The sequence below is a fragment of the Amblyomma mixtum genome, unplaced genomic scaffold (assembly GCF_055824585.1).
Source record: "Amblyomma mixtum isolate Tamu unplaced genomic scaffold, ASM5582458v1 scaffold_27, whole genome shotgun sequence".
In the NCBI taxonomy this organism is placed as follows: Eukaryota; Metazoa; Arthropoda; class Arachnida; order Ixodida; family Ixodidae; genus Amblyomma; species Amblyomma mixtum.
The window spans coordinates 280,199-526,679 of record NW_028317724.1 but is presented as its reverse complement, the minus strand read 5'-3'; the positions used below and the strand labels follow the sequence as shown (position 1 = coordinate 526,679).

At 47.6% G+C, this 246,481-nt stretch overlaps 3 protein-coding genes, 1 long non-coding RNA gene, 1 other non-coding gene and 2 pseudogenes across 10 annotated transcripts; 3 read left to right on the top strand and 4 right to left on the bottom strand.

Annotated features, from left to right (window-relative positions):
* Nucleotides 1-14,653: 14,653 nt before the first annotated feature.
* LOC149324519 (uncharacterized) lies at nucleotides 14,654-15,622 on the top strand. Its single transcript, XM_089565469.1, has one exon. The coding sequence runs from the start codon at nucleotides 14,654-14,656 to the stop codon at nucleotides 15,620-15,622; it is 969 nt and encodes a 322-aa protein (XP_089421595.1).
* Nucleotides 15,623-25,142: 9,520 nt separating this feature from the next.
* LOC149324518 (uncharacterized) lies at nucleotides 25,143-28,534 on the top strand. The gene is made up of 4 exons (XR_016286833.1): nucleotides 25,143-25,291; nucleotides 25,404-25,553; nucleotides 25,672-25,837; nucleotides 26,208-28,534. It is a non-coding gene; the product is annotated as an uncharacterized LOC149324518 (long non-coding RNA).
* A 33,361-nt stretch (nucleotides 28,535-61,895) lies between these two features.
* On the top strand, nucleotides 61,896-230,402 carry LOC149324514 (uncharacterized). Of its 6 annotated transcripts, XM_089565452.1 has the most exons (8): nucleotides 61,896-62,042; nucleotides 117,167-117,257; nucleotides 132,855-132,940; nucleotides 157,576-157,660; nucleotides 190,914-191,018; nucleotides 191,620-191,724; nucleotides 202,881-202,934; nucleotides 229,785-230,402. In XM_089565452.1, exons 1-8 carry the CDS (start codon nucleotides 61,968-61,970, stop codon nucleotides 229,883-229,885), a joined length of 702 nt encoding a protein of 233 aa, XP_089421578.1. In that variant the 5' UTR covers nucleotides 61,896-61,967; the 3' UTR covers nucleotides 229,886-230,402. The 6 variants fall into 6 exon arrangements, with proteins under 6 accessions (XP_089421578.1, XP_089421581.1, XP_089421582.1 ...); XM_089565455.1 differs by lacking the exon at nucleotides 157,576-157,660; XM_089565456.1 differs by lacking the exon at nucleotides 191,620-191,724.
* LOC149324517 (uncharacterized) lies at nucleotides 78,912-86,426 on the bottom strand (annotated as a pseudogene).
* Nucleotides 103,421-103,495, bottom strand: TRNAS-GGA (transfer RNA serine (anticodon GGA)). Its single transcript has one exon. It is a non-coding gene; the product is annotated as a tRNA-Ser (tRNA).
* LOC149324515 (uncharacterized) lies at nucleotides 103,986-107,214 on the bottom strand (annotated as a pseudogene).
* A 9,820-nt stretch (nucleotides 230,403-240,222) lies between the features above and the next one.
* Nucleotides 240,223-241,557, bottom strand: LOC149324513 (uncharacterized). The gene has a single exon (XM_089565468.1). The coding sequence runs from the start codon at nucleotides 241,555-241,557 to the stop codon at nucleotides 240,253-240,255; it is 1,305 nt and encodes a 434-aa protein (XP_089421594.1). The 3' UTR covers nucleotides 240,223-240,252.
* Nucleotides 241,558-246,481: the final 4,924 nt, after the last annotated feature.

The following is a 246,481-nucleotide window of genomic DNA, read 5'->3' as shown; positions in this document are numbered from 1 at the left end:
TTAAAGCCGATGAGGGTGCGACCAGCGTCGACCGAGGCAGGAGCCGAACTGGCCGCCCGAAGAAAGGAGGGAGCGGAGAAGCGTCCACGGGAGGGAGTGGCTTCCCAAAACAGGAGGAGGATGCGGGGGCGCACCATGGGGGGGCATCTGGCGACAGCGTGCGACGAGGGGCAAGTGGTCGTTAGGAGGAGGATGCGAGTGGTCGTTAGGAGGAGGATGCGAGTGGTCGTTAGGAGGAGGATGGTGGGGCGCACACACAAAAGCAATAAGGGGACACAACACTTCCTTCCCCCTTAGAAAGTTGCCTGGTATCGTGCAGGGGGTCGGCGCTCACGCGTGGAGGCGCGCTGGCTTTGTGCGCTCGGGGGAGAAACACTTGTAGGCTGGCTGTTGTTCGCTGTGTCTCCTAGGTCTGTCCTGGGCGAAGTCTCTTCTTCCGGGAAGAGGTGCCAGGCTATGTGGGAAGATGGTGCACGTGTTCTCTCCGCTGGCGGACAGCTCTCAGACGGCGTCGTAAATCTACGCAGCTGGTTGAGATGTCGGCGTGCTACTGTGCCATGTATGTTGACGAGCCAAGAGCGCAGGCCTATGCGTCTGACAATTGTAGCTTCCTCCCAGCGTGGCTTTTTCAGAAACTGTCGGGCGAGGACGCGCTGCCCCTCATTAAGCGTGCCGCAGCGCGGAATTGCTTTTTCTTCCCGGAACGTCTCTGCCTTTGGCTCGGGGAGGATGGCTGTGAGCTGGGTTCGCATTTCACGCTCGAACATCATTTTCGAGGGGGTCTCGCCTGTTGTGCTCTGAACCGTCGTGTGCTGCTTGAAGAGAAAGCGCGCAAGGCGGCGCTGCAGCGAGCCTGTCTGATCTCTTTCAAGGGCGCGTTTTAGCTCGGCTACGTAGCGCTCGGCTTGTCCGTTTGTCGCTGGGTGGTAGGGGGCCGATGTAACTGATGAGATCCCGTTGTCGCGATAAAACTTGAGGATCTCCGCAGACACAAACGGTGTTCCGTTGTCCGACACTACCTTGCGCGGCAGGCCGAACGTTGCAAATAGTGATCGGAGGTTGTCAATGACTGCTGCCGAAGTCGTCTGTCCCATTTGCCTTATCTCAAGCCACTTTGTGTAGGCATCTACGACCACAAGGAAAGTGCAGCCCTCAATTGGTCCTGCAAAATCAATGTGCAGTGTGTGCCATGGTGTGTCTGGCTTTTCCCATTCTGGGACAGGAGCTTTCGGCGGGGCGCTCCGGCTGCTCTGGCAAGGCTTGCATTCTCGCACCACTGTTTCGATGTCGTTGTCAATGCCAGGCCACCACATGTAGCTTCTGGCACACTTTTTCATTGCAACGATGCCCCGATGTCCGGCGTGGATGAGAGACATAGCTTGTGCGCGTAGTTCTCTCGGCATCACAACTCGGGACCCAAATATGATGCAGCCGCGATGGGTGCTCAACTCTGTAGCTCGCCTGCGGTAAGCGTCGAAGTTGTCCCCTTTGAGTTTATGCACGTTGCCTTGTTGAACAGCTGTGTAAACTAGCCGGAGAGCTGCGCACTTCTGCGTAGATGCTGCAACTGTGCCTGCTGTAAGCGGAGGTTCTGGCAGTGCTTCGAACATCAGAACGTCTCCTGGTGGAAATGGTTCGTCAACAGTTGCGTCTAGTGGCAGACGGCTTAGCGCATCGGCGTTTTGATGTTTACTCCCATTGCGGTAGACCAGAGCGTAGTCGTACGCTGAGAGTTTGATGCACCAACGTGTCATTCGCGGAGACAAAGTTGGTGGCATAGGCCTTTGTGGTCCCAGAATGCCCAATAGCGGTCGGTGATCGGTTATAAAGGTCACCTTCCGGCCGGCAATGTACTGGTGAAAATGTGTCGCCGCGTAGACGATGGCTAGCCCTTCTTTGTCAAGTTGCGCGTAGTTGCGTTCTGCTTGCGACAACGTACGTGAGGTGAAGGCGATGGGAGCTTCCCTTCCTTGCTCGTCAGTTTGCGATAGAACCGCGCCGACTCCGTACGGTGATGCGTCGCAAGCCAAAAGCAGAGGCTTCCTTTCGTCGTAGTGGCGGAGGACTGTACATCTTCGAATCAGGTCTTTCAGGGCATCGAATGACTGCTGATGGCGTGGCGACCATGTCCATGTCACATCTTTCCGAAGGAGTTGGTATAAGTCGTTGGCCACGGTAGCTCTTTGTTCCAAGAACCGGTCGTAGAACGTCAAGAGTCCGAGAAAAGCCTGTAGCTCCTGCTTGTTTGTTGGAGCTCGTGCTTCTGTGATCGCTCTCACTTTGTCCTCGGTAGGGTGAATGCCTTCCGCATCAATTCGGTGTCCCAGAAATTGCACCTCTGGCACCGCAAAACAGCACTTCGATTTGCTTATGCACAAATTAGCGTTTGCTAGCCTTTCGAGAACGAGCTCTAGGCGCACTGCATGCTCTTCAGTGGAAGTGCCACTGATGATGACATCGTCAAGGTAGACACAAACTCCTGGGATGCCCTGAAGCACTGTCTCCATGAATTTTTGAAATATGGCCGGGGCTGCAGCTACGCCAAAAGGCAGTCGCTTGACTTTGTACAAGCCTTTCAGTGTGTTAATTGCCAATAATTCAGCAGTTGACTCGCTCACCTTCAGCTGCTGATACGCCTGGGTGAGGTCCAATGTGCTGAAGACTCTTGCGCCACGTAGTACACTGAATACTTCTTCAGGTGTCGGTAGCGGGTAAGAGGACGCTTTAGTCGCAAGATTGACGGTGCTCCGGTAGTCTCCGCAGAGGCGTATGGTTCCGTTCTTCTTGCGAACTACGACAAGTGGTGTGGCCCATTCTGAATGCTGCGTCGGCTCGATGACACCTTGCTGCTCCAGTTTGTCCAACTCTTTTTCAACTGAATCTCGGAGAGCAAACGGCACCGGCCTGGCCTTCAGAAATTTGGGTTGCGCGTTGTCCAACAACTCCAGTGTGACCGGGGGCCCTTCGTTTCCTGGAATCTCTTCCGAGAATACTCTTTCGTATTTCTCTTGCAGTTGCTCAACCATGTTCTGGCTCGGCGTCTGGTGTATGCCGCATATCATCACGCCTAGTGGAGAAAACCAATTTCTCCCTAGAAGGCTTGATCCTGTGCCCTTCACAACAAGCAGAGGTAGCGTATGGGTCTGGCCGTTGTAGTTAACCTGCACGTTGGCAGAGCCCAAAAGTGGCAGATTCTGTCCTGACCACGTTCGCAGGTGCGTGTCGTCTTGTTGCAGGGCGGGTGCGTCAGATGGCCATGAAGTTCGGAACGTGTCCTCACTGATCAGAGTACAGGCTGCGCCGGAGTCCACCTCGAACTTAATCAGCTGGTGATGTACGCTTACTTCTGTAAAAATCTTCGGTCGCGTGCCGAGATTCATGGTGTTCAGGTCGTACAACACAGATGGTGTTGCTGATGTTGTTCCATGGAGATCAGATAGCGGCGTATTCTCTGAGGCGTTGACGCTGTGATTAGGCTGGGAAGGTGACTTTATCTTGGCAAGTCTCCGTTTCGTAATGCATGCTCTTTCGATATGCCCTCGCTTGTGGCAAAAATTACACGTGGCTGACTGGAATCGACATCCCTGGGGGTTGTGTTGGTCGTCACACCGCCAGCAGCGTTGTGCCTTTTTGACCGATTTTACAACAACAGAAGGCTTGCGCACCTGGTTGCTTGTCTGGTGTACCGGCTCGGTGTTCCGGCGAATCCCTCTCTGCTGGTGACCGGCGCTCTCCGCTCGAACGGCGATGTCGTAAGCTTTGCTGAATGTGAGGTCCTTCTCAGCGAACAGGCGCTGCTGCAGTGACTCGTCACTCAGTCCGCACACAAATCTGTCGCGTAACATCACGTCCAAGGGAAGCATGGTGGTGTTAGCAGAAGAAGCTGCGTCTCCCTCCTGCCCGGTAGCTGTTGTCGACAGCGTTCCAAAATTGCAGTCGGCAGCGAGCTTCTTGAGCGCGGCTACGTAGGCGCTCACAGTTTCTGCTCCCAGTTGATCTCGTCGTTGGAAGCGAGCCCGGCTGTAGACCTCGGATGGCCTTGGGTCGTAGTGCTTTTGCAGCGCTTTTACGATGTCGTCGTAAGACACTGCCGCTGGTGTGCTTGGCTGAATAAGGGCGCAGACAGTATCGTAGGTCTGCTCCCCGCACAGCGTCAGCAGGTTGGCCCTCTTCAAGGCTGGGTCTGTGATGATGTTAGCTTCAAAGTAGAACTGAAGGCGTCCAACCCACGATGAGCCGTTGAACTCTGGTATCTGATTGGGAAACCCTCGCGTAGCCATGGCTTGTCAATAGCGTTGCGTAGCGCGGGTCGAATCCACTTTCTCGTCGCCACTGTCGTGTCCGGTCGCTGTGTTGAATGCAGCGAAAGACGCACATGGTACTTTAAGACTTCGTTTATTTAAAGCCGATGAGGGTGCGACCAGCGTCGACCGAGGCAGGAGCCGAACTGGCCGCCCGAAGAAAGGAGGGAGCGGAGAAGCGTCCACGGGAGGGAGTGGCTTCCCAAAACAGGAGGAGGATGCGGGGGCGCACCATGGGGGGGCATCTGGCGACAGCGTGCGACGAGGGGCAAGTGGTCGTTAGGAGGAGGATGCGAGTGGTCGTTAGGAGGAGGATGCGAGTGGTCGTTAGGAGGAGGATGGTGGGGCGCACACACAAAAGCAATAAGGGGACACAACAGGACATTACTGCGCAGCCTTACAATAACTCAGTCCAAGATTTACCGTTCACTGCTGCGGAGATCGAAGCTGTCATCAATTCATTAGATTTGTCGTCTTCTCCAGGGCCTGATCTCATCTCTCCCTGTTTTGTTGTCGCCTTGCTTAACGCTCATCCCTTGTTTTTCGTCTCCCTCTTTAATTCTGCCTTGCACTTGGGTTACTTTCCGCAGACATGGAGAATTGGCAGAATTACTTTTATTCCCAAACCGAACAGACCAAAGCACCTTCCAAATTCTTACCGACCGATCTGTATTAATTCGTCTTTCGGTAAGGTGCTCGAGCGTTTACTATATGGTCGGCTGTATTTCTTCCTGCGCCAAAATAAATTACTTCATAGCAGTCAGTATGGTTTCACGCATGGTCGCAGTTCTGTTCAGGCTCTATATAATTTGCAGGAGTTCCTACATAGTTATAAACAACAAAAAATTCCTGTGGTTCTAATTTCTCTGGATTTCAGAGGAGCATTTGATAGTGTTTGGCACCCTCTGGTTTTACATTTTTTACGAAAACATCGTTGCCCTCGAAATCTTTATTCCCTTCTGGAGTCTTTCCTTCATAACCGCCATTTGACCTATCAATCTCCTTCGTGTACTCTTTCTGTGCCTTCTTCCCTCGGCAGTCCGCAGGGTTCACCACTTTCGCCACTGCTTTGGAACATTTTGCTATATGATCTCCTAAACCTTCCTGTGCCCTCACCTATCCACATTCAGGCATATGCAGATGACACCATTGTACTCATCCCTGGCAAAACTAGCCGCGAGTTGTCAACGCTGGGCTCAAATGTTTTAACTCTAATCCAAAACTGGTGTACCACGTCCCGCGTTCAGTTAAACCCAGAAAAGTGTTCTTATGTTTTGTTTTTTAATGGAGCTCCGGCGTTACACAAGCGTAAGCCGACTATTCGACTAGACACTTACAGTCTCAAGTGTGAACCGAGTATTAAATTATTAGGTGTTGTATTTGACTCTTACTTACGTAAGCTTTATTCCCCATGTTAATTATTTGCAAACGAAAATTCTTGCATCTACCACCAAGCTCCTTAATTGGTTCCATTTCCATTTTCATGTTTCTCCTTCTCATATGCGCCAAATTTATCGTCAGGTTATTCTCCCTACAATTACCTACGCAGCCCCAGCTTGGTGGTTTCATTGCCCTCTTTCTTGGCTAAGAGATCGCGTTTTACCGCTTCAACGAATTCCCCTTCTGGCACTTACTGGCGCCTATAATACTACGCAAACCGCTGCTCTTCATGTTCTTGCAAACGTTCTTCCTTTGCCTATTTATCGAGACCAGTTATGCGCACAGTTTATGCTTTTCACGTTACGTCAATCCGTAGTGTACGGCATTACCTTTTATGACCCCTCTCAAATTCAACCTTTATTTGATCCCTGGTCAGACCATCCCTCATTGAAATTCAAATTTTCTTTTGTTCAACTTAGTTCTCAAGAAGCTGTATTCTTTTCTTGTCAACGTGCCCTGCATATTTACACTGATGGGTCTTTCACTCCTCGCTTAGCTGGTGCTGCATTTGTTATTCTTAGTTCAACACAAAATATTGCTTAGGTTCATCGTCTCTCTTTAGAGCCATCCTCTAGCGCCTATGCCGCTGAGTTTTTTTTTTTTAGCCTTTAATTCTGCTGTTGTTTATGCTACTCACAACCCGCCCTCTACGCCTGTTCATTTTTACACTGATTCTCTATCTCTGCTTTCTGCGCTGTCTTCAGTTACTTCTTACAATCCGACTATTATTGCAATTAAGAAAGATCTCTATCGTTTGTCTTCTTTAGCCCCATTTCTTTTATTTCATATCCGGGGTCATTCTGCAATGTTCGGTAACGAGTTAGCCGACCAAGCTGCTGGTAGTGCCGGCCAGTTTGGAAGTTTACATATTTCTACCCTCTAACGTCGTTGCGTGCGTTCCCGTTTGCATCATTCTTCGCTTCTTTTATGGAGCATTTTTTGGCGCGAGAATAATGGTGGCACTGAACTATTCAACTGGATCCCTGATACACTTAATATTCCCCCTATTCATCTACCCAGGAATCCTCTAATTACTTTACTTACTGGGCATGGTAGATTTCCGTTCTATTTTAAAAGATTTGGCCTGTCTCTGTCTTCAACTTGTTCCTGTGGATTGTTATGTGAAAATCTCCGTCATTACTTCCGGGACTGTTCCGTTACTGCTTCTTTAGTTTCTCGTTTAAAATCTCTTTGCTCATCGGACTTCACACCATCTGTTTACCCGTCCCTTCTCCGAAACCCTGTTGCTTGTGCTCTTCTCCTTCAAATGGTTCACCTCATAAGTAGTACAATTCCAAATTATTCACGCTGATTTCTCTCTTTCCTCTAATCTCTCTTCCCCAAGCTTTGCACGAGGAGAGCCCCGTGCTCCTTTATTGAGCATAGGTGGCTTTGTCGTGGCGTGACTGTGACTGCGTCTTGACTGTGTGACTGCGACTCTGTTTTGACTGCGTGACTGTGACTGTCCTTGACTGAGTGACTGTGACTTCGGTTTTGTTTCTTTTGTCTTGATTATGTTTTTATTTTTCTGATTTTTATTTTGTGGCCGGCACTCAGTGCTTTCTTTGACTGTTACGGTGACAGTGACTTTGCAGTGACTTGGCTTTTCTCTTTTTTTTTTATTACTATTATTTATTTCGCGGACTGCACGCTGTGCTTTGGCTATCTGCCTGCGTCTAACTTTTATTGTGACGAGACTTTTGTTTTCTTTTCTTATGAGTTTTTTTTTTTAATGCTCTGTTTTTCGCTTAATTTTTCTTTTCTTTGGAACATTTAGTTATTTTTCATTTATTTTGAATTGGTGTTGAGCCTGGCAGAGCATTGCTGGTCCAGGCATCCTCTCTCTTTCTTTTATGTTCTTTTTACCTCTTTTTTGAGAGGACCAATAAAAGGGTAAAAGGGCTTAGCATGGAGCACCTGAATGCTTGGCTGTAACATCGAGACACCCTGTGGAGATAGGCCACTGGTAAACCTTGCTGGCGGCTGTTTTCTGGCAAACAATTAACGCCCTTACGTTCTCTCGTTGCTTTGTATAAGACAGCGATTTTTGTACATGGGTCCAGCCTGCACGTTCATTTTCGCCGCAACCTGCCTGCAGTGCCACTCTGGGTGATGTCAGTAACATATCCAGATGTGTCTGGGTTGTCGAGGCCGAGTCCTCGCTTTCATCTAGGTGCATAGTAGTGCTTACGGCTGGTGTTTGCCTTGTGGGAAATACTACAAGCTCACTAATGCTGAAGACAAGACGTTATGGTGGCATTTTAAGAACGGGAGTGCGCGCTACAGAAGCAATCACATGAGGAATGCGCCAGCAGTTTGATGGTGCTATCTCAAACGTTTTGCTGGCACTTTGGGAGGTGGCAAAGCCAGCTGCTGACGACTCTTGCTGCATAAGCTACTAAGGCGCTGTGACAGCGGAGGCGCTGGCGAGTGCAGGGAAATTTTGACATTATTTGTTTAATGTTCATGTGCTGGTTTTGCTCAGCCAAAATAAGAGACAAGCTGTGAGCGCTATGCAATACACCAAAAATGAGCAGTCATAGGAAGTATGGAGCAACATGTACAAAATAGAAAGCGGTAGGGGTTTAACATGGCTACACAGAGTAGATATGCAAACTCATGTATTTATTTATTTATTTATTTATTTATTTATTTATTCAAATACCTCACGGGCTCCGACTGGAGTATTATGTGAGGGGGGTTACATAACTGGGGTGGGAAAAAGAAGCAAGTAGAACATGGTTATTTTAACATCGTTATACAAAGAACAAGCAACCAACCAGAAAATAGAACTAAATTGAAAAACTAAATTGAAAAACGCACTACAGAACACACTTCACAAGAAAATGCTACTTATTTTTTCTTTGAAAATAACATGATCTGAGATGTGAACAATGTTGTCAGGAAGACTATTCCAATAAATGATTGCACGGGGCAGGGCTGATGAGTTGAATGCAGTGGTCCTTCCCGAAAGGCGCTTAAAACTGAGGTGATTATGCAATCGGTGAGATGTGCGGGCCGGTTTTGTAAGGGGTAGTGTGAAGGAATGATGGCTGTAAACAATTTTATGGAAGAGACAGATAAGTGCTATTGTTCTGCGAGATTCTAAGGATGGAAGGGATAACGAAGCCTTAATGTTAGTTATACTGGAATGTCGGCAATAGTTGCGAGAAATGAAGCGAGCGGCACGATTTTGTACGCGCTCTAGGGAATTAGGGAGCCTGGTTGGCTCATGGTTACGCTTTAAAGTCGTCGGCACACCTGGTGACAATATTAGTGCAATTGTGAGACACTCCAGTGGTGAAAAAAGACACGGACGAAGGTAGAGGAGACAGGACAAATGCCAGTTACTTCAACTGAGGTTTATTCCACAAACAGGTATTACCGTATATTGCCGCGTATAAGTCGACATTTTTTTTTTTTTAAATGTCCTTCCAAAGTTGGGGGGTCGACTTATAATCGGAGTCGATATATATGCGGAGTCTTAAAGTCAGCCTATATTTGTGGGGTCAAAAGTATATTTGCAGGGTCAAAAGTACTTTCGATCAAGTCATGGATAATATCACGCCCCGTGCGCTTGTAATTCCATAATAGTTGTCAATCACAGTGCGAAAGTGGATCTGCTTTAAAAATCTTGAATTTAATTGAGATATGCACCAAAGGTTTGTTTTAATACGATAGCAACTTGTTATCGACAGACCAGTGGCAGCAGTGGCTCATAAGATGATGATCACGACTGTGTCCTCACAAGCGACGACGAGTCAGAGATGTCTCATGAACGAACAAATGTTTCTTTATGATTCGGCCTTCTGAAAAGCTTTTTGGGCGAGCTAGGACCACAGGGTGCAGCAGCATCGACCCTAAATTCGGAGTAACTTTTTTCGCCCAAAGGGGGTCGCGAGTTGGGGGGTCGACTTATAATCGGAGGCAACTTATAATCGGCAATATACGGTAAAGGCGTCGCAAAGAGAAGGAATCCGTGACAAGATAAAAAACCCATTATTGAACAGATGCAGAAGGCACGAGTGCCATGCCACTCCTGTTTACCACATCAGTTATCGCCTACCTGGCTGAATCAACACGTTTGCCTTCAGGTAATCTATTTCTTTTTTGTGTAGCGCCACAGAAAAGCTGCTGACGCAGTTTTCTTTGCCATTGATTATGCTGAAGGCTTCAAAAATTTCTTGGCTTTTTTGAGTCTTAAACTTGCGCCCTACACTTGTCCTTTCTAAAAACGCCTTGCATGCTGGTTTGTGTGAGCAATGGCGAATGTGGTCAGCTAGGTGACCGCCGCCAGATAACAAATGAGCTGTCCGGCCATGCTCTAGTAAACGTTCGTTGAGGCAGCGTTCCGACTGCCACAGGCGAGGGGAACTTCACATTCAACAAGAGGTTTGGTGTGCTTAATTTTGCACATAGGCCTCCTTTTTGGCATCATTCACCAGGCGGCACATGCGCCCCAACTTTTCCAGGGCCGAAAAAACAACACGCACGCCACACTTGTCGCCGACCTTCTTGAGGCGGTGTGCGACCTGATGCCAGTAGGGCACAACGACAGGTCACTGCTTGTTGCGTGCGTTTTCGCTTGGCTTGCACCGCCCACCAGATTTCACCTCGCGAATCTGGTTTCACCACCGATGCCACAATTTCTCTTGGATACCCAGCCTTATCCAGTTGCCTTATACAACAGCGCAGAAGACAAGGCACAAAACGAACAAAAGATGACATGAGTGCTGTCTTTCAACTGAATTTTATTACATGCTTGTATACATATAAACCCCTCCTGCCGAGACCTTGGTACCTCTATCCTGAGCATTAGTCACATTCACTAGCACATGATGTAAACAACATTCTGGAAATTTTTGCTAGTAATGCGTTTGGAATGAAGTTCACTCGCGAATTGCCGCAGGAAGGTCGCATCCAGTTCCTTGATGTGCGCCTTATATTTGAAGATGCGCGTGTGTTCTGGGAGTGTAGGCCATGGTCGAGGAAAACGAATTCTTAACTACAATTCGGCCCATTTCAAGCTCATGAAAAGAGCTATAGCAAAAGATTGCGACCGCTCTGCCTTGCCAAGTCATGCGAGCATCAAGTGCGTGACAGCATCCATGCTCAACTAGGCGACAGGATAAGGCTGGTTACCCAAGAGAAATTGTGGCCTCTGTGGTACTAGCTACCAAATAGCGTTGTACTAGCAACCAACTAGCCCAGCTTTCTACGCTAAACGAAAATATTGGACTCGGGCTAAGCCGATCTGATCTGTTCTTTCCGCAGGTGGATGTCATGAAGTGTGAGCACGCCACCAATGGGCTCCACACTCTCTGTTACCAATTCTAGGGGAGGAGAGACAAACACCTCCACCCACGTGCCAGATCATAAGCAGGACCGAGTGGCTAAGCGGCGATAGGTCCACGCCTGACCAGCCGCTGACCGGTGGCACGACACAGGAGTCGGGAATGAGAGTGAATAGAATTTAATTAACAATTGTTAAATATGAACGATTCAGACCAACTAGCCCGCCAGAAGATACTTTTGAAAGAGAACAACACTTTCACCAATTCATCAAGAATAGCACAGCGTAAACACATGACAGACGGAACAAATTTTAGCTTTGACACACAGTATCAAATGTGACAGGCGAGAGGAAATACAAATACAAGGCACTTTTAAGGAAAGAATTTAGGGTATAGTTCGTAAATGTGGGAGTAGCGGGGGCTTGGCTGTTCGGGTGGTTGAGGTCCGGTCCGAGATAGGCGTCGGGCTGTCGATGTCGGGTCCCCGGAGTCGCTACTTGTTGCCCAGACACTTCGCGACGAGCCGACCACCTCTCGGCTGACACTTCACTCACACGCGCGGTTAGCCAGCACACCGCCACATTCCACAGTCCCCCCGGTGTCCCCCTCTCTCCCTCACCATCCCCAGACAGCCCGGGGCCCGGGACCGACGAATCAGAGGCGGCGACGGAACGTCCCGCGCCGAGCCCCGGCTGGCCCCGCTGACGCCCGAGCCGGAATTCCGCGTACAGGAGGTCACTGGCCAGACAACTGCTTTCTCACCGTCGGAGACCAGACAGCGAGAAGTGTGTGCTTGAGGGGGGGGGGGGGGGGGGAGGGAGTTGGGATGCTTAGGACGGAGTCCCCGCCGCCGGGCTCAACCGCCGCTGGGGAAAATCGCAGCTGGCGCGAATTCTGTTTCACCACCCCCGCGTCAAGAATGTTATTGCGGATAACATTCCACACTCCAAAAAACAGAAGTCGCGCATGCTTCGCCGTATGCGACACGAGAACATTCCACTGTAATCATAGCACAGACACGCTGAGATAATACTGAGAAATACAAGCATAAACACACTGAGATAATACTGCGGAATATAGGCGCGCACAAGTATTATGTAGACACGCATGGAAGAACCGACTCCATACACAAATGAAAGAGAAAGCTTTCTGATCGTTAGAGATCAACATCGACTTGTTGACGAGTACTGGGCTCTGAAACCCGGCTGAGGTAATCAGCACCGACATTATCTTTTCCACGTGTGTTCTCGACCGTGACTTTGCTGAAGGGGGTGTCAACGAGAGGCACCCGCTCCAAGGGAACCTTCCCTCACTGTGCCGCGCGCCATGGTTTTCTGGCATATGTCGCACGATGCGACAAACCTGCCCACGTCCCCATGTAATCCGGGCCAAAAGAAGTCTGCGAGGATGCGATCCGTTGTTTTCCTTCTACTGAGTGCCCTGCCATCAGCCCCCCATGTGCCAACTGGAGAACCTTCTCGCGGTGCTTCTGGGGCACTACTAGCTGGGTCGTCTTCGCTCCGGTGTCCGGAACGTACTCTCGATATAGCAGGCCATCATGAAGACAGAATTTGAACGAACCGCCTCCCGTGCACTCTGTCCTCTTTCGCCGCTCGTCCTCCTCGAAGCAAACCAGGAGGCTGCTGTCGTCTCGTTAGTTTTGCCTCATTTGGTCGGGGCTGACGTCAGGGAGAGTAGTTGGCACCCGTAGATTACGGAATCCCTCTTTGGATTGTCGGGCCGCCTGCTGGCGGGTCGTGACCGCCGCCGTGGCCATAGTAACTTGGGCGGGGCCCTTGTCGCATGTGCTGACTTGGAGGAGCCACTGCCCTTTCCGAGTCCTCGGGTTTCCACTCAGTATCTGGTGCTTCTGGGCATCGTACTCCTTCAATGTTTCCGAGAACAAGGTCGAAAAGGGGCTCCTCCATGCAGCCCGCCATAACTTCCCCCTTGTAGTATGGGGTGTCGATCTGAATGCGGGCCTCGGTCAGTAGCTTAGCGGAGCGGTCTACCAAGTAGGAGACCCGGTGGTCGCCGGTCATTTCTTCGTCCTTCACGAAGCTGGGGTTGACGATCACCATGTTGCAACCTGTATAACTCAGCACTCGACCCTTTCTTCCACTGATCTGACCTTCTACGACCGGCCAGTCGGGCGTCGGCCAGTCGGGCGCCAACGCAGTCATATTCACGACTGGGACGCGCTGTCCATCCTTTAATTCTAAATAGCCATCCTGGATACATGCAGACGTGTTCCTGGAGGTGGGTGGCGTCTGATTCTTTTGCACTGGAGGACCACGGTTCGCCCTGCACTGTGCCGCAATGTGCCCTGGTCGCGAACAGATGTAGCACCGTGCAAGCGCCCCCGGGCCACGCTGCTGTTCGGCAATCTTGCCTGCGACCAGACTGTCCTTCTTGGAGTCTCTTCGGCCGAAGTTGACGGTCCCTCGTGCCATCACGTATTCATCTGCTCGCTGAACTAATTCTTTGATGTCCGTGGTCCGCTTTTCTCTAATAAACGTGACCATTGCAGGCGCACAGTTTTCTAACAACTGCTCGGCTAAAATTAGCCCCTTCACTCCCTCGTATGACTTCTCTGTTTTCGACAGTTCTATCCATCTTCCCCAGCAGTTCCCCAGTCGAGATACAAACTGCGAGGGAGTCTCGTGGTCATTGGGCGTTTAGTTCCTAAACTTCTGACGGAATCCCTCTTCTGTCAACCGAAATCTGAGCAGGAGCGCATGCTTGACAAATTTAACATAGTCATTCGAGTCAGAAGCTGGCATTCGGCCAAACACATTCAGGGCTTCTCCCATGAGGCAAGTGCTCAGCGCCGTGGCCCACTCCTCCCGTGGCCACTGCTGGGCTTCCGCCACCCGCTCAAACCGCGTCAGATACGCGTCCAGGTCATCACCTTTTTCGTTAAATGGGGCCATCAACTTGTGTGGACGAACTCTGAGTACTCGGGTTGTCATCGTCGACGAGCTCGGTTCGCTGACCGAACTGCCGCGAATATTGGCACTCGCCCTTAATTGAAAGAGTGCCATCTCTTTCTCGATTTCGAGGGTTGGACGGAAACCCGTCTGGTCGGGGGTGTACATGAAGAAGAAGGCAGAACACCGACCAAAATAAAAATGAACACTTTAAACGACGTTTCGGCTCCCACACGGGAGCCTTGTTCACAAAAAGGTACATACGTGAAAGGCTGGCTATTTATGCTTTAAAATGTGCCCTAGGCAGCGGGCGTATGCACTAGGAAGTGCCCCGTCAGTGCGATTAAGAGTGTGGTCGGTTGTCTAAATGATTAATGATTCCAGATATAGGCGGCTTTTGAGATTCTTTTCGGTTTTTAAAATGCGCGCATTGCTCCAATCTATGTCATGCTGCCTGCTTCCGGAATGTTCGGCGAGTGCATTTGACGAAGCTTTCTTGTTTTCATACTGGTGTTGTTTCAATCTTTTAACAAAGTTTCCACTTTCACCCACATACACATGGTGACAGTCTCTACACGGTATACTGTACACTACGCCCGGAAACTTTTCCTTTGGCAGGCAGTCTTTCACCTTCACGAGAGTTTGCCGCAACTTCTTCGCCGGCACATGTGACCATTCATGTGACACAATGGAATGGCTGGAAAGCCGCGCACTAGATTCATTCAGCCCACAACCAAAGATTTTTGTGCGGTACGTCGATGACTGTTTTTCTGTTATCAAGAAGGATGCTTTACTTGATTTCACAGCGCATCTTAACAGCATCGAAGGAGCCATCCAGTTCACAGTCGAACAAGAAGAGAATGGACAGCTTCCATTTATGGACGTCTTAGTGAAACGAAGCCAAACCGCACTCTCATTCAAAGTGTACAGAAAGAGCACTCATACTGGCCGCTATCTTCACTTTAACTCCCTCCACCCAGCCTCTCACAAGAGATCAGTGGTTGCCTCGCTTTTTCGTCGAGCAGACCGTATCTGCACAGAGCCAGAGGACGCCAAAGCCGACCGTCAAAGAGTTCGCAAGGACCTCTCCGAATGTGGCTACCCGTTGCCTTTCGTCAACGCTGTGGAACGCAAACTGTTGCGACCCCCGCGATCTGACAGTGGCCCAGCCGCCAAAAAACGTGCACCTGTGCCATATGTGCCCGGGATCAGCGAAACATTGGCGCGCATCCTGCGTTCTTACGACGTCGAAGTGTCACATGTGCCGGCGAAGAAGTTGCGGCAAACTCTCGTGAAGGTGAAAGACTGCCTGCCAAAGGAAAAGTTTCCGGGCGTAGTGTACAGTATACCGTGTAGAGACTGTCACCATGTGTATGTGGGTGAAAGTGGAAACTTTGTTAAAAGATTGAAACAACACCAGTATGATGTTGAAAACAAGAAAGCTTCGTCAAATGCACTCGCCGAACATTCCGAAAGCAGGCAGCATGACATAGATTGGAGCAATGCGCGCATTTTAAAAACCGAAAAGAATCTCAAAAGCCGCCTATATCTGGAATCATTAATCATTCAGACAACCGACCACACTCTTAATCGCACTGACGGGGCACTTCCTAGTGCATACGCCCGCTGCCTAGGGCACATCTTAAAGCATAAATAGCCAGCCTTTCACGTCTGTACCTTTTTGTGAACAAGGCTCCCGTGTGGGAGCCGAAACGTCGTTTAAAGTGTTCATTTTTATTTTGGTCGGTGTTCTGCCTTCTTCTTCTTTCTCGATTTCCTGGAGCTTTCGCTCAGAGCGCTCCTTCTCCCGAGCATCTCGCACTTTCTCCCGCTGGTCTTCCAGCTTACGCCTCTCGCGTTCCGCTGCTCTCTCTTCCCTCAGGAACTCGTGAAGCTCTGCTCCCTCCAAACCCAACTCCTTACCGAGTGCTACTAAGCGTTCGGCTTCTGCCATCGTGTCTCACACCGGCAATCAAACTCAAAATGTGCGTATACGGCTGTGTCGTTGTCTCGGGGCTGTGTCGGGGTTAGCACAGGGTCCTGTCGCGGACGCCAGTTTGTCACGAAGTGTGAGCACGCCACCAATGGGCTCCACACTCTCTGTTACCAATTCTAGGGGAGGAGAGACAAACACCTCTGTGCCAGATCTTAAAGGGGCCCAGAAACACAATTTAGTTAACTGTTTTGCCTGTTGATTGCATACAGTGAGTTATAATGGTGCTATTAGCGTCGGTAATGCAGCGTATATTCCGTTGTTTAATATTTTAATGTCCTCCCAAAAACAACTTCATGGCTCTGATGGTGTCGCCACACAGTGGCGGGTTTTTAGCAGTGGATATGACATCATCTGGCGCGAGCTTGATGATCGGACAAACAGCTTGATACTGCAAATTGTGTGAATAAATAGACACATTTTGCACCTGTCTGCGTTTTATATTAGATCAACAAAAACAACTTGTTTGTCTTAGATAAAAGCTCTGCAAAGCAAGTAAAATAAAAATACACCACCAGGGGCGCTCTGGCATGGAAACGACGCTGCCAGTCTCAGCAAAAACGAGTTACAGGGAGCAGGCAACCATGGAGTACAAACTTCCGTGACGTGCTCTGGCTGGCTGTTTTGATTGGTTGCGCCAGGTGCCGTCATCGGGAGAGCGAAATAGGAGTGGGAAGCCCCGCCAAAATCGAGTTGAGAGCAGCGTTTTGTTTGCTTGTATTTTGAAATTTCTCCACTGAATAACTCTCGTTCCTGTGCATCGATTCCTGTAATTCTTTTTAAGTCAGCATCTGTGTGACATAAAGAACCCACCTGAAGTATAGCCGGTATCCCCCCCAAGCAGTGTTTCGAAGCCCCTTTAAGCAGGACCGAGTGGCTAACCGGCGATAGGTCCACGCCTGACCAGCCGCTGACCGGAGGCACGACACAGGAGTCGGGAATGAGAGTGAATAGAATTTAATTAACAAAGAGAACAACACTTTCACCAATTCATCAAGAATAGCACAACGTAAATACAGGACAGACGGAACAATTTTAGCTTTGACACACAGTATCAAATATGACAGGCGAGAGGAAATACAAATACAAGGCACTTTTAAAGGAAAGAATTTAGGGTATAGTTCGTAAATGTGGGAGTGGCGGGGCTTGGCTGTTCAGGTGGTTGAGGTCCGGTCCGAGATAGGCGTCGGACTGTCGATGTCGGGTCCCCGGAGTCGCTACTTGCTGCCCAGACACTTCGCGACGAGCTGACCACCTCTCGGCTGACACTTCACTCACACGCGCGGTTAGCCAGCACACCGCCACATCAACGATCTCCACCTCGACTGCTCTCCGCCACATTCCAGTCCCTTCGTAGTGTCCCCCTCCCTCCCTCACCATCCCCGGACAGCCCGGGGCATGGGACCGACGAATCAGAGGCGGCGACGAAACGTAAACTATCGCGCCGAAACGTCCCGCTCCGAGCCCCGGCTGGCCCCGCCCACGAAACACAAAACGTCTTGCAAACGTATGGGAACAGCTCCAAATGACTACAAACGTCTTGCGCTGCGTTGAAACGTCTCATAGATGTCGACAAGAAGAAGTTTCCTCTGCGACGTCTCTTAAACATCTGCAGTCAGATGTTTGCTATGAAACTTCTGTGAAACATCTGTAGTCAGATGTTTTCTAGACTTGTTTCTAACACGTGGAACTTGATACCACGTCAAGGAGACGCGCCTAGCAATCAGCAGAGAGTTGCCGCCGGGGATTAAACATGCTGTAAATCACGGCACATAAATTAGATGGCTCTCCTGCTTGACGTTTCGAAGAACAGGCGCGCCGGTGCAAAGACCGCTCTTTGTATTCGAACACTGAAAGCGCGTTTTCTCCTACGGGGCCCGAATCACGTTCCACATCGAGTGCAGCTAACCCGCCACTCGTAAGGCCGGATTTAGGTAACATATAATGGCCCTGAAAGCCGGCGGTAGTTACACGAGCGAAAAAATTTGCTTCATGTTGCGAACGCCTCTGTTACGCCTCGGCTAGCTGGCGGCAGCACGCGGATTGACAGGCGCAGCGTACGCTGCCTTCGCCGCCTTCCCGCCGCCTTCGCCGAGCGCGCTATCGTGTTGGCAGATCTTGGAGGCAATAATCTTTCTTGAGTCACGCCGCAGCTTGCTGCTTGGTGTCGCTCCGCACGGTGGCGATGCAGGCTAGTTTGCCAAAGTGGTTTTAACCGTTTCAAGCAGAAATAAATCTTAGTGCAAGCTGCAAGTGCTTAGTTTTACATGAAAGTATTAGATTCAATTTGTGTTTTGGTTCTTTGATGATTTGTTTATTTTTAAGTTTAGAAATTTAGTACTTCATTTGGCCATTTAGCGTTGCAGAGGCTAGCGATAGCTAGGTGCGCGAAGTGGATGCTGCGTACGTTGTACGTTTCGCTGCGCACTTTTTTCCGCGCTGGTTGGCACTTCACGCCGCTGCAGTTTCCCCTTTTTTCTGCGGTATCGTTTACTACCAGTGTTGCACTGAGATGTGAGCCTCGTTTTCCGCAAAAGTCAGTAACCTTCCATTTCTTTTCTGTGGTGAAAGTCTAGGCCTTGCTTTAGCTAAGCCTCTAACGCGCCTGATTGAACGGTCGGCTAGTGTGTTACTCCTTTGGTTTACAAATCACAAAACAGTATCAGCCAGTGTTTTACATACCGAAGTGCTATTTGAGCTTTTGTTAAGTGGATACAGCTAGGCTGCTCTCGCATGCGAGTTCCTTTCTTTACCAAGGCGGTGACAAGGTGAACGTGACAAAGCTTTAAACCAACCAGCTTTGTTTAAGCGTACGTTGTTAAGGCGTGAATTTTTTCCTAGACAATGATTAATCTGCTCTATTGCATTCTGGCAGCGTTTTATTCTTGCCAAGGACTGTCATCTGGCCACCTGTGTGCTCCAAATCTCCTTGCTGTGATTGCCGTCAGTGAAACTCGCGTTAAAAAGGCTTTGGTTATCTTCACTAAGGTTGGTTTAGGTTTATTGGGGTTTAGAGGGTCAGTCTACTGAATTTTATCGACCATATTTTCTTTGCGGCAACCGATAGCTCTTTATTCAAATTACCGTTAGCCAGCTGTGGTGCCAAGGAGTGCGGTAGAACATTTTAAAATAGAATTTATTAATGTGGGAACACATCTGTATGAGATGGTAGTCTCATCTGGCAACCATCTGTATTTCCGCCTCGGGGCGACAAACATGGCGGCGCCCGTCGAAGCATGCAGGACCTCTCGCTTCGGACTGAATTCTCGTTGTTGCTGCCTTTTTCAGTGCGTTCACTGGCCATAAATGGGGCGCCAGTCTTTTGCTTCGTCTCATCTCGCCCATAAGAAAACGTATAAGGGATAAATTTGCTTTATTTTAATAATAATTTAATAATTTAATAATAACTACTTAAAGCACTCGGATTTCACCGCCCCCTTGGGCCACGGCACTGCTCACGAAATGCCTCGCCACTCACCGTTCCTGCTGTTCCAGGTGCTGGTGCTCACCGGCTATCACCTGCCTGTTTCACCGACTTGCCGACCGGTTCCGCAATCTTGCGGCGCTAGCTGGTTTCTGGACGGCTGCGGCTGCTCATCCGATCATCTGTGCGCACCCCTGCCGATTTTGGACACTTTCGACGGTCGGGCCTGGCAACATGCTACATTATCAGCTGACAAGGACACCTACTTAAAGCACTCGGATTTCACCGCCCCCTTGGGCCACGGCACTGCTCACGAAATGCCTCGCCACTCACCGTTCCTGCTGTTCCAGGTGCTGGTGCTCACCGGCTATCACCTGCCTGTTTCACCGACTTGCCGACCGGTTCCGCAATCTTGCGGCGCTAGCTGGTTTCTGGACGGCTGCGGCTGCTCATCCGATCATCTGTGCGCACCCCTGCCGATTTTGGACACTTTCGACGGTCGGGCCTGGCAACATGCTACATTATCAGCTGACAAGGACACCTACTTAAAGCACTCGGATTTCACCGCCCCCTTGGGCCACGGCACTGCTCACGAAATGCCTCGCCACTCACCGTTCCTGCTGTTCCAGGTTGGTTATTACGAGTGTTCTTGTTACCGTGATGATGATGTCTGTCTTGTAGCAGTGTCGTGGCCACCCCATATTCTGAAACGTTTCCGCTCGGCGGCAGTGTACATTTGGCGCATTTTGGTCCTGGGTGGGGACGTTGAAACAAACCCAGGCCCTATGACGAAGGGCCAAGAGGAAAAGCTCGAACTGGTATATGAAACTGTTCAAAGGCTTGAGATGAACCACACGAATATTCTCGAAAGTGTTAACAAGATTCTTACAATTCATATTGGCTTGCAAAATGAAATGAAGACTTTAAACGATCGTGTGCATGAAATTGAACTTAAAATCGAGTCTATTCCAGTTCTTCAAAGTGACTTACAGTCTTTAGCTACCCGTGTGCAGGAACTGGAACTTAAAAAACAGTCAGTGCCTACCACAGTATCTGCCACGAGTTGTACACACGATGTATCCAATATTCAAGTAAAACTTGACGACCTGGAAAATCGTTCCCGTCGGTCTAACATTCTTTTTTATGGTGTTCAGGACGCTGATGAGTCTGAAACTTGGGAAGACTCTGAGCGTCTTGTGAACGAATTCTGTTCTAGCAAACTTGGTATCACGTTGTCTTCCTTAGCCCGTGCTCACCGCATAGGCCGTTTTTCTCAGGAAAAAAAGAGACCCATCATTGCAAAGCTGTTCAACGAAAAAGAAGTCGAAACGCTTATGAGTAAGGGCTATAAACTCAAAAATACCGATTTCAGCATTTCGCGAGATTACTCGAAAACGGTTCGTGAGAAACGCAGCCAACTGTGGAAGTATGCCAAATCAGTAAAAAAAGAAGGTGACAAGGTCCGTTTGTCTTTTGATAAACTGCTTATCAATGGTGTCTCGTATTTCTGGGATGATCAAACCAGTAGCGCAGTGCGCGTGTCCCTTGCCTGACGCATCCCTTCCAGTTCTCGTAAAGTGGCTGGCAAACCACCCGGGCGGCCAAACGCGCAGCGTTGCTCCAATTGCGATGTCAGTTTTCTGTACACTAACATAAGGAGTGTTCTTTCTAAAAACGTAGCTCTTTCTTCTTTAATTGATTCATGCTGCTCCTCGGTCATCGCGCTTACCGAGACTTGGTTAAATGACATGGTTCCTGATGATGTCATTTTCGCCTGTGACTCCGAATTCAACATATTTCGTTGTGACCGCACGGGCCGTAGAGGTGGCGGTGTTCTTCTGGCTGTCAATAAAGTGCTCTCTGCTGTGCCTATCGAGGTCACGTCGTACATAGAATCGATATGGGTTCGGTTGAGTTGTGGTCCCACGGTCGCCATAATTGGCGTCATTTACCGCCCTCCGGACATGAATTCTTCATTCGCAATTCAGTTTTCTAATTTACTAAGCGATCTTACTTGTCGTTTCCCGAATTCAAGCTTACTTTTACTTGGTGACTTTAACTTTCCGGCTATTAACTGGTCGTCTTTAACAGCTCCTGCCAATGATCCCGAAGCTCAGGCTTTCCTCCAGTCCTGTCTCGATTTCTCTTTGCAACAACTTATTTCTGAACCTACGCGTCGTTCCGCCACTACAGCCAATATTCTCGATCTTATCTTGACAAGCGATCCTTACCTTTGCTCTAACATTGCGCTCTTAGAAGGCCTTTCCGACCATTCCATAATCACGGGTAACCTGAATTTTGTGCCCCATAAAAAGGTAACTCGTACTAAGCAAATAAGGTGCTACAACCGAGCAAACTTCGGCGAAATAAACGCTCAGTTGTCAGTCTTTGCTGATCATTTTCTTCACGATTTTTCGTCACGCTCCGTGGAAACGAACTGGAACCTGTTCAGCGTGAAACTGGCTACTCTCATTGACAGATTCATACCCGTCATCAGTATCCCTTGCACTAACACAGCGCCTTGGTTTAATAGGCATCTACGTCGCCTTAATAACAAGAAAAAGCGCCTTTACAGACAAGCCGACAAGAACAGACACTCCGAATCTTGGAAACGGTACAAACTATGTGATAAGGAATATCAGTCTGAGTTGATATCTGCACGTAGGCACTTCTTCACACACGATCTACCGGCAATGCTAACAAACAATCCACGGAAGTTCTGGCAGATAATAAACCCCGCTAATCATCCTGACATTACTCTTACTAACGCGGAAGGCAGCAGTGTTCCAGTGGCCGAATGCGCCGAACTTTTCAATAACGCATTCACATCCGTTTTTACCCGTGAAGATCTCCCTCTACCTCCTATTTCTGTCAGCACTTCTAATACATCAATGTCCGAAATATTTATCAGTGAGACCGGTATCTTATCCTTACTAGGGAAGCTTAAAACAACATCAGCATCAGATCACCTTGGCTTTAATAACAAAATACTCAAAAATTCATCTGATGGTATTCATCGCATCTTGTCCGCTATTTTTTCACAATCTCTATCATCAGGCGTGATTCCGCTGGACTGGCGTCTAGCTAAAGTTGTGCCAATTTTCAAGTCTGGCGATCGTTCCTCACCACTAAATTACCGACCCATTTCATTAACTAGCACTGTTTGCAAACTTCTTGAACACGTAATTCACTCGCAGGTAATTAACTATCTTGAAGAACATAACATTATCTTTAAATATCAACATGGGTTCCGCAAAGGCTACTCTTGCGAAACGCAACTTGCCGGATTCATTCAAGACATACATTCATCGATTGATGCTGGCATTCAAGTAGACTCCATATTTCTTGATTTTTCTAAAGCTTTCGACAGAGTACCACACAACCGGTTATTAATGAAACTAGCACTGCTTAATATTAACCCTCTTGTCATTGCATGGGTTAAAGATTTTCTCTTTTCCAGGTCTCAATTTACAACTGTCAATAACCACAATTCGTCTTTCAGCCAAGTACACTCTGGCGTCCCACAAGGAAGTGTGCTTGGCCCCTTACTTTTCCTAATATTTATCAACGATTTACCGGATTCCATTTCTTCCCATATCAGACTTTTTGCTGATGATTGTGTAATTTATCGCAAAATTTATTCTAACACCGATTGCCAATCCCTTCAATCTGACCTGGATTCAGTAACAGCATGGTGCTCAACCTGGCTTATGCAACTTAATCATTCAAAAACTAAATTGATGTCTTTTACTAACCGAATGTCTCGAATTCAAACAGCATACTCCTTAAATAATACCTCACTCGAGCTAGTCACCACGTATAAGTACTTAGGACTTCACCTTCATTCAGACTTATCATGGAACCACCATATTAACCTTATGCTTGCATCTGCTAATCGGTCATTAGGTCTCCTAAAACATAACCTAAAGCATGCTCCTCCTCACCTCCGTGCTCATGCCTATACCACTCTAATTCGACCTAAAATTGAATATGCCTCGGCTATTTGGGACCCTTACCAATCTTACCTAATAAATAACATTGAATCATTGCAGAACCGCGCCGTTCGTTTTATTTACTCCGATTATTCACGTAACACCAGCGTCACAGCCTTAAAGAAACGCGCAGGTCTCCAGGATTTATGTCTCCGCCGTAAAATTGCACGACTGTCACTTTTTCATAAACTTTATCATCATCCATCACTTCATAACGACTTTTTTTCTTTGCCTACTTCGATTTTTGACCGCCGCGATCATCCCTTTAAAGTTAGACGTTTCACGTGCAGAACATTTATCTATGCGCATTCATTCTTACCACGCACAATATCTGACTGGAACACTCTGCCTTCACATATCGCAACCACCACTGATCCTGATAAATATTTTAAACTTATATCTTCAATAACTACTGCTTAACTCTTCGCATACATTGTTATTTTATTTGTTCATGGCTTCCTTTTTTGCAGGGTTTGTGACTAAAAAGATTCATTGTATTAGTGTTCTGTTTGTATAAATTTTAATAATGCAGTAATCTTCGTTCTTTGCCGCGCTCCCATTCTTTTGATTCTTTTGCTTACTTATATCTCATGCAAAGTGTCTTATTTGTGCTTTTGATTGATTCTTTTGCTTACTTATTTCATCCAGTGTGTCTTATTTGTGCTTTTGTTGTTTGTTTTATATTTGTGGTTTTTCTTTTATTCTGTTCAATTGCCTGTGCCCCCCCCTATGTAATACCCTCTCGAGGGCCTTTAGGGGTATTCTGTATAAATAAATAAAATAAATAAATTAGAGTGACGATTCTGCCGGTTTTAGGCTTAAGTGGAGAGTCGGTTTGTTTACAGCAATGGTTCCCATCCTGACAACCAGATGGCGCCACTATAGGCTGAGTTTATTTTTGCGTCTCTGCTAGCATACGCTGAACTAAAAGTGGGAATGTGCCTGCGTTTAGCGTACGTGTAACTATAAATATTCATGTGATTTACAGAAAAAGCGAGCTGTACGCCTTCTACAGTTTACTAGAACAAAATGTGCATTTCTCTGACATTGGGGCATATAAATGGTACGTAGTATATTCACTTATGCTTCTACAAAAAAAGAATACCACTTTCTTGAACAAAATGAACGTTTGGGGTCGCCACCATGCTTTCTTTACGCGAATTTTAACGCCGAAATAAAATATAAATTCCTGCCTAAACCGGGCGCAGACCCCTCGTTATTGATGTTATAGGGTGCCAACTACCAGAATATGCCATTATTTATACACTCATCTCGGTGAGTAGACTGACCCTTTAACGTCCCAAAGCGACTGAGGCTATGAGGGACGCCGTAGTGAAGGGCTCCGGAAATTTCGACCACCTGGGGTTCTTTCACGTGCACTGACATCGCACAGCACACGGGCCTCTAGAATTTCGCCTTCATCGAAATTCAGCCGCCGCGGCCGGGATCGAACCCGCGTCTTTCGGGACAGCAGCCGAGCGCCGTAGCCACTGAGCCACCGCGGCGGGGCTCTTCACTAAGGTATTTGTTTGGGCAAGTCGGTACATTGTTAAAACTGAAGGCACAACGCACGAAGAACCTGTCCTGTCCTTCGTGCGCTGTGCCTTCAGTTTTTGGCTATCTTAACTGCGTCAAGCTTTTATTTCATTACGATTGAGAGCCCCGGTACAAAGGTAGTTTACTCAGTAGTGCTGCTCTGTATATGTGTGCAGGCTGTTTGAGAGTGCAGTGAAGTACTACGGTTACTGTTACTGTACGGCTCTTTGCAGGCATGGCTGCTTTTATTTTTTGGAAAACCATTGCACCGTGCACAGCTGGCGTTGTCTCTGCTTCACTGTGTACATTTCGTTTTGGGTACAGGCTGTTCAACAGTGGTGTTCAGAGGACATCCTTGCCTGCTCAACTTCTCAAGTTTTGGTAAGCACGCTTTGCAGCTGACACCTTTTCTTTCACTTCATGATTTCTTGTATAGGTCTAGGCTGTTTGATAATGTTCATTCCACAAGCCCCATTATTTGTCTGTCCTTTAGAACCCCAAATGTTGGCCGGAGGAGCAAGGACCTGGTCTAGTTTCACGCAAATTAATCTCAGCACCTTGTACTTGGTTGTTCAGAAGAATGGCCTGGAGATTGTTTCAGTTCTGAGGTGGGAATCTGGACAAATGCTTCTTGTGCAGTGGTGTAAGTAATCTCTTGCCCGCTGTTTGAGCTTCATCGTACAGATTAGAAAGGGCTTGTTTGGCAATGCAGTGTTAGGAGCCTTATACACACACGCACTTTTATTTGTCTTATCTTTCAGATGTGCCCCTGTGTAGCTGTCAAGGAAAGGCCCAAGATTTAACCCATCTCTGGTGTATACTGAAGTGATGCAGGTATTACCAGGACAGCAGCATCTCTGCTATGTTTTCGTGCGACGGTGCAAGATGTCAACCATCAACCACTTTTGATTCAGCCGCATCTTGGAGGTAAGAGAAAGCCTGTTTGCAAGATGCAGCTTAGGAGGTTCTGTGAGTACAGTGTGCATCAAAGTAAGGCAGTGCACTTGCTATTGACTGCTTGGCTTTCAGTGTCCATGCACGCTGTTTGAATTTTACTTCTGTTAAAGGCCTCCACAGTGATTGACTTCTTGAGTTTATGGTGAGCCGTAGCACTCTGCTGAAATGCCGCTTGCAATGACATCATATGCATATATGTTTTTGGTTAGCTTATTTTATTGCCTGTGCTGTCACTCCTTGCCATTTCCTGGTCTTATTTGCTTCCGACTCCTCATTGGCCATTCTACATGCACCTGACTGACTGTGCTTTTGGTTACTCTAATATTTTTCACTTCTGCAGGCTGCTGAACAGAGCTGGATTTGACTTCCCCTTGTTACCGTCTAGTTGGCATCCTCCTTGCAAGAAAAGCGATGTTTGGAACCCCTAGCGAGCTCTTCACTGCCGTCCACATCACAGCAACTTGATCATCAACGCATCCGTTGTGAACAAGGCCTGGGGCCGAATGAATTTTTGATTTAACAATTGGTTGCTGCTCGACACTTTCCCGCCATCCAAGTGCTTACCGTTGTAATGTCAGCCAAACGAGTGAAGCTACCTCCTCCGTGGCTTCTAACATTAATTTCCTGGTCCCTTTCTTTTTTTGTGTGGGTGTATTTATGTGCTTGGGGATCGGGACCAGGGTCTTCACCGCGTTAGGGCGAAGCAGCCAGACTACGGAGGGAAGCCTTCGGGAGGAATAGCAAGCTTGAAGGTTTATTTTACATTGTGTACAGTCGCAAGGAGACCAAAGTCAGAAAATGGGGGAGGATTATCTGGCACACCGCAGATTGCTGCTTAAATGCAGTTCACATTCCCCAGGCACCCAGCTAGGGAATCTGATCTCTGGTTGAGCGTCCAATGGGCCGCTAGCGTCTTCTTAGGCTCCGCCCTCCCCACGTGGCCGCGCACACCGCACAGACGCACACACACACGGACAAGGAGGAACTTGGCGTCTCTCAGTCGCGAACTGTTTGACCAGGCCCAAAGGTCGTTGCTGCTGTGTGATGATCCTGATCGATGGGGACGCGAGCGCTGACCGCTCACACCGGTGACCTCTTCAGGGACAAATCAGCCGTGTCGCCTTTCCGCTTTGTCGGCTCCTCAGGGCGCACGCGGGCACTGAGTTGGCGGCGCCGTCGCCCCCGCCGTCGTCGCCGCTAGGTCTCGTCCGTCGGTCCATGGCAGTCAGGGAGAAGCGCCGCACTCAGCCTCCCCGGCGAAGGGGATTAGACGCCTTTGTGTAAGCCGACGCCGTCGCCAGTAGCTGCCCCACGCAGTGTCTCTTTTGTCTTCCCCGAGCAGCAGCGCTTCGGCCAAAGTGGCCTGATGGCGCCCGACTGGCTCGCCTGTTTCCGCTGCCAGTCCCCAGGAGCGCAGTCCGGCACCAGAGCCGCATTCAGCATCGCCGGCGAAGGGGATTAGAGCCTTTGTCCACGCCAACGCCGTCGCCAGAAGCCGCCCCCAGGCCAGCTTTTCCTTGCGTCTTCTCCGAGAAACAGCAGCGCTTTTGGCCGCATACCTGATGGCGCCTGACTGGCTCGCCGTTCTCCGCTGGCTGGGCCTCCGATCATTACAGTATGCACTGGATTCAATAAAGAGTAACGCAGTGACTGAAAAGTCTGCTAGCACGTGCATTTATGGCTCATTACTACAGCCATGCATCCCTTGTAATGTGGGCTCATTGTTCGGGTCATTGCAAATCAGCTTTGAGTTCATTTTTGAGTGGTGCATACCAGAAAAATGAACTATAACATTTGCAAAGCTTTGGAGGGTTTAAAGGCAGCACTAAAAATCAGTCTTGAAACGCGTAAGATATTACAGGCACCCATTTCGGAAAAAAAAGGAACGTCTAAAAAAATTCTAGAAAAGTTCTACCTCAGAAGTTTTCTAGCCGTATACAAGCGTAGCGTTAGCAGAGCTAATAGAGGGCTAGTAAACGTCTAAGTCTAAAAAACTGCTTAGATGAAACTTCTTTTAGATGTCAAGCTTTTTCTTCCAAGACTTTTTTTAGAGGTCTATTAGCGCTTTTTGTGTTTCGTGGGTAGGCACTCTGTCTCAACTGTGAATCTCGCTTTTAAATCTGTCAGCTCATTGTCCAGTAATTGAGCGAACACAGCCATTTGTAGCAGCTCTCTGCTTCAAGCGTAGGTGTGTTGCTTCAGTACGTCTGTCTTTTAGTTAGGTTGAAGTTCTGGTTCCAGATCATCTGCCAAAGCGACGGCGTCTTTGTAGAGCTGCAAAAATGTTTCAGCGCAGTCGACTTTTAGCTTGCCAAGTAAAGCAGTGGTGTCTGCCGACACGTTAGTTCGGACGTCAACATACTCTTTTTGGAATAGGTGACTAAGCGAAAGCATATGTGTTGGCATATGTGCTAAGCAAATGGTTGCCACTAGCAATTCGCTAGCATTGATAGCTACGCGGAGTGTCCTGGATTTCGCAGAGCTCTGAATTTCTGTCCAGTTGGCGATTTTACCGAGAGCTTTCACCACACTTCCAAGCGGATCTTGAAAACGAATCACGCTGTCGTGTCTCTCAACCCACCTTGTTTTGTAGAAGACTAAGTTGGCCACCGAGGATGGTCTTCAGTTCAATATGCTTCATTTTGGTGACGCTGTAAAGAAGCAAATGACTTTCTTCATAATGCCGGCAGTGTTCATAATGGATGACTTTGACAATGACAAGTTAAGCGCATGGCTGAAGCAAGGGCAGCGCACCGCATTTGATGCATCGCGCTTCATTTCAGATACAGCACCGCAAACCTGAGCAACCATAACACTGCAGCCATTGGTACCAGTTACAACGCACTTTTGTAAATCAGGTCTTAGTGCCTCATAGTCTTTCCAATATTTACACCATGCAAACCAAATGTGATTTTCCTTGGGGGGTGCGTTGCTTTTTAGGTCACATCCGAGATGCGAGCGAAAGTCACTGTTCAAGTAACTCAACAGCAACCAATTTTACTCGTCTTGTTTTTGTTTCAACAAGCAATTACTGCACCCTGCAAATAATTTACTATTTCCCTTCGTGGTGTTATCTTGTATACAGGCTGCACTATGAGGGGCTTTGGAGCAAAAATCACCGTTTAAAAACCTTTCTGACCAGGAAGGAGATGAGACCAGGAATTGATGCGCTGTATCGCTGACAGAATGGAAATGTGTGGTGCCAAGACCCGAGCCACCAAGATGGATGTCAGTGAACTGTACAAAGTCTTCTCGAACAGGGTTGTGGACATCTCGCACAACAATACACAGTCGTTCCGTTGAACATCGCACTGTATCCATGCCTGATTTTTGGACTTGTTGTAGAACCCTAGCAAGGACTTCTTCACCGCACAGCACTTGATGAGTTCATTCTGGGTCGTCTTGCTGATATAGGTTGCCCGAGGTGACGCATTGGCAAAGTACTTTTCAAGTTCCCTGTCACCGCTGGAGAGCCCAAAGCGCAGAAGTTCGCAAAAGTTGCCAAAGTTAGCGACTGAAGATACCTCCTGCAAGTTGTTCGGAAGCGGTATGCCTTGACGCCCTATAAGTATGATGAATACTATGATAGGTTGCAGATGATTTCTGTTTTCATTCACGGAAAGAAGGCACTGGTTGGATACTTGGGCGGCGACATTTTTTCCTGCTGCATCAGCTCATGCAAGAAAGCTTTCCAAGCCTTCACGTTGTGTTTGGTCACTATCACTGGATAGAAAAAGATCACTATCCTTGCCTAGCAGCCTCGCAAATATTTTGAGAGGCCTCGTCACAAGTTTTTGAGGTCAAACCTTTTTTGGGGGGCCTCCCACATTGCCCGTTGTGAACAATGGTCGGTATTTGCAATAGCGACCTCTTTGCCTCTCCGACAGAACAAGCCACCTAAATTTAAGCAAGTATGAGTGGCTCAGGCATCTCTTCTCACCTTTGCAGTCTTTTTTGTGGACGGAGTGTGGGAAGCTATAATTTCCGGGTGGGCGGCTACGAATGTGACTCCAACAAACGCCTCTTAATGAAGTCATCAACTTGCTTTTCTGCAAAAGCTCTGCAGTGAAGTGTCACATTGTCTGTCAACAGTGTGGCATCCGATCTTTCGCTTTCATATTTTTGCATTCTGCGTGCCCCATCCAGGGGTGAGAAATGAAGTCTCTGTACTACTGCTTTAAACAGAAACTTAGAGAGTCTTTTTAGGAGCCTGACTGAATAAACTACTGGTCGTTTGAGAACTCGTCCGTTTCATGCTTCGCAGAAAATTGTAAGGAATGTGTGCTGTTACAAATAAAAATATTGGCAGACGATTACAATACTCAGTAATGCGAAATTAGAGTGCCACTCTTGAGGTTTCACGATATGCTGAGCTAAAGAATTTAAAAGAGACCTGTTTCTATATATGTGCAATTAGAGCCTACTCTTTATTTTTTCACAGTATTGATGCTTGAACTGAGAATACTTGTTGATTGTTATATGGGAGGCCTTGTGATCTTGGCATTTTTCGTCTTCCACAGCTTCCCTATCCAGCCACATCCCGCTCCACGACTTTCTGAGTCATTCTTTGGCCCTTGCCTCCTCCTTTACGCTGCCATCTTTGGCAGGTGGCGTCCAGGAACGAGTGGCTAAGAGCTGCGCTCTAAAAAGCACAGAGAACTCCAGCATTTCCAAGTAGTACCAGCAATTCATATGTGACACATAAGATGGAACAGAGTGGAGTTGATAGAGATCAATTCCGACACTGTCAAAGGTTTGGCCAGGGCAAGGCAGCGGCTGCAGTGGGGTGGTTGTGTGCCGAGGAGGGTTCTTACGGCGTTGGCAGGTGAGACACAGGCGGATAAAGTGACGAACAAGGCGGTACATACCACGCCAGTAGCACCGTAAGTTCAGGCGAGTGTACGTCTTGCACATGCAGTGTGGGCGCAGTGGGGCTCAGACAGAAATGAGGCACAGATGTCAGCGCGGAGGTGTCGACACTGTCGAGGAATGACCAGCAGCCATTTTTGCCCGTCGCTCGTCGATGAGGTAGTTGCGGCGGTTAGAAGTCCATCGCGGAGAGCACAGTGCGGAGCTGATGGCAAAACGCCCGAGATGGAGACGCCGTGAAGGAGTACACAGGAAGGTGAGGTGTCCTCGGTCCGCTTCTGTTTTTAATTTATATTAACGATTTATCAACGAATGTATGTAGTAATATTCGGATGTTCGCCGATGATTCTGTAATTTATCGCTAAGTTAACAACGCCTCTGACCAAAAATCTCTTCAAGACGACCTTAACCGCATTCAGGAATGGTGTACCAATTGGTTAATGGAACTTATCCCTCATAGATGTAAAATCTTGTCCTTCACGCGTCGCCGCAACCCGCTTCATTTCCCATACGTAATAGCTAACGTCCCTGTACACCCGGTTTTATCGTACAAGTATTTAGGCATTACCTTGTGTAGCGACTTGTCCTGGAGCACACACGTTACGAACATAATTTGATCTGCTAATAAAACACTTGGATTTTTAAGACGTCATCTCCGCCAAGCCCCTAAACATGTAAAGTTATTAGCATACAAATCTCTTGTCGGACCAAAATTAGAATATGCTTCACCCATTTTGGACCCGCACCAAGCTTATACACTCGAATCAGTCCAAAACAGAGCAGCCAGATTCATCCATTCATCGTATTCTTACGACATCAGTGTATTAGCGTTTAAAACGGAATCCGACTTATTGCCCTTATCAGTTCGTCGCCGCATTGCCAGCCTTTGCTTGTTCCATAAATTTTTCCATAGTTCACTAGGCCGCGCACCCTACATCGTCCCTCCAGCTCGCATATCTCATCGCACTCGTCATCCTTTTCAAGTTTCCAGACCTCGTGCCCGTACTACCACCTTTGCCGCATCATTTTTTCCCGTACTGCAGCAGACTGGAACGACCTACCCAACGACATCGCAGCCACCGTGTGCTCATCCAACTTTGCCAATAATGTTACCGGTCATGTTTCGTTGTGTTAACACTTGCTCACCAAAATATATGTACCCACCCCTTATGTAATACCCCTCGTGGGTCTTTAAGGTAATAAAATGAAATGATCTTGCCTTAATGATCTCTGATAAAGAGGGTAGTTTTGCTGTTCTGCCTAATTCGATATATTGTCAAAAAGCGAGAGAAGCTGATACAAAAAACTTTTCCCCCTCGAAGTTCAGCGCCGCTAAGTTGAAGAAACTAGCGATTGGTTTGTGTGAAAGATGTAATCTGGAGAGGCTCTGCTCGACCGTGAAAGGTGCGTCCAGCGGAGCACTTAGCATTTTATTTTTGGCAAAGACCCACAAGCAAGATGTTCCTTTTCGAGCCATTTTATCCGATCGTGATACGCGGCAGGGGGCAGTCTCGAAGTTTCTTCAGAAACACCTACGCATGCTCAGCTTTGAGGACCTGTTCTTGATTAAGAATTCTGAAGAGCTCACCATATTTCTTAGTGACCTAGTAAGCACAGGTGAAACGTTGTTTGCTTTCTCAATTGACGTTGTTGATCTTTTTTATTATATGCCACAAGACAAACTGCATTTGTGCTCTTAAGGATACCATACATGATTGCGGCTCAGTGGCCTTTCAGAACGCATGTGGCATGAGTGTGGCTGACTTTGTAGAAATGCTCCGTTTTTATCTTCCTGCGACTATAGTTAATTTTGAGGGAAAGAATTTCATTCAGAAGCAAGGTGTGTGCATCGGTTCATGTATTGCCCCATTGTTAAGTAACATCTTTTTATGATGTTGTGACAAGCGAATCGCTGCAAGCCTCGACACAGCCCACTCGACTAAGAATTTTAGATGTGTATACGATTATGCCATTTTCTTGAAAGGGGTATCTCCAGAAGGGACCATTACAGTAGTAAACCGAATCCTTAAAATCTTCAGTGAGTGTGCCTTTGGATTGAAATTCACCTATGAGTTGACATCGCAGGGATGCTTGCAGTTCTTGGACATATGTATTGTCACGAGTGCTAGTGGAACCCAGGTGTGTTGGAGGTACCAGCCTCGCTCAAAAAAAAAGGTATTTTAAACCACCAGTCAGCTCATTCAAAGCTTATTAAAAGGGGAATAGCAAAAAACTGCCTGCGCGCTGCTCTCGATAAGTCTTGCCCACATGAAATGCAGGATAGCGTGCGATTTCAGTTACAACGACTGAGTAGTGCTGGTTTTCCTCGCGAGATGGTCACCTCGGTGATAGAAGACCTTGCCAAGGAAGCTCGATGCCCACCGAAGCACTGCCCAAGTGAAGAACCGCAACGCCGGAGACCCGTGGCAATGCCATACTTCCACCAGATCTCCCATCGCCTCAAAAAAGGGGCCATGAAATGTGATGTCCCGGTGGCCTTCACGGCGCCCAGAAATACTTTCGGGCATGTGCAATATGGTGCAGGGAAAGGGAATAAACAATGAGTGCCGCAATAAGCACGTAGACAGGTTCGTTCCCTGCAAAACTGGGGTGGTGTACAAAATACCCCCCCCCCCCCTCCCCTCACACAGGGCAAACTGGACGTTGCCTGAATGTTAGACTTCAGGAGCATCGCGCAGCCGTTGAATCATTGGTGGGGGGCGGGGAACTGGCAAAACATTGTCGCCATTGTCGTAACTGCACGCCCAGGTACCGCGACACAATTTTCATGAAAAAAATTGACGACCCAGCTTAGCAGGGAAATTTTTGAAGCCTACTGCATAAAAAAAGAAAATGACCGTTCCATCAGCTCCACTTCAGTATCGTTATCCAAGAAAGAATTCAACTATCCAGATGCTAACTTGTGCCACACGCGCTCACGTGCCTGTATAATGTGATGGTGTCTGCTGTTTATCAGGCGTGATGACGAATCTTGTATAAATGTGGTTTTCCTTGTAGTAAACCTTAGTTGAAGTTCCGCGTCTTGTCCTGTGCTTTCCTCTCTTCGTACCTCGTCGTTTTTCGCGGTTGCAATATGCACTCCATTGTCAACCACCAACTAGCCCGCCTTCACTTGTTTCTTGACCGGTTTGCTGAGTGAACATTTCCACGTGATGTGCAACCACTTGAGAATGCAGAACAGCGATATTTAAGAGTTTTTTTTTTTTTCGAATAAAAGTCAGTTGATAGTTGGCGCCTTGCTATGCGTCTTTCCTTGTCCGTTGCCTCTGAGCGCTGCCTCGTAGCAGCGAAATGCTGGCAAATGGCCTGACCATGTGGAAGACCTTCTTAAAAAATTATGCCAGTGCCAGAATGTTTTTTCTGTTTTCTTTATTTATGGATATACCTGCAGTGGTGCAGTGGTGCGCACTATATATTTTGCAGTGGTGCGCACTGCAAAAAGTGCAAGTGCGCACCGGAGTACAAGAAAACCGAAGTTCTGTTCCGCCATAAAGATAAACTCACGCGCGAAATAATGGAAGCGCATCACATCCACAGGCAAGGTGTCGAATGCATCAGCAGTCCTTCCGTGGCACTTAGCAACAAGGAATATTGGCTTACATCACTTCACATGTGACATAAGTTTTGATTTTCACGGCCCTTTTCACACTATCTCTTACTTCTTTGTGTTATGTTTTTGTATATATACCCTTCCGTCCTTCAATAAACCCAGTTGATAGTCAGCGCTTGTCTTATTGTTGTCCCGCCTTTTTTGCGCTGTTCACCAGTATGGATATACCTACATTGCACAGGGGGCATTATTGCAGTGGGATTACAAACGTTGTATATTGTCACGTTGTAGTGACGGCAGTCCAGCGGTCAAGAAGACACCAGCAAGACTTGCAAACGAAGCTCTTTATTTGGGCTGACTTGCGCCCGCAAAAGAACTGAATCACTCGGCGGCGGCATAAGCAACAAACGTGCTCGTCAGTCGTCGAACTACGAATGCCCGCTGCTCGTGGCATCGTTCAATTTAAAGCCGGCAAGGAAACTTCGAGATAACAGGTCGAGATCGTCTACAGTGATCTGGAAACACGTAGATGCAGCTCTTTATGGCTGTGATCAATCGAGATTACTCCGGTCGCTTCTCGCGTCACGAGCAAAAATGATAACACCCCTTTCCTGCGGCCTTGCGCGAACGAACGGACACTACAATGATACGTGGCAATATCATCAGGAAAACGAAAGGTCAAGGACAGAGGGAACACAAAATACAATCCGAAAAACTTATGTATCTAACATGCAAATGTACTCATAAAGAACAGACCTCAAGCAAGGCTGAGAAGAACATGGAGGGTTTCGTCCAAATGATTCCATTCATTAATAGAAAAAGGAAAGCACGAATAAGCAAAATCATTCACGCGGCACGCAATCTCTCGTACTTTTTTTTTTGAGGGATCACTTCTAGGGGAAATGTTTAGTGCGGGGCCTTCATGCAGATACTTTTGTCCATACCAGTGTTGCCATGATATACACTATGAAAGAATTTCAACCTCAAGAATTTTCTCTCTTGACTCAGGGGTTGCCACCCAAGCTCGGTTTGAATGTTTGTTATGCTGGAGGCGAGGTTGTAATTGTTAGCGACGAAACGTGCAGTGCGGTTTATTTATTTTTTATTTTATTTATTGAATAATACTGCGGACACTTATAACAAGTTGCTTGCGAATGTGGACAGGTTGAAGCTGAACGTTCACGAAATTGTGAGAGACTCACCACACGTCCATCCCACATTAGAATACACGAGTGTCGTGTAGGACCCTTTGAAAAAGAACCAGGTAGAGAGAATTGAAAAGGTGCAAAGAAAAGCAGCGGGGCACATCTTATCCCACAATCGTCCAACCGACTCAGTAACTAAAATGCTCGAGAAACTTAACCTATCTCCACTTTCACAACGCAGAAGACTAACAAGAGTAAAATTTCTCCCTCTGACTCGCCATAACTCATTTAATTTGAGCACTCAGCAGTGCATAAAGCACCGCATGTCTCGAAGCATCCTCCAAGACCACATCCAAACCATGTCTGTACTCGCGTTTTTTCCCCAGAACTATAGAAGAGTGGAACTCGCTGCTCCATGGAACACTGACAGCAAACACTGACTGACTGTTCTTTTTTTTTCTGTGGCTTGAAATACGTAGCTAACAATTTCATCATGGTATGTTTATTTCGGAAATGTACCTTTGTTAATGGCTTTAATGAACTTGTTTTGCGGTTGTGGAAAGATTGTGCCACCCTGGTCAATTTCTCTTATTTATTGCTTTGTAAGTGTGTCATTTATTGCACTCTTGAATTGCATGACCTGTTTTGAGCTGCTATTCTGCATTTATTGTCTTGGAACAACCTGTAACAGCCTCAGGCCAACAGTATTAATAAATAATAATAATTGCCTTCTAATGACAATCATGTACCCAGTGGAGAACAGAGGCAGGTGAACCAAGAACGGACTTGTGCAATAAGAGAACATGCGGAACGATGTCAAATGCCTTCTCAAAGTCCAAAAATTCAGAATCAACTTGAAGGCTTTTATCATAAGAGACGAGGATGCAGTTTGAAAATTCACGTCACTAGGTGACGCACGACAGACCTGATCTAAAATTTACTGCTTTCTCAGTGCATGATTATCGCGCTATACATTATGTGTTGCAGGGACCTGCAAAATGCACTTGTCAAGGAAGTGGGGCGATAGATGGGGCGATAGCTCAGTTTTTTGAACATTGCAATGACTTAAATTTTGCCTCCTCTGTTGATGTGGAAGACCTGTTTCATTCAGTGCCGCATCCTGGACTCTTTGCTTCTTTTAAAGCATGCATTGATGAAATCGGTGCTGTCTCTTTCCAAAATGCTGCTGGTATCACAGTAGATAATTTTTTAGCACTTCTACAATTTTATCTTAGTAGCACTTTTATCTCTTTTGACGAGCAACCTTACTTGCAAAAGAAAGGCATCTGCATCGGCTCTTGCACAGTCCCTATACTTTGCAACATCTTTTTATCATTTATCGATCGCTCTTTACACGATCGTTTTAACCATACTAACAGTGACAAGGTCCTTAAGGTGTTCCGTTATGTGGACGACTTTTTAATTGTTTCAAACAAGCAGCGGACTCTGTCGACTGTGACAACGGTGAATAGTATTTTAGATGATTTTAGACAACTCGGTAAAGGGCTAACTTTTACTTTTTAACTATCTAGTAATGGCATGCTTGATTTTTTAGATTTACAGTTAAATATTTTATACGGACACGTTTGCTGGGCTTATTCCCGTCGTGCTCAAAAGGGTCTCCTGACGTATAATTCTGCCCACTCAACGGTTGTGAAGAGGGGCATCGCAACCCTCTGCTTGGAGTTCTCGCTCCAGAAATCGTGCGTGCATGAGATGCAAGCTAGCTTTAATAATCAATTGGACAGGCTTGTTGAAGCCAGCTTCCCTGAGTTGGTCTTGCTCCCCGTGGCGGAAACGCTCCTGAAGAAGATGAAGGCTGACGCTTGCAGAAATGAACTGGCAGGAAATGAGGCCTGTAGTGGTACCTTACATCAACAAAGTCACTCACGGCCTGAAGAAAGTGGCAAACCGGTTTAAAGTAGCGATTTCATTCTCTGCCCCCGCAAGCTTGCGCAGCTCAGCCGTCGCATAACTTGCGAAAGCCAAAAGATCGGCTGCCAGAATAGGCATGGCCAGCGTTTCCTGAAGTGCACCACCAACGTTGTCTACGAAGTTCCGTTGACCTGCGGAAATCCGATATTGGACAGACCGGACGATGCGTGAATGACCGACTTAGGGAACACGCAAGAGATATTGAAAATAATGAAGGCCAGCGACTTTTTGAGCACTGTAGGGCTTGCACCAATTGTAAACCACGGTTCTGCGAGATGAGGATTTTGGGAAGAGGTAGACATCAGACGGCTCGTGAAATTCTGGAAGCCTTTCATATAAAAAATGCGGATCTGAGCTGTGTTAGTGACACTTCTGTTTGTCTATATGAAGCCGAGCAAAAATTTTTGTCTCGCCTGCTGAGATAAGATTGATGCATGGTGTTGTGTCTGGGTGCCTTGTACGCGTGCGCATGCGCTGGGAGGGCTGTATATTTCGTATGCTGCCTCTTGATTAAACAGTTGGAGTAAGCGCCCGTGTTGTCGTCTTTCTTGTGTTGTGTCCCCGTTGCGCTAAAAGTCATCTATTATGTCTGAACACCAACTAGCTCAGCAGTTAACCCTCTTAAAGTTTATAACTAATTGTTTCCTGGATGACACATGAATGAGAACTATATTTGCAGGTTTACGGTACTTCATTTTCCTTGTGAAAGACATGAGAGCGCAAGACGGCAACACAAACGAGTAAGGGAACAGGACGAGCATCGCTCGTCCTGTTCCCTTACTCGTGCGCGTTTGCCGTTTTGCGCTCTCATGTCTTTCACGAATATGCACCAACAAGCCCAGCTTCAAGTACTTCATTGTCCTGTAGTGATTTGTTAAACAGGATGAAAAAGAAGGGCGTTAGTGCGCGGGCACAGTTTTTCATAACATGTTTAGTTATTGTGCCCTCAGATAGTCTAAATTTCCTCTTGAATTTGTTGATCGCTGCTGGTTGTAAGTATTAAATTTATGAATTTGGAGTGCCTCTCTGTATTTTCAACCTCTTGCAGATTTGAAGCTTGATAAAGGTGACACGGCAGATGATCCCGTCACGTCCAGCGTCCCTCAGGGAGGAGTGCTGAGTCCAACATTATTTAACCTTGTACTAATCGACCTATTCAAAGAGCTACCAAACATAGCTTCGTTATCCGCGTGCGCAGTCGACATCTCCATATGGGCAGCAAGCGTCATGCGTCCACAAGTGTGAGCGAGATTGCAGTGTTCACTGTACATTTTGTCTGCGTACTTGCGTGGCCAGGGGCCTGAGGTATCGCCAGCTAAAAGCGTCATGTTACCCTTTACACGAAAGTGGATGGCGTGGTGGCCTGTCACAACGTGCGGCCCAGCCATTCCATACGTAACGCGCAATAAATTTTAGGTGTCGTTATAGACCTCGACCTCCTCTAGACGAAGTACGACGCTTTGCTCAGACAAAAACTGAGGACAGACCTGCACAGACAAGCATTGTAGGGTTTATAGCTGGCAAATCCTTGGATTCGTCTGGGCGATCTTTACTTCATCTCTACCAGGCGCTGGTGGTCGGTTATCTGTGATACAGTGCGCCGCTTCTTTAGGCGATAAGACAGACTGCCCTGCTAACCCTGAAAAGTGCTCCGGCTCGTGCTTTAAGGGCGTGCTTGGGATTACACTGCAAGGCTTCAACATGGCGCGCATTTTATTATGCCCACGCCTGCCTAGTCCGTATTTGTTTTAAACAGCAGCCACTACGGGTGCATTTGCGACAATTGACTAGGCGTCGACACCATCCTCTTGCCAATACCAGTCATGCGCGTCCAGACGCAGTCTATTCGAAAGCCATCGGGACGCAGCGCGATTTGATGCCTACAAACTACATGCCACACCAGATTGCCGAGGTCCCATTATAAATCATGTCAAATCCCAGCGTGCGTGTCACTATGCCAGGAATACCAAAAATGTCGCACATCGCGACTGTGGGACTTAAGCAATTGGCGTTACCATATACCTTCTCCACGTATTGCGACTCAGAACATCTTTTTTCCTTTAAACACAGAAAGAAAAGACACACACAGCGCTTCATCATACCCTCAGACAGCGATGTTTATCAGTGACGAGCACCTCTTCAGCAGCTGAGGTGATTGTGCCTGGCAGCGGCTTCAGCCACCGTTCCAGGCTCATGCATAAAACATCATCCACGGCAACCAAATTGGCAGACATACGAGAGGCATCCGCTACATTGGTTAGCGGACCGCAAAACACTGGACTGTTTGTGCGACTCAAGACCCGCATTGAAGATCATAAAAACATACATGAAACCAGGCACGTGCGAGGAACTAATCGGACAAACTGTACCTTTGCCAGCTCCAGCCCGGCCATACAGTCGTGCTTCAGAGGATACCCAGCCGTTGAACGGGAAATGAGAGCGCTGATGCGGAAGCTCAGCTGGCTCATGCTGATCGGGCTTCCCTCCGAGTCTTCTTCTCAAGAGTTGTGTGACGTAGCAGCCTTACTGACTTATTCAATGCAGGCTTGCATGCAACTGCACTGGAACGATGCGAACCACCAGCAGGACCGCACCTCTCGGCTTGATACTTCCAAGAAATGTGCGACGTCTGAGGAACTCTGCTCCATCAGCTGCGGCTTGGTGCAGCGTGCACTAAAAGCACAAGACTGGAGTGGAAGCAAGCCCGAACTAGAACTGCAGCCATCCGGAGACCATCCATCATATTATTTCCGCCCGCCCTCACCGCACTGATGCGAGGAGGAGGAGGAGGGCCTCGGAAAATACCCTCAGACACTGGAAGGAACTGCCTGAAGGCTGGTCTCAGGTTTTTCTGTGAAAGAGGCCTAGGTAACCGTCCGTGACTGTTGCGTGTGTTGCGCTGTGCGCGCCTACATGGTGTACAGTACGGATGTGCTGTGCATACGTTTGTGTGATGCGGGGGCAAGCGCGTTTCTTCCGGGATATGAGAGTCTGCAGAGCTGTCCTCTGCAACTTGTGTGCAATGGGAGCTGCTTTGTGTGCAAGGCTATATGCGGAAGTCATGTACTCCATGTGGTACAAGTCGTCTAGGCGAGATGAGAGCCACTCAGTGTGTGCATGATCTCCTTTATAACCCAGACCACCCCACGCAGTTGAATGAATGTTTATTTGACAGAAATACAAAGAAACTCGGTCGAGGAGGCTGACAAAAAGGCAACGACAAAGTGTCAGTCCCCTTTCCGAATACTTAAAATTCTCAAGCAACGCACGGTAAGCAAACTACATTAAGTAAATACGTACACTTAAAATGTAAGGTACATGCACTAAATACTAGAAACAATGAAAACATGTTGCACTTTCAAGGTGAATAGTCATATCTGAATCAATAACGAGTACAAGTTCACTTTTGTTTCATGTTCTTAGAGATTACGATTCGTTTACAATAGTCAGAATGGTAGGATGGTGATTGAGAAAATGTGGATTTATGAAATATTGCTTTTTGTACATATCTTGCCCGTGTCGTACGTAATGTGCCTTACATTATATTTGTGTTCTTCTGGAAGGTATGTTCTGGCGCTTTCATTCTGCTTGATTTCTCGAAATATTACAATGGCTGTTTTTTTGTTAATAAGATTTTCTATTGTTAATGTACTATTCTTCTTGAAAACAGGTGCAGAAGGACTTCTATAGGGCGCATTTTCGATGACACGTATCATGCGTTTCTGTAAGGTTAGCAAGCTATCGATATTAGTTTTCGTCGTGGTACCCCCGTCAGATAAACAGTATTGGAGGCGTGAATGCACTACGCTATAGTACAACGGTTTTTTCAGTCGAGAAGGTAAGAGGTGCTTTAATTTATAAATAATGCCGATGGATCTTGCAATGTTGGTTTCCATGCTGTCGACGTTAGTGGCCCAGTTGAATTTTTCTTCAAACGTAACACCAAGGAACCTATGGCAAGTGGAGCCGTGGATGACTTCATCACGGAATTTTATTGCTGTGTTGTCATCAATACACTTGTTACGAGGGCGAAAAGCAACGTATTTTGTCTTTTTAATGTTTAAATCTAACTTATTTACTCTAAGCCAGTTTGAAAGAGTACCGAGCCAAATATTTGTTTCTTGTTGGAGAGCGCACAAGTTTTCGCCAGGAAAAAAACAAACAGTATACGATTATGTCATTATATTATGACTTCATCGCTCTGCATTCGGATGCTAAATCTCCTTTTACACTTCGTTTTCCTCTACCCCAGTGTGGCGTCGCATGCCTGGGTCACATTACCGCCTGCCGACCTCTCCACCATTCCTTTCTCTCTGTTTTCTCTGAATCGCCTCATGTTATCTCTTTTTCCTTACTTATTTTTCGTTTATTATTTTTATGCCTTGCTCTTTAATTACTTTATCCTAGCTATTCAGCTCACAGCCGCCAGTCATAATGCAAACCACCTGTCGCAGCTGGACACAGCCTTTCAAGCCACCCTCGCTATCTCTCCGCACCACTAGATTCCTTTCTGCCGAGATGGCCTTTTTCACGCATAACTTCACCAGCGAAAGTACGAGAACAGTAGGAGAAGATAAACACAGGAAAACGCTGGACCAACAACTGAGGTTTAATCTACAGACGGCCAACCTAGGTCACCAGAAGACGCATGCGTATCAGACACACTAAACAAACCAACACAGACGTGGCGAGCCACCGAAGAATGGATACATATTCAAGTTCTGGCAAACAAGAACGCAACTATTTTGCCTATCACCTGATATGTCTGATACACACCAACTAGCCCACGTGATTGCGTGTTGGCCTTTTTCTTCCCACAGTTTTGCAGGTCAGCTGATTAATTATCTTTAGCAGCCATTATACCTAGACAAGACTGACCTGTCCCATTTCACAATCCCTCTTCCCCTCACCGTGCATTCCTCCTCATAGTGAAGGCTCCGGTTAAAGCCCGCCAGTGACGAGTCCCATGCCGAGACGAAGACAAGTCCTCTAGTCGAAACGTTGGCAAGGCACCCTCAGGTTTTCCCCGCCTGGGTTCACTTTGTGATTATCAAGAACCCGGCCTTTCTCTGTACCATGTGCCAAGGGGTGTGGCTTCTGATCATAGGGCTCCATAATATCGTGCATGCACCGTTGAGTACAAAGCAAGCCTGTCTGTTCTCTATCCGAGGATGGGGACATCGGAGCAGTGGCGCTTGCACTTGCGGCAGCCAGGCGGCCCCACGCGGCTGTGGCTTCAATGCATGATTTAAGAGCGTACGATGTTGGACTAGTCGGTCAGTCATGATAAATACAAGGGGGGGGGGGGGTACTGTGCACAAAAAGACATGGACAAGAAGATAACACAAAAAGCGCAGTTTTTTTTTGACCCGTTTAACAGTATTGGAATGTGCTGACCTGAACGGCAACAGGTCTTTCTGTGCACGTGGTAAGTACATCCAGCAAACGTGATCTGTTGTTAAAGTCAGGTTAATATCTAAAAACTGTACCTTGTCATGTTCCGGTAACTCGTGAGTAAAGGTTAGACCCTTCCCATGTCGTCTGAAAATCGATAAAAATTCTTCCATAGTCACAGTGTGCGTCACGCCAGGTCGATCTTTAAGAAATACCAAATAGTCATCAACGTGCCTAAATATTTTCAGAGTTGTCTCATCGTCAAAATAGCGCACCAGATCACAGTCAATGCTGGACAAGAAGATGTCAGCCAGTACAGGTGCCACACAGGAACCAATGCAAATTCCTTTGCGCTGAACAAGGACCTGATCGTTAAAATATGCTTGTTGGTGCGCTTGTTCGGTTATCCTCTTGTCCATGTCTTTTTGTGCGCAGTACCCCCCTTGTATTTTCAATGCACGACCTTTTTAATTACACACCTGCTTCGTAGATTCTTCCACACGTTACAAGAAAGCCGTTTATGACTCCCTCCTCGCAGATGTATTTTTTCATTATTTAAGAATACCCTTAGCGTACCTTGATTGGAGAGTTGGTTAAGGACCAGTATGAAAAGAGCACAGACAATGGACGAGGAGGACACCACCTCTACGTTGGAAAGAAAGGATGGAGGACGACAAAGCACAAACAAGGGTGCGCAGCATTTCTTGCCAAAGAGAAGCTAGGTACTACAGCACATCTGAACAGACAAAAAAGTATACTCAAATTGATCATAACTCGTCGAAATAATTGCCCAGAATTCATAATCAAACGACACCCGGAAGGCAGACCTGGCTAAGAAGAGGAGAAATCATGTCGGCCGGTTCGTTTTGCCGCTTCATGGCTCACCTGGCGGCAGATTTTTTTTTTCGTGCTCAGCAGACAGACTTCACACTCAACCTTGTGGAGATCTTTTGAAGATTATGGGTGAAACCGTAGACAGTTGGCCCGACACCGGGGTTCTAGCCGGTCCAAGGTTGTTTCCTAGTTGTCGCTGATTCTTTGCGTGTAAAGCTCCTATCCAGCGCCTTGCGTGTCAATAGAGAGCTTTAGTATAGAACCGTATAGGGTCACCCTGTCGCTTTGCGGCATAAGGGAATAGCGGGACGCTACTGTGCATGCGCAGAACGCTAACGCCCTTTGGGTGTTTGGGTGAGCGGGCGACGCTAACGCTAAATCGGCAAAATAGCGTGCTTTACAACAACGATGCTTTACAACATGGCGGCGCCCGTCGAAGCGGGACCTCTCGCTTCATCACCGATTCGTCGTTGTAGCTACTCTGTGGCTCACGCTCACATCAAACTAAAGGTCCATGAAGCTTTCGCTTTGGCTGCAATAGCCTTAGCGTGCACCCCAGCGCCGCTTTACAACATGGCGGCGCCCGTCGAAGCGGGACCCTCTCGCTTCATCACCGATTCGTCGTTGTCGCTACTCTGTGGCTCACGCTCACATCAAACTAAAGGCGCATGAAGCTTTCGCTTTGGCTGAAATAGCCTTAGCGTGCGCCCCAGCGCCGCTTTACAACATGGCGGCGCCCGTCGAAGCGGGACCCTCTCGCTTCATCACCGATTCGTCGTTGTCGCTACTCTGCGGCTCACGCTCACATCAAACTAAAGGTGCATGAAGCTTTCGCTTTGGCTGAAATAGCCTTAGCGTGCGCCCCAGCGCCGCTTTACAACATGGCGGCGCCCGTCAAAGCGGGACCCTCTCGCTTCATCACCGATTCGTCGTTGTCGCTACTCTGTGGCTCACGCTCACATCAAACTAAAGGCGCATGAAGCTTTCGCTTTGGCTGCAATAGCCTTAGCGTGCGCCCCAGCGCCGCTTTACAACATGGCGGCGCCCGTCGAAGCGGGACCCTCTCGCTTCATCACCGATTCGTCGTTTTCGCTACTCTGTGGCTCACGCTCACATCAAACTAAAGGCGCATGAAGCTTTCGCTTTGGCTGCAATAGCCGTAGCGTGCGCCCCAGCGCCGCTTTACAACATGGCGGCGCCCGTCGAAGCGGGACCCTCTCGCTTCATCACCGATTCGTCGTTGTCGCTACTCTGTGGCTCACGCTCACATCAAACTAAAGGTGCATGAAGCTTTCGCTTTGGCTGAAATAGCCTTAGCGTGCGCCCCAGCGCCGCTTTACAACATGGCGGCGCCCGTCGAAGCGGGACCCTCTCGCTTCATCACCGATTCGTCGTTTTCGCTACTCTGTGGCTCACGCTCACATCAAACTAAAGGTGCATGAAGCTTTCGCTTTGGCTGAAATAGCCTTAGCGTGCGCCCCAGCGCCGCTTTACAACATGGCGGCGCCCGTCGAAGCGGGACCCTCTCGCTTCATCACCGATTCGTCGTTGTCGCTACTCTGTGGCTCACGCTCACATCAAACTAAAGGCGCATGAAGCTTTCGCTTTGGCTGAAATAGCCTTAGCGTGCGCCCCAGCGCCGCTTTACAACATGGCGGCGCCCGTCGAAGCGGGACCCTCTCGCTTCATCACCGATTCGTCGTTGTCGCTACTCTGTGGCTCACGCTCACATCAAACTAAAGGTCCATGAAGCTTTCGCTTTGGCTGAAATTGCCTTAGCGTGCGCCCCAGCGCCGCTTTACAACATGGCGGCGCCCGTCGAAGCGGGACCCTCTCGCTTCATCACCGATTCGTCGTTGTCGCTACTCTGTGGCTCACGCTCACATCAAACTAAAGGTGCATGAAGCTTTCGCTTTGGCTGAAATAGCCTTAGCGTGCGCCCCAGCGCCGCTTTACAACATGGCGGCGCCCGTCGAAGCGGGACCCTCTCGCTTCATCACCGATTCGTCGTTTTCGCTACTCTGTGGCTCACGCTCACATCAAACTAAAGGCGCATGAAGCTTTCGCTTTGGCTGAAATAGCCTTAGCGTGCGCCCCAGCGCCGCTTTACAACATGGCGGCGCCCGTCGAAGCGGGACCCTCTCGCTTCATCACCGATTCGTCGTTTTCGCTACTCTGTGGCTCACGCTCACATCAAACTAAAGGTGCATGAAGCTTTCGCTTTGGCTGAAATAGCCTTAGCGTGCGCCCCAGCGCCGCTTTACAACATGGCGGCGCCCGTCGAAGCGGGACCCTCTCGCTTCATCACCGATTCGTCGTTGTCGCTACTCTGTGGCTCACGCTCACATCAAACTAAAGGCGCATGAAGCTTTCGCTTTGGCTGAAATAGCCTTAGCGTGCGCCCCAGCGCCGCTTTACAACATGGCGGCGCCCGTCGAAGCGGGACCCTCTCGCTTCATCACCGATTCGTCGTTGTCGCTACTCTGTGGCTCACGCTCACATCAACTAAAGGTCCATGAAGCTTTCGCTTTGGCTGAAATTGCCTTAGTGTGCGCCCCAGCGCCGCTTTACAACATGGCGGCGCCCGTCGAAGCGGGACCCTCTCGCTTCATCACCGATTCGTCGTTGTCGCTACTCTGTGGCTCACGCTCACATCAAACTAAAGGTGCATGAAGCTTTCGCTTTGGCTGAAATAGCCTTAGCGTGCGCCCCAGCGCCGCTTTACAACATGGCGGCGCCCGTCGAAGCGGGACCCTCTCGCTTCATCACCGATTCGTCGTTTTCGCTACTCTGTGGCTCACGCTCACATCAAACTAAAGGCGCATGAAGCTTTCGCTTTGGCTGAAATAGCCTTAGCGTGCGCCCCAGCGCCGCTTTACAACATGGCGGCGCCCGTCGAAGCGGGACCCTCTCGCTTCATCACCGATTCGTCGTTTTCGCTACTCTGTGGCTCACGCTCACATCAAACTAAAGGCGCATGAAGCTTTCGCTTTGGCTGAAATAGCCTGAACCACAAAATTTTAACGAAAGAACACGACAAAATTTTCATATTGCTTCCGTGTTCACAGAGCTGCTAGGCTTAGCGGGTACGCGTCGACTGAGTGTCAGAAAGCGCGGGAGGTTCGAACTACTGATCCCCGCAAACAGGTTTGCAATTTTGGTACCAAAAAGAGGTTAGAGAGAAGAGGTTAGAGAATTTACTCGCGCAGACGTAAACGAGACTGAAAATAATTACATTCGCGAGAGTTACCATTGCGGGTTCCGCCCGAGATGGCACTGCACGTGGCAAACAATAAAAAAATGTGAAAAGCATTTCTTGTACAGCTAGCGCCAAAACAACTGCAGAACTTATGCACAAAAACAGAGCAAGGCACGCTCACGTAGGCAATCGGCTGCTAGCGGCGGCAACTTCCTGTTTGGATAGTCTTGTCTGGGATTGAACATGTCCGCATTATAAAAAAAAAAATAGGGGTGTGCGAATATTCGAAATTTTCGAATATAATTCGAATATTAGATTTTTGCTATTCGTATTCGATTCGAAATCTAAGTATTCGTGTTGTTTCGATTATTCGATCCCATGGGAATATTCGTATTTAGCCGAATATTTTATTGCGAGCACCGGCGTACATTTCGGTACGCAAGTCCAATCGACATAGACATAACATGGCGACGTCCAGATCCATGCGTAATGTTGGGACATGCCGTAGCTGACTGTGCTTGTGAGCTTCTTAGTGGCTATACCTGCGAAGCTGGTATAGTCAAAGCTGTGCACGAAGTACCTCCCAATACCTGCTACTTCAGTGGCAAGTGAGAGGGGATTACCTGTCTCTGGAGAAGTCGTTTCAGCTAGAAGGGAACGACTCCTGCCGAACCACGTGGAGCAGCTGGTTTTCCTTCACAACAATCTTTAATCTTCATCCCAGCAACGCGCTTTTGCGCTGATGGCATGCTAGATTCAATCAGTGCTGTGTACTAGGTGTGAAAATTCCACTCTTCTAATAATGTTCTAGACTTCGATACTTTCTGTGCAGCCACACACACCTTTTGTGTTCATTTAGTTATTGATAGTTGAGCTGTGATGTTCTTGGATGCTCAAATAAATGTTTTGCAGTGGTTAAATGCGTCTTTCCTTGATTATTCGATATTCGATTCGATATTCGGAACTCAGTATTCGTATTCGATTCGTATTCGAAAAATTTGATATTCGCACACCCCTAAAAAAAACCATTTGCATCATTTTTCACATTCCCTAACTAGTAATTGGCAGCTACAGCAGTTTACGTGGCGTTATATATACGAAATGGAAAAATACAGCATATTTATTAACTTATTTGTTCTGAAAGCTTCTCTTTCCCGCCGTCATGGCGCCGCCTTCAAGCAACGCAAAGCGATCATCCGCGACCCTATTCTATAGACAGTTAACGTGAACCCGTTCCCCTAATGCTAAGCGCATGCGGATAGGTTCACCCTATTCGCCCCGACCCTATCCTAAAGCTCTCCAATGTCCCGGTCTCTTGGGAATAGCCAGAGTCTCGCAATCTTGTAATCTGCATCGTGTGCTGCTACCCATCTGGTGTGGTTACGATTTTTAAGGCGGAAGCCTTTAATGCCTCATCGTTGTAAGCAGGAGTTGTCGACAGAAAATGTCACGCTTTTCAATTGGTCGAAATGCTCGTGACGTCACAGTGCGCGAATTTCAAATGGGGCCAATTGTACTTTGGCTAGTAACGTTGTCGACAGAAAATGTCACGCTTTTCAATTGGTCGAAATGCTCGTGACGTCACAGTGCGCGAATTTCAAATGGGGCCAATTGTAATTTGGCTAGTAACCGTGCAACCAATCAAAGGGATCGTATAGTGATGCTCCAACTAAGTGGGACTGAGTTTAGTTAATTGCTTAATTAATCAATTAGCCTAATTAAGATAGAGAAGAATGAAGAGGTCAGAAGACAGAGGAAAAAAGAAAGACGCGCGTCGCAGCGACAACAGCGTCCGCGGAAGGAGACGCTGCTGAAAAAACAGATAAGTACGAAGCCGCGTTCGCTCCACCACCACGCACTTCCCCACTCAGTAAGACGTTGCTCGTTTCATATACGTTGTGTCGAACATCCTAGACAGTTCCAACATTTGACAGGTGAATGACAGAACACGATGGATAGAAATACAATGATATAAATATGAAATAGCCTAATTAACCTTTCTAGTTAGACCGCATAAATCAATAAAACCGAGAACGAAATTGGTCGAGTTGGGGAATCGAACCAGGGTCTCCGGAGTGCGATACGAGCACGCTAGCCACTCCGTAATGCCAGCTGAATGGTTTGGAATGAACAAAGGCGCGTCTAGCTAATACGGCGTCTTCGTTCACTCCCATCTTCCCCCTTTCCCTTACGGCGAGGTGCAGGTGTCCACCCAGATATGCGAGAGAGATACATTTCCTTTCCTCAAAAAATAAATTTACCGTCCAGCAAGGCGTACAGCCGAATTGGCGATGGCGTTCTGTGGACTCCCTGCCAGCGTTGCAAGACGCTGTCGCGTTCCACTCTTACAGGCGAAGCTTAACATGTTAACCACACATCAGTAACACACGCAGACAGCCAATGGACGCGTCATTCGCTGGTAGCACTTGAATCATCATTCACAACCACATTCGTGGCAGAATGCTGTACTTAGGCTTTCGCCTTGCACCACTTTAGTCGCCAAAGTGACTCCTAATTTTGAACAGCGCACTCAAATGCATTGTTTGCCCCATCGACGGTCTTCGATGACATGAATGCAAGCCTTTGTTGATTCGTAGCGCCATATCTTTGAAGGTTGAGGAATCTGGTTTCGTTGCCCTCTGGCACTTGCCCTCTGGCATTCTGCAGTAGCAGCAGTAGCACATCGTCGACGCTTGTCTTGGAAGGCGCTTGACGCTTTTCTTCCACTTCGCAGGTTGGTGGCTTTGCTTCCTTTATTTTTTTTATTGCATCATCTGCTGCTGCTGCTGCCGCCGGGTGCTGTTGCTTAGTGATAGCCATGCCTAATCATACGGCTCAAGACGAGCCTGACCCTTGTCTTTCCTGCCATGCTGCTATCCCGCCCGATGACCCATTTGTAACCTGTGTAGCGTGCGAATTTAACTACCACTTTGGAAAAGCATGTTCAGGTCTAACAGCCAGAAGCTACAAAAGCAAAAAGGCCGATAGCAGCATTGCGCAGTTGAAATGTCGGACATGTGTAGTGGCGTCAGAGCGCACTTCTCGACCGTCCAGCAATCAATGTCGCTCAGGTGGCTCCTCCCCTGCGCATAGGTGTTCAAATAACGAACAGCAGCAGCTCTCCCAACAGGCACTAATGGGAATCGTGACAGATATGCAAAAAAAGCTATGCCTTCTGATGCCTTTAGTTGAGGCGATGAATGCACTTCCCGAGTTAAAGCAAATAGTGTCTGTCCAACACATGTCGGATAAGCGCCTAACCAAGCAGGACCATGAACTAACAGACATCAAGGAGCGTATTACAGCAGTGGAAGACTCCGTCAGTGCGAAGGAGATTTCTGATTTAAAGGATCAAGTTAACGAACTTGAACAGTATGGTAGACGGCAGAATCTCGAGATTCATGGGGTCAAATGGGAAGAAAATGAAAACCTTTTGCCTAAAATCAATGACTTGGCCACTTCCCTTGGCCTTCGTTCGCTTGTGGGAGACGACATCGATGTAATTAACCGTCTTTCCACAAGAAAAGGGCGAAAGGCTCCTATTCTAGTCCGGTTTGTTTCTCGAAAAACAAAACAGAACTGGAAGAACAAAAGTAAGCAACTGGTTGATAGTGAATCAGAAGTCCGCTTCTACGATAATCTTACCAGTCGAAACAAGCATCTTTTGTGGCTGGCATGCACAAGGGTGCAGCAGACGGGTTATTGCTTCACGAGACAGAAGAATGGAAAGGTGATGATCCGCAAGGGCCCAGGAGTACCAATCTTGCGGATTTCATGTGAAGCAGATCTGTGTAATATCAAGGAAACTAAGCAGGCTGAAAGTAATAATTCGGAGGCGTGAGCGTCCATCAACTGAGTTTTCTTCTGTTTTTTCTTTATCACTTCTAGCAGTATGGATTATGAAGCATCTTCAGAAAACCGCAGTTACTACGCTCTAAGAGGATTCTGGAGTGGACTAGTTGGTTCATGCTTTATTAACAGATTCACAACAGCGCTACGGAACGAGGACAGAAGGAACACGAAAAACACAGGACGGGCGCTGACTACCAACTCTTTATTGCGTGAAAAAACCAGCACAGAATTTATACTATTTCTTGGAGCACGTGATACACTGTCAGCCATGGGACACAGCGAAGGAACGCCTCACACGTTTGGCGAGTCACAAAACAGCTCGAAAGAACTCATGAAAAGTGCATGCACTATCAAACTATAGCATTACCAAACTAATCATAAAATGACTAACAGATACAAAGGTGTGCATGACCCAGCTACAGCCTTTGACAAATACAACTCAGATAGGCAAGAAAATGAGTACATCAAAGCAAAGCGGAATCTTTGGGCTACATAAAAACATTTAAGAGAGCAAGAAGGCGTAAAAGCATGAGAAAATGGCGATGAAAAAAGGGGCATGAAAAATAAATGTTGCTGGAGTTGGTAGTCAGCGCCCGTCGTGTGTTTTTCGTGTTCCTTCTGTCCTCGTTCCGTAGTGCTGTTGTGAATCTGTTAATTAAGTTACTACGCGATACATGAATTTAACGATACAGTAATGGGATTACCTTCCCATCCAAATAAGACCTTTTCTTTCTTTTTTTTCAAACTCACAAAGTCTTCGAAACAAAGAAGATGCCGTTGGCACTTATCTGAACTTACTTCACCATAAATTTGATGTTCTAGCATTTACTGAAACCTGGTTCACTGATTCATCTGACGTTCAATTTGAAGGCTATTCTCATGTGTCTTTGTTCAGAGACAACAAAAAAGGGGGCGGTGTCTCTCTGTATTTTCGTGATGGCGTGTCACACGTCTCCCTAGAGTCATTTTCTGTTGTGTGATTTTGAGGTACTTGTTGCCGAATCTTGTGGTGTTATTATAATCCTTGTTTACAGACCCCCGTCTAGTAAAGTCGAACGCTTTTTTCCTACCTTGACAGTGTACTTCACTCGCTTAGAGGACATAGCCAGTCTGTTGTCGTGCTGGGTGATTTTAACATAGATATATTCACTGAGAATACAGTTTCTGAGAGTGCCGCCGCGGTGGCTCAGTGGTTATGGTGCTAGGCTGCTGACCCGAAAGACGCGGGTTCGATCCCGGTCGCGGCGGTTGAATTTCTTTGGAGGAGAAATTCTAGAGGACCGTGTGCTGTGCGATGTCAGTGCACGTTAAAGACCCCCAGGTGGTCGAAATTTCCGGAGCCCTCCACTACGGCGTCTCTCATAGCCTTAGTCGCTTTGGGACGTTAAACCCCATAAACCACACCAAACCAAACAACAGTTTCTAAGAGTTTTATGGGTATGATGTCTACCTACAGCTGTACAAATGTTATAAACCTGCCAACAAGAATTACCGCAAGTACTGGAACTGCTCTCAATTTATGTTTCACTGACTTCTTACCAAATGATGTCCAGTCGGGTGTGATGGTCTGCGACGTTAGCGACCATCTTCCATTTTTAAGGCGGAAGCCTTTAATGCCTCATCGTTGTAAGCAGGAGTTGTCGACAGAAAATGTCACGCTTTTCAATTGGTCGAAACGGTCGTGACGTCACAGTGCGCGAATTTCAATCGGGGCCAATTGTACTTTGGCTACTAACCATGCAACCAATTAAAGGGATCTGCAAGTAAGTTTGACTGAGTTTAATTAATTCCCTACTTAACCAATTAGTCAAACCTTTCTAGTAAGACGAGATAAATAAATAAAACACAGTAAGAAATTTGCCGAGCTTGGGAATCGAACCCCGGTCTCCGGAGTGCGAGTCGAGCACGCTACCTCTCCGCCATGCCAGCTCGATGGTTTGGAGTGAACAAAGGTGCGTCTAGTGAATACGGTGTCTTCATTCACTCCCATCTTCCTCCCTTCCCGTTACGGCGAGGTTTAGGTGTCCACCGAGATATGAGAGAAAGATAATTTTCTTTCCTCAAAAACCAATTTACCGACGAGCAAGGCGTATTTGTCCGTGTTTCAGATTGGTCGAAATTGTCGTGACGTCACCGCGCGCGAATTTTGACTGGTGTCCCCCGAAATATGTGAGACAGTTACTGCGCAACATCCTTTCCTCAAACACAATTTTCGACTAGTGTCTACTGAGATATGTGAGACAGTTAATACGTGATTTCCTTTCCTGAAATACAATTTTCATTTTCTTCATTACGGCCCCTCTTTTTCTTTCGTTCACACTTCCTCCCTTCCTGTACGGTGCGGCTCAGGTGTCCACCGAGATGACAGAGAATTCAGCCCCATTTCCTTTCCTCAAAAAAGCGTTGCGTTCAAAGGGCAACGCATCGCGCCGGACGGGTGGTGGCGTTCCTTGGACTCCGTGGCAGCGCTACAACACGCTGTCGCGTTCCACTCCTAAACGCGAAGCTTAAGCGTCATTAATTGGCAGTTAATTGGTTTGGTTTGGTTTATGGGGTTTAACGTCCCAAAGCAACTAAGGCTATGAGAGACGCCTGAGTGGAGGGCTCCGGAAATTTCGAATTTTAACGTGCACTGACATCGCACAGTACACGGGCCTCTAGAATTTCTCCTCCAAAGAAAATCAACCGCCGCTAATTAATGCACCAACAAAATGTGCAGTGAACAATCGCGTAGCAGAATGCAGCACTCAGGCTTTCGCCTTTCACCACTTTAGCCGCTAAAGTTCCTCGTAATTATTTGTCTTTCTGCCCCATTTGAGGAAAACTTTTTCTAATAGCGCAGCTAACACTTTCCATCGAAAAATTAATGACGAAACTATAAATTGCTTTCGACGCATGATTTCAGAGGTGGACTGGTCACTCGTTTTTAACGAAGAGGGTCCTAGTCGCTGTTACGATGTCTTTGAAAAAAAATCAAGATGCCTATTATGGTGCCTTTCCTCTAGTCCGCCGCTATAGATACAAAAAGTCTAAGAAACCGTGGGTTACGGAAGAGCTGTACAAAAGAATAAGGCAAAAACACAATCTCTTTGCTGATTAACTGAAGCACAAGGACATGAATATACTAAACTTGTATAAAGCTGTGAGGAATAAGCTCAACACTGATCTAAAAACCACTTAACAGGAATATTACGCAAAAGCGTTCGCTAATAAACTTGCCCCTAATCAGATATGGAGGTCATACAACAATTTAGATACAACAGCCAACTCCAGTAGAGATTGTGGTAGATGGCGTTCCACTCAGAGGTCGTCCCTTATCAGACATGTTTAATGAACACTTCCTGACGGTTGGCGAAAACCAGTCTGCGCAAACAACATGCACTGATCCAATGTCTTATCTCAAAGGCAGTCCAAAGCATTCGATATTTCTTTCCCCAACAACTACAGCCGAAATCTCCTCATATATAATGCGTCTAAAAAATAACTGTTCCCTTGGAGCTGATAACATCAAGGGTGAGGTGGTGAAAGCCGTATCTGATATTATCGCACCTTTGTTGTCCCATATATGCAGCCAAATGCTCAGAGAAGGCAGGTTTCCGGATAAATTAAATATAGCAAGAGTTTGTGTGATACATAAGACCGGAAGCTATAATGATCCTAATAATTATCGCCCAATATCCGTTTTGCCGGTCTCAAAAATTGCTGAGCAAGTCATCAATACCCGCCTTACTTCGTACTTCATTAAGACCGGAGCTTTTGCGAAAGAACAATATGGATTTCAGAAAGGTAAATCTACAGAAAAAGCTTTACTTCACATAAAGGACAAAAGAACCAACAATACAGAAAACAGAATTTTTACACTTGGTCTATTCTTAGACTTTAGAAAAGCCTTCGACTCGGTCGGTCACGAAATATTACAGCGCAAATTACAATTCTATGGGATACGAGGCTCCGCACTTAATCTTATTCAGAGTTACTTATCATCCAGAGTACAATTCACAATGATTAACGACATACCTTCAATCTACGGCCTTATACGCACTGGCGTGCCACAGGGCTCAATACTGGGTCCTATTCTATTCCTAGTTCACATAAATGATATTGTTAATATTCTTCCTTGCTCTGAAACAGTTTTATCCGCTGACGACACAAATATTTTCTTTCATGACGCGAGTTCACAAGCAATAGAATGCAGAGCAAATATCTGGTTAGAAAATCTTACATTATGGTTGAGGGCCAACAGGTTAGAACAAAACATCACGAAGACGAAGTATGTAATATTCAGAGCTAAAAATAAAGTCATAGATGATGAGCCAATCATATTATACAATTCAAGTGTTTTACATCGAGTACAGTCAATAAAATTCCTTGGAGTTATATTTTGAAATTGAAATTGAAATCGAAATTGAACTTTATTCCGTCGAGGCGGAAAGGGACTCGAACAAAAGTGAAAACATATCACTTGACGTGGTTCGAGCCCCCATTTACAAGGCATACAGCAGTTGCACATTTACATGTATAGCAGCATAGTCACGAGAACATACACACATAGAAAGTAAGACCTTCTTGTCTGAAAAGAAAAAATCGCATTTTACACAACAATAAGATATCCCCATCACATCAAGACCACCATGATACACTTGAGAAAAGAAAAAACATCATTATACAATTATAGCGAGCATAACCATCACTCTTGTTGTGTAAAAAAATTCTTCAGAGTTTGGGTGCTAAAACTTTGGATATTAATATCGTGTTTATGGAGATAATTTAACAAGGTTGGCAGTGAATATTCGAGCATTTGACGGCTGATGGTTGTGCGTAAGAATGGAATTTTCCAAATTTCAGGTGACCGCGATGTAGATCTACCTTCTCTTAAACTTAGATTTGATATGGTTTGAATGAGGACCTCATTGTTTTGGACATCCTGTTTATATCTTTTGGCTAAAATATAAGAGTAGAGCCGATGCACAGAAAGTACTTTGAATTGCGTAAACAGGCTTCTAGTGTGTGCATAAGGATCTAACCCTGCGATAAGGCGAACTGCTTTTTTTGTAGCATGTGAATCTGTTGTAAATTTGTAAATGTTGTGCTTCCCTATACCAGAAAACAATAGTTTACATGTGACTGAAACAATGCATTGAACAAAAGTAACTTAATTGGGGTCGGTAGAAAATATTTGAATTTCGCTAGTAAGCCGACGCTTTTGGCAATTCGGGAAACAATATTGTTAACGTGAGTGTCCCATAACATGTGTTTATGAAAATGTACACCAAGTATTTTTATTGTATCCACGACTTCTATTGTTGTGTCACCGAAGGTTAAATTAATACGTTGCGCTGATGTCTGCCTTGGAGTGAAGATAACGACTTTGGTTTTCTTGCTGTTAATCTGCAGCGAATTTGCGACACTCCAAGAATGCAAATAATTCAGAGAGTTCCTAATATTATTTTCCAGGGAGTCATAACTATTGCCTCGAAACAACAAAGTAGCGTCATCAGCATAGATTACAAATTTTGCAGCTGTAGGGATGCTTGTGATATCATTGATGTAGAAATTAAATAACAAGGGCCCCAGGATGCTCCTTTGAGGTACGCCTGCATTAATTTTGTAGGTCGACATGTAGTTTCCGATTGTTACACATTGCTTCCGTTTTTGCATGTATGACGTTATTAATTGGAGTGCAGTTCCTCGTATGCCATACAATTCTAATTTTTTTAGTAGTGTTGTGTGGTGTAGGCAGTCGAATGCCTTCGAAAAATCAATATACAGGCCAGCAGCTATTTCTCTTTCTTCAAATGCTTTTAGGATTATCTCTTTTTGCGCTAAAAGAGCAGTCTCGGTAGAACGGCCTTTACGAAAGCCAAACTGAGAGGTACTGATAAGATTAAACTTATTGGCGAACTTTGTTATTCGGAGATGTATTATCTTTTCTAAGCCTTTTGAGAAAATACGCAAAATTGAAATCGGGCGGTAGTTAGATAAAGAATTTTTGTCACCGGATTTAAACACAGCAATAACTTTAGATAACTGCATTCTGTCAGGGAAGATGCCTGTTGAGAGGGCAAGATTATATACGTGATTGAGCTGTGTTAAAATTAGGTCAAGAGCATATTCAACAGGGGTTATTTGAATATTATCTATGTCAGTGGCATGGCTGGTACTAAGTGAAACAAACACAGTGTAGATTTCGCTTTCAGAAGTTGGATCTAAAAAAAGTGTGTTAGGGTTCCTAACTACAGCATTCGTCGCTAAAGGGTAAGAACTTGAGAGCGAGCAAGAATTCGAAACCACGTTTATGAAAAAATGGTTAAAGGCTTCAGCTAATTCTTTATCACGTAGTACATCATTGTTTATTGTTATTTCGGTGGGGCCTTTGTTTTTGGGAAAATGGTTTAACAGTTCATTTAGATTTTTCCATATTATTTGGGTATTTCTGTTGCTACCAGGTTCGAAAATATTGTACAGGTAATTACGTTTTGCATTTCTTAGCAGTGCGTTTGTTTTGTTCCTGTGTTGCTTAAATTTCTTCCAGTCATTTGGTTCACGGGTGGTCAGGATCTTTTTATATAGTTTTCCTTTCTTTTTTATCATTGCTAGGCACTCATTTGTAATCCAAGGCTTGCGAGACTTCGTAGCTTTCTTAATGAGAACAACCGGGAAAGACTGATAGTAGGCGAAAGTAAAGAGCTTCAGAAATTCGTTGTAGGCTTCATTTGCCGAGTTTAGTCTGTAAACAGGGTTCCAGTTTAGCTGCATTAATTTTCCGCGAAAATTGTCTAACATTCTTTTGTTGATGTTCTGCTTTGTAAACCGAACATCATGTTTGGTATCAGAGTTCATTACGGGTAGCCTAGTGAACATAAAAATGGGTAGGTGATCGCTTATGGTTTCAGCGCAAACGCCTGCTAAAGTCTCATGGGTTGGAAGATTTGTTATAAAGAGGTCGATCAATGTGCTAGTGCTTATTGTTATGTGGGTTGCAGTGTCTATTAAATTGTAGAACCCATTTTAAGAGAGTATAGTTTGGAAGTGACGTTGCACCGGCGATTGGCTTAACAAATCAATATTAAAGTCCCCTCCCAAAACAAGTGTCAGACCATTTTCATTCGTATAACAAAGGAGCCTTTCTAAGCAAGAAAAGAAGCTATTTATATTGCCATCAGGAGGGCGGTAGATGACAGCAAAAAAGTGTTTAGAACTAACAGCAGCTAAGCATTCAATGTGTTCATTGACAAAAGAGAACTCTTCATGCAAGTTGCAATTCAGGCTCTTCACGTTTAGCAGTACGCCACCTCCTCTCTTACTGTATCTGTTAAAAAAATAGGTGCTGCAGTTTTTGTCCACCATGACATCACTGTCGCAGCAATACCAAGTTTCTGTCAACATCATTATGTCAAAACTAAATGTGAAATTTTCTAGAAGGAAGTGCAACTGGTCCTCTTTGTTCAGTGCAGATCTAATATTCAAATGGAAGCATTTCAAGCCGTTTATTGCTTCTGAATGAAAAATGTTATTGATATCCAGCGGCAGTAATGCCATTTTGGACAACAGAGTCGACACTATACAGTTTTAGGTGCACATTACACAATCAACTGAACGCCCCGTTCGCTTCGCACATTAATGACATTTGAGGTTTCATCTCTGCGAGCAAAAATCCTTCCGTCCCTGGTCCACACAAACTTCCACTTACATTCCTTCTTCCTTGCAGCAGTGATCCCCAACAGTTTCTTCATTACGGGACATAAGTGCTCATTTACATAAATGGGACTCTCCTCGTTGTTCTCGTCCAGGTTTTTCATTGAAAGCCTTGTCAAAGCAAGGAATCCCTCTTTGATCTGGTCTTAAATTGTACCACAATGTTATGAGACGACTCGTTGCGAATCTTCGTCCTGTGGCACACTTCAATGTCATCTGGTGTGACTTGTTCTTCCAAGGCAGTTCCAATTAGACTGACGATCTTCATCAAGTCTTCACTATCCTCCTTTTTCACTCCTTTTATTTCAACATTTCGATTTCTTGAGTATTGCTCACTCGCTGTTATTCTTGTTTCGTGCTCATCAAGTTGCTTTTTTGCCTTGTTACTCTCATCTAGAAGTGTTTCATTTGCTTTTTTCAGCGCTTCATTTTCTCTTTCGAGCTGCTCATTTTTACTTTTAGCAGCTTCGTACTCTTTGTTAATGAAGTCCAAACTATCCTTCATTTCTCTCAATTCATGCCTTAAATCGCGTTCAACCTTGCTCTTAAGCTCTTTAATTTCCCTTTTAAGTTCTTCCTTAAACTCTTCCCATGCTTTAGCAGCCATAGCTTGAACAGCGTTTCAGTGACACGAATAGGCGACACAGGAAAAAGTTGGAACAGTTGGCAGCAGCAAGGCAATTGAGAGGGAAGTAAATGTATTAACAAAGTAAGGCTGAAATACTAACCTGTAGCAATAAGCAAAGAGCGCTTAGATGTTGTCCCTTGTTGCCCGCTGCTGCCAAGTGATCCGGGTCCAAGCGGCGCTCAGTTTATATAGGCGGCGAGCTGCTCCTGGCGGTAGTCGATTGCAGAGGGGGCGGTGCCGTGGTGAAGGCGCGTTGCAGCTTCAGACTGTGCGTTGCACGTGTAGATGACTCAAGGCACGGCCAGACTGCGTTGTTTCCTCGGGTTATCTGCAGCAATAAGCAAAGAGCGCTTAGGTGTTGTCCCTTGTTGCCCGCTGCTGCCAAGTGATCCGGGTCCAAGCGGCGCTCAGTTTATATAGGCGGCGAGCTGCTCCTGGCGGTAGTCGATTGCAGAGGGGGCGGTGCCGTGGTGAAGGCGCGTTGTAGCTTCAGACTGTGCGTTGCACGTGTAGGTGACTCAAGGCACGGCCAGACTGCGTTGTTTCCTCGGGTTATCTGTAGCAGTAAGCAAAGAGCGCTTAGATGTTTTCCCTTGTTGCCCGCTGCTGCCTGAATGAATGCCTGCTGTGGACTGACCTTATTAATCAAGTGAGAAAAAAAATTCCGCGATCATTGGGCCTTCTAAATAAATTGAGGCTTCTATTACCAATATGGCTCAAAAAGCAACTCTATTTCAGTTTAGTTCATTCACATCTTCACCATTGTTTGCTGATATGGGGAGACTCAACGCAGGCTAATTTAAATGCTTTGTTTTTGTTACAAAAAAAAGGCCATACGAGCAATTGCTAATCTAGGTTACTTGGATAGCACGAACCCGTGGTGGAACAGCTTGGGGCTACTGACTGGTTAAAAACTCTTCGGCTAGCGCTTGAAATATATCACACAATTCACCTTGAAACTCATTTTCTTGCAACACCAGAGCTACCACAAAACCCATATCCCCTTGGACACATGACAATAAGAGCACCAAAAGCAAGAACAAATTACGGATTCCAAACGATTAGATACCTAATGACTACCTTTTTGAATGAAAACAGAAATTTTCATGACCTCCTCCATCAATGCAGAACTCGAAAAATATACAAGAGAAAAGTGATTGCTCTGTTGACTGCATGACTAACCGGTACATTCTGTGACATATTGTAAATTGATAACAGTTAACATGATTATATATATATTTTTCCCCTTTATAATTCCCTGTAACCAAACAGCACGCATCTGAACAACTTTGAAGCTATCTTAACATTGCTGTACAGTTTTTATGACCGCTACATTTATTGTATTTGTTTATTTTGTGTGTGTATATGCTGAATGCAATTTGTTTAGCCAAGGGAGGAAGGCCCTCGTCAGGCACCACGCCTTTTGGCCTTCTTCCTGAAGTGTATGAGACACACTTCAAATAAACTCGGCGTAGAATACTAAGGTTAAGATTTCTCTTTCTATTGAAAACTAACAAACTGTCAATGGCCCCCGATTTGTATCTCCAACCGATAACGTCCAGGTCAACCAGAAACAGGCACACTGAATCGTTAAAACCTTACTTTGCCAGAACTAACATATTCAAATTCTCTTTTTTTCCCCGCACCATTAACGAGTGGAATCAGTTGCCACCATCATCAACAGTTGACATTGATGCCATTGAACAGGCCGTTCATTGATTTTTTTTTTACTTGCCTTGTACTTTTTGTTTTGTGCTTTTTTGTATTGTGTTTATTGTGCCCCTCCTGCCAGGGCCCTTCACTGGGCCTGCAGTATGTCCTAAATAAATAAATAAATACTTTTCAAACTTCTTAAGTGAAAGCACACTTTCTAGAGGAGCGCCTAACAGTCCACGAGCGGCTTCTTCAGCTTTCGTGGAATAAGAGATGAGGTGTACGTAGTCGTCTAAATACCAGAAGGTCACAACTCAGGGATTGGCTTGTAAAGTGATTTGAATTAGAAGGTTGGTTTAGGTTTATTGGGGTTTAACGTCCCAAAGCGACTAAGGCTATGAGAGACGCCGTAGTGGAGGGCTCCGGAAATTTCGACCACTTCGGGTTCTTTAACGTGCACTGACATCGCACAGCACACGGGCCTCTAGATTTTCTCCTGCAAAGAAATTCAACCGCAGGCGAGTTGGTGATCCATCAAGAAATGCTTCGGCGCGGCAGACAAGAAAAAAACGTAGAAAACACACCACAGAGCGCCAACTAACAAATGATTTTATTGAAACCCGCGTCAACGAATATATGCTTTGCGCTCATCAACGACAAAATAGAAAAAAGAAAAAATAAAAGAAAAAGAAGAAAAAAAAGGGAAAGAAGAAAGAAAAAGAGATTAAAAAGAAAAGAAAGAGAAAGGATAACATGCAGTGAAGGGAGCACTAGTCACTGCATGTTATCCATTTTTCTTTCTTTTCTTTTTTTTTCGTTGTTTGTCGTTGATGAACACAAAGCATATATTCGTTGACGCGGGTTTTAATAAAATCAGTTGTTCGCGCTCTGTAGTGTTTTCTACGTTTTGTCCGTGTCTGCTGCGCCGAAACATTTCTTGAAGTATGATTTGAATTCTGCTGTCGGAAGACGAGAGAGGAAAATTTTGAGTCGAAGAAAGTTTTTTACTTTCTTCCGGGGCATGGACGAAGCGATGGCCGACGTGGTTACCGCGAGGCCAGCTCCTCCACCACCTGCGGGATGATCCAGAGCTTGCGTCGTTCCTTTCTCGCTCGAACAAAGCTCTCGGCGCTTTTTGCGCCCCCCCACATATCAAGATGCATCATCCGCACCGCTAGTTCTCTGCTCTGCAGCGACGGCGCTTTCAAACGTTGTGAAAGTATCGAGGCCAGTGTATCGCGGCGCCACCAAAATAGCCACGGCGCGGGCGCTGCGCCAGGCGGCCACTGAGCCCCGAAGACGTTCCTCGGCCCCCGCGGCGACGGATGGCGATCCTGAGCCGCTGCTGCTTCGTCTGCAGCGTGCGCGACGGGACGCTGCTCATCGGCATCACCTGCATCGTGAGTCACATGGCGTTGCACTCGGGGTGGCGCCACGCACGGCTGCTCCTACCACTTACTAAGACTGGGCCAAGGGAGCGGGGGAGCAGCGCGCCATTTCGGGGCATTCGGAAGCACACAGTTTTGCACCTTGGGGAAAGCGAAAGAGCGCACTCGAGACGCACAAATAGGCAGTGGTCGATGTCTTCAGTGGCTTTGTAAAACACGTTGCGGGGCTAGTTGGTGATGCATTTTCTTTTCTTGAAATTTAAACAACGCTACATTTTTAGACGAATACGCAGCTTCGTGCAGCATCCATCGTGTCATGTCCATGTGTGTGTTCGTCTAAAAATGTAGCGCTGTTTAAATTTCACTTGCTTTCAAGTGGTCCTTTTCTGCGTTATGACACGCCCTGAACATATAAGGTGCGCTGGGCTGAGTTGCTCTTGTGCTTTACAGTTTTAAAGGTACTAGTCAAGCTGCACATCACGCACCTTTTCTACCGCCCTCAGCACATGTCGTCGGTCAAACTTCTGTAAATTTGTGGCGAGAGTAAACTGACATTAAAGTTTTCTTGTCCTAAATTTTTACCCCGACTCGTTCTCGCTCTTATCCGCAAAGTGTTCTTATTCTTCGAACGCCGGATATACGCACGTCTGTGCCGGCCTGTACGTTGCGTTTCAAACACACGTGCTCAGCACGCGTGCTTCTCAGGCGCGTCGCTTGTCCTACAAATACGCCTTGCTTACAATGTCTTGGGTGATGGCTAGTGAAATATTGGTACTTCTGTCGGTCTGTGCGCTTCCTGTGGGGTGTGGTTTTAAGCTGGCTATTTTCTAAACCGACGGTTGTGTAGAGTAGTGAAAATTAAATTTAATTATACAATGGAATGAATTAAGGTGCAAGTCGTTTGTGGTCGCAGACCCAGGAGCATAAAAATGTCGTCCATGTGACGCAGGAATATGAGCGGTCCTTCTAAAATTGAATTTAGAAGTTTGGACTCCAGGAGCTCCATAAAAATGTTTGCATAAGTCGGCCTGAATCGAGTGCCCGTTGTCCCAAATACTTGAAGGTAATACGAAGTATCGTACTCGAATCGGAGCAATAAATAGGAAGGTTGCATACACATAAACCTTCCTATTTATTGCCTCATTGCAATAAAGCCTTGTTGTTATGAGTAGCGCTCGTGGTGTGTCCTTCTCTCTCTGTCGTCCCGTTTCTTGCGCTAGCCGTCTCCATGGAATACCAAGAGGGCCGAATTCACGTCTGAACGAACCAACTTAAGCAGCGAGAGATGCACTTCAGTTTCGTGCGGGTGTGGATTTTCAGTTAGAGCGTTATAGAACGCGTCCATCCCTTCATTTATGAGAACGTTTGTGTACAAAGCTGCGACGTCAAGTGTAATCACTACGCTATCCGCTGGCACAATGGCTGCCTCATTAAGCGACATTATTATTCAGAGAAAGTGTGCTGGGTCTTGGAGAAAAGAAGAGAGGAGGGTTCGATTGTTTGCCAGGTAATGGTTAAGAAAAATTGGCATGCCCTTTGTAGGCGTATTATTGTTCGTAACGATACTCCTGCCCGGGATACGTGCTGTACACAAGTGTTCGACGGAAACCTTATGGATTTAAGGAAGTGAGCAGAAGTCTCCTGCTTGTTTCTTTGACGGATTAAAGAAGTTGTAGTCTGATGGCGTTGTTAGTTTTATGCATAGTAGGTCTGTCACTTTCCTCCGAATTACTTTGCAGAGCCTTAAAGCAGGATCGCAATCAAATTTGTTATAATGGCTAGGGTTGTCGAGTTGCCTGACGGCTTCTTTTTTGTATGTTTCGGCTGGCAAGATGACTATGCTACTACCTTTTGTGCAGGCTTAATGACTATATCGGTTCTAGAAGTAACCGGGTTAAAGTACACAGCCTGTTTTATCGAGGAGAGGTTTCTTCGCTTTCGAGCTTGCTTTGGTTTTTTTTATATATTTATTTGTAGACAGATTTATTATGCATGTAAGCTCGGTATTTTGTTCCTCGTCCGGTGTCCATGTGCTCTGGGCTCTCAGAGCCCAGAGCACTCTAACGGCGTGTTAGAGGCTGCAGGTAAATTAGGAATCAGGTTGGCTTTCCGTTTTTTTCGGAAAAGTATTCCTTAATCCGCATTCTTTGAGAAAATTTCGGGAGGTCGTGGTGACGTTCATAGTAGAGTTAGTAACCGTGTTAATGGAATCTGTACTTGGTTTGGTTCGTAACTCTGTAACCGCGGTGGAAGTGTCTACAACATTCAAGCATCTTAACAAGAGCGAAGATCCTGAGATTAATAATTTGCAAATAAACCCATAGCGTAAGTTTCATAGTTCATTGTTCTCACATATGTTTTGAATTCGATCGTTGTGGATGGTGAACTTCCTGAGGCCATGAAGAACGCAAGATTTGCGGTCATGCACAAAGGCGGCGGTAGAAATGACGCTAAGAATTACGCGCCAATATCAGTAATACCAAAATTTTTAAAAGATTTAGAAAAGATATTTTTCAGACCGATGAGTTTTTTTGAAAAAAAGTGCCTTTTTTCTGTTGCCGAAGTTGGTTTCAGAAAGCGTTGTCGACGAATAATGCCCTGCTAACACCTAAGGAAAGTGTCTTGGAGAATGTAGAAAATGTTGTTCACTGTGGGTCTATTATTGAGTTTTCCAAGACATTTGATTCACTCAGTCATGCCATTCTCTTGCACAAGTTATGGCTTCACGGGATTCGAGGAACACCACTTACCCTCATCCGGTCATACCTTCGCGAATGAAGCCGGCGCGTACAAGTTGGTAATAGGGCCATTAAAATCGTAGTGTTAGAGAGCAGTATTTTAGGACCGCTTCTTTTTAATCTATATATTAATGACAATGTAACCAATGATTCGCAGGCTAAATTTATGATTTTCGCCGATGATGGTAGCATTCTCTTACCTGGCCCAGATGAAAGTAATCTCGCGACGTGGTGTAATGACTTCCTCTAAAAATTGCTGTTCTGGTTACAGTCTAACCGATTTAACACTAATCCGACAGATACGAAAGTCGTTTTTTTCCGGCTGAAGAACCAAAACTGAGATGTTACTTTATTTATATAATTATTTATTCACAATACTGTCAAGGACCATCGGTTTGAGGGTATTACATCAGAGATAAAACACAAACACATAATAGGGAATATAAAAGACAAAGAGAAATGGGAATACACTCCACAAAATAAAAGAGCAAGCATGTCATAAAACGAAATATAAATAGATATTACCGACAGAAACACGATAAGCAGGAACAACGAAAAAACGGCATGAAGTGCTACACAAAAAAGGGCATAAATAGAAATACAAATCAGGACAGCGATCAAAAACGTGAAGAAGAGATAATCTATGACTCCATAGCATCAGGCCACATTACAGGCAGGGCAAGATGGTTTGAAAGAAAACAATTACTAAAAAATACTAGATTGCAATGTCTGAAGCAAAAAGCTCTTGGAATTTAGATCAATTAGTTTCGGTTGCATTGTGTGAAGGTAAGTCATTTCTTTGATAGTGCGGGGAATGAATGGTCTCTCAAAATGACAAGTACGACAGATGACGCGTTTTACTTTGCATGGCTGGTCACTGATGCCGAAGAATGGCAGTCGCGGGCTCAAAAAAATCCTCGCTGCGTTGTAGATGATATACAACTTATAAAAAAGAGTTAAGCGGGCTATCTTGCGACGGTTCACTAAGTCTTCAAACTGAGTGGGGTTCTTAGTAGTGACACACTGTAGTGGCGCGAATAATCACAGAAGATGAAATGCACAGCAAGGCTTCGATGTTATTAAATACTCTTGGCCAGGATCCCAAATAGCTGACGCAAATTGAAGTTCTGGACGTATTAGAGTTACGTCACTTTTAACGTCACTAGGGGCTTGTTCAAGGGTATGCTTTATGATGCCCAGCGAGCGGTTAGCAGAAGCCAGAGTTAGATTAATGTGCTGGTTCCATGGCAAATCGGACTGAAGGTGAACACCAAGGTACTTATATGAGGCAGTGAGTTCAAGGCCAGTGTTATTAAGGATATGCGGTGGATATGCGGGAGCGGAGGGTGATAGACATCAGTTTTGTTTTAGATATATTCAGGGACAATGACCAAGACGTCATCGCATCAAGGTCCGTTTGTAAGGTTTGCCAATCGAGGTGGGTAGTTATGTTACCGTAAATCACGCAGTCATCAGCAAATAGCCTTATACTGAACATCGCACAGCTAGGTGTCATTAATATAGATAGAAAAAAGTCATGGGCTCTTACTACTCTGTGGAACTCCGCATGTTACACTTCTTGATGATGAATCTAAATTGCTAGCACAAGTGAACTGGATTCGGCATGCCATAAAATCTTCTACCCATGCAATGACTATGGGATGAATGTTCAGATGCTCGAGTTTAATTAGGAGCCTGCGGGTAGGTACGCCATCAAGTGCGTTAGAAAAGTCTAAAGAACTGCGCCAACTTGGAAACCCAGATCTAGTGATGAATGTAATTTATTAATAAAACCTGCTCGGTGTGTTTCACACGAATAGCTGTCGCGAAAACCGTGCTGATAGTTAAAAGTTATGTTATATGTTCCTCAAGATAATAAATGATTTCAGTACATATTTCAAAAGTTTGCAGACAGTGATTATTAAGGAGACGTAAGTGAAACAGCGCGAAAGAAAGGGACAGGAAAGAGCGCTAAACTGTCAGTTCAGCGCTCTTTCCTCTCCCTTCTTCGTTTCGCCTTCGGGCTTCTTCTTTCGCGCTATTTCACGTATGTCAGAATGGGCCAACTAGCCCAGCAAAAAGTTCTGCTTGATTATTAAGGAGATTGGACGGTAATTAAGGAGACAAGTGCGATCACCAGTTTTAAAAATGGGATTTACTTTTGCTGTGCGTCAGCCATGAGTGATTTTACACGTGGATAATGACTTGATTGAAAATCGCTGTTATCTTAGAACATAAGGCATCAGGAATATCATTTAGAAATTTATAACTAAAACCAAGATTATCTGTATTTGTGGAAATTCGCAGATTTCTCAGTAAGTTAGTTTAAAATTCTAGGCTCGCTGATGGTCACCTCGCGGATGTTAGTTGCATGTGCTTACGTAATATTTTTGTGAGTGAACACAACTAAGAACGCATTGCGGAGCACTTGGGCGAAGTCAGATTCGAGAACTGGAGTGCCGTCTGCATTGGAAATAATAATGTCCTGGCAGGTATGGTTTATTACGTGCGAGAATTTTCTTAGATTATTCGTTAATAAGGATGATAAATTATGAGCAAGAAACTGGCGGCGAGTAGATTTGAGCGGAAACTGGCAGGCTTTGTCACATGACTTGTATTTTTGAAGTGCTTCCGGAACATTACTTTTCTTTGCTTCCCTGTACAGGCATTTCCTTTTATTTAAACTACCAATGAGACGATTGAAGCAAGGTGCGCTATTGCTAGTTGTGATCATGATTACTGATATAAAACTATGAACGAGTATGTTAAAAGTAGTTTTTAACAGGGATCAGTTATCTTCTACAGGGCCCTGTAGAGCAAGTGAAAATCTTTGAGGAAATGGGTAGCGAAATTACGGAATTCCGCATTCAGACTGTTGTAGTCGGTTCGATTATAGCACCTTATTTCCTTTTTAGTTCTTATCCGCTTTTTAACAGAAGTATTAATGTGACCAGGGATGATATCATGATCAGAAATTCTATCCATATGAAGTGTACCAGCAAAATATCGCGACTATTCGTTAAAGCTAGATCAAGAATATTACCTGTGTTAGCCGTACCTCGTGTGGGCTCTGTGATAAGCCGATTTAAGGAAAAGTCTAGACAAGCTTTAAGAAAAGAGCGTTTGTGCCACGAGCTGGCACAGATAGTGTTACCCAGTTGATGCTAGGGAAATTGAAGTCGCTAAAAATGATTAGTGTGGGAATTATGAAAGCGCTTATGAACCAGACCTAGTATACGATAAAATTCATGTAAGAAAGTTTCATTCATATCCGGTGGACGATTCACAATGCCAGCTATGAGAGGAAAAATACGAACCTGAAGCAAAACACACCAGCTTTCAAGAAAGGATGTGACAATGTGTGGGGCAGCAAAGACATCATTTCGTGCAGCGATAAGGGCACCACCCCATCTTCGAGCACCCCTGTCACAACGGAAGAATGTGAAAGCCGCTTCGGTGGCGAAAATGACCCCGTTAGGAATAGAATCGTTAAACAATGTCTCTGTTAGTGCTACTAAATATGTTTGGCAGCAGTCGATGAGGGATGAAAGGGAAATATTGTTTGCAACTTCAACGAATGCTTTGGCGTGGCAGACAAGGACAAAACGTAGAAAGCACACCACAGGGCGCCAAGAACTGATTTTATTGAAAACCGCGTCAACGAATATAAGCTGTGCGCTCATCAACGACAAAAAAAAAAGATAAAATGCAGTGAAGAGAGCACTAGGTACAAAATGATTAGCAAACGCGGCACGTGTGTCACAAGCGGACATCGTCTCACACCAAATCTAATCATTCTGATAAAAATTCTAATTCTTTCTTGAGCAGCGTCATAGATTGTTTGAAACCACGGTTCTGATGTTAGTTGAACTCAGCAAAGCCAACTTTCTGCATTGCTTGATTTCTGATGTTAGTGTACATAAATTATATGCTTTTTACAGCGCTAGAATGTAGTTGGGAAGGCGATGCGGATCTTGTAGGTAGACTACGATGAACAATGGAAGATTGCCATACGTCTCGTTGGCGGGCAAGTGGCACGGCACGATTTTGTTCCCCCTCCCACTTGTGTACGTCACCGTTTGTGTGGAGCTTGTTTGTTTGTTTATTGTGCTTAAGACAGTACAGAAGTAGTGCCAAGGGGCAGAGGCAAAAGGCGATAGCAATGAACGCCTGACTGGGCCAATGTCCCTACAAAACTTGCAGCACAAACAGCACACACACAGGAATGAAAATAAAGCAAACTTGCAGATGAACAGAGGCAGTCTGTCGTTTACAGAGGAAATTAAAAAGAGCGGGATTGAAGCCAGAACTAAGTAGTCAAATTATACAATTGTGTAAACTAAGCACAAAATAAATTGACAGAATAAGTTGAATAATAAAATACAGAACCAATCAGTGGGCAAAAACTCATGCAGTAGAAAATAATAGGATCACAGGACAACATTGAATTATGATATGCTATTCGCAAGCAGCATCATTGACCAAATACTGTAGGTATGCTTACAACTTATACAGAAAATAAATTTTCCCCTTTTTCCTGAAGGAAATCAGAGAAGAACAACCATTAATGATTTCGATTAAAGGCGGGAAAAGATTCAAACAGTTAGGAGTTTGCCACTTGAGCAGTTGCATACAATAATTCGTTCTAATGAAAGGTTTAACAAAGGAGTGGTGTCTGAACGTGTAATAAGGTAAATTCTTAGTGTAAGTAGAAAAGAAAAGTTCGCTATTTGCTTTCACCTCTAGATAGATAGCTTCGGAAAGCCGCTGGTAATACAAGGCTTCAAGTTTCAATATACCATCTTTAACAAAAAGCTCAGACACGTGTTCATAAGACGATAGGCCATGAATAAATCTTAAACCTTTCTTTTGAATCAGATATAATTTATTAAGGTTAGATTTTGAAGTTACGCCCCAAACAAGTAGACAATAAGTCAACCGGGAATGAATTAAGGCGAAATATAGCTGGCGTTTTAGGTTCTTTGGAAGGTAAGCTTGAATTCTGTTTAGCATGCAAGACGTATAATGTCCTTTCCTAAAGTGCAGGAAAAAGTTTAATAACTTACGTCGTTTTTTTTCTCGGACCGCCTCAGAGCAGTTGCGTGCAATACAGAAGCTAGTAGAACGTTAAGTTGGGCGAGTTGGTACAGGTTCATGGTTGAAAAACAGCGCACAGTAGACTAGAGGCAAGAGTAAAGGCAACGACAGGACAAGCGCTGAACTCACAACTAAGGCTTTATTGCGAAAACCTGGGTATATAAGGAAGGCATAATACATCAAAACGAAATTGAACAAACAAAACTATGACAAAGATAAAACTAGCGTGCGCCCGAAGCCCAAAATCTGCCAAGAAACGTGATCTCGTTATAACTTAAAGCAACCGAAGGTTTGCTAACGCAGCCCCGTTGCTCCGTTGCGATGAAGTATGCTTCTGCTACCTCCCGTGTAGTTTGATCTCTGTGAGAATACAACACCTTTGCTTGGCTTAACAAAGCAGTGCACTTTTCTTCTTGTTTTTCATCACTGCGCACCCCTTACAATGAGTAACAAGATAAGATTGGCCATTGCCTTTATCTAGATTGTTGTTGTGTTCTTGCAAACGCTTGTTCAAGCAACGGCCGGTCTTTCCGATGTAGCGGGCTCCGCCGGAAAGGGGAAAGCTGTAGACGACACACGTGCGGCAGTTGACGAACGGATCCGTGTGCGCGACACTGCAACCTTTTTTCTTTTTCAACACTTTCTTCCTTTCTATCCTTTCCTTTCTCTTCCTTTCTAAACAAGTGTGTGCTGCGATAGAAAGGAAGAAAGTGTCAAAAAAGAAAAAAAGGTTGCGGTGTCGCGCACACGGATCCGTTCGTCAACTGCCGCACGTGTGTCGTCTACAGCTTTCCCATTTCCTGCGGAGCCTGTGCTACTCACCGCCTCATTACAGGAGGTATTCCCGGGCCTGAAATGGGAACAGTTGGGGATAAGAGTTAATGGAGAATACCTGAGTAATTTGCGATTCGCTGATGACATTGCCTTGCTAAGTCACTCAGGACATGAACTGCAAAGCATGATCAATGAGTTAGACAGGCAGAGCACAACGGTGGGGCTAAAAATTAACATGCAGAAAACCAAAGTAATGTTCAACAGTCTAGCAGGAGAACAGCAGTTTGCAGTTGGTAGCCAGGTGCTGGAAATAGTAGGAGAATATGTCTATTTAGGGCAGGCAGTGGCAGCTGATCCAGATCTTGAGAGGGAAATAACTGGAAGCCTAAGAATGGGGCAGAGCGCATATGGTAAGTTCTCTCAGATCATGAATGGGAGCTTACCGATACCTCTCGAGAGAAAAGTATACAACAGCTGTATCTTATCAGTACTCACCTATGGGGCAGAAACGTGGAAGCTAACAAAGGGGGTTCAGCTTAAGTTAAGGACAACACAGCGAGCTATGGAAAGAAAAATGATCGGTGTAACTTTGAGAGATCAGAGGCGGGCGGAGTGGGTGAGTGAACAAACGCTGGTTAATGACATCGTTGTCGAAATCAAGAGGAAGAAGTGGGCTTGGGTAGGGCATGTAATGCGAAGGCAAGATAACCGTTGGTCCTTAAGGGTAACGGAGTAGATTCCAAGAGAACGCAAGCGTAGCAGGGGGTCGCAGGAAGTTAGGTGGGCGGATGAGATCAAGGAGTTGCGATCACCCGCAACTAGCGGGTGACCGCAACTGGCGAAGGAGAGTTAATTGGCGGGACATGGGAGAGGCTTTTGCCCAGCAGTGGGCGTAACCAGGCTGATAATGATGATGACACATTGGCAGCATCGGCGGGAAACTTTCCAAACCAACCGGTGCCTGGTCACTCTCCCGGTCAGTTCAGTTCAGTTCAGTTCAGTTTATTTCCTTAAAGACCCCTATTCAGGGGTATTACATAAGGGGTGGGGCTACAGATATAACATGAGGTTTGGTTTAATCGAAAATCAGCTGCGTTAACTCTTGGTGGAATCTTGATGGACAGGTAATGGATGCGACTTGGTGGGAAAGGCCGTTCCAGTGGGATGCTGCTCGGTCAAAAAACGAGGCCGAGAATGCAGTGGTACGGGAGCGTGGACGAACAACTTGAAGCGGATGACCAGTGCGTTGGGATATGTGCATGCGGCGTACGATGTAGGGTGCTTCGTGCAATGAACTGTTGAAGAATTTATGAAAAAGGCAGAGACTAGCAATGCGCCGGCGATGGGAAAGAAGTGACAAGTTAATTTCAGCTTTTAAAGACGATACACTGATGTCGTAGAGTATGCGGAATGAATGAAGCTAACAGCGCGATTTTGAACTTGTTCAAGGTTAGCCTTCAGATAATTTTGATAGGGATCCCCGATGGCTGATGCGTATTCAAGTTTAGGTCTTATCAGTGACTGATATGCTAGTAATTTTAAGTCTTTTTGGTGCATAGCGTATGTGGCGTTTGAGGAAACCTAGTTTTTTGTTGGCCGATGAAATGATGTTCACAATATGCGCATTCCAGGACAGGTTAGTTGATAGTGTGACGCCTAGGTACTTAAATGTTTGCACAGATTCTATTGGTAGGCTGTCTAATGTGTAAGCAGAACGAAAAGGTCTAAGACTTCGGGTGAATGACATGAGCTTACATTTGTTAGGGTTAAGAGTCATTAACCACTGGTCGCACCATTCTTTTACACTGTTAAGGTCAGTCTGAAGAGCGTTTTTGTCTGAGATGTTAGTTACTGTACGATAAATAACGCAGTCGTCAGCAAATAAGCGGATTGAGGAAGACACATGCAAGGGTAAATCGTTAATGTATATTAAGAAAAGAAGAGGACCAAGGACGGACCCTTGTGGGACGCCTGAGGTTACGGGTAGGGGGCTAGACGACTGGCTGTTTATGAGCACAGATTGAGTACGATTAGTAAGAAACTGTTCTAGCCACCTTAAGACATGTGGGTGTAAATTTAGAGGGAAAGTTTTAGCAGCAAGCGTCGGTGGGATACTTTATCGAATGCTTTAGCGTAATCTAAAAATACTGCGTCAGTCTGGATGTTACAGTCAAGATTTGCATGCAGGTCATGTAGAAAAAGTGCCAACTGTGTTTCACATGAAAATCCTTTCCTAAATCCATGTTGTGAAGAGTGAAAGAAGTTGCTAATATCTAAGAAGTTCATGATTTGCGAGTATATGACATGTTCCATGATCTTGCACGGCACGCTGGCTATAGTGGGATGGGACGATAATTCAAAGGGGAATTTTTATTGCCTGATTTGTAGACGGGAACGACCTTTCCCACCTTCCAGTCGTGAGGCAAAATACCTGTAGACAATGACTGCGAAAATATGAGGCACAAGAATTTTGCAGAGGTATGTTTGGTATTTTTTAACACTTTCGAGTTGATTTCGTCGATGCCGGCTGATGATGAGAGTTTAATATTTTGAATTTGGGAAGCGACACCATCAACCGAGAACATTGTGGCCGGCATGTTATTCGTTATGTTTCTGGGAAGGGTAGACGCGGAAAGTAGGCCGGTATCCTTGGTAAATACAGATGAAAATGCGTGATTAAACAAGTCTGCACTGTCAGCATCTGTGATTATTTCATCACATTCGTTAGTGAGAATAACTTCACGGGGCTGTTGGGGGTTTATTATCTTCCAAACTTTTCTGGGCTGTGACGTAGGATGTTAGGCAAATCATTTTGGAAAAAAGAGTGCTTTGCGTCGCGGATAGCTGCTAGATAATCTTTTTCGGCCGCGTAGTATTTATTCCATGCTGAAGTGCTCGGTCTAAGTTTGGCTGCGTGGAAAAGTCTTTTTTATTTTCTATTCGTTTTATGGACCTTGTGAACCATGGTTTGTGGCGATTTTCATGAAAAGTGGTTTTCGGAATGAATTTTTTTGTTAGTTCGTGTACCTTAGTTTTAAATATAGTCCAGTTGTCTTCAGGAGATCTGTTATGAAATGATGCTTCAAAGGATGGAAGGAAGGCAGTTAGTTCATTATTTATGGCCTCATAGTTCCCTTTATCGTACAGGGCGATAATTTTCTTGTGAGTGACACGTGGTGTTGGAGCAAAGGAAAATGTGGCATGGATTACCTTCTGATCACTGATCTCTGGTAGCAAACAAATAGACGTTAGGCTTTCCGGGTTGTTTGTTAGTATCAGGTCTAGAATAGTGGCGGAGTTTTCTGCTACACGTGTCGGCTCCGAAATGAGTTGCGTAAGGTTAGAACTAAGACATACGTCAAGAAAATACTTCAGAAGAATGGCCTGAGGGGCGAGTTGGTGCATGATGAAATGAACGGCGGCGCAACAAGGACACTTAACAAGAGAGGGCACACCACATGCGCACACTACCAACTGTTTATTGCATGGAAAGGTGGCATATTTAAACATACAGCTCAGGCATGACACTCATCGCATTATCGCACAGACCCAACACGTGGAAAAGAAACAGCATCATCAGGAAAAAGACAAGAACCCTTAACCTCTGCAGAGAAAAAACTAAAAGATTTTGATAACAGAACTTTGAGCAGGCCATCTCGTAGCAAAAGCAGAGTCAACAATCGTAGCAAAAGCAGAGTCAAACAAGAGAAGCAAAAGCAGTCAAAAAAAAAATACAATCGTAGCAAAGGCAGCGTCAAACGTATAAAGCAAAAGCAGTCAGAACCCGAGAAACAACAAAACGGAAAAAAAAACAGTAACAAAGTTAACAACCCGCCTAAAACAAACAACAGACGGCCGCTAGAAATGCAGGGCTGAAAAGATGCACAGCGCATGGCGTTACAAAAAACTGTCAAGAAAGGACACTTCATTTCTACGGAGGGATACTGAGGAGTCGCTAACACAAGTGCTTCCCATCTTATTGATCATAAAGGCCTCAAGAATTTCGCGTGCCACCTGATCGCGACTCCTGCCAAGAATCCTTACTCCGTTAAGCACTGGCTCACACTTGCAATCTTTACAATGTAGGGGCAAATTCGACCCTCCTCCGTTTTCTAACGACTTTTCGTGTTCCCGTGTTCTGTCGTTAATGCAGCGACCTGTCTGGCCTATATAGACCCCCCCGCAGGTCAGTGGGATTTCGTACACCACTCCGACGGCACAAGAAACGAAATGCTTGCCGTGCCTCTTTCCGCACATGGCTTTCTTCTCTTCGCTGATCCGCGAGCATAACCCGCTCAGCTTTCTTGGCGCAGAGAAAACGACAGGAACGTCGTACCGGCCAGCAACTTTCTTCAAGTTGTGCGCCACACGGTGTATATAAGGGACCACTTGTGGTCGCTTTGATCCCGGCTTAGCATGGAATTTTTTCTTCTTTCCTTTCATTTTTTGAAGGAGGGTCTCAGTGAGCACAGGTACTGTGCTCACATGGCTGAGGCTAGCTTTAACAATCAGATCGAAAGGCTTCAAATGGCTGGCTTCCCGTGTTCTGTTGTTTGTAGCGTAGCGGAGACCCTCCTTCAAAAAATGAAAGGAAAGAAGAAAAAATTCCATGCTAAGCCGGGATCAAAGCGACCACAAGTGGTCCCTTATATACACCGTGTGGCGCACAACTTGAAGAAAGTTGCTGGCCGGTACGACGTTCCTGTCGTTTTCTCTGCGCCAAGAAAGCTGAGCGGGTTATGCTCGCGGATCAGCGAAGAGAAGAAAGCCATGTGCGGAAAGAGGCACGGCAAGCATTTCGTTTCTTGTGCCGTCGGAGTGGTGTACGAAATCCCACTGACGTGCGGGGGGGTCTATATAGGCCAGACAGGTCGCTGCATTAACGACAGAACACGGGAACACGAAAAGTCGTTAGAAAACGGAGGAGGGTCGAATTTGCCCCTACATTGTAAAGATTGCAAGTGTGAGCCAGTGCTTAACGGAATAAGGATTCTTGGCAGGAGTCGCGATCAGGTGGCACGCGAAATTCTTGAGGCCTTTATGATCAATAAGATGGGAAGCACTTGTGTTAGCGACTCCTCAGTATCCCTCCGTAGAAATGAAGTGTCCTTTCTTGACAGTTTTTTGTAACGCCATGCGCTGTGCATCTTTTCAGCCCTGCATTTCTAGCGGCCGTCTGTTGTTTGTTTTAGGCGGGTTGTTAACTTTGTTACTGTTTTTTTTTCGTTTTGTTGTTTCTCGGGTTCTGACTGCTTTTGCTTTATACGTTTTACGCTGCCTTTGCTACGATTGTATTTTTTTTGACTGCTCTTGCTTCTCTTGTTTGACTCTGCTTTTGCTACGATTGTATTTTTTTTTTACTGCTTTTGCTTCTCTTGTTTGACTCTGCCTTTGCTACGATTGTATTTTTTTTTGACTGCTTTTGCTTCTCTTGTTTGACTCTGCTTTTGCTACGATTGTATTTTTTTTTGACTGCTTTTGCTTCTCTTGTTTGACTCTGCTTTTGCTACGATTGTATATTTTTTTTTGACTGCTTTTGCTTCTCTTGTTTGACTCTGCTTTTGCTACGATTGTATATATATTTTTTTCCTGCTTTTGCTTCTCTTGTTTGACTCTGCTTTTGCTACGATTGTATTTTTTTTACTGCTTTTGCTTCTCTTGTTTGACTCTGCTTTTGCTACGATTGTATATTTTTTTTGACTGCTTTTGCTTCTCTTGTTTGACTCTGCTTTTGCTACGATTGTATATTTTTTTTTTGACTGCTTTTGCTTCTCTTGTTTGACTCTGCTTTTGCTACGATTGTATTTTTTTTTGACTGCTTTTGCTTCTCTTGTTTGACTCTGCTTTTGCTACGATTGTATTTTTTTTTTGACTGCTTTTGCTTCCCTTGTTTGACTCTGCTTTTGCTACGATTGTATATTTTTTTTTGACTGCTTTTGCTTCTCTTGTTTGACTCTGCTTTTGCTACGATTGTATTTTTTTTTGACTGCTTTTGCTTCTCTTGTTTGACTCTGCTTTTGCTACGATTGTATATTTTTTTTGACTGCTTTTGCTTCTCTTGTTTGACTCTGCTTTTGCTACGATTGTATTTTTTTTACTGCTTTTGCTTCTCTTGTTTGACTCTGCTTTTGCTACGATTGTATATTTTTTTTGACTGCTTTTGCTTCTCTTGTTTGACTCTGCTTTTGCTACGATTGTATTTTTTTTTTGACTGCTTTTGCTTCTCTTGTTTGACTCTGCTTTTGCTACGATTGTATATTTTTTTTTGACTGCTTTTGATTCTCTTGTTTGACTCTGCTTTTGCTACGATTGTATTTTTTTTGACTGCTTTTGCTTCTCTTGTTTGACTCTGCTTTTGCTACGATTGTATTTTTTTTTGACTGCTTTTGCTTCTCTTGTTTGACTCTGCTTTTGCTACGATTGTATATTTTTTTTGACTGCTTTTGCTTCTCTTGTTTGACTCTGCTTTTGCTACGATTGTATATATTTTTTTGACTGCTTTTGCTTCTCTTGTTTGACTCTGCTTTTGCTACGATTGTATTTTTTTTTGACTGCTTTTGCTTCTCTTGTTTGACTCTGCTTTTGCTACGATTGTATTTTTTTTTGACTGCTTTTGCTTCTCTTGTTTGACTCTGCTTTTGCTACGATTGTATTTTTTTTGACTGCTTTTGCTTCTCTTGTTTGACTCTGCTTTTGCTACGATTGTATATTTTTTTTTGACTGCTTTTGCTTCTCTTGTTTGACTCTGCTTTTGCTACGATTGTATTTTTTTTTTGACTGCTTTTGCTTCTCTTGTTTGACTCAGCTTTTGCTACGATTGTATTTTTTTTTTGACTGCTTTTGCTTCTCTTGTTTGACTCTGCTTTTGCTACGATTGTATTTTTTTTTGACTGCTTTTGCTTCTCTTGTTTGACTCTGCCTTTGCTACGATTGTATTTTTTTTTGACTGCTTTTGCTTCTCTTGTTTGACTCTGCTTTTGCTACGATTGTATTTTTTTTTGACTGCTTTTGCTTCTCTTGTTTGACTCTGCTTTTGCTACGATTGTATTTTTTTTTGACTGCTTTTGCTTCTCTTGTTTGACTCTGCTTTTGCTACGATTGTATTTTTTTTTTCTGCTTTTGCTTCTCTTGTTTGACTCTGCCTTTGCTACGATTGTATTTTTTTTTTGACTGCTTTTGCTTCTCTTGTTTGACTCTGCTTTTGCTACGATTGTATTTTTTTTGACTGCTTTTGCTTCTCTTGTTTGACTCTGCCTTTGCTACGATTGTATTTTTTTTTTACTGCTTTTGCTTCTCTTGTTTGACTCTGCTTTTGCTACGATTGTATTTTTTTTTGACTGCTTTTGCTTCTCTTGTTTGACTCTGCCTTTGCTACGATTGTATTTTTTTTTTGACTGCTTTTGCTTCTCTTGTTTGACTCTGCTTTTGCTACGATTGTTGACTCTGCTTTTGCTACGAGATGGCCTGCTCAAAGTTCTGTTATCAAAATCTTTTAGTTTTTTCTCTGCAGAGGTTAAGGGTTCTTGTCTTTTTCCTGATGATGCTGTTTCTTTTCCACGTGTTGGGTCTGTGCGATAATGCGATGAGTGTCATGCCTGAGCTGTATGTTTAAATATGCCACCTTTCCATGCAATGAACAGTTGGTAGTGTGCGCATGTGGTGTTCCCTCTCTTGTTAAGTGTCCTTGTTGCGCCGCCGTTCATTTCGTCAAGAAAATAATTTGATTCAGTGTTAGCAGCCGTTTGGGTACGCCAATCAATATTTGGGAAGTTAAAGTCACCGAATAGTAGGATATGTGCATTAGGGTGTGATGTAGCAACGTCACACAGAATTTTATTTAATTTTGTGCAGAAATCAGCATTACTGTTTGGATGGCGGTAGCAGACACCCAGCAATACTGTTTGGGGCGAGGCTCGAATGAGAAGCCAAAGAATTTCCAGATCTGAGTCAAGGTTGATTGGCGTACAAGACAACTGCTGGCTTGCTGCTATTAAACCCCCCCCCCCCCCCCCCCACCTCGTGTTTCTTTACGATCTTTGCGATAAATGTCAAAACCGGGAAAGTCTGTCTGTATTTCATGGTCGCTAACATCGTTGGTCAACCAGGTTTCTGTTAGGATGAGCAAGTTACTATCAGATGATGACATGAGGTTGAATACGGTATCGCGTTTCGGAAGAAAGCTACGAATGTTGGTAAAGATAACGGAAAATGAAAGCTTGCGCTAGGGCGTAGGATGGGAACAGTTTTTTACCCTGGTATCGCGAGATGATAGCTATGAGATTTCTTTGACTGTTTCTGATGATGCATCGTAGTAATAGCGCTTCTGGCCAATGAAAAGAGTTTTGAAAGGAAGGGCGAAAGCTACTTTTTTCTTTTTTGCAAACGCAACAAGGTGTTTGCGGGCAGTTCTCACAGGCCGTGAAAAATCTTCGCCGATACTAATATCGGTACCCTTCAACTTGCGTCCATTAGCCAAGATGAGCTTTTTAGTTTTGTGGTATGTGAGCTTTACGATGATTGGACGGTCTGTGCTGTCAGAATGGCGGCCGATGCGATGAGCACGTTCGATTTCTTTTGTGTCTAAATTTATGTTTAAAAGGGTGTTGCATTCATCAATTATTAGTTGTTCGGATTGGGCAGAGGTTTCAGATGGGTTTGTGTCGCGTATGCCGTAAAATATCAGGTTGTTTCTTCGGGATCGGTTTTCTAAATCATCAATGCGGGTTTCTAAACTGCATATGAGCTGGTTAGTTTGGACTGTTTCACCTTTGACGCTGTCAATTTCTGTTTGCAGAGCCATTAGGTTTTCGTTCTGACTCTACTTGAGCCATCCTTTGGCTCAGATCAAGTATTTTCTTGTCTGTAGCTAGGAGTTGGTGCTTCAGATCTTGTGTTTCCGCGATTAGAGTGTCCTGACCGGCATTTAATTTTTGTAGTTCACTTAGTACGGCGGCATTATCGTTAGGGCCGGGGTTGGTTTCAATGTCCCCCGACAACAACAGCAATGAACGAATCACGGAGACATATTCAGTTACAATGGCAAGGCACATCTGAGGTCTCGGTAGCTGTATCAAAGCGTAATTGCTAGATTTTTTAGAAAGGGATTCCGTTTTACTAACCTGCATGGCGAAAACCATAGGGTTAGCTGGCAGTGTTGTGGCACAACCACCGAGCCCACAGAGTGCTGCTGAAGGTCGCTGCCCTTTTATATGTTGCTGATGGATTGCTGTCCCTGTCGCTTGGGCCGCCCAATGTCGGTCGAGTTCCCAGGCATCCACTGTTGGTGCTTGCGCACGTGTTGCAGCGGCGATGACAGTCATGATGCCGATGTCCAGTTCGCTTTGTTTCCACTCCGGCGCATGCCTCGATGGCACACACCAGTGCGAAGTCAGCAGAGCGGGCAACATGCAAGTGACTGCGGCGATGAGCACCTGCATGGCGAAAACCATAGGGTTAGCTGGCAGTGCTGTGGCACAGCCACCGAGCCCACAGAGTGCTGCTGAAGGTCGCTGCCCTTTTATATGTTGCTGATGGATTGCTGTCCCTGTCGCTTGGGCCGCCCAATGTCGGTCGAGTTCCCAGGCATCCACTGTTGGTGCTTGCGCACGTGTTGCAGCGGCGATGACAGTCATGATGCCGATGTCCAGTTCGCTTTGTTTCCACTCCGGCGCATGCCTCGATGGCACACACCAGTGCGAAGTCAGCAGAGCGGGCAACATGCAAGTGACTGCGGCGATGAGCACCTGCATGGCGAAAACCATAGGGTTAGCTGGCAGTGTTGTGGCACAGCCACCGAGCCCACAGAGTGCTGCTGAAGGTCGCTGCCCTTTTATATGTTGCTGATGGATTGCTGTCCCTGTCGCTTGGGCCGCCCAATGTCGGTCGAGTTCCCAGGCATCCACTGTTGGTGCTTGCGCACGTGTTGCAGCGGCGATGACAGTCATGATGCCGATGTCCAGTTCGCTTTGTTTCCACTCCGGCGCATGCCTCGATGGCACACACCAGTGCGAAGTCAGCAGAGCGGGCAACATGCAAGTGACTGCGGCGATGAGCACCTGCATGGCGAAAACCATAGGGTTAGCTGGCAGTGCTGTGGCACAGCCACCGAGCCCACAGAGTGCTGCTGAAGGTCGCTGCCCTTTTATATGTTGCTGATGGATTGCTGTCCCTGTCGCTTGGGCCGCCCAATGTCGGTCGAGTTCCCAGGCATCCACTGTTGGTGCTTGCGCACGTGTTGCAGCGGCGATGACAGTCATGATGCCGATGTCCAGTTCGCTTTGTTTCCACTCCGGCGCATGCCTCGATGGCACACACCAGTGCGAAGTCAGCAGAGCGGGCAACATGCAAGTGACTGCGGCGATGAGCACCTGCATGGCGAAAACCATAGGGTTAGCTGGCAGTGCTGTGGCACAGCCACCGAGCCCACAGAGTGCTGCTGAAGGTCGCTGCCCTTTTATATGTTGCTGATGGATTGCTGTCCCTGTCGCTTGGGCCGCCCAATGTCGGTCGAGTTCCCAGGCATCCACTGTTGGTGCTTGCGCACGTGTTGCAGCGGCGATGACAGTCATGATGCCGATGTCCAGTTCGCTTTGTTTCCACTCCGGCGCATGCCTCGATGGCACACACCAGTGCGAAGTCAGCAGAGCGGGCAACATGCAAGTGACTGCGGCGATGAGCACCTGCATGGCGAAAACCATAGGGTTAGCTGGCAGTGCTGTGGCACAGCCACCGAGCCCACAGAGTGCTGCTGAAGGTCGCTGCCCTTTTATATGTTGCTGATGGATTGCTGTCCCTGTCGCTTGGGCCGCCCAATGTCGGTCGAGTTCCCAGGCATCCACTGTTGGTGCTTGCGCACGTGTTGCAGCGGCGATGACAGTCATGATGCCGATGTCCAGTTCGCTTTGTTTCCACTCCGGCGCATGCCTCGATGGCACACACCAGTGCGAAGTCAGCAGAGCGGGCAACATGCAAGTGACTGCGGCGATGAGCACCTGCATGGCGAAAACCATAGGGTTAGCTGGCAGTGTTGTGGCACAGCCACCGAGCCCACAGAGTGCTGCTGAAGGTCGCTGCCCTTTTATATGTTGCTGATGGATTGCTGTCCCTGTCGCTTGGGCCGCCCAATGTCGGTCGAGTTCCCAGGCATCCACTGTTGGTGCTTGCGCACGTGTTGCAGCGGCGATGACAGTCATGATGCCGATGTCCAGTTCGCTTTGTTTCCACTCCGGCGCATGCCTCGATGGCACACACCAGTGCGAAGTCAGCAGAGCGGGCAACATGCAAGTGACTGCGGCGATGAGCACCTGCATGGCGAAAACCATAGGGTTAGCTGGCAGTGTTGTGGCACAGCCACCGAGCCCACAGAGTGCTGCTGAAGGTCGCTGCCCTTTTATATGTTGCTGATGGATTGCTGTCCCTGTCGCTTGGGCCGCCCAATGTCGGTCGAGTTCCCAGGCATCCACTGTTGGTGCTTGCGCACGTGTTGCAGCGGCGACGACAGTCATGATGCCGATGTCCAGTTCGCTTTGTTTCCACTCCGGCGCATGCCTCGATGGCACACACCAGTGCGAAGTCAGCAGAGCGGGCAACATGCAAGTGACTGCGGCGATGAGCACCTGCATGGCGAAAACCATAGGGTTAGCTGGCAGTGTTGTGGCACAGCCACCGAGCCCACAGAGTGCTGCTGAAGGTCGCTGCCCTTTTATATGTTGCTGATGGATTGCTGTCCCTGTCGCTTGGGCCGCCCAATGTCGGTCGAGTTCCCAGGCATCCACTGTTGGTGCTTGCGCACGTGTTGCAGCGGCGATGACAGTCATGATGCCGATGTCCAGTTCGCTTTGTTTCCACTCCGGCGCATGCCTCGATGGCACACACCAGTGCGAAGTCAGCAGAGCGGGCAACATGCAAGTGACTGCGGCGATGAGCACCTGCATGGCGAAAACCATAGGGTTAGCTGGCAGTGCTGTGGCACAGCCACCGAGCCCACAGAGTGCTGCTGAAGGTCGCTGCCCTTTTATATGTTGCTGATGGATTGCTGTCCCTGTCGCTTGGGCCGCCCAATGTCGGTCGAGTTCCCAGGCATCCACTGTTGGTGCTTGCGCACGTGTTGCAGCGGCGATGACAGTCATGATGCCGATGTCCAGTTCGCTTTGTTTCCACTCCGGCGCATGCCTCGATGGCACACACCAGTGCGAAGTCAGCAGAGCGGGCAACATGCAAGTGACTGCGGCGATGAGCACCTGCATGGCGAAAACCATAGGGTTAGCTGGCAGTGCTGTGGCACAGCCACCGAGCCCACAGAGTGCTGCTGAAGGTCGCTGCCCTTTTATATGTTGCTGATGGATTGCTGTCCCTGTCGCTTGGGCCGCCCAATGTCGGTCGAGTTCCCAGGCATCCACTGTTGGTGCTTGCGCACGTGTTGCAGCGGCGATGACAGTCATGATGCCGATGTCCAGTTCGCTTTGTTTCCACTCCGGCGCATGCCTCGATGGCACACACCAGTGCGAAGTCAGCAGAGCGGGCAACATGCAAGTGACTGCGGCGATGAGCACCTGCATGGCGAAAACCATAGGGTTAGCTGGCAGTGTTGTGGCACAGCCACCGAGCCCACAGAGTGCTGCTGAAGGTCGCTGCCCTTTTATATGTTGCTGATGGATTGCTGTCCCTGTCGCTTGGGCCGCCCAATGTCGGTCGAGTTCCCAGGCATCCACTGTTGGTGCTTGCGCACGTGTTGCAGCGGCGATGACAGTCATGATGCCGATGTCCAGTTCGCTTTGTTTCCACTCCGGCGCATGCCTCGATGGCACACACCAGTGCGAAGTCAGCAGAGCGGGCAACATGCAAGTGACTGCGGCGATGAGCACCTGCATGGCGAAAACCATAGGGTTAGCTGGCAGTGCTGTGGCACAGCCACCGAGCCCACAGAGTGCTGCTGAAGGTCGCTGCCCTTTTATATGTTGCTGATGGATTGCTGTCCCTGTCGCTTGGGCCGCCCAATGTCGGTCGAGTTCCCAGGCATCCACTGTTGGTGCTTGCGCACGTGTTGCAGCGGCGATGACAGTCATGATGCCGATGTCCAGTTCGCTTTGTTTCCACTCCGGCGCATGCCTCGATGGCACACACCAGTGCGAAGTCAGCAGAGCGGGCAACATGCAATTGACTGCGGCGATGAGCACCTGCATGGCGAAAACCATAGGGTTAGCTGGCAGTGCTGTGGCACAGCCACCGAGCCCACAGAGTGCTGCTGAAGGTCGCTGCCCTTTTATATGTTGCTGATGGATTGCTGTCCCTGTCGCTTGGGCCGCCCAATGTCGGTCGAGTTCCCAGGCATCCACTGTTGGTGCTTGCGCACGTGTTGCAGCGGCGATGACAGTCATGATGCCGATGTCCAGTTCGCTTTGTTTCCACTCCGGCGCATGCCTCGATGGCACACACCAGTGCGAAGTCAGCAGAGCGGGCAACATGCAAGTGACTGCGGCGATGAGCACCTGCATGGCGAAAACCATAGGGTTAGCTGGCAGTGCTGTGGCACAGCCACCGAGCCCACAGAGTGCTGCTGAAGGTCGCTGCCCTTTTATATGTTGCTGATGGATTGCTGTCCCTGTCGCTTGGGCCGCCCAATGTCGGTCGAGTTCCCAGGCATCCACTGTTGGTGCTTGCGCACGTGTTGCAGCGGCGATGACAGTCATGATGCCGATGTCCAGTTCGCTTTGTTTCCACTCCGGCGCATGCCTCGATGGCACACACCAGTGCGAAGTCAGCAGAGCGGGCAACATGCAAGTGACTGCGGCGATGAGCACCTGCATGGCGAAAACCATAGGGTTAGCTGGCAGTGTTGTGGCACAGCCACCGAGCCCACAGAGTGCTGCTGAAGGTCGCTGCCCTTTTATATGTTGCTGATGGATTGCTGTCCCTGTCGCTTGGGCCGCCCAATGTCGGTCGAGTTCCCAGGCATCCACTGTTGGTGCTTGCGCACGTGTTGCAGCGGCGACGACAGTCATGATGCCGATGTCCAGTTCGCTTTGTTTCCACTCCGGCGCATGCCTCGATGGCACACACCAGTGCGAAGTCAGCAGAGCGGGCAACATGCAAGTGACTGCGGCGATGAGCACCTGCATGGCGAAAACCATAGGGTTAGCTGGCAGTGTTGTGGCACAGCCACCGAGCCCACAGAGTGCTGCTGAAGGTCGCTGCCCTTTTATATGTTGCTGATGGATTGCTGTCCTTGTCGCTTGGGCCGCCCAATGTCGGTCGAGTTCCCAGGCATCCACTGTTGGTGCTTGCGCACGTGTTGCAGCGGCGATGACAGTCATGATGCCGATGTCCAGTTCGCTTTGTTTCCACTCCGGCGCATGCCTCGATGGCACACACCAGTGTGAAGTCAGCAGAGCGGGCAACATGCAAGTGACTGCGGCGATGAGCACCTGCATGGCGAAAACCATAGGGTTAGCTGGCAGTGTTGTGGCACAGCCACCGAGCCCACAGAGTGCTGCTGAAGGTCGCTGCCCTTTTATATGTTGCTGATGGATTGCTGTCCCTGTCGCTTGGGCCGCCCAATGTCGGTCGAGTTCCCAGGCATCCACTGTTGGTGCTTGCGCACGTGTTGCAGCGGCGATGACAGTCATGATGCCGATGTCCAGTTCGCTTTGTTTCCACTCCGGCGCATGCCTCGATGGCACACACCAGTGCGAAGTCAGCAGAGCGGGCAACATGCAAGTGACTGCGGCGATGAGCACCTGCATGGCGAAAACCATAGGGTTAGCTGGCAGTGCTGTGGCACAGCCACCGAGCCCACCGAGCTCCACATCATCCTGACGATGCCCACTGCAGGGAAAGGCCTCTCCAATTAACCCTGTCCTTTGTCTACCACCGCCGTGGTGGCTCAGTGGTTATGGCGCTCGGCTGCTGACCGGAAAGACGCGGGTTCGATCCCAGCCGTGGCAGTCGAATTTCGGTGGAAGCGAAATTCAAGGGGCCCATGTACTGTGCGATGTCACCCAACTTCGCGCACTTATAGCGTGACGTTCCCAGACGCCTTAGAGCGTGTGGGGATAGCGGTCTCGGACTCAAAGGAGATGCCCTCGACTCAGCGTAGCAAGCTCGTTGGAAACCAGCTACCGAGTGACAAGAGGTTTTTGGTCGCTTGGTGCCCAGCTTTCGCTGGGTCGAAAGCCGGAGAATGGGTCGGAGCCAAAGGTTCACGAACAAAACGGTTTTTATGCAGCAATGAGACGATACAGACGTTTTCACAATCACTGGTACAAACACATACAAAGTGATTAACAAAACAATGCAACACGTGCAAAGTTACACTCGAGAGAGAATACAATACTCAAAGGAAATATTGCACCTGAAGTGCACTAACACAAGAGAGAGGTAAACAAAACAAAACACAATTTGTTCACCGGGCACTGCGACAGTCCGACGACCAGAGGTCCACCACAATGATGCCGTCCCGCAGACTGGCGCACATTGCCTCGTTGGTCCGTGGCTGGCCGAGTGGTGTTTTCCCGGGATACAAGCGGTCGCGCTCTCCGAAGCTTAATCGGCGGCTTGGACTAGACTGGCAGCGGCCAACGCCCTTATATAGGCTTCGTCTGCGTCTGTTTGTTCTACGCGCCAAAGTAGGCGCGCACTTACACGCAGTGTCGGCCGTGCAGTCTCCTTTTCTTTCTCGCGCCGGCGGCGCGTCCTCATTGGTGAAAAGCCGGGAGTCGCTTCGTGGAGCTTCTCGTAATTTCCGGCGTGGCGCCGCCGCCGACGGGTGAGTGAACAGGGGGGAGGGCATGTCTTAACGCACGCAAGGCTACGCCCTTTCCCCCGGTTTGCGGTAGAAGCGAATATGACGTTCTAGAGAAATATGAGTCATGGCTGACTCATTCCTTCCGGCGGGCGGTGGTGGAGGGGCCAGCCCATGGAGGAAGGAAAACTAAGGAGAGGCCCTTCGTATTCCCAATGCATTGACGAGAATGTGGCGGAAGTGAGGTCAAAATTTAGGCTTAAAAAGTCGGGCCACTAGCAACGTTGTCGTTGTTGCTAAGAAAACTCGGGCCACTAGCAACGGCGTACGGCGTCGTTAGCGTCGTTGTTGCTAGGGGCCCGAGTGTTTCTTGGTGGCGGTGGACGGGCTTTCGGCACGGTGTGTTCGGCCTTGCGTGTTAAAGTCTACATGCCTGGCGTCGTGACGTTACGCACGCATCTAAGATTGCTTTTAAATGCAGCCAATAACCGCTCATTTGATATTTTGTTCGTCAAACTTGGTGTCGCTACGCGGAGCGATCGATGCATTGAAATGAATATCGCGAAAAGGTGGCACTCCGGAACCGCGCTTCGACACGCGAAGAAGCGTTGATTGTTTTGATCAGCGAACTTTCGCACCTCACCAAACAGCACAGAAACATGAAGCCGCTCTCGGCGATGCTGAGCTGCATTTCGAAGGCCACACGGCGGGTGTACGGTAGCCCGAGGAGGATGGTGAACTGAGCTATAAGCGGCGCGCAATGTCGTCTTTCTTCGCCTGGCGTCTGAAAAGGTTCACCGCACCTGTGCGCCGGTCTGCGGCTAGGTGCGCGCTTACGGGGAGGGAGGTGTAGGAGTGTAGCGGCGAGCGGCGCGGTTTTTTTGATACCAAGCGCTTGCGAGCCGCGCGCGATCCCCGCCCCGTAGCTCGGTGGAGAAGGCAGATAGTGAGGAGAGCCGAGCCAACTTCCGGTTACGGGGCGGCTTCACAAAACGTGACGTCAGGGCCTCTCCTCAGTTCTTTCCTTCCTCCATGGGCCAGCCACACTATAGCCACACACACAGAATGCTAGTCGCCATCCAGGGGTTTCCTCCTCCCCCGTTTTACGGCCGCGCTGGCGACATGCGTCCGCGCGGCGATGATTTTGTTTCTTTTTTCAAAAATGCGTCGAATTTTGTGACACACGTTAAAGAACCCCAGGTGGTTGAAATTTCCGGAGCCATTCACTACGGCGTCCCTCATAGCCCTAGTAGCTTTGGGACGTTAAACCCAATAAACCAAACCGAATCTTTGCCAGTCGCAGCCACCATATCCCCGCGAACTTCTTAATCTCATCCGCCTATCTAACTTTCTGCCGCCCGCTGCTACGCTTGCGTTTCCTTGGATTCCTGTCCGTTGCCTTTAAAGATCAGCCTTGCCTTCTCATTACGTGCCCTGCCCGAGCCCATTTCTTCCTATTGATTTTCACTAGGATCTCATTAAACCGCGTTTGTTCCCCCACCCACACCGCCCACTTCCGGTCTTTTAACGTTACACCTATTATTTTTATTTCTATACCTCGCTGCGTTGGCCTTAGTTTATGCTCAACCCTTTTCGCTAGCCTCCACTTTTCTGCCCAGTAGGTAAGTGCCGATAAGATACAGTTGTTCTGCACTTTTCTCTTGAGGGATATTCGTAAGTGCCTTTCATGATCTGAGAGAACCTGCCATATGCGCTCCACCCCATTCTTATTCTTTTAGTTGTTTCTCTTTCGTGATTCGGTTGAGCGGTCACTAGCTGCCCTAAGTAGACGTATTCTTTTCCCAGTTCCAGCACATTACAAGGGATTGTGAACTGCTGTTCTCTTGCGAGACTGGTGGATATTATTTGGGTTTCCTGTGTATTTTTATAGCCATCGTTCTGTTCTAGCCTGTCTGGCTCACCGAGAATGCTTTGCAATTTATCTCCTGAGTGGCTTAGCAAGGCAATGTCATCAGAGAATCGCAAATTGCACAGGTATTCTCCATTAACTCTTATCCCCAACTGTTCCCAATCCAGGCCTCGGAACGCTTCCTGTAAACAGGCAGTGAACAGCATTGGCGAGATCGTGTCTCGCTGCCTGACGCCCTTCCTTGTTGGAATTTTATTGCTAACTTTAAGTAAGACTATAATAGTTATAATCCCGGTCAGATATTCTCCAGTATTTTGGAATAAGGCTCTTATACACCCTGCTTCCGCAATGCCTGCATGAATGCTGATGTTTCCACTGAGTGAAATGCTTTCGGGCAATCAATAAAGATTATATTCTAGGTGTTTCAAGGATACGGTTTAAGATTAAGAAGTTTGTGGAGATACAGTGGCCACAACTGGCAGAGCACAGGGTTAAATGGAGAGACATGGGGGAGGCCTTTGCCCTGCTGTGGGTGTAGTCAGGCTGATGATGATGATGATGTTTCATTCATTCATTCATTCATTCATTCATTCATTCATTCATTCATTCATTCATTCATTCATTCATTCATTCATTCATTCATTCATTTATTTATTGGTCTTTGTTGCAAAAAATGTACGCAAACACTGCCCGGACCCATAGCCAACGGCTAGTAACGGGTCCAATGGAAAAAAAGGTATACAAACATGCAGGCAACAATGTACCAAAATAAAGACAGTAAGTTAGTATAAAGAATGCTATACATCACTCTCAACACTTGTAAGAGCATCAACAAAAGAAATACATATATTACAGATTATATAAACAAAGAAACTCAGATCAAACAAAACGCGTAGAACTTATACAAAAATTAAGGCATCACAAAAAGCGAAGGGAAAATAGCTGTTAAGTATTTACAAAGCATCACAAGGGTACAACACACAAGAACAGGATAAAATGATTTCAGTGCACACTTTTTAATCACAAACATCCTTAGAATAGACACAAATGTACAAATCTGTAAATAAATCAAGGTATCAGGATTCGGCTACATGCAAATAATACCTGGCAAATATCTAAGACGACTATTAAAAAATGAAAGTATGAACTCAAAGTGTGTCATTCTTTTTAAGGTAATAATTTTTTATTCTAATGGAGAAGTTGTAGGCAGTCTTTAGGTCATGTGGTAGATTATTCCAAACTTTTACGCCCGTAAACTCTAGGAGACGCTCTCCATATACATTTCTTTTCACTGGCAAGTTAAAATTGCCGTACGTGCGGCTCCGTGTTGGAAGTGGCGGGATGTTAAATATTGATATGTCAAACGGGAGGTTGTTTGTTATTATTTTATGGACACATTCAGCAGTTCTTTTCTCACGAAGTAAATTGAGGGGTAATACGCGTAGTTTAGTAAATAGTGCCTTACTGCGTACAGTGTAACTAGAAAATGAAATTATTCTAAGTGCTCGCTTCTGTAACTTTTTAATAGGCTCTAGGTATGTGCTATACGTCCAGCCTCACGACTCGATGCAATATGAAAGGTGAGTATGTATTAATGTGAAGTATAGGACACGGAGGATATTGATGTCAAAGTATTCGCGCGTCTGGAGAAGAGCATAACAACCGGAAGCCATCTTAGTGCAAGTCGCCTCAATATGATGTTGCCAGTGTAAATGTTTATCCAGTGTGACTCCAAGATATGTAAAATTATTTGTTGACTCAAGCTGGGACTGGTTAATAGTTAATGTAATATCAGTTGAAAGAATTGATTTTTTCTTTGAGTGAAACAGTATGTATTTAGTTTTCTTAGCATTGATTGTTAATTTGTTTATGAGAAACCAGTCAGAGATTTTTTCCAGTTCTATATTTGCTATGCTTTCAAGTTCGACCGTATGATGAGCAGTAACTACAATGGCAGTGTCATCAGCATACATGATGGCTTTGGATGAAGCTAATACCTTGGGCAGATCATTTACGTACAGTAAAAAGAGCAGCGGACCAAGAGTAGACCCCTGGGGAACCCCTGTGTGTAGGCGCTGAAGGGATGAAGAGAAAGATTTCATTGAAACAATTTGTTGGCGGTTTGTGAGGTAGCTAGAGAAAAAGTCAAGCACCTTATCGCGAAATCCATATGTTTTTAGTTTATTTAGCATAATGTCATGGTTAACTGTGTCGAAGGCTTTCTTAATGTCCAGAAAGATAATTGCTGCGAGCCTGTTATTGTGTAAAGCATCATTAATTGCCTGGGTAAGAGTGATGACTGCTGAGCTGGTGGAGTACTGTGGGCGAAATCCGTGCTGCTCTGGGCATATAATGTTATATTTCTCAAGAAACTGATGAATACGTTTGTAAAGAATTTTTTCGAATATGGTATTAATAACACTAAGTACAGAGATAGGTCTGTAACTAGAAGGAAGACTAAGTAATTTTCAAAACTAGGCGTTTTGGCGTATAATTATGGCTCTTGCGGAATAATATTAAAATGGCTGGCGGGCCCCCTAGCGCCGTTAAATTGTCTTAAGTAGTAGGATAGTCAGCTAATATCTGATTATAAACCTTTCAACTATGGCAGCTAGGCAACCGGTTGCAATTACCGATGTGTAGGCGGTCGTTAGCAGTAACCATATCTGTGTTAAGAATTTCGAAAACGTGATTATCCTCGGCGCTGTGGCTCGACAAAATTTGGCTACGTAGCGTATGTATACCCTCCCCCGCTTTAATGCCGCTTGACGCTCTGGGTAAATAAATAAATAAATAAATAAATATGTGCGCATCGAAAAACATGCAGGCAAAGCAACCTTTCCAGTGGACGTAACTAGTGAGCCCAAATTTTGTCGAGCCACAGCACCAAATGTAATATCATTTTCTAAATTCTAAAAACTGATATGGCTATTACTAAGGACGGGCTACAAATCTGTATTTACAAATAGGTGTCTTACTCTAATCATTAAAAAAGTTAATTATTAAATATGAGTTAACTAGCTTACCACTTAAGACGATTCACAGGTTTTTATCGTGTAAGCCCCCATCGGTAATATTATGCTGATAAAGCCATATTTTCCCTGAAAAAACCTATTTTTGAGAATTACTTAGTCGTCCCTGAAGCTGCTAATGTAGAGGTTGGTTACATTCCGCACCATTCTCTATCCCCTGATAGTATGAATGCGCTCTACTGGCGAGTATCCTTTACGAAAGCGTGCCTGATCAAGGTTTTCCTGACTGTAATAGCGATTACCTTAGTAAATACCTTGCAAACAGCGGACAGTAAGATCATCGGTCCGCAATTTTTCGAGTCGTTGACGTTTCCTTTCCTACGGATTAAGATGATGTTAGGGCGTTGCTAAGCTTCTGCTACGCTCGATGTCATATGGCATTTCGTATACAGGATCGCTAGTTTTTCTAGCACAATCTCCGCAACGTCCTTCAGAAAATCTTCTGTTACCTCATAATCACCAGCTGCTTTCCCCCTTCACATTGCTTCTAAGGCTTTCTTTGCTTTCGCTTTCGTTACTGGCAGGATGCTCATTTGCTGTGTGGTACTGCCTCTCTAATTAACGTCCCGATTACCTTAACTGCGCGATAGATTCGTTGTAGGGCTCTTCGGCTGTCTTACCCCTATTGCTAATGACATATCTTTCTTTGATCTCAGGAGAACCAGCGCAAAAGGACAACGGACACAAAAGAAGGAGGACGCCACGGACACACGCGCTTCTGTCCTCCTCCTTCTTTCTCGCCCGTTCTCCTTTTGCACACTGGTTCTCCTGAGATCATGTTGACCAACTAGCGCAACAAACAAGCGTTGCTGATATCCTTGAGCAGGGTGTGTTGCTGGGCAAGTTGGTTTGTCATCCTGAACATGCAGCGCTGGCAGACGAGGGACACAGGAGAGACGACACACAGAGGGCGCTGAACTAACAACTTTTATTTCGAAGGAGGGCGATCCGCACGTTTTATACGGTACCCAAAACCCGTGATTGTAAGGCACACCGGAAGTGTAGCGAGGGAAACATTTACTGAACAGTGATTGTAGGATGAGTATCAGAATGATTGCTGACTTGAGCATTCCTTAAACCCAAGTTTTTGAGATCGTGACTTAGCCATGAGGAAAGTGTGCGGGAAGTTGGTGCCGGGAGTGTTTAAGAGGAGCAAAAGGCCAACCGGAAAGTGATCTGCCAGGATCTTCTTCATCATGTGAATGAAGACCCCGATTTTTTGCCCAGCACAAGGCGGTAACGCTGCCTCAGGGCCCCTAAAGCCACGACTTGGCCCCTCCAGAGTTTTTCTATTCCCTAGAATAAAATCGACGCTCAGGGGAAACTTCACGGATCGGTAGAGGCGGTTCAACAGGCCGTGACGAGGGAGCTAAACAGCATTCCGGTCCAGGCGTTCCTGGAGGCGCACGAAAACTGGAAAACTCATTGGCAGCAGCGTGTAGATGCGGAAAGGTGCTGCTTTGAAAAATTCTAATCGTTTGTACTATTGTCATGAATAAATTTTATTAAAAAAATGAGTCCTACTACTTTCAGAACAGACCCTGTATAGATGGGCCCACTCCACAGAGGGGAAAAACTTGGTTACGCGGGTTACGGCAGAGCGGCTCAGCGCATTCAGCGTCCTGATTTGTCTTCCCCGGGCGATGAAGGATCTCAAAGCTATACTCCTGGAGAAGCAGGTTCCAGCGAGCCAGTCTAAAGATCGGGTCCCTGACATTCATTAGCCACTTTAATGGTTGACAGTAAGTAACAATTGTGAAAGGGCGTCCGAAGAGGTATTAACGAAAGTGGCGCACACTGCTGGGCATTCTCGTTCGGCTGCCCCGTAATTCTGCTCAGCCGCGTTAAGCTGTCTCCTCGCTTAAGCTACCGGATGTTCCTCGCCGTCGTGAATCTGTGACAGGACTGCGCCTAGGGCATGCATAGATGCATGAGTCGCTAGTAGTATGAATGGTTGGCTGAAATCTGGGAAGCGAAGAACAGGTGCTTCCACAAGTTCGTTCTTTAGTTCCTGAAAAGGTCCCTCAGCCTGATGAGACCATGAAAAATGTTATTTGCTCGTTAGTGCGGTCAGTGGCTTGGCTACTGCAACGAAATTAGGAATGTGACGCCTGTAATAGGCGGCAAGACCAATGAACTGGCTGACTTCTGTTTTGCTCTTCGGTCGCGGGAAACCTTTCACGCACTCTAACTTTTCTGCATCAGGCCGGACACCTGCGGCCGAAACAACATGTCCTAGGTATTTAACCTGTGGTTTCAGGAATTGGCACTTGGCCGGCTTCAGCTTAAGTCCTGCCTCTCTAATGAGACCGAAAACCCGTTTCACATCCCGCAAGTGGCTCTGAAAGGACTCACTATAAATAATGATTTCATCTAGGTACACATGACACAGCTTGCCCCGTAGGCCTGGGAGTATGACGTCGGCCATTCTCTGCCATACTGCCGCGCTGTTTACGAGTCCCGTCGGCGTAGGGTTCCATTCGTAGTCCCCGAAAGGACTGTTGAAAACTGTTTTTTATTTGTCACGGGGATCCATCTCTATATGCCAGTATCCACTCGCCATGTCCACAACAGTCTAATACTTCGCTTTCCCAAGCTGCGACAGGGACTCGTGATTGTTTGGCAACGGGTAGGGGTCCACCCTAGTAACCTTATTAAGGTCTCCGTGGTCAACCACGAAGCGGTAGCTTCCATCGGGCTTCGCTACCAGTGACGCTGGTGCGCCCCACGGCGACGTGGAATGTTCGATGATGCCGGCCCTGAGCAAGTCACCTATCTGTGCTTCCATCTGCTCCCTTTTAGCGAAAGGGATCCTATAGGCTCGACGGTAGACGGGAGGAGCGTCCCCAGTGGCTATCCGCTGCTTAATGGCTTGGCAACACCCAAGGTCCGTTCTGCTGGTTGAGAATACCAAGCTATTCTCCAAAATCAGACCTTCGATTTCGACCCTCTGTTGTTCCTCAATGTGCGAGAGCTCAAACATCCTCAGAAAACTCTCTCGCGCATCTGCCGTTTCTTTAGAGTTAACGTTTAGAATCGGCTTGTCTACCTCCACGTCTACCAAATCCCCGAGTAGCTTGTTTTTCCCGAGGCGTATGTCCTGATGGGTTAGGTAGGTCATCCTGACGGGGATAGCCTCGTCTTCGCGTGTTGCAATGAGGGCGGGCTGTCCTACATGCCCATTCACTTCCAGTCGAGACACCTCTATCACTTTCATCTGTCCGCTTGATACGGGAGACAAAGGCCTACAGGCCAGAATGCACTCACTCATCGCCGGAAGCACCGTAGCCTCGATCAGCGCGACGGATATGCTCCCCTCGGACGCGTAATCCTGTATCGCCGGCCTATCGCGCGCCCAGTTATCGATCGGGATATAAGCTCCGTCTACCCGAATCATGCCCTGGATGAACAAAATGTCGATCCGTTGGTCTCTTAATATGTCTTGTCCGATGATGCCAGCTACAGGAAGCATGACACTGTCGTCGCACACATAAAATTTAGTAATGAACGTGTGCCTTCCAAGTGCCAAAGGTATGCGGTAGACGCCGAACGTGCCTATGCGGTCTCCAGTGATGCCGATAAGAGTTATATGGCTCTCGCATCTTTCGAACACATTCTCCGAGTTCGAGTCTTTACCTGTCAGCGCTTTAATAGGCTCTCTGTGGAACCTGTGTCCACGAGACACTTCACGGGTCTGCCTGCCTCCTTGCACTCGATTGTCGGGCTCGTCTCCGGGCGTAGGTTCACTACTGCCCCCGTTCGGCCCGGCTGATGACGGATGCACCTTTGCTGCGGTCTGGTCCTCGTCGCGACGGTTACTAAACTGGATTCCTGACCCTGGCCTGGACCAGCGAGGCTTCTGACGCGTCCGACAGAAGCGAGTGAAATGTCCGGCCTGCCGCAAGAAAAAGCAAACGCCCAAGTTACCGCGTTGGCGGTGCTCCCCATTCGGTTCAGTCTGGTTTAGAGATGTAAAATTTCAAGAAATTTTGAATGGCGTGAAAAAAAAACCGTTTTTTTCAGGGCTTTTTTCATGAAAAATTGGAAATTTTGCGAAACATGACAAAAACAGATTTATTTGCAATAGCACAACAATCAATAATAATGCTCCGAATTCAGTCGAATATGTAGTTACAGATGTCATATTGGGAAACGAACTTCTTGTTCTATTGCACCGAGAAAATAAATAATGATTTGCACTTCATGCGAATATGGAGGTATAAATACCATATTTGTGGAATGAACTTCTTGTTCTATTGCACCGAGAAAAGGAACATGAAAACTTATCTATAAGTCACTCCATATGGGACTCAGAGTCACTGTCGCTGGATGCGGCACTACGCGCAGCAGCATGGATTGAAGCTGTGTCCACAGCTACGTTCGACTGCACATACACAAGCTTTCGAACGCGTTCCCCTGAAAGTGTTGCGAATCCTTGTATGGACGTTTCTGAAACGTAACCAGTTTGTTCGCAGCTGGCGGATGATGGTGGTATCTGCAGCAGTCGGCAAGCCAGACGAGTTAGCGACTGGTTGGGGTAAAGGCCTTGCCACCAGGTAGATGGGGTCACGTGCTTCGCTGAAGACCCCTGTCCTGTACCAAATTCCTGCGGATGTCCTGTACTCTGCTACGCTGGAAATCAAGAAGCTAGGCTTGTATTTGGCTAAAACCGCTTACATGCACAACAGGCTATGTTATTTATGCCGTGTGTGTAGCGCTGTAGAATTTTCAACTGTTTTGTTCTACTTCAGCCGTGAGTTCAAGTATTAGTGTGTTTTAAGTCAATCCTGGATCTTATATGTTACCTGGCCTTCAACCCGCGTACTCGTAGCACGAACGTTTTAAAAAGCACTGCCTGGCACCGGCGATGACGACTGCCCTCCAATCGTTCAATGATGCACGCTGTAATTGTTTTCAAAGCAATAACTAAAACCTAAACTAAAAGCAAGCAATCGTAAAACCTTGAAATTGCATTGTAAAATTTTCAATGTTTTTTCCATTTTCCCTCGTCTGAAAAAAACGAAAAAAAAAACCGTTTTTTTTTTCAAAAATTGCAGTGTTTTTTTCAGGCCTTCACATCATTAGTCTGGTTGCGCATTGGGAGGCTTTCCTCTAGGAGTCTCTCTAGGCGTTCCAAGCGCATTCCGAGTCCGCCCTTCTCCTCCAAGTCTTCAAGCATCCTGACAGCCGCGGAGCGTGTGAGCAAAGTCTTCTCAATTTCCTCCTCCCTGGCTGCCACTTTCACAGCGTCGGAAAAGGTTTTGGGGTCCCGCGACAAAGCGAACCGCCGGACTGGGTCACGAAGGCCATTAAGAAATTGGGAAAGAAGCTGCTCATTTAGTATCTCATGTCTTACACTTGTCTTCGACATGTCCTCGCCGTCAATGTCCCTCAAGGTCTCCGCCCCGAGTCTCTTAAAATAATAATATTCACATCATGCGTACATGATGCCGGAGGCCTGCGGAAAAAGCTGTCACAATGGCAGCTTGACAAGGCCACAGGCCCCCGCACTGGCAACATCACACAGTGGTCAGCAAAATATATAACTGAACACAGAAATTCGCATTAGTTATTTTGAGCACAGAGAGGGGAAAAAAACATAAAACGACGGCATTCAACGTTTCAGAAAACCGCGTCAAAGTTCAAGAACTACATGCATTGAGATTAAACCATACATCGGAAAAAAATAAATAAAAGTCAGCATTCACAATCAACAAAACAAAAGTTATTACATTGAAACAGATAACCTATACAAAGCATCATTAGGAAAGAGAGCATAAAATTCCGACAAGTGTTTATCGCCGGAAATGAAACTACAACCAGAGAACTAGCGACATTAAGTTATTTTTTTAATTACTAAAGTGATCGCGAAGTTTCTTGAAAGTAATGTTCTCGGGTTCTATATTGTCCTTATGCGGTGCGTTTAACTATCTTTGAAGCCGGTTTTTTAGCATTTGCAAACCATACGTAGTCCTGCACGTGTCAACTTGCCATCGCTCAAACTTTCGCGTGTTATATGTAGTGGAGTGATAGTTTAGGTTTGCTAGGTGGCTTAAAAAACACGCATTATTCTTCACCTCCTTTTTATATTGTTTGCTGAGGCGATAGTCATATGTCTTAGGAACAGGTAATACATTATATGCTGCAAATAAGGGTTCAGAGGGACAGCACATAGGAATGTTTGCAACAGCACGTAGGAACCTTTTTTGGAGAATATGAATTTTATGAAGATTTTCTTGTGTTGTAGAGGCCCAAACTAAGTGGCAGTAGTTAAGTCTTGAACAAAATAAGGCATTATACAGTAACATCATTACATTAGAGGATAGTAAACTTTTGTTTCGGTATATCAGTCCAACTACTTGCAGTTTATTTGCTAAATAATTGATATGCTCATCCCAAGACAAGGTCTCGTGCAAAACAACAGCTTTTGTTTTAATACAAGGTACTGTTTCAACTGGGGTTGAATTTAGTAAGACACTTTCATTTATTACTATCCTTCTCTGTCTGGCGTGAAATAAAACTGCCTTTGTTTTTTGCACATTTATTTTTAAAAGGTTTTCTTCTGTCCACTTTTCTAGCTTAGCGAGAATTTTGTTAGCATGAAGAATTACTTGATGGGTTTCTTTGGATCACAAAAATACACTTGCATCATCTGCGTAGATGACAAATATCACTGCTCTGACATGTAGAGATTAAAAAGAAAAGGCCGCAAAATACTGCCTTGCGGCACGCCACAAGGAACTGCTAGAGGATTTGAGTAAAACCCTTCTGTGTTTACTATTTTCTTTCTATTTTTTAAGTGTGACTGGATTAGCGAGACAGCTACGCCCCGAAACCCACACCTTTCCAGCTTCTTAAGCAGCAAATCAGTCAAAGGCTCTTGAAAAGTCTAAAAATATGCCTAGTATGACGTTTCCTTTTTCAATATGGTCTAAAATGCACTATATTGGTGCAAGAAGTGCCGATTCAGTGCTAAGGCATTTACGGAAACCATACTGGCAATCAACTATTATATTATGTTTCTGTTCAAATTTTGAAAATCGCTTGAGATTGATTTTTTCAAGTGCCTTTGATAGTTTAGTTCAGTTCAGTTCAGTTTATTTCCTTAAAGACCCCCATTCAGGGGTATTACATAAGGGGTGGGGCTACAGATATAACATGAGGTTTGGTTTAATCTAACATCAGCTGCGTTAACTCTTGGTGGAATCTTGATGGACAGGTAATGGGTGCGACTTGGTGGGAGAGGCCGTTCCAGTCGGATGTTGCTCGGGCAAAAAACGAGGCCGAGAATGCAGTGGTACGGGAGCGTGGACGAACAACTTGAAGCGGATGACCAGTGCGTTGGGATATGTGCATGCGGCGTACGATGTAGGGTGCTTCGTGCAATGAACTGTTGAAGAATTTATGAAAAAGGCAGAGACTAGCAATGCGCCGGCGATGGGAAAGAAGTGACAAGTTAATTTCAGCTTTTAAAGACGATACACTGATGTCGTATGAGTATGCGGAATGAATGAATCTAACAGCGCGATTTTGAACTTGTTCAAGGTTAGCCTTCAGATAATTTTGATGGGGATCCCAGATGGCTGATGCGTATTCAAGTTCAGGTCTTATCAGTGACTGATATGCTAGTAATTTTAAGTCTTTTGGTGCATGGCGTATGTGGCGTTTGAGGAAACCTAGTTTTTTGTTGGCCGATGAAATGATGTTCACAATATGCGCATTCCAGGATAGGTTAGTTGATAGTGTGACGCCTAGGTACTTAAATGTTTGTACAGATTCTATTAGTAGGTTGTCTATTGTGTAAGCAGAACGAAAAGGTCTAAGACTTCGGGTGAATGACATGAGCTTACATTTGTTAGGGTTAAGAGTCATTAACCACTGGTCGCACCATTCTTGTACACTGTTAAGGTCAGTCTGAAGAGCGTTTTTGTCTGAGATGTTAGTTACTGTACGATAAATAACGCAGTCGTCAGCAAATAGGCGGATTGAGGAAGACACATGCAAGGGTAAATCGTTAATGTATATTAAGAAAAGAAGAGGACCAAGGACGGACCCTTGTGGGACGCCTGAGGTTACGGGTAGGGGGCTAGACGACTGGCTGTTTATGAGCACGGATTGAGTACGATTAGTAAGAAACTGTTCTAACCATCTTAAGACATGTGGGTGTAAATTCAAGAGGGAAAGTTTAAGCAGCAAGCGTCGGTGGGGTACTTTATCGAATGCCTTAGCGTAATCTAAAAATACAGCGTCAGTCTGGATGTTACGGTCAAGATTTGCATGCAGGTCATGTAGAAAAAGTGCCAACTGTGTTTCACAAGAAAATCCTTTCCTAAATCCATGTTGTGAAGAGTGAAAGAAGTTGCTAGTATCTAAGAAGTTCATAATTTGCGAGTATATGACATGTTCCATGATCTTGCACGGCACGCTGGTTAGTGAGATGGGACGATAATTCAAAGGGGAATTTTTATTACCTGACTTGTAGACGGGAACGACCTTTCCCACCTTCCAGTCGTGAGGCAAAATACCTGTAGACAATGACTGCGAAAATATGAGGCACAAAAATTTTGCAGAGGTATGTTTGGTATTTTTGAACACTTTCGAGTTGATTTCGTCGATGCCGGCTGATGAGGAGAGTTTAATATTTTGAATTTGGGAAGCGACACCATCAACCGAGAACGTTGTGGCCGGCATGTTATTCGTTATGTTTCTGGGAAGGGTAGACGCGGAAAGTAGGCCGGTATCCTTGGTAAATACAGATGAAAATGCGTGATTAAACATGTCTGCACTGTCAGCATCTGCGATTATTTCATCACATTCGTTAGTGATAATAACTTCGCGGGGCTGTTGGTGATTTATTATTTTCCAAAATTTTTCTGGGCTGTGACGTAGGATGTTAGGCAAATCATTTTGGAAAAAAGAGTGCTTTGCGTCGCGGATAGCTGCTAGATAATCTTTTTCGGCCGCGTAGTATTTATTCCATGCTGAAGTGCTCGGTCTAAGTTTGGCTGCGCGGAAAAGTCTTTTTTTCTTATTTTCTATTCGTTTTATGGACCTTGTGAACCATGGTTTTTGGCGATTTTCATGAAAAGTGGTTTCCGGAATGAATTTTTTTGTTAGTTCGCGTACCTTAGTTTTAAATATAGTCCAGTTGTCTTCAGGAGATCTGTTATGAAATGATGCTTCAAAGGATGGAAGGAAGGCAGTTAGTTCATTATTTATGGCCTCATAGTTCCCTTTATCGTACAGGGCGATAGTATTTTTGTGAGTGACACGTGGTGTTGGAGCAAAGGAAAATGTGGCATGGATTACCTTCTGATCACTGATCTCTGGTAGCAAACAAACAGACGTTAGGCTTTCCGGGTTGTTTGTTAGTATCAGGTCTAGAATAGTGGCGGAGTTTTGTGCTACACGTGTCGGCTGCGAAATGAGTTGCGTAAGGTTAGAATTAAGACATACGTCAAGAAAATAATTTGATTCAGTGTTAGCAGCCATTTGGGTACGCCAATCAATATTTGGAAAGTTAAAGTAACCGAAAAATAGGATATGTGCATTAGGGTATGATGTAGGAACGTCACACAGAATTTTATTTAATTTTGCGCAGAAATCAGCATTACTGTTTGGAGGGCGGTAGCAGACACCCAGATATACTGTTTGGGGCGAGGCTCAAATGAGAAGCCAAAGAATTTCTAGTTCTGCTAGATCTAGAGGACAGGTAATATGGAAACTGGTCAGCAATTTCCCATATTATTCTTGACACCTTTCTTATACAGTACCTTAACACGAGCAACTTGCATTTGGTGTGGAAATACCGCTTGTGCAGGGCATAAATTTAATACACAACTTATGCAGGGTGCAAGAAAAGAGATGACATGTTTCAAGGGCTTCACTTGACACCCATCAATATCAATAGCGCTGCTATTATTTAGGCTATATATTACTTCTGTTACCTCGGCGTCGCTAACAGGATAAAGAAAAACTGAGCTGCTATTGCAATAAACATTTTCTAGATGGACGCTAATTTTACCAGCAGTGTTCACAAGATGATTATTAAAAGCTCAGATAACGCTTTGCCTGACAACTGGGTGCCGTTGTTTTTAATTTCGCGAACTGACTCATTCCTAACGTTGTAGTTTAACAGTGAGTGTAGGTTACTCCATAGCGCATTAGACCGTCCAGAAAGTGAGGTGAATAAATTATTAAAATGCTGTTCTCGTGCTCGTTTCACCTCTTCATCTAAACAATTGTGATAAGTTCTAAATTTCTTCAAATATTCTGGGTATTTGCTCTTAATAAACCTGCTAAACATTGTATTTTTCTCCTGTATTTTCGCTGCCAGGTCCGGGGTTATCCATGCTTAAAGGTGCACTGAAGACGATTCTGAACTTGTCTTTTTGCCACGGCAACTCGATCTACACGTTCCTAGCATTCTTAGAAACTGCGACTTATTGCCCTCTGTGGCCGATTTCCCTAATTAAATCGAATTAACGTCCGGCTCCCACCTTTATTTTTTGAATTCTCCGCGTACGGTGGGCGGAGTCGACCAACGCGTGAAGTTCCTTTCAGCCAGCTCCGTGGAGGCTTTGCTTTCGCTTTATTTTGTTTTTTAGGTTTCCACGAATAAATAGTTTCATTCGCAGATAATACAGCCGCAAAATAAGCCCGCAGAAATAAAAATACGCGCGGACTATTTGCTACTACGGACTACTACGTATTACTCCGCCGATGGCAGAGCGGCAAGCCGCCACGGGACTGGGTGAAAAGCGCTCCACGCGTTGGTCGACTCCGCCCACCATACGAGGAGAATTAAACAAGAAAGGCGGGAGCCGGACGTTAATTCCATTTAATTACGGAAATTGGCCACACAGGGCAATAAATCGACGTTTCTAAGAAAGCTCGGAACGTGTAGATCGAGTTTCCGCGGCAAAAAGGCAAGTTCAGATTCCTCTTCAGTGCACCTTTAAGCGGAAAGTTGGGCAAGTTGGATAACATTCACGATGAAAAAATAGCGCACAAGCAACACAAGGGCCGTTTCCTTTCCGTCCCTTGTGTTCCTTGTGCGCTATTTTTTCATCATGTACGTTATCCATGGTTTACGGATTTTTGTGTTTTTCTTCGGCTGTACAAAAGGGAAACAGTCTGCATATATGGGTTTCGGAATATTACACAGTTCCTCATAAGCTGCGCATGCATCCGTTTTCTTATACACATTATCCCATGATGTTGTTGAAATATTTTCTAGAAATAACGAAAGATTCTGCGGTGTAACACATTGTATTAAATTTGCGGGCGAATTTTTCTTTGTGGAACTTTTTGCTACCGCACAAAAAATTAGGCATGTGGTCACTCAACTGAGCCGTTAGAACACCTGCTGTGATTCTCTCCAGTGTTTTTTTGCAGCAAAAACATCAAGTAATGTCGACGTATTCAGAGTAACTCTTGTTTGAAGATTGATGACATTTGCAAGACCATTCGCCCTCAACAGAACATCCAGTTTAACTTTTGCGGAATCACTGCTTAACATGTTTATATTTACGTCACCACCAAATATAACGTCTAAGTGATAATTATTTATAAATGAAAAGAAATCATCTAAGTATTCTAAAAATGGGGTCATCATTCCATTCGGAGGTCGATAACAAACCGCAAGTACAGTATTTTGTAATTTCAACGACAGGAATTCATAGTCACTTGTGCTTACACAGAAAGTTTCTAGTAGGTTAAATGTTTAGGGGAAACCCCCAAGGTGGAGTAAATTTGTAATAAGGGAGTAATTACTCATTGGCATCCACCCAAGCGCAGCCATACGGCTACAAAGGAAAACTAACAGCTTTCTCGGAAACTTCGTAGTTAAAGAAAAATTCGTCCTGGTCCGGGGTTCGAACCCGGGACCACCGCTTCACCGGAGCAGTCGCTCTACCAACTGAGCTAACCGGGACGGCAAGCTTATGGTAGGGCGAGAGCGAATTGATCAATAACTCGAAGTGGGAACAGTGTTGGTCAAATGTTTAGGGGAAACCCCCAAGGTGGAGTAAACTTGTAATAAGGGAGTAATTACTCATTGGCATCCACCCAAGCGCAGCCATACGGCTACAAAGGAAAACTAACAGCTTTCTCGGAAACTTCGTAGTTAAAGAAAAATTCGTCCTGGTCCGGGGTTCGAACCCGGGACCGCTGCTTCTCCGGAGCAGTCGCTCTACCAACTGAGCTAACCGGGCCGGCAAGCTTATGGTAGGGCGAGAGCGAATTGATCAATAACTCGAAGTGGGAACAGTGTTGGTCAGATGTTTAGGGGAAACCCCCAAGGTGGAGTAAATTTGTAATAAGGGAGTAATTACTCCCTTATTACAAAGTTTCTAGTAACTCGCAAGTGAAACTACTTTTGATCAAGATGCATACCCCACCACCGCGATCACTAGCCCGATTGACGTAAAAAGTGCGGCAGGAAGGCAAACGAAAGACACTTGTGCCATCTGTGCTCCATGTTTCTGCAAACATTATCACGTCAAATATGTTATCTAACTGCTGAAATAGAGACTAAGTTCGGTTTCTTTATTTTTTACTGATCGTATGATAAGGTGAAAGCGCTTCAGTGATTTTTTATGGGCTTGTCTAAGGTGACTTTCAAGGCTGTGTGGCAGTACGTAACGTTCACCATCGGCGCCCGCCATGGTTATCAGTTAGTCATCTCAGAAACTGCCGTGCTTGTTATTTTATCTTATCCAAGTCACAAGAACTTGAAATAGCCACCGCCTTCCCTCCCTCAATTTTGCGCACGAGAACCCGTCCATTGTGGTGCCATACGAACTTAAAATCATTTATCTTCGCCCAGGTTTTCACTTCAAAAACAGTGCGCGAGTTCGCTTTGTTATATTTTCCTGCAAAAACATCTTATCAACCACATTGCTCAGTTTTCGTCTGTTCTGCCACCATTCATCCCGCTTTGCTTTTTTTGCAAAACGACAAATTTTGCCTAGGAGCACAGACCTTTGGGCTAGTTGGTTCATAGCAGACACGTGCAAGCGCAAAAAAACACGGACAGAGAAGAGACTTGGACAACACGAGCGCTTACTTTCAACTGAAGGTTTATTGATACGCAAGCACAATTATATACACCTTGCTGCATGACGTCAAACTGATAGTCCTGCCGACATCACGTGGCTGCTCCCAAAAACATTATTTCCTTTTTAGTCAGGGTGACAGATGGTGCGCTGACGCAGGATGGACCGGCTTTTCTAATCAAATCTGCATCTATTATCTCTCTCTCACATCCTGACAACTATGTTTGGCCACAATCTTGCATGCGCTGAAGACAGGTTTACATGGTTTCTTATTCTTTACAGCACAATCATGACAATGTTCAGAAAGATTACCGTCTCTATAATTGCCTACCTTCCTCCTGTGTTCCAGTAATCTTTCGTTCAGACATCGGCCAGTTTGACCGATGTACCTAGAGCCACACGATAGAGGAATGTCATAGACCACACAAGAAACACATGGTCCAAAAGGATCCCGGTGCTTGATACCGCATGGTTCTTTAGGCTTTGGAAAAGGATTAGTCAACTTGACTAGTTTTTCCAACTTCTCAGGCGCCGAGAACACTACTCTGACGTCACTGCGTTTCGCAATCTTCTTTAGGCGATGCGAGGTGTTGTGCAAATAGGGGATGACTACCGTTCTGTTTCCATTTGCTTCGATCTGGTTCTTGTCTTTTCTCTTCACGGTTTTCAACATTCCTTCAGATACGGATACAATGAGGCTTGTCGGATACCCAGCTGACTGAAGACGCGTCACTTGCTTTTGGAAACCATGGCTCAGTGAATGGCAACACGAATTTTTTAGTGCATTATTTAGGCATTGCTTAGCGATTGCTCTCTTAACAAGTTTTGTATGAGATGAATGAAACGGTAAGAGGGGTTTGTTAGCTCTTGGATGGTACTCCCAACACGTAGATTTGTCAGTGAGAATTAGCTTAAAATCTAAAAAGTGTAAAATACCATCTCTTGGAATTTCATGCTTCAGTACTAAATGATTAAAACACTCACAAAAAAGGGCTAAAAGCTGATTGACAGTGGTCGAAAAATCACTGCACCCTTGTAATAAAATTAAAAAATCATCGACGTATCTAAAAACAGTCACATTGTTAAAAACCTTCAGGCGGTCAGAAACGACTCTGTCACAATGAGCTAAAACTATGTCGCTAAGAACTGGGGCAATACAAGAGCCTATACAAACCCCTTGCTTTTGAATGAAAACCTGGTCATTCCATTCAATGTAAGTTGACCTGAGATAAAATGAAAGCAATTCCAGAAAACCTTCTACGGACAAACCTGCTGCATTTTGAAAAGCTATTGACCCAAAACAATCAATGCACTCTTCCACACATCTGAGGAGTTTTTCCTGTGGCACGGAGTAGTATAAATCCGTTATGTAAAAAGAGCAGGCCAGAATACCTTTGCCATGATTCTCCTCCAAGAACTCGAAAACTTTTTCAGAAGACCGAATTTGAAAGGGATCGTCCATCGTTAAAAGATTTAGTCTGCTCTGCAGGAAGACTGCGACTGATTTTTGCCACGTGCTTTTTTCCGATACAATCACCCTTAGGGGACACTCCACTTTGTGTGTTTTTGCGGTGAACAGGAACTGCAAAAACAAAAATCTTTTAGTTTTTTCGATGTTTTTCGCTAATCTTTCAAGGTTTAGTTTCTTACACAGAGCTTTGCCTGCCAACCGTAGTTTCTTCCCAGATACCGTTTGCGCCTTTTGCATGACTGACAGTACGGCTTCCATGTCCTTCTTTCCAAACTGATCTCTTGTCAACACAACAAACCCACCTTCTTTATCTGAAGGAAGAACGGACAGATTATCCCTTCTCAAATTTGAAGCTGACCGACTTAGCGAAACGCGTGGAATTACACTACTACCGCGATTTAGTACGTCAACCCCATCCGAAATGCACCTTTCGGCTTCATTGATATCAGCAGACCGCGAAACACGTCGAACAAGGGACAACTGTTCCGGGGCACTCAACTTTGGCTCAGCGGCGAACTTGGGTCCAAGACCGAGGATGCGATCCATGTTATCCGGTAGATGAACTTGGCCAAAGGACTTGACTTCACACCTCGTCGAGGGGGGCCGTTTTGGTTGGGCGGCTCGAAGTTTCTTCAGCTCCTGTTGCCACAAGCACTCAGTGAGGCGGTCCACTGATACGAATATGGAACGCAGGTCTCCATTCCTTCCTATTGGATTTGTGGTATCCTGAAGACTCGTGTAGAGTAGATCCCTGTACAGGCGCGCTTGACGCCGCCTGGCGTTTCGTCCTTCTTTGCTGGCAGTCGGTGGACAGCTACAATGTCATTTTGCTTGAGTTGTGGAAGCTCGGCCTTTGCAGCTAACATGTTTATTTTTTCCAACAGATTTTCTTTCTCTGTTTGCGGGATTCCATGAAGCTCTAGGTTTAGCTTGCGGCTTTGCCATTCCAAGTTGTCTACCTCAGTTTTCAGTTGCGTGACCTCATCTCGTGCCTCAAGCTTTCCGTGTCTGCTTTTCACTTCCTCAATTTCCCGCTCATTCTTTTCTGTGCGTGCCAGAAGCCGATCGTATTATTCGCTCATAAATTGAACAGATCTCAACTGTTTCCTTCAGCGGTGGCAATTGATCCAGCTTATCACTAATGGCTTTCACCCACACGCGTATGTCTTCCTGCGCTTCAGGCTCCTTCACCGCCTTTTCTGACTGCGAACGTGGCTTAGAGCGTCGGCAAATGCGTGCATCGCCATGCTTGTCTATACGATTCACCCTTCGACTTCACTGTGGTGTCAGAAACGCCAGCACACTTTCCGGTATGGTATATGGAACCACATTCACTGCATGCCATTGATTTCACGGAAGCAGTGCATTCTTCCTCACACACGCTGCACTGGTCTACAGGCGACATCACACTGTGGCAGCAGCAACAGCAGCAGTAGCAATAGCGAAAGTTCCGCAATAATGATGTCGTTACTAACCTGCAATATCACAGAAGTGCGGGCTTAGAGCGTTGAACTGCTTGCCGCTGCCGCTGCTGCCAAAGTGGATGGGCACGCTCTCGGTGATCAGATTTATAGCTTGCCGGCGGACGATGCTGGTGGCGGCTCCAAGCGGCGAAGATGGACTGGAGATAGATGCTCCGAGATCTAGCTTGTCACGAGCTTGGAAATCCTGGCATCCTGGCGTGGATCTGTGGACGTCACACCAGCGCGCCGCCTGCAATTTGCTGAGGACGATTCAGGCACGAACGCATCGGCCCGACGCTCATCCTACTTTTCGTATTACAGCTGGCCCGGCTGTCTGGATCACCGTCGCGACTTCCCGGTTCGCCAACACGTGCCAACGATTGCCAACGCAACTTGCTGGCTTCTACTAACTTCGTCACACCGGGCCCAGTGGTTACTGCGTCGGCGCATGTGCGCATACTCCAGCTCTCCGACTGTGGCGCACTGATGCAGCGGGGCGTATAAAAGCTGAACTCCTGGCCCTGGACGAACCAGTGCTGAGGACGATTGAGGCACGAACGCATCGGCCCGACGCTCATCCTACTTTTCGTATTACAGCTGGCCCGGCTGTCTGGATCACCGTCGCGACTTCCCGGTTCGCCAACACGTGCCAACGATTGCCAACGCAACTTGCTGGCTTCTACTAACTTCGTCACACCGGGCCCAGTGGTTACTGCGTCGGCGCATGTGCGCATACTCCAGCTCTCCGACTGTGGCGCACTGATGCAGCGGGGCGTATAAAAGCTGAACTCCTGGCCCTGGACGAACCATTGCTGAGGACGATTCAGGCACGAACGCATCGGCCCGACGCTCATCCTACTTTTCGTATTACAGTTGGCCCGGCTGTCTGGGTCACCGTCGCGGCTTCCCGGTTCGCCAACACGTGCCAACGATTGCCAACGCAACTTGCTGGCTTCTACTAACTTCGTCACACCGGGCCCAGTGGTTACTGCGTCGGCGCATGTGCGCATACTCCAGCTCTCCGACTGTGGCGCACTGATGCAGCGGGGCGTATAAAAGCTGAACTCCTGGCCCTGGACGAACCATTGCTGAGGACGATGCAGGCACGAACGCATCGGCCCGACGCTCATCCTACTTTTCGTATTACAGTTGGCACGGCTGTCTGGATCACCGTCGCGGCTTCCCGGTTCGCCAACACGTGCCAACGATTGCCAACGCAACTTGCTGGCTTCTACTAACTTCGTCACACCGGGCCCAGTGGTTACTGCGTCGGCGCATGTGCGCATACTCCAGCTCTCCGACTGTGGCGCACTGATGCAGCGGGGCGTATAAAAGCTGAACTCCTGGCCCTGGACGAACCATTGCTGAGGACGATTCAGGCACGAACGCATCGGCCCGACGCTCATCCTACTTTTCGTATTACAGTTGGCCCGGCTGTCTGGGTCACCGTCGCGGCTTCCCGGTTCGCCAACACGTGCCAACGATTGCCAACGCAACTTGCTGGCTTCTACTAACTTCGTCACACCGGGCCCAGTGGTTACTGCGTCGGCGCATGTGCGCATACTCCAGCTCTCCGACTGTGGCGCACTAATGCAGCGGGGCGTATAAAAGCTGAACTCCTGGCCCTGGACGAACCATTGCTGAGGACGATTCAGGCACGAACGCATCGGCCCGACGCTCATCCTACTTTTCGTATTACAGTTGGCCCGGCTGTCTGGGTCACCGTCGCGGCTTCCCGGTTCGCCAACACGTGCCAACGATTGCCAACGCAACTTGCTGGCTTCTACTAACTTCGTCACACCGGGCCCAGTGGTTACTGCGTCGGCGCATGTGCGCATACTCCAGCTCTCCGACTGTGGCGCACTAATGCAGCGGGGCGTATAAAAGCTGAACTCCTGGCCCTGGACGAACCATTGCTGAGGACGATTCAGGCACGAACGCATCGGCCCGACGCTCATCCTACTTTTCGTATTACAGTTGGCCCGGCTGTCTGGGTCACCGTCGCGGCTTCCCGGTTCGCCAACACGTGCCAACGATTGCCAACGCAACTTGCTGGCTTCTACTAACTTCGTCACACCGGGCCCAGTGGTTACTGCGTCGGCGCATGTGCGCATACTCCAGCTCTCCGACTGTGGCGCACTGATGCAGCGGGGCGTACAAAAGCTGAACTCCTGGCCCTGGACGAACCATTGCTGAGGACGATTCAGGCACGAACGCATCGGCCCGGCGCTCATCCTACTTTTCGTATTACAGTTGGCCCGGCTGTCTGGATCACCGTCGCGGCTTCCCGGTGCTCCAACACGTGCCAACGATTGCCAACGCAACTTGCTGGCTTCTACTAACTTCGTCACACCGGGCCCAGTGGTTACTGCGTCGGCGCATGTGCGCATACTCCAGCTCTCCGACTGTGGCGCACTGATGCAGCGGGGCGTATAAAAGCTGAACTCCTGGCCCTGGACGAACCATTGCTGAGGACGATTCAGGCACGAACGCATCGGCCCGACGCTCATCCTACTTTTCGTATTACAGTTGGCCCGGCTGTCTGGATCACCGTCGCGGCTTCCCGGTTCGCCAACACGTGCCAACGATTGCCAACGCAACTTGCTGGCTTCTACTAACTTCGTGACACCGGGCCCAGTGGTTACTGCGTCGGCGCATGTGCGCATACTCCAGCTCTCCGACTGTGGCGCACTGATGCAGCGGGGCGTATAAAAGCTGAACTCCTGGCCCTGGACGAACCATTGCTGAGGACGATTCAGGCACGAACGCATCGGCCCGGCGCTCATCCTACTTTTCGTATTACATGTCTGTAATGCTCTTTACTTGTACACACATTTTGTAGTTTGTGCCTGGGTCGTCCTAAAGCAATGAGTGATGATGAAGGTCCGGTACCCCGTCTAACACGAAAGAAAAGAGAGAAAAGCTATTCGACAAGGCTCCAACTACTGTGAAAGAAGTTGGAAGTTTTCTTCCAGGACACAGGACACACAGGACACACAGGACAGGCGCTGTCCTGTGTGTATCTCCTCTTGTGTGCGTTTTTCGTGTGCGCTTAAATTTCATTTCATTTATAGCTATGCACCATCTAGCCCAAACAGATGTTTTGTTAAATTATCTATCTTAATAGCAAGTTGGAAGCCTTGGGAAAGAACCTGAACTATGAGCTTGGCACCCTGCGGGGATCAGTCGAATTTATGAATGAAAGTTTTGAAGAATTTAAGAAAGAATTGGCCGAGGCTCGTCAGGAGATAAGCGAGCTTAAGGAAGAGCAGAATTATCTAATGCATGAAAGCAGTGAACTTTCGAAACAGCTGCAGCGTACTAGAACAGAGCTAACTGAACTTCAGCAGTACAGTCGCAGAAATAACCTTGAGTTAAAAGGCATCCCTACTACTGACAGCGAGTCACTGACAGGCATTGTCTCCGCTCTTGCCAGGAAGGTTGGAGCAGAAATAACGGTGAACGATATTGACCTCGTGCATCGAGTGCCAACAAAAGACAGGAACAAATCGAATATCATCGTTAAGTTCAGGTCAAGTGATGCCCGTGATAAACTGCTCGAATCGGCAAAAAAAAAAAAAACTCGCTTAATCACATCGGACCTTGGCATTTCTGGATCAACATCCGTGTTCGTAAACGAACATCTTTGCCCAGAGTATAAAGTGTTGCTTGCTAGGGCTATAGCAGCGAAGAAACTTCACAACTGAAAGTATGCATGGGTATCTCGTGGGCGGATCTTGGCGCGAAAAGCAGACAACTCGGACGTGATCCGAATTTCTACAGAGGCCGACCTCGGCCTTATAGTCTAGTTCATTCAAAATGCTGACTGTACGAACCACTCATAAATTTTTCACGTTAAATGAACCACGCACCATACTGCATTGCAATGTAAGGAGCACAGCTAGAAATTTTGACGGCCTTTGTACGTTTCTAGTAGAGCACAGCTTTATTTACGATGTTATAGCCATTACGAAAACCTGGCTGATGCCCGGTGAAAGCTATAACATTCCCAATTATGTATTTCTGTCCCGTCCCCGCATTTCGAACAATCGAGGAGGAGGGGTAGGTTTGTACATTAAAAAGACCCTTGTAGACTGCGAATGTCCGTTTCTTAACGCATCCGTCAGTAGCAGTTCGGAATTTCTATTTGTTGAACTCGAAGGTGTCATGGTTGGTGTTGTTTATAGAGCCCCCCACGCAGATCGCAGTAAGTTTGTGAATGATCTTGAATCTGTTTTTATACACGTAACCGATATGAACAAAAAAGCAATCATCGTCGGCGATACTAATATTGATACTTTAGGTGCCAACCACAGTGAATACACTGACCTGTTATTTTCATATGGATTTACGAATCTTATCTCTACTCCGACCCGAATCGCAGGTTCCAGCTTGACATGCCTCGACCATGTGCTATGCAATTTCGTGCCACCTAGTTATTTGGCTGGGGCATATGATACAGCAGTGGCAGATCACTTCGCGAATGCCTTCTTATACCGCGTAGACGATAGAGATAGCCGTAGAACTTCTGACAGCACGTGCGAACATAGGAAGAAAATTGGCTATCAAAAATGCGCACTCAGGCTCTCTGAAATGAGCTTTGCAGACCTCGCCGATATGAATGCCAATGAACACTGCTGCAGCCTTGTCGATAGAATTAAAGCTGTGATAAATGATTGTAGTTTTACGCAGAAAAAAACGCACTATACACATCCAGTGTGCCCTTGGATGACAGCAGCTGTGCTAAACATGATAAAAAAGCGCGATCACTGGCACACCAAAATGAAACAAAACAGAGGGAACGCATATTATAGTGCTCAGTATAAGATTCATAGAAATAAAGCTGTTGCTACCATGCGTGTACAGAAGAAGCTATATTTTAGTAACCAAATAAACGCATGCGCCGGCAATTCTAAGAAACTCTGGGCTACAGTGAACTCGATAATTCGGCCTACTTCATCAAACCGAATACTTCCTGACCTGGCCCTTTCCGCAGATAAACACCTGCTATCAGATCAGTTTAACGATCATTTCTGCTCAGTGGGTGCTGATTTACGTTTAAGTATGGGTCTCACAGACGAACCTTCTCTGCCTGAGTATCTTGAAAAGACCTTCGGTTTTATAGAAATAAGCAGTGACGAAGTAATGAGTGCACTTAATTCAATGGATGCCACTAAGGCCACGGGTCTCGATGGTATTCCGGTTTCCATAATTAAAAACAACAGTGGCGTCCTAGCTGCCACTTTAGCCTCTTTATTTAATAAAGCATTTCTGTCCGGCATCTATCCTGATATTTTGAAGCTCGCCAAGGTAGTCCCTATCTACAAAAGTGGGAATCCTAATGAACTCGGAAACTATAGGCCGATCTCAATCCTTAGCTGTATCAACACTCTCTTCGAAAAACTATTGGCTAAAAGAATTACGCAATTCCTGACCAAAAATGCAATTCTGTCAACGTCCCAACATGGTTTTCAGAAATTTAGATCGACCACCACGGCTGTGCTTTCTATAACTGACTCAATCAATGAAGCACTCAATAATAAGAATATTTCTGTTGGTGTATTCCTGGATATTAAGAAGGCATTCGACACTGTGGATCTCGATATTTTATGCAAGAAACTAGAAAGATATGGGTTCAGAGGTGTATCACTCGATTTCTTTAGAAGCTATTTAACTGGGCGACGGCAGTGTGTTATTATTGGCGAACACGCGTCAAGTTCGCGTTCTATTTCCGTAGGTGTTCCGCAGGGCTCAGTACTGGGGCCTATACTTTTTACACTCTACATAAACAACTTACCCGATTGCCTAATAAATACCCGTGCCATTATGTACGCCGACGATACCTCATTGTTGGTGACCGCTGACTCCGTTGAAACAGCCAAGCATATTTTAAACTCAGAACTTCAGAGAGTCAATAAATGGTTTTTAACAAATAGACTCACTTTGAACATAGGCAAGACTAAATATGTTATATTTGCATCCCCTTATAAAAAATACCAGAATACCTGCTCCGCAATATCGATAGGAGATAAAGAAATTGAAGAAGTTAAAACTATTCAGTACTTGGGTGTAACCTTAGACGCTGCATTAAACTGGAAACCGCATATCGAAAAATTGCGCAGCAAACTATCTTATGCATGTTTCGTTCTGGCCAAAGCTCGGCGACATTTCGAAATACACACACTAAAAACAATATACTTTAGCTTTTTCCAGTCCCAATTAACTTACTGTATAGAATCATGGGGGTTCACTTACATCACTTACATTGAACCTGTTTTACGCCTGCAGAAGCGGGCACTGAGAATAATGACTTGCACAACACCGTATACGCCTTCTCGCCCTTTGTTTTTTAGACTCCAAATAATGCCGGCATTGCAGCTTCGAGATTTTCGCGTTGCACTACTCGTACTAAGAGTCCTCTCCGGCACCTCCCCCTTTCCTTTGAACACATTCCATAGAGCCCCAACTAACAGCCGTTCAGCAGCACAGGGAAGATTTCTGGTTCCTACATCTCGCAATGACTATGGCCAGCGCCGCTTCGAGTATCAAGGGGTAAAAACTTGGAATAAAATCCCCTGTGCAGTCTTTGCAACGTCTAATCCTTATATTTCACTGAAGACCTTTTTTCTGTCACAAATAATTACCTGATTTACAATGCAATCGCTTTGTGATTGTCTCTTATTATTCTCTGTAGTGTCTATGTTGGGTTTACCATTCATATGTCATTGAATAATCACTTCTAAGGCAACTGCGTTTATTTTGTATAAAGAATGCTGTTCCTGCCTTCATGTTTTTTTGCACACTCTTCCATTTTTTTTTGTAGTGAGCCCTCTTGTATTTCTGTAATGTGAACCATCTTGCTTGCACGCTTTGCATTTTTCCACCATTCTTATGTGTATTATTTTGGCATGCAATAGAAAGCATTTGTCCTCACTAATCTCTTTGCTTTTATTGCATGGATCCATAACTAGCCTTTGGCTAAGGATCCAGAAAGTGATGTTATGTACTGTGCTGAAGAAATGATAATAAAAAGAATTGAATTGAATTGAATTGAATATCACAGAAGTGCGGGCTTAAAGCGTTGAACTGCTTGCCGCTGCCGCTGCTGCCAAAGTTAATGGTCCGTGGTCCTCCGCGGTAAGGAGCTGCTGGAGGCGGGCATGATCCGACGGCATGAGTTTCTCCAGCACCTTGGTCTGCTGATAAGGTGTATCTCCCATTGGTTGGGAGATAAGATCCGAGAGCTTGCAGGCCATATCAGGAGGGAACGTGGAGACAAGCTCGTAATAGCGCGTAGTCTCCGAGGTGATGCGATGGACTGCGCTTCGATCTGCAAAAACGAGACTTGCGGGTTCTGAGGCCAGAAAGGAGGTAGGCGAAGCCGCAGCGACGCGACGTCTGCGGGCGCAAGTCCCGTTCTGTGGAGGAGTCGCCCGGCTCTGTCATTGGGTTCGTCCTAAGTCACCACTTGTACGCTTATGCTTAAGGAGCGAAGGAACGAGCGCTTACTCGGATCTCGGCAAGAATAGCACTGCTTGCCGGTGCTGGCTGTGCCCTAGGCGCAGCCAAAGGAGGCCGCTAGAGGCTATTTCTAAATTTCATGAATCCTCTTCTCTCTAGGAAGAGCCACAGCTTCTGAATCAATGCCAGCGTGTGCTGCAAGCGATCGCATGTCAGAAAAAAGCTTACAAATCCAGCTGTATAATTTGAACTGGAAATAATAGCTCACCAGGTGGAAGCCTACAATTCTTGCTGGAATGATACCGGTTTCCAGCTCGGTGATTGAGCCGGAAATCGTGAGAAGAACTGTACAATCATGCACTGTTCTGGCTTCCACCTGGAAGATTGCAAGCTGGAGTAGTTCCAGGTAGATTATGTACTACTTCCAGCTGGAAAATACCCCTCCTTCTGGAAACAGTGCTTTTTCAACTGAAATGGGTATCCTTCAGGAAAGTCGGCCGATACCCATTTTCGTCTGGCATGGCTCAACCCATAGTTGCTTGAAAGAACCTCAAGAGACCGTAGTAGTGGTTCTCATAGGCTGCATAGCTCTTGCTTCACCAATAAAGCATCTTATCTGCTAAGGTGGAAAGCTGTTAGGTAGTGAGTTCATGCACTACCTAACAGCTTCAGTGAGTTCATGCATATGTTATTGAGTTCATGCATATGTTATTAATGTGTGCAGACTGGTCACACGTGCAGGATACATCATCCTATTTCCGGTTCCTTTTTGCGCTGAAAGAACGCGCACGATACAGAAATCAAAGAAGGGATCTGGCGACGTTGCGGAGTGAAAGAGAAAATCAGTGTTCAGAGCTCTCTTATTTGAAATCGTGCGCAGTGTGCGAGCCCGCAGCCATAAATTTTTAGCTCCTTTGTGGTTGTTGTGCTCGTCTGTTATGAGCCGCAAAACTCACTCTGGCCGGATCCTAAAAGCTCTTCCCACAAACTGCGCGCGATGTATTTGCGGTCGCAAAACAGGCTATGGCCATGGCACCCCCGACTCCATGCGAAACCTGTGTTGCCTTGAAAAGGCTCGCCTGGATGCAGTTCCTGAGCTCTTTTTTTCGCACATACGCAAAGATTTCGCGAGTGTTGCACGTGTGCACAACTCGAAGCCAGGATACTTATCGCGTGAACAGCAGCCTGATGTCGATGACAGATTGCTGCACAAGCCAGGGGATCCGGGCGACTGTGCGCTAGAGCCGAGCTGCTCGCTTGCCCTCTTTTGGGCCTCACTGCAACTAAGCATGGGCGAGCTTTCATGAAATGTTCCGAAGGGGTTGTTTATGATATTCCCCTCTCGTGCGGTCGTTCCTATATAGGACAAACAGGGCGCTGTGTTAATGAGCGAATCAGGGAACATGAACGAAACGTAGAAAAAAATAAAGAGGGCCCAAATTTGCCGAAACATATAAGATCTTGCCCTTCACGCTCTTGTGAGCCATGCTTTTCATCCGTGCGGATCCTTGCCAGAAGCAGCAATATTAAAGCCGGAGAACTGATTGAAGCGTTTTATATCTGTAAAAAAGGCAGTGCGTATGTTAGCGAAACTTGTGTATCTCTCTATCAGGCGGAAAAAAAGTTTTTTGAGCATTCGTTATCGCATTGATGCGTAATTTTGTTCTTTGCGCAGGCGCTGGCGTTGTGTATATATGTATCTGTGGTCTGCAAAATAAACTAGTTGTGAGTGGCGCTCTGTCCCGCTTCTCTTGTCTTCTGTGCGTATGTGTGGTTTTTGGCGCCTTTAGTTTACAATGAATTACCAACTAGCCCAGCAAGAAGTTCTCTTAATGTTGCCTGTCCTGGGCTTTACGTCAGAACACATAGAAAGAGAGGTCCACTGGGACGAAGCAGTTTGTTAGCAGACGGATTTCTCTCTCCGCCGGCAGCGTCGCAGTACCTTCAAGACACGCGCGGGATTCTTACCGCTCTACATGTGTATTAAAAAAACGAACGATAAAGAATCTCTCAATTAATATTGCAAGGAACGTTATTACTCAGTTACGGATGAATTACTGCAATAATTACGCGAGACGTCAGTGCGCATGGCTCATTACAAGGATCTCCCAGGGGGGCTAGAAATGGTTGCCCGCAATCCACTGCGAGCGACAAGTTTTCAAAATGATTTTTAATTTATAAGTTCCGCACGGATTATGACTTGAATACCTGCAAATTGTGCGAAAAAAAAAAGCTACGTCACACGAATTTGAAAGGTGAATAAAACGTTAGATGGCCGCAACATGACAAAAACGTTATTAGGACATGTGAGTGTATCAAGCAAAAGAATTGCTCTGAAAAGAATGATAGGGTCGTCATAAGCCGAAAATCAGACCCCTGACCTTAGGTCTCCAGTCGGTTTATTAAAAGGTGGCTCTGTGCTTTGCTTCCCAGATCTGCCGTGTACTGGCCACGGTCGCCTGCGTGGTGCTGCTCGCTTCCTACGGCCACGAAAGTGGCTCCGAGCAAGGAGGCACAGCAAGATGTAAGTACTGCTTGGCTGTTCGAGAGCAGCAGCGACGAAAAATGTGTGTGACACATTGCCGGAGGAAGTGCAGTCCAACCTACTGCATCTTGGCCGCCTAGGAGAGACGGTAGCTGGGCAATCCCTTCTCCAGCGGCTCTTGAAGAGATAAGAGTCGAAGGCCTACTTGGCACTCTCAGTTCTTTAGGCCTTAATGTTCCAAGGCAAAGGAAACGATTAAAACCACCGTGGTCTTTCCCGACCCTCGACTGTAAGGTCACAATTCCCCATGTGAGCGCAAAGCGCAGCTCTCCTTTGGCAGCAACGCGTTCGCTCGAACTTGAACATTTGGAAAAAGAATATGTCCGCCATCTTCAAACCTTCACGGATGATTCTGTGGACAAGGTCAAACAAGCTAGCGCAGCGGCTTTTCATATTCCTTCTTTGGCCTGTATGTGGTCTGTACGCATTTCTGCTGTCGCATCCTCCACAACGGCCGAAACTGTTGCCATTGAGGCGGCTTTACGGAGGTTAGAATCTTGTCCGGCTCAACCTGTTGTCATCCTAACTAATTCAAAATCTGCCCTTCAGAGGTTAGAGCGCGGCTTTTCTACTGTCACCTTGTCTATGAGCTCTCTACGCTTGGTAAAGAATCTGCACAACAGAGGCTTTACTCTATATTTACAATGGGTGCCCTTTCACATAGGAGTCAGAGGCAGTGAGGTGGCAAGATCCAGAGTGTGCTGGATTAGATCCTTATTTCTGTTATCTTCACGTTTTGCTACCACAAGAAAATCGTCTACATATCCAAAAATGCGTAAAATCTTGTTGTCATTAAGGCGCGCTTCAATGCGTTTGTCCAAACTCGCTAAAAACAGTTCGCTAAGCACCGGGGCGATGCAAGAGCCTATGCAGACGCCCTCGCGCTGAACAAATTTCCCGCCCTCAAAATTAACAAAGGTACTAGAAAGATAACATTCTAAAAGCGATAAAAAATTTTCCAGAGAGATTCCTACGTCATTTTGAAAGCCTACAGTGCCTTTAGTTTCAATGCTCTCCTTCACTGTGATTAAAATATCTTTCTGGGGAATTGAGTAGAAAAGATTTTCAACCCCTTTGTTTGAGCAGACACGTGTGATTTATGTCAGTGCAGATCAGAAAGAGCGGGAAGTATTGGAAGCCTTTCTCATTCACTTGGAAAGGCAAACCTGCGTGAGCAAACCAAATGTTTATCTGTGCACTAAAGATTTGAGGTTCTTGTATCGGGAAGTGCCATCACGCATGCGATTCAAATGTTGATGTTTTATGCTCCTGATTGTCGCCTATAAATTCGTTGTTGTTCTCGAGAATAAAGTCAGTTGATGTCTAGCGCCTGTGTTGTCTTTCTCTACCCTGTCGTCCTTGTTTTTTTAGCGCTACTACTATGTCCTCTCAATCCAAACACCAACTAGCCCAGCTTACTGCCTTAAACGGATCTTGAACAAGTTGCTATTGTGTTTGGGACAGAAGAAAGAGGCACAAGGAAAAAGAAATGTAGTAGTTATGGGGGATGCTTCTGTGCCCGAGAAAATACTGCATCTTTTGCACAATGGTCCCAAATATGGTTTGCAACTTGGTGTTCCAGCACATGAACTGATTGCAGTGAACCGCAAAGTGGCCCTTAAGGCGAAAGACGAAGACTGGGACCGCTGCCTTCTTGAAGGCGTGGACTGCCTGCGGAAGTTTGCTCCAAAACATTCTGACTTACTTACTGACAGTGCCTTTAATGGCGTGGTGTCATTGTTCAAGAGCAAGAACCTGATGCTTGTACAAGGTGATAAGGAGGGCGGGTTTGTTGTTTTACCCCAAGAAATTTACAGTCAGAAAGCGCAGGCAGCTGTCAACAAGAACTTTGTACCTGTTAAGAAAATGCAAGTTAGGATTAAGACAAGGTTCGTTGAATTTTGCAAGAGGTTAAACCTGAATTCACTCGCCGCGGACATCACTAATAGCAGGGGTAACAGCCTGACACCTTTTTTCGCAGCTAAGACGCACAAACCGGAAATTCCGTTTAGGATCATTGTCAGTGAGCAAGGGTCGTGGCAGATAAACATCAGCCAATTCTTGTTAAAGAAGCTTAAAAGCCTTGTCTTGGACGATCTCTTTCTCACCAAAAAGTCAATCGATGTCGCACAGTTTATTAAGTCTAATGAAGACATTGGCTTTGGTTTTTCTATAGATATTCAAGACCTTTTTTTATTCCGTGCCCAAAGATCAGATTTTACTTTCTGTTAAGGAATGCATTGAGGAAAACGGCGACGTGTCATTCCAAAACTTAGCAGGATTGTCTGTAGATAATTTTTTAGCCTTATTACAGTATTACTTGAATGCTACTTTTATTGTTTTTAACGACCAGCCTTTTTTGCAGCGAAACAGCATTTGCATAGGGTCATGTGTAGCCCCTATTCTCTGCGACATTTTTTTAGCTAAGGTAGATAAGCGGCTGGATGAGAATTTCAAGGCGGGAGGGGGGGGGGGGGACAGTTTTAAAAGTTTTTAGATATATAGATGATTTTTTAGTACTTTAAACAAAGCAGGAGACCATCACCCACCCCTCTACAGTAGGTGATGTTTTAGATACTTTTAACAAACACGGTCTTGGTTTGTCTTTTACCCATGAAATGGCCGAAGTTTCGGTTTTACAGTTTTTAGGTGTGTTGCTGGGCGAGTTGGTTGGGGTACATCTTGAGAAAATACAGCGCTTGCAGACAAAGGACCAGAACAAGAAGGACACACAACTGCGCTGATGTGTGTCCTGATGTGCGCAGTTGTGTGTCCTTCTTGTTCTGGTCCTTTGTCTGCAAGCGCTGTGTTTTTTCTCAAGATATACAGTTTTTAGACCTTAAATTAACGTTTTGTGAAGGACACGTCTGCTGGGGCTATTACCCACGAGCAAAGAAGGAGTTGTTGCCGTATATCTCGGCGCACTCCAAGACTATCAAGAGAGGAATAGCGTCGCTATGCTTGGAATCTTCTCTCCAAAAATCGTGCCCACATCAGATGTTCCGGAGCTTTAATTATCAGATAAGCCGGCTTGTGGCTGCAGGGTTTCCCTGGTCGGTTCTGACAGCAGTCTCTGAGGCCATCCTTCAGAAGTTCAAACGTGGAACGAGACAAAAAACGGCTGATGCTCTTCAAAAGGCCCCTAGGCCAGAAGTTGTGCCCTACCTCCACAAAATCTCGCACAACCTCAAAAAAGTTGCTGGCAGGCATGGAGTACCAGTCTGGTTCTCGGCCCCCAACAAGTTGGCAAAGCTCTGTCCACGCATTTGCAGTGCAAAAAAGCGCGAGTGCCTGAAAAAGCATCAGAAGCCGTTTGTAAGATGTTCCACTGGAGTGGTTTATTCCATTCCCCTGTCTTGTGGAAAATTTTATGTAGGCCAGACTGGACGTTGTGTCAACGACCGTCTAGGGGAACACGCCCTAAATTTAGAAAACAAAAGCGATAAATACAAGCATCTTGTTGCACATGTAAGTAAGTGTGGAGCATGCGTGGCCCGGTTTGAGGAGACAAAGGTTCTTGGTAAAAGTAAAGACAGGACAGCACGGATAAGCCTAGAAGCCTACCACATACAGAAACTTGGCAGCGAGTGCATCAGCGAACATTCTTTATCTCTGTTCCAGGCTGAGATTGACTATTTTAATGCAGCTACTTGTTGATTAGATGGAAGATAAACGGAAGTGTGATGTCCTTTTCTACCCGCGCATGCGCTCGCGATTTGATGGCTCTGACTCAACCCTTGTTTTGCTTTTTTGTCATTTTTTCTCTCACGATCCTTCGGCCTATAAAGGTGCGGCTTTCGCCGAATAATTTCAGTTGACAGTTAGCGCTTGTGTGTGTGTTTCCTCTCTTTTTTGTCCGTGTCTTTGTTTGCGCTATAATATTTCTAATTCAAGTTGCATTAGCTTGAATTTACAATATTTAAAGTTGCGAGACGCAGTCAAGAAAGACGACAGTGTAAATAAGTGGTGATTACCTTCCTGCTACAAGTTACCATAAACGAAATGACTTCAGAACAGAAAAGGCTTGGACAGGTTGCTAATTCATTGCAACACAGTATTCATAGCGCGGGAACAACGCAGGCGTTCTCGTCCGGTCTCGTCTTTGTCCTGCGCTGTTACCGCGCTATGAATACTGCGTTGCAACGAAAAGGCGACAGGAAAGGGAGAGTTTTCACTGTACCCTGAAACGTCATTTCGAGCTCTAGATTGCTCCACGGTAGCTTGAAGTGTAATGCAAATATGTTTACGCGGACTGCCCATTTGTTACAATTTAAGTATACTTGGACGGATTAATTGCGTATTTACGAAAGTACAGTTTAATTACATTGACAACACCAAAATGCGATTTCCGGGAACTCTATTTCGAGCATTAGGTTATTCAACGGCAGCTTGAAGTGTGTTGCAAATATGCTAAGGCGGACTGCCAATTTGCTAGAGTTTATGTATTCTTTGGACGAATTAATTGCGTATTTACGGAAGTACACTCCAAATACGTTGACAACACGCAAACGCCATTTCCCGAAACGCCATTTCGAGCACTTGACTGTTCAACAGCAGCTAGAGTGTGCTGCAAATACGTTTAAAAGGACTGCCCGTTTGTTAGAATTGAAGTATACCCCGGATGAATTAATTTCATATTTACGAAAGTACACTTTTAATACATTGACAAGATGCTAAAAGTACATACATATACGTTTAAAAGGACTGCCAGTTTTTTAGAATTGAAGTATACTTTGGATGAATTAATTTCATATTTCCGAAAATACACTTTAAATAAACTGACCAGGTGCTAAAACTGCATAGATATTTTTTTCACGTATTTGAAAAGTGTTCAAAGTATGCTTTAAATGAGGTAATTTTGTGCATATTTTAAGAATATATTTTGAATATCAAGCATGGAATTTCAGGAACGTATTTCCTACATAATTTTAGTGCATCCATGAATACAATATATGTTTAAAATACAATTTAAATAGCCCACTGTATATTCCAAACGTATTTTTGCTCACTTGCAAAAAGAAGAAAACACCGCAAACCTTTGTCAAGGACCATGAGAGTGCAGATGACCCTGCAATTTTAAATGCACTTGAGTACAGCTTTGCCGAATTGACGGATGTGCGTGAACATCCCTGTTTCCTGTGTCCCTGTGTCCTGTTTCAAAAACATTGTACATACTTGCGAAAAGAGAGAGAGAGAAACAACTTTATTGCCATCGATTGGCGGGATTTAGGGCAGGTGGGCTTGGTGTGGCCCCCAGGTGGGGGCGACTTCCTGGGCCCACGAAATGAGTGCCAGTTGCAGGCTCTTGTCTGTCCTTCTGAGGAGTTGGTTCCATCCTTCTTCGGAGGGAGCTGGCAGTAAGGTTCGAGGGGGCGGATTTCCAGTGCAACCCCAGAGGATGTGTGCCTGGGTGGCGATTTCACCCTGGTAACAATTTTGACAGACGGGGTCGTATTCCCCGTCTGTGATGAGCGAAAATCTAGAATGGCTAAGGATGGAGTGTGTCTGCAACCTGCGCAGCAAGGTGGCTTGCGCTCGATTCAAGTCGGGGTGTGGAGGCGGGAACTGGCGTCTCATCTGTCTGTAGAGGTTGGTAATTTCGGCAAAGGTCTGGGGAGCCTCGGCAAGAGCGTCTGGGTCCGTGAGGCCGGCCGCCCGGTTGGTTAGTCCTCGGGCTAGTCGGTCGACCCCTTCGTTTCCAGAGTTTCCCGCGTGGGCGGGTACCCAGACCAGGTTGATCTTATGGTCGGGAGTGCAGCCGCGAAGTATGCGTGCAGCGGGGTGGCAGATAAAACCTGCCGAGTAATTTTGTATCGCTCTTTTGGAGTCGCTTAGGACTGTGCGCGTACGTGGGTCAGCGATGGCCAGCGCGATGGCGGTTTCTTCTGCCGCTGTCGGAGAGTGAGCTACTACTGTGGCGGCGGTGACGAGAGTAGATTGTGGCGTGGTTGCACAAGCCACGTATGTGTTTGCACTTTGCCGTGCAGCATCTACGTATATTGCGTGTTCGTCGGCAAGGTATGTGGCATCTAGTGCTTGGGCTTTCAGCTGACGGCGCGTATCATGGCAGCCAGGTAGCATGTTTTTGGGAATTGGTTTATACGTTCCGCTCCGAAAAAGAAACGCAGATACAGGGAGTATCAGTGGATAACACGCGAGATAATTCAACTTGAAAGAAAAATAAAACGACGGCGAAAAAAAGGAAACAAGAATGACATTGCAAGACTTGTTAACTGTTCACAGAGCAAAATCCCAGATGCAAAAACTTGCTTCTTTCATGTGACGCTGCCATCTTTCATGACCCAGAACCCTATTAACTTTTGGCGGTACTTATCTAAAGAGCAGTCAACTGGTTCCATCATTGTAGATTTCAGCAACACCATAACTACATCTGATGGTATTGTAACGCAGAGGTTACCGCAGTCCGGCGAACAGGAAAACAGCGAGGTTGGCTTCTAAGCGAAACTTTTATTTTGGCCGACTTGCAACCGCAAAGAACTGGATCACTCGGCGGCGGCGTAGTAACCAGCGTGCTCGGCGGTCGTCGAACAGAATGCCGGCCGCTCTCGGCCATGCTGTTTTTAAAGCTGATAGAGAATTTTCGAGATAAAGCTTGAAAGTTACTAGAACACTCTGAAACAACGTAGAATCGGCTCCGCTTGGAAGCGATCAATCGAGAGAAATCTAGGCCCGTCTTGCATCCCAAACAAAGCGATAAAGCGGCGTGCCAGCAGCTTTGAAGAATGAACAAACAAACACTAGAAACATTCGCGGCAGTATTGTCAATGAATTCAATAAGTTTGTTCAGTCCGTTTTTATTAGAACAACCTCCCACGCTTCCCTACCCGCATACACAACCAAGGAATTCATGATAGAACTAACCAATAGTTGAAGCTCGAATCCTTTCTCTTTTACAAAAACTTGACACAAAAAAAATCGTCCTGATTCCATCTCAAACACATTTTTAATCCGATACGCTGACTGGGTGACCTGCATGTAATTTACACGAGATCTTTACAAACACTCGTAATGCCAGATTACTGGCGCTGTCCCAAAATAATTCCTACACACAAATCGGGGGCTAAAACTGAACTGAACTACAATCGTCCGATATCCTTAACAAGCACAAGCTGCAAAGTGATGGAGCACATTATTTTTAAAGCCATAATCTATTATCTAGAAAAAATAACCTGATTTGCGAAAAACAACATGGTTTCACAACCGGGCTTTCAACAGTAACGCAACCTGCGGAAATTACTCATGAAATCGCTAACACAATTAATTAGTTCAACCTAATCGATGCCATATTCTTAGGCTTTCCTAAAGCGTTTGACGTAGTTCTTCACGATGACCATATACCAAAACTACTATCTATTGGCATTGATCGCAACATTGTGTCCTGGATTTCCTGCTATTTACAGAACAGAAAACAATGTGTTAAAATAAGTGAATACGTTTCGCAAAACCTGGATGTGTATTCGGGTGTACCCCAAGGATCAGTTCTTGAGCCTCTTTTGTTCCTCATTTACGTAAAGTACATGATAGTCATTCCTTTGTTAGATTATCGATCCAGCTTCGCCTTTTTCAGATGATTGTGTCGTATAGATAGCTGTCAAAAAATTATAAGATCAAATTCTCCTCAACAATTCCCTAGAATCAATCCACGCTTGGTGATGACCTGGGGATGAAACTTATGGCGGATAAGACGAAGAGAATCACTTTCACTAACACGAAGCAGCCTCTAAGTTTTACATACACACTTGGTATGCAAAGGTTAAAAAAATGTCATCAGGTGAAGCACCTGGGACTCATCCAAACATCTAACCTGCGTTGGGAACCCTAGATCAGATTCATTTGTTCTAAAGCTGAAGGTAAATTACATTATTTAAGGAGAAAGCTCCATAACGCGCCGGCACATATTAAACTCAGTGCATATAAAACTCTTACCAGGCCTACCCTACGTATATACTCTGCAGCCGTCATCAAAAAAGTTTAATCAACAAATTAGAGCGCATTCAACTAGCAGTAAGGTTTGTTTACTCGAATTATTCACGCCAAACTAGCGCTACCAGTATAATAATTCCTTCAAATTTACAAAGGTTGTCACAGCGAAGAATCATTTCAAGATTAATGTTTTGGTTCCACTTTCTTCACGGCCACTTCAAAATAACAAATTCACAATACTTACACCCTCCTTTCAAACAGTCGTCTAGAACTAGCCATAGTAAAAGAGTCCTTCAAACAGTCAGCCGTGTAAATATCCACAAGTAGTCCATTTCCTGATGCTATATACTATTGGAATAAATTACCTGAAGTTGCGGTGAAGTGTACGTCCGTTAAATTATTTTTAATTATATTAAAAAAATTGACTTTTCTATTTAATGCTCTTCTATTCTTTTTGTGTTTGGATCAGATAACATCTCTCTATTTTTGTGTTGTTGTTTTTGCTCTGTTTCATCGCATTGATGCATCGTAAACACTCTTGCATGGGGCCAAAAAGCGCGGGCAGTATGTTTAAATAAATAAATAATAAAACACTACCACTTGCCGCCCGCTTCCCGAAGACTCGTGGCCCTGGTGGTCTCCCCCGATCAGGGCAATCATCTGCCTCCAACGAGCCGCTACTCCCGCGAGTGGAAAAAGAAAACGGGAGCGCTGTAAGCCATTCGTCTTCACGACTACTGTTTACAGACGTCACCCGAAATCCGGGAAGCGGCACAAACCCTGCAGATGGTGCCGTTGAGCGTGCGGGGACATCCCTTTTGTCCGGCTGCGTTTTGTCACGGAAGCCCGTTTCCCGAGATCTGTTGGCACACAAGGGCACTATGTCAGGGAGCCTGCTAGCCGCGTCGTTGCTAGCCGTACGTCACACTTAATTGCTGTCAGACGATGTTCGCTATGTTGGGCGGTCGGCGGCTTCGACGGGGCGACGGCCGACCCTTCTTTGCGCAACGCCATGGAGGCGAATTAGTAGGACTGAAAAAAGCGCGAAGGAAACACAAGGACGAGAAAAGGAAAGGCACAGACGAGCGCTAACTCGCAACTAAGATTTAACGGAGATTTAACGTCCGCGTCTTTCATTTTCTCGTCCTTGTGTTTCCTTTGCTTTTCTTTCAGTCCTGCTTACACACCAACTCTCCTAACTCCCCGCTCTTTTGAGAACCAGCAAACCGTGCGACCCAACCCGAGTCTGAGCGCGCAGCCGCATCGTTCCCGCAGATGGGACCTCGAGCAAATACAAGCAAATATACGCACTGTTCATGTCAGCATCCCGCCGCCATGTGTGCCACCAGATAGCAAAACGTGTAAAATTGATGTCCTTCAGTACAATAATCAAATACAAGAAAAGACCACGACACAGACAAAAGGAAAGATGATGCATGAGGTGAACGATGAACATAGCATAAAAAACATCTCTTAGCAAAGGCAGTGTCAAAGTAAATAAAAACAACGAAGCGGTCAATGCCTAAAATTTGCTCATCGTAGCAATAGCGGTGTCAGAAAGTAAGAAATATTAAAAGCCGAAAGGCCAGTAACATGGTAAAACTGGTGGTGAAAGGCTGAATTTAAGAATACACCAATCGAAGGGTAGGCCAGCAAAAACCACGAAGAAAACTAAGGTAAGGCAAACAAGAAAAGGAATTCACACGTGAGGAGTTCAAAATGTGGAATTCACACGCTGGACAAAGAGATAACATTACTTGATGGGCACGTGTGAATTCCTTTTCTTGTTTGCCTTACTTTAATTTTCTTGATGGTTTTTGTTGGCCTACCCTTCGATTGGTGTTTCGTTAAATTCAGCCTTTCTCCACTGGCTTTACCATGTTACTGACCTTTCGGCTTCTAGTTGTTTCTCACTATTTGACACTGCTATTGCTACGATGAGCAAAGTTTACGCATTGACCGCTTTGTTGTTTTTATTTACTTTGACACTGCCTTTGCTAAGAGATGCTTTTTATGCTATGTTCATCGTTCACCTCATGTATCATCGTTGCTTTTGTCTGTGTCATGGTCTTTTCTTGTAATTAATAATTGTATTGAAGGATATCAATTTTACACGTATTGCTATCAGGTGGCACACTTGGCGGCGGGATGCTGACATGAACAGTGCGTATATCTGCTTGTTAATCTTGTGATTGCCCAGCGCCGCTATAAATGCATCTGCCTTCTACGAAAATAAACCAGTTGGAAGTTGCGCTCTGTATATGTCGTGTGTGTTCCTTTGTTGAGCCCTGTCTTCGTCGCGGAAGTACGTACCCGTTCAAATACTTGTGTAATTCTGATTTCTGATCTCGGATAGAATGAGCATGTTTCTTACATTGACAACAAAGGCTATGCGAAAGCCAGGTTGCAAGAGAGGGACCTTGTAGAAGTCAACTAAGGAGATTAAACAGTTATTTATTATTTATTTATTTACAATACCCCTAAGGGCGCTCGTGCGAGGGTATTGCATAGGGGGGGGGGGGGGGGGCGATACAAGCATAACAATATTGCCACGTATCATTTTAGTCTCCGTTCGTTCGCGCCTAAGGCCGCAGGAAAGGGGTGTTATCATTTTTGTTTGTGACGCGAGAAGCGACCGGACTAATCTCGAATGATCACAGCCATGAAGAGCTGCATCTACGTTTTTCTAGATTACTGTAGATGATCTTCACCTGTTGTCTCGAAGTTTCCTTGCTGGCTTTAAATTGAGCGACGCCGCGAGCTGCGGGTATTCGTAGTTCGACGACTGACGAGCACGTTTGTTGCTTACGCCGCCGCCGAGTGATTCAGTTCTTTTGCGGGCGCAAGTCAGCCCAAATAAAGAGCTTCGGTTCGAAGACTTGTTGGTGTCTTCCTGACTGCTGGACTGCCGTCACTGCAACGTGACATCTGGTGGAGGTGCTGGGTACCCTCCCATGTTCCGGACACCCCCTACAAGTCGTGAGGCCAGCCCTCTGAGTCATCTACCGCAGGACCTGAGTCCAGTCCACCGCGCAAGCCGACGCCTGCAAGGGGTCACCTGAGTTCGGGATTCTGCCGGACCCTACCCGAAAGCGAAAGCCAGCAGCAACGTCTACCATGAGCTTGCCCCAGACGATGACTCCAATCATTCTTCAGCAGCCCCGGGTGCCACCGACCTTCGACGCTTCGCCTGGCGCCGACTCCGAAGAATGGCTGGAGCAGTTCGACCGCGCGGCTATATTCAACAACTGGGACGATGCCACGAAACTTAGGTACGTCTTCTTCGCCTTGGAGGGACCAGCAAGGATCTGGTTTGAAAATGAGGAAGCTAGCCTCACGAACTGGGAAACCTTCAAGGAGCGGCTTCTAAAGACCTTCACGAACGTCGTGCGAAAGGAGAGAGCCATGCAGCTGCTACAGTCTCGCATACAACACCCAGACGAGACCGTTGCAGTGTACACTGAGGAAATGAAGCGTCTCTTCCGGCGTGCCGACGCAAACATGAAGGAAGAAGAAAAAGTAAAGCTGCTCATGCGAGGAGTTAAAGAGCAACTCTTTGCCGGCCTCGTCCGCAACCCACCGAAAACCGTCACGGAATTCGTCGAAGAGGCGTCCACAACGGAAAAAATTCTTGATGCCCGAGACCGCCAGTATGACCGCCAGCAGCGCGTTTTCTCAGCAAACTGCTTGGACACCGCTAACAACAATGACCTGCGGGAGGTTATACGTCAAGTTGTGCGAGAGGAGCTCCGACGAATGCTGCCAACGGTAACGCAGCCGCAACTTTCATCGCTCACTGACGTCATCCGGGATGAGCTTCAACAGTCCTTGGGTGTGACGCCGACAACCACGCAGCCTCTGCAGCCCACAGCCATGACTTACGCCGCAGCTGTGCGCCGTCCTGCACCTCGACGACGGGACCCAAGCCACTATCGCCCTCAGCCAGCTGCGTTGGACCGCCGCTCTCTCGCCCCAACCCGCCCGTCCTACGAGCGACGCGCACAGCCGAGGAAATGCGACGAGAGGAGAACTCCCGACCAGCGCCGCCCACTATGCTTCCACTGTGGCGAAGCCGGTCACGTCCTCCGGCACTGCCCATACAGAAGACTGGGCATCCGAGGGTTCTCTTACGACGCTCCACGACCCCGACCCGGCCAGCGACCAGCCGAAAACGAGGAGTTTTTGCGTCGGGAAGGATGCTCATCGCCGAGCCGCCTATCACGTTCCCCGTCGCCATCTTCACCGCGCTTTGTATCTCCTAGCCGAGGTTACGCGATGCGTGGACGCTCCCCCAGCCCCCGAAGGTTAAACTGAATAAAGCAGCTTCTGGAGGTGAGGTTGCTTCTGAGCCCAAGAACAAAGATCATCCATCGACGAAAACGCAAGACCATGCCTCAACTACGACGACTACACCGACGAAGACGACGACGACGACGCGGCCAGACTTGAACCTTACACCACCGCCCAGAGAAGTAACGTCGGAATACGCCCAACGCAGTCTCACTGCCCGACGAAGCCGAGACCGTACACCGAAGACAACGTGCAATACGAAAACGCGAACAAGTGACCTTGAAGTTATGGTCGACGATACGCGGTTACTGCCTTGGTGGACACCGGAGCTGACTACTCCGTCATGAGTGGGCCGCTCGCTGTCCGACTCAGGAAGGTAACAACAACTTGGGATGGCCCGCTGATCTGCACCGCAGGTGGCAACCTGATTACGCCGTCAGGACGCTGCACCACGAGAGTTACTGTAAACGGGAGAACCTATGCGACAACCTTCCTGATCCTACAGCAGTGCTCACGAGACGTGATTTTGGGAATGGACTTCCTGAATGAACATCGGGCGATCATCGACCTTCGATCTAAGTCTATCAAGCTTTCAACGGAAAAAGCCATACCTGCACAGGCACTTGAAACAAAATACACGTAATAATGAATTAAAGCTAGTAATGTACACAAATAACAAAACAAACAACGCCGAATAAAATACTCACTAAATGCACATAATACAACAAAAATACCAAATTTGTTAGTCCATGGTTTCCTTTAACAAATGCTGAAACGATTGTAGGTTAACCTCAGTAGCTATGTGTGATGGCAAGTTATTCCAATCTATTATAGTGCGAGGAATGAATGATTTCGCGTAGAGCACTGAACGGCATGTGATGCGTTTTATTTTGTTATCGTGGTCGCGGTGAGGAAAGACTGCAGGGTGTGGCAAAAAGAAGTCGTCGTGGAGGGTGGGATGGTGATACAGTTTGTGAAATAAGGTTAGGCGAGCGAAATGGCGTCGACATTACAAGCTTACAAAGCCTTTATAAGACCGAATTTTTAATATTCTTCGGCCGTGTGGGATCAGCATACTGAATTTAACAGTATAGAAGTAAAAAAAAATTGCAAAAGAAAAGCAGCCAAGCTCATCTCCAGTTAACACAGCTGGCGTAAGGGAACAATTGCTTCCGTGTAAAAAGCAAATTCAGAACCATTATATTTGCGACAGCATTCTACAATAGGAAGCTGAGTACAAAGAGGAACATTTTGACCGAAGCTGCTACACGATGAACTACACGTGCCAACCAATAACAAAAATTAAAAGAATACATAAGCAGATGATAAGACTTAAAAATTCCTTTCGTCCAAGCAATGTCCTCAGTGAAACGCTCTATCTTAGGATGCTGTGGATTGCCTTAGTGTCGAATCTTTCTTACTAAAACTTACCGGCCTATACTAGTTTAACCAAAGCGTTTTTGTTCGCGCGAGTTTGCAGGTTCCATCTTTATTGTGAATCTATTCTGTTTTGCTTGTGGTCTCTTATTTGCACGCTTGTGCCCTTGCAATGTTTTACCGCCCTAGTGTGCTGACGATTAAAGTGCTCTCGTTTTTTTTTTAAAGTGCCTTTTCGCTTTTTATTCGCTGCTTTGTATTCATTACTATGTACGACCTCTCCTGCTTAAGAACTTCAGCGCAGGCTGGATGTACTTGCGATATAAATAAATAAATATATCCCAACAACATCGGTTACCTGCACTGACTGTCGCGCTGCACTGCTATCGTTAAAGTCATCGCGTATTGAGGAGAAGTTTTCCGTCGACAAAGGACGGCATGTACATACGTCACCGCAGTGGTGGGCCGCCCACTGCGACCTGGCAGGCAAGAATCACGCTGACGGCGCAGGGAAAGCGGCGCATGGCGACATAGCTGTGCTGCTGTGATGGCGCCACTACGCTACAAATTCTTGGTGGGAGCGACGCTCTCTGTGGTGTCATCCCTAGCGTCGAAATAGACATTTATTACGCATTCACCCCACCTGTGACTTTCGCATGCCTCGAAATTTAGATACTCGTAACGGCAACTGCCCGCACCGAATTCACTCTGACGTTTCTTACATAAAATACTTTCTTCACAAAATAGGTGCATCAAAAAGTCCTCTGTGCATGCCATGGTGCGCGCGAAGATCTTGAGCAATTGGTCTCTGCTGCCAGAATTTTCGTACCCACCTCAAGGAATTTCTACTCTGCCAGGAGTGCGCCCTGTGCCTGGGCCCTGGAGTAATGCGGCTTGGGCTGTACGTGAGACGTGGGTTCGATTGACACCCTTTCAAAACCCTGGTTGCTTGTGAGAGCGCGAGTGTTGTGTTGTGTTTCAGCTTTTATTTTTTTTCCTTTTCATTTCCCTCTTGTTCAATGTTCTTTCACCTTCAGCTGGAGTAAAACTGCCACCTCACTATGATGCAAATGTGCTAGAAAATTCGCACATCGCTTCAGAAATGCGGAACTACCGATGAGAATGAGCGCAGGTAGCAGAGGTCTTTGTCCCGGAGTGCAGCAGGTGACATCTGGCCACGCAATGAGGCAGTTAGTTGATCGTCGGCCAATTAATGCATCCTGAATATATTTTACATTTTGATGAAAGCCGTTCAAGAGCACAGCTCACCGGAGCATTCCAGCAGCAAGCCAGGCGAAATGGCCCCAGTCTGCTCTTCCGAGTCCCCTCTCTTTCAAGCACTGCCGCACCTTCTCAAGCAACGCCACATCCGCGGCGCGTCTCACACTGAGCACGCCTCTTTCTGCCGCACACCGCTGCAGGTCCCTCATTCTTCTTGGATGCACGACAATTTTAAACATGCATTTTCGTTATTTTTGCCGCTTACTGTTGCTAACTGTGTTGTCATTGCTTTGAATTATAGCTTGTGTTATGAGTATTTCTAAATGACCTTATGCCTTAACACTACTTTGTATACTTTTGTTTCTCAAACCTAAAGTTTTTTCGCGCTTCATACTTTTTTTGCAATATTGTTTACTTGTATTCTCTTCACTTCGAAATCTTGTGTAATGATGCTGCTAAATACACGCGTTAGCTATTGTTTTAAATAACCCGTTGTGTATATATTCTGTACGAATTTGTAACCGCTCACTGCCTTCTGTAATGCCCTCCAAGGGCCATGAAGGAGCCTGAAATAAATAAATAAATAAATAAATAAATAAATAAATAAATAAATAAATAAATAAATAAATAAATAAATAAATAAATAAATAAAATGCGCCGATCGATGTGCGCAGCGGTAACCACAGGGGCAGAAACTAATTTGCTCTTTCGACATTTCTTCCCCTCCCCCCCCTTTTTTTTCAGACAACTTGACATCTCTGAAGCTCCTGATGCCGGACAACATTCTTGTCGTGCTGTTCAGCGGCTTCCTGGTGATCGGCTTAGTCAAGGTATCGAATTTCGATTGCATTAGAGTGGGACCTTCGGGCACCTTCGCCTGTGACGATTCCTTCCCCGTACCACTTTCTCACCTCTTCAGCTCCGCCTGTGTTATCGAACCACCAAATGAGGTCGCATGCTGGCCACTGTGAGCAGTCGGCTAGACTGGAAAAAGAATGAAACGTTACAGAATGACGGCGAAGTGGCGGCAGGCACTCGTGCTGTGCACACGCCGCAGGTGAATGAAATGCGAACCACATGAAACTGAAGACCACGTACTCGTGCATTGCTGTGACTCCGACATCACTGTGAAAGGGTGGTGTGAACCGAGTTTTTGCTTGAAGAAAAGCATTCGGCATGCTGTTCATCAGCATAACCATCGCCCACTGCCGGCTGAATTAAGGTCTTCTCCACTAGGACTCTCCCGTGTCAGCGACGCAAACCCGATACCTGAAAATCACAAAGCAAACAAGGGAGGAAACCCTCACACTGCTTAGCAATGTTTCGACAAGGGGACTTTATTTATTTATTTTATTTATTTCAATATACTGCAAGCCAGAGTTGGCGTAAGCAGGAGGGGCATAAAACTAAAAATTTGGCTGAGGGTTAGCTTGGTTAAGCCCGGTAATTGCGAAAGCAATTTCCCCTGGCTGCGCCTAGGTTGGCTGGTGGTGTGTCTTGGTGGTGTTCTTAGTAAGGGTTATGTTATCATAGTTAATGACGCTTAAGCTTCGCCTTTAGGAGTGGAACGCGACAGCGTGCTGTAGCGCTGCCAGGCAGTCCACGGAACGCCACCATCCGTTCGGCACGATGCCTTGCCCTTTGAAAGATGGCTAAAACCTAACTTGCGGAAGCTGATAAGGTGGCCAATGATTAAGGAAAAACAGGTGTGGTTGGGATACAAAAATGGGAGCAATAACACCGGGGGCCGGGTCAAAGGACCTGAGGAAAGTACGAACAGTGAGTAGTTGAAAGTGGGAATATAGATCGGGAATACGAGTTTCCTGATAAAGGAGAGCGTTTGAAGCTGATTTTGGGAGCCCGAGGCAGAGCCGTAGGGCATGCCTTTCCAGTAAGGCTTGTAGCGACTCGCGCGGCCGGCAGTGGCGGAATCCTGAAAAGGACGAAGTGGGCTGGCTCGTGCAAGGGAGAACGCTCTCCTGGCCAATCCCCCGCCGTGGGTATGTGCCATTCAGCCTGAGGACATCATCATCATCATCATCATCTGGACCTGGGGCGGCCGGAAGCTGCCGCCGGTGCTCTGCCGCTACCTCTTCTCAGGCAGCCCTCAAAATAAACGTGGCCGCGGTCGCCTCCTGGGCGACCCCCACATCGACCTCTACAACGTGGTGACTCGGCGAACCGCCTTTTCTTCACCTACGGCTTTCCAGGAAGGCGTACTGGGAGCACCCAAGTTTCGACCCGCCACTTCCTGCGTTCCATCCCCAGGGCATTGGCTGGTGCTTCGCTCAGGTGGAGGCTGCGCTGTACATGAACGTCGTCACTATCCAGCCGTTCAAACACGCAGTCCTCTGCGATATCCTCCCGCCCGCCCTTGTGCGCCGACCCACCTGCTCTGCCTTGGATTGCCGGCCATACCATGAGCTGCGTGCGGCCGCCTTGGCCGACTTCGGCGCCTACTATGTTTCGGTGCCGCTCTACGACGCAGCAGATCCGCTTTCGCCGCCGCCAACCTCTGGCCCTGCCTCACTCGCGCCCACGCAGCCTTCATCAGACCCCGGCCCGCCTCAGCAGCCCCTCACCGCCACTCCTGCCCAGCGTCTCCGGCCCGGCCGTTCCTCTCTATGCCACACCAGGTGGGATCAGTATGAGCTTCGCCTCACCTCCCACTACTGTCCTACCCGCGTCTTTGGCCCTGCCTCCTCGCCCTTCAGTGACGTCGCCACAGCCTCCTGCAGCCACGGACGACTCTGCGGCAGCTGCCGTGTCGCGGCAGCTTCCGGCATCTCCACCTACCTTGTCACTACCGCCAACAGGCCTCTGCAGCAACGCTGACGCCGCGGCGAGCAGATACTCCCAAGCTCTCGGCCAAGAACAAGCCTGTTAGCCCGAACTCCAGACCCTCCAAAGGACCGCACTGCACTGCAAGTCCCATGAAGCAGGTTAAGAAGGCGAAACCAGTGACGGTAGTCACAAGCATGGCTCTTGTCACCTGCCCTGCTTTTCCTGCAACGGACCCTGAACAGGTGCCAGCGTCTGTATTGAAGCCAATCCAGGCCACTGATGTGGATCCCTCTTGCTCCGCACCGGTGTTAGAATCATGTAGGAAGCCTGACACCGTTGGAGTGGCCATCGACCACCGCAAGTTCGACGGGAGTCCACCACCCACAGCCGGTTGCACACACGCTGCAGCTTCATCGGCCGCCGTCTAGCAAGACGCCTCTGCTCCCCTGGACCGCGGACGTACCCCCGGTTGCTCCAACGGGGCCGTGGCGGCCTCCGTTTGCCGCTGCATCGCCGGCGCCCTTTTCCATGATAGGCTCGGCGCCAGTGGCTAGGGCGCCGCTCATGCGGCCACCCGTCCCGTTCAAGCCACTCTGTCCATGGCTGGATGTGAGCATATCCTAGCGGCCGCATGCCGTCCACCACGCCCATTTTCTCACCTCGACTCTCGCTGCGCCTCTCGTCGCCGCCCGCCTGTTTACCGGACCCCGGACGGCCTGCACGACTCTCTTGACAAGCACCCACTAATCGTCTATGGGGGGGAGCCCTGTAGCGGCCTGCGCGGCCGTCAGTGGCGGAGTCACGAAAAGGACGAAGTGGCTGACATGCGCTAGAGAGAACGCTCTGGACCTTGGCCTCGGCCGGATGCTGCCGCCACTGCTCTGCCGCTACCTCTTCTCAGGCAGCTCTCAAACAAACGTGGTCGCGGTCGCCTCATGGGCGACCTCCGCATCGACCTCTACAGGCCAAGGGCAGGAACTTGCAGTCTGCGCTTCCCGAGAACAGGACGCAACAGAATTCCAAAATTGGTCTCATATAAGCCTTATACAGAAACAGTAAGGTGTCGCGACAGATGCCAAAGTTTTTACTGCCTACTCGCGTCAACTGGCCCAGAGCACGTTGCTCTTTAATAACTTCCTTTTTCATATGCTGGCGCCAGTCCAAATTTGGGTGGTGAGTAACACCTAAGTATTTAACCGTCTCTACCTGCGGAATTGGGGTGGAGACTAGCGAGATGTACAAAGCGGTGTCTGGAGGAAACACAAGCACGCCACGCTTGCTGGTATTAAGTGATAAACTAATTTGGTCCGACCAATGTTCAGAAGCAGTCAGGTATGCCTTCAAAGACTGGTAAAGAGAATGAATATTCTTTGCTGAGGCGAAAAAAGCTATTCGTCTCCGTATACAAAAGCTGTAATGTTAGGATGAATGAGGATGTCCCCAACCGATATGTTAAAAAACAGCTGTGACAGAACAGTACAGACCCTTGCGGCACATCTCTGGTTTGAACATAGGTATTAGAACAGAAAGCCGTCTTTACAGAAGAACAAACTGTCTTTTAAAAATTGACCTACCCAGGAATAAATGTGCAGTGAACGTAGCTGAGCAAGTTTGTTAAGAAGGACCGTGTGCTGTACTCCGTCATGGGCCTTGGCAACATCAAGTGTCATCAAAGCTGAAACTTACCTCTTGCGACTTGAAAGTCGGATTCGGCTTTCTAGACCTACATGTGCGGACCATATGGAACAGCCACGGCGAAAGCCAATCTTTGTGGAGCTGAGGCCGTTAACGTCATTAACATGCTTTGTGAGGCGACTGTGTACGCTTTCTATCAAGTTGACTAAATTTTAGGTCAAAACAATTAACCGTATATTTTGTAATTAAAATCCGTTCTCTGCATTCTTAAAAAGCAAAGTTATTTTCGCAAGCTTCTAACTGTGAGGTATCCACTTTTTTCTAATGACGCATTTGCGTTATCCAGAAGGTGAATGGTGAAGTCTTGCGCTAAAATCTTCAACATACCCACAGTAGCTCCATCAGATCCCGGGGCGGCAGACTGCATGGAGGAAACAATTGGAAAGAGCTCCGACACATCGACCTCAGTATAGTCCGAGCTGGGGGCGAGTGTGTGTAAAGGTTCAGTTTTCTGCATCTGGAAAAGCAAAGCCAGCCCCTGAGCGATACGTTCAAGGTTTTGCTTAGCCTCCTGAGGAGACAATACTATTGACTTTGTAGGGTTGGAGGCCAGACAGCTCTTGTAGTGTGTGAGTTCCGCTAGGTGGCACCACTTCCCCAGCTATATATTTGGGTTCAATAAAGCCTGAGGGTCTTTGTCCTGCTGAGCGGCGGTGTGTCTCGTTTGGCGTTCGTGCTTACAGAAGCACATCCCGCAGCAGTTCTTATTGTGCGCCATGAATCTATATAGGGCCTTCTTATTCTGGGGACTTGAGAGATACGTATTTAAATTTTGATTATATTCTGTTATAGTTATGTGAACCTATCCTTGAGGGCGCCACGGGCTACCCTAGCTGTGTATATAATAGCTAGAGACCGGATTTTAGGCAAATGCCTATTTTTTTTCAACGCTTCGTAGGCGCACCATTTTTACATATGAGCACGAATTAGGTGTTGACAATATGTTTAGTACTCTTTTTATAGTGCCTATAAATGCCTATTTTGGGTGTCAGTGCCTATAAATGCCTATTTCCGACGTCGGTGCCTAAAAATGCCCCATTTTACAGAAAAGGGGGCCTGAAATACGCTGTGGTTTTGCTTTCAGATTCTGTTTGCTTTCGAATACATTTCGGTTTTGAGTAGAACACACACGTGGCAACATTAGGTGACCTCGTCAGTTGGCTGTGGTGAACACTGCACCTACGCCGGCTGTATACACAATACCAACCACGTCAGCCAAAAATATCGAAGCAACCTTTTTCCTATTTTCTGCCATTTTATCATGGCAGCTTGTTGATGACTTTGGCTGTTAAAGTGGTAGTGGGCCAGATGGCACCACATTTCGGAAAGTATACGGAGGAAGTTATAGGTTCGTTCAAATAATTGCCAGTTGCTTCCAATTGAAATCAACTGTAAAATGTTCCATAAACCTGCTGTAAACAGTTTAACAGATTTATATTTCCACCTGGGTAACCTGCTTTATTTTCGTTCCTTGTGCCCCAGATGGTGCTCGTCTGCTACTGCTTCCATAGCTTTAACAGTGATTTCTAGATGGATGATGTTTATTTTACCATGGATCCTCGTGGATGTATTTACGTAGGCCCGTGCAGAACTATGATTCTTTTAGGCATATTCCGCATCAAGCAGCACTGTGTGCAACAGTTTATAGCATCTCGTATTTATGGTTTCCAAACCCTTCTTATGGCCAGCACCATTTGATAGTCGTGTGGCTCCAGACACGTGAAGCCACAAACTATAAAACACTGTTTACACAAATGACAACATATTTATTAATGTTGAAGCGTCGTGTATGCCTGCAATTAATAAGTTCAATTCCTGTGTGAGCGAAGACTGAACTCATTTGTCAGGTGCTTTGAATGGACAATGTTTCTGTCAATTTCTAAATACATGGCCTCCTGTTAAGGTGTTCATTGTTCCCACTTTTGTACACGACAAGCGAATTGTTTGTTTCGAGGTATACCAAAGTGTTTTAAAAGGGTTGGTAACCGTCCCTTTTGCTCTGCTGAAGCATGTGTATTGTACGAAAAGTTCCACGACAGCCTTAAAAAAAACGACTTCTAATGTTGGCACCTTGCTTAAGGTCCCAAATCATTCCTGCTGTGTTCTTGTTTTATTTTACGGCAGATATTGCACTCTGAAGTTCGGAATTGTGTGCACTTTTGATAAAGTTTATAGTGCCTACTTTTCTCCGTTAGGTGCCTAAAATGCAATTTTAGCCGCCTATTTATGGCGCCTAAAACATGCTTTTTAGTGCCTAAAAATCCGGCCTCTAAATTAATAACGAAACTAATCTATTAAAATAGTCTTCTTCGTTCGGCTACTGGCGTCGTGCTTGCTTGGCTGGCTGCTGCTCTGCGTGTAGCAGCCGGCGATACAACATATTCCTCTTTTGCTTTTTTGAGTTCTTTTGAAAGATGCAGAAAAAACATTTATCCAATTAGCTGGGCTTTGATTATAGGAAATGCTTTTCCAGGCAGCTTTTCGATGACGATGAGCTTTTTCACACTCTTCTGTCCACCATGGAGACGGCTGTCTGCCAGGGGCTGCAGCGCACACGGAGAATATAGAATGCTCAGCAGCAGCTTGCAGAAAGGAAACGGTCTGCTGAGCTCTTTCTGCTCGACTCGAGCTAACTATAGAGGGAAGTGAAGCAGAGATCATTTTTTGTACGAAGTGTGATTTACAAACTTCATGGTCGCACCACTTTTTCTGAGGCGAGATTATAGAATATTAAAGGTTATTGGAAAGTGGTCACTAGATGTACTATCGGCCGGCAAATAAAATGGACCACCGCTCAGGGTAGCGGAGCGGCTGCGGAGCCGCACAGGGGCGCTGTTATCTCGCGCCGCTCGCTGGCAGCCAGAGTGCCGCGAGTGACGACAAACTTCGCCCCCGCCCTCGCGCGGGGGCTTGTCGCGCTTGATAAATATCTAGTATTGCGTTCAGCTGCTCTGCTGTTGACGGTCCCGATGAAGGGGAGCGCGCATCGCCTATTCATCGAGCACATCGGGCTGTGGCAGATCAGTTGGAAAGCCGCAGTCCGTCAAACCGCGGCTGTGTGAAGAAACGAGGTGGAGTCTTCTTTCGAAGCGAAAAGCTTCACTAGGCTCGTCAACACCGCGCTTCGCGTGGGACACCCCCGGGCGCCGCCGCGGCGAGCCCTTCCTCCTCCTCGCCACCCCCTCCGTTCTCTTCCTCGCCACCGGTTTACCCTCCGCCGCTTCCGCGCGGTCTCCGCGAACCTAGTCTATAAAAAAATATAGTAACGTTGGTCTCCGCCGCCGTCCCAAGAGGAGAAGGTTCTTTCGCAAGGCGTTGCGATAACGCGTGAGCGGCGGCGGCGGCCATAAGAGGCCGTGCGCCGCGGCGCGCGCTCCATCGCCACTTCTCGCCACTGGCACTGCCGCTCGATCTCTCCTCCCTTGGGAGGAAGATCGAGCGGCCGTGCCACTGGCTTACCCCTTGCCGCTGCTGCGCGGTCTCCGCCGCCGTCCCAAGAGAAGGTTCTCTCGCAATGCGTGCGAGAACGCACGCGTGAGCGGCGGCCGTAGAGGAGGCGCAGACATTCGCCATGGAAGGAAGAAAAGAAGACCCAGAAGTGGTAGCGAGGGAGTTGGCTCAAAATCTACACCACTATCGTGGTGCTCCCAGTGCATTGTGCGCGAACTGCGGCAGCCATGACGTCAAACAAAGCATAACTGCAGCTTTTCGCTTGTATATCCAGGCTTAACCATAGCTATGCCACTGCCAATTTTTTGGTTGTCCTTTTGTATTGCCCTCATGCTAGATGTTGCTGCTAATCCCCTGCATCCACCACAGCCGGATTTTAGGCAACACGGTCCAAGGCGCCGCATCGGCAGCCACCGTGACTGGCGCTTTTTCACGCCAGTGAGATAACAGAGACGGCGAACTTCTCTGCGGGCGCTGCTTCTCTTTCGGAGCTGTCGTATTGGCACTGTCTTCGCAATAAGCTTGATGTTCTGTTGAGCAAAACATCTGCAAATCTTTTTTTTAAATTAGGGTCTACGATACGTAGTCTTTGACGATAATTTCTTTACAATGGTTCAGTCCCGAAGAGATTCTTAGGAAGACGAATCACACAAATTATTGTCAGTGATGGAATTTTTTTGGGGAAAGCAGATTAAATATCTCATTGGCATTTTTCAGAATGACCATAGTGAGACGAAACGTTGCCGTCTGCCGCGATGACTTGACATAGTGGTCTTGGCATAGAGTCATATAGTGCCGCCACTAGGTCAGTACGACGGCCATCCGGGAACGGTCCATCCAGGACGTAGAGAATCATGCGACCGGTAAGGATCTCGCAGTACCTCGGCCCGGTGAAAGAGCTCTCGATCCGCACGAGTGGGCCGAGGCCGTTCCTACTGAACACCGGCCACTGCTGAGCACGTTGTGGGTGTAGTCAGGAGATACCTGTGCATAGAACAGCAAAGATGTTCCAACAAACATTAGCATATGTCGGCTCCCAAACTTAAATCAAGTAGCGCTAACAAAACAAATCCAACATTCTACTGAAGCTTCTGTTCGGCAGGAGATAATAACCTACATCGTATTCGATACTGAATCTACGTCAAATCAAACAAAAGGGAACAGCGAGGCTGCGCTATATTCTCATAATTAAATTCAAAGGCGCCAAACCATACGTACACACACACACACACACACACACACGAGAAGAAAGAAAGACGAGACAGAGCGCCACTCACAACTGATTTAATGTGCCGAAAGACACGTACATATATGTCACTGTCGGCGCATGCGCAAGGAAGACATTCAGCTTCGTGATGATAAGCAGCGATCAAAAAACGCTTTTTCAGCCTTATACAGGTTTATCGACGTTTCGCTGACGCACAAGTTGCCCCTCTTTTCGATATGGAATGCTTCTATCAGTTCCCTGGCTTTTGTCACACTACTCTTTGCCAAAATCCGCACATCAGAAAAACATGGTTCACAAGTGCGCGACTGGCAGGTTCTAATGTGCATGGGTAAATGGGGGCCATCTTTATTTTGTTCTACATTTCTTTGGTGTTCTCTGATCCGCTCATTGACACATCGCCCGGTTTGTCCGATGTTGGAACTGCCGCAGGAGAGGGGAACTTCGTACACAATCCCTACCGCACATTTCGTGAACGGTCGCCCATGCCTAGTACCGCAGCCACTTTCTTTTACTTTTTCTTTTCTTTTGGCTATTCGAGAGCAAAGGCTTCCAAGCTTTTGGGGGGCGGTAAAAACGAGTGGTACCACATGCCTACTCGCAACCTTCCAGGCGCAAGTTCCAGGCGAAGTAAGTGCTCTCTTCCGTCCGGTGCTACCTTACTGGGAACATGTGAAGCGCACAAGCAAGATTCTGAAGTCTGAGCTGTGGCGCCAAATTCGCCTGCTGGACGACCTCCTTCGCTGTGCTTGTTTTGCGCAATGTCCCCCTTGGCTTGCTGGAAACAACATGCGATCTGCCAAGAGGTTGGCCTCCCAGATGACCGAGCGACTCTGGTTGTGCATGCTGAACAGTCTCCTCAAAGTGACAAGAAAGGACAAGAAGAAAGGTGGGAGGGCCTTGGTGGTTGAAGGGGACATTGTTTTGCCTGAGAAGGTAGAGGCCGTGCTTCAAAAAGGTCCAAAGTTCGGTGTTGAGCCAAATGTGCCCCCGCATGAACTGGTTGCTGTAAATCGTAGAATAGCTAGAAAAGCTGATTCAGAGCAGCAAGAAAAATGTCTACTGGAGGGTGTTGACTGCCTTCTTAAATGTGGCTACCCGAAACCTACTCAACGCAGAGAAATGTTTAGCGGAAATATCGTGTCATTCTTCAGCAAAAATTCTTTAACTCTTCTTCAAGCTGATAAGGAGGGTGGTTTTGTCGTTTTGTCCGATGATAACTTCTCGAAAAAAGCAGATAAAGCGATTAAGAAGAATTTTACGCCTGTCCCTGTAAAGTGCACAAAAGTTAAAAACCGTGCAATATCCATGTGCGTGTGTTTGGGCTTGTCCAGCCTTGCTAAAGAAATCAAGAATACCAAAAATAACGCCCTGAATGTGTTCTTCTCGGTGAAAACACACAAGGTTGGTTTACCTTTCAGAACAATAGTTACAGAAAAGGGGTCGTGGCAGAAGCATATTAGTCTCTACTTGTTGAAGCACTTGAGCAAGCTAGATTTACAAGGCCCGTTTTTTACCAAGAATTCTGAAGATGTTTGTGATTTCCTGAAATCTCAGACTGGGATTGGGCGTGCCTTTTCAGTCGATGTTGTTGATTTATTTTATTCCGTGCCCCATGATGCCCTATTTACTTCTGTTCGGGAATGTATTGAACGAAATGATCCTGTTTTCTTTCAGAACTCAGTCGGTATTTCTACTGATAATTTTTTAAGTATGTTAAAGTTTTATTTAGAGTCTACTTTTATTTCTTTTGACCAAGGCTTCTTTCTGCAGAAGGCCGGTATCTGCATTGGTTCGTGTGTCGCCCCGGTTTTATGCAACATTTTTCTGTCACAAATTGACGAAAAGCTTCTGCAGGTTTTGCCAACTAACCATGTTTTTAAAGTTTTTAGATACATTGACGATTTCTTGATTGTTTTAACTAAGGACGGCAGCTCTAACTTCGCTGGTACAGTCAACAGTGTTTTATCCCTTTTTAGACAACATGGAAAAGGCTTGGATTTTACTTATGAACTGCCTGAGAACAATCTTTTACAGTTTTTAGATTTAAACATTGAGTTCTGTATGGATCAGGCGTGTTGGCCATATGCTCCACGTGCAAAAAAGGGGCTTCTGTCATTCGACTCTTCGCATTCAAAACTAGTTAAAAGAGGAATTGCTTCACTTTGCCTTGAGTCTGCTCTAGGGAAGTCATGTGTTCACAAGATGCGACAGAGTTTTGATAATCAACTGGTTAGGCTGGCTTCAGCCGGGTTCCCTGGTTTGGTCGTCACACAGGTTGCCGAAAGCCTCCTAGGAAGTTGAAGAAGAAGGTAGTAGGAGTAGGGGAGGAGGTCCCTCGAGAAGAGGTGAGACCGGTGGCTGTGCCGTATGTGCACAAATTGGCCCACAACCTGAAGAAGGTTGCGAGTAGGCATGGGGTACCACTCGTTTTTACCGCCCCCCAAAAGCTCGGAAGCCTTTGCTCTCGAATAGCCAAAAGAAAAGAAAAAGTAAAAGAAAGTGGTTGCGGTACCAGGCATGGGCGACCGTTCACGTGTACGACCGTGTACGAAGTTCCCCTCTCCTGCGGCAGTTCCTACATCGGACAAACCGGGCGATGTGTGAATGAGCGGATCAGAGAACACCAAAGAAATGTAGAACAAAATAAAGATGGCCCTCATTTACCCATGCACATTAGAACCTGCCAGTCGCGCACTTGTGAACCATGTTTTTCTGATGTGCGGATTTTGGCAAAGAGTAGTGTGACAAAAGCCAGGGAACTGATTCCATATCGAAAAGAGGGGCAACTTGTGCGTCAGCGAAACGTCGATAAACCTGTATAAGGCTGAAAAAGCGTTTTTTGATCGCTGCTTATCATCACAAAGCTGAGTGTCTTCCTTGCGCATGCGCCGACAGTGACATATATGTACGTGTCTTTCGGCACATTAAATCAGTTGTGAGTGGCGCTCTGTCTCGTCTTTCTTTCTTCTCCTGTGTGTGTGTGTGTACGTATGGTTTGGCGCCTTTGAATTTAATTATGAATAACTACCAACTAGCCCAACAACAAGTTCTTCTAAGCTATATTCTCAATTCTACGATGTGTTGCAAAGCTTACTTCATTAGCTGTAAGAATGAAAGATCATACCTGCTGTTGAGCGGACGCCACACACGTTGCTGCTGGTTCCTGCACGTGTAGAATGTGGACTCATCCGAGAAATTCACTTCCCGCCACTCCTTGGAGACCACTGCTGTAAGGCTCTGGCGAAGCTGAGTCACTCTTCTCTCTGGTTTCTTGTGAGCTGCGGCTTTTGAGCTGCAACGCAGATCATTAGACCTGCTTCTCGCCACCTGGATCTAATGGTGTCGCAGGAGCAGCTCATCCCAAGTTCGTCACGAACCTCGCTGGCGTTCAAGGAGGGGTCTACAACTACTGAAGCAACGAATAACTCATCTTCTTCAAGCGTAGTACTCCTTGGCCGTCCACTGCGCTCAGCATCGGAAATTCTGCCGTGTTCGTCACTGTTCGTCCCTGCCGTGTTCGGCACCAAGAATTCTGGCAGGTTCCAAGTTCTAGAACTCAATTTAATTGCCAGATGTTGTGTTCCACTATGCCACGACTTCTAAATACCTTTTGTACCAGCAACGTACAATTGGAGAAATGCAGCTTGCGCTCCATCAAAACCAGGTTCCTCTCATAACTTGTCAATGTGAATGAATGGTGGAAGAGTGATCTGTACCATGTGTATATTCTTGTTTTTGTTTTCTTAATAGTATTTCATCTACAAACTAACAGAGTATGAATTAATATGTGATTACTTTGTGTGCTGTCTCGGTGTATGCCATGTACAGGGGGGCGCCGGCGCATTTCAAGCGAAAATTTTTTCGCTTTTTGCCGGTGCCTACCCACATCTTTATGGTGTAAATAAAAATGAATGAATGAATGAATGAATGAATGAATGAATGAATGAATGAATGCTCTAAGAGTACGGCTCACCGCTGTTCTTGTCCTGCCGGTACGGCGACAGATTTCACGCTGAGGGACGCCTTCTATGCCCAGTCGCACGATCCGCCTTCTTTCCTCGACTGGAATCCTTGGTGGCATTCTTGCGAAGTGCCGAAGCCGATGCAATCGTCCCCAGTTTTATAGGTTCAGTGGTCCGTCAATGACCAATGACCAGACCGAATGTTATCAGGATAGCAACGCGCACTGTAAAGGCTCTGGCCTATAACGTTGAAAAAAGTAAAACACGAACATTCAATCCAGGTTCACCATTGGATAACGGGAAACCGCAGAACGTGTAACGTGAGTCATAGCATCTGCTTGAATGTTATGTGTATTGTAGTGCCGGCGCCCACATTTCGCTGGCTGGCCTCTCTGGAAACAAGCGCTGCGCGCCCGCCGTCGCTCAAAGCAGGCCCAGACTCTCTCGGACATGTCGCGGCTTGCAGCGTGAATCATCCGCCACGCTGGCACCGACGCGGACCATTCCTCCTCCCCTCCTCTCTGTCGGTGCGAACTCCTCCGACGCTCCCCGGCCGTCGCCTCTCGACCATTGGTCTAATTTGAACGGTGGCCAGTGCCGTGACCTGATTGGAGGATTTGAACTGCTGGTGGCCGCAACCGACACCGGTGGCTTTAAAAACTGAGCCGCGCTGAGCCCGCGCAGCAGACGGGCAGCAGAAGAGCCATCACGCCGGAGCTACGCTCGCCGCCGGGGCCGCTCTTCTTCTGTGTGCTTGCCCGTGGTGCTCTTGACCCTTGTATCATGTAAAAGCCCTTGTACATACTGTACATAAAAGTCATTTGACTCACCGTCGCCTCGACCGTTTCCTGGCTCGGACTCCCAGTCCCAACAGTATCGTGAGCATGGCCGCGAATACAGTGTAGCGCACAGGACATGGGTACTTTGCGCATAGCAGGTGAATTGATTGTCTAGTGTGGAATGTGCGTCGAACAGCCTTAATCTGTTTAAGAGCGTGAGGGAGTCGGTGTAAAGATGAACTGCATGTAATGTGGGAACAAGCAGAAGGGAAGCAATGGAACTGCAAATGGCTTGAAGTTCCAACGCCAGGAAGGTGCATGTATCCGCGGTGTATGTCGCGTGAGAGCTGAGATGCGGATGGGACGGACTATGTACAGGCGTAACTCCCCGCTGTTCAGTATGTGATGCATCGGTGTACAATATGCACCCTTCAGGCAGATACGCGGCTGACACCGACGGGAAAACAGTGGGCCGGTTGTCGGTGAGCTAACAGTGGGATCACGGATGGAGCGTCTTTAAACGATGAACTTGTAGAGACTGTTTGCGAGCTCTCTTTGCCACCCGCTGGTCAATGAGTTCACTCAGAGTATTAAGTTGGGTGAACTCCTCAAGCAGGGCTGTGGGTGTTAAACGGGGCAAACATGTTATGGCGCGCTTAGCCTCACGATTGATAGCTTCAAGGGAGTCCCACTGTCTGCGGGTGAAACGGTGAAATTGTGCCAGATATATATTATCCGTAGCTCAAGGATAGAGCGCCCAAGCTGGCGGGCGGTATGAGCGCACGCGGGCCACCAGATCGCATATCGACGAATCAGACCTATAGTAGCGTGAACCGAATTACGGGTTGCTGCCACCCATGGGGTGCCAGTCCCAGATGTATGAAGGAGGAGGCCAAGAATACGAACAGTTTTTACCTGAGGAATCGGAGAACTGCCTACTGTAAAATTTAAAGATCGAGCTTTCCGTAAGGCGGCTTTGTTTCCAGTGCGAATGAAACACGATTTAATGTCGAGATGTCAAGACATCCAGCGCGTACTAGAGGAACCACTGCGGGTGAAACGGTGAAATTTTGCCAGATATATATTATCCGTGGCTCAAGGATAGAGCGCACAAGCTGGCGAGCGGTATGAGCGCACGCGGGCCACCAGAGGCGCATCTGGATGACAGCACCAAAAGGTTATGTCATGATCGTACGCGGGCACACGGATAGAAGGGAAGGTCTCTAGGGCTCGAACAAGAGAAAAAAATTCAGGGGGCACTTTGACTGTCTAAAGTGCGTAGAGGCGAAAGCGTTTCCCGCACCACTTTCAGTGCTTCTGTGGCACTGGTGGCGTCACATGTAATTGAGTACTAATTACTAAGTGATGACAAATGACTAATTAATGGTTAATTACTGATTAATGCCTGAATACTAATTAACTGCTAATTAAGCTTAAGCTTCGCCTTTAGGAGTGGAACGCGACAGCGTGTTGTAGCGCTGCCAGGGAGTTCACGGAACGCCACCACCCGTTCGGCGCAATGCCTTGCCGTTTCAACGCAACGGTTTTTGAGGAAAGGAAATGGCGCAGTAAATCTCTGTCATCTCGGTGGACACCTGAACCGCACCGTAGAGGAACGGAGGAAGTGGGAGTGAAAGAAGAAAGACGAAGATGGCCCGTAATGAAGAAAATGAAAATTGTATTTGAGGAAAGAAAATTACGCAGTAACTGTCTCACATATCTCGGTGGACACCCGTCAAAATTCAGGGGGGGGGGGGGGGGGGGTGCACTTTTTTGACCTAAAGTGTGGTCACTGATGTGTGGTTAAGATGTTAAGCTTCGCCTCTAAGCGTGGAACGCGAGAGCGTCTTGTAACGCTGCCAGGGAGTCCATAGAACGCCATCGCCCATTCGGTTCTATGCCTCGTCGGTAAATTGGTTTTTGAGGAAAGGAAATGTATTTCTCTCTCATATCTCGGTGGACACCTAAACCTCGCCGGAAGGGAAGGGAGGAGGATGGCAGTGAGCGAAGACACCGTATTCACTAGACGTGCCTTTGTTCGTTCCAAACCATCGAGCTGATATGGAGGAGTGGATAGCATGCTCGTCTCGCACTCCGAAGACCGGGGTTCGATTCCCGAGCTCGACCAATTTCTTGCTAGGTTTTATTTATTTATATGGCCTGACTAGAGAAGTTAATTAGGCTAATTAGGTAATTAAGCAATTAACTAAGCTCAGTCCCACTTAATTGGAGCATCACTATATGGTCCCTTCAATTTGTTGCATGGTTACTAGCCAAAGTACAACTGGCCCCGTTTGAAATTGGCGCACTCTGTGACGTCACGACCGTTTCGACCAACTGAAAAGCGTGACATTCTCTGTCGACAACTGCTGCTTACAACGATGAGACATTAAAGGCTTTCGCCTTAATAAAAGCCACATTGAATAATGTGGGGGCGAGAACGGAGCCCTGGGGCACTCCTCTATTGCAAGGGAAGTCACCTAAGGGCTTTCCGTGGACACGTACACTGAAGGTTCGATTTTTTTAAAAGGCGTGAATGGAGAGGAGAAACCGGTGAGGGAGACCAAGAGTTTGAAGGGAGGCAAGAATGCCACAGCGAAGGATGTTATCATATGCCTTTGTTATGTCTGTAGCGATCAAGGTTCGAACAAGGTGATTCTGCGGACTGGTGAAGCAAGTCAGCTGCCAAAATAGAAAGACCATCTTCCGTTCCAATTTGTGGACGGAAACTGATCTGGGAATCTGGGTAACAATCGTGTGATTCCAGCGACACAACAAGGTGCGGCGAGAATCTTTGCAGGTGGTAGGTGTGAGACAAATTGGACGAAGGGCTGAGACAGATATTGGTGGCTTACCTGACTGGGGTATTGGGACCACAATCGAACGCTTCCACTCTCCAGGTATGACGCCAGAATGCCCCACTTGGTTGAAAGTATCAAGTAGGGTTTGCAAAGCAGACCCTTCCAAGCTACGGAATAGAGAGTTAGGTATGCCGTCGTGCTCGGAAGAAGTGAGTTTTAAGGCGTTCGATGAAGGACAGCAATTCTTCCATGAATAGGTCAGAAGTAATCTCATCTGAGGTCTCTGTAACCGACAAGTCAGGAGGAGATGTAGAGGTGCAGTCATGGTGTGGAAAAAACTGACGGGCAGCTGCAAATGCATCCTCATCCACATTCAGCGCGAGGCGAATGCTTTCTGTGTAATCTGCAACCTGAGAAGGGCGCTCCACGGCGTGAAACACTGTAAAAAGGTGTTGATTTCTCTGCGGAGAGGACAGGCGGGCACACCACGGAGCCCAGCGTTGCCTGCCTAGTCGCTTTACATAACGCCGCGCACTTGCGGTAGCTCGGTGAAGAGACGGAAGAGCCGAGGGGTCCTCGAGGTGGCGAGGAGCAGAATGATCGGCCTGATGCCGAAGAGCCCATAGATTCAGGAGGTGTATGTCCGGGTTTTGATCGCCTTCATTTACAGTAGTTGTAATAGTATGAGTTGCGAGAAGAGCACATAGAGTAGGCAGTGCTGAAGACGGATTGACTGTAAATGATTGTCAGCGCGTACAGAGTCCCATCATGTTATGCGATCGCTGCGGCGTATTTTCCGCAGACGCGAAGGAGTGAGGGAGATAGAAATAGGGCAGTGATCACTACCCAAGTATCTGATTCAACATCCCAACGAGGGTTATCGGGGCCTAACCACAAGTCAAGTCAGGTGAATACGAGCCACCTCATGGACGGGGTAAATTCGGGTCGTTTAAAAGCGCGCAGCAAACCTGTCTTTGAGGCATTACACATTGTACATATTGCGCAATTGTACTCTGTCCTGCTGCGTAAAAATTACACATCAAATATTAATCAAGGGACTGCATTTCTCGCTGATTTGTCTAGACTGATATGAAGAGAAGACCCCTACAGTACGCGCATTGGAGACTATTGGTATTTACCGCGAACGCGAAGTAACTACGGCAGAAAAATGCTTGCCTATCATATGCCGTCCATTTTAAACAATTTGCGAAAAACTGTAATTAGGGAAGAGTAACAATATATCGTTTCTTTCTTTACTGTGCTAACTCAGCCTGCTGTTATGCCTTCCCTATTGACGTGAATGTTTGATGGTTATGTGTTTTTTGATGCCCTGAACAAGTCTATTTTCGATGCGATGTGCTCTTCATTTAAATGTCACAGGCATAACATGTACTGTAGCGTTGTGTGATTGTGGGTTTTTGTGCACAATGTAGCTGCTGTAGGGGGCGGGGACCTCCGTCAAGCCTCTGTAGGCTTTTTGTCCCCGCTCCTCACATCCTTGATGTGAAAATAAACCTGGTTGATTGATTGATTGATTGATTGATTGATTGATTGATTGAAAGGAATTATCTGAAAAGCTGCCTTAGACGTGTCCACCCTATGACTAACCTGATGGGTAACCCCACGAAGTGTGTGCGCCGTTGAAGTCTCTACCATCTAGAATAGGGATGCCCGGGTTGGCAGAACAGAGAAAACGAACCCAAGATTGGGAGATGTGGAGCCAGGACGGCCATAAAAAAATTCAGGGGGCACTTTGACTGTCTAAAGTGCGTAGAGGCGAAAGCGTTTCCCGCACCACTTTCAGTGCTTCTGTGGCACTGGTGGCGTCACATGTAATTGAGTACTAATTACTAAGTGATGACAAATGACTAATTAATGGTTAATTACTGATTAATGCCTGAATACTAATTAACTGCTAATTAAGCTTAAGCTTCGCCTTTAGGAGTGGAACGCGACAGCGTGTTGTAGCGCTGCCAGGGAGTTCACGGAACGCCACCACCCGTTCGGCGCGATGCCTTGCCGTTTCAACGCAACGGTTTTTGAGGAAAGGAAATGGCGCAGTAAATCTCTGTCATCTCGGTGGACACCTGAACCGCACCGTAGAGGAACGGAGGAAGTGGGAGTGAAAAAAGAAAGACGAAGATGGCCCGTAATGAAGAAAATGAAAATTGTATTTGAGGAAAGAAAATTACGCAGTAACTGTCTCACATATCTCGGTGGACACCCGTCAAAATTCAGGGGGGGGGGGGGGGTGCACTTTTTTGACCTAAAGTGTGGTCACTGATGTGTGGTTAAGATGTTAAGCTTCGCCTCTAAGCGTGGAACGCGAGAGCGTCTTGTAACGCTGCCAGGGAGCCCATAGAACGCCATCGCCCATTCGGTTCTATGCCTCGTCGGTAAATTGGTTTTTGAGGAAAGGAAATGTATTTCTCTCTCATATCTCGGTGGACACCTAAACATCGCCGGAAGGGAAGGGAGGAGGATGGCAGTGAGCGAAGACACCGTATTCACTAGACGTGCCTTTGTTCGTTCCAAACCATCGAGCTGACATGGAGGAGTGGCAATAAAGAAAAAAAAAAAAGCTGACATGGAGGAGTGGATAGCATGCTCGTCTCGCACTCCGAAGACCGGGGTTCGATTCCCGAGCTCGACCAATTTCTTGCTAGGTTTTATTTATTTATATGGCCTGACTAGAGAAGTTAATTAGGCTAATTAGGTAATTAAGCAATTAACTAAGCTCAGTCCCACTTAATTGGAGCATCACTATATGGTCCCTTCAATTTGTTGCATGGTTACTAGCCAAAGTACAACTGGCCCCGTTTGAAATTGGCGCACTCTGTGACGTCACGACCGTTTCGACCAACTGAAAAGCGTGACATTCTCTGTCGACAACTGCTGCTTACAACGATGAGACATTAAAGGCTTTCGCCTTAAAAGAAACTAGAATTAAGGGGGTGCGTGCTGGTTTAACAAGAAGGGCGACGACCTCTCGAGGTGTGCTGCACCACCGTGAAAGGTCTAGCGGAATACGGGGATTTGAGGTGTGAATATAAATTGCAGATTTACCTTGGCTGAGGGAGGAGGCGATGCAACGGCGATCAAGGATAGAGGGTGAATAGTATGCGCAGAATGCTGAAAGGCGTGGAAGTGAATTATGCTCTTGCAGTAGGAAGGCTCATGCCTTCAGCTTTCCGTCGTGAAGGCGGATGTTCACCTCAGAGTCCTTATCAGCAAAGCCTCGACAGTTCCACGGCACCACCATAGACGAGGCGCTATGCATTGCGAGGCCGAATAGCTTCTATGATGAGGGAGGTCAACTGCTTCATGAGCGCCAATATTTTGTCCGCTGTCGGCGTAGTGACGGTTAACGGGTGGTCGGTACCTGATTTTGGCCCAGTGCTGACTGGAGGTGATTCCTGTGAAGATTGCTCCCGAGTGTTTAGTATTCTTCGAGAGGAATAAGAACGACGCTGTTCGCGGCACTGTGTGAGTCCGGCTAGTGGGCGGCGAGCCTCTGCGATGGCATTTTCTAAAGCTGTGTCTTCGTATGTGGAATCCACTTGTGAGAGATGCATCTGGTCATGTTGGTGTACCATTTGATCCACGAAGGTGAGCCGCTTGTGTGTATGAACGCTGGCGAGAGGACGGGTACTGAGAAGACGGGTGGTGAGCAGCGGGGGCAGTTAAAGGAAGTTCAGGGAAGTCGTTGTCGCCTCATGTGAGAGCAGCAAAGCGATTACTTGTAGGAATATCCCTCTTTACAAATGGTTTATGCAACTTTTTTGCTCGCTTCTTCTTTGGACAAGCAGGGTAGTGAATGTCATGGTCCAGCGATTTGCATAATTAAGGCACAAAGAACTGTTGGTTCATTCATGTCGACCACAGCAGCAGGATTAGGGCAGGTATTTTGCATATGGCCTTCTTTCTGGCAAGGATTGCAAAAAATATGACGTGGTGTTGTGGTTTAATGATCGCACCGTAGTAGGTAAAGTACTCTGACAGTCAAAGGCCTTTGCAGAACGAGCAGGTGTGAGCCCCGGCGCCCACATGCTTGCAGTACTGCGTGAGTTTTACAGCCAATGTTTGCGCGCACCTCCTCCGGCAGACGTGTGCTGTCGACAGGGTAAACCATGCAGCGGAGGGAGTCAGGGCTAGGTGCAAAATATATTTGCACCGGGACATGCTTGCTATCGTCCAGGGGGATCTGCGTAACTGCGCACATCTTCTGGGCACCCACCAAGGATGACAAGTTTACCGTGACGGTGTTCGATGGGCGATGAACGATGAATCCGCAGTAGTTCGAAGAGCCAAGAGCGTGGTCATATGTTGCTTGAACACACCGGGCAGGGATTGCAGTCATATGAAAGCGCAATGTGGGCTTGATTGTGACGCGGAAACAGTGAGCAGCAGGTGGAAGCGAGGCTTGACTCACAGAAGGCATGAGTGGAGGCAGCAGGTACTCAGACGCTGGTGTCGGCCTTTGATGGGAGTACTGAACAGGTACGACGGCCACTGTTTCTTGAGGGAGTGCCACTGGCACGGAGGCGGTGGAGCAGTCCATGGCACCGGCAAGTGTCGTTGCATCGGGAGACGAAGCAGGCTGGAGACCCATAGGCACTCAAGATAGCATAGACGTGGAGGCTGCGTCAGGTGGCAACACAGCGGGCGCCCGCGTAGCTGTCGTCGACGACGCAGAATCCATGGAGGCGCATAGCGCGGCTTCGCTGGGCGGCGCCGAGCTAAGCCTAGCTTGCGCCTTAGGGTTCCGGCTTGGTTTTTTCACTTGAGAATCTGCCCATCTTGCCCGGAATCTCTCTGCAGGGGCGTCTTCGGCATTCGTTCTCACGGAGGGCACTGTCCCACCCACGCAAAAGGCGAGAAAACTGGCAAGACAAGGCGAAAGCAGAGAGCTAGATGCGGACACGTATCCACCCACTAGATCTTCGTCTTATTCCTTGAAAATAATTTAACTAAAGAGAGCCACGTCTCTTGCAAAATCACTATATCTGGATTATATGGTAGAGAGAGGGTGCGGTAGATGGTCCTTGGCGATCACAAAATGAACAAGGGAGGGGAAAACCTCAGGTTGCTTGAGCCAACGTTTCGACAAGGGGACTTGTCTTCGTCTGGGCAAAGCATTCATCATTGGCAGGGATTAAATAGGGCCTTCGCTCCGAGGAGGAAGGCCCCGGGGGTGGGGAAGGAAAGTGGTGTGAGAGGGGATGCGTGTCAGGAAGGGGAGGGAGGTGAATCTTGATTCGGTAAGCTGCAATAGTGGAAAAACTTATATCCCGAGGGTGTGTAATGAACAATGGCTTTGAAGGGGCTGCGACAGGGGGTTGGCGCTGGATGGACCTGAAAAACTCAGATAAGAGGATTAGTCAGCGTGGTACAGGGAAATGAGAACAAGGCAAACAAAATAGGCTGGCACTGGAAGGAGAACGAAAGGGGGGGCATTTCCAAGGAAGGACAAGGCAGGAGGGGAGGGGGCAATGGCTCGAGTTCAGAGAAAGCCAAAAGGTGGGGGCAGAGGGGGTAACAGGAATGTCATGGTTTCCGAGAACTGATGGTAGGGGATTAGGAGAAAAAAAAAGGTGAACAAAGGGAGAGGGTGAGAAGGCCGGAAATGTGGTGGAAGATATGACGTGGGAAGGGTGCAAAGAGCGATAGTATACTCAGAAGTACTTGTATTTGGGCGTGTTGGTTCATAACTTTTCAGGAGGACACAGGGGCGCAACAAAAGACACGGACATAGAAGCAGACAGGGACAAGGGCTTGTCCCTGTCTACCTCCACGCCCGCGCCCCCCATCGCGCCCTCGTGTCCTCCTGAAAAGATAATATACTTATGCGAGGTTCTAGGAAATGGTCTGACCACGTGCAAGACATTTGTTAATTTAAAATGATGCTAACCCTGAAATGTACCTGAGAGATTCCAGATTTCCTCTGGACATGTTAATCCCTGTTGGTTGCAGTGTTTTAAATTTGTGGATTAGGAATGCTTCTCTGTATTTTCTGTCCCTAGTCGATTTGAAGCCTGACTGAAGAATGAACAATTTGAGTTCGTCGAATTTGTGATGGCGTTGATTAAAATTGGTCGACACTGCCTTCTGTTCATTCCGTGTTGTGTCAGCCCGGTGCCCGTTTAATCTGGCACTCATTGTTTGCCCGGTTTCTCCGATATATTGTTTCTGGCAGAAGGAGCACTGGAGCATGTAGATAATATTGGACGATGTGCAGTCAAAACTAGTCTTTATATCGAAACTGAAATCGCTTGCCGTACTTTTAACCGTAGTGTCCCTGAAGTAGTAGTAGTAGTTCAAGGTCAGGAAGGGAACAAAGAAAAGAGGAGCAATTCCACTGAAGAACATTTAGACCTGCCATGATTATTGACTGATGAAAGAGGCAGCAACAGCCTCTTTCAACACATCAGACTAGGGGATTACTTTTGAGGGTCCTTTCTCTGTTTTGGATTGAGCAGCAACTGACTTCGAGGGTGAGGAAGAAGCTCGACTCTTCTGGGAAAGGCAGAGCATTTCAACATCCTGGGTGCAAATATCTACGCTAGAGACAATGCGAGGAGAGCTGGTGGGAGGGGGACTTGGGATGCGTAAGGAACGAGTACAAGCAGCACAATTTGGAAGAGATGCAGACGTCGCCGCCTGAACAGATGGTTGAGAAAGCGCACATTGTCCTGCAGCAAGTTCAAATAAAGCCTCGGTAAAAGTGCACAGCATTCGCTCCACGACCACAGAAAGAGCCTGTTCTGCTGTGGACACTATCGAAGCAGTCACACTTGACTCAAGATTTCCAACAGAAGATCGCGCACGGCTAGCGTATGAGTTATTCTTCCGGTCCTAAAGTGCATATGCATCTTCTCTCGAGCATCGCTTCACCTGGATTATATCTAACAGGCATTGTTCGTCGGCGCGTTTCGAACAGTTGACATCATAAGCTGAGTGGTTGGAGTTGCAGAGGCAACACAGGGCCGTAACAGAGGCGCAGTTGTCAGCTGAATGACATTGACCACAAACACGGCAGCGGGTCGCCGATTTGCACGTTTTACTACTGCGGCCGAACCTCCAGAAGGTGGTGCATTGGAGAGGACGGGGCTGCAGGGTGTCCACACGGTAAACTAGACGACACAAGGAGCCAGCAAAAGTTCTTATAACTGAATTTGTTGGTAGGCAGAAACCGTTTACTTCTCTACTGCACCGGTAGACAGAAAGAACCCCCACACCGGCATCCTGAAACTCTTCAAGTATTTCCTGCGGGGAAGATGCTGGGTCGACACCACGAACAATACCTTTGGAGCATGCGAGTGTTCCGGGAGGTAGGCTTTCACCGGCAATGAGAAAAAATTATGCACCGGAGCAGGTCTGTGGCGCAAGCAATGTCAGATGACTTGCAGACAAATAAATCCTCTACGGCCGAACGGTCGCACCTCAGAGATCGGTAAATAGTGATTGGTTAGAGACCATAGCTCCTGCTGAAGAATTTTAGAGCTTTTCACCTTGATCATGCCCTCCACCGATCGGTACGAGAGCCACAGGGATGACGTCAATTCCATTCTTCTTAAAGGGACAGTGAGGAGAGCTCTATTAATATTTTTTTTACAGCAAAATCCGATACTTCGGCATTTCATGGCTTTGTTGCCACTTGGCCGGCAGCGAAAGATGCATTTATTTTTAAGAAATTTGGATTCGAAGTTGGAAAAGTTTTTTCCGCCGCTCTGATTCAAACATGGGATTCTCTTATGACGACAGAGGACTAAGTAACGTGAAACATGACGGGCACATGACGTAACGCAGACTCCGTGATTTCTGATGGCCAGCAGAGCGGCCCAGCAGCAGCCGAAAAGAAAGCTACCGCCGGCCGCACGTTGAAGGCATCCATCGGCTATTGCAGCCGTCGCTACGGTCGCTTCGTTTACGTTTACACCGGCGTTTTGCCAGCGTTACGATGGATCCCGTTCTCGAAGTCGTCAACGAAGTTCTCTCAAATAGACACCTTTAGCATACCGTGTATATTGTTACCGTTAGCGAATTACCGGGAGCCCGCCTACCGCCGGTGAGCAGGCGCTGATTGGTCCCGATGCTGGAGGCGAGCGCGTAGCTGCCGGGTACGTGGTGCCATCTGGCGACGTCAAGGAGATTTGCGCATGCATTGGCTGCGCCTCAGTGATTCGTGACTCTCGTGTCGCAGTTTTGCTAGAACCATTGGTTCTAGCAACACTGTTTTGTCCTATGACGTCATCATGCTTGCACTTGCGAGTTTGGCCTGTAGCGGCGATACCTGTATTTTGGTTCTTGCTCTTTTCTACGTTTCAAGAGCTTTGTTGTCAGTACGAGTGGCGTTTTTGTAATCAGGAGTTGGTATTCTGTCGATACAAGCCAACTTCAATTTCTCCTCGGTGTCCCTTTAAAAGAGCCCAGCAGCAAGCTTTGGGTGGGCAAGCTGGCAAACCAGGCTGCGGACCCTTTGCCCGGAGAGGTCAGCGACACACCTGAGCCAAACGCGCCGTCAAATGCGCATTAACCACGCCTGCGGACCTAACCTCAGACCTAGCCAAATCCCCCCACGTAGAAAGGCCTCACCAGTGATGAGCACGCCGGCACTACCAAGACACCACAGTTCAACTCACAGTCAAGCACCAGCACCAGCGCAAGGATTCTCGACGGTCAATCGAGATTAGTGAAGGCCACTTTCTCAATCACTCAATCATTCTTCTTCTTCTCCCTCTCTTCTAATGTTTTTCTCCTGCGCAGACGAAGCCTGCCGGGCGAGTTATGCGGTGTCCCAAGGCTGGCATGGCTTCAGACGAGCGACATATGAGAACGGCGACCAGTTGCGGTGAAGCGCGCAATCTGATATGGGATGTCACTAATTCTGGCCACAAGTACATAAGGGCCATCGTAGTGGGCCAGTAGCTTTTGTTCAAGCTCCAGCGGCTGAGTGGGCGCCAAAGTAAGACAATAGACAACATGCCGGCGAGGCCTAGCGTAGCGGTTATTGGAGCGTTCTTGAGAAGCAATGGTGCGCAGGCGGGCAATCCGGCGAGCTTGTTCAGCTAAAGACAGCATCTCGGCGATACACAGGTTCTCACTGATGGGAAATGGTAGGATGGTGCCCAAGGTGTGGCGAGGCGGACGACCCTACAAGCGGTACAATTGTCTGTATCCGGTTATTTGATTAGCGGCGGAATTCAAGGCATACGTAATGAAGGGCACAATGGCGTCCCAGTTCTTATGGTCAAAGTCCACATAAATGGCAATCATGTTGGTGTGAGTTCTGTTTATGTGTTCCTTCAGACCGTTTTACTGTGGGTGATATGGCGTTGAATGTCTGTAGATAACTGGGCACAAACATAGCAGCTCTTCAACGATATCGGCCGTGAACAGGCGGCCTCGGACCACTCGCGGTGGTCCATGCCATAAGAGGATACAGTTCAGAAGAAACAGCCACTCTTGATGTGCGGTGGCCGATGGTAGAACAGCCATTTCACAATAGCCGTTTCACAGGTGCACAGAGTAGTGATGCAAAACTATCGATAGTACTATCGATAGCGCGCTTTCGATTGTACTATCGATAGTTAGTACTTTTGATTGTAGTATCGATACTGTCCACAGTATTTTTCATAGTTCTATCGATACTGCTATTAATAGCTGTATCGATACCAAATGAACCACGCGTGCCCACTGCATCCTAAACATGGTTTCCAGAGTGTTTGTTATGGAGGTGATGGCATGAGTAACTGGCAGGACTCGCCCATTTTCGCAGCCTGCGCGTCGCCGAGCTCTGCAGACGTTTTCTACGTAAAGTTACTGGAAAGAGTTCTAGTGTTGCGAATGTCCTAAGCACGCATGCAACAAGCATTTCTGCAGCGGTTACGTCAGCAAGACGACGTCTGCAGTGCGCGATGGTGTCGTATTACCCACCACAAGCGAAAGTCACTCATTTGGAGGACTCGAGTAGGCGCTCAAACTTGATCGTCTTCGGGTTATCTGAAGACCCGGATGAAACTGTGTCGGCACCAAAACAGAAAGTTGTCGATAAGTTTACTGAAAAGCTTAGTATCACCTGCCAGTTTATTGGAAGAATTCATAGGATTGGGAAACCAGGAAAACCAATGCCGGTCATAATATTCTTCCAGAACTAAAACGAGAAACAGGAAATTATGAAAAACGCATTCAAACTTAAAGGAACGGACATATCGGTTCAGAACGATTCTACGCGTGGAGACGCTCTCCAAAAGAGAGCTTCTTTGGGCTAGTGCCCTGCACGAAAAACTAAAAGGAAAGAAGGCCTCCCTGATAAACGATAAATTGAAAGTGGATAGTACAGTTTACGCGCGGGATGACGCCACAGTGCAAGAGTTGAACTGACCAGTGTGACGATTCGTGCGCGTACACCAGTGGCCGCACAAACCCGGTCAGTGACTCCCGGGAGGCGGCAGACCGCGCCATCCTGGCGGCGTGTCGCCACGGAGGGACAAGGCCACATAGCTCATAGGATGGCCGCCGACGACTCCTACCGTGGGGATTAAGCCTGCCACGAAGATTCCAGGGAAGAGCTGCGCGGAGTGGACCCGGTCAGCGACTTTCCCGGGAAGTGGCAGGCTGGCGTCGTGTCGCCACGGAGGGGGGCTCGACGCTGTCACGAAGATTCCAGGGGAGATCTGCGCGGAGGGAACAAAAGGAAGCGGCGAGCGGGCGGCGCCGCGGGGGCACCAGTGGCCGCACAAACCCGGTCAGTGACTCCCGGGAAGCGGCAGACCGCGCCATCCTGGCGGCGTGTCGCCACGGAGGGACAAGGCCACATCGCGCATAGGATGGCCGTCGACGACTCCTACGGTGGGGATTAAGCCTGTCACAAAGATTCCAGGGGAGATCTGCGCGGAGGGAACAAAAGGAAGCGGCGAGCGGGTGGCGCCGCGGGGGCGGCGTGGGGCAGCCGGCGGTTACGGCGAAGGTGGAGGCTGCAGAAAGAAAGAAGCAAAAGGCTTAAAAAGGGGGAGCCGACGGGAGGAAGGGGCAGAGAGGGACGATTCGAACGAGCGGACGAGACGGAGGAAGGCAGAAGACCGGGGCCGCGCATCGACCAGGGAGCCCGGGGTCTAGCCTTCGCCCACGTTCGACCTCCGACAGCACGCTTCCACGCCACCAGCTCCTCCAACGTCTGGCCGAGAACGAGAGCTGCACAGCCGCAAAGAGTCCCCAGCCCGGCCGCAGAAGACATCCAGCCATTCGTCGAGCCCGTGCCACGACAAGCTGACTGAGCCCCGACGTGGACGAGCCCTACTGCATTTCCCGTAAGCGGCATCAAGCCAGATCCATTAATTAAATCATATTCTAAAATCATTCTTGGAGTCTGTGCATCAATCTCCTCATGCTCAGTGTGGACCCAGGGCCAATTTAAGAAACCGGTCCATCACATTTATGCCACAAGTGGGGTCCACACTTAAATCATTGCGCAAAAGCTGGATTGCACCCCCAGCGAGAGGAGCTTGAGGCGCTGACTATTCGGTCTAAAATGGATGCGGCCCACTCGAGTGCACAGCCCTTTGGGGCAAGCGTATTTGCTTTGTCAAGCATGGTGGAGAAATTCACTGGCGACGGTCAGGGGCCGTCTATTGTTGAATATTTTGACATGTTAGAGCAGGTGTGCAAAATGGGTGGTTTAAATGATGCACAGCAGCTGGGAATGGCGAAATGTCGCATGTCTGGAGCAGCACATAACTTTGCCTGGAGAGATGAGGAAGTCAGGAAGGCTGGCACGGTGACTGAATTCAAAACCCTGGCGTTCAAATATTTCGACAGGGAACCTTCCAGCGTAAAACTCAGGCGGTTCCTCGACGCTCGACAGGGGCGAAAGGAAGACGCACACGCGTTTGCCTCCCGCCTTCGCTTCCTGGGGAATGAAACCCTAGCGCGAGAACCGGGACCTGATAGTGTGAGGCAAAAGTACGCTAAAGAGCTGCTGCTGGAGCAAATGAAGTCACAGTTCCTCATTGGCCTGAGGGATCCAGTGCGCAGGTTTGTCTTGTCTAGAGCACCATCGACTCTTGAGGGAGCGACAGAGGCGGCCGTAGAAGAGGAGCGTAATGAGCTGCTGGTCTCTAGTGAGGAAAGGGTGCGGCTCGTAACGGAGCTAAAAAGCGCAAGCGCTGACGCGGGCGTTATTCAGTTGACTGATAGGCTAGATCGGCTGGAGGCGCTCCTTGCTGAAAGCGTACAGCCGAACAGCAGGAGCAATTTTAGGGACCGTGAACGGAGGCAGGCTCGCTGTTATGCTTGCAAAATGTACGGTCACATTACTAGATTTTGTCCCGAGCTAAACCGCGAATCGGGTGTATCAAATGGGCAGCGGCGTGCACAGACCGACACGGAGAGGGAACAAAGAGCCACCGCTCCGAAGAAACTCGTAGAGTCCCCCGCAGCCGAGCCGGTTGAGAAAGGTGACGGTAGTTGTGCTATTATAAGCGTTTTTGGAGAGTCCTGTCCGATTGCCAAATTCGTGGTAAACGGGGTCACTTGCAAACTTTTGGTTGACACTGGCTCCCGGATAACGCTCCTCAAGGAAAAGTTTTTCGATTTACTGACAAGGAGGGGAGACAGGCAGGTGCAATAGGCCCGAGAATCTCCGAAAGTGCGCTTCGTGGGGATTACTGGAACTGATCTCGGCACAGGAGGATTGTACCTTTTGCGCTTCACAATTGGGAACAGTAGCTTTGACCATCCAAGCTACATTTGTTCAGACGCGGTGTCGCTGCCGGATGACATATCGGGCCTCGTAGGTCAGGACCTGTTGCGGCAACATGGCATCGATGTCATACTAAGCCAAAACTGCCTTTCCTGTCGCGGAGCTTTGGTCCCATTAGCAAACCGAGAGGCTGAGTACGTTGCACGAGTGGATTGTGGGGAACAGAGCGCGGAACAATGCTCGCCAACACATGCAAGTGTTAGCGTTAGGGCAAGGAGAGAAACGGTAGTGCCGCCTCGGTCTGAGATAGAACACAAGCCAGGCAGGGCGCACACAAACGCGGACGCATTAAGTGGAGCTAATTTGGTGCGCACTGTGAATGAGCTTCTTCCAGCTATAGATACAGACGACCTCCGCACCGAGCAGCGGAAGGACAAGGCGCTAGAGAAAATATTTCATGCTGTTTCGGGGGGGATCGCCCGAGACCCCGACAACTGTTACTTTGTTGACAACGAGGGGACACTACGGAAGCGCACCCGGCCCACGCGGTCAGGAAGGCAGGCTGGCCAAGTATGGGAAAGAGTGGTGGTGCCACGGTCAATGGTGACGCACATCTTGAGAGTTTTTCACGATGCCCCGTACGCGGGCCATCTGGGAGTAATGAAGACGCAATGGAGGTTGGAGCGTTACTATTACTGGCAGGGCATGCGTTCCGACGTTAAAGAGTACTGCGCTAACTGCCGTTCTTGCCTGGAAAGAAAAACTCCGCTGACGTCTCCATTGCAAGTGGCCCATGACGTAACAGTCGAAACATTACGGGATGCAGCCGACAAAAGGAAAAGGCGGTTCGACTCTAGGGCTAGGGCGGTTCCTTTCAAGGTGGGAGACAGCGTATATCTTGAGTGCGTGCAGGTCAAGGCAGGACTCGCCCGTAAGTTCACGCCCAAATGGAAAGGACCTTACCGCGTAGTAGAGCAGCTATCGCCGGTTAATTTTCGGATTCGGCATATCGCAGGGGCATCGACAGCTGTAGTTCACGCTAACAGGTTAAAGGAAGCACCAGCATGCTCGCCTCTTTCTAAAACGGCTACCTCAAGGGGACAGGAGGGGGAGGACGATCTTCGCACGGAGCCCGCCATTGTAAACCACCCTGCATTGCAGAAAAGCGGTCAGAGCAGCCAGCACAAAAAGTTCAGTCCCTGTGATGAACTGGAACACTTCATGAAGTCGCAGCTCGGAAGCGCCCTCCTTGAGGAGGAGGCAGCCAATCTGGCAGCCTGATTCCACGGACAGCAGCCGAACAAGCTATGTCAGCTGAACCGGTTCCTGCTCCCTCTCTCATTCCAGCAGCCAGGTACTACCTACGTAGCAGAGTAGTGGACAGGGGGGTACCTCACTAAGTCTGTATTCCCTTTTGTTTTGTTAGGTACGGTACAAGTGCGATTCTTTTAGTTTCGTTTTGTTTGTTTTCTTGTTTGAAATCTTGTAAATACTGTTAATTATTATTTCATTGTGTGCACTCGAGTGGTATCTACGTGAAAGAATTGTTCTTAAACTTCGGTCTGGCTCGATGCTCGTTGGGAAGGAGGGCGTGATTTTCGTGCAGTCCTGAACAGCGTGCGCGCCCGTGTGTGTGTGTATGTGTGAGTGTGCGGTGAACTCCTAATGTTCGATGAACATTCTTTTTAAGAAGGAGCGGATGTGACGATTCGTGCGCGTACACCAGTGGCCGCACAAACCCGGTCAGTGACTCCCGGGAGGCGGCAGACCGCGCCATCCTGGCGGCGTGTCGCCACGGAGGGACAAGGCCACATAGCTCATAGGATGGCCGCCGACGACTCCTACCGTGGGGATTAAGCCTGCCACGAAGATTCCAGGGAAGAGCTGCGCGGAGTGGACCCGGTCAGCGACTTTCCCGGGAAGTGGCAGGCTGGCGTCGTGTCGCCACGGAGGGGGGCTCGACGCTGTCACGAAGATTCCAGGGGAGATCTGCGCGGAGGGAACAAAAGGAAGCGGCGAGCGGGCGGCGCCGCGGGGGCACCAGTGGCCGCACAAACCCGGTCAGTGACTCCCGGGAAGCGGCAGACCGCGCCATCCTGGCGGCGTGTCGCCACGGAGGGACAAGGCCACATCGCGCATAGGATGGCCGTCGACGACTCCTACGGTGGGGATTAAGCCTGCCACAAAGATTCCAGGGGAGATCTGCGCGGAGGGAACAAAAGGAAGCGGCGAGCGGGCGGCGCCGCGGGGGCACCAGTGGCCGCACAAACCCGGTCAGTGACTCCCGGGAAGCGGCAGACCGCGCCATCCTGGCGGCGTGTCGCCACGGAGGGACAAGGCCACATCGCGCATAGGATGGCCGTCGACGACTCCTACGGTGGGGATTAAGCCTGCCACAAAGATTCCAGGGGAGATCTGCGCGGAGGGAACAAAAGGAAGCGGCGAGCGGGCGGCGCCGCGGGGGCACCAGTGGCCGCACAAACCCGGTCAGTGACTCCCGGGAAGCGGCAGACCGCGCCATCCTGGCGGCGTGTCGCCACGGAGGGACAAGGCCACATCGCGCATAGGATGGCCGTCGACGACTCCTACGGTGGGGATTAAGCCTGCCACAAAGATTCCAGGGGAGATCTGCGCGGAGGGAACAAAAGGAAGCGGCGAGCGGGCGGCGCCGCGGGGGCACCAGTGGCCGCACAAACCCGGTCAGTGACTCCCGGGAAGCGGCAGACCGCGCCATCCTGGCGGCGTGTCGCCACGGAGGGACAAGGCCACATCGCGCATAGGATGGCCGTCGACGACTCCTACGGTGGGGATTAAGCCTGCCACAAAGATTCCAGGGGAGATCTGCGCGGAGGGAACAAAAGGAAGCGGCGAGCGGGCGGCGCCGCGGGGGCACCAGTGGCCGCACAAACCCGGTCAGTGACTCCCGGGAAGCGGCAGACCGCGCCATCCTGGCGGCGTGTCGCCACGGAGGGACAAGGCCACATCGCGCATAGGATGGCCGTCGACGACTCCTACGGTGGGGATTAAGCCTGCCACAAAGATTCCAGGGGAGATCTGCGCGGAGGGAACAAAAGGAAGCGGCGAGCGGGCGGCGCCGCGGGGGCGGCGTGGGGCAGCCGGCGGCTACGGCGAAGGTGGAGGCTGCAGAAAGAAAGAAGCAAAAGGCTTAAAAAGGGGGAGCCGACGGGAGGAAGGGGCAGAGAGGGACGATTCGAACGAGCAGACGAGACGGAGGAAGGCAGAAGACCGGGGCCGCGCATCGACCAGGGAGCCCGGGGTCTAGCTTTCGCCCACGTTCGACCTCCGACAGCACGCTTCCACGCCAGCAGCTCCTCCAACGCCTGGCCGAGAACGAGAGCTGCACAGCCGCAAAGAGTCCCCAGCCCGGCCGCAGAAGACATCCAGCCATTCGTCGAGCCCGTGCCACGACAAGCTGACTGAGCCCCGACGTGGACGAGCCCTACTGCATTTCCCGTAAGCGGCATCAAGCCAGATCCATTAATTAAATCATATTCTAAAATCATTCTTGGAGTCTGTGCATCAATCTCCTCATGCTCAGTGTGGACCCAGGGCCAATTTAAGAAACCGGTCCATCACACCAGTCGTCAGTCGTGTTCAGGCAGGGAGTGCCGCTAGCCCCCCAGCGATAAGAACCTACGCGTGCTGAACCGTAATGCCCGTAGTATAGTAAATAAAAGCAATCAACTAGAAGCCCTAATCTTAGATTATAATCCGCATATTGTAGTCATCCATGAAACTTGACCGAAAGAAGAAATAGATGATGCTGATGTTTTTTCCCTCTACGTATAGCATACAGGGTCTGTTCTGAAAGTACTAGGACTGGTTTTTTCCTGGGCGAACGGGCGGATGAAAGGCGGTCTGCGCGCAAAGTATGGGTGAAGGGGATATCGGGAAAGCTGCGAAAAATCGGCAGTCGGCTCTCGGCCGTTGAGGAGAGCAGGTCGCTTGTTTTGTGAACCCCTGTTGAAACGCCCCGTAACGCAGAGTCATGGAGCGTTTACTCGATCAGCGATATGCGATCAAATTTTGTGTAAAGCTTGATAAAAGGGGCAAAGACACTCACTACATGATTAAGGAGGCCTACGTTGATGCTGCCATGGGTAGATCAGGTGTTTTTGAGTGGCACAAGCTGTTCTGAGAAGGTAGAGAAAGAGTGGAAGACAACGACCACTCTGGACAATCTTCGACCAGCAAGACCAACGAAAATGTGTCGCGAGTGAAAACTTTACTGAACAGTTATCATAGGATGAGTATCAGAATGATTGCTGATGACTTGAGAATTCCTGAAACCCAAGTTTCTGAGATCGTGACAGAAAACTTAACCATGAGGAAAGTGTGCGCGAAGTTGGTGCCGCGAGTGTTATCAGAGGAGCAAAAGGCCAGCTGGAAAGCGATCTGCCAGGATCTTCCTCATCATGTGAATGATGACCCCGATATTCTGACCCTGACTTTCTGAGTGACCTGTGACGAGAGGTACGTGTTCGAATACGGCCCGGAGAGCAAGCGCCAGAGCTCACAATTGCACACCCCTTCTTCCGAACGCCCCAAGATAGCGCGAATGAGCAAATCCAAGCAAAAGTCCATGCTCATTTGCTGCTTTGATCGACATGGAGTCATCCACAAAGAGTTCGTACCACCCGGACAAATAGTAAATGCAGTTTTTTACGTAGGAGTCTTGAAAAGACTGCGAAAACACATTGTTCGTGTCCCAGCGATTTCCAACAATTGGCGGCTGCACCATTACAACGCGCAGAACCACACAGCGTTCCGTGTACTGGAGTATCTTGCCCACCACAAGGTGGCAACGCTGTATCAGCCCCCCTATAGCCCCGACTTGACCCCGCCAGACTTTTTTCTGCTTTTTAAAAGTTTTTTTCTGCTTTCGAGACTAAAATTGACGTTCAAGAGGAAGCATCACGGATCGGTAGAGGCGGTTCAACAGGCCGTAACGAGGGAGCTAAACATCACTCCGGCCCAGGCGTTCGTGGAGGCGTACGAAAACTGGAAAACTCATTGGCAGCAGTGTGTAGATGCGGAAGGGTGCTGCTTTGAAAAATTATAATAGTTTGTACTATTCTCATGAATAAAATTTAGAAAAAAAATGAGTCCTACTACTTTCAGAACAGACCCTGCATACCGCTGCGATAGGCTATCAAGAGGTGGTGATGTTGCTGTCTTGGTGAAGCACAGTATTCAAGCTTTTGTGTTACCAAATCTTCATGATCACGAGAGCATCTCTTTAAAGCTATGCTGCTGGGGCCAGTTTTTATTGTTATTCACGGTTTACCGACCACCTGATTCGTCACAGCGGTTTTTCTCTGACTTGGCTGATCACATGGCCAAATTCACTCATGATAAGATTATTATTCTTGGCGATTTCAACCCGCATGGAGTTTATTGGAATTGTCCTGTTTCCAGTTCCGGCCTAGGCACGCATGGCATTTTTGATATTATGTTGCAATACAACCTTCAACAGGTGGTTACACAACCAACGCGTGTCCAGGGCACTTGTGCCTCTATACTTGATCTTGTTTTTGTTAGCCGATTTTTTGCCAATTTTTTCGTCTCGGTGGAAAGTGGCCTTTCTGACTACAGTATGATGTATTTCTCATGTAGCATTCAAAAACCTCACAACTCTCCCCATGCAAATCCTGTTTATGTGAAAGATTTTTCGCGTCCCAGGGATGAAGGCGTACTTGATTACCTTGATCTATACCTGAGTGATTTTCAAGGAAATGACGTGTCTGTACTATGGAATCAATTTAAAGAAATCTGCACGCATTGCCTAAAATTTTTTTTCCCAACAAAGTAAAGAAAACACGCAAAAATAATTCCTGGATTCCGTGTAAAATCCTGCATCTAAAACGACAACTGAAGCGATTAAAACGAACATGTGCCTGCCGAAACGCTATTGAAGGTGCGCAAGGTGCTCTACGACAGGCTGTGGGGCAATCAAAACGTCATTATTCTGAGCACACGCTACCAAGCTTCATTCAGAGTGCTCCGCAGAAGTTTTAGAGACACTTCTGCAGGAAAAAACAAACTGTCGACAAAATTCTGCCCTATGGTGCTCTTATCAACGGTAAAACAAGCATTGCTGAGCATATTAACAGATATTTCTACATTGTCTTCACAAATTCAAATTGAGACTTATGTCAACCTGGTGTATCATGTCATCCCGAACTAAGCATTGTATTGCCGTATTGCAAGCACTGTATTGCAGGTGTGTTTTCAAAGTTGTTGAATCCGGAAACGAAAGTGTCTCCTGGTCCGGACGGAATTCCAGATATGTTATTGCGCCGTTATAGAGAAATTTTATCCCAATTTCTAGCCATAATATTCCATGCGAACCTATCAACCGGCACTCTTACTTCGGATTGGAGAGTTGTGCTGATTGAGCCAATGCAGAAAAAAGGTACAGCCTCATCTGTTACTAATAATTTTCATTCAAAATCACATTTTCTTCTAGTAAATTTATTGAACACATTGCAGCCACTTATATAACTTCTTTTCTAAATGACAGATACATTCTATCGCCACACCAACATGTATTTAGAAAGGGCTTTTCGGCCATCACTCAATTAACATCTGTAGTTCATAGTTTTGCTGACATTCTAAACAAGTCAGAGCAGATGGACGTCATTTTTAGAGACTTTAAAAAAGCTTTTGACCTTGTTTCACATGCCAAACTAATATATAAGCTTGAAAATATCGGGCTTCCGTCTTTTATTACTTCCTGGGTTTCTGCTTACCTTTCTAACCGCGCCCAGTTCGTCAGTATTGATGCCCATTGTTCCAATTACCTTCCGGTCACTTCTGGCGAGCAGCAAGGAAGTGTGCTTGGACCATTACTGCTTTTGGTCTACATCAATGACATTGTGGATGTAGTTAGTGAACCAGCGCAAATTAGGCTTTTTGCCGATGACTGTGTTTTGTTTCGTGAGATAACATCCTACAAAGACCAAGTAATTCTTAATTCTAACCTTCACAACGTTCACTCATGCTGCAGTCGGCGGAATTGATGCTGATGTAAACAGCATCAATGCCATTGACAAAATTGCTTATCGTTAGCTGTTGAGTTGTTTTTTCTTCTTCTTTACTTTGTTCTGTTACTCTATGTTAGTTTTCTGCGATGTAATTTGCCGCGCTCATTTTTATGTATTTTTAGCCCGTCCTGCTTAGACCAATCTTCTTCAAGTCTGCAGTATTCTATAAATAAAATAAAATAAATAAATAACGCAGACATCGAGACAAAGCAAAGCGGGCCTCACTTTCGAAAATGTCGTGCAGACCAGCCTAGCAATGGAATCAGCAAAAAAGGATGCTGGGGAGATAGCTCAAGCTACCACGAGCATCACTTTCTAGACTCTCTCGGGGCGCAACACCTGGTACCGCTGCGGGGATGCACACCTTGCATCCGAATGCAAGCACAAGAAGACCAACTGTAGTTATGGTCACAAGCGAGGTCACTTGGCGAAAGTTTGTAATACGAGACGAGAGGACAGCCAAGCAACAGTCCTCCCAAGCCAAGTTCGTTCACCTCACGAAACACGAAGTCGCCAACCAACCGCCACCGCGTGAATACTGTCCGCGGTGAAGACGCCGCTACAATTTCGTCTTCCGAAATTTCGTCTTCCGAATTTCGTCTTCCGAAATTGTTAACAGGAAGAGCTACGCGGAGGCTGCCTCCCCCCGTGGAGGGGCTGACAAGGTCTGTGCACTAAGTGGGATGCGCAAGTGTCAGCCAAAAACGAATGACTCGCAAAGCTTTGGACGGGCTGTCCCCTCCTGTGAGGGCGCAGCCACCTTGCGCGTGCCGAAGGGGCCTCCCTTTTTGGGCAAGCCCCGCACCGCGATGAAGGAGAACCACGACTTTGCTTCGTCTCCGTCTGACTGTAATGGAAGCGGCTCCCCCGTCGGGGATACCGCAATCATATTGTGACGCCTATGAAAAGGCGATACCTATTCTGCATGGTCGGCGTTGCTGACTAAGCCGAAGTTGAGGAGAACGAGGTTGGTGGCGTCTCGTGCTCGGCAAGCGGACCCAGCTGTTTTCAATCTTCCGTCTAGGTCTTAATAAACCCCTGGGCGTAACATCTTGGTGGAGGTGCTGGGTATACTTGTTCCTCGAAGACGGATCCTCTGCTTCAACCTCGCCGGAGTCGTCGCCTTTCTGGTCTGCCGCCTTATGTGCTTATGATGTCCCTGGACGGCATATATCTCCTTGCAAGTCGGCATATATCTCCTTGATCCGATTCCGAAATCCTATCATGGGAACCGCTGGATAGTGGTTTGTGTCGATTACCTTACTCGTTATTGGGAAACGGCAGCCCTACCCGCGGCTACAGCATATCATGTGTCCTCTTTTCTGCTACGCTTCATAGTTCTGCGTCATGGACCTCCAAAAGTTCGTGGACCTCCAAAAGTCGTGGAGCAACTTCTCCGTTCCTGCGCATCGCATTTTCGCCATTCCTCGCCTTACCATCCCCAGACGAATGGATTCACTGAGCGCACGAACCGCACGATCACCAGCATGCTGTCAATGTATTCAAGGCACAAGAACTGGGACAGCGTCCTGCCGTTCATCACGTACGCGTTCAATACCGCGCGCCATAAGACTACTGGCTACAGCCCATTCTTTTTACTCTATGCTCTCCCCCCACGCTACACCCTGGACACCATACTACCATTTTCTAACGAGCTTCCTGAAGATTCCTCCATCACTGAGACACTCTGTCTTGCCGAAGAAGCCCGGCGCCTTGCGCGCCTTCGTGTTTTCGCCTCCCAAGATCGGTCCAAAGCGTGCTATGGTGCCCGCCGACCTCACGTCACTTACAGGCCTGGCGATTTGGTCTTGTTGTGGCGGCCTATCAGAAAGCGAGGATTGTCTCAGAAGCTGCTGTGCCAATACGATGGACCGTATGTCATTATTAAGAAATTTAGCGAGCTCAATTACCGCATAGCTCGTCTGACGGCAAGCGGCCGTCGTTCAGCGCGAATTGAAGTCACTCACGATGCCCGGCTGAAGTCCTACCACTCCCGCGGCGCTTCTCAACTCGCCCAGCGGGCTTCGGCTGCGTAGGGGGAAGTGTGACGCCCATGAAAAGGCGATACCTATTCTGCATGGTCGGTGTTGCTGACTAAGCCGAAGTTGAGGAGAACGAGGTTGGTGGCGTCTCATGCTCGGCAAGCAGACCCAGCTGTTTTCAATCCTCCGTCCCAGTCTTAATAAACCCTGGCCCTGGGCGTAACACTATTCAGCCGGGAAGAGCTCCTGAGGGCCCAGCAGGCCGATTCTTTCTGTAGAGACATTAGAAGTCGTTTGGTTGAGACAGAGCGCCGTAACGTTGCTGGCGTTGCAACGAGTGCGGAAGGGCCCAAGCCAGCTTGCATTGCTGACAGCCCCGAGGATTCGTTTCTGCTGGACCCGGATGGGCTCCTGCTGAGGTATATCGCTACCGACGATGAGTCCATTGATCCGTTTAAAGTAGTGGTACCCGAAAATCTGAGATGCGCCACTTTGCGTTATGCTCACGACGAGCCACTGGCCGGACATCTGAGCGGCTCAAAAGTCTTTGCAAGACTAAGCCGCACTGTCACCTGGCCCGGCATGAAGCGGGACATTTTCCGCTATTGTCGTACCTGCCATGTTTGTCAGACGGTGAAATCTCGCGGTGGCCGCCCGCCGGGATTGATGCAACCGATTGACAGTCAGCGGACGTGGCAATACGCTGCCTGCGACTTAATGGGGCCTTTCCCTAGAAATAAGCAAAGCTTTCAGCACCTGTTGGTAGCGGTCGATCACTTTACTAAGTGGGTGGAGCATTTTCCACTCCGTAAGGTGACGGCCCGGGCTGTGCTAGACAAGCTGATGAAAGTTTTCACGCGTTTTGGCTTCCCGGAGCGTCTGATCACGGACAACGCTCGTTGTCACGGCTCGGGTGTTTCGCGAGACGTGCTCTTCCTTTCGGACAGAGCATCGCCTCACGTCGCCCTACCACTCCCAGTCAAACCTGAAGGAACGCTGCAATCGCACCGTAAAGTCGATGCTCACGGCCTTTGCCCAGAGCCAGAAGGATTGGGCAGACCACTTAAATGAGCTCGCGTTCGCACTCCGGACTGCTGAGAACTGTTCTACAGGTTTCTCCCCCGCATTTTTTCACTTTTGGCAGAGAGCTGGCAAATCCTCTCACTGTTGTGACGCAGCGCCAAGAAGGAGTTGAGAGTGCACCGAGGGAGCGTTCTTCGTACGCGGCGCAGCTTCGCACCAGGCTAGCGCAAGCCCTTCGTAGGGCGCGGAAAAGCGTGGGTGCTGCTCGAGCTCAGCAGAAGGCTCAGTATGACAAAAGCCACCAAAACGTCTGCTTTCAGGCAGGTGACTTAGTGCTCAAACGCAACCATGCCCTCAGTGATACCAGCAAAGGGTTTTCCGCGTCTTTGGCTCCTAAGTGGCTGGGGCCCTAGCGGGTGGAGAAACGGTTTTCTCCCCTTGTGTATGAGCCGGTGGATCCCCAAACGGGGCGCACGCGAGGCCGCGTTCATATCGCTGACTTGAAAGCCTGCCACTGTAGGCCGCATGAGTCGACGCCGGGGCCCGGTGACCTCGCGTCCAAGCCACAGAGCATGCCTTCAGCGTCCGACCGCTTTCGGCCACCGCACTGCTACCCTCTCAGCAGCCGTGCACCATAGTGACAGCGCGTCCTTGACTCCGGACCCTTCGGCTAATGAGACAACGCCTCGCTCGTCCCTGCCGGCCTCAGTGAGCGCTCGCCCGTTCCGAGAATTTTCTCAGACCGGCGGGCGCGCGCATTTGTATATATGTGCATGTGGAACAGTTCTCTCTTGGGTTGTTTTATGTGTGTTTAGTTTCTCCGGTGTGTGTGTGTGCGTGTGTGTGTGCGTGTGTGCGTGTGTGTGTGTGCGTGCGTGCGTGCGTGCGTGTGTGCGTGCGTGTGTGCGTGCGTGCGTGTGTGCGTGCGTGCGTGCGTGCGTGTGTGTGTGTGTGTGTGTGTGTGTGTGTGTGTGTGTGTGTGTGTGTGTGTGTGTGTGTGTGCAGGGAAGAGGGGGTGTATGGCTGTCCAGCTTCAGCGTAAGCCGTGGGATCGCCGGTCCCTCCCTCCTCCGGGTTTCTCCTTGAGCGGAAGTGGGCTCGGGCCCCGCGCGGATCGCCTCGCTTCGCCATTGGTCCCTCTGTGCACGAGCTCGACAGACTACGCCAGTCTTGCTAGGAGCGAAGTCGCCGTGATATCGCCTATACCACCGCTATCGATGCCCACCGGACCCGGCCGTCTTCCCAATCGTCGTCGCCGCCGGGTTTTCCGGCAGGGATGACGGATGCCCGGGGCGCCCGGGGCGAAGTTGGCGGCCCCGGGTTTTCTACAGAGGCAAGCAGGCGGCGGCCTGAGGAAGCGGTGCGTCACCACCTGGGCCTGTCAGGACGGTGCGTCGCCGCCGTTGTCATACGTATCGGCCAGACCCTGGACCGCCCAGCGAAGAGTGGAGCGGGGCCAGCTCCGTGTGCCCTTCCCATTTCGGGGCTTCACGATCACCGAGGGGGAGGCGGAATCGGGCGGCGCCCACATGCCCCTTCCTCCGGACGCGGTCACCTGCGAGGCGAGCGGCGCGCTCGTCATTCACGAGTCGCGCTACACCGGGCGCCTGCATCCTGAAGCCAGGGAGACCACCGATGTCCCTGCTAGCCGGAATCGGCGTTGTCGAACGAGGAGATGGCGGCGATGGTGCGCGGCCGGATGGAGGTGGACCCGGCGTTTGCGGCGCTGGTGGCCGCGGAGGAGCGGCCCTTGGTGGTGAGGGGGGTGACCGGCGCAAGCGCCGCTGGCGCTGGACAGCCGATGGACGCGATTTAGGGCCAGGACAGTTTTTTGTTATATTTCAGTAATGTATTTCATTTCTTTGTTTATCCTCCTCTGTCTAGTGAATAATCATTTTTTAGCATTGTATCATCCGGAGTGGATGTTATCCTCTATTATTGGCATGCATATAATATATAACCACCTGTTGCTTTTGTTATCGTTTTTTCTATTATATTTATGTATTTTGTATTCATTCTTATTGTCACGGCTAGACAGTCGGGACGGCCAGGACACGTTTTACTGTGCAGCGCCAGGCAGCAGCGGACTCCCGAGGGACCACACAGAAGAGACGACGAAGAAGAAGCACTGCCCGCCACCATGGGTAATGCTAGCCAGAATAGCGGGGAAGGCAGTTCGGCCGGGAGACGGCGCCACGAGAGTGCCCAGGAATGTGGCATTGCTCCCCCCCCCCCCCCCCCCCCTCTGGAAAGCGCCGCCCTCGGCGCGGCAGGCCGTGTGGACCGACGGCGGCTCCCCCGGGCACGGGATTTTGGCACACGAACACCTGCTGTTCATGGGGTGCCCGTGCAGAGGGGCAGTAGTCCTGGTGCATGGAGAAGTTATCGTCAACGGGAGCGGAATCCACTGTCTCGGCCTCTTGGTCTCGTATGCGAGGAGGGAGAGACAGCTCTCAGTAGTCTGGACATTTGCTGCTTCCAGTGCGAGCAGCACGCGGTCGTTGAGCGTTCCCGAAACCGAGGCGTGGGTACTCTGTCCGACGGAGTATTCAAGCGGCAGCGTGTTGTGGTTGGACAGCAGGGAGAGTGTGGGATTCCATAAGGCGGTTGTGGCCGACCACCATCTTGACGGGCGCGCACGCTGAACACTTTAGTCTTCGGCGCCCGCAGGTGGAGACGAGTGAGCTGCTAGCGGGCGTGGTACGGCTTCATTCGTGCGACATGCACAACCTAGGACGTTGGTCGTCGAGAGGAACGAACAGTTCCTTGAGGGAGAACTTCATAGTTTACCTCGCCGATTTGGCGTATCACTTTATAGGGGCCAAAGTACCGCCGAAGCAGCTTTTCAGAGCGCCCTCGTTGGCGGATTGGGCTCCACATCCAAACGTTTTCTCCGGGCTGGTAAGTGACATCCCTGTGGCGATGGTTGTAACGGTGGGCGTCTTTTATTTATTTATTTATTTATTTATTACAATACCTTCAGGGCCCCAGTGGGGCGTTACAGAAGGGAGTGGTTAAAAAAAGTATAGACAATGCAGCAAAATGAAAACAAAAAGTAAATGCAAAATGTAATGTAATACAGCAAAGAAAGAAAAAAACGTAAGCTTGAACAAAATACATATCAGATTAGGTAACAAAACAGCCTAGTCAAACACATAGTTTTCCGCGGCATTTTTAAATAAACAGGTGTCAGAAATATCGGCAACCAAGGTGGGCAGGTGGTTCCAATCGCTCGCCGTCTTGGGTATAAATGAGTTGAAGTATGGATTGCTTCGGCAGTATGGAATGCGTACCTTGTGGCGATGATCCGTGCGAGGTGATATGAATGATGGTTCAGATAAAAGATCCCGTTTTAGCTGATGATTGTGGTAGTAAATCTTGTGAAAAGCTAGCATTCGCGCGAGTTTTCTACGAAGGGAAAGGCTAGGAAGGTTCAAAGTATTTTTCATTGCAGTTACACTAGCAGTGCGGGAAAAGTTAGACAAAATAAATCTGGCGCTACGATTCTGTACTGACTCTAACTGATTAGTAAGAGTTTCATGTCCCGGGTCCCACACAGAGCACGCATATTCTAATTTAGATCTAACTAAGGTTTTATAAAGTAGCAGTTTTAAAGAAGATGGAGCCATGGAAAAATTACGACGCAAGTAGCCAAGCATGCGGTTAGCATTGTTAACAACATAATCAACATGTGCCTGCCATGAAAGGTTAGAAGTTATATGAACCCCTAAATATTTATATGCGGTAACTTGCTCAAGGAGAGTACCTGAAATATTGTAGGGAATAAGACTTTCGTTAGCAGATCGGTGTGAAATACGCATGACCTTACACTTGTTAGTATTCAGTCTCATGAGCCAATTATTACACCAATTAGATACCTTATTTAGGTCACTTTGAAGTATGGATGAGTCTGAAGCGGATTTGATTACTCGATAAATAACGTAATCATCTGCGAAAAGCCTAATTGTGGAGTTAATAGAAATTGGCAGGTCGTTAATGTATATTAGAAACAATAGCGGAAACAATAGCCGGATATGTTGCTGAGCAAGTTGGCGGGCGGCCTCAGCTTCGTGAACAAAGCGGGCGGCGCCCCCGACAGCGGAGTTTACACTACCAGGAAGAAGCATTGCGTCGAGCATAGTCGTGGCTTCGCGACCATGGACTAAGCGAAACGGTGTGAAGTGAGTAGTCTCTTGCAGGGCAGTGTTATATGCGAAAGTAACGTAAGGGAGTACTGCATCCCAGTTGCGGTGGTCGTCGGCGACATACATGGACATCATGTCGGCGATCGTCTTATTTAGGCGCTCAGTGAGTCCATTAGTTTGCGGATGATAAGCTGTTGTTCGTCGGTGGCTGGTGCCGCTGAGTCGCATAACTTCCTCTGTCAGCGCCGAGGTAAAGGCCGTCCCTCTGTCAGTTAAAACGACCGTGGGTGCGCCATGACGAAGCACGATGTTGTGCATGAAGAAGGCGGCAATTTCCGCAGCTGTTCCACGGGGAAGAGCTTTCGTCTCACAGTATCGACTGAGGTAGTCGGTGGCGACCACAATGTACCGGTTACCCAGCGAAGACTCCGGAAAGGGGCCGAGTAAATCCATGCCGACTTGGTAGAAAGGAACGTGTGGTGGATCAATAGGCTGCAGTAGTCCGGCTGGCTTAGTCGGTGGTGTCTTGCGACGTTGGCACTCGCGGCAAGTTCGGACGTAACGCTGTACAACTGCAGCAACCCTGGGCCAGTAGTACTTTTGGCGTATCCGCGCCAAAGTGCGGGAAAAACCCAGGTGACCAGAAGATGGGTCATCATGACACGCCTGCAGGACTTCGTCGCGCAAGGCCGCAGGTACGACGAGCAGATAGACAGCTTGCGTCGGGTGGTAGTTTTTCTTATACAGAACGCCATCGCGCAAACTGAACGACGACAGTCCACGAGAGAAGATTCGCGGTGGAGACTCGGCGCTTCCTTCAAGATACTCAATGAGAGGCCGTAGTTCACTGTCGTCTTTTTGGTGTTGAGTGAATAGAATAGAATAGAATAGAATAGAATAGAATATATTTATTTAACATCATGGCGATGTTGGGTGCACCGGCAAAAAGCCAGTGGCAAGGCTTGACGAGGCCGGCGCACCCTACAGAAGCTTGGCAGTGATACACTTGTTCACGTTAACAAAACAAACGAAAGAAACAATACGAGGGCACTTTCAGAGAAAAAAAAAACGTACAAACACACAGGACATATAACAGTTGTTGGCATTATTTAGCTATACATTTATAAGGATTTCTTATTTAATAAACGTGGGAGAGTGAAGTTCAACATTTGATACCCGTAATTTGTGCCGGTCTTAGGTACAAACCAATTCAAAACTGTTCGAGTAGAGTATTTAGACTCTTTGTAATTCAGTCCAGACAGCTGTAACATAAAGCAATTGTTTTTATCAACACTTGTTTCATACCGTCTTAAGAGCAACGTTTCATACAACTGGGGAAGGGGGGTGATGCCGAGTGCCTGAAATATCGGGCCACTATGCTCTAGTCGCGGAGCATTCACAATGCTACGAACAGCTTTTTTGTGAGGAAGGTGCAAACGATTAATGTTGGTAAAAGACGTAGTGCCCCAGACCAAAAAGCAATCGTTAAGAACAGAAGAAAAAAGTGCGTTATACAGCATTTGCTTAATACGCTTCGGCATAAAGTACCTTAGTCGACATAAAATACCGACAACCTTGACTGTTTGTTTATTACCATTTCGACATGATCCTTCCATAATAAGTTCTCATGAAAAATCACACCTAAACTTTTGATGACTGGAACAATCTGGATGAGTGACGAGCCCAATCCTAAAGAAAGTGGCGATCCGTTAATAGGCTTACTGCGAGGTCTGAAGAGCACAGCTTTTGTTTTCTGGGTGTTAATGCTTAACAAATTGCATTTAGACCATTCTAAAAGCGAGTGTAGACAATGTGATGCTTGTTGCTGAAGATCTTGTAAATGTGAGGCTCTAAAAAATAAAGTGGTGTCATCTGCGTAAATAATGAAAGTTGGCAGCTTACTAATGCAGACGACGTCATTAACATAAAGGAGGAATAGGAGTGGTCCCAAGATACTGCCTTGCGGAACGTCTGAAGTGATATGCCTAAAATCTGAGGAGTCATTGTGTATGTTTACCTGTTGTACTCGAGAACCTAAATAAGACTGAATTATTTGAAGAAACTTTCCGCGAAAACTATAGTGCTCGAGCTTAGCTATCATTATTCTGTGATTCATTCGGTCAAATGCTTTGGAAAAATCAATGAAAATGCCAAGAGTGAGAAGTTTCTGTTCAAAGGACTCTAAGATTAGTTCTTTTTGAGTTAGAAGCGCGGTTTCCGTCGAGAAGTGTTTTCTGAAACCATGCTGACTGGGCGTTATTATGTTATGTTTGTCACAGAAACCAGATATTCGTCTAAACAGGATTTTTTCAAAACACTTTGAAAAAACAGGAAGAATGGATATTGGTCGATAATTTGACAATGTTTTTGTCTCCGCCTTTATGTATAACCGTGACTCTGGCAATCTGCATTCTTTTGGGGAATACTGCATGTTCAATGCAACAATTAGATATATTCTAAAACTGGGCTAATTACATCGGCTACATACTTTACTGGGGAAATTCTGAAACCATCAATGTCAAGTGCCTTGCTGTTGCGTAAAGCCAAGAGGCAATTTTTAATTTCAATAGCATCTGTTGGCGATAGGAATGTACTCGAAACAATCCGTACGTCAAGACACTTCACATCCGTGAGATCGTCATTCCCATCCGCCTGAGACACAAAATAATTATTAAAACTATGTGCTAGCTTTTTCCCACTCACTGGCTCATTATCAACAAAAAGTTCAAGTACATCAGTGGCAGCAGAACCTCGGTTTAAAATTCTTTTAATGTTTTGCCACACAAGATCGCTCCTTTTTAGTAAGTCTTGGTTAATAGTTTTTCCGTGTACTGTTTTTTTGCCTGACGAAGAGTAGACGTAACTTGGTTGCGATATGTTTTAAATCGTACAAGATCATCGGGTAACTTTGTTTGAATGAAGCGGTTGTAAAGGTGCGTCTTCTTTTTTATCATTTTAAGGCATTCTGCAGTTATTCATGGTTTTCTGGCTTTTCGAGGTCTTTTGAAAGTGACATAAGGAAAGCTTTGCTCATATATAGTCCTGAATATGGCGATGAAGGCATGAGGACGGACGTGGAGATGGCGCCGAGAAAAACAAAATCGGTGTCGGGATCAGCTCGGTTGTCCTCAACAGGAGCACGAGACAGACAGTCGGCATCGCTGTGCTTCCTGCCGGACTTATAAACGATTCTGACGTCGATCTCTTGAAGGCGAAGGCTCCAGCGTGCAAGCCGCCCCCAGGGATCTTTGGGTTCGCCAACCAGCACAGCGAATGGTGATCACTGACGACTCTAAAAGGGCGGCCGTACAAATACGGGCGAAATGTGGTCACTGCCCACACAATTGCCAGGCATTCTTTTTCAGTGGTGGAATAGTTCGCCTCCGAGCGTGACAAGGTGCGGCTTGCACATGCGATTACGCGTTCGAGACCATCCTGCCACTGCACAAGGACCGCATCGAGGCGGATGTTGCTGGCGTCTGTGTGCAGTTCAGTGTCGGCTGACTCGTCGAAGTGGCCAAGGATGGGCGTACTTTGCAGACGAGTGCGGAGGTCTTCGAAGGCCTGTTGTTGCTCCTGGCCCCAGGAGAACGGTTCGGCATCTTTCGTAAGGCGGATGAGGGGCTCAGCGATCTGGGAGAAGTTCCGCACAAAACGCCGATAATAGGCGCAGAGACCCAGAAAGCGGCGCACACTTCGCTTATCGGTTGGCATGGGAAAAGCAGCGACAGCGGCTGTCTTATCGGTATCAGGGCTAACTCCCTAAGAGCTCACGATGTGGCCCAGAAACTTCAACTCCTGGAAAGCGAAGTGACACTTTTCGGGCTTGAGGGAAAGACCAGCCGAACGAATGGCGGCGAACACGGCACGCAAGCGCCTCAAGTACTCTTCGAACGTGGCGGAGAAGATGACAACGTCATCCAGGTACACGAGGCAGGACTGCCATTTTAGGTTGGCAAGCACGGTGTCCATCATCCGCTGGAAGGTGGCAGGAGCTGAGCACAGTCCGAAAGGGAGCACCCGGAATTCGTACAGACCATCCGGTGTAATAAAGGCGGTGTTTTCCCGGTCGCGCTCGTCCACCTCGATTTGCCAATAGCCACTACGTAAATCTAGCGACGAGAAGTACGTGGCGTGGCGTAGCCGATCCAGGGAGTCATCAATCCGTGGCAGAGGATAAACGTCCTTTTTGGTGACTTTGTTTAGACGCCTGTAATCAACACAGAACCGTAGGGTCCCATCCTTCGCCACAAGAACAACAGGCGATGCCCACGGGCTCGTCGACGGCTGTATCACGTCGTCCTGGAGCATTTCTTGAACTTGCCGGCGAATGGCGTCACGTTCCTTCGAAGAGACCCGATAAGGCGTCTGGCATAACGTTCGCTGGTTTGCGTCAACAATAATGCGGTGCTTTGTGATCGGAGTCTGCCTGACCTTGGAGGTCGAGGCAAAACAGTCGCGGAAAGATTCGATAATGCCCTCCAGGCAGCGTTTCTGATGAGACGGGAGGTTCTGGTTCACGTCGGTCTTTATGGGAGTGGTCGGCGCCTCCACTAATGCCGGGATTTCGGACAACGCGTGCTGTCCCGCGAATTCACAAAGTTGTTCGAAATACGCAATAGCTGTTTTGCGGGGCAAACACTGAGGTTCAGAACCAAAATTGGTCACCAAAAGTTCGGTTCGCCCACTGTTCAATTCAATAATTCCGCGAGCTACACACACTTGCCGACCCAGGAGCAGCGAGATGTTGGTTTCAGCGATGCCACGAGTGCTGGGGCTGTTATCGCACTCTACGGTAACAAACATGCTGGCTCTTGACGGGATCAACACCTGGTCATCACAGACGCACAACTTAGCCCTGCGTGGCACGGTATCGTCGTCGACAGGGCCTTGGGTGGAAAACGACACGATTAGCTCCTGAAGATTGATGACGGCACCGTACTCCTGAAGGAAATCCAAACCGAGTATGAGGTCCTTGGAGCACTCGGGTAACACAGCAAAGCAACCAGGGAAAGTAACACCGCGGATCTGGATTCGCGAAGTGCAGACACCAATCGGAGTTACGACATGGCCACCAGCTGTCCGGATCTGCGGCCCGGACCAAGGAGTTAGAACCTTCCTCAGGGCTGTGGCTAAACGACTGCTCATTACAGAAAAATCGGCGCCGGTATCCACGAGTGCGGTAACGTCATGGTTGTCGGCGGATACCGGAATTTCGGCGAAAACCAGTCGGTCGCAGCGCGTCGTTGATGTCGTCGGGTCACGTCGTCGTTGATCGGAGCGTCGCGGCGAATGTTCGGGTGGAGGCTCTTGACACGTTCCAGTAGCGGCGGCCCTACCCCCGGAGGACACCGTCTTCAGTTTTCCCGACGTGGGGACGCGCCTCTGAACTGGCCAGAGGACGACGGGCGGCCGGGCGAAGAGAACCGCCTTGGGGATGGCGATCTGGACTGGCGTCGCTGCGGGGTCGAGGACTGCACGTTATCAGCCAGGTACATCTCGATATCCCGTGGTCTTTCACTGTAGCGTGGTCGAGGTGCATGAGGTGAAAACCCCCTTAAACCTATTCTGCGGTAGGGGCAGTGACGGAGGATGTGGCCGGGCTCCCCGCAGTGGTAACAGAGCTGCCGATTGTTTGGCGTACCCCACACGTGCGCTTTGCTCATGGGGGGCCTGTACTCCTGTTGCACGGGTAGTACTGGCATGGCAGGTACTGGCAGGGATGGTACTGGCACGGGAACGACGGGGGAAAGACTTGCATCGCTGGCCTAGGACTTCGTAGTGCTTCGCTGTACGTCATAACGGAGGGCGCCGGGTGTGGAGCGGGAGGCGGCTGCACAGCTCGTCGGATTTCGTCACGGACCACGTCCGTTACGGCAGCGACACTGGCCTGTGGAACTTCAAGACGAAGTTTCGCCAGTTCCTCGCGAACGAGGCTTCTTACAAGCTCCCGAAGCTCCTTGGCGGGCAGCGACGTAGGCGTGTACGGGGAAGCGGCTGCTATGGTAGCCTGACGTCCGTAGTGCGCGCCTCGTTCCTGTAGAGAGCGCTCGATACCCGTTGCCTCCCTTGTGAAGTCGGCCACTGTTCTTGGCGGGTCACGGACCAGTCCGGCAAAGAGCTGCTCCTTTAAGCCTCGCATTAGGTGGCGCACTTTCTTGGCCTCGGGCATAGCAGGGTCGGCTCGATTGAAGAGACGCATCATGTCCTCAACGAACATGGTGACGCTCTCATTTGCCTGCTGCGACCTGGAGTGCAGAGCGACTTCCGCCTTCTCTTTTCTTTCACTGTTGCCGAATGTCGCCAGCAACTCACGCCGAAAAACCTCCCAGGTGGCAAAAGAGGTCTCGTGGTTCTCGAACCAGATCTTTGCCGAGTCCTCTAGAGCGAAGTAGACATTCTTCAACTTGCGCTCACCGTCCCACTGGTTGAAGGCTGCCACACGATCGAAACTGGCGAGCCAATCTTCAACGTCTCAAACCTGCCTCCGTGGAACGTCGGCGGTGACCGGGGCGCGTGGAGCACGAACGGAGCGTCAGCTCCAAAACGTTGAGTGGTCTGGCTACCAGTGGTTGTTGTCATCTTCCTTGACGGTTTTGTCAGGCCGCTAAACTCTGGCTGTAGGCCTAGCAGGCGGCGGCTCGCTTTGTGCACGGGGGTTGTGTCTACGCCCTGGGAACTCGCTTCAAAGGCGTCTTCGGAGTCAGTGTACATGGGACGTTACCCAGCCGGCTCCACCAAATATGTCACGGCTAGACAGTCGGGACGGCCAGGACACGTTTTACTGTGCAGCGCCAGGCAGCAGCGGACTCCCGAGGGGACCACACAGAAGAGACGACGAAGAAGAAGCACTGCCCGCCACCATGGCTAAGGCTAGCCAGAATAGCGGGGAAGGCAGTTCGGCCGGGAGACGGCGCCACGAGAGTGCCCAGGAATGTTGCAATATATACCATTTAGCGTAGCGCGTTAGGGCAAGGGGAAAGGGAGGCTGGCGAGAAGGACTCCACCTTGCAGTGCCATTGCGTGTCTGTCGACGGATATACGGCTGGCTTTCCAGACCGACCAGGGCACTTAAGCAGAGAGGGATGTGGGCATTCGCGCTGTCTCGAGGGCAGCCTGTGCTGCTCCTTTTCGACTGCTGCGAAACCCTGTCCGCTAGCGGAGGCGCGGTACGGCTCTGGACGCTGCCTAACCACCCGCTGGGCCCTCCGGTCTCGTGAAGATCCCGGCTGTGCTCCACAGGGGGGTCGTGCTACGTGGTCCGCTAATTGGGCTGCGGGGGTGTGACGTAGGGGCGAAGTTGTGCTGTTCGGTAGCCGGTTGCGGGAGCGCGGGAGGTTGGTGGCAGGCGTGCGACGATGGCGGAACACGGGCCGACGCAAGCGGCAAGGTACGTGAGCGGCTGATATTCGCTGTCCCCGAGGCCTTGTCCGACGGGCATTCGCGTGCCTTGCACATCGCAAGCCGAGAGCCTCGCGCCCCGCCCTTGCGGAACCTGCGAGTGCCCGCCGAAACCCGCCGAGTAACCGCCGCCGCTGAACCGAGTCAGCCGCGTCTCTCACTAGAGTTTTCCCTCCGCACCGGTCTGCGCGCGCATCGTCTGCGTCCCGCTGTCGGGTGGCGGTGGACGCCAGGTGCGCACGGGTTGAAGGAGTGCCGCATGCAGTGCCTTGTGTATGTGTGTGTCGTGGTTGTCAGCACAATAAATGCGTGTGCTGCATTAACGTGCTAATTCTCTTGGATTGAGAGCGCACGAGCGCGGCAAGAGCAGACTGGACCCCTTACGGCTCGGTGCTCGAACCCCGCAGTGGGTCTCTCTCTTCGCACGCCCCGGGACATGTAAGGAAGCCCACTCTTGGGCTATGTACTGACCCCGTGCGCGGAGGGATTGAAGGAAGGGCCCACAACTTCAGCTCCAGTTCTTACACATTTCCGCCTGATAGGCCTGTATGCCTCAGCTGCGACGCATCGACATATGACATAGGTGCAGTTCTGGCTCACAAAGATGCTGATGGCCAAGAACATCCCATTGCCCTTGCCTCAAGGAGCTTGCCTGAAGCAGAAGAAAACTACAGTCTGCTTGACAAGGAGGCACTGGCTTGAATGTTTGGTGTGGATCAGCTCGACCAGTAGTTGTGGGGCATATCGTTTGAGATACACACTGACCACAAGCCACTTCAAGGACCTTTGGGTGCCAACAAGCCTGTTCAAGTGAAAGCTGTTCCAGTGCAAGTGCAGCAAGCTTCACATCTAGCGGTAAAGTGGGCTCTGAAGCTCTCCGCTTATAAGTACAAACTTGTGTACAAGTCTGGCAAAGCGCTCGGCCATGCTGATGCTCTTAGTAGACTGCCACTGCCCAAACACAGCACTGCACTGTCTCGCCCTGCTGAGATCTTCTTGCTTGAGCAGGCATATCCACGACTCATGTCACCTGCTGTTCTGGCACGAGCCACAAGAAATGATCCACTTCTGGGATATCTTATTCTTTCTGTTTTGAGAGGAGAAATTCTTCGAGTAGGACCGCAGTGGAATCCCTTCGATACTAGAAGCACTAAGCTCAGTCTCTATGAGGGTTGTCTGCTATGTTCATCAAGAGTCGTGGTTCTACGATCACTGCAGGCCTAGGTACTTGGTTTGCTTCATGTCAGCCACCATGCCACTGAGAAGAGCAAGATGACTGGCAGGAGCCATGTCTGGTGCCATAGACAATGACATTGGCAACAGTGCGAAGAACTGTACAATGTGCCTGGCTCAACATCGAGCTGCACAGCCAGTCCAGCAGACACCCTGGCCTTTCCGGCAGCGACCCTGGTCAAAGCTTCACATTGTGTTCGTTCCCGATAACAATGTCATTCCACCGCTCACCAATATAATTTCTTCTTTAGCAATCAGTGATGTTGTGGTAAACCCTGATGGCATCCTAAATCTTGTACTAAACCTCGATGTTAAGAAATGTACCGGTCCAGATGGAATATACAATGCGTTTAATAATAATAATAATAATAATAATAATAATAATAATAATAATAATAATCTTTATTCAGCATAATCTGAACATACAAAGAAACGGAAGCGCCGAAGCCACAAGTGGGCTTGTGCGGCGACAACCGGCAGCCGCGGCAATCTTCGCGCTCCATCAGAGCTCCATCAGAGGCAGAAGAAAATTAAAAGACGTAAACATGAAGAACACAAAAATTTTGGCACGGAAAAAATGAAAAAGCACTGATAAGATTTTAGTACATGTTAAAGATTCTCTAACGCTTGAACAGCAACACGCAGTTTTATGCGGGTGGTTAAAGAAAATAAATCATCCGGTAATTCGTTGAAGATAGCTGGCACGTAATATTTTCTAGTTGCTTTGCCGTAGTGAGTGCGCACTCTCGGTTTATGATAGCGAGGTACATGTCTCAACGGTACCGGTTTCGTATTTATGTGTCTGTATGCGCTATTCCAAAAATATTTCAGTACTAGAATTTGTTTAAAAAGATTGTCAAAAGAAGGCAAACCGGCTGCGGTAAAGACACTGTTGGGCAGATTTTCCTGCGGCAAGTAGAGAACGCTTGTAGCAATGTTTTTCAAAATCCTATTAACACGACATTCCCATGTGAAAGAGCAGTTAAAAAAACAACACATACCGTATCTCAAGACACTATACCCCAGAGCCTGGGCGACTAATTTTCTCACAGAAAATGGCATCATAGTTCGCAAATTAAACAACAAGCATGCAACACTTCTGAGTTTCTTACAAATGTGCGCCATCTGAGTATTCCATGCCAAATCACTGTCTATGTATATACCAAGATACTTAACCGACGGGACGCTAATTATAGGTTGACAAGAACACAAAGAGCAGTATGAGGTGTGTAAATATATGGAACCTGCACTTGGTACATCTTTATGCGGGTTACGAAAACAGACTAGTCTGGATTTGGTGTTATTTATTTGTATTAAATTTGAGGCAAACCAATCACTAACTTTAATAGCGTCCTCCTGGAGGTTAGCCAGGGCATATGAAAAATCAGGGTTGCTTGAGACTAGTAAAGTGTCATCGGCGTAAAGGAATATGGTGGATGATTTCACATGGTCACATATGTCATTCACATATAAGTTAAACAACAAAGGAGATAAAACGGACCCTTGCGGGACACCACACAGCACTTTTACAGCGTCACTGCAGATAGGCCCAAACATGACTGCTTGAGAACGATTGTGAAGATAGTTTTCAATTAAAGACAAAAAAGGACCCTGTTGAGACGGCGTCGTCGGTGGACAAGCCGCTCCCGGTCGATGCATCAGACAGCGTAGCCAGGCCGGAGAATGACGCTTTATTCTCGGATCAAGGGATATTATATAGCCAGAGGGGCGAGGGAAAGAGGGGCGAGGGAGAGAGAGAAACGAATGAAAGATCGGTGTCGGCACGGGTTCAGTTGGTGGCTTATCGCTTCTGCTATCAGCAGCAGACCCCTAAATCCATACGAGTACAGTTTAGAACACAAAATTTGATGATTTACCGTGTTGAAAGCTTTTTTTACGTCCAAAAAAAGTGCGAATGCTACCTCATTGTTCTCCAGGCTTTGATGCAGCAAATCGGAGAGATTTTCCAATAGCACCTGTGTTCCTGACCCGCTGACAAAACCGTACTGATTCCCACTCATTAGGTCATGTTTAGTAATAAAAGCATTCATTACAGAAAGTACATGTTTTTCCAATATCTGGGATACGCAGGAAAGAATAGATATAGGGCGATAGTTTGCAATATCATTCTTCTTCCCACTTTTGTACAGAGGAACAACGCGAGCGCTCTTCAGTGATTCTGGCTTGTACCACTCTTAATTATGCCGTTTAAGATAAGCAGTAAAACATTTTTCAGAGCTGTAATGTTTCTTATCAGATCACCTGTGAAAATGTTGTCAAGTCCGGCAGATTTGTTACGTTTCAGACTAGACAAAATGCTGAAAAGATCAGATTCTGTCATAAGAGGAAGGAAAGCCGATGGCGATACGCTTTTTGTCATTTTCGTCGAGCTCACAGTTTGGACTGCGACCCGTTGCTCAGCGGGTCGTTACTCCATGTGGTTGTTGAAGATTTGCGGGGTCGCAGCGGAGCACCAGACAGAGACGACCAGCGTGGCAGGCTTCTAGTTCCGGACTACCCGTGCCGGGCGTGCGCCACGAGCGCGCGCTGTCCGTCTTTATTTTCCTCTAGCGCGCGCTGTAACGCCGATCTCAGCGCCGGCGCTTTATAGCGTCGCCGGGCGCTACAGGGCCCCCCGCCTAGACGGAACGGCGAAATGTACGCGCCGACGGGGTGCAGATGGAGGTCACGCGATGGAGGGAGGGTCCGGTAATTTCATGTCAGGGTCCGGGAAGAGCCGTCGGGTGGAGGGCGCGGATTCAGGTGGACGAGCCTGGCTGCTGCGCAATGGGCGAATGATGCAGGGTGCCGAGCTGACAAAGCATATTAGGGCAATGGAGGCCATGGTGGGGCCGTCACCGACTGTAGTGCTGCCCGCTGGCACAAGTGTCATTGGGGCTGGACCGTTGCAGCTGATGTCGGCGGGAAGCTGGCACACAGAGTACGCCGTCACAAGCAAGGGAGCGGTCGAAACGGCTCCGTGGACAGATGTGGTCTTTAGCGTGGTGTCGTGTCGCTGCTGTAGCGCCAGCTTCAAGTCGTCCAAATAGGTGGAAATGGCTGGCTTACATGGCTCAGGTGCCCCTGATGTAGGGCGCGAGCAGTGCGGTCCGGCCACTAGGGTTGGCACAGGTGTGACCGACGAGACAACGGTGACAGCTGTGGTGAGGACGGAGGAAGTTGCTGGGTTCAATTCCAGGTGCTGGGGTAAAGCGGGAGTGGCCGTCCGGAGCGACTGGCCAGTACTGATGCGCGTGTGGGCATGGTCGGGCTTGAGAGCAAGCGCTGACACGGGGTCAGGAACTGTTTCAGGCAAAGTGGGGCTGGAGGCGATCGCCGTGCTTGTTACTGCTGTCATCGGGTTGGCTTTCTCATCCTGCTCCTGATGACGAGTAGTGCTCTGCGGACCTTCTGAGGGGCTGGGAGTGTGACAAGCAGGTTTGGTCGTTGTCGAGGGCTCTTTAGCATCAGCGGGCGACGGCTTCAACCGCACAGAAGAGGCCTGCAGAGCGGTTGGCGGTAGTGACGAGGTAGATGGAGATGCCGGAAGCCTCGGCACGGCTGCTGCCGCAGAGTCGTCTTTGGCTGCAGGAGGCTCTGGCGACAACGCCACTGAAGCGCAAAGAGGCAGGGCCAGAGACGCGGGTACGATAGTAGTGGGAGAAGGACGCGAGGCGAAGCTCGTGCGGATCCCACCTGGTGTGGCGTCGAGAGAGACAGCCGGGCTGGAGACGCTGGATGGGAGTGGCGGCGATGCGGCGAGGGGCTGCTGAGGCGGGCCGGGTTCTGATGAAGGCTGCGTGGGCGCGAGCGAGGCCGGTGCAGGGCCAGAGGCTGGCGGCGGCGAAAACGGGTCCGCTGCGTCGTAGAGCGGCGGCGGAACGTAGTAGGCGCCGAAGTACGCCAAGACGGCCGCACGCAGCTCATCGTATGGCCGGCCGCCGAAAGCAGAGTAGGTGAGCCGACGCAGGAGGTCGGCCGGGAGGATGTCACAAAGGACTTCGTGTTTGAACGGCTGGATGGTGATGCCGTTCAGGTACATCGCAGCCTCCAGTTGGGCGAACCACCCGCCGACGCCTGCAGGCCGGAACGCCGGGAGCGGCGGGTCGAAACTTGGGTGCTGCCAGTACGCCATGCTAGGACGCCGCTGGGTAGAAGGCACGGTTCGCCGGGTCACCACTGTTGAAGATTTGCGGGGTCGCAGCGGAGCACCAGACAAAGACGACCAGCGTGGCAGGCTTCTAGTTCCGGACTACCCGTGCCGGGCGTGCGCCACGAGCACGCGCTGTCCGTCTTTATTTTCCTCTAGCGCGCGCTGTAACGCCGATCTCAGCGCCGGCGCTTTATAGCGTCGCCGGGCGCTACATGGTCATCGAAATACCTGTCCATCATATTCAATAACTCCTTATCATCTGCTACTGTCCCTTCTTCATGGAAATTAGCCAAAGTGCTCCCTCTTTATAAATCCGGTGATAGGCAATGCTTGTCTAACTATAGACCGATTTATTTGACATCACAATCATGCAAAATGTTGGAAAACGTCATTCAGAAACACATCATGCTTTTTCTTGAATCCAGTAATTTGCTATCTAACTTTCAGCATGGGTTTAGGCGCGGTTTTAGTACAGTAACACAATTAACAGAATTCATTCATGATAAATTACTTAACCTCGATATCGGCAACCAAGTTGATGCCATTTTTATAGATTTCTCGAAAGCGTTCAATACTATTCTACATTCCAAACTTCTTGCTAAACTAAATGCTGTACTAAACAATCCTCACTTGGTTGATTGGATTTCTAGCTTTCTCTCATCCCGCTCCCAGTTCGTATCTTATAATTCTTCTCATTCCGCTGCTGTTGATGTGACGTCAGGAGTGCCTCAAGGTTCCGTCCTTGGACCGCTACTCTTTTTAATATATATAAATGACTTGCCACATAACATTTCTTCTAACATTCGTCTTTACGCTGATGACTGTTTTATACGAATTAATTAATGGCCCTAATGATCATCGTCATCTGCAAGAGTCATTTAATAGGTTTTGTAGTTGGTGTAGCACCTGGCAAATGAGAATTAATTTTGATAAAAGCGTCCTCGTGTCTTTTTGTAACAAGTCTTCCGTTTCCCTTTATAATTACTCGTTCAATGGCCATGTGGTAGATAGGGTTTCTCAGTACAAATATCTTGGTATCATATTCACGCATAACATGTCATGGTCTAATCACATTGATTACGTATGTAATAAAGCACTAAAAAACTAGGTTATCTACGACGCACGTTACCAAATTCACCAAAAGACACAAAGTTACTGCTGTATAAAACTTTAATCCGGCCTGTTCTTGACTACGCAGCTGTAGTGTGGAACCCGTACAAGCAGTTTGAAATTAACATGTTAGAAGCAGTCCAGAAAAAAGCTGTGCGTTTTATATGTCATCGTTATGATCGCGATTTCTCACCCTCTTCTACACTTCTCTCATTGTATTTAACCACGCTCTCCGCCCGTCGCCACACTGAATCACTAAAATTCTTACATTGTATCGTAAATTCCTCGGTAAGGCTCTCAGTTAACCACTACATTAACTTTGCACCATTATCATCTACAAGAAGTCATCACGAGCTAAATTTAATACCGTATTTTGCACGTACTAATTTGTTCAAATTCAGTTTTTTTCCCCGTTCAATAGAAGCCTGGAATTCTCTACCTGGATCCATTCGTCCATCTCCAGTTCAAAGTTTTATAACTGCCATGGAAGACACATAATACCTGAAAATTCCTGCCGTGCCATTAACAGTTCCTTTTTGGTTGTTACTTTTTGTGTGTTTTGAACTTTATTGTGCTCACTTTGTACATTTTGTTGCATTTTGTTACCTTTAGTATTTTGCTTTTTTGTTTTTCCCACTCCTGCCATAGCGCATATGATTGCGCTGCAGTATGTATAAATAAATAATAAATAAAATTGATTTCGGGGGACCATTTCTAGGTCATACGGTCTTGGTTATTGCTGATGCAATTTCAAATGTTTTGAAGTCTTCCCTCTGGAAGACATGGAAGGCCTCTTCCATGTCGCTCCAATTAACCATGTCCTTGGCCAGTTGCGGCCACCGTATTCCCGCAGATTTCTTAATCTCATCCGCCCACCTAACTTTCTGCCGGCCCCTGCTACGCTTGCCTTCTCTTGGAATCCACTCCGTTACCCTTACAGGCCAGCGGTTATCTTGCCCTCGTATTACATGCCCTGCCCAAGCCCACTTCTTCCTCTTGATTTCAACTAGGATATCATTAACGCGCGTTTGTTCTCTCACCCACTCCAACCGCTTCCGATCTCTTAACGTTACACCTATCATTTTTCTTTCCATAGCTAGCTGCGTTGTCCTTAACTTAAGCTGAACACTCTTTGTTAGCCTCCACGTTTCTGCCCCATAGGTGGGTACCGGTAAAATACAGCTGTTGTGTACTTTTCTCTTGGAGGATATTGGTAGACTGCCATTCATGATCTCAGAGTCCTGCATTGAACGTTACTACAGGCTGATATTGGTGCTGATGTATTTGCAGAATCGCCGCTACTACCTCATCCCTTGGATAGTGTGGGTGTCGGCGAGCTGCATCATCTTGATCATCCTCTGGTGCCTTCGAGCCATCATTGCCATAAAGGATCAGGTAAATACCTTACGCAGAATTAATGACCAAACGTTGTAACGTGCTAACACACAGCTTGCTTGTTCTCTAAACTTAGCCTAGTTGCTTGAGCGCAAGCTGTCCCTTCAATACTGCCGACACTCTTAGACGGTGACATAAGTGCACAGATTATTGGCCTGGCATCGCACGCGAAGAGAACCATACTAGCAGAGAGAGTGGATACGAGTTTTTGAATAATGGTGGGCAGACTGTGCTAGAAAAACTAGCCACGCTTTATACAGAGTGAATTATCACGCTGAGCGTACCAGAAGCTTGGACGAATGCTAGCATCATCTTAATCCATAAGAAGGGCGACGCCATAGACTTGTAAAGCTACAGGCCGATCAGCTTACTGCCCGTTGCGTATAAGGTATTTACTAAGGTAATCGCTAATAGTCAGACAGCCTTAGGCATCAATCAATCAAATGATTAGGCAGGCTTTCTTAAGGGATAATCGACAACAAAAAGTGTTCACACTATCAGTCATGTTATAAAAATGCGTAGAGAATATAAAGAACTCTTACATGTAGCCTTGGTTTGTTCATAGAAGGTTGTTTTATTTTTATTTATTCAATATTTCCAGCCGCCTTTTGGTGGCCACGGCAGGAGTGGGGATGCAATTGCACAGTGCTTTGTCAACAGCAAACAACGGAAAAAAAGGAAAAAAAGAAGGCCTGCAGGCCTGCAGGTAGGCAACAAAATTTCTGCCGAACAATTCAAATAATAGACAAGTAACAAACACTTTACATTAAAATATAAAACAACACGCGACAAGGGCAACACTCCAGAATCGAACCAAATACCCTAACTTGACCGGCTGGGGTTGATTGGAGATAAAAATGTTTCGGCTGGCGATAAGGTGACCAGTTCGTGAGGTAATGCATTCCAGCCAGTTATCGTTCTTGAGAAGAACGACAGCTTGTATGCAGTGGTTCTGCATTTGGGAACTACAATTGATTTATCGTGTTTGTGCGGAGTGTGTCGTGTTCTGTTATGATGTAAAAATAGCGCACAAGGAATACAAGGGACGGATAGGAAACGACGCAGACAAACGCTTTTTTTTTCTATCCGTCGTTTCCTATCCGTTCCAATTGTGTTCCTTGTGCGCTATATTTACATAATGAACGTTATGCAACTTGCCCAACTTTCGGCTTTGCGTAGTGTTCTGTTATACTGCATATAAGTGTGAAAGTCTATTCTGGTTTGATTATTGACCATGTCGAATAACATTTTCAAGCGATGCATTTTGCGACGAGATTCCAAGGTGGGCAAACCGGAACGGCTAAGAAGATCAGATATCGATACATGTTTTCCGCAGGCGTTGAAAATGAAGCGTAGTGCTCTTCTTTGGACACGCTCTATACTTTTGGCATCCGTTTTCGTATGCGGGTCCCATACTACGTCAGCATATTCGAGTAGTGGACGCACTAGGGAAGTATACGCCACAAGCTTTGTTATAGTGGAAGCATGTTTTAGCCGGTATCTTATTAGCCATAGTCTCTTAGATGCCGCTGAGGTTATATTATTAATGTGCGGGCTCCAACTTAGATTCGAACTGATCGTTACGCCAAGGTACTTAAATTCATCGACCCGTTCAAGAGGGACGCTGTTAATTTTGTAAGAGTACAGCAATGTAACTTTTTTCCTGGTTATGGTCATTTGTTTGCACTTGCTAACATTTAACGACATTTTCCAGTTGTTGCACCAATTAACAGCACCTAAATAGTTATATATAATTAGCTGATAACTTTTGGGGAGAATTACGTGGTAAATTACGCAGTCGGCTGCAAAAAAAAAAAAAAACGAGCCTGCACGGGAGAATCGAACTTGAGGTCATTTAAATATATAAGAAAAAGAAGTGGCCCGAGGACAGAGCCCTGCGGCACTCCTGAAAACACTGGAGTGATCGACGAACTTGAACCAGAGATCTGCACGTACTGCTGCTGGTGTGATAAGTATGAATCAAGCCATTCTAGAATTTGTTTATTTTGTCAGATGTGCTGAAGATTAAGTAAAAGTTTACAGTGGAGTACTCGGTCGAACGCTTTTTCAAAATCCAGGAAAATGGCATCGATTTGTCATGCTGTATCAAGACTTGAGAAGAAATCTTTGGTAGTGTGTAATAACTGTGTATTAGTCGATAAACCACGCCGAAAACCATGTTGAGACTCAGATAAAAAGTTGTTTTCCTCCAAGAACGTTGTGATGTGTTTAGAAATGAAGTGTTCCATTGCTTTACCTGTAGTGCACAGCTTTCTTATTGGCCTGTAATTTGTGACGCGCAGCCTATTACCAGATTTATGGACTGGGACAACTTTAGGCATGTTTAAGGGAGGCGTAGCGCGAAAAAAGGCAGGGACGAGAGATACACAAGACACAGTGTCTCTGTGTCTTGTATTTCGTGCACCATTCCGCGTACCTGTAAAGAAACTTGTTCGGAATGTCATCTGGCCCAGATTATTTCTTTGTATTTAGGTGAAGAAGAGCCGATAAAATGCCTGCCTCACTTATAGTAAGGTCGGAAACATGAAGATTGCTTGATCTAAAATCAGTTGTCCGGTCATCACCCACCAGAAACACGGAAGAGGAATAGTCATTAAATGTTGTCGCTATTTTTTCGTTATCACTAACGTCCCCATCATTTGTTGTCAGTTTGTTTACGGCGTCTCTTTTTTCGGTTAGATGAGCCCAGAATTTTCGTGGGTGATTAACGAGAAATTTGTGCAGTTTAACATCAAAGTATTGAAATTTTGATACCTTTATTTTGTTTCTTAAGTCTCTGCAAAGTGATCCCAGAGTACTGTGTCCGACTTTCAGCATATTGTGGGAAAGGCGTTTTGTACGGCACTTTAAATAAAGTATTTCACGCGTAATCCAAGGACTGTGGCTATGGATTTTTTTATTCCTCAGTAGGACGTACCGATGCATACGCCTGTGCACTGTATTTTTAAAACACAACCACAAGTCATTCGGACTCATGTCGCTGTCAATGTGCATAGCAGAAAATTTGTCGTAGTCTTGTTCAAGATCTAAAATACTTTCATCCTCAGCGTTATTATAGCATTATTATACGAATAAAACTGTTTCGTTGTTCTGCGTGTAATTGGACGTGCCATTTTGATTTTGAAGAGCACTAGACCGTGGTCGGATATACCAGGCATAATATCTACCGTAAACCCCAACCGTTCAATAACATCAGATACAAACGCAAGATCTAAAAGAGAACTCGTAGTCGCAGTCACCCGCGATGGTTCAACAACGACCTGCTTCAAATTAAATGAAAAAGCAATGTCAAGTAGCAAATCAGAACGCTGGCATGCCGACGAGACACTCAACGATTCCCAGTTTATCTTTCGCAAGTTAAAACCACCGCACAAAATGATATGCGCGTATCGGTTTTTGTGTTCATGCAGAAAATCATACAGTACCTCAAGTGAACACAAAACTGAATTTGGTGGCCTGAAAACGGCGCCAACGAGAATGCTGCGTTTGGAAGTATGAAGCAGAATCCAGACCATTTCTGCACTACTGTTATGTGGTAGAAGCCTATAATCTGTTCCTTTCTTTAACACAATGGCTACGCCACCCCCTCTGGCGGTCGTGGCGGACAATTTCGTGCGAATCAGGTACCACGTCTTTATCAGGACTGTTATCATGCAGCCAGATTTCAGTGAGCACTGCAACGTCCGGCTCATACGCTAAAAGAACACTTTCCAGTCCCTCAGTTTTATTTTCAGAATACTGCGAGCATTAATATTCAGAACACGGAACTCCTGTTTAACTGCGTCAGTGCGGCTTGGTTCTCGATTTACACGACCATCTTTCCTTCTGATGTTGTACTGAGGCTGTCGTCTTGAACCAAGTGGAACTAATTTATCTTGCGCTTCATCCCACCGTAACAGCTTACAATTTATTTTAATTTTATTGAACGACAGCATGACTTTCTCTCCTTTGGTTCTGTTTTCAGCAGTAGCAGTCCAGAGTTTTTTTCGAATTGACTGTACCCGCTGGGAGAAGTCCTCCGATATGCTATATTCTGTGCCCTTCAGCTTCTTGCAATTCATGAGAATGTTAGCCTTGTTTCTGCCGTCCATAAGCTTATAAATGACTACAAGGCCAAGAACTACACCAGGATGGCCAAATCCTGTTCTGGTGAGGGTTGTCGGTTGTGGTCACCGAGATCATGCCGCACCCCAGGCCTGGTTATACAATTCCGTCGACAGAATGAGTTTTTTTTTTAACCTGGTGGATATGTCGATGACTGGTTCTGCATCAGCAACCGGCAAGACGTGCAGAGGTTTCTCTGACACCTCAATTCGTTCCAGCAAAGTATCCATTTCCCGAAGAACACATCACGAGCTCGTTGCTTGTCTATCACAAAGAAAACAGCGCAAACTACATGAAGGGCGCAGAAAGGGAAGACGACACACAGACACAGTCAGTTTTTAGTCAGCCCATGTGCCTTGTCTTCTCCTTCTGCGTCCTTCGTGAAGTTGGTGCTGTTTTAATTGTGTTGTGGTTATCGAGTTTACCCTCAATACGAATGGGCATCGCACCGCTGCCACCACTGTTGCAACTGGGCCTGGGATTGTAGAATCTCAGCCTGCTGCCGCTGTTGCGCAGAGTTGATCGAAGAAACGGTCGAGGCGACGGTGAGTGAACGGAACGTTTATGTACAGTATGTACAGTGGCTTTACATAATCGGTACAAGGGCCGAGAGTACAACGGGCTAGCACGAAGGAGCGGGGCGATGCCCAGGGAGAGCGACTCTCTGGCGTGATGCCTCGTCTGCTACCCGTCTGCTGCGCCGGCTCAGCGCGGCTCCGTTTTTATAGTCTCCGGTGACGTTTGCAGCAGCCAGCCGTTCGAACCCTCCAATCAGGTGACTTTACTGGCCACCGTTTGAATTGGTCATTATGTAGATGGCATTTTTATTGATTTTTCAAAAGCTTGACCGTGACTAACACTGAAAATACGCAGCATCGAACTCGACGGCAATACAACTCGATGGCTTGAACAATTTTTATCAAATCGTTCTCAAGCGTTTAAATTAAATGATAATATTTTCAGCCTAACCCTTGTTAAGTCTGGCGTCCCTCAAGGCTCAGTAATAGGACCGCTTTTATTTTAAATATATATTAATGATATAGCACTAAATATCAATTCGACAGTTCGCGTTTTTGCCGACGACTGCGTAATTTACAGAGATATATCTAGTCCTAACGATGTCATAGCTTTGCAATCTGACCTGAACAAGCTAACAGAGTGGTGCGGCAAATGGCAGATGCAAATAAATAGAGAAAAGACTAAACATTTGAAATTCACTTCTGTTTCAAAATCGTAACCCAACACTTACCTAATAAATGACAGCATAGTACACTCGGTTCCATCGGTTAAATACCTCGGCATTCTGCTAAATTCTAGCTTAACATGGACAGACCACATAGAAAATATTACATCTAAAGCACAAAGAAAACTTGGCTTCCTGAAGCGGCGCCTATATCCAGCCGACAGGGACACCAGGCTTCAAGCATTCAATTCTCTTGCTCGCCCTTCACTGGAATATGCGTCAATCATTTGGCATCCCTACCAAACCACCCTCACCAATATACTTGAAGCCGTCCAGAATAAAGCCGCGCGATTCATCCTATCATCGTACTCGATATTTCAAAGCGTTTCATCTTTGAAGGAAGAGCTCAACATGCCGCCCCTTACAATGCGCAGAAAATTTGCCAGATTATCTTTTTTTCGCACTCTCTTTCACAGCAGTACATCATTTGCCCGGTCGCACATCTTACCGCCACCTCATACTTCACGTCGCACCGATCATATCTACAAAGTTAACCCCATCTTCGCTCGTACGGAAAAGTACAAGAATTCGCCTTTAACCTTGTCAATAAAAGAATGGAATGAGCTGCCCTCCAGTACCGCTACCATAACCCAGTTTTCCTTATTTCAGTCGGAATTGCTAACATATCTGGAATCCTAGCGCGTTTAGTAACCAGATTTGCTTTTATATCGCACTTGCAAACTAGTATGTTCTCTTTCTTTGTTATTTGTGCATTTTTTGTAACAGTTTTTACGTTGTTATGTTCTTTGTCAACATGACGTATTAACCACCTAAAGTGCTTTTTTGCCTTTGAAAATTGTGCTCTGATTCCCCCCCCCCCCCCCCCCTATGTAATGCCCCCAGTGGGCCCTTAGGGTATTTGAATAAATAAATATATTCCTTACCGCAGCTTAGATGCGGTAAGGAATATATCACTCGTTTTGCATTTCTCGCATCAAACACTAACGTACGACTTAGCGTCCGCAAACTCTATATCCGTCCGCTTCCGTTCATCGAAAGTCTCAGGCTTCTGCATTTCTTTTGAATTTATTTATTTATTTATTTAGCAAATACTGCCGGCCTGTGTTACAGGCCTTAGGCAGGAGTGGGGTACAAACATATTGATAAAAAAATGACAAGTACATTGCAAAAGAAGCAGATAGCGAACAGAGCAAAAATCAGAACATACAACACAAAATTGAATACAAAGGCAGAGAACATGTAATTACATCGAACCTTCAGCAAACGAAGGGATCGGACTTGGCCCAAAACAAGGATACATAAGAGCCCTATACATCCTTCAGAGCTTGTAAAAATAAATTGACCGATTCGCAATTGACAACCTCAGCAGGTAGACCATTCCACTCAGTGATAGTATGAGGAAAGAACGAGTACTTAAAAACATTTGTTTTACATGAAAACGCGGTAACTTTCTTAGTATGGTAAGAGCGCGTAGGGCGTCGAGATGTGTGCTCAACTAAAATTCCTTGCGATGCAAAACACGGTGTGTCATCATCTTTAATTCGCTTGCGTCGGCACAGGCGTTTTCATTAATGTCCAGACGCACATCCTGTCCGCCATGCCCTACGACTTCTCCTGCTTTTGACACGTTAGGAGATCCAATTTCCGATAACTCCGCTGCAATCTCAACGAGCGACACCTACTGTAATTACATCGTCCGATGCTGTGGCTACCTTATCGGAAGTTAGAGAGGTTTCCTTAGTTGTGAACGCGGGGCATCTTCCATTGTTACTGCAGCAGTTACATTTGCCACGTATGCACTACCTTCCTCTGTGCCGCACTTGCAGGGCTGCTCCACAGCTACGCACTCTACCTCTTTGTCACGATCGTCCGAATTTCCCACATTTTCCTGCCTTTCAAAAATATCGGCTTTAAATCGAAAAACGATTTAGTACTGTTTTGCTCGCGCTGGTACGTTTGGCGAAGGTCCGCCGGTGACAAGTCATATCTCATCAGTAATAAGTGATCTCTGAAGTCAAGAGTTTAACGGAAGCCCGTCCGGTCGGGATGGGACATGACGAAAAAAGAATGGCACCGACCAAAAAAGAAAGATGGAATGACGTTTCGGCTCCCACACGGGAGCCTTGTTCACGGGAGCCTTATGAACAAGGCTCCCGTGTGGGAGCCGAAACGTCATTCTATCTTTCTTTTTTGGTCGGTGCCATTCTTTTTTCGTCATTCAGTGATCTCCGCCAAGGCCTCGTTGGCTTCCTCAGCCCTCCTTGCGCATGATCTTAAGAATCGCATGCTTGTGGGACCCAAAGGAATGCCAAACTCTTCACAACTTTCAGTGAGTTAATTCGCTTTGAAGTTCTCCATCGCGCAGGATAGGCTCTTGACGTTTGTCCTTTCCTTAGCATTCCCTTGCCGTTCACTACTATACAACTACTAGCATGACACGCGCAAGCAATTCTTTCCAACAACGCCTCGTTTAGTCCCTCTGCACCAGCTTTGGTTTCAAAACGCCTTACTAGGCTTGAAACAACAAAGCCACCTCCAGTGCTACACACAGCCCTATTCTAAACTACAATCACGAGTGATAGAGCAGTGCGGCGAATTGAGGGGAAAACATCAGGCATTCACCGCGCCGAGGTAGCTGACGCCGGTCGATCCCGCAGCAACCATCCACTGTTACAGCTGGCCATCCCACCGCTGTCGCCACTGTTACGAATGGGCATCGCACCGCTGCCACCACGCATCTCTGCCTGCTGCCGCTGTTGCGCAGAGTTGAGCGAAGAAACGGAAGAAACGGAAGAAACTTAAAGAGAGTGAAGTTGTAGGCCATATAGTGAGATCTAACGAATAAAAATCGAGGACAGAGGCAGGCGACAACATAGAACGGTACCGGACTTCTCCGAAAGTCCGGTAACGCTCTGTGTTGTGGCCTGCCTCCATCCTGTGACTATTGCGGTTTTTAGTCGTTATGCCTCACCAACTAGCCTACAACTTTGCTCTCAAACGGTCACGTGACCTAGGAGGCAGGTAGACCACCTTCGACAAGCCGGCGAGGGCGTGGCTGTCACTCAATAAGACCTTGAACGCTATCACGTTAAACATCCAGTTTTGGTGATGTGCATGAAAATTGCAGTCGTTAATTTATTGAACGAACAAAAACAAACAACAGCGAAGCACCTGCTCATCAGGAGCGACGACTGACCGCAGCAGATACGCCAAGTGCGGCACGTTTGCGCTCCCACGTCCCGGCATCCTCGCTGTTGGTGACGCCCGAGTGTACGTAGGCGTAATATTGTAGCGGATGAAATGGGTTTTATACAGGTGAAGGCTGGACGGAACACAGCTGGCCGGAAACGGCTCAGAGCCCAGATCAGTCTGCGCGTGCCTCCCTCTCCAAGTCCTCAGTCAGCCGCTACGCGGCGTAACAATTTCCCCGGGGGCAGACGATTCTCGTGCTCGAGAAAGTCAGGCAGATCGACGCTGGCAGCGCTTCAAGCTGGCCACATGAACGACTTGTGTCTTGCGGGAACGGCGTTTATCCGTCGTCACCTTGGCGATGACGTAATTCACTTTATTCAACCGGTCCAGCACGACGAAGGGGCCATCGTACTTATACAGAAACTTCTGATATAGTCCTCGCCTGCGGGTTGGTGTCCAAGCCAGACAAAGTCTCCAGGAGAGTAAGTGACTGCACGATGATGTAGGTCGTAGTACTCTTTTGAGCGGCGTTGAGAGGTCAGGGTACGTAAACGGGCTATACGACGGCCTTCTTCGGCACGGCAGAGTATCTGAACAACGGACGCGTTGTCGTTAAGGGAAAACGGGAAGATGGTATCGAGGAAAACGCGGGGAGTTCGGGCATATAGCAAATAGAAGGTAGAATACCCGGGGACCTCACGATTTGCCGTGTTATCAGCGTACGTCACATATGCAACACGGCGTCCCAGTTGCGATGGTCAGACGAGACGTACAGGGACAACATAGTTTTCAGGGTGCGGTTGGTGCGCTCGGTAAGACCGTTGGTATGCGTGTGGTACGGTGCCGGTAGTCTGATCCACAAAGCCGGAGCATTTCTTCCACGACATCAGCAGTAAATTTCCGTCCACGATCACTTATTATAACACGAGGTGCGCCGTGGCGAAGAATAACAGAGTGAAGAAGAAAAGACGAAACATCATCAGCTTTGCCGGTAGCGAGAGCAGCGGTTTCGGCGTATCGGGTAAGATAGTCGACGCATACAATCACCCAGCGGCGTCCCTCGAAAGACTTTGGGAAAGGACCAAGCAGGTCATTCCAATCTTTTCAAAAGGGGGAGGGGGGGGGGGGGGGTTGAAGGGCTGCAAAGGACCGGCCGTCGTGGTGGTTCGTGCCTTAAGGCGTTGGCATGGTTCACATGTCGCAACGTGCTGCTTGGTGGTCTTATAAACTTGCGGCCAATAAAAACGCTGGCGAATAGGGTACGAGAGAAGTCTAGATGGCCAGATGTGATGTCATCGTGCATGGTGTGCAAGACTTGCGACCGGAGACTTTTCGGGACGACCAAAAGCAGGGCAGCACCATCGACAGAGTAGTTCTTCTTGAAGAAAATACCATCTTTGATAATAAATGGGGTTGAATCTACTCCTCCTGCTGCCGCTTCTATAAGGGGCTGCAGTGAAAGGTCGCTGCGTTGCTCGCGGCTAAAGGTCGCTATACTGGGAAACGTCAGCTCGCACGAGGCTAAACACTCTTCGAAACCGTCTTCATCATTGGCTGAGGTTGGCAACGGGTGGCGTGACAAGCAGTCTACATCACTATGACGGCGCTCACTTTTGTAGCAAACAGCAAAGTTATATTCTTGTAGGCGCAATGCCCAGCGCGCCAGACGACCAGATGGATCGCGAAGTCCGATTGGCCAGCAGAGAGAATGATGGTCAGTAACAATGGTGAGGTGGCATCCATACAGATACGGCCGGAACTTGTGCACAGCGAGCACAACGGTGAGGCACTCCAATTCGGTGACAGTGTAGTTGCGCTCACATTTTGTTAACGTGCGGCTGGCATAGGCAATAACGTACTCGGCCCCACCGTGCAGCTGGACAAGCACCGCCCCAAGACCGACGCCACTGGCGTCAGTGTGGATCTCCGTCCGAGTAGAAGGGTCGAAGTGCCGCAAAGGGGTGCTGACGTGGGGAAAGATTTCAGCTGATGAAAGGAGGAGTCGCACTCGGGGGTCCACACAAACTGCGAATCCTTATGCAGAAGAGAAGTGAGGGGGTGGGAAATCTGCTCACAGCCAGCAATGAAGCGACGAAAATATGAATATAGTCCGAGGAAGCTCCGAAGGTTTTTCAGGGTGCGTGGAGGTTCGAAATCTCGCACTGCAGCGATCTTCTGCGGATCCGGCCTGATACCATCGTGGTTGACGAGAAAGCCAAGAGCTAGAGTTTGCCGGTCCCCAAAATGGCACTTCTTTGAGTTCAAAATGAGTCCCGCCGATCCAATGCATTGGAGAACAATATGGAGTCTTTCATTGTGCTCTTGGAAAGACTTGCCGAAAATGATGACATCATCCAGGTAACACATGCAGATTTCCCATTTTAAGCCACGAAGGATCGTGTCCATGAATCGCTCGAACGTTGCGGGGTCGTTGCATAATCCAAATGGCATTACAATAAATTCGTACAAACCATCTGGGGTTACGAAGGCTGTCTTCTCACGGTCGGATGGATGCAGGGGAATTTGCCAATAACCAGATCGCAAATCAACAGAGGAGAAATATGACGCCGAATACAGACAATCGACTGCGTCGTCAATGCGATGTTACGGGTATACGTCTTTCTTTGTTTGCGCATTTAGACGACGGTAGTCAACGCAGAATCGCCAAGAATTCTCTTTTTTTTTCGCACTAGGGTAACAGGGGCGGCCCACGAACTGGAAGATTCGCGCATGACTCCTTTCTGCAGCATTTCGTCCACCTGTTGTTGAATGATCTTGCGCTCTGCCGGGGAGAGACTGTAAGGTTTCTGGCGAATAGGGGGTACGGTCCCTGTGTTAATTTTATGCTGTACTAGAGAGGCTGGGAAATGACTACCCGATCCCTTAGAGGCAAAGTCGAACACTTGAGCATGACGCGCCAAGATTTCTTGCAGCGTATGGCGCTCGCTAGACGGGAGTTATTTGTTGACCATGCGCTCAAGCTCAGCAGAAAATTCAGACTTCCCGGGTGCTGCTCCGCTGACATCAGGAATAGTTTCAATGGCGTGGGTCACATGGTTCTCAAATCTTGCGAGTGCTAAACCAGCGAGTGCAAGTGCAAGTCAGCCGCTACGCGGCGTAACAATATGATCGACTGCAGGTGTACTCTGAAGCGTCTCCTGAGCGCGCCAAGCAGACAGAGGTCCAGATTAACAATTAACATGTAGCACTGCGAAAACAAGTTGTAATTTGTAGTTCTCTAGCAGCAATTGTGTTTTCTTTCAGCTCTGACTTTGCCGCGGCGTACCATCGTCTCAGTTTCTACTGTTTCAGCAGTGACTGTGTGCTTGGAATTTGTGCAGGTGCTGACCGACATTGCCCTGCTCGCAGCTGCCCTGGTCCTTTTCTCCTTGCAGGTAGGGGCTCCTTCCTTCGCGGCCACTTTAGCGGCGTACTCTTGTCGCTAAAGAAGCTAGGAAAAATCAACGCAATGGAGATTTTTATATGTTTACGACAGAGTTACTGAAAGAAACCAACGTTAGCAAAGCTTTAAAGCAGGGTATCAAACCGGAATTTTTTCGGGTCGGTTCGGGTTTGGATTCACGCCTTTCGAGTTCCTTTGGGGGTTTGGGTCCGGAGCGACATTCCGTTCTGGTTTGAGTCGGATCAGAAAAGAATTAGAACCAGTTCAAATGTATTCTACCGGGTTCAGAGCCGAAAAAATTCTGAACGTATATTGGTTTTAATTAACCTTATTATTCCGTTTACTTTTCTTTGTGATAATCGTATGTAAAATAAAAAAGCAGGATTTGTTCATTGCGAGTTGTTTTCATTTTTCCCTGTTTAATTTACTGTCCGCAGGAAAATGATAGGAATTTACGGCGAGATCTTCTAAATAAAATGAACTGAAAATTTCGCATGTGCAAAACGCTCCAGCGTCAGCCATTTCAGAGACCCCGTCGTGCGAGCAACAGCTCCCCCTCGTGTCAGTAGGGATTTTCTTCTACGCAGAGTATTTATACAGCGCAATATTAGTACTTATGCGGGTGCCGTCACGACCGCCGCATGAACCACCGTTTTTATCCACTTTGTTTTCAAACTATGCTCAAACCACTTTTTTCATACCCTGAGCTTGGCGCATGATAGCCTTAGTCGCTTATGCGCCATTAAACCCAACACAACACAAAACAGAACGACCGCCGCATGCGCCCTCTATGTCACCCCCCCCCCCCCCCCCCCCCCCCTCAAATCTTCTAACACATGACATGAGAACGCCCATCCAACAAGGAGCACTCTCTAATCACCGAGAGCTTACCAAGCACACTAACGCGACAGTGCAAATGAGAGAAGCCGGCGTCGTCATCGGCGTCACTGGCCGCGAGTAAAAAATGCACGAAGAAATGCCAGAGAAGCCACTTGGGTGGGCCCCCTTGGTGGCCAACCTGGGTGGTAGGTGGGCTACTTGGGTCACATGACCGTACGGTGTCACAGCTTAAGGTGATAGCTAGATGGGTGATTGACCGCGACAGGTTGCTCGGGAAGAGAAACTAGCTGGGGCGCACAAGCCCCACCAGTGGCTTCACCTACCATCGCAGGGCCATCGCTTAACCGCTGCGCCACTGCGCCCGCAGCGGCAGGAGGAGTACTCCAAGGGATCTGGAATGTAAAGAAGAGAATCACCATTTCCGCATATGTGGGCACTAATTCATTAACGCTATCACTATCACTATTATCGCTATGGCTCAGTATCCTCAGAAGCACAGCTAATCGCGTATTCTTGATAGCGCAGTGTAAAATTAAAATTTTGGCCTATGCTGGCAACGTCGTTCCCTTCTTGTTCTCATCAAAAGTGTGCAATAAAAGAGCACGCCTAGACAGGTTTCGTGTCTGCAGGGACAGAAACTTCTTCGTTGAGACCTGCCGTTGCGACTGTGTTGAGAGCGCTGCATTGTGCGAGGAAGAAAGGTACCTGCGCTACATGCAATTTTCGTGACTTTTTTGAGGCGATTTGAAAGGGAGCCTATGCATCGACATAAATTTTCGCCCCCTTGCTAGTCTGGTGAACCTGTCGCGTACTTTCTGCCCGTCAACTTATTTGAGAGTTTTTATTCGAAGCTACAAGCCAACCCTGCCCAGTAGCTGCGCTTAATAGGCGACTAAGTGCTCATCTGACTTTTTTGGACATGGCCATGAGAGAATTCTGTTCTGACGCATTCAGTTTTACATTCAGTTTTCCCCTCTTCCCATTTCCTTACAGTACCCGTGCGGCCTTTCCAAAAGGCAGATGGCAAAGGTTCTGGCCGGTAATTACTACCTCTACCTATATACCCGCAGCCTTATCTAAGCAATTCGTGAAAATCATTTCATGACCAAGCCTTTCTTGATTTATTCGGCCGCAAAAACCTACTTAGGCTTCAAACGTGGACCTTACGCGGTAGAACTCACGTCCGGGGGGGGGGGGGGGGGGGGGGGGGGGGGGGGGGGGGGGGGTCAGTGAACTGATACCGTGCCAGCAACGAGAAACTATTCAATTTTGAAATGATTTGTGTTGTGTTGCTGTCTTGTGATGCTGTGTTCTTTCCGAAAGAAAGGACATGACGCCTTGCACGATAAGATTTTTCACTGCGATGAAAGACTCCGTAGTTTTCATGTCTCTTTTCGTGTCAATAGGACTGTTTTCCATGTAGAAAAGCCTCATGACGGATGAATGCATAGCAACGCCGCATTCATCGAGGCTACTGTTCAGACACCAGTGCATTTTAGCGCAGGAGGTATACGCTGCGAAAGTTCCTCCTTCTAACTTGTGGCTCTTTCTTGACATGTGCCGCTTCCGGAATTTGATGTGCGGGCGTAGAATGTAGTCATGGTGGCATGAAGCCGTATGCCGAGATTACTGAATTTCACCCGGCCTAGTAAGGCACTGGAAATAGGACATTGCCACCAACCAACTAGCCCACCTTAGCCTGTTACTAGTGAGGCACGAGGAAGGTTAGGGATGCTCCTGATATTCAATGCAACAACAATAGAAACAAGCTTTGAAGATGGCCGAGTTTGTCCCTTATGTAATCGCTATCTAGTTTTTTCTCTCAAGTATCGGTATACCGTTGCTTCATGGCCACCTTTTCTTACTTATTGCCATCGCGCGCAACAAAGATTGCTTGGATTGTAAAAAAGAAAACTACGCCCGTTTATACAACCTTCTGTGTTACAACAGTCGAAATCTTTTGGGTTTAACGTGTCGAAGCAACACGGGGGATATGAGACACTGTAGTGGAGGGCTCCAGATTATCGTAGACCAGGTCAGATTCTTCAGTGTGCGCACACATCTCACAGCAGACATTTGTTCTAGTGTGCAAGCGCTTATAATGCTAATTTAGTGGCCTTTATAGTGGCCATTAGTGCTCAAGATTTCACGTCAATCTGGCGTGCAATGCTTTAGAATTGCCGAAAGCACAATACAGAAGCGCAAATTAGGTTTCTTCTTTGACACTAATCCTTCAATCGTGTTGTCACATAGACTAGGTGGCATTTTCAAACTGCGTTGCGCAAACAGCTTTTGGTGGGTAAATCTACGCGCTAGCACACCTCGTTTTGTGTGAGAAAAAAAACAACAAAAATATGCCAGGTTGCAAGAAAAAGTAGGCTGAACCGAGTCCCGGACCGGTTCAGAACGGTTCTCTTGGATCGTTGCGGTTCGGGTTGAGTTCAAAGATGGCGAAAAAAATATGGGTTCAGTTCGGTTCCGGTTCGACACCCTGCTTTAAAGGCGGCTAATTGGTCGTACATCTTAGCATAGGGGGGCGCAAACAGTATTTCAGAAAAGACGACAACTGCTAGCATTGAAGAAAACTTTTATTTTCTACAGCGTGTGATATCATGTAGACACGAAATCAGAGGCAATGAAGATGTGGAAAAAACAAGAAAACAGATGCGAAAACCAGCTCAGCAAGCGTCTGACTGACGTCACGTTTCCCTGCCTTTCTGTGCAGATAGAAACACTTTTTTCTATTTTAGTCAACGCTACCCAAGGGGCACTGGTATAACGACCATCCTCTGTGATCATACATAGTACATTACACAAGGGAACGGCAGTTCACAGCAATATGGAAGATAAAGAAAGGTAAGGGGGCCAAGTACTGATCCTTTAGGAACCCTAGAACCAAGTGGCACAGTAGAGGAATCAGCGTCAGTAGGGCTGACGCTGAGTAGTGCTGACGCTGATGAGAAGAAGGAAATCCATGGATGCAGTCAATAACTGCTGGGTGAATGTTCAGCACACTAAGTTCATGTAATACCAGTGAGTTATTAACTTTACCGAATGCTTTAACAAAGTCGAGAAATATGCAGTCAGATGGAAAAGCCGAGTCCAAATAGAAGTGCAAGTCGTAAGTGAAGGGATGTTTAGGGTGTGTGGTTTATGGGTATTTAAGGTTACAAAGCGACTCAGGCTCTGAAGGAAAGTAGTCGAATGTCACAAGAGAAAAACTCTCGGAATCCATGCTCTGTTAGAGTGAAGAAATTGTTACGCTCCAGATAAGATGTGTAACTATATTAACTCCAGACAAGATGTGTAACTATATTGACGCGAACGTTTGCAGTGTCTGTTCATTCCTCAAAGCTGCCGGCACGCCGCTTTATCGCTTTGTTGGTGATGCAAGACGCGCCTAGATTTATCTCGATTGATCGCATCCAGGCGGAGCCGACTCTACGTTGTTCCACAGTGTTCTAGTAACTTTCCAAGCTTTGTCTCGAAAGTTCGCTATCAGCTTTAAAAAGAGCACGGCCGACAGCGGCGGCCATTCTGTTCGACGACCGCCGAGCACGCTTGTTGCTACGCCGCCGCCGAGTGATTCAGTTCTTTGCGGGCGCAAGTCAGCCCAAATAAAGAGTTTCGTTTAGATGCGATTCTCGCTGTTTTACTGTTCGCCGGTCTGCAGTCACAAGCTTATTTTGCATGCTATTGATCTCATAGATACGGGTCACTGGTTAGATGGATTCTGCTCATCTCCGGATTTGTGTACTGGTGCTACCACAGCAGTCTTTCAGTCTGCAGCAGTATGATATGATGATACGATTGTGAGTTTTGGAATCATACCGGCAGCGAAGAAGCACACACTCACACACACACACAGAGAAGGAACACGCAAAACACGGAAGAACGCTGCACTAACAACTGGTTTATTGGGAAAGATTTCGGGCATAAAAAAGGACTCACGCGACTGCGCACTACAAAGAAGAAAAAAAAACGTAACAACCACGTGCCAAGGAACACCACAAAACATCTTGCCGCGAAACATCATATTGCCGCGAAAAGGCTGAACTCCGAAATGTACATAAAAACCGACGCATCACTCATCAGCCACCTGCTCTTTTCTTTATGGGAAAGGCCTCCAGGTGTTCACGCACCGTTTGATACTTGCTGCTGCCTAGACAATGCTGGTGCCGAGACAACAAGGAAACGACTTAACAAAAGTATCATTTAGTAGAGTAGCACCGAGGGGGTCGGGAGCACGTTCGTCCATGGGTGCAAAACGACACTTTATTGGTGTTTCCAGGTTTTATTATGTAGAAGAGTGCGGTGAGGGGCTAGTTGGTACGACATTATGAGAACAAAAGTAACTGCGCAAAAGGACGGGACAAGAGAAAGAGAACCACACGGGACAAACGCAGACTAACAACTGATTTATTCCACCAACTCCTCCAGAAGCGATTCGGATTAGTCTTAATATTGTTCAGGACGGTTACTTTAAAGAAGGTGGATTTAGTAGACTTGAGTGCTAGTTAATATGCTGAAGCAGCCTCTTATAGGCAGCAATGTGGCAGTCCGTCGCAGAAGATATGCTTCCCCCTGACCCCATCGCTCAGTCTCCAAGGGGATGGCGGGAAGCTTCCCCCCCCCCCAAAAAAAAAAAAAAAAATCGAAAGGGGGGCGGGCTCCAGTCCTCGGAATCCACGAACCACCTGGCGCGGAATCGCTGCACCGCTTGGGAGCCATCCTCCTCCACTAGCTGCCGCACACCGACTGACGACGGAGCAGCCCTCGATGCCGCCGCGCCGACAGCATCCACTTGTCGGCGAAGATGACTTCACCTTTTGGCAGCTGCGCTCGTCGATGAGTCACATCAGGCCCTGGATGCAACGCCGGACGGACGGACGAGAGAATGACCCATTAAAAGCTTTCGCCTTAAAATGTCCTCACTGGGCGCATGAAAGCGTTGATAATCAGGCCTCCCGGCTTGATAATTCCAAACCAGGCAGTGGCACCGGTGGGCAAATAGGCGCTAAAGACCGTTGTGAAAGAGAAATCCACGAACCGGAAAGAAAGGAACAAGAGGCCTGTGGTTCTCTGCCCTGCGTTCATTATCTTTCGCACAGGCTGAAAAAAGTGGCAGAAAGGCACTAAGTGCAGGTCGTATTTTCTGTGCAAAAAGCTTAAAAGCTTATGCGCAAAAGTCCAATAAAATGTGTCCAAAAGCGATGTTAAGCACAAGAATAAGTGTGTGGCCCACGTCGAAGGTGTTGTCTATATAGACTACCACACTCATGCGGTGCGGCAGTCGTTGGTTAGACCGGAAAGTGCGGTAACGAGAGGTTGCGTAATAACATATCGCGTCGCTGCATCTGGCAACCTTGCAGCGCATTGCTGCAGACATAAGTGTGAACCCTTGTTTAACCGAACATCGGTTCTTCCAAACCCAAAGGGCCAGGTCGCACGGGAGGTAAGGGCGGCCTTTCAATGGCTTTCATCACAGGGGACGGCGGTTATGCGAGTGGCCCTTCGGTAGCTTTTACCAAGAAAGATCAAGTGTTTCCATCTTCCCAGCAAGACAAGAAAGTCTGACGGCAGTCAGACGCTTGCTGAGCTGGTTTTCGCTTCCGTTTTCTTCTTTTTCTACACGTTCATTGCCTTCTTTCCAATCTATGGCCTCTTTTTTTTGGTCGTTGTCTTTTGCCCACAAGGTTTTAAGATTTTTAGCACTGAAAATAGAACTGGCACTCCGTGCCTTTCTGCCACTTTTTCGGCCTGTGCGAAAGAGAGTGAATGTAGCAACCCCTGTTGAAAACAAAATCTTACTTGAAAGTTTGCGCTGAGTCGACTCTTCTGTAATATTGCTTGCGCACCCCTCTGCTAAGATCGAAATCAGTGGCAGAACGGAGCGAAAAAGTGAGCGTGTTGACAGGCCAACTGAGCGAAACCTTACTTCAGCCGGACAGCCCCCAGTGTGTTGCGTATGTGGTAAAAGCGGTCGTGAGAAATTTATATCTAGACCAGATATCGTGCAACAGCGACGCAATTCAGTCAGAAAAAAAGCTGACAGGGCGTGCGCTGTCTCGCAACTGAAAGACATTTAATTCTTCGCACGTTAAGCATACAACTGTGCACAGAGTCACCTTGCAGCCTTTTTATGCCATATAGTGGAAGAAAGAAATAATATTTTGCGGAACAGTGAGCGGAGTAGCACGCCAACCGCGATTTTTGTGCAGACATACTTTTTGCAGCCAGTAGTTAATTTCGCAATTTCAAGAAATGGGTGCACCTACAATCCTTCCGCTGTTGAATAAGTGGCAGGCTTTCGATGTTGCTAATACTGTCGATTATGACAATTTGCTCAAAACTTCTCACACCCGTACAAAAAATCACCCTATAAAATTATGCCCAGGAAATCTACCGAAAGGTCTTTCTTAAGGCCTGAGAATGTAATATAGGCGGAAAAATATTTCATTTCGCTGAAAACAAAAACGTCGAATCAGAGGGTTAATCAAGTTTTCGAAACTGTAGCCCCCCAGGATTAACCACCCATGGGAACTTATATACCGATACTAGTCGGATATGTGTTGAACTTCTTTTAATGAAATGTTTTTTTTTGTGAAATGTTCTTGATGCTATGTATGTCTTATACGCTTACTCCTGCCTAAAGCCTGGCGCTCCAACTGGCAGTATTCTTCTAATAACAAAAACTATTGTCCTTGTTGCAAGTTAGCGCTCGTGTGTGTAACGTCTTCTTTCTACGTCCTGTCTGCTTCTGCGCTTCAAGGTTTTTGGTTTGAAAAAGCCCTAGTCCGGACGTTCAGAGCCTGATTGCGCGTATGTGCCGCTGCTGGCCTAGCGCGAGCGCTTGGTCCCGCGGCACTGCCCACACATCGTCGTCTTCTATACGCGCCGCTTATCCGGTGGTTCTGCCCCAGCCAAATCGTCTTTTGCGTGTCCGCAGTTGGCCTAGCGCGAGCCCACCATTCTGCTCTTCCGGTGTAAGCCACTATCATGCTCTGCAGTTCATCTCCTTTAGCAAGGCATTGCGATCAGCGAATCGCACATTACAAAGTTATTCTCGATGAACTCTTACCCCAAGCTGTTCCCGGTCCAGGCTTCGGAATACCTCCAGTAAACAGGCAGTGAATAGAATTGGCGAGATTGTGTCTCTCTGCCCGACACCCTTCCTTACTGGAATTTTATTGCTGGTTTCATGGAGTACTATAATAGCTGTGCAGTCGGTATAGATATTGCCCCGTACGCAACAATAGCCGCTCGGACCTGCTCGGCACGCAGCTCACGCAGGTGGCTTCTGTGAAGCAACTGACGTTCCGCTCCGGCCGCCTCTTAGTGTTGCTGCAGCTTCTCAGAGCTTCTCGATGCTTCTCTGGCGTCTAGGCGCGAGTTACCTGCACCAACGACACTGGTGGAGGATGCGGCCTCGATGTGCCGGCACCCCTCTATACAGCCGCTCGCCGAGTACGCACCAGCCTCCGCTTGTCTGGACGCCCTTACGCCGCAATGGCCGCCACTTTCTGCAGGGACTGATCCCAGAGTTCCGCCCCCTAGAGGCGCCCACTCATCGACCCGCTGAGCACAGGCTAGCACGTCTGCCTTGACGCTTCAGCAGGCCCGTGTGAGCGCCACTTATTAAGACATTGAAGACTGGCTTGACCAGCTTCAGTGGGTGGCCGAGTTCGACCAGCGGAGCCCTGCGCAGAAGCTGCGAAACGTTTATTTCAAAGACGACGCCAAGTCTTGGTTTGAGAACAGGGGAGCTGATATTCAAAGCTGGGATACCTTTCGCCAGCAGGTCCGCGACACGTTTGCCATGCTATAGCGCGCCGGGATCGTGTAAGGCGTCCCCTGGACGCTCGCCTATTGAGAGCGTCGCCATGTTCGCCAACGACGTGACCTATTTTTGTCGAACCGCTGACCCTGATAAAGCGGAAGCTCCGCCACCTGATGCAAGACGTACTTACACTGTTGCAGACTACATAAAAGAGTTTCCTCTATCGAGCGCAGCAGCGCCGACACCGAAATGACTCTTTGTACGGTGACCAATGCATTGTGCGTGTTTAGCGACAGATCGTCTTTGCGTGAGTTGATACGCGCGGTGGTCCGTGAACAGCTCCAGAAACAGAACCTTGGCTCACCTAATCCGACAGTCGCAGCTGTTGCCGAACTTTGGTTTGGTTTATGCGCGTAAAACGTCCAAAAGCGATTCGGACTATAAGGGACGCCGTAGTGAAGGTCTCCGGAAATTTCGACCACCTGGGGTTCTTTAACGTGCACTGACATCGCACAGTACACGAGCTTGTAAAATTTCGTCTCCATCGAAATTAAACCACCGCGGCCGGAATCGAGCCCGCGTCTTTCGGGTCAGCAGCCGGGTGCCATAACCACTCAGCCACCGCGGCGGCCTGTTACCGAAGTCGTGCGCGACGAAATCCGGCAGGCATTTTGACCGCCTCAATTTATGCCGGAGCCACGCCCCATGAGCTACGCCGCGGCTCTTCATTCCGAGCTGTGGGAGGAGGGAGGACGAGTAGGTGTGCTGATACATCAAGGAACAAATTGGCGGAGAATAAAATCAACTCGCAAAGAACATGTCTGGGTATCAGGTACAATTGCTGGCAAAAGGACATGGCTAGGGGTAGTTTATTTAGGGAGCGGGGACAAATGCAGGCAAGAAAACAAGGATCTAGTTAAGTGCCTCAATGACGATACAAATCAGTTTGGAAATGGTGCTGATATTATTCCGCTGGGCGACATGAATGGCCAGTTGGGGACCTGAATGGATACACAGATTGTAACGGGATGTTAATGCCAGACTTCTGTGAGCGGCACAACCTAGTTATTGTCAATAGAGAAACTAAATTCTTCGCTAGCTCAAATAGAAAACTGGTGCTCAACGTGGCAAATGAAAATAAACAGGAGGAAAACGGTAACAATGACAGTAACACGCAAAAGAAAACCCCTCCTATTTCCCTATTCCGTCAATGGACACCCTTTATCTTCCGTTAAAAGCTGTAAATACTTAGGTATAATCCTCACCTCAGATCTCAGATGGAATGAACATGTTTCATACATTACAAAAAAGGCTATGCAGAAACTCGGTTACATGAGAAGAACCCTGCGCAATTCAACACAAGAGATAAAACTCCTTGCCTTCAAAACTTTTATCAGACCCGTTCTTGAATACGCTTCTGTAGTCTGGGATCTGTGCACTCAATTAAACATTGCCAAACTCGAAAGCGTCCAAAAAAAGGCGGCTCAATTCATCTATAGCTCATATAGTTGGCGTACCTCAGCAACTGCGCTTGTGGAAAAAGCTAACTTAGAACCATTACAATTGCGACGGTATTATGAACGAATGAAATACATGCATCTACTCTACAATAGTAAGATAGGTATAGATAGTAGCATTTATATCGAACCTGTTATACGGCGATGTACACGATCAAACCATTCCAAAAAATTAAAAGAATATATGTGCCGAACAGATACCTTTCAAAATTCCTTTTTTCCGAGAACCGTCCGTCAGTGGAACGCTTTGCCTTCTGAAGCTGTGGAATGCCCGTCTGTCGAAACTTTCTTATCAAAATTGAAGGCCATCAGTTAGCTCAACGTAAGCGTTTTTGGTTCCCGCTATTGATATTGCTTTGTGGTTGGCATTATTGTGATTGTGGACGGATCAGCGTACGTCTACCGTTAATGTTTATTTCCTCAAGCGTGCTATTGATGCCAGTGTTCTTGTGTTATGTGCCAGTGTTGTTTCTATATGCCTGAACAGCGCAAGCTTGTACAAAGCATTTTTCTTTCTTATTTTTTTTTCTTCTCGGTGTTAATCTGCTCAAGCAGGCGGATGACACCACTCTTATTATAATCATGTCTTGTAGCGCTTTTTTGTACTTTCTTTACCATGTATGCTCACTCCTGCCAAAGGCCTTCTGCGAAGGCTGGCAGTACCTCTGAAAATAAAAAAATAAATATGAGGGATAAATCGCGTGGGAATCCCGTAACCGGCTGACAACCATTGACTACTGTCTAATGTCGCAGGGCATCTATAGCAAGCTCGCAATAATGGAAATAGACGAAGAGGGGAAGTACAGCCTAGGAAGTGATCATAAACGTATTAGTCTACAGTTGGGAGCCCTAGTCAAAAGAGAAATGCAGCGAAGTCAAAAAGACGACGCAAAATAAAACGATGAACAAATATAGCTAATATCAGCCGATATAGAAGAAGTAATCGAGAAACGCCCCATGGAAAAGTGGGAGTATAATCAGTTAGAACTGCTCATCGCTACAAAAATGAAACAAGTGAAAAGAGTAAACCGCTGGAGAGGAAAAAGGAAGCCACGAAGCTGGTGGAATATGGAAATTAAGGAGGATATCGAACAACGACGGGTGGCTTCAAGGAAACACAAAGAATAAAAGAGGGCGCACTAATCGAAGAGGAAATAGGAGAAAAACGGGAATCTTATCGACAAAAGAAACAGCAAGTTCAGGTCCTAGTCCAGGCTAAAATGAAGCAGTCCTCTGATAAATGGCTGGCTGAAGTTCGCGAGGCAAATAAAGGGGGGCCAAGAAAATTCTGGAACCATATAAGCTGGTTGGGAAAAACAACTCAAAGAACGCAGGAACAGATTATATATGCTGAGGGAAAATGTTTAGACGGAGACGATGCTGTGGACTGCACTACGTTATTTATAGCTGCGTCTTTTAGCAACGACAATGGGGGTAATCTCCCCAAGTGATTCGGCAACTCGCGACAGCACAATAGAGAACACCTTAGAACTGACTAGTCTTAACTGGGAAAAGGCGGAAGCAAATATTCCTAAAACCACATCCGCAGGGATAGACGAAATTCCAATTAAGCTGATTGATGAACTTGGCTGAAGAAGCAAGGAAGCGCTGATAAAAACATTGGAGACAGTCATAACCAATACGCAAATTCCGCACAGCTGGAGACAGAGTAAAATGAATTTGATTTATAAAGAGAAATGAGATAAGATGAACACAAAATCCTTCCGTCAGATTACGATAACATCTGTTATGTACAGGCTGGCAATGCAGGCGGTGAAATTAAATATGCAGTCATGGGTAGAAGGTAATCGGATACTCAGAGAACTTCAGAATGGGTTCAGAAGGGGTAGGCGCTTAGATGATAGCCTGTTCGTGCTTACCCAATGCATAGAAATAGCTAAGGCGAAAAGCAGACCTCTGTATTTAGCCTTTCTGGACATAGACGGTGCATACGATAACGTGAACAGGGAACTCCTGTGGAGCATATTAAAAGATATAGGTATCGGTCATGAGGTGATTGATTTTCTACAGGAAATCTACCGAGATAATGAAGTTGAAATTACATGGGAAGGGAAAAAAAGTACAACCGTGGGGGTGCACAAAGGATTAAGGCAAGGTTGTCCTCTATCGCCGCTGCTGTTCATGCTTTACGTGATAAATATGGAAAGAAGGCTAGAAGAAAGTAATCTAGGTTATAATCTGTCGAACAGATTCGGCGGTAATGTAGTTGAGCAGCGACTCCCGGGTTTAATGTATGCGGACGATATTCTACTGTTAGCAGATAGCCAGGAAGATTTACAAACTTTGGTTAATTGCTGTAGAGACGAAGGAGACGCTCTGGGATTCAGTTTTAGCGCAACTAAATCAGGTGTGATGATTTTCAACGATACAACTGATCAGGTGCCTACAATACAAGGCCACGAAACACCCAAAGTGGCCGAATACATATACCTCGGGATATGGCTAAACGAAGGGCAGATATACACGGAAAAGCATGAACAGGCTGTTAGGGCAAAAGGACGAAGAGACGCCTGGATAATGAAACATAGGGCATTATGGGGGTACAACAAATATGAAGTACTAAGAGGCATTTGGAAAGGAGTAATGGTGCCGGGACTTACTTTCGGCAATGCGGTTCTGTGCTTGTAAGAGAAGTTCAGTCGAGATTAGACGTAAATCAGAGAGCTGTTGGAAGATTAGCACTAGGTGCCCACGGCAAAACCACAAACGAGGCAGTACAAGGGTATATGGGCTGAGCATCGCTCGAAGCACGGGAAGATAAGAGTAAAATACTATATGAAGAACGCCTGAGGAAATTGAACGATAAAAGGTGGGCAGCTAAGGTATTTAAATATTTATACAGAAAGAGCGTTGACTCACAGCGGCGGAAAAGAACTAGAAAACTAACCAGTAAGTATGCCGGTCATGAGGACGGAGAAAGAAAGAGCATTAAACGACAGGTTAAAAATGCGGAAATTAAGAATTGGATGAATTCAATGGAAAAGAAACATAGTGTAGAACTATATCGATACTGGAAAAAGCAGATCAGGAAAGAATTTTTCTGTGAAAACTCAAGAGGCAGTGCCCTACTTTTTGAAGCTAGATCAGGGTGTCTTAGAACGCGCAGCTACAAAAAGAAATTTAACGAAGAAGATGACACAGGTGCAGTGTGTGGTAGATCTGTGGAAACAATTGAACACCTCATAATCAAATGTGATGGTATCCATCCGGATGTCGATGCAGGCACAGTCACTCTTCCTGAGGCCCTAGAGTTTAAAGATAACAATGGTCATGTAAATAAATCTGCAGTGGAAGTCAGCAAAAAGCGATTGGAGGATTAGTGGTTGAAAAGCAGAGATGTGGCATAAGGTTAGAATTGTAGGAAACCGTAGGTAAAGAAGATGGTGAATATTAATGAGAATTGACCACACAGTTGAACAAAAATAAAGAAAGAAAAGCTGAGCATGGTGGCAATTGCCACCACCTCGTTTCAAAGGGGGCGCTCCCATCCATCCATCCATCCATCCATCCATCCATCCATCCATCCATCCATCCATCCATCCATCCATCCATCCATCCATCCATCCATCCATCTATCCATCCATCCATCCATCCATCCATCCATCCATCCATCCATCCATCCACCCACCCACCCACCCACCCACCCACCCATCCATCCATCCATCCATCCATCCATCCATCCATCCATCCATCCATCCACCCACCCACCCACCCACCCATCCATCCATCCGTCCGTCCGTCCGTCCGTCCGTCCGTCCGTCCGTCCGTCCGTCCGTCCGTCCGTCCGTCCGTCCGTCCATCCATCCATCCATCCATCCACCCACCCACCCACCCACCCATCCACCCACCCATGCATGCATGCATGCAATGCCCCGTTCCACCCGCTGCCGCCTCCGTCATTCTACCAGCGGGGAACCGCACTGCGTCAACCGGCTCTAAAGGCGGGTGTGTGGCGCACTCCTAACCAACAGCAGCTCTTCTATAATTGCGGAGAAGCCGCCCTCCTGTATCGCTGTTGCCCCTCCCTTAAAAAAACTGGTGTTGAAATTTTGTGCAATTTTGTCAAGTTGCCTCAATGGCTGTGGAAATTCTGTGGCATTTTTGTCGATGAACATTGGGCATCTGTTGAAAATTGGCCTATGTATTTAAGTTGAAATTCCATTGTGGATGTTTGTGTTGACGTTGTGTCGATTACAGGCTAAATACAAACTTAGAGGCAAAAAAGAAATCCTAGGAATACATTCGTATTGCGCAAGATGGACCGACTACCGATGCTATTTCGGCGGTATATTCGCATGTACTATATTATCATTTGTTAACGTGACGCTGACATTCCTAGTCATGTAGTTGCTCCACACATACGCACAAACACGTATATATACAATGTGTCCCAGCTAACTTGGGCCAAGGTTTATAAAAAAAGCTAAGCGTTCTTCAGAACTGAAATCGCGGAGATGTTCTAAATTTCCAGTAGCATTTTTTCGCTCCTTCTATTTGATTAATTAGTCTAGATAAATAAATTAACTTTCCAAATATAGCTTCAAACGTTCAGGCGTCAATAGGAAAGTTGTTGAGCTCCACAAATATTGTCCTACCCAGGCACTTCCAACGAGGTAGACTTAGCAGCGTGACCGTTTTTATTCTGGAAAAAGGAATGCCCGCGGAGGTTAAAAAATACCACGTAAGAGCGCGCTCCGTGCCTTCGAATTCGCCGCGATTACAGCGCTCTCATCCGTGCTTTGTAAAAATATCACTCGCTTCGCGCCTTTCGTGCTGCCCAAGACAGAGCTTCGCGTTGAGCTTGGTTCTAAGATAAGCGCCAGTGGTCACGGGCAGCAGTTGAAAGAAAGCGCAGCTCCCGTTTCTGCGACGAAAATTGCGCTCTCACGTTAGCAGAATGCATGCGGAGGAACGATGACAATCTCATGATTTCGAATTTGGGAGGAAGATCCCAACAAGCAAAGCCGCATATAACAAGCTTAATAACGCCGTGTGAATCACGATGAAAAACGGAAGCCACGCTTTCTTTCAACTGCGGCCCGAACCCACTGGCGCTTATCTTGGAACCAAGCACAACACGAAGCCCTGTCTTGGGCAGCACAAAAGGCGCGAAGCGAGTGATGCTTTCTACAAAGCACGGATGACAGCGCTGTAATCGCGGCGCATTCCGGCGCACGGAGCGCGCTGTCACGTGGTATCTTTTAAATTCTACGGACTTCAGGAAGAAGAAGTGGGCTTGGGCAGGGCATGTAATGCGAAGGCAAGATAACCGCTGGTCCTTAAGGGTAACGAAGTGGATTCCAAGAGAAGGCAAGCGTAGCAGGGGACGGCAGAAAGTTAGGTGGGCGGATGAAATTAAGAAATTTGCGGGAATATGGTGGCCGCGACTGGCGAAGGACAGGGTTAATTGGAGAGGCATGGGAGAGGCCTTTGCCCTGCAGTGGGCGTAGTCAGGCTGATGATGATAATGATGATGAAGCTAAGTCAATCTCGTTGGAAGTTCCTGGTTTGGGCAATATGTGTGGAGCTCCACAACTTTCCTATTGACGCCTGAACGTTTCAAGCTATATTTAAAAAGTTAATTTATTTATCTGGACTAATTATTCAAATAGGAGGAGGGAAAAAATGGTACTGTAAATTTAGATAAACCCTAACAACATCCACGCGATTTCAGTTCTGAAGATCGCTTAGTTTCTTTATAAATCTTTGTCCAGTTAGCTGGGACACCCCAGGGTGTCCCCCAGGGTGTCCCAGCTAACTGGACAAAGATTTATAAAGAAACTAAGCGGTCTTCAGAACTGAAATCGCGTGGATGTTGTTAGGGTTTACCTAAAGTTACAGTACCAATTTTTTCCCTCCTCCTAGTTGAATATTTAATCAAGATAAGTAAGTAAGCAGTGTAGGGTAGCCAACTGGGCATCGCCTGGTTAACCTCCCTGCCTTTCCGTCCATTTCTCTCTCTCTCTCTCTTTGCTCGAAGAATAAGTGAAGACGAGCTGTAGTGTGTGCTGGCGGAAGGTAGACTGCTTTGGGATGGTTGGTACGGCTTGATAAGCGATAAGCTGGCAAAATAGCGGAAACGTCTAGTGGGCCGTGATAAAATTTAGGAAAAAGGCAGAGCCTAAAGATGCAACGTCTCGACTCAAGATTAGTAAGATTGGCCTCAGATTTAAGCGCAGTGACGCTGGTGTGATACGAGCAGTCCGAAAAATAGATACTGCGCCATTCTGAACTGATTCGAGGGTGTCAGAAAGGTTAGATTGATGAGGGTCCCAGACTGAACATGCGTAATCCAACTTCGGCCGGACAAATGTGAGATATGTTTTAATTGAAGCAGAAGCGAGTCGCAAGTTCCTATGGAAGTAGCCAAGAATGCGATTGGCTTCGTTTGTTATGTTTGTTAAGTGTGCTGACCAATTAAGTGTGTTAGAAAATGTGATGTCGAGATACTTATACGACTGAACAGATGATATTTCAGATGCACTTATTTCACACTTGAAGGGTTGATAGTTTTGGCGTTGATAGAAAGAAAGCATCATCATCATCATCATCAGCCTGACTACACCCACTGCAGGGCAAAGGCCTCTCCCATGTCTCTCCATTAAGCTTGTCTTTTGTCAGTTGCCGCCACTGTATCTCCGCAAACTTCTTAATCTCATCCGCCCACCTAACTTTCTGCCGTCCCCTGCTACGTTTGCTTTCTCTTGGAATCCACTCCGTTACCCTTAAGGACCAGCGGTTATCTTGCCTTCGCATTACATGCCCTGCCCAAGCCCATTTCTTCCTCTTGATTTCAACTAAGATGTCATTAACTCGCGTTTGTTCCCTTACCCACTCCGCCCTCTTCCGATCTCTTAACGTTACCGTTAAAGAAAGCAATGACGTTTTATTAGTTTTTGAGCACATTAGCAAAGTGTTGCACCAGGCTTCAGCACGTTTAAGGTCGTCTTGAAGTAAGCGAGAGTCAGAGGTGTTATGGATGGGGCGGTAGATTACACAGTCATCTGCAAATAGGCGGATATGAGAAGTGATATTGTCACGTATGGTGACTGCAGTCCGGCGAACAGGAAAACAGCGAGGATGTCTTAGAAACGGAACTCTTTATTTGGGCTGACTTGCGCCCGCAAAGAACTGACTCACTCGGCGGCGGCGTAGCAACAAGCGTGCTCGGCGTTCGTCGTACAGAATCCCCGCCGCTGTCGGCCGTACCGTTTTTAAAGCTGACAGGGAACTTTCGAGACAAAGCTCGGAAAGGTGCTAGAACATTCTGGCACAAAGCAGAATCGGCTCCGCCTGGATGTCTCATGTTAAATAGAATTCAGCGCAAAAAAAGAGACAAGGGACAAAGAAAGAGACACAGAGACGTTCACGAGCGCTAACTACCAACTGTTTATTCATGCTGAAGTACAGCGGATATATAGGAAGGGAATGAAGAGCATGCGCATAGAGAGGTACAAATAATGCACATCCGTCAAGCAAAGGAGTTAATCAAAAAACGAATCTAAAAAAGCACATTCAGATGAATATATGTGTACCGACGTGTCACTGACACAACGTTCGGACAGCTTTCTGATATAATAAGCTTCTAAAACGAGCCTTGCCTTATCATTACCGCTCTTGCCAAGAATCGTGGTCTTCTCTAATCCCGCCCTACATTTACACGAAGCAAGGTGCCGCACAAGATTGACATTCGTGTCGTTATTTTCTATGTTTTTGGCATGCTCCCGTAGCCGGTCATTAATACAGCGGCCAGTTTGGCCTACGTATGAAGCCCCATATGAGAGGGGGATGCAGTACACCACACCTATTGCACATTTGGCGTAGGCGATCCCATGTTCTTTGTTGCAGCCCCTGCGAGGGCATAGCTTGGACAGCTTGTTTGGCGCTGAGAACACCAAGGGCACGTGGTGCCTGCCAGCCACTTTTTTGAGGTTGTGAGAGAATTGGTGTACATAAGGGACCACCACCGGCTTAGAAGAAGGGGTTAGAGCGAAACAAAACTGCGCGAAGAAGACGGGACAAAAGAAAGGCACGAATACACACACACAAAGCGCAGACTTCCAATTGACTTTATTTTGTAAAAGCAGGGTGCTTATAAAGGCAATCACAGCAAACTAGGAGACAAGCAGAAGCAACGTGCGAACGGCAATGACAAAGTCAACAATACCCGTGTGATTACGACGCATGAAAAGTTCGAATGTGACCATCTAAGAAATTGATTTCTTGACATGAAAGAGATAAAGAAGGGGCGCTAACACACTTATCACCCCGTTTAGAAATGAAATAGGCCTCGATAATTTCTCTTTCGGTTTTAGTTTTGGCTTGAGAAAGGAACTTTGTTTTTTCCAGGTAAGGAGAACAGGTTTTCGTGTCGCAGCTCTTACAGTGCAAGGGTAGATTGCTGCCAGTGCCACTGCTAAGGGATCGCCTGTGTTCTAAAGCGCGCTCATTAAAACAACGGCCAGTCTGGCCTATGTAGGAACGACCGCATGACAAAGGTATCTCTTAAACAACTTCGGAAACACATTTTGTAAACTTGTTCCGGTGGTTCTTCTTGCAAGTGGTGGGTTGCTTTCTTGTTCCAGCCAGTAGAGGGCACACTTTTTTCAGCTTGCAAAGAGCCGAAAAAACAACGCGTATCCCATACCTTTCTGCTACCTTCTTGATGTTATGGGAAAGGCAATGAAAATACGGCATGACAAATGGTGGCTTAGGATCCGAGCATCCTTTATCTTTTTCTTGTGAAGATTTTAGCCTTTGAAGCAGGCTTTCGCAGGTGCCAAGAAGTAGATGACGGGGATAGCCAGCGGAAAGAAGGGCCTCTCTGCCCTGCAGAAATCCTGTACCCACACCATGTCATCCAGTTTTCACTGTCAAGTTGAGCGCCTTCTTTCCGCTGGCTATCCCCGTCATCTACTTCTTGGCCGTCTTCTTTGAGCAGTTTTGTTTCGCTCTAACCATGAACCGACTAGCCCAACATCAAGTCTTACTTCGATACATTTCTTCTACTCTGGGCTCTACCACTCTTCCTATGAACAAGGGACAAGCGGCAACTACCTATGTTAACCTCATCGCACTGTCAACGTGCCAGTCAAGAGTCTTGGGCTACTGCCTGAAGCGCAGGGTTGTGCCTCCCGAAATCCAGAGGCTCTTCGGCGCCCCGGGTCTTTCCTGGGGACATGTTCGCCGGATTTGCAAGATTATGAAATCGGAAGCCTGGAGGAGAGTCAGGCATTACTCGTACTGGCTAAAGGTGGTCATCTATGAAGGTTCGGACGAATGGCTTGCGGCCAAGCATCTTCAAGAATATCTGCGACTCTCTGCGCAAACGACTGAGTTTCTTTGGCAGAGGACGCGCCTCTCCCTTCAGGCGCCACGACGTCCATCATCTACGGAGAACACTGTCACTGTCCTGGGAAACGTTATACTCCCGGAGTCTGTCAAGCAAACTCTGCAGAAGGGGCCGAAGTTCTGCTTCGAACCTCCGTCTGGCCGTTCGGAGCTTCTTGCCACAGTGCGACGCGTCGGTTCTCACGTCTCCGATCAGACGAGGGAACGCGTCGTGAGTGACAGCGTGGACTGCCTTCTACGCAATGTAAGTCGCCTTTCTTCTACAAAAGCCCCGATCAAGAAAACAGTCTCATACCTTAAGGAGCACGGACTGTCTATCGTGAAAGCTGACAAGGAGGGGGGCTTCGTCGTCATGCCGCAAGGCATGTTTGAAGAAAAGGCCCGAGAAGCAGTGCTCAAGAATTTCAAACCTGTTGATTTCCGTGCTTCTACCCAGCGGAAACAAGCTGTCAGGCTGCTGAACAAGATGAATCTGGACGCTGTCAAAAACTCAGAGTCAAAAGCAGACAGAGATTTTCTGGAAATTTTCTTCACTGGCAAAACGCCCAAGCTTGACTGCCCGCTACGTGCGATTGTGTCCGAGAGAGACAGCTGGCAACGTTCTGTTAGCTCCTTCCTTAAACGCCACCTCGACCAAGTTTTGGGTCGTGATCCGTTCCTCATCCGCAGCTCCAAGGGCCTTGTGCTGGCTCTGGAACAGGGAATGCCCTCCGCTTACACAGCTATTTCCGTTGATGTACAAGATCTTTTCTATTCAGTACCGCATGAAGGGTTGTACACTGCTGTGAGGGATTGCATTCAAGAGCATGGTGAATTAGTTTTTCGCAATATGGCTGGCATCAGTACCGAGCATTTTTTAGAGCTTTTACAGTTTTACCTTACTTCCACAGCCACTTTTTACGACGGACGATTTTATGTTCAAAAGTCCGGAATTTGCATTGGGTCTTCGGTTGCTCCAGTGCTGTGTGACATTTTTATGGCTTTTTTAGACAGACGTTTAGAAAAAGAGCTTTTAAACCACCCTGTATCACGTGTGTTTCGTTATGTCGATGACTTTCTAGTGATTCTAGACAATTCTTCTAACTATGACCTTGACGGTGCTGTCACTAACATTCTTAACGCCTTCTCCTCTGAGGGGCAAGGCTTACTTTTTACTCATGAACTGACAAGGGACAACCACATACAGTTTTTAGACTTAAATCTTCACTTCACTGATGCCCACGTTTGCTGGTCGTATAGCCCAAGGTCGAACAAGAGTCTACTACCCTATAAAAGTGCTCATTCTAAGCTAGTCAAACGTGGCATCATCATGTCTGCCTGCCTCTCTGCCCTGCAGAAATCCTGTACCCACACCATGTCATCCAGTTTTCACTGTTAAGTTGAGCGCCTTCTTTCCGCTGGCTAACCCCGTCATCTACTTCTTGGCACCTGCGAAAGCCTGCTTCAAAGGCTAAAATCTTCACAAGAAAAAAATAAAGGATGCTCGGATCCTAAGCCACCATTTGTCATGCCGTATTTTCATTGCCTTTCCCATAACATCAAGAAGGTAGCAGAAAGGTATGGGATACGCGTTGTTTTTTCGGCTCCTTGCAAGCTGAAAAAAGTGTGCCCTCTACTGGCTGGAACAAGAAAGCAACCCACCACTTGCAAGAAGAACCACCGGAACAAGTTTACAAAATGTGTTTCCGAAGTTGTTTACGAGATACCTTTGTCATGCGGTCGTTCCTACATAGGCCAGACTGGTCGTTGTTTTAATGAGCGCGCTTTAGAACACAGGCGATCCCTTAGCAGTGGCACTGGCAGCAATCTACCCTTGCACTGTAAGAGCTGCGACACGAAAACCTGTTCTCCTTACCTGGAAAAAACAAAGTTCCTTTCTAAAGCCAAAACTAAAACCGAAAGAGAAATTATCGAGGCCTATTTCATTTCTAAAAGGGGTGATAAGTGTGTTAGCGCCCCTTCTTTATCTCTTTCATGTCAAGAAATCAATTTCTTAGATGGTCACATTCGAACTTTTCATGCGTCGTAATCACACGTGGTATTGTTGACTTTGTCATTGCCGTTCGCACGTTGCTTCTGCTTGTCTCCTAGTTTGCTGTGATTGCCTTTATAAGCACCCTGCTTTTACAAAATAAAGTCAGTTGGAAGTCTGCGCTTTGTGTGTGTGTATTCGTGCCTTTCTTTTGTCCCGTCTTCTTCGCGCAGTTTTGTTTCGCTCTAACCATGAACCGACTAGCCCAACATCAAGTCTTACTTAGAAGAAGGGGTTTCATGTCTTTTCTGGGCGCCTTTATGCTTCTACAGGAGGGTTTCAGCAACAGCTGAAATGACCGGGCCAGGGAAGCCTGTTGCTGAAAGTCGCGAAACCTGATCGTTCAAACACTGTAGCATTTTATGTGGGCAGGATTTTCGAAGCGCAGATTCCAGGCAAAGCGACGCAATAGCTCGCTTTACCTCATGCATGTCTCATGCAGCGGAGACATGCAGCTCCGTTTGTTAAATGTGCCGTGGGAGTCGTCTATCAGATTCCTCTCAGGTGCGGAAAGAAGTACATCGGCCAAACTAGCCGCTATATTAACGACCGATTAGCAGAACACAATCGGGATTTAAAAAATGGCACAGGCTCACATCTGCCCCATCACTGTAAAGCCTGCAGTGAAGAAAGGAAGATTAAGCGTACAGCAAGGTTGAAAGAAACGAAGGTTTTAAGCAGAAGTCAGGACCAGACAGCCCGTGAACTGTTGGAGGTTTTCTATATCAAAAGCAACTGTGGCGATTGTGTTAGTACCCCATCAATTGCCATATATAAGAATGAAACTGCTTTTTTAGATACACGGGGGTGAGACACCTGTGTGATTCGCCTATCTCTTTTTTCAGTTTTTGTACAACCCTCCCGCGCGTGTGTGGTTCTTGATATCATTCTTGATTGTTTGTCTTATATCCATTCACATTCGCGGTGAATAAATCAGTTGGAAGTTGCGAATGTCCAGTCTAGCTTTCGGTGTGTTGTCTGTTTCGGCGCTACAACCCTTTTCTGGAAACAACCGTGACACAAGCTCGGTGTTGCCCGCCCAAACGATAGAGCTACAGGCCGTGGTTAGCCTGCGTGCAAATGTACGCGGTGGGTTTGCGACGGGGGCGACAAAAAAAAAAAAAAACATGCGGCTAGGACTGTGGACTTCAGTGTATAGCTGCGCTCTGCCATTGAAAGGCGGAAAGCGGACGCCACCGAGAGGCGTTTCTCGGCGTTCGTGCGGAGGTTAGCCCAGGTTTCGCGGGCTACTACTCCGCTGGCAAGGAATGCTACTCCCAGGACTTTCACTCCCTGCACCCACTCCCCCTCGCCCGTAAGGTTCGGTGTGAAGGTGCCAAACCTTAGCGCCCTGCTTTTTCCCCTGTTCAATAGGGTCCCGGATATCTCGCTATACTCGAGAAACAGTCCCGAAAAAGCAACGTAGCTATCCTCGTCCTTGAGGAAAAGCGACACGTCGTCGGCGTAGGCCGAAACTTTGATTTGGCCCTGGACGGGCAGAGGGAAGCCGCGTATGGATGTGCTGTCGTTAATGCGCCGGATGAGTGGCTCCAGGCATAACACAAAGAGCGTTGGGGAGAGAGGGCATCCTTGCCTTATGCCCCGGGTGACTGAGAAGGGAGCGCTCTGGTGGCCGTTTACGGAGAGACGAGCGTTCAGGTCCGCGTAAAGTAAGCGCAGCCTGTTGACGATTAGCGGTGAAAATCCAAAGGCTTCGAGGAGCCCCAACAGATACGAGTGTTCCGCCCGATCGAATGTTTTCGCCTGATCGAGCGAAACAAAACACCCGCTGAAGCTCGTCCTGCTGGCAAATGTGAACAGGTCTGTTGTGAGCGCCAATGCAGCAAACACAGAGCGGTCCGGCACGCTGCTGGTTAGAGCCTGGTGAAATGGGTAAGGCAGAACCGTCCGCATTCTTCTGTTCAGTAAAGATGCGACGATTTTGTAGTCTACGTTTAAGAGGCTTATGGACCGCCATGCTTGCGGGTCGGAGGGGTCACCGCCCGCTTTCGAATGAGTATGATGCGACATTCGCGGAAAGAGTTTGGACGTAACCCATCCGCGAGGAAGCCGTTGACCATCTTCAGCAGCGCTGCTTAGATCTCGTAAAAAAACGTTTCATAAAAACTTGTTGCAATGCCGTATGGACCGGGGGCCGAGGCTGCATTCATACTCTGCAGGATGGCGTGCAGCTCTTGGCTTGTGGCTGGTGCGCAAAGGTTTTCATGGAGCTCTTCTCCTACACCTGGCATTTTTTCAAAAAAACCTTCGTAGAAGCCCGTCATAGCTTTCTTGAGGATGTAGCCAACTGCTGGTAGAGAACCGGTCCGAGAAGTGGCTTGCGAAGATCGTGCAGGTGTCGGACGTGGTTTTGCTTTGGGTTAACACGTTTTGGCGGGCTAGTTGGTTAAGCATCTTGAATAAACAGCGCGAACGAAGACGAGCACAAAAGACAAGAAAATGGACGACACAGCGCTGACTAACAACTGAGGGTTTATTGCTGATCACACAAGTATAAATACATGGATGTCGGCAGAGAGGGAAAGGTATATAAAGTGCAAAACAAAAAAAAAACAAAAAAAAAAACAAACCATAAATGTGACAACAGCAACAGAAGCGCGCTAGAAATCAGCGGAGATTATCAGCGCCCAGGAGTGACAGCTCTTTTTCCAGTAGTGTTAGCGAAGGAGTGCTTATACATGCATTTCCCTGCTTGAATATGTTGTAGGCCTCGATAATTTCCCTCGCAGTTTTTTCCTGATTTTTGGCAATGACCTTGGTTTCATGATATAGCGGTACGCACTGTTTTAGAGCGCAGCTCTTTGGCGTCCGTTCCTGGGTTTCGCGTCGTCGTCGGCGTTGTCGTCGGCCTCGTAACCAGCTCCGCCCCCCTTTCATCCCCCCAGCGCTAGCAGCGACCGACTGATACCGCTGGATGCCGCTGACGCCGCTAGAGAGTCAAGATAACGTGACTGCATAGAACACCGTCGCCGCCATGCAGAAAGAGGAGGAAAGGGTCCCCCCCCCCCCCCCCCTGTTCGTGTGTGGCGGATAGGGTGCTCTTCAGTTGCCGACGCGCCGGTTATTTCACGTAGGCCCCGGCACGTCGCCGAATACGTGACCACCTTCCCACGGCTAGACCTGGTTCTTAGCGCTGCGGAAGCGAGGGTATCATATTGTTTGTGTCGGCATCGGCGGCGTTGTCCCTGAAACCAACTCCGCAGCTGGGGTTGACTCACTATCGAAAAGGTGAAACAGCTTATTTGCTGCGCTCAAATTTCGCATTAGGAAGTAACGTAATCGTCGGTAATTTTTTACCTGTCTTTGCCCATTCACAATCCCGGCAGTGAATGCCGAGGTGACCGGAAACTACTTTTGACACTTTATAGCTGTGTTCGCTCAGCCTTTTATTGATACATCGTCCCGTCTGTCCAACGTACTGCCCTCCACGGGGCAGAGGGATGTTATAAACAACCCCCTTATCACAAGGGACGAAGCGTGACTGGTGCTTAGTTGTGCTAAGAGGGGTATCATAGGGTCCTGTTTGAACAGCTCATTAACAAAATCCTGCCACCACAGACTGCACTCCAGCGTTTCACTCCAGGTAAAAAGGTTGCTCTCGGCAGGGTACCCCCTAGAACTTATCACGTCAGTAGCTGAGTCGGCCCTAAAGAAGAGCAAGTCAGAACCAGCTACACGAGACGGCCAGGAATCGGACAACAACCGCAAACGTGTCGCTGCGATTCCATATCTACATGGAATTTCACACTCCCTGAAAAAAGTGGGGAAAAAAGCAGGTGTCGATGTTGTGTTTTCCGCGCCTGATCGTCTGGCTGGTTTGTGCCGATCTGTTAATGAGATCAAAGGAAAATTGGCGAAGTGCACAACTAAGCACCAGTCACGCTTCGTCCCTTGTGATAAGGGGGTTGTTTATAACATCCCTCTGCCCTGTGGAGGGCAGTACGTTGGACAGACGGGACGATGTATCAATAAAAGGCTGAGCGAACACAGCTATAAAGTGTAAAAAGTAGTTTCTGGTCACCTCGGCATTCATTGCCGGGATTGTGAATGGGCAAAGACAGGTAAAAAACAGTGCGTACCGCTATATCATGAAACCAAGGTCATTGCCAAAAATCAGGAAAAAACTGCGAGGGAAATTATCGAGGCCTACAACATATTCAAGCAAGGAAATGCATGTATAAGCACTCCTTCGCTAACACTACTGGAAAAAGAGCTGTCACTCCTGGGGGCTGATAATCTCCGCTGATTTCTAGCGCGCTTCTGTTGCTGTTGTCACATTTATGCTTTTTTTTTGCACTTTGTATACCTTTCCCTCTCTGCCTACATCTATGTATTTATACTTGTGTGATCAGCAATAAACCCTCAGTTGTTAGTCAGCGCTGTGTCGTCCATTTTCTTGTCTTTTGTGCTCGTCTTCGTTCGCGCTGTTTATTCAAGTTGCTTTGGGTGCCGTCTGGGAGGGTCACAAAAGGCACAGTAGCGGGAGCGAATTCCTCTGCCGCGCCTGCGCGTACGTGTCCCCAGAAGATGAAAGCCTTAATGAGTCAATGATTTTCACAATACCGGGCGAATTAAAAGTGATTTCAGGCATAACAGTGTGATCGTAATGGGGAAAATCTGGTAAAGTGTTAGCAGCTTCTTGCTTGAAAACAGAAATGAATGCACTGTTTAGTTCTTCGGCTGTTTGACTTGCAGGAATCGGATAATTGCAGTGATCGTATAGTTATAATGGTTGCGAGCGTTTAGAGCTCATAGTACTCCAAAATGTTTTCTTCAGTGTAATACTTTTTCCATGAGCATTGGTTCTTAATTCGTTTAGCAGAGCGGAAGAGTTTTATCTTTTTGTTGTTGGGACGTTTCAGCGTGCGGTTTTTCCTACGTTTTTCAGTGCTATTCTCTGAAAACAGCATCGCGTTACTGTGTCTGCTTATCGAAATTTTGAATTTTTACTTCTCTGAGACTTTTAGATCACCTCGCATTTTCTGTTTGAAGAAACGGACGAGCTATTCCTGACGCACTCACTTTTGTGGCGGCTGCCTTTTTTGTTTTATGCAGTGAACGTAGTTCAAAATCTTCTTTTCAAAGGCCGGGAAATTTTGTTTCTGCCGTCCAGCTCGCGGCTATTGGTACGAATGCTGCCAGCGTAGCTGAAAATGACAGCATTCGCGTGTAGCACACGGACACTCTGTCATGAATTTAAATGTGTGCTTACAGGCACTGAATGGTGGTGCATTTCGTGAGCTGAGAGAGCCTGACTTGAATGAACTTTCTCCTTTGCAGGTGTACTTCATATTGGTCGTTCTGTCGCACTACCAGAACATGAAAAATTCGTCTCGTCAAGTTTCAGTTGTCATAAAAATGTGACCTCGGATCCGTCATAAGGGAATAAATATTTTTGTACCGCCTGCCGTCTGTCACTTGGATGTTAAATCTTCGCTCAAAGCTCTAGATAAAACAGTGGTGCTCGCTCTGAATTTCGTTTAAACAATGTGCTGTGCGCAGAAGAAAACATTATTCACGCGTGATCAATGTCATTGATTCAGACACGCATGCATCAGCAAGTCGGCAGCGATTTCGTGAGCGCACTGACTCGTGGCCATGGAAGAAGAAAAAACTAGGAGGGAGCGCGCTCAGCCTCTGCAAGCCGTCCTCATCTGACGCCGGTGCCGAGGGCCCTCTTGCGCACTGAATCTTGGGAAATAGGCCCTCCACAGTTACCAGACTGCCAATCAGCGGTGTTTTTTAGTGAACGTCCGTGCTCCGATGTGCAGAAGCGTAGCGCCTGTGTTGCAGCTTTGGCGGAATGCGTACCGAGCTCGAGGTTGTCTGAAGGCTCCGCGTTTCAACACTTCTGTTGATTACACGTTTGAGTTTTTGGGTGCACTGTAGAAAACTGGTCATATGTTTAGGAGAAACCTCCAAGGTGGAGTAGATTTGTAATAAGGGAGTAATTACTCACTGTCATCCACCCGAGTGCAGCCATACGCTACTAAGGAACGCTGTACAGCTTTCTCAGAAACTTCGTAGTTAAAGAAAAATTTGTCCTGGTCCGGGGTTCGAACCCGGGACCACCGCTTCACCGGAGCAGTCGCTCTACCAATTGAGCTAACAGGGACGGCAAGCTTATGGTAGAGCGAAAGCGAATTGATCAATAACTCGAAGTGAAAACAGTGTTGGTCAAATGTTTAGGGGAAACCTCCAAGGTGCAGTAGATTTGTAATAAGGGGGTAATTACTCACTGGCATCCACCCGAATGCAGCCATACGCTACTAAGGAACGCTGTACAGCTTTCTAAGAAACTTCGTAGTTAAAGAAGAATTCGGCCTGGTCCGGGTTTCGAACCCGGGACCACCGCTTCACCGGAGCAGTCGCTCTACCATTTGAGCCAGCAGGGACGGCAAGCTTATGGTAGGGCGAGAGCGAATTGTTCAATAACTCGAAGTGGGAACAGTGTTGGTCAAATGTTTTGGGGAAACCCCCAAGGTGGAGTACATTTGTAATAAGGGAGTAATTACTCATTGGCATCCACTCGAGCGCAGCCATACGGCTACACAGGAAAGCTATACAGCTTTCTCAGAAACTTCGTAGTTAAAGAAAAATTTTTCCTGGTCCCGGGTTCGAACCCAGGTAAACTTTTCATCAAAGGGTGCGGCCGCGAGCTCGTGACTGTTTAACTGTGGTTCATAAAGAGAATGGAGAGGAATTCCTTTCGTCGTTATACACACATACGAAGCGTTTATTTCAGCGCATGCTATAAGCGGAGAACTCGAGAGTAGGCGAAGAAAACGAGCCTCTAAAAAAGGGCTCAGTAGCTTCCAGAGCGCTCATGGCGGACGGACATGTTTAACGAGCGCTCCGGCGCGCTGCGGAAGTTTCTATTTCTCGGGCAGGCGGAATTCAGCCCGCCCATGGGCCCGCCGTACTCCGCTGTTCTCGAGGCACAAGTCGCGCCGAATACGCTCGCGCACATACGCGGTTCCGACTTGAAATGCAGCAGTGAAGCATTTCTTTCTCTCGCTGTCGAGAGAGTGCCGGCGGCTTTACGTCTGCCCCTGCGCGGGGTCTCCCGGCCCTCGGCGTTAGCTTGTTTGTCGGTTTCGGAGCCGATGCTCGGAGTTGACGCGGTTCTGTGGGCTCACGCCGCTGCTCGAGAACTGGCTGCCCTTGTCGGAAGACGACGGCAGATACCGTCCTATAGAATAATGCAGCTTTCATTACCGCGGCCTGACAGGCGGTGCCATTAGTGACAGTAGGAAGAGTTTTCTGTTTGTGATTATGATGAGGCAGTTTTTATTTAGAAAATGCACATATATGAAAACATTTATTCAAGCAAGCAATTCATCATATAAGAGCCACTCGTAGTAGCATAACTGCACAACAGCACAAACAGATCATATGGTACAAAATATTCACAAGCTGGACACATTTGGGACCAATCGAGATATGTGTGAAAATATTTATACACACAACCAGGTCCTCATACATGAGTGATACCTAGTAACATAACTGCAAGAGGGCAAGAACAAATCAAATGGCACAAGATGTTCATAAGGAACAGAAAGACATTATTTACTGAAGCCAACCATCAACAGAACTCGTCTACACAGCTGCCAACAATATTAGTAATCTGCCAACACAATCAAAACATTCGCAAGGTACGATGGGACAAAACCTTGCCAAGGTAACATACGAGTGTGTTTACCCAAGCAGTGGAACTATCATAAGTCCCAAAGTGAGCTTGGTCCACGCAGTTATTTGCAAATCATTGAAGACACGACATTCACAGCAAGGTTCAATGCACGTTAAGAAAGAAACAGGTGACAATATTTTGCTGTCCCGCAAAAACGATTTTCTGTGCAGGCTATTGATACGTCTGCATTGAATCATCCTTATCCTTGTGTATCAAAAGTCGCCTGAAGGGCCCACTCATCAAATAATAGAGGCAGTCCCACTTTTGCACCATTTTTTCACCTGCATTATTGTCTTTTAGCTCATTTCAACTATTTATTTATTTATTTATTTATTCATACTGTTAACCCTTACTGAGGCTCATGACAGGGAGGGAATCAACAATACATATAAAATCAATAACACATCTAAAATTTCAAATGACAGAACACCGTAACAAACATTTTGAGTTAGTGATGTCTGTTTAACTAATAAGTTAAACAGACATAAATTGGTTAGAACACTAATTGAAACTTTCAGAGCTTGGCTTTTTCAAAAGAGATTCCGTCTCCAATGCTTAATTGCAGTCTTGAAAGCTCTGTGTGCACTGGTATGTATGTCTTGGCCATCCTCCATTAATGGAGATGAATGTTCTTGGACAGCGGCCGCAGCATTTGCTGGCCCTGATGGTCTACCAAACACTGTTGTGCTTCCTGATAGTGTCGTTTTTCGGCTCGGGGCTATGGCTTTATTGTATGCAAAGTTGTTATTTCTGTTCTGTGCTTAAATATAGCTCAGCTCTCTTCCCCACTTCCTTTTGCTTTTGCCGCTCGCATGGCCCTCTCAAGTATGCCCAGTGCCTTTACTTCTCCCTTTTTTCGCTGTTAGCTTTCGTTTTCCTTGTATATTTCCAACTGATCACAGCACAAACATCCCCTTGGCTCGAAGGCACGTCCTAACGCGTAATGTCCACGTTTGATTTGTGGCCTATTGAATCTACATCTGCTGAACTGACTTTAATACACCGGCGTCAACAAAAGCTGCAGGCATATTGATAGACAACCGCTGGTCCTTATGGGTAACGCAGAGGATTAAAAAGAACGCAGGCGTAGCAGGGGGCGGCAGAAAGTTAGGTGGGAGGATGAGATTAAGAAGTTTGCGGGGATACGGTGGCCACCACTGGCGAAGGACACGGTTAAATGGAAAGACATGGGAGAGGCCTTTGCCCTGCAGTGGGCGCAGTCAGGCTGATGATGATGATTACACTAACCAGACTCTATAAATGCAGAAGAAATTCTGCCCACGCATAGGCTGCCTTTGATAGCAGTTCAGAAGTGTAAAAAAAATGTCACGCATTTACATTCTTCCTTGCAAAATGAAGCACTTGCAACAGTGTCAACGCCACGTCGCAAAGAAGATTTCGAAAATTTGTGTCCGTAGAGACACAAAGAGCTCCCAACCAATACAAGCCTGCTTTTTTTATCATAAGCTTTTTATCACAGCAAGAGATGGCGATGACACAGAATAGGCTGTACCATGGGCTATAGCGCAGAGTACTTAAGCAGGCGCCGTCAGGACCGCCACATGCGTCCACTATGATAGGAAGATGTCCAGGATCGGCAGGTATGTAGTACAGACAAGACATCCTCCCGTCACCCCAAAATCGACTTGCCAGTCCTCCCACTTCTCCCCCTGGATCACCTCTAACATATTTTATTTACACCACCTTTGTAACTCGGGTTATACATCTCGACCACCTATAGCTTAGTTTGAGGCATCTGAGGCAAAAAAGTCAATTAGGCGTCGAAATAGCCACGGACGTCTATATGGTGGGTGGACGTGGAAAGAGCCTTGGACGTTGAAATTGGGGGAAAATACGCAACCAAGATGGCTAAAGGTTTGAAATAGATTAAAGGGTGATTGAAGCAGAAGGTTGAAGCCTTTATGTCTGTGGTTGAGAAGGAGAAGTGGGAAGATATATACGATATTATGGATCCTTCTAAAGCCTACGATGTATTTATTACTAGACTGAAAAAATGCTATAATGATGCATTTCCTTATAAACCTGTGATTAAGCACAAAAAGGCTCGAAAAGAATGGGTGACTGGCGAACTTTACAAGCGTATTAAACACAAGGATAGATTATTTAACTTGTTTTTGCGTACACGTGATACAGTACTACTACAGGAATTTAAACAAATCAGAAACAAACTGAGCAGTGACCTAAAGAAGGCGAGATCAGAATTCTATGCTCGTAAATTTGAAGCTTGCAAAAATGACTGCAGTAAAACATGAAAGAAGCCAACAGACACAGAAACCAAGGGGATTTTTTTTATTTATTTTTTTTATTATTATTTTGTCGTGTTGGTCAATTCAGAATATTACTGAATATGTTATCGCTTAAAGCGAATTGATTAGAACAGCAGAAGAAAAAACAACCACTGCCGCCGGTGGGATCCGAACCCACGACCTCCGAATTACGCGTCCGGTGCTCTACCTCTGAGCTACGGCGACGGCTGTCAAATCTTCTGCTTTCGAGGGTATTTATGTTTACAAGTCACCTAACTTTGAGAGTGTTCATCAGCGCCACCCACGTTCATAAGCGGCGGACGTAGAACGTCCTGAGTTACCGCAGGTGTGACGTAGAACGTCATCGAACGGAGAGGGTGGAAGCTGCGTGAGAACCCTCTTATGCTTCCTATGGCGTCAAGACTGCCAGAACCCACGACCTCCGAATTACGCGTCCGGTGCTCTACCTCTGAGCTACGGCGACGGCTGTCAAATCTTCTGCTTTCGAGGGTATTTATGTTTACAAGTCACCTAACTTTGAGAGTGTTCATCAGCGCCACCCACGTTCATAAGCGGCGGACGTAGAACGTCCTGAGTTACCGCAGGTGTGACGTAGAACGTCATCGAACGGAGAGGGTGGAAGCTGCGTGAGAACCCTCTTATGCTTCCTATGGCGTCAAGACTGGCGTCAAGATGCTTCCTATGGCGTCAAGACTGCCAGAACCGAGGCCCTCGCTAAGCAATTAAGCAAACAAGGGAAGGGAATGAGGGGCTCGTTATAAATATGAAAGAAGCCTTATAACGAGCCCCTCATTCCCTTCCCTTGTTTGCTTAATTGCAGTAAAACATGGAAAACATATCGCGAACTAACCGCCAGCAACGCGACTGGCATACCAGCTGAACTGATTCTTAATGGAAAGGCTTATAAAGGTGCAGCGCTTGCAGATGCATTTAATAACCACTTCTTAGACGCGGGGGCATCGACTTCCACTTTTCATGTTTCTTCACAACTCAGCTGTGAACGGTATATTAAGCAAACAATCAGCGACTCTTTATTCTTCCAACCCACGTCAGAGGATGAGATTATTTCTATTATTAATTCCTTAAACAACAGTTCGGCAGCTGACGAAGATGAAATAAGAGTGATACCAATCAAAGCAGTTGCTGAATTTATAGCAGGACCTTTAACACACATCTGCAATCGTATGTTCGAGACCGGTTGTTTTCCAGAAAAAATGAAAATCGCTCGGGTTGCTGTAATTCACAAAAAAGGACCATATAATGATCTAAGTAATTATAGGCCTATTTCGGTTCTTCCGCTGTTTTCGAAAGTCGCAGAACGTGTTATATATGTCCGTTTGACTAGCTTTCTTTCGTCACTGCATGTAATTACGAACTGTCAATATGGGTTCCAAAAAGCCAAGTCGACTGAATCCGCATTACTACGAGTTAAAAATAGAATTCTTAGCAATATAGAGAGCAAGCTTTTTACTGTAGGAATTTTTTTAGACTTTAGAAAAGCATTTGATTCTATTAAACACAACATTTTATTACGAAAACTTGAGTTATATGGAATAAGAGGTATTGCACACCAACTAATGCGTAGTTATCTTCAGTCGAGACTGCAGTTTACATCAGTGCACGGTGTTTCATCCGCAATGAGTGTTATAAAATATGGAGTTCCACAGGGATCTATACTAGGTCCTTTACTTTTCATTATTTACATTAATGATATAGTAAACATTCCTTTAACCAATGATATAATTTTATATGCCGATGATACTAACGTTTTCTTTCATGGTGAAAATCTTAAACAACTTGAAATTATTTCTAACACTTGGCTACTGGAACTTAGCACATGGCTTTTCCTAAATGAACTTGAATTAAATACAAATAAAACGAAGTTTATGTTGTTTTGTGCAAAAAATAAGCCCATATCCCATGTTATGCGACTGTCGTTTCGAACTTCTGAGATTGAACAGGTTGAAAATCTTTCGTTTTTAGGAGTTACTTTTGACAGGAAGCTTAGTTGGTCATATCATGTTAATAATGTCCGCATCAAGATTGCAAAATCAGTTGGCATTCTGTACAGGCTTCGTAATCTGTTGCCCGTTTGGCTCAAGAAGCGACTGTATTTTTCTCTTGTTCAATCTCATATAAATTATTGTCTGTTGGTATGGGGAACTACCACAAAAACTGATCGCGAAAGACTATGTGTGCTCATTCGGAAAGCTGCACGTTTATTTCAGCCAGCAAATGGACAAGCTAGTGCTTCTGAGCTTATGATCCGCCACAATCTACCGTCTTTCATGTATTCATATCACCTGAAACTGAGTCTGTATATATATAAAGAGATGACAACAAATTCTGCGGCGTTTTGTAGTCAGTACCTTGATAGAGATACCGGTTATTCATTGCGCCATACTACTTTACTGACAGAAAGGCCAAGAACAAATTATGGTACTCAAACTATCGAATATCAAATTTCAAAGTTCTGCAATTCCTATCCAGATATAATAGCTACTGCAAAAAATTTTACATCTGTACATCAGTTTAGGCAAAGAGCACGTGCCTTATTGTGTCATTGATGTTCTGGTTTGTCTTTTTGTTTTGTTTTTATTAAATATTCCTATGTTTCTTCATGTCGCTATTAAGCAAAGTGCCATTTATTTCTCGCAGATTGTGCATATGTATATTGCATGTAGAATTATATAATCATCTGATCTGATCGTGATTAGGATGTATGATTATGGCGATATGTTATGTACTACTGCCTCTGCTGTGCCCGGCGAGGCCAAGACCTAGTCAGGAGACCAATAGTCTCCTTTTGTCTTGCCTTGTATTGCCTAAAAAATGAATAAATAAATAAATAAATTAGTTAATGTTAATTAATGAAACAAGAAAGCTACGGCTGATGTGGAGCAATTAGAGGTGCAAAGTCAATTAGCCGTCAAACTTACAATTACACGGCGCAAAGACAAACATGGACAAGTAAGGAAACACCACAAAGCGCTGTGGTGTTTCCTTACTTTGTCTTTGCGCTGTGTAATTGTAAGCATGATTTACCAACACGCCAAGCAAGTGGTGTTAGCCGTCAAAATAACCATGAACATCGGTATGGTGGGAGGACGTCAGAACAACCTCTGTGGGGGTTCTTACTAGGGCGTTGGGCCTACTTTGAGGACTAGGCCGTGAACTCCGAGCTCCCGGTATCGCACACCACGCGCGGCCGTTCACACGGCGGAAATGCGAATGAGGACACAACACTTGTGATTGTACTTCTGGCCACGTGGGCCCGATCAAGCAGCAACCGTGAACAGTCGACAAGGCCGACAACCTCGCGACGGCGGTGGTGCAGTGTGGTGCTTGTGATGACCCCCCCCCCCCTCCTAGCTTAAGTGGATTAGGGCTGGGGACTACCTTGAGCGGAGGTGACCACGGCAGCAGCGTGACCACGGCAGCAGCGTGTCCACGGCAGCAGCAGCGAAGGCCGAAGATGCGAAGGGGGCTTAAGGGCGCAAATTTGACAGCGGAAACCCCCGCGGAAGCGGCGGAGATGAGGCGGCGCCAGTCAGGCCGAGTGTATACCCTCGGGTCGTCGAAGGACGGAGGGGTGCTACGCACAGTCACGCTGGCTGTTAATTGAAGGCAGCTGTGTCCTCGACAAAGGTCTCGTGTTCTGGACATCCGGCGGGGAAGCACGGTCGTTCACCTGCTGGTAGACTGCGGGAGATTCCTTTCCAGCCGTGTTGGATTAGTCAGCATCTCCCCCTTCCCATCGAGCGAGCTGCGAGAGAGCGGAACAGCCCGCACCGCCCCTGCCGTGGGTGGTAACACCAGCGTCCCCTTCGATCCGTCCGATTGGACAGTGCTCTTCGAACTTTATTCCCCAGGCAGGGATCTGGGGAATCCGAACCCTATTTAACTCGGCTGTGAGTGTGGCCGAGAGAAGCCAGCTAACTCCCGTCGACTACGGTTGGCGAAGTCGACTTCGACGAAGTCGAAGTTGACGACTACGGTTCCACTGGGAGTCATTCTCAGTCGCTCTTTGTAAATAATGTAAATGAGTGTATAAAGTTTTCGTTGCCTCCCTCCTAACCCAGTCTCCCATCCTCCTCGTCCCATCTCCGGTCCGTCCATGCTACCCGGGTCCCAACAATTGGTTGGCAGCGGTGAGATCGTCTGCGTGGTGTCCTGGCTCCGGTTTTGGTGAGTGCGTTGCCTTGAGTATTGCCAGGCTTAGCATTTGTGCTGCTCTTCTTGGTAGTGTACGTTGTTTGTAGTAGCCTGTTCGAATTACGCGTCCGGACGCGTAATTCGGAGGTCGTGGGTTCGGATCCCACCGGCGGCAGGTGGTTGTTTTTTCTTCTGCTTTTCTAATCAATTAGCATTAAGCGATAACATATTCAGTAATATTCTAAATTTATCAACACCACAAATAAAATAAATAATTAAAAAAAATCCCCTGTGCCACTTGGTTTCTGTGGCTGTTGGCTTCTGTCATATTTATAACGAGCCCCTCATTCCCCTTCCCTTATTTGCTTTATCCCAAAAACATCGTCGGAGTGGAACCACCTACGACCACGTATTGTAGCTGCAAAGGACGTTGATGAGTTTAGGGCACTGTTGTCATTACAATATGGTTTACCATAGCCTCAGTTGGTTCACTTCGTTTTGTATATTGTGTATTTAGCCCTGTTCCTTTTTTTTCGCATGCACTTTGTTCTGTTAATAGCCTTCTGCCATCGTACCCGTTCAATGTTTCTACGAAGGGTGATGTTCTAGTTCATATCTGTGTGTTTCCATGAAATGTTTTTTGACTGCTTTTGTGAATTTATTCGTTTTGGTGTTGGTATTCCTAATTATTGTATTGTTTCGCTTTTTTGAATCATGTATTTTCTTGCAGCTAGTTTTATTTTTGGAATCATGCGTATCATTTTTTGTAGGCATGCCTATGTATGCGTTAACCCCCTTTTTGTAACAGTTTCATTTTATATCTATGTACCACTCCCCTCAATAATGCCCTGTGGGCTATGAGGGTATCAGAAATAAATAAATTAATTAATTAATTAATTTTTACATCGAAATGAAGCAAGGTGTGATCACTAAGACCAGGTAAGTACGAGATTGAAGGGATAAGATCCGGCGCGTTGGTGAGCACAAGGTCTAATACATTTGAAGATGATGGCGTGACTCGAGTTGGCTTAGTAACTAGCTGCGAAAGGTTTAAATCCAAGCAGGTTCGCAAAAAGTTATTGCATTCGGTAGAAAAGGGGCGAGGATACGGCGATGTATTATCCCACACGATACTGGGATAATTGAAGTCACCAGCAAGAAGGATTGCCGCACCCGGATAACGTACTGAGATCATGTTAAGAGCATCATGCAAATCTTCAACGAAAGTTGCACACGAAGACGGGGGACGGTAGCATATGCCCAGAATCAGTTTTCTGAAATGAACACGAAGTTCAACCCAAACCAACTCTAAAGTGCTAGAAAGACTAATCGGTGAAGGCACAATATTATCGGCGATGGCTATTAAAACACCTCCTCCACTTCTGTCACCTCTATCAGAACGATAAACATTGTAGCGCTTCTTGCAATCAAACAGTTCCTTGCTCTCTATCTTTGCAGAGAGCCACGTTTCTGTCAACAATACAACATCTGCATCACATGAGTCGATGACAGAGTTTAGATCTTCCCGCTTTGGTATTAAGCTTCTTATGTTTGTGAAGAGAATTGATAGCGCTGTCTTATCTCCAGTCGCCCGTCCACTGCCCCTCCCGCACCTCTATGGCGAAGCGTGTGGCGAGCCAGAAGCAGCGCGACAAGGGGCCACTAAAGATCCCGGTGGGCCAGCTAGCTCGAAAACGCTATCGTGAATAGGGTCATAGCCGTAGCATTTGTTGTTACAATACAGTTTGTTATACCGCAGCTTATACTTAAAATCAGCATCCTTTGCGAACTGCACAAGCTTCTTTCTAGCGACACGTGTCTGCAAAGAATAATCTTCACTTACAGTGACCTTTTTATCTTTAAGTTTAGCAGACTGCACTAGGATTTGTTGTTTTGTTTTGAAAGACCGGAACTTCACAACAATCGGACGATTCTTTTCGTCTGAGAACACACCAATCCTGTGTGCTCGTTCAAACATGTCATTCGTAAGAACAGGATCAAAGCAGCCTGAAACAAGGTTCAATAATTTTTCTTCCGTTTCATCCCACGTTTCGGACAAACTGTCGGGTACGCCGAAGAACAGAAGATTTTCCCTGCGCTGCCGGTCTTCCAGCTCTGCCTGTCCAAGACGTAACTTGCTATTTTCACTGACAAGCTGATCGGCTAGCTCACGCAAAATCAGCAATTCCCCGTGAGCCGCATCACTGGCGGATGATTTAGATTCCACTGCCGACAGTCTCGCGTCAATATCGGTAATATTCCTAATCACAGATTCCTGATTTAGTTTCATTTCATTAATAGAGGCTATTAGGTGTGATTGCTCAAATTCCATTTTAGCGGTCCTTGAATTAACACCTTCTAACAGAGTCAACATAGCGTTGAGCTGTTTCTGCAGGGAATTATCAATAGCGCTGTCTTTGGACCGTGTGACAGCGCCAGAGCCCGACCCAGGGCCAAGGTTAAGCTCAACGTCCCCCGACAACAAAAGCAGTTGACTGGAAACATCGAAGCACGGGACGAGCAAAATCAACAGCACTCCCGGGCGTGGGAACAGCAGCAGGCACATATTGTTCGATTTCTTAGCAAACATGGAATAGTTATTACCAACCTGCATTAAGAAACGCATGCCGTGAAGCAGCCTCATGATAACGCTGTTCCCACGCCCACTGAAAGGCGCAGGCCGCTGCAGTCCGTTTTTATCCATGTAGAAAGGTGATGTCGCGGACGATGCGCAGGACTTGTACGATGGAGCCATAGTGTAGTAGGGTTGCCAGAGCTCTCCATTTTCCACGCTGCCAACTTGAATGTCGACATTCACAGGCGTAGCCGGAATGGCATCAGCCGGTGCCATAGGTCCCGCGCTGAGCTGAAGGATTGCCGTTATCTGCATGAAGAAACGCATGCCGTGAAGCAGCCTCATGATGACGCTGTTCCCACGCCCACTGAAAAATGTATAGATTAGAGCTTGAGATTACACGAATAGTAGTGGAGCTCTACTATCCTCTCAACTGATCTATCGGTGCCGTCCGTCTATGGATCGCAACGGCAGCTGTGATTTCTTCCAGCACAAAACCTGATTCAAAATTGAAAAATGCGGTGCCAGTGAATCGCCCGCATAGGTCGCGTCCGCAGCTCACCCGACCAGACCGCCTGAGGGGGGGGGGGGGGGGGGAGCCAAAAGGGGAGTTAATCGAGCAGCACAGCTTAAGGCCTTGTTCTTTGTTTTGCCTGGCACGACTCAGGAGAAGGGTGGTGCTCTTGCCTTGCCGGGGTGGGGGCATTGTGCAGACTTGACCACTAATGCTCTACCTGAGACCATTGGCATGCAGACACCGACTCCAGGATCATCCGACACCGATCATCCAGGAAACAGAGGACCTGCCTAGCTGATGCGGCCTCTTCAGAGGACAGCGAGGAGCTATAACCCCTTTCGAGGCCTCTATCTGGCGGCGGACGAGCTGTTGTGATTGTACTTCTGGCCACGTGGGCCCGATCAAGCAGCAACCGTGAACAGTCGACAAGGACGACAACCTCGCGACGGCAGTGGTGCAGTGTGGTGCTTGTGATGCCCCCCCCCCCCTCCTCGCTTAAGTGGATTAGGGCAGGGGACTACCTTGAGCGGAGGTGACCACGGCAGCAGCGTGAACCCGGCAGCAGCAGCGAAGGCCGAAGATGCGAAGGGAGCTTAAGGGCTGTAGTGCCGGCGCCCACATTTCGCTGGCTGGCCTCTCTGGAAACCAGCGCTGCGCGCTCGCCGACGCTCAAAGCAGGCCCAGACTCTCTCGGACATGTCGCGGCGTGCAGCGTGAATCATCCCGCCTCGCTGGCGCCGACGCGGACCCTTCCTCCTTCCCTCCTCACCGTCGGTGCGAAGTCCTCCGACGCTTCGTCGGCCGTCGCCTCTCGACCATTGGTCTAATTTGAACGGTGGCCAGTGCCGTGACCTGATTGGAGGATTTGAACTGCTGGCTGCCGCAACCGACAGCGGCGGCTTTAAAAACTGTTCTCGCTTCGGCGAGCGCGGCTTCGGCCGCTTCTTTTTGAGCAGCGACCGCTCCGGCGGACGCAGTTGTTGCTGCGACGCGCGTCTTTTCTCTCCTTTACTTCTTTTCTCTGATCTTTTAACTCTCCTCTATCTGCACGTGGCAGCGGTGGTGGCTTGGCTCGAGCCAGTAGCAGGCCCGTGCAATTTCCTCTTCATCCTTCTCTCAGTCACAACAACAACAACCCGAGCAGCAGACGGGCAGCAGAAGAGCCATCACACCGGAGCTACGCTCGTCGCCGGGGCCGCCCTTATTCTTTGTGCTAGCTAAAAGCCCTTGTACATACTAAACATAAAAGTCATTTGACTCACCGTCGCCTCGACCGTTTCCTGGCTCGGACTCCCAGTCCCAACAGTGGTGGCAGCGGAGGGATGCCGCAGTCCCAACAGTGGATGGCAGCTGCGGGATCGACCGGCGTCAGCTACCTCGGCGCGGTGAGTGCCTGATGTTTTCCCTTCAATTCGCCAGACTGCTCTAGCACACGTGATTGTAGTCTAGAGTAGGGCTGTGTGTGTAGCACTGGAGAGAGCTTTGCTGTTTCGAGCCAAGTCGGAGCGCTTTGAAACGAAAGCTAGTGCAGAGGGAGTAAACAAGGCAGTTTTGGAAAGAATTACTTGCGCGTGTCGTACTAGTAGCGCTATAGTAGTGAACGGCAAGGGAATTCTAAGAAAAGGGCAAACAACAAGAGGCTATGGTGCGCGATGGAGAACTTCAAAGTGAAGGAACTCATCGAAATTTGTGAAGAGTTGGGCATTGATTTGGGCCCCGCAAAACGAAAGCATGCGATTCTTGAGATCATGCGAAAGGAGAATGTAACGGCTGAGGAAGCCAATGAGGTCTGGGAAGAGATCACAGAACGCCGTGAGCACGAAGAGGATGAAAAACAGAAGCAACTTGAGCGCGAACAGGCAGAACGTGAGCTCGAAGAGGCAGAAAAACAGAAGCAGCTTGAGCTCGAAGAGGCAGAAAAACGGAGGCAGCTTGAGATAAAACGGCGTGCTCGCGCTAAGAAACTGATGGACCTGGAGCTTGAAGCGCATCAGATCGATTTCGAGAGATATAAAACATTGTCCGCTCTGCATGAGACCAACGGTCGGCAGCCGAGAGACAGGCCGCGGCCCTTCGTGATCGCCGAAGATATGGCGAAATATTTGGCGGAGTTCGAACGCGTCTGCGAGAGAAAGCGCGTTGAGCGGAATGATTGGGCACAGAAGTTGGTAGCCCTGCTTTCCAGCGAAGCGTATGACGTTGTCAAGCGCCTGTTGGACGGCGGCTTGGCGGACTACGATGAGCTGAAAAGCTTCTTTCTGACGAGATATAACGTGTTACCGCTGGACTGAGAAAGCCTCTATACCATCGGATAAGGTAGTCACAGCATCGGACGATGCACTTACAGAGATCTCGCCCATTGAAATTGTGGCGGAGTTAAGCGGATCTCCTAGCGTGTCGAAAGCAGGAGAAGTTGCTGACAGGGCAGAGAGGACATCCGTCTGGACATTAATGAAAAGGCCTGCGCCGACGCAAGCGAAGTAAACGAGGACGGCACACCGTGTTGTGCAGCGCGTTCGGCAGAAATGCAGAAACCCGACACTTACGATCAACGGAAGCGGGTGCATGTAGAGTTTTCGGACGCTGAGTTTTGCGTTGGTGTCTCTGGCGAGCGATGCGAAACGAGTCCCGTGCTTTCGCACTGCTCTGAGCTTTGCGACATTCCAGTAGCGGGAACACCGCGACTGAGTACAGAGCCGACCCTCATCCGAAATTGGCTGAAACGCGTCAGGAGCATGACGAGAGCTGCGTGTCAGCAGTAATGTCAGTTGTAAACACTGGTTCGTCTGCGCCTGAAGAAACTAAGGTGCTGGACGACAGTGGAGAACAGAATGTTCCAGACGACGTAGGGGCGGTAGACGTCATTCCATCCGAGGAAGATGAGTACGAATGCGCACTCAGAGACGCTGAGCAGGAAGAGTGCAGCTTTGAGGAACTTAGTGAAGGCGCCATAGACAGACGTGAGCCAGGTAGCGCAGGTGAATTGGCTGACAATCAAAGCGACGTTGTCAGAGAGCAGGAACCTAGGCGACGGAAGCAGAATGTGCTTCCACAGGCGAAAATGAAAGGAAAGCTCACGATAAAAAGCTGCAACCGGAAGGTGGCGGTGGTTAAAAACATTTATGGGCAATTAAATTTTTTACAGAAAAGTGATTGGGGTAGGACGTACCCTATTGGCCCTTTCCCCTCACAGTACTAGGTGGAGCCCCTATTCCGGGGCCCCATTGGCAAGCAACGCCGCCCGCGTCCGTTGAACCAAGGCCTTTTGGCTCTTCAGGTCTTGACAGCCGAGCAGGGCCGCCTCCCAGTCCTCTCTGGTGGGGTTGGGGGGATAGATGGGTTAGATTGACACGCCCAAACCATGTGGAAGGTGTCAGACACCTCCCCACAGAACTGGCACGTGCCATCAAAGGATGTATTGAAATGTTTAAGCACCGCCGAACACAGTACAGTGTTAGTGAGAATTTTGATGAGGAGGCGCTCGTCAGCGCGATCCAGACCCTTACAAGGGGCCGGGTAGCGCCGGTGCTCCTCCTTGTAGTAATCGGTGATTTGTTTAAATGTAATGGCCAGATTGTCTGATTGGGAGTACCCTTCCAAGGACAGGGAGATAGCCCGGGGAGAGAGTGCGCGGGCGGCCTGATCGGCCTGTTCGTTTCCCTGGAGTCCCTGGTGACCGGGGGCCCAAATCAGGTTGCGTGGAGTTGGATCTTCAGATCGACAGCTATATTCCAGTATGCGCCAGGCAAGCGGGGGAGCCCAGCCCAACTCGTAGTTCCGACAGGCCCCTCGTGAGTCGGTGATGATGTGTTTTGACTTGGGATTCGTGAGAGCCAGAGCAATGGCAATCTCCTCCGCGTGTGTTGCGCTGTAGGCTTTGAAAGTGAGCCCGTTAACTGTGTTTGTGTTGTGTACGACTGCGGCCGTGTACCACCCCCCGTGGTGTGGGCCGGCAACGTCTACGTAATACACATGTTCTTGGTTACCATAGTATCGCGCCAACGCTTCCGCGCGCGCCTGGCGACGACCGCTATGGTCTTCTCTGGACATGTTGCGGGGAAGGGGTCGGACCCGGAGGGCGCGTCTCCAGGGTTCCGGCACTCTCTCCCTTTTCTCAATGTGGTAGTCATGTTCCATGTGCAGCCGGTCCAAGAGGCGGCGAGCGGACGTGGTCTGTGCAAGACGCGTGTATTGGTTGACTAAGTGGGCTTCTCGAAGCTCCCGGAATGTGTTCACCACGCCCAAGGCCAGAAGTCTCTGGTTGGACGTGGTGACCGGGAGATCGAGAGCCCGCTTGATGACTTTCCGCAGGATGACCTCCAGTTGGTCATCATCGTGTTTGCGCAGGTGCAAGTAGGCAGTTGAGTAGAGGATTCTACTCGTTACGAAAGCATGGGCAAGCCGCAGTGCATCCTTGCTTCGTAATCCGCCCCGCTTGTTGGAGACCCGGCGGACCATTCGGCCCACCTGGTCTCCCACCGTGCGAAGTTTGGCTAGGGTGGTGTCGACTCTGCGTTGGTGGTGTATGAAGAGGCCAAGGACGAGGATCTCCTTGCCCTCCCGGATCGGTCCCGAGGGGAGACTGATGCGAAGCGGTGTTGTGTCCCGGGAGGAGGGACGTAAGTGCACAAATTCTGATTTAGCTGGGGCGCACTGGAGTCCGCAGTAGGCCGCGTAGTCGTCGACTAGGGTCGCCACTGCTTGCAGGCAGGACTCCATGTGGCCCAGGTTACCTTGCGTGGCCCAGATTGT

What these genes read in the sequence shown, in the direction of transcription:
- LOC149324519 (XM_089565469.1), top strand. Translation starts at nt 14,654, where the DNA reads ATGGAATGGCTGGAAAGCCGCGCACTAGATTCATTCAGCCCACAACCA.
- LOC149324514 (XM_089565452.1), top strand. Translation starts at nt 61,968, where the DNA reads ATGGCGATCCTGAGCCGCTGCTGCTTCGTCTGCAGCGTGCGCGACGGG. An exon ending in TCATCGGCATCACCTGCATC is followed by an intron (nt 62,043 to 117,166) that starts GTGAGTCACATG and finishes TTTGCTTCCCAG; the next exon opens with ATCTGCCGTGTACTGGCCAC. An exon ending in TCATTGCCATAAAGGATCAG is followed by an intron (nt 191,019 to 191,619) that starts GTAAATACCTTA and finishes CAATATTTCCAG; the next exon opens with CCGCCTTTTGGTGGCCACGG.
- LOC149324513 (XM_089565468.1), bottom strand. Translation starts at nt 241,557, where the DNA reads ATGAGGCTGCTTCACGGCATGCGTTTCTTCATGCAGATAACGGCAATC.